The 232,451-nt window shown below is 48.2% G+C and overlaps 6 protein-coding genes across 14 annotated transcripts; 3 read left to right on the top strand and 3 right to left on the bottom strand.

Annotated features, from left to right (window-relative positions):
- Window positions 1–427: 427 nt before the first annotated feature.
- LOC119856565 (apoptosis-associated speck-like protein containing a CARD) lies at window positions 428–26,483 on the bottom strand. Its single transcript, XM_043516098.1, has 7 exons — window positions 26,332–26,483; window positions 22,724–23,112; window positions 21,417–21,476; window positions 20,882–20,941; window positions 2,999–3,058; window positions 2,187–2,320; window positions 428–647 (listed from the first exon to the last, which is right to left on the bottom strand). The coding sequence occupies exons 1-6, from the start codon at window positions 26,481–26,483 to the stop codon at window positions 2,226–2,228; spliced, it is 816 nt and encodes a 271-aa protein (XP_043372033.1). The 3' UTR covers window positions 428–647; window positions 2,187–2,225.
- Window positions 25,064–36,218, bottom strand: TRIM72 (tripartite motif containing 72). 2 transcript variants are annotated; one of them, XM_038404133.2, is made up of 7 exons: window positions 36,007–36,218; window positions 32,722–33,115; window positions 32,364–32,459; window positions 31,504–31,734; window positions 29,676–29,698; window positions 28,036–28,154; window positions 25,064–27,210 (listed from the first exon to the last, which is right to left on the bottom strand). In XM_038404133.2, exons 2-7 carry the CDS (start codon window positions 33,094–33,096, stop codon window positions 26,639–26,641), a joined length of 1,416 nt encoding a protein of 471 aa, XP_038260061.1. In that variant the 5' UTR covers window positions 33,097–33,115; window positions 36,007–36,218; the 3' UTR covers window positions 25,064–26,638. The 2 variants fall into 2 exon arrangements, with proteins under 2 accessions (XP_038260061.1, XP_038260060.1); XM_038404132.1 differs by lacking the exon at window positions 36,007–36,218 and adding an exon at window positions 34,917–35,039 and having other exon boundaries at window positions 25,756–27,210.
- Window positions 36,219–44,383: 8,165 nt separating this feature from the next.
- Window positions 44,384–101,317, top strand: LOC119856516. Its single transcript, XM_043517286.1, has 10 exons — window positions 44,384–44,715; window positions 68,894–69,135; window positions 74,191–74,430; window positions 82,627–82,890; window positions 90,744–90,983; window positions 91,404–91,460; window positions 93,495–93,734; window positions 95,617–95,856; window positions 97,084–97,311; window positions 100,940–101,317. The coding sequence occupies exons 2-8, from the start codon at window positions 68,937–68,939 to the stop codon at window positions 95,802–95,804; spliced, it is 1,428 nt and encodes a 475-aa protein (XP_043373221.1). The 5' UTR covers window positions 44,384–44,715; window positions 68,894–68,936; the 3' UTR covers window positions 95,805–95,856; window positions 97,084–97,311; window positions 100,940–101,317.
- LOC122460548 (NACHT, LRR and PYD domains-containing protein 1-like) lies at window positions 96,903–118,801 on the top strand. The gene is made up of 10 exons (XM_043516097.1): window positions 96,903–96,990; window positions 97,084–97,311; window positions 100,940–101,093; window positions 108,976–109,199; window positions 110,260–110,519; window positions 111,714–111,839; window positions 113,380–113,521; window positions 114,895–114,933; window positions 116,247–116,535; window positions 117,076–118,801. The coding sequence occupies exons 1-10, from the start codon at window positions 96,903–96,905 to the stop codon at window positions 117,143–117,145; spliced, it is 1,620 nt and encodes a 539-aa protein (XP_043372032.1). The 3' UTR covers window positions 117,146–118,801.
- Window positions 118,802–157,341: 38,540 nt separating this feature from the next.
- Window positions 157,342–208,137, bottom strand: LOC119856505 (NACHT, LRR and PYD domains-containing protein 1a-like). 8 transcript variants are annotated; one of them, XM_043517247.1, is made up of 14 exons: window positions 207,799–208,137; window positions 204,976–205,393; window positions 204,751–204,891; window positions 204,548–204,582; window positions 202,462–202,538; window positions 201,193–201,254; window positions 199,998–200,221; window positions 199,136–199,175; window positions 195,749–196,013; window positions 191,686–191,811; window positions 191,150–191,291; window positions 184,795–184,836; window positions 183,900–184,266; window positions 157,342–157,383 (listed from the first exon to the last, which is right to left on the bottom strand). In XM_043517247.1, the coding sequence occupies exons 1-13, from the start codon at window positions 208,034–208,036 to the stop codon at window positions 183,968–183,970; spliced, it is 2,109 nt and encodes a 702-aa protein (XP_043373182.1). In that variant the 5' UTR covers window positions 208,037–208,137; the 3' UTR covers window positions 157,342–157,383; window positions 183,900–183,967. The 8 variants fall into 8 exon arrangements, with proteins under 8 accessions (XP_043373182.1, XP_043373179.1, XP_043373183.1 ...); XM_043517244.1 differs by having other exon boundaries at window positions 204,751–205,393; XM_043517248.1 differs by lacking the exon at window positions 204,751–204,891 and having other exon boundaries at window positions 204,548–204,606; window positions 205,027–205,393.
- Window positions 208,138–211,672: 3,535 nt separating this feature from the next.
- On the top strand, window positions 211,673–220,650 carry LOC119856547 (caspase recruitment domain-containing protein 8-like). Its single transcript, XM_038404171.2, has 6 exons — window positions 211,673–211,856; window positions 214,614–214,870; window positions 215,242–215,367; window positions 216,525–216,672; window positions 219,162–219,203; window positions 219,576–220,650. The coding sequence occupies exons 1-6, from the start codon at window positions 211,790–211,792 to the stop codon at window positions 219,977–219,979; spliced, it is 1,044 nt and encodes a 347-aa protein (XP_038260099.1). The 5' UTR covers window positions 211,673–211,789; the 3' UTR covers window positions 219,980–220,650.
- The last annotated feature ends 11,801 nt before the right edge of the window (window positions 220,651–232,451 follow it).

Raw genomic sequence — 232,451 nt, 5'->3', positions numbered from 1 at the left:
CACCCTTATCTCAGGGCCTTGGCATGCCAGCAGTCAGCTGGGAGCTTGCACTCACTCCCCTCACCCTGCCCAGCACTGCCTTCTGATTGGCTGCCTGCCTCAGTGCCCCACCTCCTCCAGGTGGAGAGCAACCAATCAGAGCTCAATCTCCCTTCCCTCCGCTGGGTGGTCCCTGCAGTTGGGGGCGGGGGAAGAGCTCCAGGTGCGCCGTGGCCGAGGAAAGATTGGGACTCACAGCCTTAGGGCCACCCATCCAAGCCCTGAGGCTGCTTAGCTTGTGAGATACAGAGTTACCCTCCCAGATGGTAGAGCAGGAGAGCACCCCAGCCAGGACTGTCCCTGGAGCCCAAGCAAATCAGGTTCCAAATCTCCAATGCACTGGTGAAATTGACAGCCTAAAAGATCAAGGAAAATGCTGATGGCCGAGTTCTCGGTATTAAAACAATTGCCCCCTTTTATTGACTAAAAATATGGAATGCAATCTCACGGCCACTTGGTACGACTGAGAAGGCTCTGGGTTCCCTGGGCTGTCCGTAGCAGGTAGAGCAGCCGGGTAAGGTCTTCATGCCAGTGTTAGGCATCTTTTTTGCTGTGTGACAAAAAAGCCTTCAACTGGGAAGGGTTTAGTTCAGCATTTGGTGAGACTCCTGGGGACAGGAAAGCGAGAGTCAGCTGCATAAAGGAACGGGGCTCGGAGTTGCATTTTGCTACGTGCTGGGGCAGTTCTCTGGTGTCTTTCACTGCAAGGATCTCAAAGTGGCTCATTTTTTGATCTAAGGGTCCCCATCTAGCTCAGGGTCTCCATCCCTTGATCTAGCAAGAACACCTCGCTGTTCGATAGCGCTTGCCATCAGCAGACATCACAGATCTTTGATAGAGGTCTTTGTCTTTACCCATTTTAAAAGTGGGGTGATTGTGGCACAGTGGACCGACGTGATTTTCCCAAGGTGATCCTTCAGGCCAGTGGCAGAGCTGGGACTACAGTCCAGGTCTCCTGAGCCCTCATCCTCTCTGCTATCCACTGGGCAGCACTATCCTATTGTACTGCCAGTATGTAGAGACACAGGTGCTGGTCTATTTATCTCTGCTCTCTAGCCAAATCTTCCTAAAAAGTATGGGTTGTGACAAAGTGGGAATTTGGGGTAATTTCATAAACTTTTTATGAACCCTATGTGTGCCTCAGTTTCCCCTACATGCTGCATTGTTACCTAGTTGGGAGGGGAATGTCTTTTTGCTCTTGGGGCAGGCTAGGACACAGGTGTGAATGGTACCTCACTGTCTGGGACCTTAGGTCCTATATCAAGGGAGTTCTTGAGAAGACAATAGCAGATCCAATTGCCCAGACATGGACACCTAGCAATCAATGATCCAGAGAGATATGGACTTCCCTGCCTTAGAAGCAGGGAGAGCCTATTTTACCAGCTCGGGAACAGAGGACTGTGGAAGTAAAGTGTGGGCTGCGGGAAGCAGTCAGGGGCACCCCGGGAGTCTGACAAAGGAAATCAGAGTCAGGGACAGACAGAGCTTGAACAATGAGGGTCCAGTACAGCTTGGCTGGGTTCTGGCTACCTGGAATGGCCTATGCTTTGACCTTCATTTTGCGGTGCTAACCAAGGACTTCCTAGGCTGTGCTCCTGCTGACTAATAAACCCTGCTGTCTGCCAATGCTGGCTGAGTGTCCCTGCAGACAGGGCCATCCCTGGGGGGGTGTGGGACCCGGGACTACCCCAGGCCTCACCTCTTCCCACTTTCACCCCACTCTCATTCCGCCCCTTCCCCCCCAGCTCCCACCTCTTCCCACCCCCGTTCTGCCCTTCCCTCAAGCCCCCGCCCCCTCCTCTCCTGAGTGCTGCAGGAGCCGGACTGGTGGTGCTGCTGCCAGCCTCTGTGCCACCCAGGTCCTGTGTGCTCTGAAGCGGGGCAGAGAGGAGCAGGGCTGGTCATGATGCTGCTGCTGGCTGCCCCCTGCCCAGGCCCTGTGTCCCTCCTGAAGCGCAGCCCCCCTGATGCGCAGCCCCTCCTCCCCCAAGGATGGGGCCTGGGGTGTCTCTGCCTGCAGATGCTGGTGGAGGTGCCTTGCTCCCTAAAATTGTACACATCTCCCTCAGGGGTGGGACTCACAGCAGACAGGGGTGCTGAAGGCCCAGAAGACCAGCCTAAGGAGGAAGTGAAGCTGTGTGACTTACCCTGGAGGAAGAGGTAGAGATGCCCCAAGGGGGTCTGGCTCACTGAGGTGTTTCCAAAGCGGGGGCCATCACATCATTCTGTGGCTCCGTGACATTGGTGTTATTTTTTAAAGCTTGTAAGCGACGTAACAAATCTGTTGAAAGTCAATAGGATTCCTAAATCACTGATATTTTCAAAAAAGAGCCCATTCATCTATGCACCCATCCATCCCCATACATACACATCCCTCCCTCTACCCTCACACATGACTATCCATCCACCCGTCTAGTCCCATGCACACCTCTGTCTAGCTAGCTGTGTTGGAATGATACATGCTTTGGGTATTTAAATAAATTTGTATTTTCACAATACATGTTATATATACCACTAGTATGGATTTAATAAAATAAAAAGTTATTCCTATTATTACAAGACACTCCCAGAAAATAGATTCTGATCTCAGTGACCCCACTGAAGCCAATGGCGTCAAGGCCAGATTCTGATCACAGTTGTAAAGATAAACCCAATGCAACTGGAGCCAGCTCCAACCCAGTTCCAGTTGCCATGCGGACAGTAGTGTAACCATGCTGGGTAGCCCGGCAGCCCTGGAAGCTGGAGCACTAGCTAACGGGGTTAGCAGGAACCATTCGGCCGTCTACACTGCAAAGGCCAGAGTTAACCCAGCTGTGGCCTGACACGCTGAGTAAGCCCATGGATGTGTAAGCAGCTTCAAAAACAGCCGCCACCTGCCATCTGTGGAAGGCTGGGCTGGGTGGCTGCAGGGCCAGTGCGCTGACCATGGGAGGAGTGCATGTCTGGCCCAGGGACTGACCCGAGTCTTCATCACTGGACAAGCCTGGCTTGTGTTTCCCGGGCATGGGGTCAGCTACACCTGCTGGGAGAAAACGGAGTTCATTCAGAAACAGACAGGAGCAGCCTCCGGACCTCTCCCGCCCCTGCTGGGTTCCTGCCTGACACTCTCCCCCCATGCCACCGACTTCTCCCACAGCCAGGATCCCTCCTGTTAGGGGGCTTATTCTTTCACCCACTTACTTCCCTGGTCCTTCTTGCATGAACAGAGAGTAACAATACCCGAAGTCCAAAGGTGAAAACAATTCAATGTTTATTGGGGTGAACTTCCAGCAAGCATGATTCCGGTTTCCTTCCTTAGTGTCCCGCTTCCCAGCTCTGACACCACAGAGCCTTACACCTGTGTCCCTGTTCCCATTCCTGCCCTTAGCCAAACATGATTCCAATTTCCCCACCCCCATTCCCTGTTCCCATTTCCCCCCACCCACACACCCGCACTTCTTGAGTAACTGCAGACTATATAGTAAAACTTGAGTTCGGCTTAGCTATACCTTAACCAATCATTTTCCTGAAATTTAACTAAACCAATCCTAGCATATTGTAACATGATTATGTAACCAATTATATCCCACTTCGTTAATTAGTTTACGCCCAGCAAAATTATACATACAGCAGACGGGAACAATCACAGAACCAGACAGAGATTATACAGACAAACAATAGCAAAATGGGAACTGTAATGACAAAACACAGAAGCGGGTAAATGTTTTACTGCCTCTTTGAACAGTCTCAAGGTTCAGGCAGCACAGGTTAAGGCAGCTGTGTGGCAATAATTGTACTTGGGGGCTAAGTTGTTACAGACAAATTGCACTACTTTAAAGAACTGAATGTATGAGTAAATGATTTAAAAAGAAGTGAGTGAAAAGTTACAAATAGCTTTTGCAAAAAATGATACAGGGTTTGCAGGAAAGTAAACATTTGGAGTTGTGGAAATGGTAAAAGAGTAACAGTTGTGGTGTTACAAGAAGGAAGTTTTTGTTTAGTGATAAAACCCAGTTATATAAATGTAACTATGTGCAACTCTGTGCAGTCACATTGGATGGAAGCTTGGTAATTAAATTATCCAAGGGGGTCAGGTACAGTGGCTACCACCACCACTATGCTTCTGTCCCCAGAAGCCTTTACAGCTATTCTGAGGGAAAATGGGCTCTTTTCCCACAAAAATGGTCTATACGGGACTGCTACAGGCAGCAGACGGAGAGAGAATCTAATCAGAATTATTTGACTATTGGGTAATGTAATCAAAATCACTAAAGGTTGTAAGGGGTTTCAATTGGAACTTAACTTGGCTGCCCCTGGTTGTGTCTAGTTTTACAAGATGGAAGTAAACGGGGTACAGTTGTGTAAAAGAGTAATCACAGTGCAAGGGATGTTAGGCAAAAGAAAATTGTGTGCGTGCACAGGTAAAAGAAAAGGAAAAGGAGAGGAATGATGGGAACACTGAGCCTTGGGATGGCTCTGGGTGAGGGGGGGGGGAGATCAGATTGTTGCTTTGGTGGGTGTGCTTGAAAACTCTGTGGGCATGGAGGTAGTTACACCTTGTGTAAAATTAATATGGCTAATATAATGTTATGGAGGTTAAACTATGTGTACAGTGCTAAAATCTGAAGCTGTGTCTCAGCTATTGCCCGAGAATAAACTTAAGCTTGGTATAGCAGAGAAACTATTGCAAACATGGTCTGTTGAACAAGAGGGGAAACTGAGGTACACCACCTCATGAATTTCATAAATGACCAGTGAGTGAGGTAATTCACTAGCCTGACTATAGAACAAAATAAGGACAGCCTGGAGGTAATTCTTCTGTTTTTCCTGCAATTAGCAAGGAAATTTGTAAAATAAAGTGATATTATTAAGCAATAATCTGTCCCTCACCCGGGAGGTGGAAATTATTTCTTTTGTTTTTCCAGACTCTACAAGCTGGCGCCAGCAGGAAAAATAACCTACAATACCATGGATCTGTGTTTTATGTTTGTCTGTGGTGTTTGTCTTGTTGCTAGCGTTGTTGTGTTTTAATGAACAGAAAATCTTATGATGTGGGTGGGGGATGGCTTCAAGAGGCTGACCTGGCGGGGGAGATGTGTATGGGAATGCAAAATGCTCAATTAGGAGGCCAGCACCTGTGTAATAGCTTCCATGGTATCTGGAAAGGAAATGGTACTGGCAACTAAGGTGGTCCCCACAAGCCTTATGGAAATAATGAGAAGGGGAGGAGCTCACTGGGAATCAATGGAGGGGTGTGTAAAATAGTGTAAATCAACAGATGTTTGTATGTGCCCCTCTCCTATGACTATGGAGGAGCAGGATCAATGGCCTACGCAAGGGGTGGACAATTGGGTGTACTGTGTATAAGGTGTTTTGCTGGGAATGTACATATTACTGGGGGCACAATTACACCAGCCCATAACCAAACTACACACCTCTACATGCTGCTATCTGGACTTTGGTGCACAAATGGATCTGTGAATCTTATTGCTGTGAATAATCAAACCAGGGCATACGGCCCGATTCCATACCAAGCTGGTTTGGACAACATCCCATTTCTCTGTGAGCATTCAATGGACTTATGATATGGAAAAAAGCAAGCAAAACCTGTAGGGGCAGCTTGTTGCAACTGCCAGCAACTGGACACAAGATCATGACCCTCTCGAAGGAGGAGAGGCAGTGTTTTGGGGGTGTCTCGGATATTGGACCATACTGCAGTGGTCAGGACTCAGTGTTGCTGTGGATTTTGTATTGTTGTTATCTGTACTTGTGTTACATTGCATATGGAGATAACCTATAAGTAATGTAGTAAGCCCTCCAAACCCTGCAGCGTACTAGACAACCAACCGGACCCAACCTTCTTGGGCCCACTATAATGGGAAGTCTGGAACACTAATTGGAATAGGTGTGGTATGCCCATAAGAGAGAAGGTGCAGGGCACTATACTACACAAGGGGCAGTGGGACAAATGGATTATTGACACCCTCCACCTTGATGCCTGGCCCTATATCCTATGCTTTTCCAGGGATACCGGGGCAGGAGGATCCCAAAAGAAAAAGAAAAAAAGGGGTGGAGTGTTAGGCTATAGATATTCAGGCCTGTCTGTAAAGGCCTAGACTCTAAGAATTTAGGTGTTCTAGAGGTATAAAAGAAAGAATCAAAGTCACTGTCCGCCGGTGTCAGGTCCTTCTATTACTGTGACCGTCTGGGGCCCTGTTCTTAGGATAAGGCCTTTGGCTAAGCAACGGAGGCAGCCATAAGCTGGGAAGCGACCGGTCACCTCCTCACATTCCAAACTAGGCCCATTGAAATAAGGTGCTATTGGGCTGTTAGGATACAATCCTGTCCTGATAATGCCCATCGCCTCCAGAGAAAGGGAAGTGCCTAGAAGATGTAAAAGGAAACTTAGTTTGATAGCATCCTGTCTGGCAAGAACTCCTTTATCAATAGCTGGGATGCGAAATCCTCACTTCTGTATTGTCTTGTCATTATAGTTCCCACTTTGCTATTGTTTGTCTGTATAATCTCTGTCTGGTTCTGAGTTTGTTCCCATCTGCTGTATGTATAATTTTCCTGGGCATAAACTAATTAAGGAAGTGGGATATAATTGGTTACATAATCATGTTACAATATGCTAGGATTGGTTTAGTTAAATTTCAGGAAAATGATTGGTTAATGTATAGCTAAGCCGAACTCAAGTTTTACTATATAGTCTGCAAAAAGAAAAGGAGTACTTGTGGCACCTTAGAGACTAACAAATTTATTCATGAAAGCTTATGCTCTAATAAATTTGTTAGTCTCTAAGGTGCCACAAGTACTCCTTTTCTTTTTGCGAATACAGACTAACATGGCTGCTACTATGAAACCTGTCATTATATAGTCTGCAGTCACTCAGGAAGAGGGGGGGATGTGGGTGTGTGTGGGGAGAAATGGGAACAGGGAATGGGGGTGGGGAAATTGGAATCATGTTTAGCTAAGGGCAGGAATGGGAACAGGGACACAGGTGTAAGGCTCTGTGGTGTCAGAGCTGGGAAGGGGGACACTAAGAAAGGAAACTGGAATCATGTTTGCTGGAAGTTCACCCCAATAAACATTGAATTGTTTGCACCTTTGGACTTCGGGTATTGTTGCTCTCTGTTCATGCAAGAAGGACCAGGGAAGTAAGTGGGTGAAGGAATAAGCTCCCTAACACCTCCCCCCCATCCCTCTATCCCAGCCTGTGCTCCTTCCTCCTGCTGCTGGGATCCCTCCCCTCTCCAGGGGAAACCCCTAAGCCCCTTTTTCTACCTCTCTATATTAATAGATTTGTCCTTCTGGCTCATCCCCCCTGCCCCCAACAAATTTATGTTGCTCTCTGGTGCATGGTCTCTCTGATACAGAATTGCCCAGCGTGGCACATGTGGCAAATTTCTGTAATGTATTTAAGTGTGCCTCTGTTTCCCCACTCAGTGCCCTGATCCCCACTGGGTGTGAGAGGGGGGTCATTTCCCGTTTGGGAAAGGAGAAGGAAGAGATGGGGTTGGGCTGGTACAAGCGAACCATCCGAAGGGAATTGCCTCGGTGAGACAGTGGAAGACCCTAGCACCCTTTGTGGGCCTAGGACAGGAAGTTGGGTGTCTAAACCCCTTTGGATCTGTGATAGGCAAGGCTGCCACTGGGTGAGAAGGGACTGCACAATTCTGTCCTTCGGGGACTGTGCTAAGGAAGCCAGCAGCATTGCTGATTTCTCTGCCTGGCAGGCTGATAAGCAGGCAGTTCCTGTACATAGAGACCCATCAAGACAAGATCCCCCCCTTGAGAGCCCCTCACTCACCCTTCCCTGTGGCCTGGAACAGGTTGCGTGCCAGGTTCTTCTCGTCCATGCCCTCCAGCACCTTCCCGGCCACCTCCACCGCGTAATCCTCCTCGTAGTAGCTGACCAGCAGGCGAGTGATGTCTACAGCTTCTGCTTTTTCCAGCTGGCTCCACTTGATGCGGTTATAACCTTCCTTGGGCTGGAAATTGTTCAGCTTGTCTTTAAACGTCTTCAAGTCCGACTCGCCCAGCTCTCTAATGGTGTCGTACAGATGGTCCCTCGGCGTCTTTGCCACGATCCCTCTTTGCCCCGAGAGGGAGTGGGAAGGGGTCCCAGGAAGGAAAGTGAAACAAACTTTCACCACCTTCACCCAGCGGAGTCCCGCCCTCTTCCCTTCCCTGACGCTGGGCTCGGCTCAGTCCGAAGATTCACAGTTTTGCTCCTACTCTGGCTCCCGATTCTTGTGGCCCTTTTGTGGGGTGAGGGGTTTTGCTGCTTTGGGGGCAGCAGGCGGCTCAGATTCACTCCTGTTACCCTGTGTTATTCAAACACTCATGGGCATAGAGACTGGGAGGGCAAAAGACATCTATGCACTGGCAGTGAAAGTGAGAGGAGACGGGGGGGAAGTAGGCAGGAGGGAGGGCAAGAGCAATGCGCACACAGAGACATACATCACCACACAGAGTCATACAGAGACACAAGGACACACAGACAGACAGTTTTACACACACACTTACATTACAGACATACCACACAGACACACTGACCACCCCACACATTTACAGATCAGAGGAAAGTGGAATATCCCATTCCTCCAGCAACAGGAAATGGGGATGTGCCAATAAAAGCTTGAAGCTAGTCTTAGGCAACAGTCTCATTGTTTACCTAAGGAAGGAATCTCTCTGTTTAGCTAACAAGAACCCCCCCAAAACTGATATACAAAGGGTAACACACTGTTGGACTACACAGAGTGACTCATTGTGCCTCTTGCTGTGAGACCCACAAAACTGAATGTGCAGGAGGGCAAATGTTTTGTTCCCCCAAAATAAATCCAAACTAAGGAACTTTCACCCCAGATTAGAAACTGTACATTTCTCTGCTTGATGACACTGCCTTGCTCAGGCCTGGAAGGTGTGAAGCGAATGGTATTAAATATAACATATGGACTATGTCCGTTATATTTAGAGCTGTGGTTCTCAAACTTTTTGTACTGGCAAACCCTTTCACACAGCAAATCTCCGAGTGTGACCCCCCCCTTATAAATATAAAACATGTTTTTAAATTTAACACTGTTTAAAATGAATTGACCATCTCACCGCTTTTAAATAAGACGAACACACATTTTTATCAAATTTTTATAAGCCAAAAAGTTATTTTTTAAAATAAATCGTTTAATACTGGGGATGGGGGCCATGAAGAAACTTTGTCAATATCACTTTTCACAGCAGATTTGGTGCACCATTGCCACCCTTCCATCTGGGCTTTCAGACCTGGGGGGCTCTGAAAGCAGCACCTCCCTGAGCAGCAGCGCAGAAGAAGGGCAGCAATGGGGCACCAAGTCTGCTGTGAAATGTGACATTTGTTTGTCAATATCGCGTTTCATAGCAGACTTGCTAGCTAGCTGGGAGTCTGAAGTGATATTAACAAACATACAAATACCACTTTTCACAGCAGACTTACTAGCGTCCCATTGCCACCCTTACTTCTGCACTGCTGCCGGTGTCAAGTGCTGCCTTCAGAGCATTTAATGCAGCTCTTCAGCTGCTGAACAATCAAGTCCTCTAATGTTGTTTCAGTCCCACCTTTTTAGTATCAAGACAACAAACCTGCCTGCATGATACTACTACTATCCCCAGAGTCCAATTTCCTTAAAGTGGCGATAATACAAATATCTATTTTGTTTAGAAATAACCACCACATTACATGTTTAACAATGGCCCTTAAATAAGATGAAAATTTGATGGGGCATCTCCCTTTGTTTTCAAGAATTTGTAGGTCTTTTAAATAAAAATAGTTTGTGAGAACCAAGCTATCATGTCTTGAGAAAAGACACCTCTTTACAGCAAAAAAAGCCAAAGTGAATGTAGTAGAATCCTGGGAAAATAAAACAAACCTGTTTAAAATAAAGCAAGAGTTCCCATGGTCTGCATAAAAAAAATGGATGTTTGAGACATGTGTTGGCTCAACCCTGTTGAACCGATTTGGTTTAACCACCCCCTGCCGAAATGGCAGGGCTAACTCCATTGCCTTCAGTGACTCTGGAGGCCTAGGTCTAAATGTGATTATGCATACTTGTTTCAATCAGGGTTAAAGCTATTAGCGATCAGTAATTAGGTCTGATAGGCCTTCACCCACAGTAATGGGATGGTGAGCTCTGTTTACTATTAAATCAAATAGAGTCTCAGGAGTTCATAGTTTGGGTAGTTTAAATAAAACCCAAGGAGTTTGTAGAATGCTATGGGTCAGTCTTTCTAGCAGCTCAAAGTCATTAAAAGTTTAAAAACAAATGACTTTCAAAAGTAAATAAGGATCTAACCCAAAACTGAAATGTTGCAAGGATTCATAAATCTCCACAATAGAAGAATATCTGGGAGAACAACCAAACATTTAAACACTAGAGGGATTTGCAAGGTGTTTAGTATGGTTCTGCTATATCCATTTTTGTTCATAAATAAAACACAAGAGAAAGATGTTTAAAATGAAGAAAACACCTTAAGACATTCATTGACATCTGCCAGGTCCTGCTGACAGGGTGGTCCACTCACTGCTAGAATAGCATCTCCTCCTAGGTCATTGTGGGGAATAGCTCACTAGATCCACACCCATTCCTGCAGTTGCTTGGCATCTCTCCATCTTTCTCTCTGGATCTGAAGCCCTTCTGTTGCTCCACAAGCTGCTGCCTCTTTGTGACTCAGCCCTCCAGCCTGATCACTAGATGCATCTTCCAAAGACTCCTTCAGTGACCCCAAGCAATATTCCTGTTCACTGCTTCATCATACTAATCCTGCAGTGGCTGGCAGGGGAACCTCAGCCCACCCTGTACTCTAGGTTCTAGCTCACTCTAGCCAGTAGTCAAGGTTTATTCTTTTCTAGATCTTACTGCCTTTCCCTGAGCTCTGTCCTACCTTCCTGGCATCTCACCTCCCAGGCCAAATACACCTCCCTTCTCCTAAGATGGGACTGTAGACTTTCCCAGCAACACCCTTCTGCTCCCAAATTCCTGCCTTTATAGTCCCAGCCCAGCGCTTTCTCTTGAGCTGGGCTCCCTTAGCCCCCTGATTCCCCTCAGCAGTGGCTTGTTGGATTAATTAGCTCCTGTTTTACATATAAAGGGAAGGGTAAACACCTTTAAAATTTCTCCTGGCCAGAGGAAAAATCCTTTCACCTGTAAAGGGTTAAGAAGCTAGGATAACCTCGCTGGCACCTGACTACAATGACCAATAAGGAGACAAGATACTTTCAAAGCTGGAGGGAGGAAAAAAAACAAAGGGTCTGGGTCTATCTGTATGGGGACAGAACAGGAATGGAGTCTTAGAACTTAGTAAGTAATCTAGCTAGATACGTGTTAGATTATGATTTCTTTAAATGGCTGAGAAATTAGAAAAAAGAAAAGGAGTACTTGTGGCACCTTAGAGACTAACAAATTTATTTGAGCATAAGCTTTCGTGAGCTACAGCTCACTTCATTGGATGCATTTGGTGGAAAATACCAAATGCATTTGGTGGAAATACCAAAGCTCAGGAAAGCTTATGCTCAAATAAATTTGTTAGTCTCTAAGGTGCCACAAATACTCCTTTTCTTTTTGTGAATACAGACTAACACGGCTGCTACTCTGAAACCTGAGAAATTACTATGCTGAATAGAATGAATATTCTTGTCTTTGTGTCTTTCTTGGAACTTAAGGTTTTGCCTACAGGGATTCTCTGTCTTGAATCTAATTGCCCTGTAAAATAGTTACTATCCTGATTTTACAGAGGTGATTCTTTTTACCTTTTCTTATATTAATTCTTGTAAGAAATTGAATGCTTTTTTCATAGTTCTTAAGATCCAAGGGTTTTGGTCTATGGTCACCTATGTAAATTTGTGAGGATTTTTATCAAGCCTTCCCCAGGCAGGGGGGTGCAAGGTTTTGGTGAGGATTTTGGGGGGGAAAGACGTTTCCAAACAACGTTTTTCCAGTAAACCCGGACATTTGGTGGTGGCAGTGGAAGTCCAAGAGTAAAATAGTTTGTACCTTAGGGAAGTTTTAACCTAAGCTGGTAAAAGTAATCTTAGGAGGTTTTCATGCAGGTCCCCACATCTGTACCCTGGAATTCAGAGTGGGGAAGGAAACCTGACAGCTCCCTACTCACTCTACATTAACCCTGCCCCTCAAGACCCCAACCCTCAGGTAGGCAGGTGCCTTCTCCCCTGGAGTAGTCATGGCTAGGCCCACAGGTCAGCCCGTTCATTCTCCTGGTCTCCCACCATGAGGATCAACTTGCTGTTTTCCTCCCTGGCACCTCCTGAATTTCTCTTTCAGGAACTCTGCATCTTCTTATGATACTCGCAAGGCCAGATTGGCTTTCAGTTTCTTCTGTAGCCCTGGCCCTAGCTCTGTGGGCTCTCTCTGCACCCCTTCTCCCAGGTTCTGAGTTCCTGTCTTGCCCCAGTTAGTCTCTGTATTGGTCCCTATATCCTTCAGCTTGGCCTCTGAGGGACTCTTCTGAGTTTCTCTTCTCCTTTTCATCCCCTTCGGCCTTCACCACCACCACCTCGGTGCACCCTCTCTGGATATCTGGCACTTCCTTCTGGAAAGCTTACACCCAAATAAATTTGTTAGTCTTAAGGTGCCCCAGGGACTTCTTGTTTTTTAAAAAAATTACTGGGGTTTTTACTCTGCAATGTGTTTTTTAAAATGGTTTAAAAGGGTGGTTTTAATGTTTAAAATGTTGTTTGTGATTTAGGGGCATATGCAAAAGACAGACGTGGGTATAGTGAGAACTATTTGTTCTAATGACTTTGAGTTGCGAGAGACTGATCCATAGTGTTCTAAAAACTCTTGAGGTTTGATTTAATTTAATATTAACTATAGCTCATCATCCCCACTCACCCCTCTTACTGTGGGTGAATGTCCATCTTGAATGGCTCTTTTCCTAGAATAATAGAAGATTAGGGTTGGAAGGGACCTCAGGAGGTCACCTAGTCCAATCCCCTATTCATAACAGGACCAACACCAGCTAAATCATCCCAGCCAGGGCTTCATCAAGCCGGGCCTTACAAACCTCTAAGAATGGAGATTCCCCCACCTCCCTAGGGAACCCCCAGAACACACAGGTTCACAGACAGATTCTTGAGCTGGAGAAGCAGGTTGTTTGTTTTTCTTCTTCAGTGAATGATCAGTCCACCCAAACAGGGCACAGCATAGGGTTAAATGCAAGCAAGCCCCTGCATTCAGGTGCAGGCCTTAAATACCTTGTACAAACACTTTTCTGCAGAATACTAAGATTAGTTGGCTGACTTAGTAGTTTACCTGATTGTACTGCTGACCCAGGTGTTCACCTGACCAGGTTGCTGGCTGTTCTCCTGCCCTGCCAGACAAGCATGCATCTTTTCACATGTCCCATCATCTAACACATACATTCTACGTATCGCATATCCTACAGCCCATCACACCTATTTACTGATCATTTTTCTAACCCCAACTGGATCTAATATCTAGCCCTGATGGAACATTAAGAAAACATGGAGTTATGGTTTCATCTGAAGGTCACAGTTTCACAAGGCCCTAACTTTTTTAGTAGGTTATGGTTAAACTATGCAGTGCAACAGGGCAGAGTCCACTCTGTTGTATTCAAACATGTCTCAAACATCCATGTTTTATGCAGCCTATAGGAGCTTTGTTTATTTTAAACACAGTTTTGTTTTATTTCCCCTGGATTTTACTACACTCATTTCAGCTTTTTGCTGTAAATAGGTCTCTGTTCTCAAAGTCACAATAGCTGGGTTTTCACTAACTATTTTTATCTAAAAGACATATAAAGCCTTGAAAACAAACAGAGATGCCCTATGAAAGCTTTCATCTTATTTAAGGGCCATACAGACCTATAGTCACAAAGACCTTTTCAATAGATATCTTTATTTACAGACACCAAGTTTTATTATAGTTTATATCATGTGCTTGTCCCCTCACCATTCTCTAACTTCATACTTTTAGGTCTCTTACAAATAATCTTTTCCTAAGCAGGATTCTGCAGCTTTTTGTGTGGACCAGATGGTCTAAATATACTGCACTAAGTGGGTATCCTTCAGTTTGCCAATTTTCTTTAAAACACTGCTAGCTAAAACACTCAAGGGCTTTGCACAGCATTTACCAAGATCACCTTTTGTGCTAAAATTTTCTTGAGTTAGGGACCGACATTGCATTGCATAACCTACGGCAATAACAACATTTAACACAGGGCCTGGAGCTTGCAGTTTCATAGAATATAAGGGTTGGAAGAAACCTCAGGAGGTCATCTAGTCCAACCCCTGCTCAAAGCAGGGCCAATCCCCAATTTTTGCCCCCCATCCCTAAATGGCCCCCTCAAGGATTGAGCTCACAACCCTGGGTTTAGCAGGCCAATGCTCAAACCACTGAGCTATCCCTTCACCCCGATCCTCTGAAGTCCAGTTCACACAGTCATAATGGCACTGGCCTGGCATTTCTATAACACAACCCTCACAATCTTTGAAAAGCTTCTCCCTAAGATAGTGATTAAGGAAAGCCTAAACAGAAACATGTACAATAGATCACGTGACTCTTTTCTGCACAAGACATGGCACTGACTTACTTGGTTCTATGCCAAGGGTCTTCTTTAAATCCAAATCATCCTCTTCACACATGGTGTCCTCTTGAACACATTGTCTTGGTGGTGGGAAAAATCAAGTTGGGTCTGATTCACCTTTGCTCTCTGATGCAATACTGTCCAAGGCATTGTTGAGCTGTTGAGAGATTTTCAGAAAAGAAGCAGCTGTAGGCCTCCCTGTTTTTAGAGTTATGCAACCCTGGGTTGGTTCCTACCCCATTGCACCCTATCCTCCACCATCACTACTCATGGTTAATTTACCTTCACAACGTCTTCTTCGTTCACCTTGTCCGTCAGTGACTGCCCCAAGCCGTGGTCACCTTCCTCCATGGGGGTGGACGATGGGAGGCTGTCACGCTTGTCAGTCTGTCTCATGAGCACTTGGGTCTCGGGGTCCGTTTATGGTATATCCATCAACGGCTGGGCCAAAGGTCTCCCCTCGGCCGCTCCTGCATCAGAACTGTCACTAATATGGTGCTTTCACTGCAGGTGATCAAATGCCCTTGGAGCTAAAACAAATCCCAAAGTTCTCATGGGGGTGGTGAAGGAGTCCATGTTTCCCCTCATCGCGTCCACAATTTCTGAAAAACACATTCTCGAAACAAGACGGCCTCTTCCATACTATGTTGGGACTTCCAGGGTAGTGCTGCTGGCCAGCTGGCCAACCATTGAGCTCCAGAGATTGTGGGGTTCTGCCCTAGACCCTCATGATATACCTATTCTGATTGGTACAGGTTTCCCTTCTGAGATGGCCTAAGGGGGTGAAACCCTGCTGATTGGTAGAGGGTGGCAGGGGGAGTTGTTAGAGAAGTCACATGACCCTCTTCTGGCAGGTCACCCTGACCTGGAAATTACCTTGATTGGTCAAATCTGCTCTGGGGGTGGTCCTAACGGTCTGAAACTCACTCCGATTGCCACCCCCTGCTTCTAGTCATGCGTCGATGTTGCCCCCAGAAGTAATGCCCCAGGGTTGGGGTTTATGGGTCAAGGGGATAGGTCTATGTTTGATTCATGTTGTACCCCTTTTACTAGTGGTATAAGCACCTAACCTGCATGTAGCTTTTAAATATTAAAAGAAATTGCTTAAAGGGGGATTCCATTTCCTAGTCTGGGTTAGCACAGAAATACAAAAAGAAAAGGAGTACTTGTGGCACCTTAGAGACTAACAAATTTATTTGAGCATAAGCTTTCGTGAGCTACAGCTCACTTCATCGGATGAAAAATATAAAGCTTCTGCTAAGAAAAGGAGCAAAGGAATTTGTTATACTCTGGTGCCATGTACTGGATATCGAAGGAACTGAGCGATCCAAATGAGAGCCAACAGCCAAGCAGAAAAACCTCCACCAAACCCCAAAACAGGGTGTAAAAATGTCAGAGGTTGCTGACTCCAACAAAGAAGCTGCCACGATATGGACAGACTCCCCCGATCCCAGGGTGACCAGCAGTGAGAGGAAGCCGTGAGATTTCATTTCAGAGACTTTCTTTTTGTGGCTCAGGTCAAGTCTATATTAAAAAGTTAAGTCAACCCAGCTACATTGCTCAGGGGTATGAAAAATCCATATCTCTGAGCGATGTAGTTAAGTTGACTTAACCCCCAGTGTAGACAGCACTAGGTAGCTACTGCCTCTCCGGGGGGATTAACCCCTCGCGTCACTGTAGTGAGTGTCTATACTGAAGTGGTAACTGCTAGCTCCCTTGTTGTGGCTGCACTCTCTCTAGTGAGACCTCAAGGAACTATAGTTTGGCTTCTAAGTAATGTTATGTGGATGTTCCTCTTTCAAACACCCATGTTAATTGACCTAAGAGAACCTCACAGAAAATGTTTAAGCACCTGCGTTTGATGCTTGAAACACATCCCTTTCAAAGCCAACATGAGAAATAGCAGGAACCAGACTCCTCAGAGTGCTGTGAGATGTAACTTTACTCCTTGGAGAATTACCTGAAGTGCAGTAAGTGTGTTAGAAATACTGAAGAACTGATAACTGTTGATTACAGGTCTGGGTGGTTCATGGTGAATTAAGAAACTGGTTGGTTGGTTAAGAATAACCCATGTCCTCATTTGAGATATTCCAACCGAGGCTAAAGTAGATCTGAGATGGACCCAAATTTAAAACCAGAAAGCCAGCACTTCCGGGACTCAGTAAAAAGGGGTGATCCAAATTCCAAATTAAATTCCAGCCCAACACTGGCTATAATGTTTATCCAAGAGGAAAATCTAGTTGGTTAGCTTTTCAGAAGAAATGTAATGGGCATCTCTGTAAATGGAAAAATTGACCCCCATTCACACTTACACATCTCCCTGCTGCCCTGGATCAAATCCATGGGCCTATCTAGCCAGATGTCCTGCCCCTCCCTGCAATCCCTAATCAGACCAATGGACCCATCTAGGCCAGTGTCACACCCCTTCCCGCTCGGCTGAGCGTAATGATCAGTGATAATAATGCTGTTTCCCCTCCCACACTTTGTCTGCTCAGTCTATGAGCTCTTCAGTGTAGGGACTGACCCTCACTGTGGCTCTGTGCAGCGCCAGGAACAATTGGGGCCTGATCTTGGTTGGGGTATGTGCAGCGCCCGGCACAATGGAGCCCTGATCTTGGTCAGGGTCTGTGAGGCACATGGTACAACATGGACCTTGACATTGTTTGCAACCTCCAAATGCTAACACAATAAGCGATAATAACAAGACTGCTGTAATGCATTCACATGGGTGTGTGCCAGGAGGATAAATCCACTAATGCTGGTTCAGTACCCAGTTACTAGAGTGTCCAGGCCAATATAAATATATAGCCAATCCCATATAGATTGACTGGGGGCCGCACGGCAGATAGAAGCCCAGACACACACGTACACACAGGAGGCAGAGTGGACATGACCATGTTTTATTGGCAACCATATCTGGGTGGATGGAAATGTGCTCAGACCCTGGCCATGGCTGTACAGATCCAGGAGGCTTGGAACCACATCAGGTCACTGCCCATCCCAGGGAGCTTGGAGCTGGGCCACATGGGCTCCAAATGTGACCAATATGAACTTATACTGTATAAAACTTTGCATCTGATGAAGGGGGTTTTTTGCCCATGAAAGCTTACGCCCAAATAAATCTAAAAAGAAAAGGAGTACTTGTGGCACCTTAGAGACTAACAAATTTATTATAGCATAAGCTTTCGTGCTCACTTCATCGGATGCTACTCTGAAACCAAATAAATCTGTTAGTCTTTAAGGTGCCACCGGACTCCTCGTTGTTTTAGACAGAGCAAAGTAAGTCACAAAGGAAAATAAAACAAAACAAACTAGACTAAACTTAATACACTAAGAAATTGGTTACAAATGACAACTTCTCACCCTAGATGTTATTTCAGGTAAAATCCTTCTCAGGTCAGTTGCCTTTTCTGACCTGGGTCCAGCAGTTCTCTCCCACCCCTGTGGTTACAATCCTTTTGTTTCCAGGTGCTTTCAGGTATCTCTTTGGGGTGGGGAGGCAGTCTCCTAAGCCATCTGAAGACAATCCTTGTTTACTTCCCACACCTTATATAGAATTTCCCTAAGGTGGGAAACCTTTGTTTTGGAAAAAGAAAAGGAGTACTTGTGGCACCTTAGAGACTAACAAATTTATTAGAGCATAAGCTTTCATGAGCTACAGCTCACTTCATCAGATGCATCCGATGAAGTGAGCTGTAGCTCACGAAAGCTTATGCTCTAATAAATTTGTTAGTCTTTAAGGTGCCACAAGTACTCCTTTTCTTTTTATGTCTACATCAGTAATACAAGTTTATACCTTCTCCTCCTAACTCCAGACATAGAAATAATCTATGCAAACAAATAGGATGAACACATTTAGTAGATTATAACCTTTCTAATGATAGGTTACACAGGGCATTTAGCATAAAGCACACTCCAGTCATGTCATATTCATCTTCATAAGCATATGGAGTACAAAATCACAGGGTCGTTCAAGGGTTGTTCTGCCTTGTGCATGCCATTGCCAAGGTGAACAATATGTGTATCTTTTCTGTTTTAGTAGTGTTAAATTTAAGTCAAGTGGGTTAGTATACCATTAAAAACTGGTTTCAACTTCATCCTGGTATTGGAGCTCACTCTGGAGGATAGATTCTTTTTAAAAAACTGGGAGAGGCATTATTGCAGTGGGTTCCACAGTGCCACATACATGAAGAGTAAAACAAAAATTTGGAGTAGTGACACTGCAAATGAGGCCTCCAGATATACATTTTTTGTAATTAGTTACTAGTCAGTACTGGCCATCCATGTTATAAGTTACCCTTAAAGCTGATTGTCTTCATTTGGGAAGCTTTGCTGGGCAGGAGACAGGAGCGGGCAACTTCTCTGTTTCACTGCACTGAGCTGAGCCACTGTGACCACACATTGGAGTGGCTCAAAACCATCCCATCGGCACATGTATCAATATCCCTTAATGGAACAACAAGACATACGCGGTCCCTTCTGCGTTTGTGTTACTGTGTGGAACTCCAGTCGTTGCAATAGATCCAGATATCAAGCTGTATCTTTCGAATAACACGTGACTGGGTTAGGCTGCCGTGTCACTGATCCCAAATCATGAATTGTGCTAAAAGGAACTTGCCTACATAATTTAACACATTGTTGATCTACTGTAGTATTGCTGAGCACTGGGGACAGACAACACCATTCAATTAGCTGTTTATCTCTAATAAGGTCAGACAGTTTTCCTTTTTCAATATTTTCTCATGAACTGGTTCTGGTGGTTAGCACGTAACATCCATAAGCGACACAAGTAAGTTCTCTACCAGTACAATTTTCCCTTGCCTTTAGGATGTTTACAATAACTGATTTTTACTTGTGTTTGATTCAACAGTTTAGCGACATCATGCATACTTTTCAGAGTAGCGACCGTGTTAGGCTGTATCCGCAAAAAGAAAAGGAGGACTTGTGGCACCTTAGAGACGAACAAATTTATTTGAGCATAAGCTTTCGTGAGCTACAGCTCACTTCATCATGCATACTGTAAGTGGGGCATCGTTTTTCAGTAGCCAGGCCCTCAATGCCTCAGAGATGGTTTTCGCTGTCTGGTGGTCTAAATGGTTAATGTGCTTTTAATGTATGTATTTATCATGTAACAGGAACCAAGTTACTTATAACACAATCTATGCTTTTGTTCTCATTTTCCCCAATTCTTTAGCACAAGTAGACTTGCTTTTGCGAAGACATTTATTTTTACTTCCTTATTTTGTGCATTACTAGTTTTCCATAATAAAAATAATGCTTCACTTCTAAAACAGACGCTCACAAAATCTTCTGTGGTGTAATGCTCTCACCCACTGAGCACTCGGTGTTAGCCAAACAGTTAGTAACAGAATTTGTATCCCAGCTTTTCAGAGTTCATTTGATTGTGGTAGCAAATCAACTTTTGTTCAATATTTGAAAGCACTATACAACTATCCATCCATCTGTCTATCCCCATACACACCCCTCTCTCTAACTAGCTGTGTTGGGGTGACACGTTCGTTGGGTATTTATATAGACATACACAGGATATATTACATGCACAACTATTATTATTATTACTGTTATAAGATAAAATGTAAGTTATTTTTGTTGTTATTACGAGACACTCCCAGAAAATTGATTTTGATCTCTGTGACCCCAGTGTAAATCCGCAAGTGACCCCGCTGAGGCCAATGGTGTCAGGGCTGGATTCTGATCTCAGTTTTAAAGAGAAATGCAATGTAAGCTGGAAGCAGCTCCAACCCAGTTCCAGTCGCTATGTGGACAGTAGCATAACTATGCTGGGTAGCCCGGCAGCCCTGGGAACTGGAGCACTTGATAACGGCGTTTGTAGGAACCATTCGGCCGTCTACACAGCAGAGGCCAGAGTTAACCCAGCTGTGGCCTGACAACACGAGTGGGGGCGGGGTGCAGTGTCACTCCCTGTCATGGGGCAGGACGGCTGGCGCAAGTCTAGCATGCAGCGACAGCCATCAGTTAGCTCCTCCCGGCGGGACCTCGCTCCCCAGGGCTGGCCGCCAGGGCCTGGGTGGGCAGGATTGGTGCAACCACAGCTGCCCGATCAGCTGCAGATGCAGGGGTGGGACCAGTCAGGAAGTGGACCAACTGGGGCTCTTGCTGAGCTCCAGCGTCTGCTCTGCAAAACTCCTGGACATTTTCTGTTAGCTGAAAAATCTGCCCAGACGGAGGAAGGAGCCTCAAAGGCAATGTGCAGGAAAACCCGGACATGTGATCACCCTACCTGAGTCTCCAGCCCTGGCTGAGCCTGGCCTGTGTTCCCTGGACATGGGGGCAGCTACACCTGCTTGGAGACAACAGGGAGCTCACTCAGAAAGGAATCGGAGCAGCCTCTGCCCCTCCTTCGTCCCTGCTGGGATCCCGCCTGACACTCTCCACATCACTCAGCTATCTGTTGGATTCCCCCCAACACCCTCAGCCTGCACGCCCCATGCCACCCACCTCCCCCGCTGCCTGGATCCCTCCCCCATCCTCCCATCCCGGCCTACTCTCCCCACACCGCCTGCCTCCCTCACTGCCAGGATCCCTCCCTTCCACAGGAGAAACCCCTCAGTCTTTGGCCAGTTCCCCATAGCACAATCTCAGCTTTCTACGGCAGCAGGGAGCTTGTGGACAGCCAGCCTCTCGGTGCAGTGAACCCAGAGGAATTTTAGGGCGCTCCATAAATTACATAATGCACTGGGGTGGGGGTCTTGAACATGACCAAAAACCCGTGTTACTGTCCCATTCCCGACACAGCTGGACAAATGTCAACCCACCTGTGACTCTTGTCTGCGTGCTGCTGGTCGGAGCTGGGGTCTGCTGGGTGCCACCTGTAGCTGCAGCAGAGAAGGAGGAGAGAGGTTCGGCTCTCAGGGGCACACCCCGAGCGAGCCGCTCCCCCCACAGGGATGGGGATTTGGGAGCCGGTAGGAGAAGGTTTGGGGTGACCCATAGCTGAGTCGGGGAATGTTGCCATGAGGAATCAGTGGCGGGGAAGAGGAACAGAAAAAAACTCCCCCATAGAAAGGAGAATGTTTGGTTCCCTGTTGGACTGATGAAGCAAGAAAAATAACCATTTCTTGGGTCCAGGACTCCTCCCACCGGGTATGAGCAACTCCTCATCCATCTATTTATCCCCCATCCCTCCTTCTCTCCCTTTCCAACACCCCTATCTTTTCCTATCTCCATATGAATAGATCTTTCCCTCTGTGTCTCTCACCCCCCATACACAATTCCCCAGTATGGAGCCGTGATCCCCACTGGGTGTGGGGGGGTTCATTTCCCGTTTGGGAGAGGAGAGGGAAGAGATGGAGGCTGGGCTGGTACAAGCGAACCATCAATTACTGGCCTGGCCCTGTCTGGATCGAGTTGCCTCAGTGATACGGTGGAAAACCCTAACTCCCTTTGTGGACCTAGAACAGGAAGTTAGGTGTCTAAACCAGGGCTGCAAGTAACTGAAAGGTGTTTCTGGTACGAAGGCCTGGCTCCGGGCCCCTGGAAGGGCAGGGTCTCGGCCAGAAGGGGCGGGACTGTGGGTCAGCCTCCCCCAGCAGCTCTTCAGTGCTGCCTGGCCAGTGCTGCCCGGGGATTTAAAGGGCCCGGGGCCCTGGCCACTGCCATGGTAGCAGCGGTGGTGGCCGGGAGTCCTTTGGGCCCTATTAAATTGCCGGGCCCCAGGGAAGCTGCCCCGTTTGCCGCCCTGCCAGTGGGGTCCTTAGGGTGCTGCCGTGGCAGTGCTTTAACGTCGCTGCCCCTTTTGCCCTCTCCCTTGGCGGCCTTGGGCTTGAACATCCGCTGTGTACGGGCCCGTACTGGTGGCCATTTTTTACCGGTACACCATACCAGCCCACTTTCCCCTCTGGTCTCAAGCCCTTTGGATCTGTGATATCCAGTGGCAGCCTTGCCTGAGAAGGGGCGGCACAATTCTGCCCTTGGGGGGGCTGTGCCAAGGAAGCCAGCAGCATTGCTCATTTTTCTGCTTGGCAGGCCGATAAGCAGGCAGTTCCTGTATGTGAAGACCCATCAAGACAAGATCCCCCTTAGGGAGGGGGCGATCCCCCCCCCTTGAGAGCCCCTCACTCACCCTTCCCTGTGGCCTGGAACAGGTTGTGTGCCAAGCTCTTCTTGTCCATGTCCTCCAGCACCTTCCTGGCCACCTCCACCATGTAATCCACCTTGTAGTAGCTGATGAGCAGGTGAGTAATTTCTACGGCGCCTGCTTTTTCCAGCTCTCCCCATTTGATGGGGTTATAACCTTCCTTGGGCTGGAAATTGTTCAGCTTGTCTTTAAGTGTCTTCAAGTCCGACTCGCCCAGCTCTCTAACGGTGTCGAACAGGTGGGATCTCAGGGTCTTTTCTATGCTGGCTCTTTCCCCCAAGACAACGGGCACGAGGCAATGTCCCGAAAAGAAAGTGAAACAAATTTCACCACTTCTGGCCAAGTCCCACCCTCTTCTCTTCTGTGGCACTGGGCTGTGCTCAGTTGGAAGATTAACAGTTTTGATCTGGCTCCCAATTTTTGTGGCCCTTTTGTGGGGTCAGGGGTTTTGCTCCTGGGGGGGCACTAGGGGGCTCAGCCTCATATTCACTCCTGTTGTCTTGTGTTATTCAAACACTCCTAGGCATGGAGATTGGGAGGGCAAAGGGCATCTGTGCCCTGGTTGGGAAGGAAAGCAGAGTTGGGGTGAGGGGCAGAAATCGGCAGGAAGAGTGGCAAGAACAATGCACACACACAGAGACACCCAGACACCGACACAGTTACACCCCCCCACCCCCAAGAGACAGTTGCACACACAGAATAACACACAGACAACCCACCCCACACTCAGTTACACACAAACACTACACACAGGGACACGTACACAGTTACACCACAGACATACCGTACACAGAGACACACATGCATCCTGACACGCACACACACTGACAGTCACTGACAGATACACACACTGCACTCAGACACTTGCCACAGACACTGTCACACACACACACACACACATACAGACTTGCATGCACAATTATGCACAGACACACCAAAATACCGACATGAATACACACTGACTGATACACCCCCTCCCCCGAATCCCCATTTACAGATCAGAAGAAAGTGGAATATCCCATTCCTCCAGCAAAGGAAATGAGGTGTGCCAATAAAATCTTGAAGCTAGTCTTAGTAAGGGTAGATGTGGCCTATTCTCAACAGTTGACAAGAAGGGGTGAATACCAACAGAGGAAAAATTACTTTTTGGAGTGCTAACGAGACTAACAAATTTATCTGGGCATAATCACATCTTCTTGTCAACTCTTTGGAATAGGCCACATCTACCCGGATTGAATTGGCCTCATTAGCACTGACCCCCACCCCACACATACTTGGTAAGACAACTCCCATCTTTTCATGTGCTGTATATTTATACCTGCCTATTGTATTTTTCACTCCATGCATCTGATGAAGTGGGTTTTAGCCCATGAAAGCTTACACCCAAATAAATTCGTTAGTCTCTAAGGTGCCACAAGGACTCCTAATCCTTGATGAAACGTACAAAGCCTCAGCTAAGAAAGGAGCAAAGAAATTTGTTATACGCTGGTGCCATCTACTGAATATTGAAGGAACAGAGCTATCCAAAATCTGAGAGCCAACAGCCAAGCAGAAAATACCTCCATCGAACACCGAAACAGGGTCTAAAAAAATGTCAGAAGTTGCTGACTCCAACAAAGAAGCTGCCGTAACATGGACACACTCCTCCTATCCAGGGTGACCAGCAGTTTGGGGAAGCCGTGAGATTTCATTTCAGAGATTGTTCTTTCTTTTTATGACTCAGGCGAGGTCTACACTAAAAAGTTAGGTCGACCCTGCTACATCACTCAGGGGGTTGAAAAATCCATATCCCTGAGCGATGTAATTAAATTGACCTAACCGCCAGTGTAGAAAGCACTAGGTAGCTACTACCTCTCGGGAATGTGTGTGTGCGGATTAACCCCTCCCATCTGTGTAGCGAGTGTCTATCCTGATGTTGTAACTGCTAGTTCCCTTTTTGCGGCTATACTTTCTCTAGTGAGGCCTTGAGGAACTGTATTTTGGCTTCTCCTCCTTGGTACACCCAAGTCAATTGAACTAAGAGAATCTCACAGAAAATGTTTAAGCACCTGCTTTTGATGCTTTAAACAAGTCCCTTTCAAAGCCAACGTGAGAAACAGCAAATGCCAAACTCCTCAAGGTGCAGCCTGTGAGACATAACTTTACTCCTTGGAGAATTACTTTAGATGCAGTAAGTGTGTTAGAAATACTGGAGAACTGATAACTGTTGATTGTAGATCTGGGTCATTCATGGTGAATTAATAAACTGGTGGCTGGTTAAGAATAACCCAGTGTCCTCATTTGAGACATTCTGATCGAGGTCAAAGTAGATCTGAGAAGGACCCAACTTTAAAATCAGAAAGCCAGTACTCCCGGGATGCAGTAAAAATGGGTGAGCCAAACTAAATTCCAGCCCTAAACTGGCAATAAAGTTTATCCAATAGGAAAATCTAGTTTGTTAGATTTTCAGATGAAATCTAACTGGCACTTTGGCAAATTCAAAAAATTGACTCACATGCCCCATTCACACTTACATATCTCCCTGCTATTCTGGACCAGACCCATGGCCCATCTAGGCCAGTATCCCACCCCTCCCTGCTTGGCTGTGGGTGATGATCCCTAATAATAATTCTCTGTTTTCCCTCCCATCCTTTGACGGTCAGTCTATAAGCTCTTCAGGGCAGGGACCGACTCTCACTGTGGCTCTGTGCAACATCTGACCCACTGGGGGCCCTAATTTCGGTCGGGGTCTGTGCAGCGCCAGGAACAACGGGGCCCTGATCTTGGTCAGGGTCTGTACAGCACCAGGCACAACTGATCTTAGTTGCAACCTCCAACTGCTTCCATAACAACCAATAATAACAAGATTCCTGTAATGCACTCACATGGGTGTGTGCCAGAAGAATAAATCCACTAATGCTGGTACAGTGCCCAGTAAATAAGGTGTCCGGGCCTTATAAAGATGTAGCTGATCCCTCACAGATTGATTGGGGGCCATATGGCAGATAGAAGCCCAGACACACACGTGCACACAGAAGGCAGAGGGGACATGACCATGTTTTATTGGAGACCGTATCTGGGTGGATGCGAACATGCTCAGATCCCAGCAGTGCCTGTACAGATCCTGGAGGCTTGGAACCATGTCGGGTCACTGCCCGTCCCAGGGAGCTTGGAGCTGGGCCACATGGGCTCCAAATGTCTGGAGGAGCAGTGATGGCATGGGGTGTGACTGTGGCACTTCCAGCTATGTGGACATGGTCTGGGAGTCTCTGGTAATGGACACATGCTTGGGCATGATTGAGATGCTTTTGGTAATGGAGGCATGAACCTCTGGTGATGGGGGGCCATGATAATGGCACTTCTATTGATGGTAGCATGACAAGACATTGTTACGGAGCTTCTGGTGATGTAGCATGTGGTTAGCTGTGGTTACAGAGCGTCTGACAACATAGTTATAGAACTTCCAGTGACGTTGGCCATGGTTGAGGCACCTCCTCCTCTGGTGATGTCAGGCATAGAGAGGCATGGCAGGGCATGGCTTCTCTGGGGTGTGGCTGGGCGTGGTTTCAGCACTGCCAGACCAGGTGACATGATTGGGAGTGCCTGTGGCTCACTTGGCAACATGGGCATGGTTGGGTGTGGCCGCGATGATGTGGGGTGAGGTTATGGCACAGCTGGTGAAGTAGAGCCAGCTGGGCGTGGTCATGGCTCTTCTGGTGATGTGGGGTATGGTTGGGTGTGGTTGTGGCACCTCCAGCTCTGGCATCTTGGGTCAAGGTTGGGCATGGCTGTGGCACATCTGGCAGCATAGAGCATGGCTGGGCATGGCTACAGCGCCTTTGGGAACATGGTTATGGCACTCCCGGCTCCGTGGGGAGAGGCTGGGCGTGGCTACCGCACCTCTGGCTCTGCGGGGCGCCGTTAGGAGGCCTCCGGCTCCGGCGCGTAGATGACCAGCGGCTGGCTGTTCTTGCCCTTGTCGTGCCAGCAGACGTCAAAGAAGGGGTAGACAGTTGTGGTGAAGCGCGTGTGGAAGGCGAAGAGCTGCGCCAGGTTGTCCTCGTCGCTGGCGTCGTAGAACCCCAGCATCCCGTCCTCGAAGCTGAGATAGAGCCCAATCCGGCTGGGCTTGGTCTCCACCCGCAGCAGCCGCGGCTCCTTGTGCTCCACGTGGGCCTCGTAGTTCTTGCCTTCCTTGCAGCCCAACAGCCAGAAGCCGTTGGAGGGCAGGGCCTGGAGCCGACCCTTTCGCCCCGCGTCGGCCGAGATGAGGCCCAGCGCCCAGCGCGGCTTGTCGCCCACTGTCACCTCCCAGTAGTGCTCGCCACCGGAGAAGCTCTGGCGGCTCACCACGCAGTTGGACTTGTCGAAGCGGCCCGAGTCATCAGAGCTCACTGGCTGCTTGTGCTCCACGCACTCCACCTGCTTGCCGTCCTCTGACACCACCAGGTTGGGGTGGGCTGTGTCTGGGTCAAAGGTCAGGTTCTCCAGAGCTGGTGGGAGGGGAAGGGGAGAAAGGAATGGGGCACGTGTGGGATCCTGGAAAGTTGGCTCAAAATTCCACCCCTTGTCACCTCCCACCATCCCCATTTTTCCTAATTCTTCTTTCCCAAGCGTCCCCCTCAAGGGAGGCCAGAATCTCAGGTGGGGTCAGAGGGTGCTCGGCACACTGGAGCCTAGTGAATAGAGCACTGCACTGGGCCCTGGACTCCTGGGTTCTATTCCCGGCTCTGCCACGGGTCTGTTGAGCTGATCACTTCACTCAGGGTCTGTTTAGCACCCGGCAAAACTGGTGATTGCTGTGCAGGGTAAATGAGAATAAAATATGTCCTTGGATATATACAGGGATCCCTCACCCGATGCTGAGATGCAGCTACTTCTGGGGCGGGAGGGCTGTTTATACAGGGGTGCTGAGGTGCAGCTACCTCTGGGGTGGGGCGCAGGGGTTTGTTTAGCAGCCGTACTGCAATCCTGCACTGGAAGTAAAGGTAGAATTTAGAGAACAGAATGGAGTCACCACAGCTGGGATTTTGCCAGGACATTGTGGTTAACTCGCTGACTCTTGGAAAAATGCCAGGGACATTTAAAAACCAGGAATGGCCAGAGCGTTGGTATGAAGTCTCATTTGAAATGCAGCACAGCTCCCCCTGCACTGTGCTGGGGCCCTGGGGCCAGCCCTGACAGCCGAGGGGAGAGCGCCCCCTACTGAGCCACCAGCCTGCTCTCTGCCGCACAGCGCCCCCTAGCGCTGCACTAGGGCAGTGGGGCCAGCAATGACACAGCACCCCCTACTGATTCGTCTCCTGCAGATGCCCTACCTGGCATCAGTGAGCGGAACATCTTCCTCCACACCTGGAACTTGAAATCATCTGTGATGATCGGCAGCTGGATGTCCATCCGGGCAACCGGCGGGGACTCTCCCAGAATCTTCTGCAGCCTGCAGGGAAGGAAGAGCCAGTCAGAGGGCCATGTGCCCAGGGATGGGAACCAGGAGGAATGGGGGGGCAGGTGTATGGAGGTCAAAGTGGGAAGATAAGAAGCAATGGGGAGGTCAAGACTGTGTGACTCAGTTCTTGGATCCATTCATCTGGCAGGAAATGTTGTCTTCCCGAGACCTGGGTGTGTGAGGCTCGTGTGCAAGGGGAGGAGTGGGAGCAGACCTGGTTGGAGCACACAGTAAGAGAGGCACTCTGGATTTGTGCAATAGGAGAGGCAGGCTGGCCTCATGGTTAAGACACTGGCCTGGATCTCAGGACGCTTGGGTTCAATTCCTAGTGCTGCCACAGATCCACTCATGCAAGTCACTGAATTGCTCTGGGCCTCAGTTTTCCCATCTGTAAATGGGGCTAATAATCCCTTCTTTGCCTAGCATGTGAGCTCACTGAGTGTCTGAGCAGCACCTGCCATAAGCAGGGCCCTCGATTTTGGTTGGCGGGGGGAGGGGGAAGTCTGTGCAACACCTGACAAAGGGGGCCTTGATCTCGGTTGTGGGGTTTGTGCAACACCTGGCACAACGGGGCCCCTGATGTTGGTTGGGTGGTCATGCAGCGCCTGGCACAGTAAGGCCTCCATCTCAAGTGAGGTCTGCGCACTGCCCGACATAATGGGGCCCTGATGTTGGAACGTGGAGGTGTTACCCTAATGTGAGGCACTATAGGGAGGGGGAATGTGTGGCGGGAAGGAGTGTGCCAGAAATACTGACACTGCAGGGGGCAAGGGATGAGCTAGTGTGCAAAAGGAAGGCGGTGAAAAGGGTGAGTGTGCAAGAAGGCCTGAGTATGGCCAGCAGTGTGTGTGCAAGGGGAGAGGGGTGTGTGAGAAGAGTGAGCCAGAGGGCCCACGTGTGAGAGGAAGCCGGTGAGTGAGCAAGGCCTGGGGCAGAGGCTCCCAAGGAGACGGCTGCGGGCAAGCGTGTCTAGAATGTGGTTTCCAGTTCCAGGCATCCATGTTCAAGCAAGATGAAGCTAGAGTGGACCAGGTGCAGCGATGGGCAATGGGGGGCCTGCAGGGCCGATGGGAGGAGAGGAGACCGGATGCGCTTGGCTGGGTTAGCCTGGCGAAATGCTGGCTGAGGGGGTCTGATCGCTCCCTATTGACACGTCGGGGGAGGGAGCAGAGCTGTAAGCGATGCTGGCACCAGAGGTGGGGACACGCTGGGTGCGAAGCAAGGGAGGCTGGACAGGAGAAGAAGGTTTCTGGCCATAGGAGGAGGGAGGGTCTGGATCGGCCTCCCAGCAGCAGCAGTGCGGGCCAGGAACTGAGCTGGTGTGAGGATGGAGCTTGATCCATTTCGGGCTGAGCTGACAAGGGGCTTTCGGAGAGGCTGCAAGAGCAGCGACTGGACTTGGTGACCCAGTAGGGCCCTTCCGGTCCAATGTCTCCAGCCCTATGGGGCGGACTGGGGGCTGGGGTAGGGGGAGGAGCTGAAGGAGAGCAGCAGAGGAGTGGGAGCGCTCACCTGCTGGCCACCAGGCAGTATTTCTGTGGAGAAGAAGACGAGGGTGAAGATTAGCACCTGGCCCACAGCATCTCCCCGTTCCCAGCCCACCCACCCACCCACCCCACTTCTAACCCAGCCCCCGTGAACCACAGAGGCGACAGCATCACGTTAAAAAGACAGACAGAGTCGGGGGTGGGTCTGGGGAGGGGAACGGACACAGGGACCTGGTGCGTATGTAAGGGGGACAGAGACACAGGGATGTTTGGGGTCACAAAAGACAGACAGACACAGGGATGTTGGGGTTGGGGGGTGGCAGACAGACACAGAGACGTTGGGAGGGGTCACAGACAGACAGACAGACAAAGGGATGTTGCGGGGAGGGCAGGGTCACAGGCAGACACAAGGAATGTGGTGCAGAGCCCTGGACTCTAAGGGCTTGTCTACACTTAAAAGACTGCACCACTGGCGTGCTTAAGTGACGACACTATCTACACGGAGGGGAGGGCATTTTCCATCAGCGTTGGCAATCCACCTCCCCGAGAGATGTAGCTATCTCGGTGGGAGAAGCTCTCCCGTTAGCAGACTGCTGTCTACCCCAGGAGTTTGTGTGGTATAACCGTGTGGCTCAGGGTGTGGATTTTCCACACCGCTGAAGGACACAGTTACATCAGCATAAATTGCTAGTGTGGACCAAGCCTGAATTTTCCCAGCTAACAACAATCCAGCGCAAAGGGGGATAGAAAATAGTTTAGAAAACACAAAAGACAGATTGCATTCAAATCTGCTGACCATCCTCCCCGCCCCCAGCCTGCCAAGGGTGTGGTTCAGGTCACACCTGGTAAACAAGAGGAGAAAGGAACAGGAAATCAATGAACCAAAATTGGTGGCTTGGAAATTAGGCCTAACTGGAGGCCAGAATAATGAAGGGATGGCCTGTTCCACCCACCACTCCCATCTGGTGGAGGTGGTGGTGGTGTCAAAACAGGGGATGAGTGGCCTAGAAGGAAGGACCAAGTTTCCCCATCATGGTTGCCACCTACATCATCTGCTGCGACCCAGGGGTCCGCTGTATCACCATCCTGTCCTGATCCTGTGGGAGGTTCTGGCCAGACAGAGGGACCCAGATGACATTGTCATCTCTGCTGGCTAAATCCTGAACACCAGCTGGGATGTGAAACTAAGGTGCCAGCTGTCACCCACCTCCCTTGTGGGGCTTTTTCCTTCCTCCACCTTAGTCAGGTGGTCACAGACAGACACACAGAGGGAGGAGTCACAGACAGACAGACACAGGGAGCGGGGTCACAGACAAACAGAGGCAGGGGTGGGATCACAGAGACAGAGGAACAGGAGGTGGGGGGTCACAGACAGACACAGGAAGGCAGGGGTGGGGTGCCAGAGACAGGGGTCACAGACAGACACAGGGGGCAGGGTTACAAACACAGGGGGTGGGGTCCCAAACAGACAGACAGACAAGCCTGGGGTGGGGGTCACTAGGAGGGTGGTGAAGCACTGGAATGGGTTACCTAGGGAGGTGGTGGAATCTCCTTCCTTTGAAGTTTTTAAGTTTTTGACAAAGCCCTGGCTGGGATGATCGAGTTGGGGATTGGTCCTGCTTTGAGCAGGGGGTTGGACTAGATACCTCCTGAGGTCCCTTCCAACCCTAATCTTCTCTGATTCTATGAGTCACAGACAGGGGTGGAATCACAGAGACAGCCAGAGACAGGGATTAGGGGGTCACAGACTGATGGACACAGACAATGGCAGGGGGTGGGGTCCCAGACAGACAGACGAACGAAGGGGCAGAGTCCCAGACGGACAGAAGCAGGGGGCGGGTGTCTCTCCTCACCCTCAGGAACTCGGTCTGGCTCTCCTCCTGCACCTCGCCCAGCACGGCCTCCATCTGCTTGAGCTGGTCTAGGTAGTGGCCCATGGTCTTGTGCTCATCCTGCAGCACGGCCGTGGCCTGCTTCTGCACCCGCTCTGCCTCCCGGCCCAGCGAGGCCTCCAGCACCTCCAGGAAAGTGCGTATCACCCCCAGCTGCTCCGACACCTGCTGCTTGAACCGCACCACCGTGTCCTGCAGCCAGGGAGGGATGGATGGTCACTGCCTTGTCACTCCCCCACTATTGCCCCGATTCCTCCTGGGATCAGAGCCCCCCTGTAACTACCCCTAATAGCACCTCCCCTCCCGGATCTGCTCCCATCCCTGGGGTGGGAGCCCCACCAGCAACCTCCTCCCCACATTTGTCTTCATGAATATGGAGGATGCACAGATTGCTTTGTTACTGTAGGGTCTCCTGACATTGCTAGGGCTACACATGGCTTGTTATTGTAGGGTCTCTCATCAGTGCTGGGGTTGTGCACACACTACTTGTTATTGTAGGGTCTCCTGACATTGCTAGATACACACATGGTTTGTTGCTGTGAATTTCTCATGGACACTGGGGTTGCACACACTGCTTTGTTATTGTAGGGTCTCTAGTGAGGACTTAACTATTGGGAGTAGCTTGTCTGACATTCACTGAAAGGAGAAGAGTGTGTAACTTCTGGGTGCTGGCAGGTAGGCCAGTGGGATCCCTTTGAACTAACAGTGCATTCACCCACTGTTTCAAACACATCATAGATCCCCTTCCACAGCACACCTCCGAATCTCCTGAACGCGTGTGTACACACACACACCCACCCAGAGGGCCCCTGCTGTCTCACCTCCACCTCTGCTATCTGTCTGTTCAGCAGAGTGATCGTTTTCTCCTTACGCACTTGCGCCTCCTGCAGTTGAATTTGCTGCTGGGGAAGTTGTTTCTGAGAGAGCAAGAGAAAAAGATGAATCGAGTGGTCTGATCCAGGGTGGCAGGGCGGGGGCGGGATACTGGGCTGGATGGGCCCAGGAATCTGATCCATGGGAGGAACAATGGGGCAGGATACCAGGCAAGATGGGCCCATGGGTCTGATCCATGGGGGGAACAAGGGGGCAGGATACCGGGCTAGATGGACCCATGGGTCTGATCCATGGGGGGAACAAGGGGGCAGGATACCGGGTTAGATGGGCCCGTGGATCTGTTACCTTCATCCTCTGGTGGGCTTCGGCAGCCGTGATGATGTTGTGGCCCTTGTGCTTGCCCAGCGAGGCGCACACCCCGCAGATGACCTGCTGGTCCTGCTCGCAGTAGACGCTCAGGGGGTCCATGTGCTCCTCGCAGTGGTCGTGGGGCACCTGCCGAAAGCACTGCACCAGGTGCTCCATCTGCTGGTTGATGCGCAGCTGCTCCACCTTGGTGGGGGCCTGGCAGGTGGGGCAGGCCGCGGCCCGGGACAGGCACTCCAAACAGAAGGTGTGGCCGCACTCAGCCGTCACGGGGGCCTTGAACAGCTTCAGGCAGCTGGGGCAGCTCAGGTCCTGGTGCATGCCCTGCATCAGGAGCTGCTTGGAGTTCGACATGGCTGGGCGGTGGGGTGGGCTGGCAGAGAGGGGACAGAAGGTAACTCCATGTATCCCATTCCCACCCCCTGAGCCAGCCAGTCCTGGAGCCAAAGCCCCCTAGAGGCACCAAGTCCCATTTCCTGCGCTCCCCACCCCTGCTTGGGATAAAGTAGTCATTTCCCTTCCCTCTGGGCTGCCTTCTAATGTGTCTGGCCTATGCAGCCTGACCTACTGGAGGAATGTTAACCCTGCGTGGTATCTGCTGGGCCCATGGCTGCAAGGTGACCAAATACCTATAAATAGCTGGCTTGGAACGGATATCGCAATGGGAGCCGAGCTCTGGGGCTGGCAGATTCTCCATCCTTGGATCACTGCCTCGCCCTGGGAGTTGTGTGTGACTGTGTTGCACAGCCCTGATTTTTTGTCTTGACGCTATTTTGCTACAGCGTATTCCACGGCACCCAGGCATTGCAGTGAATTGCACGGGATTTATGGCTTTGCAGTTGTGTGCTGTATGGCCGCGAACGTGTATGGCATTCTGTTCCCTCTGCTGCAGTGTGCCGTGCGTGGCCGGGCATTGCGCTGTCGTCTCGTTAAGCACAAAGTATTTATCGCAGTGAATTCCGCATGCATCGATCGGCATTGCATTGCATGGTGTTTTGGTGCAGTGAGGTGCACTGTGTTGCAGTCATTGTACTGTTGTGATGGAGTGCCGGTCGGACAAGAAGCAGTTGGCTTAATCTGCAGCATGTGTGTATGTGGGGGCTACATATAGGCAGTTCTCTGGCCTGTGTTATCCAGGGGTACAGACTCGATGGTCCCGTCTGGAATCTATGAATCTCATGCTGGGCTGTTGCTATGATGGGGAGCAGTCTGCAGGGCTGAGCCCTCCCTAGACCATGCTGCGTGCCAATGTCAGGTCCACGGCTGAGGACCAATAAAGGCCATTTCCCAAGTGGGATGAGGGGGTTAGGCCAGCCTGGCTTTCCCCATATCCTGTCCCACAGTCCCACATTGCGGCTGGGAATAAGGGACTAGAGGGGCGCTGGGAGGGGGTGAAGCAGAAAGGAGGGAACAGACTGATCCCCAATGGGTAGAGATGGGTGAGACCCATTCCGGAGGGGCCTGACACACAGCAAAGGGGGCCTGGATGGCTTCTCCATACATCGGACACGGTGGGGGGAGGGAGTGAGACAGATGCACAGACAGAAGAGAAGAGATACGAACACAGAGAGAGAAAGAGAGAGAGAGAGAGAGAGAGAGATACTGAGGAACATTTTTAGCCTCTGCCCAGAGAGATTTGGGTTAAATAACCAGCCCCTTCCCCAGCCAGCTCCCTTCTCTGGCCTGCCCCCCTCTTTCCCTGCCACATGCTCTTCCCGCATACAAGCTGTCCCTCCGCTACCATCCGGGCTCAATGTCAGCACCATGGGGTTAAAACGACGCGCAGGAGAGAGGAGAAAAAAAGACATGAAACATGGAGACAGACTCAGGGCGGACAAACACGGACAGACGGATGCAGACAGAGGCCTCACTCTGAGTATTTCTGATCCCTGCCCGGAGCTAAGTAACTCCAGCTTGCGCCAGCTAACCCCTGGTGCTCTCCTAGAGGGCAGTGGCTGAGCCCACGTCCCTGTCAGATCCTCTGGCCTTGCCCACGCAGCCTGCCCCGTTCTACGCCGTTTAGAAAGACGATGCCTCCCTTCAAGTTTTCCCAACCACCCTCTAAGCCTGGACCCTGGCACCCCGGTCGCAATAGGCTGCATACAGCCCAAGGGGCACTGAAATATACCCACAGCCACCGCTCCGGGTGGGAGAGAAAGAAAGCAGCGTCTTACTGAGATCAGAGGAGGTGGATTGGGGAGCACGGTCCGGCTGGAGGGCGATGAGGTGCAGAGATCGGATGGGCACCGAGGAGCAGCTGACTGCAGGGATGGGCTCAGCCGCAGCGCGACTGCCCCACGGCCCCTCCCCACCTCTATATATAGATCAATAACCAGCTGCTGTTCTGGGAAGCACAGGACACTGGCCAGTTTTTGTCAGCAGAGCAGGAGGGGGAGGGAAGGGTGACAGGCAACTGGCTCAGGCAGCTGTTGGCATGGGAAGACATGGCTCTCATTCCCCACACAGTCTCTCTGCTAAGGGCGAGCGCCCTGCACTGCTCGTCTGGATGCCTGGGTCCCATTCTGCATCCCAGTCTTCCCCTGCACCCCAGAGCCTGGGTGTGCTAAACTGTCATCCAGGACGCCTGGGTCCCATTCTCCATTCCGTTCCCTTCCCCCTGGGAACCAGGGGCTATGGGGGAGCACCCTGCACTGCTGTTCCAGACACCTGGGGACCCTCATGCCTTCTGGCTCTGGGGCATGGATCAACTGTGATTTGGGGTGGGGCGAATCTAGCAGCCCAGCTTGGCCCAGCTAGCTGCCACGATCGGATTTCCCAGCCAAGATATTGCGGAGAGTCATGGCAGCTGCTGACCGTGCCTGGTGTGTGAGCTTCGGTGGACACCCTGAGGTCAGAGCAGGAGCGATGGGGGTGAATGGAGCTGTCTGTACTTGGGTGTAGGGTTGCCTGCTTTCTAATTTCTGAAAACCGGACACTACAGCAGGAATGCTGGAACATCCCCCTGCCCCACCTGTTCCCCTGAGGCTCCGCCCCGCCTCTCCCCCAGGCCCTGCCCCCTGCTCCACCTCTTCCCCCAAAGGACAGTGCAACTGAGGCCAAGGGAAAGCAGGAGCTCTGAATGGGTCTCCATGACTAAGTGAGGTCTTGGGGCGGGGCCTTGGTGAGGAATTGGTGGGGCTGTCTGAGCCCTAGTGCAGCCTGGCGAGGAGGGAAGGATCAGAACTGGAGTCCTGAGCTCCCTGTAATGAGCCTGGATGCAGCCCCTCTGACAGCCTGCATCTATCTCCCCTAAAACTCTTTCACCTGGTTTTTGTGGCTGTCCTCCAGCGCCTGGTAGAGCCATCCTGCAGTCCCTGTTCCAGCTCAGGACGAGTTCACACAGCTTCTGCATCTTCTCTGGATTTGTACTCCCAGATTTAATGTTTGAGTATTGCTAGTCATCTAGAGTGGCGCCGTATAATTTATTCAGAACGCTGCCCACTGCAGTGACCCGCTGGCTCAGCTGTTCTTAGTGCCTGTAAACAAAATGCATGTCTGAGGAAAAGAGAGAGCATGAACTGGGTTTTTTTAACATGTTTGCTAATATAAAATCTTCCCCAATGAGTTTCACCACAGCACCTTGCAGTCTGGATATTGAGAGATTGCTCATCCAGTGTCAATATGCAGCCACCTCTGGGGTGAGGTATGGCAGCAGTGCTGTACAACATGTGGACTAGAGAAGACATTAATAGGGATTTCGCCATCTGATTTCTTTGCTTCTGAGAGGAGAAACTGGCCTGTGTGACAGAAGAACTGGATTTAAAAACTGGCGTCTCAGACAGAGCCCCCAGTTTTAAGAGAAAAGGAAATGTCAAAGCTGCTGAACTGGGAGAATTCACTCCACACTGAGGTGTCCTAAAGATGTTAATGGTGCCTATTCCCACCCTGTGATCTGCTCCTGAGAAAATCCACGATCAAGAGAGAGCAAGGAAGATCTTATAATTAGGCTTGGAAGGATTCCATTTTCATTCAATAAAAGTGGATTTCATTGCACACACGCAAACCGACAAACACATGTCCAACCCTTCCCCCGTAATTTCATGCAACTGAAAATTTAAGCCCGTAGAAATCTAAAAAGGTTTAAAAGAAAACCAATATCTGTTGAAATGATAAAAGAAATAAAAATTGAATTCTGCCGAGCCTATTTACAACACACTGGGTAATGTGTGTCTGTGCTCTCCTGCCCTCTGCTGGTAGGAATCAACACATGTGTATCATAGGCCCTATGCACTTTACAGCTGGTGGGGCGGGGGGCTTTACTCCAGGGGTTCAGGGCCTGGGTTTTTGTAGCAGGAGGATGTGAGCTCTATCCCTGTGGGCACTGTGCAGTTCCAAGCAGAAGGTTAGCAGGGATGTTGTGGTTGGCCCCAGCTTTAGGGCAATAATCCTGAGGTCCATGCTTTTAGAGGATATTTCCAATCTTGCTCCTCTTCTCTCCCACCTAATTGCCAGACCCCTCACATGGTTCCTGCCTCATGACAGGTGCTGGCTCGGGGCTGCCTGCACAAACATCTCCCTTCGCCAGGCTGAGTCTGCTCTGACATCATCATCATCATCGTGACAAATCCCAAAGGGACGCAGCCTCCCCACGGATCGAGTGCCATCTGGATCAGCCATGCAGGATACCAGAACCACCCTTTTGCAAGGTTTCATTGGTCTTTTTCACCTCAGTGGCACAGAAACCCCTACCTGGTCTGATGACAACCTCCCAGATCATCTTCTTATCGTTTTTCTCCATCAGGCTGAGCTCCTGCTCCTTCTAGACGTCCTTGGTGTGGGTTTCTGTGACCAGGCAAGGAGCTTCTGCACGTGTATTCAGACATGGTAGTTCCCACAGGAAAAACAGAGGCCATATGAGGAATGACCCCTCCTGAGCAAGCAGGGCTGGGTAAGGGGGTAAGGCATGTTAGTCAGAGCTAATAGAGGATGTTTGGGTCCCCCAAAGATTCTCCAGCCAGCCCCCATCTATGTGAATATATTTAAATGTTCATCCTCCATCACTTCCTCCTCCTCCACTACTAGAAGTATTATTTATTGTTTGCATTACCAACCACCTCCTGGGAAGGTCTAGACAGGGGTCTCAAACACGTGACCCGCGGGGTTATTTCCTGCAGCCCGCCAAGCTCCCCTCCTCCCTGCTCCCCCTCCCCACAGCGTGCCACGTCCCTGCTCCTCTGCCTACCTCCAGGTGCTTAGTGCTTTCCAGGAGGGATGGGAGAGGAGAGGGGAGCCGCGTGCTCAGAGGAGGAGGCGGAGAAGAGGCGGGGCAGGTCCTGGGATATGGGGAAGGGGTTGGAATAGAGGCAGGAAGGGGGCAGAATTGGGGTGGGAACTTTGGGGAAGGGGTTGGAATGGGGGCAGGGCATCATGGAAAGGGGGGGAGTGGGGGCAGGGCGGGGGGCAGAGGGTGTCAGTGATGTGGCCCTTGGGCCAATGTACTAGCCCTCATGGGGCCCTCCTGGCGATTCGAGTTTGAGATCCCTGGTCTAGACAGAGAAAGACAGCATCAACCCATGGGCTCATCTAGCCCAGTATCCCACCCCATCCGTCTCCGCCAGATCAGACCCATGGACTCATCCAGCCCCCTCCTTTCTCCCCCAGATCAGCCCATTAGGCCCATCTGTGCTGGTATTAGCCTCCCACTTCCTGCTGCCCTAGATTGAAATGCAGCTAGCTCTGAGGTGGGGCAGCTGGTTAAGAGCCATACAGTAACACTGGACCAAAGAGGATCCTGAACCAACTGGATGCTGGGCAATACACAAGCCTTGGTTTCCTGTATAGCGTTGGCTAGCAAACGAGGTTTGTGCAAAGGTGTTCTCCAAGTGGAAGAGCCAGTCCATGACTTTAGGGGTGAGCTTGTTCTATGCTTGCTGCTTGACTGAAATTTATAGCAGAGGTGGCTAAACTGCCCGGCCCAAAGGCTTTGGACTAAAGCAGGGGTCTCAAACTCAAATGACCACGCGGGTCACATGAGGACTAGTACATTGGCCCAAGGGCCGCACCGCTGACCACCCCCCCACCCCGGCTGCCCTGGCCCCGCCCCCACTCTACCCCCTTCTTTGAGGCCCCGCCCCTGCCCCGCCTCTTCCCACCCCTTCCCTGCCCCCATTCCAACCCCTTCCCTGAAATCCCCACCCCAACTCTGCCCCCTCACTGTCCCCAGGGTGTGAAGGAGGGGTGCGGCAGGGGGCTCAGGGCAGGGGGTCGGGGTGCAGGAGGTGTGCGGGGTGTGGCAGGGGGCTCAGGGCAGGGGGGCGGGGTGCAAGGTGCAGCAGGGGGCTCCGGGCAGGGGGTTGAAATGCAGGAGGTATGCAGGGTGTGGCAGGGGACTCAGGGCAGGGGGTCGGGGTGCAGGGTGCAGCAGGGGGCTCAGGGCAGGGGGTTGGGGTGCAGAAGAGGTGTGGGGTGCAGCAGTGGGTTTGGCTGCAGGAAGGGTTTGGGGGGTGGGTCTGGCCCGGCATGCACCAAGCAGGCTCCCCACCTGCCTGCCCTGCCCCCGCACCGCTCCGGGAAGCGACCGGGTGGGGGGGGGGGCACAAGGATGAGAATGGGGAACCACGGCCAACGGGAGCTTTGGGGGAGGTGCCTGGAGGCACGGCCAGGGCAACACACAGACCCCTTTGCCCCCCCCCCCAGGTCCCGGCCACTTTCCGGAGCGGCACGGGGGCAGGGCAGGCAGGCTGGGAGCCTGCCCTGCCCCCGGTGCACGCCGGGCCGGAGCCGCTCTAGGTAAATGCTGTGGCGGGGGCCACGGGGAGCTGGCGGGCCACAGAAAATAACCCCGCAGGCCGCGTGTTTGAGACCGCTGGGCTAAAGTCTGCTTATTGCTTTGCCCCACCCAGAGGGTCAGAGTCCAGACTGTTGATTGCTGTTTGCCCAAGCCAGGCTGTCTGGACTAATGACTGCTTGCTGTTCTTTCCGATGATTGCTATCAGCTGTGAAGAGACAGCAAGGCCTCCCTACGACCATTACCTGGAGTACAGGACCATTACAAGCACCCATTAACCCTTAACCAGGGGGCCGGGCTACTCAGGGAGAACAGGGGTTTAAGAAACCAGCTCTTAAGCGACTAGAGGAGCTAGCAAATACAGAGCTTTGCAAGGGAGTTTAGAGAACCAAATGACAGGTTTCAGAGGAGCAGCCGTGTTAGTCTGTATTCGCAAAAAGAAAAGGAGTACTCAGATAAATATTTATGCTCAAATAAATTTGTTACCCCCGCTGCTGGTGATGGCTCATCTTAAGTGATCGCTCTCCTTACAGTGTGTATGATAAACCCATTGTTTCATGTTCTCTGTGTGTGTATATAAATCTCCCCACTGTATTTTCCACCAAATGCAGCCGATGAAGTGAGCTGTAGCTCACGAAAGCTTATGCTCTAATAAATTTGTTAGTCTCTAAGGTGCCACAAGTCCTCCTTTTCTTTTTTAGAGAACCAAATGCATCTGATTAACATTCTCTAAACTTAGGCCAATAAACTCTTCCACCCCCAAAAAACAAAAGCAAAAAAAGCTGCAGGAGTAAAAAGCATGCAGGCAGAAGTCTAGCAGCGGAGTGGGGGCTATCCAGTTTATTGCACTGAATGCAGCATATGCCTTGTGGGCAGGTGGCATATGTGTTAAGGGAGCTGATGGCCTTCAGTGATGGAGTACAGGCTCTTGAGACCAGAGTAGCTGAATTGGAGGAGCGAAGGACAACAGAGAGGTGCGTAGATGAGACTTTGTGGGACGCAAGAGAACGGTCCCAGCCTCAAGTCTGACAGCTTCTGTGCTGTTGAGGAGGATGAAAGTCTTGGGGAAAGAGAACCTCAAACTGTAGCGGAGGGAAATGATCCCATAGTTGGGACCCTCCTTCGCATGATGTCAGGGTATCCTCTTGCGCTAAGGATACCCCTCTGGGGGAGGGAATCCCAGTTATGAGGAAGAGACAGGTAATAGTAATTTGGGATTGGATCATTAGAAATATAGATTGCTGGAAGAAAAGGAGTACCGGTGGCACCTTAGAGACTAACAAATTTATTAGAGCATAAGCTTTCGTGAGCTACAGCTCACTTCATCGGATGCATTTGGTGGAAAAAACAGAGGAGAGATTTATATACACACACACAGAGAACATGAAACAATGGGTTTATCATACACACTGTAAGGAGAGTGATCACTTAAGATAAGCCATCACCAGCAGCAGGGGGAGGAAAGGAGGAAAACCTTTCATGGTGACAAGCAGGTAGGCTAATTCCAGCAGTTAACAAGAATATCAGAGGAACAGTGGGGGGTGGGGTGGGAGGGAGAAATACCATGGGGAAATAGTTTTACTTTGTGTAATGACTCATCCATTCCCAGTCTCTATTCAAGCCTAAATTAATTGTATCCAGTTTGCAAATTAATTCCAATTCAGCAGTCTCTCGTTGGAGTCTGTTTTTGAAGCTTTTTTGTTGAAGTATAGCCACTCTAAGATCTGTGATCGAGTGACCAGAGAGATTGGAGAACACTTCAATCTCTCTGGTCACTCGATCACAGATCTTAGAGTGGCTATACTTCAACAAAAAAGCTTCAGAAACAGACTCCAACGAGAGACTGCTGAATTGGAATTAATTTGCAAACTGGATACAATTAATTTAGGCTTGAATAGAGACTGTGAATGGATGAGTCATTACACAAAGTAAAACTATTTCCCCATGGTATTTCTCCCTCCCACCCCACCTCCCACTGTTCCTCTGATATTCTTGTTAACTGCTGGAATTAGCCTACCTTGCTTCAGAGTAGCAGCCGTGTTAGTCTGTATTCGCAAAAAGAAAAGGAGTACTTGTGGCACCTTAGAGACTAACAAATTTATTAGAGCATAAGCTTTCGTGAGCTACAGCTCACTACCATGAAAGGTTTTCCTCCTTCCCCCCCCCCCCCCCGCTGCTGGTGATGGCTTATCTTAAGTGATCACTCTCCTTACAGTGTGTATGATAAACCCATTGTTTCATGTTCTCTGTGTGTGTGTATATAAATCTCTCCTCTGTTTTTTCCACCAAATGCATCCGATGAAGTGAGCTGTAGCTCACGAAAGCTTATGCTCTAATAAATTTGTTAGTCTCTAAGGTGCCACCGGTACTCCTTTTCTTTTTGCGAACACAGACTAACACGGCTGCTACTCTGAAACCAGAGATTGCTGGGTTTGTGATGATTGGGACAACTGCATGGTGAATTACCTGTGGGTGTGAAGGTTACAGCTCTCTTAAAACATCTAGACAGTCTTTTGTGGAGTGCTGGGGAGGAGCCAGTGGTCATGGTACATGTAGGTTCCAGTGGCTTAGGGAAAGGTACGAGAGAAATTCTGGAGGCCAAATTTAGGCTGCTAGTGTTAGGGGCAAATTCCTAAAGCTATGTTTGTAAGGCTATTAGTATTATGATTTATTATGTTTGCATGGAACCCATTTTGTTATCTAAAATGGAGGACTTGGTCATGTGAACAGGAGGGCAGTTGGAGTGTTTTCCTGCCCTTTCCAATGGTCAGCAGCGGCCCAAGTAGTAAACAAGTTCCAGTTTTCCCTGGATTTTCCCAGGGATTCTATGGGGTTTCCCTACAGGGTTTCGCGCTACAAGGCCTATAGAAGAGCGGCAGTGACCTCAGTTCGGGGCTGCCTACTCGAGTGGCAGATGCGCACAGGTTTGCTTCCACAGGGGATTGACACTCCGGACAAGTGCCATCGCCAGCCGTTACTTACCATCTGCAACAGTTAACATCCATCGCTTTCACTTAATGATTATCTGTTCTGTTCATTCCTTCTGGGGTGCCTGGTATTGGCCACTGTCGGAAGATGGGATACTGGGCTAGATGGACATTTGGTGTGACCCAGTATGGCCATTCCCAGAGCTGGAATGACTGGGGATTAATAGGGTAACAGCTTTTCCAGTGCCCCCTTCCCCACAGCTGAGTGACGGAGGGATTCCAGCTCTGTGAAGAACAGATGGGCGGGGGTATTTGAAGTTGAAATCCCTATTGGGGCAGAGTTAAGGATGTAATGTGGTCTGTGCTGTATGGTGTCAGGGTGGGTGGTGAAGTGTGTCTCGTAGTACAGGAGGCTGTTAGATGCCATGACTTTTCATGTCCTTGATTTGGAGGTTTTGTGTTAGGCCTGGTACATTATCAGCTAGCTTAAGTGATATGCAACATAGTGCTTTTCTGTATGACTGTGTGTTGTGAATGTAGATGGGTACATAAAGAGCACCAATATGTAGTATAGTTCATAAATGTGCAGATTCAAGCAGGTGCACTGCAAAAAGATTCCTGTTTGCAGCTCAACATCCCCTAAAATATCTACCAAAACCTCCAGCTTCCTCCTGACAACTTTTGCAGTGCTGCTGTGTGTGTCAATACCAAACTGGAGGCAGTGGGAGCAGGGTATGATTGAATTAAATATTACAACGTGTAACCTGAGGGATGCTGTTCCGACTGGGTTAGTTGTTTTCCTAATTATTAACAGTAAAAACCTCTATTTTTGAAATTCCCCTGAGGCTGCTGCAGAATCCCCAGTCCCCTGTACCAGACAGCCTCAGAAACCATGGTGCCTTGCTAGAGAATTTAGGCTGAGCTTGCTGAGGAGAACACGTGGCCTTGATCAGAATCAACACATGGGGAAGAGAGTAGATTGACCAAAGAAGTAACTCTGCCACATTTGCTCCTGGAGAAAAAGGGCAGTTTTAGGGGATTTTTTAGTTCATTAAATACAAAAACAAAGAATCCAGTCAGTAAAGATTTTTCCACTGACCCCTGCCTTGTTTAACGTACTGGCTGCACAATGGGATGCTCTGACATAGATCCCAAGGGTCAGATTTTGCCCTTCCAAGGGGCACAGCCCAGAACTCACAGTCCTTGGGGTGATAGGGCAATGATGGCTTAAACAAATTTTGCACCCTCCCAATTCTGGGCTGCCCAGGGGCTGAAACAGTTTATGGCATAATTTAGGTCCATGGAGCTGCTCTAAGTTATGGCCTCCCCAGCCTTGATTCCAGCATGAGCCCTACTCAGCATTTATGAATTTACTATATTCTCCCCTGGCCAGCTAAGGGGTTTATGGTCCCCAGACACTCATAGGGTGACCAGATGTCCTGATATTAACAGGACCGCCCTGATATTAGGGGCTTTGTCTTATGTACACAACTATCCCCCCCCCCCCCTTGCCCCAAAAAACAGGTGTCTCAATTTTTGACACCTGCTATCTGGTCACCCTATACACTGGTGGCATCATATAGGGGCCTACAGAAACCTTCTCCAGCACTTAAGGCCTTCCTTAATATACAGTCTAGGGCCCAGACTCTCAAAGGTACTTAGGCACCTAACTCTCATTGAAATCAGTAGGAACTAGGCACTTAAATGCCTTTGTGAATCTTCTACCTTACCAAGTGCCATTCGAGAAGATGCCATGTTAAACAGGCCCATGGATTTTAATATTTGGGTATCTCAGATTAATGGGAATAACGACTCAGATCCCGACATTAAACACGCAGTTCACAGACATATTCTCAGGCCACATGGAGCAATAAGCAGGAAGTGCAGGGGGCAGGATAGGGCAGGGTGAAGTGAGTGTACTGTTACTGTGAACGGAAGCTAGGTTCTCAAGCCCTTCCTGCTTCTCTGCCGAGCAGTTGCTTCCTGCTCCGTGTTGCATGTGCAGCAGCAGTTTTCTGACTCTGTCTCTGCTGTTCTTAGCAGTTTGATGTGCCTTTGTCTGAGGTGGTAGCATGGCGAGGAAAGCCCTGGAAGAGCTGGGAAAGGGGGAGCTGCAGAGTGTCAAGGACAAAAGGAGTGAAATCCAGCTGCAGGGGGCATATTACAAACCAACGTACCAGAGCAGACGAGTGAAAGCAGATGCCAGCACCCCCACTGACCTGCAGATCAGCTCCTATGCGAAGGACTATGGAGCAGAGGTGCTGAGAACTGAGGATCAGGGACCCAAGTCAGAGATGCTCTTTCCCACACCAAAAGCTGGTAAGGAAGAAGCCAGAGAGAGAATAGCTCCCAGCAGGGTCAGAGGTACTGGAACAATTTGTATAGTGGAGGTACTGAGAGCCACTGTACCAAACTGTAAACCCTGGATACAATGGAAGCCACAAGCCATGGGGTGTAGCAGCACCTCCAGCACCCTTAGTTCCAGCACCTATGATCAGCTGAACCCTGAGCATGTGGGCAAGGTTCACCAGCCAGATACCCAGGAAAGAATTCTCTGTAGCAACTCAGATCCCACCCCATCTAACAGCCCATCACAGGCCATTGGGCCTATTTACCATGAATATTTAAAGATCAATTAATTGCCAAAATCATAATCATACCATCTCCTCCATAAACTTATCGAGTTTAATCTTAAAGCCAGATAGATTTTTTCCCCCCACTCCTTCCCTTGGAAGGCTATTCCAAAACTTTACTCCTCTGATGGTTAGAAATCTTCGTCTAATTTCAAGTCTAAACTTCCCGATGACCAGTTTATATCCATTTGTTCTTGTGTCCACATTGGTACTGAGCTTAAATAATTCCTCTCCCTCTCCGGTATTTATCCCTCTGATATATTTATAAAAAGCAATCATATCTCCCCTCAACCTTCTTTTGGTTAGGCTGAACAAGCCAAGCTCCTCGAGTCTCCTTTCATAAGACAGGTTTTCCATTCCTCGGATCATCCTAGTAGCCCTTCTCTGTACCTGTTCCAGTTTGAATTCATCCTTCTTAAACATGGGAGACCAGAACTGCACACAGTATTCCAGGTGAGATCTCACTAGTGCCTTATATAATGGTATTAAAACCTCCTTATCTTTACTGGAAATACCTCGCCTGATGCATCCCAAGACCGCATTAGCTTTTTTCACGGCCATATCATATTGGCGGCTCATAGTCATCCTGTAATTAACCAATAGTCCAAGGTCCTTCTCCTCTTCTGTTACTTCTAATTGATGCGTCTCCAGCTTATAACTAAAATTCTTGTTATTAATCCCTAAATGCATGACCTTACACTTCTCACTATTAAATTTCATCCTATTACTATTACTCCAGTTTACAAGGTCATCGACATCCTCCTGTATGATATCCCAGTCTCTCTCTAAATTGGCAATACCTCCCACCTTTGTATCATCCGCAAAGTTTATTAGCACACTCCCACTTTTTGTGCCGAGGTCAGTAATAAAAAGATTAAAAAAGATTGGTCCCAAAACCGATCCCTGAGGAACTCCACTGGTAACCTCCCTCCAGTCTGACAGTTCACCTTTCAGTATGACCCATTGTAGTCTCCCTCTTAACCAATTCCTTATCCACCTTTCAATTTTCATATTGATCACCATCTTTTCCAATTTAACTAATAACTCCCCATGTGGCACAGTATCAAACGCCTTACTGAAATCTAGGTAAATTAGATCCACTGCGTTTCCTTTGTCTAAAAAATTTGTTACTTTCTCAAAGAAGGAGATCAGGTTGGTTTGGCACAATCTACCTTTTGTAACAACATGTTGTATTTTGTCCCATTTACCATTGTCCTCAATGTCCTTAACTACTTTTTCCTTCAGATTTTTTACCAAGACCTTGCATACTAAAGATGTCAAACTAACAGGCCTGTAGTTAACCGTATCACTTTTTCCCTTGCTTAAAAATAGGAACTATGTTAACAATTTTCCAATCATACGGTATAACCCCTGAGTTTAGATTCATTAAAAATTCTTGTAATGGGCTTGCAATTTCATGTGCCAATTCCTTTAATATTCTTGGATGAAGATTATCTGGGACCCCCGATTTAGTCCCATTAAGCTGTTCGAGGTTTGCTTCTACCTCAGATATGGTAATATCTACCTCCATATCCTCATTCCCATTTGTCATGCTACCATTATCCCTAAGATCCTCATTAGCTTTATCAAAGACTGAGGTAAAGTATTTGTTTAAATATTGGGCCATGCCTAGATTATCGTTAACCTCCACTCCATCCTCAGTGTTTAGCGGTCCCACTTCTTCTTTGTTTGTTTTCTTATTTATATGGCTTTAGAACCTTTTATTATTGGTTTTAATTCCCTTTGCAAGGTCCAACTCTACTTGACTTTTAGCCTGTCTCACTTTATCCCTTCATGTTCTGACTTCAATAAGGTAGCTTTCCTTGCTGATCTCTCCCATCTTCCACTCTCTGTATGCTTTCTGCTTTTTCTTAATCACCTCTCTGAGATGCTTGCTCATCCAGCTTGGTCTACAACTGCTGCCTATGAATTTTTTCCCCTTTCTTGGGATGCAGGCTTCTGATAGCTTCTGCAGCTTTGATTTAAAGTAATCCCAAGCCGCCTCTGCCTTTAGATCCGTAAGTTCTTCAGTCCAATCCACTTCCCTAACTAATTTCCTTAATTTTTGAAAGTCAGCCCTTTTGAAATCAAAAACCCTAGTCAGATTTATTTTTGTTTATCCTTCCGTTCAGTTTAAACTGAATTAGCTCATGATCACTTGAACCAAGATTGTCCCCTACAACCATTTCTTCTGTAAGGTCCTCACTATTCACCAAAACCAAATCTAAAATGGCATCCCCTCTAGTCGGTTCAGCAACTACTTGATGAAGGAATCCATCAGCTATCGCATCTAGGAAAATCTGAGCCCTAATATTTGTACTAGCACTCATCCTCCAGTCTATATCTGGAAAGTTAAAGTCTCCCATGATCACGCAGTTTCCATTAGTATTTACTTCATTAAAAACATTAAAGACGACTCTATCCATATCCAAATTAGATCCCGGCAGTCTACAGCACACTCCAAGCACTATCATGGGGGAGGCTCTAGTAGTTTTCTTCCCCAGTGTGATTTTTGCCCAGACGGACTCTGTCTTATCCATTCCATCGCTTCTTATTTCTTTACATTCTACCTCATCATTGATATACAATGCTACTCCACTCCCTTTACCTTTATTTCTGTCTTTCCTAAACAGCACATACCCTTCAATACTTGTAGTCCAGTCATAACTACTATTCCACCATGTTTCTGTTATCCCTATAATATCTGGTTTCACTTCCTGCACCAGTAGCTCTAGTTCCTCCATTTTGTTACCTAGGCTCCTTGCATTGGTGTACAAACATCTTAATTTTTGCTGTTTGGCCTCGCTCACATTCTGTACCCGATTAGGCACGGTAACTCTACAGCCAGTATGACCTATTAGACTGGTATCCACACTGCCCTTCCTCCTTATGTCCATTCTCCTACCCATGGTTGTAACCTTTCTTTCTTTGTTTTCTTCCCTCTCAATGCTAAAATCCGGCATGATTACCTGGACATCTCCCAACCATCTCCCCCAAATTCCTAGTTTAAAATTCTTAATCAGTTGTGCCAGCCTCCATCCTAGAAGTCTATTTCCTTCCCTACTTAGATGAAGTCCTCCTGTCCAGAACTGTCCTCTGTCCATGAATGCCCCCCAGTGGCCATACATCCCAAAGCCCTCCTTATAGCACCACTGCCTGAGCCATCGGTTGATAGTCCTAATCTTGTCACACTTTTGTTGCCCTTCTCTAGGAACAGGCAGAATCCCACTAAAGATCACTTGAGCCTCGATTTCCTTAAGCGTCTTCCCCAGCCTAGCATAGTCTCCCTTGATACGTTCCAGCGAGAATCTAGCCATATCATTTGTTCCCTCATGAAAGATAATTAGATAAAGATAATTAGGGGATCCCTTTAGGATCCTTTTCAACCTCAGGTCTACATCCTGTATCTTAGCACCCGGAAGACAGCACACCCTTCTATTCTCTGGATCAGCTCTGGTTACAGGCCTGTCTATTCTTCTCAGTAAAAAGTCCCCGATCACGTAGACCTGCCTTTTCCTGGTGACTGTGCTATTCTCCAGTCTATCCCCTGTTCCCTCTGGCTGCAAGTTCTTTCTATTCCTATTCTCCCTTGTAATACTCTTCAACCCATCCTGTATCCTCCTGGGGCTCATATATAGTGTAGCTTCCATTGACTCTTTTCCTATAGGACTAGCTGCTCTTCTCTTCTTCCTTACCCTTCCACCTTCAACAAGTACCTGCTGAGCTCCTCCTTCATTTTCCAACTCTGCAAACCTGTTCCTAAGCTCTATTTCTCCTTTACTAGCCCGTCTTTTCCTCTGCCTGGTTCTTTTAGTCATATGCTTCCACTGACCACTTTCCTCACCCAGTCTCCCCTCAAAATTCCCCAGCCCTGCTTCCATCTGTGAGTCTGAGCTTTTCCCTTCAGATACCTCATATCTTTGCTCCATAATCCACTCGAACCCCCTTCTAAACTCAACCAGATTTTCCACCTGCATCTCCAATCCTCGGATCTTTTCCTCCATCAGCTCTATCAGACGGCATTTCATGCAGACAAAACTCTTACCAGGTAGCCCCTCCAGGATCATGTACATACCGCAGCTTCCACATCCAGTCATCCTCAATGTGTCTTCCAGGACATGGGTGACTCCCTCTGCTGCCTCTATATCTGTCTTAGCCTTCCCCCCTAAATCCTGTTAATCTGGGAAACACAAACCGCACCAAAACACCACCTCCCACACCAAAAACAAACCCCACACAAGTACCACAATACGAACTCCCCTTTCAAACTCCCACTGAAACTCCCCTGTTTACAGCTCTGTTTGCTGGCTCCTGTGCCACTGCAGCTGACTGAATGAAATGACTTTTCCCCTCGACTGGGAAGCATTAGAAGTGCTTGGAGTTGGCAGGAGGGAGCCAGGAGATTACATTTGGGGGAAGCCTGATTTCACACATTCTAGTAAATATCACAGAAGATGAGAGATTGGCCCAAATGAGATTCTGTGAGTGACTCTAAATCCTGACATCCCATCTCAGTTATCCCTCAGTCCTTACTTAGGCAAAGCTCACAGTGAGGTCACTAAGTAACAGCTGAATAAACCTCTCTGGCCTGGACCCCATGTGTTTAAAATACTTCCTCATTCACCCACCCCTGCTGAGGGGACAGCTTTCACATTCATTTTTTCTGCTTCCCTCAGATCCTCCCATGGAGCCCAGTTTACCTGCTGCTGATTTGCTGTTGTTTGAGAGCTTGTGACAGCTCCCCTCTGTAGAGCCAGGTTCCCTCTTCCTTCAATAGGGAACTACTCATTTATTTTAATAACATTTTGCAGAGCACAAACAGTGAAGCGACAATGCCAGAGCACAGTGCACTAGGGACTCCCTCCTTGCCACCAATCCACCCTCCCTCAGGTCTAGATTAATCACAATAAAAAGCAAAAGGAGGAAAGAGAATGGATTCTGGATCCCAGAGCGAGGGGGAGGTCCCCCTGGTCAGGTTACCTTGGAATTTTACATGCAAACTTGCACGACTTTAGTTAAACTGATTTATTTAAACCACTTGGCTGCCCCACTTCCCAGACAGCAGTTCTAAGGCTATGTCTACACAGCCCATGGCAGTCCTTTAATGTGGGCTGTGTAGTTGGGGTCTATCACCGGGAAAGAGCTCTCCCGGTGGTATTAAAAACCCACACCATCGTGAGGGGGATAGCTCTCCCAGCGATATAGCGCTGTCTATACTGCCACTTTGCAGCACTGAAACTTTTATCGCTCGGAGGGGTATTTTTTCACACCCCTGAGCGACAAACATTTCAGCACTGAAAGTGGCTGTGTAGACATACCCTAAGAAACCATAAACCGATGAGCCTGTGTTACGCTGGGTGTTTTGTGTTGATCGGTGCAGATGATGATTGAGGGGTGTGCGCTATGGTGAGGGAGGGGCTGTGTGTTTGGGGTTATTTTGCATGCTGGTTATGTTGCTGTGTGAGAGGTGGTGGTGTTTTGTGTCTGGGGTTTGTGCTGGGGATTCTGTGCTGGGATTGCTTTGTGGAGTTTATAAAAAGAAAAGGAGGACTTGTGGCACCTTAGAGACTAACAAATTTATTTGAGCATAAGCTTTCGTGAGCTACAGCTCACTTCATCGGCTGCATTTGGTGGAAAATACAGTGGGGAGATTTATATACACACACAGAGAACATGAAACAATGGGTTTTGTCACACACACTGTAAGGAGAATGATCACTTAAGATGAGCCATCACCAACAGCGGGGGGGAGGGGGAAAGGAGGAAAACCTTTCATGGTGACAAGCAAAGTAGGCCATTTCCAGCAGTTAACAAGAACATCTGAGGAACAGTGGGGGGTGGAGTGGAGGGAGAAATACCATGGGGAAATAGTTTTACTTTGTGTAATGACCCATCCACTCCCAGTCTCTATTCAAGCCTAAGTTAATTGAATCCAGTTTGCAAATTAATTTCAATTCAGCAGTCTCTCGTTGGAGTCTGTTTTTGAAGTTTTTTTGTTGAAGGATAGCCACCCTCAGCTCTGTAATCGAGTGACCAGAGAGATTGAAGTGTTCTCCGACTGTATTTTGAATGTTATAATTCTTGACGTCTGATTTGTGTCCATTTATTGTTTTACGTAGAGACTGTCCAGTTTGACCAATGTACATGGCAGAGGGGCATTGCTGGCACATGATGGCATAGATCACATTGGTAGATGCGCAGGTGAACGAGCCTCTGATAGTGTGGCTGATGTGATTAGGCCCTATGATGGTGTCCCCTGAATAGATATGTGGACAGAGTTGGCAATGGGCTTTGTTGCAAGGATAGGTTCCTGGGTTAGTGGTTCTGTTGTGTGCTGTGTGGTTGCTGGTGAGTATTTGCTTCAGGTTGGGGGGCTGTCTGTAAGCAAGGACTGGCCTGTCTCCCAAGATCTGTGAGAGTGATGGGTCGTCCTTCAGGATAGGTTGTAGATCCTTGATGATGCATTGGAGAGGTTTTAGTTGGGGGCTGAAGGTGATGGCTAGTGGCGTTCTGTTATTTTCTTTGTTGGGCCTGTCCTGTAGTAGGTGACTTCTGGGTACTCTTCTGGCTCTGTCAATCTGTTTCTTCACTTCAGCAGGTGGGTATTGTAGTTGTAGGAATGCATGATAGAGATCTTGTAGGTGTTTGTCTGTGTCTGAGGGGTTGGAGCAAATGCAGTTATATCATAGAGCTTGGCTGTAGACAATGGATCGTGTGGTATGATCTGGATGAAAGCTAGAGGCATGTAGGTAGGAATAGCGGTCAGTAGGTTTCTGATATAGGGTGGGATTTATGTGATCATCGCTTATTAGCACCGTAGTGTTCAGGAAGTGGATCTCTTATGTGGACTGGTCCAGGCTGAGGTTGATGGTGGGATGGAAATTGTTGAAATCATGGTGGAATTCCTCAAAGGCTTCTTTTCCATGGGTCCAGATGATGAAGATGTCATCAGACAGCTGCAGCGGCACAGGAGCTAGCAAACAGAGCTGTAAACAGGGGAGTTTGAGTGGGAGTTTGTATTGTGGTGCTTGTTTGGGGTTTGCTTTTGCTGGGGGGGTGGTCTTTTTGGTGTGGCTTGTTTCCCAGATTAACGGGATTTAGGTGGGAAGGCGATGACAGATACGGAGGCAGCTGTGGGAGTGACTCCTGTAGTGGAAGACACATTGAGGATGACTGGATGTGGAAGCGGTGGTATGTACATGATCCTGGAGGGGGGACCCGGTAAGAGTTTTTTCTGCATGAAATGCCGTCTGATAGAGCTGATGGAGGAAAAGATCCGAGGCTTGAAGATGCAGGTGGAAAGTCTGGTTGAGTTTAGAAGGGGGTTCGAGTGGATTATGGAGCAAAGATATGAGGTATCTGAAGGGAAAAGCTCAGACTCACAGATGGAAGCAGGGCTGGGGAATTTTGAGGGGAGACTGGGTGAGGAAAGTGGTCAGTGGAAGCATATGACTAAAAGAACCAGGCAGAGGAAAAGACGGGCTAGTGAAGGAGAAATAGAGCTTAGGAACAGGTTTGCAGAGTTGGAAAATGAAGGAGGAGCTCAGCAGGTACTTGTTGAAGGTGGAAGGGTAAGGAAGAAGAGAAGAGAGGCTAGTCCTATAGGAAAAGCGGAAGAGTCAAGGGAGACTACACCAAATATGAGCCCCAGGAGGATACAGGATGGGTTGAAGAGGATAATAAGGGAAAATAGGAATGGAAAGAACTTTCAGCCAGAGGGAACAGGGGAGAGACTGGAGAATAGCACTGTCACCAGGAAAAGGCAGGTCTATGTGATAGGGGACTCTTTATTGAGAAGAATAGATAGGCCTGCAACTAGAGCTGATCCAGAGAATAGAAGGGTGTGCTGTCTTCCGGGTGCTAAGATACAGGATGTAGACCTGAGGTTGAAAAGGATCCTAAAGGGAGCGGGAAAGAATCCCCTAATTATCCTTCATGTGGGAACAAATGATACAGCTAGATTCTCGCTGGAAAGTATTAAGGGAGACTATGCTAGGCTGGGGAAGACGCTTAAGGAAATTGAGGCTCAGGTGATCTTCAGTGGGATCCTGCCTGTTCCTAGAGAAGGGCAACAAAAGTGTGACAAGATTATGACTGTCAACAGATGGCTGAGGCAGTGGTGCTATAAGGAGGGCTTTGGGATGTATGGCCACTGGGAGGCATTCACAGACAGAGGACAGTTCTCTCGGGATGGACTTCATCTGAGTAGGGAAGGAAATAGACTTCTAGGATCGAGGCTGGCACAACTGATAAAGAGAGCTTTAAACTAGGAATTGGGGGGAGATGGATGGGAGATGTCCAGGTAATCTCCACACCAGATTTTAGCATTGAAAGGGAAGAAGACGAAGTAAGAAAGAATACAGCCGTGGGTAGGAGAATGTATATAAGGAGCGAGGGCGGTGTGGGTACTAGTCTAATAGGTTATACGGGCTGTAGAATGACTGTGCCTAATAGGGTACAAAATGTGAGCGAGGCCAAACAGCAAAAATTAAGATGTTTGTACTCCAATGCGAGGAGTCTAGGTAACAAAATGGAGGAACTAGAGCTACTGGTGCAGGAAGTGAAACCAGATATTATAGGGATAACAGAAACATGGTGGAATAGTAGTCATGACTGGACTACAGGTATTGAAGGGTATGTGCTGTTTAGGAAAGACAGAAATAAAGGTAAAGGTGGTGGAGTAGCATTGTATATCAACGATGAGTTAGAATGTAAAGAAATAAGAAGCGATGCAATGGATAAGACAGAGTCCGTCTGGGCAAAAATTACATTGGGGAAGATAACTAGTAAAGTCTCTCCTACGATAGTGCTTGGGGAGTGCTATAGACCTCTGGGATCTAATTTGGATATGGATAGAGTCGTCTTTAATGTTTTTAATAAAGTAAATACTAATGGAAATTGCATGATCATGGGAGACTTTAACTTCCCAGATATAGACTGGAGGACCAGTGCTAGTAATAATAATAGGGCTCAGATTTTCCTAGATGCGATAGCTGATGGATTCCTTCATCAAGTAGTTGCTGAACCGACTAGAGGGGATGCCATTTTAGATTTAATTTTGGTGAGTAGCGAGGACCTCAGAAGAAATGGTTGTAGGGGACAATCTTCGCTCAAGTGACCATGAGCTAATTCAGTTCAAACTAAATGGAAGGATTAACAAAAATAAATCTGCAACTAGAGTTTTTGATTTCAAAAGGGCTGACTTTCAAAAATTAAGGAAATTAGTTAGGGAAGTGGATTGGACTGATAAACTTATGGATCTAGAGGAGGCCTGGGATTACTTTAAATCAAAGCTGCAAAAGCTATCGGAAGCCTGTATCCCAAGAAAGGGGAAAAAATTCATAGGAAGGAGTTATAGACCAAGCTGGATGAGCAAGCATCTTAGAGAGGTGATTAAGAAGCAGCAGAAAGCATACAGGGAGTGGAAGATGGGAGGGATCAGGAAGGAAAGCTACCTAATTGAGGTCAGAACATGTAGGGATAAAGTGAGACAGGCTAAAAGTCGAGTAGAGTTGGACCTTGCAAAGGGAATTAAAACCAATAATAAAATGTTCTATAGCCATATAAATAAGAAGACTAAGAAAGAAGAAGTGGGGCCGCTAAACACTGAGGATGGAGCGGAGGTTAAAGATAATCTAGGCATGGCCCAATATCTAAACAAATATTTTGCCTCAGTCTTTAATAAGGCTAAAGAGGATCTTGGGGATAATGGTAGCATGACAAATGGGAATGAGGATATGGAGGTAAATATTACCATATCTGAGGTAGAAGCGAAACTCAAACAGCTTAATGGGACTAAATCGGGGGCCCCAGATAATCTTCATCCAAGAATATTAAAGGAATTGGCACCTGAAATGGCAAGCCCATTAGCAAGAATTTTTAGTGCATCTGTAAACTCAGGAGCAGTACCGAATGATTGGAGAATTGCTAATATAGTTCCTATTTTTAAGAAAGGAAAAAAAAGTGATCCGGGTAACTACAGGCCAGTTAGTTTGACATCTGTAGTATGCAAGATCCTGGAAAAAATGTTGAAGGAGAAATTAGTTAAGGACATTGAAGTCAATGGTAAATGGGACAAAATACAACATGGTTTTACAAAAGGTAGATCGTGCCAAACCAACCTAATCTCCTTTTTTGAAAAAGTAACAGATTTTTTAGATAAAGGAAATGCAGAGGATCTAATTTACCTAGATTTCAGTAAGGCATTTGATACCGTGTCACATGGGGAATTATTAATTAAATTGGAGAAGATGGGGATCAATATGAACATCAAAAGATGGATAAGGAATTGGTTAAAGGGGAGACTGCAACGGGTCCTACTGAAAGGCGAACTGTCAGGCTGGAGGGAGGTTACCAGTAGAGTTCCTCAGGGATCAGTTTTGGGACCAATCTTATTTAATCTTTTTATTACTGACCTTGGCACAAAAAGTGGGAGTGTGCTAATAAAGTTTGCAGATGATACAAAGCTGGGAGGTATTGCCAATTCGGAGAAGGATCAGGATATTATACAGGAGGATCTGGATGACCTTGTAAACTGGAGTAATAGTAATAGGATGACAGGTTTCAGAGTAGCAGCCGTGTTAGTCTGTATTCGCAAAAAGAAAAGGAGTACCCGTGGCACCTTAGAGACTAACAAATAGTGAGAAGTGTAAGGTTATGCATTTAGGGATTAATAACAAGAATTTTAGTTATAAGTTGGGGACGCATCAATTAGAAGTAACAGAAGAGGAGAAGGACCTTGGAGTATTGGTTGATCATAGGATGACTATGAGCTGCCAATGTGATATGGCTGTGAAAAAAGCTAATGCGGTTTTGGGATGCATCAGGAAAGGCATTTCCAGTAGGGATAAGGAGGTTTTAGTACCATTATACAAGGCACTGGTGAGACCTCACCTAGAATACTGTGTGCAGTTCTGGTCTCCCATGTTTAAGAAGGATGAATTCAAACTGGAGCAGGTACAGAGAAGGGCTACTAGGATGATCCAAGGAATGGAAAACTTGTCTTATGAAAGGAGACTTAAGGAGCTTGGCTTGTTTAGCCTAACTAAAAGAAGGTTGAGGGGAGATATGATTGCTCTCTATAAATATATCAGAGGGATAAATACAGGAGAGGGAGAGGAATTATTTAAGCTCTGCACCAATGTGGACACAAGAACAAATGGATATAAACTGGCCACCAGGAAGTTTAGACTTGAAATTAGACGAAGGTTTCTAACCATCAGAGGAGTGAAGTTTTGGAATAGCCTTCCAAGGGAAGCAGTGGGGGCAAAAGATCTATCTAGTTTTAAGATTCTACTCGATAAGTTTATGGAGGAGATGGTATGATGGGATAATGTGATTTTGGTAAGTAATTGATCTTTAAATATTCAGGGTAAATAGGACTAATCCCCTGAGATGGGATATTAGATGGATGGGATCTGAGTTACCCAGGAAAGAATTTTCTGTAGTATCTGGCTGGTGAATCTTGCCCATATGCTCAGGGTTTAGCCGATCGCCATATTTGGGGTCGGGAAGGAATTTTCCTCCAGGGCAGATTGGAAGAGGCCCTGGAGGTTTTTCGCCTTCCTCTGTTGCATGGGGCATGGGTGGCTTGAGGGAGGCTTCTCTGCTCCTTGAAATCTTTAAACCATGATTTGAGGACTTCAATAGCTCAGACATAGGTGAGGTTTTTCGTAGGAGTGGGTGGGTGAGATTCTGTGGCCTGCGCTGTGCAGGAGGTCGGACTAGATGATCAGAATGGTCCCTTCTGACCTTAGTATCTATGAATCAATGTAGCGCAAATAGAGTAGGGGCATTAAGGGACGAGAGCTGAGGAAGCGTTGTTCTAAGTCAGCCATAAAAATGTTGGCATACTGTGGGGCCATGCGGGTACCCATAGCAGTGCCACTGATTTGAAGGTATACATTGTCCCCAAATGCGAAATAGTTATGGGTGAGGACAAAGTCACAAAATTCAGCCACCAGGTTAGCCGTGACATTATTGGGGATACTGGAGTTTATGTTGATCTGAGCATGTGTTAAATGAGAAGGGGTGTGTGTATGGCACTGTGCTTTGGGTGGGCTACAGTTCACTTCATTGCCCTTCTCCAGTGCCTTAAAAAAATCCCAAATCCCATAGTAAAGCAGCTTGAGACCCAGAATTAAGTCTTTAAGGATTTTCAGCAAGGATTGCACTGGGTCAACTTCCCCACCTTGAAATCCCCAAATACCCCAAAAGGAATAAATTTAAGTACCAACTTTATAAAATCTTTATGATCAAGAAACATAAATAACAAATAATAACTTAGTTTTTATAACATAATGAGGCTATTTTATAATCCACATACATTATCTTCACAGTTATACATAAACATAAATCAAGAAAACAAATTAAATCTAAACAGGCCAGTGCCCACAGAAACACAGTGAGGAGAAATTCAGAGTTCCCAAAAGCTTAGGTTGAGTTCACCTTAGGCTAACAGGGAACAGATGGCCAGGATCCCCTGGGGGACTAACATGAAAGGGAAGGGAGTCCAGGAGAGCTGGCTGTATTTCAAGGAATCCCTGTTGAGGTTACAGGGACAAACCATCCCGATGAGTCGAAAGAATAGTAAATATGGCAGGCGACCAGCTTGGCTTAATGGTGAAATCCTAGCGGATCTTAAACATAAAAAAGAAGCTTACAAGAAGTGGAAGCTTGGACATATGACCAGGGAAGAGTATAAAAATATTGCTCGGGCATGTAGGAAAGATATCAGGAGGGCCAAATCGCACCTGGAGCTGCAGCTAGCAAGAGATGTCAAGAGTAACAAGAAGGCTTTCTTCAGGTATGTTGGCAACAAGAAGAAAGCCAAGGAAAGTGTGGGCCCCTTACTGAATGAGGGAGGCAAGCTAGTGACAGAGGATGTGGAAAAAGCTAATGTACTCAATGCTTTTTTTGCCTCTGTTTTCACTAACAAGGTCAGCTCCCAGACTGCTGTGCTGGGCAACACAAAACGGGGAAGAGATGGCCAGCCCTCTGTAGAGATAGAGGTGGTTAGGGACTATTTAGAAAAGCTGGACGTGCACAAGTCCATGGGGCCGGACGAATTGCATCCGAGAGTGCTGAAGGAATTGGCGGCTGTGATTGCAGAGCCCTTGGCCATTATCTTTGAAAACTCGTGGCGAACGGGGGAAGTCCCGGATGACTGGAAAAAGGCTAATGTAGTGCCCATCTTTAAAAAAGGGAAGAAGGAGGATCCTGGGAACTACAGGCCGGTCAGCCTCACCTCAGTCCCTGGAAAAATCATGGAGCAGGTCCTCAAAGAATCAATCCTGAAGCACTTAGAGGAGAGGAAAGTGATCAGGAACAGTCAGCATGGATTCACCAAGGGAAGGTCATGCCTGACTAATCTAATCGCCTTTTATGATGAGATTACTGGTTCTGTGGATGAAGGGAAAGCAGTGGATGTATTGTTTCTTGACTTTAGCAAAGCTTTTGACACGGTCTCCCACAGCATTCTTGTCAGCAAGTTAAGGAAGTATGGGCTGGATGAATGCACTATAAGGTGGGTAGAAAGCTGGCTAGATTGTCGGGCTCAACGGGTAGTGATCAATGGCTCCATGTCTAGTTGGCAGCCGGTGTCAAGTGGAGTGCCCCAGGGGTCGGTCCTGGGGCCCGTTTTGTTCAATATCTTCATAAATGATCTGGAGGATGGTGTGGAGTGCACTCTCAGCAAATTTGCGGATGATACTAAACTGGGAGGAGTGGTAGATACGCTGGAGGGGAGGGATAGGATACAGAAGGACCTAGACAAATTGGAGGATTGGGCCAAAAGAAATCTAATGAGGTTCAATAAGGATAAATGCAGGGTCCTGCACTTAGGATGGAAGAATCCAATGCACCGCTACAGACTAGGGACCGAATGGCTCGGCAGCAGTTCTGCGGAAAAGGACCTAGGGGTGACAGTGGACGAGAAGCTGGATATGAGTCAGCAGTGTGCCCTTGTTGCCAAGAAGGCCAATGGCATTTTGGGTTGTATAAGTAGGGGCATAGCGAGCAGATCGAGGGACGTGATCGTTCCCCTCTATTCGACACTGGTGAGGCCTCATCTGGAGTACTGTGTCCAGTTTTGGGCCCCACACTACAGGAAGGATGTGGATAAATTGGAAAGAGTACAACGAAGGGCAACGAAAATGATTAGGGGTCTAGAGCACATGACTTATGAGGAGAGGCTGAGGGAGCTGGGATTGTTTAGTCTGCAGAAGAGAAGAATGAGGGGGGATTTGATAGCTGCTTTCAACTACCTGAAAGGGGGTTTCAAAGAGGATGGCTCTAGACTGTTCTCAATGGTAGCAGATGACAGAACGAGGAGTAATGGTCTCAAGTTGCAATGGGGGAGGTTTAGATTGGATATTAGGAAAAACTTTTTCACTAAGAGGGTGGTGAAACACTGGAATGCGTTACCTAGGGAGGTGGTAGAATCTCCTTCCTTAGAGGTTTTTAAGGTCAGGCTTGACAAAGCCCTAGCTGGGATGATTTAACTGGGACTTGGTCCTGCTTTGAGCAGGGGGTTGGACTAGATGACCTTCTGGGGTCCCTTCCAACCCTGATATTCTATGATTCTATGATTCTATGATTCTAAGTCTACACTGCAGAGTTCAAGCGCTCCCCCCATAGCAGCGCTTTGATATGTGAGAGTGGTCCCACGCAAGCACTGGGAGAGAGCTCTCCCAGCGCTCCTGGTAATCCACCTCCACGAGGGGAATAGCTCAGACCACTGGGAGCGCGGCTTCCAGTACTCTGAGCCTGTCCACACTGGCGCTTTACAGTGCTCAAACTTGCTGCGCTTGGGGGGTGATTTTTCACACCTCTGAGCCAGCAAGTTAGAGCCCTATAAAATGTAAGTGTAGACAAGCCCTTAGATCACCAAATGTATACAATCTGCTGAGTCAAAAACATCTTGCCTCCATCTGCTTGTAGAAATCTTCAGCTGGAATCCATGCAGCCTCTTCCTCTTCTGAAATCACTGTTAGCCAATCAGCAAACTGCAACTTATGTGTGCAGACCAGGCCTAGATATTTACAAAGCACAAGCCACTTGTAAGGTGGTTGCAGTTCTCTCCCCATCCAGGGTGGGCTACAATCCCTCCGGGAGCGACTCAGTTCAGGGGGAAATTAGTAAGCAGTTAATGGCGCTGGTCTGTAGCCAAGCTGAGCAACACAGCAGTTCAGGGGAAATCAGCTCTCTGGTGGGAGCAACAGCCAAACCCGTCTGGAATCCTAGCTCAGGCGGGCACTAGACGAATGCAAGCCTCCTGGCCTAAAGATGCAGAGGCGGCCAACCCCAGGGGTGGGGTGACCGGGGTAGGGGGACGCATGCCCGCCCACTCCACTGTGTCCCAGCCCAGGGACCTAACAGTGGCTCCACCACTGGGTCAGTGGGGAATTCTGGCCACAACATGCTGGCCAGCCTGTAGACAGTAACAAAGCTGAACCCTATTCGGCTTCCCTGGGCTTCTTCCTACACTCCCAGTCAGAGGGTACCTGGGTTCCAGGGTCATCGTTCATCTCGCTGGGGTAGGTGGCAAGTGGCAGCTCCAACAGCTCCTCAGTGCCTGGCAGTTGCAACGGTTTCTCTAGGTCTCTGGCGCTGTGGCAGTCTCCGTCAGCTCCAAACTCCAGCAGTGGGGAAGAGATGTCCTGCTCTTCTGTTAGCTCTCCTCCAACTGAGCTAGAGGGCCTGTCTTTTATAGTTCCAGTTCCTGTCCCGCCCTGCTGGAAGCAGTGGGGTGGCCACAGGTGTCCCAACTCTACCCACCAGGGGGCGGTCACGGGTCTCTCCCCATCTGTCAGGGTGGGAGAACATGCCACCTTGCTACACCCCACCCTCAAGTCCAGCCCTTACTCTCTTGGGCTAGGATGGTCCCACTCCTGCAACCGGGAGAGACCTTCCATGTTTGCATTCTCCTTAACTGCACTATGTTACACGGTAAATGCAAACAGTTGAAGGACGAGGTACCACCTTATTAGCCTCGCATTAGTGTCTTTCATAGTCTTGAGGGGGCCATGATCCGTGACCACAACGAAGGATACCCCCAGGAGGTAATCCTGAAAGGCCTCCACAGCCCATTTAATTGCCAGGGCCTCCTTCTTGATGGTTGAATAGTTGCGTTCCTGGGGAAAGAGCTTCTGACTAATGTAAAAGGACGGGGTGTTCCCTTCAATCGCGGATCTGAGAGAGGACAGCCTCGTGCCCCACTGCCAAGTCATCGATCTGAACCACACACCTACGAGAGAAATCGGGGCTATAACTCACTGGTTCATGGCAGAGATGGTCCTTTAGCATCTGGAATGCTTTGGTACACTCGGGGAAGCAGCTGACCATTGTGCCTGGTTGTTAGGATTTCTGTTGTGGGGAGGGAGAGAACAATCGAGGTGAAGTTGGGGATGAAGTGGTGGTAACAGCCCACCAGCCCCCAAAATTGCCTCACTTGTTTCTTTTGTTGTTGGGGCGGGTTGTTCTTGAATGGCCTGGACCTTTCTAACTAGAGGACGAACCTTCCCCCGTCCCAGGACGTATCCCAAATAGATGGTCTCCTGGTAGGCAATTCGACATTTCTTGGGGTTAGCCATCTGTCTTGTGGATCAGAGGGTCTGTAGGGATGCTGGTTCGGGTGCTCTTCCCAGTAATGGTTATAGATCATTACATCATCTAGGTAGGCTGAGGCATATTCAAGGTGTGACTAGAATAGGTGATCCATCAACCGCTGGAAGGCTGCAGGGGCCCTATGGAGTACGAAAGGCATGCGGGTGAACTGGTAGAGCCTGGTGGGGGCAGCCAATAGAGTCTTTTTCTTCGAGATCAGGTCCAGTGGGATCTGTCAGTATCCCTTTGTCAGGTCCAGGGTGGTAATAGAGCGTGCTTCGCCCATAAGGTCAAGTTCGTCTATCTGGGGCATTGGGTAGGTTTCAAATTTAGAAATGGCATTAATTCTCCGGAAATCAATACAAAATTGGTAGGTCCCATCTGGTTTAGGGACCAGAGCAATGGGGCAGCGCCACTAGCTTTGTGACAGTTCTGTGATCCCTAGCTCCAGCATTGCCTGTACCTCTTGTTCCACCACATCCTGCTGGTGACATGGGAGGGTGGTTTCACAAACTACTTCCCAAGGTGTGCCTGTGTGTGTGTGCAGATAATGTGCTGGGCATGCAGGATCTGCCCTAGTGTTGCCATGAATGTTTGGGAGAAGGCCTCCAGTAGACATCCTGTTTGATTTTGCTGCTCAGGAGTGAGGGTTTCTCTGAGGAGGGGTTCCCCTTATTTCATTGGAGTGGGGCCCTGGGGCCCTAACTCTGGGTCAGGGGGATATGGGGTTATTAGCAGACACTCCGGCTCATGCCAGGCCCTCAAGAGGTTTACATGATAGACCTGGCATTTCTTCTGTTACTCCGGAGTTTGAGGAGTTCAAACTGTCAGCCTGGTGACAAGGCCATGACGAAGTCATCCGCCAAGTAGGACCCGTTAATTATGGCAACGGCCTTCACATTTATCTTTCTTAAAACATTCTCACTCTCATTCGCACAAACAAAGTATTACATAGTTGCAGCATGGCATAAAAATCACTTTTAGTACCAGCTACTTCTAACACTAAAACTTTTTATCTAGTACAAGGTCTTTCATAACATTCCATTCCTTTTAATTTACCTTTATCCTAACGTCAAACTACAGCTAATATTTGCGGCCTGTCTAAGGCCCACACATTAGCATTTTAATCAAAGGACTTACACTTAAACTAAATTTAATCTTAAAACTTCATTCTATTACAATATTCATCATTTCTTATACTAATTAGTATTATTCTTGAGTGGATCATATCTTACATAATTATTTTAAAGCAATATACTGATAGGCAATTTGAGCTTGTGGTTGTAGCTTAACAAACATTGTCTTTATCCAGGAACACATACAACACATTCCCACCAGCCAAATGCAACATAATATTAATACAATCAGCAATGTGTGAAACATAATAGACAAAATGCCCTTAGAAGTAGGGGACCAGCTGATAAAGATATCGTACCAGTGATGGGTTGTTGTTTTCTTTTTAGGTTTGGCAATTTTTAACATATCCCCATTTGCATATAATATTTGAATAACGCGTTTCCCTGTGTCTTTTTGTCTTTGCTGTAAAAACTGAGTCACTTCTGTTTCTGCAAATAAGTGGCATGATTTCACTGATCAATCTAGGCCAAGGGTAACAGAAAAATTAATCAAAGCAGCAGTTACTGTGCTTTGTGCCCTTTTTATCTTTGGTAAATAGTAAGTATGGTTGCTAGTATATAGTCCGCTGGCATTGCATCTACATTCATTCACTGGGGGTTGGCTAATGCTTCTTCCATCTTCCCAAAACACATTTTCCCAGAATGCAACCCATACACACTGTCCATTATATAACACACGCATTACATTTTCAATTCATCCCAAACACATGTTCCTAATGATGTATTTATGCTACATGGCTCTGTAGTGACAGGTAAGAAAAAGCATACCCATTTTTGAGGGCTCCATTCTATACACCCTCGAGTGTCTCATAATTTCTTCTTCTTCCCAACCTACTGACCTACAACCCGGGGTTACCAAAAAAATCCCATGGTTAATTTTGGAAGTGGGCTGGCTTTCCATATTTCTGCCTCTACAGACTGTTGGTGAGCAATTTTAATAATTTCACCCAAGAGCAGATTAGGTTTTACCATACTAGAAACGTATTGCATCCATTCATATCTAAAGATATTGAATGACGATCTTTTGCATTGTTTTAAAAGATGTGCTAGTACTCTAACATTTCCAGATACTACCCAAAACATTTCATGTTCAAGTGTTGCTAAGCTAAGAATTTGCATTTCGGTACACCCTATGGCCAAGGCAGTTTTATTTTCTAGTTCTACTTGATTTTTTATGCAACAGCCAGGCGGTGTTGTTTAACCACTGCCACATACTCCATGTTGCTTTCAGGTTTTCCTGATTCATTTGAACCAAATCAACCTTTGTCTGTGCTTGTTTGCGAATAAGACTGTCTTGTAATTGTGCTAGAGAACTTAGCTTATTTTTGATTATTTCCAAACCCACGGTATTCATAATTCCTATCCCAGAACCAATTCTTCCTAATATTGTGCCTATTATGTCTCGATTTGCTCGGCCACCTGAGGGCTGATGTGTTTTTATCCAAGCTTTCTAAATAGGAAGGGAGTAGGGTATTCCTTCAACTTCTATTTCTGACACGTTAAGCCGTGTCCAATCCATACCAATTTTTATTTCTACCAATAGGGGATTTAACAGGACCTCTACTGGATTAATTTGGGTGATAAACAGTTTAGGTTTCTTTATTTTAACTGGGGTGCCCTTCTTAAATGTGTAGTCCCTACTCCAGGTTTTAGTACATGTGTCCAGGAACCATAAATTTAACTTACCATTGGACAGTAGCCCGCAATTGCCGTTAACCTTGTTCCTGATTTAATGAGCCCGTCCCACTCGTATGTCAATAGTGGTGATCCACCTAGTATCCCCCCAAAAAACTTTTATCTCAGCCCCTGTTTTCCAGTGATTTTGTATTCCTGTAGTATTTAGAAGGTGGACTTTAAGTCCCACCTCACCTTTCCAGGTGTATACACTGGTACTTCCTAGTGGTTTTAGAATCTGACTGGTGTTTTTATTATACAATTTTATAAGTATTACTGGATCACTTGGGGACCCATGACTGGTTAATAGAGAGTGAATTATTCCTTACATATTGGTTCATGAGAAGGGCTGCATCTTCTCTCATGAACACGAGAGCTATCTTGGCACTGAAAATCTTCAAAAGCAGACAGAGCCAGATCTTACACTGCAATCTCATTTTCTGTGGAGTAAAATTGTGGTGGTTAAGCAGCGCCTTGTGTTTTAATTTCAGGGAGCTCTTTTCTGTAAAATGACAGGTTTCAGAGTAGCAGCCGTGTTAGTCTGTATTCGCAAAAAGAAAAGGAGTACTTGTGGCACCTTAGAGACTAACAAATTTATTTGAGCATAAGCTTTCGTGAGCTACAGCATAAAGCTTATGCTCAAATAAATTTGTTAGTTTCTAAGGTGCCACAAGTACTCCTTTTCTTTTCTGTAAAGAGAGTTCAAATATGATTTATTATTTATGCAAACAATTTAATTTGTGAGACATGTACCCATTTTGGTGTTCCATGCATCCGATGAAGTGAGCTGTAGCTCACGAAAGCTTATGCTCTAATAAATTTGTTAGTCTCTAAGGTGCCACAAGTACTCCTTTTCTTTTTGCGAATACAGACTAACACGGCTGCTACTCTGACACCTTCTTAATGTGGTCTATCAGTGGGCTGAGGTGATCCACTATGGTCCTGTCCATTTTGATTTTAATGAGTGGCCCCTTTTTTCCAACTTCAGGTTTATTACTTGATTTCCTGTCTCCCACAATGCTGATTCACCATGTTTCTGGTTTTGGATTTTATTATTCCTTTGTTTAATAGCCTGATTGACTCTGACTCTGTACTGTAATGTAGTTTTATTTTCCTGTAGCTTTTTAAGCCATTGGAAGTAGTCATGCTGAGTAGCATTAAGAGGCTCCCCTGGACCCTTGTCTAGGTGACTGGGGTCGATCATGAGGCGCATAGGTTGCCCAAACAGAATTTGGAATGGCTGTATTTTTGTTCGCAGTTTATTGCTACTGCGTATGGCCCCAAGAATTAGTGGCAATTTATCAGGCCAATCTTTACCTGTGTGGTTTACTACTTTGCACAGTGCCTCTTTTATAGTTTGGTTCATATGTCCCACCTGGCCTGACGACTGGGGTCGGTAACGGATGTGGAACTTTTGTTTAACTCTTAATACCTGTATCATGGTTATAAAAACCTCCCCTACAAAGGTTTCCCAATTGTCTGAGTCTATGACTTCCAGGGTTTCGTATCTGCAAACTACTTCATTTAAAAAAAACAAACAAACAACACTTTTTGGCTACCATATATGGGCAGATCTTTTCCTCCTCTCTCAGATAGGTAATTTGCATCAACACAGATGTTGCTTTTTGGATCCAAAGCAATCAATAGCTCAGGGACTGGATTCTGTTTTAAAAGGGTTAATTTCCACCAGCAAGTCAGAACCAGTTCTGATTATTTTCCACTTTCAACTTCTGCTTCAGGACACCCAGCAATCTGAAAAAGAAAACATAACCTATTGTAAAAAGAAAAGGAGTACTTATGGCACCATAGAGACTGCTCAAATAAATTTGTTAGCCTCTAAGGTGCCATATGTACTCCTTTTCTTTTTGCGGATACAGACTAAACGGCTGCTACTCTATAATCTATTGTGGCTCTTTTTGGAGCCCTAATAGGATTTTAATTAAGTAATATGTTTTATTTACATTTCTCTTACCCCTTTTACAATATACACTGTATATTTCAAGGGGGTGGGGGAATGCACATTTCTTCTATAGTTAACTTCTATAATATTATATTAGCTATATTAATTTTAAAGTGTAACTGTTTAAAATTTTTATGTATCCTTATTCAAGTGACAGCGTGACTACTTAGAGCCATGTTAAGGCTTAGTGTTTTTAACATTGCTTCCTTTGTACATTCCACCCATGCCCTTGCATCAGAGATGCACTGTCTTTTAACTTTTTATTCTTCTTTTGCAGTTCTTAGCTGCTATTTATTATTTAAAAAGGATCCAGAATATCTCCCCATTCTTCTGGTTCTGGCTGCTTTGGCCACATCTTCTGGTCCTTATTTAAAAAGACTAAACTTTATAACATGTACCCAAAGGATTAAGTGCAAAATACTAAAGTCAAACCACACTAGTTGCCTGTGTCCAGCAAAAGGGTCTGTCAGAGTAGCAACTTTGAATAAAATATTCAAATGGATTTTAATGGTATTATTAAATAAAAAAAAACGCAATTCATCTTAAACCTACAAAACAGACTTTTACAAACCAGGAATGTTGGTTTAGGTCCTTAAAACCGTACATAATTACATAATATATTTACTTTTACATGACTGGATTTTATTATTGAACCCAGAATTTTCTTCTTATAACACTACAACGGTTGTTCTTTAATATTTTTACAATTCCCACCTGTCTATTTTTTCCCTAACTTCATAGTATTAATTTCTGCAAAAGCTATTGTTATCGCTTTACTTTTTCTTTTAAATCATTTACTTCTGCATCTAGTTTATTATATCTTAGCTTAATTTATATTATTCTCTGCTGCCACAGCTTTTAAAGTTTTACTGGCAACATAGTTTTGTAATTTTATCTCAGGGGTCTGAAGTACCCCTTGTATCTGCACCACCTACTCCTGCTGCTACAATGCCCCCCTGGGCATCCAGTTTATATTTCAGCTTTTAATCTGTTGCCTGCAAGCAGAAGGTTCGCCACTTGCCTGGGCCTGATCCTGTTTTTCCTGCAGGATTGTTCTGACAACTGCCTGAGTGTTTTGCCTACTCCTCCTGCTTCTTGCTTCCTTTTTCTGAACCATTTTGCCAGTAATGCTTCAGAAACCAAGGCTTCTTTATGGTTCCTTTTTCCCTGCCTAGCAGGTGGGATAGAAAACGCTAAGCTTCTCTCCCCATCTCAGGAATCTACGGCCGAAGGTATCTACACCAATATAAATCACACCTGTGAATTACACATCCTAAATGGGTCAGGAGAGGGATCCTAAACCTTTCCTGTTAGCTAGAAGTTAATGGCTCTGACCTGTAGCCAGGCTGAACAGCAGTGAGTCTATCTGCCCAGGGCACTCAATCCGGGCAGGGTTCCTCTGGTAGCTTCCAACTGAGCTAGAGGGCCTGTCTTCCCGTTCCCGTTCTGCCCTTCTGCTTCCAGTGCAGCAGCTGTGCGTGTCCCAGTTCTGCCCACCAGGGGTCAGTCAGGGTCTCTCCCTGTTTGTCAGGGCGGGAGACCAGGCTCCCTTGCTACGCACCCTAGGATATCGGTGCTATTTCGGTTTCTCACCCCCACTTATCACTCCTTCATTCCCACTGCCCTTTATTCCCATGTGTCTCAATCCCCCCTCTCCTAACCCCCTCAGTCTTTCTCCTCCCCTTCCCCCCAACAGCCACTCCCTTGTAGCTCACCTCTCTGACCACCTACCAAATAGCTGTGCCCTGTTCACTTGGTTTCCCCACAAATTTTCTTCCCCTCTTCAATCAAACATCATGATACACAACCCTCAAAAGGGACAGTGCAGCCGGCATGTCCCCCCGGCACGATGGAGAGGGGAATGTGATTTCTGAGGCACAATCTGTCCCAGCCCCTAGTCAGGCCTCTGGCTAAACAGCGCCAGAGAACATAGGTGCAATCGCCAAAAAATGTTGGGGTGGGGAAAGGGGAGTCATTTTTGGATTGAAAGATTGGGGTGGAGGATGCAAAATGGAACTAATTCTACAGATGAACTCATTTCCCCTTCTTCTGAAAGCTTCCCCTTAAAAATATCTGTATGTCTGCAAGTCCATGCCTGTATTTGTGTGCAGAGCTTTGTTTTCCCAGTGTCCCCCATCTCTGTCTCTGTCCTATGTTCCTTGTCCCTCAGCTCTTTCTCTGCTGCCTCACCCCAGGAGAAGGCAGCATCTGGGCTTCCTCCTCTACCTGCATTAAAGCAAGGGTCAACACTAACGGGGTGTGTGGGGCCAGGGGTTCGTCTGGTTCAGGAGAGCATTAATTGACAATTAACAGCAGGAGGAGTAATATTTACTTTTTTGCCTCCAGCCACAGGGTCAGCAGAGTTGGGGGTGAGGCTGGGGAAATAAACTGGGGAGGATGTGACCATGCCAGTGGTTGCCCGTGTGGCACGAACATGATATATAATCATGACAATTATTAATTTGGTATTTTTTTAAATGACTTCTCAGGGAAACATTTTGCCAACCACCAGAAAGACTTTTTACCTATGCCATGAGTAGCGATGTCTTGCCTCAGCTGTCCATGCAGGCACCGGAGAACAAGCCACATCAAATGATCACAGTTGAGAGAACTGACCCAGAGAAGATGCGGAAGCTGTATGAGTTGATTCCAAACTGGGACTCACAGTTCAAGAACACGCTTTACTTGGCACTGAAAGTAACAAACAGAGCCCTCGTCGAAGAGCTGGAGGGTAAGTAAATGACATCTGGGAAATCAGCTCCCTGTGTGACCCAAGAGGATTCACCCCAACCCCATCCCAATGGAGACACTAGCTTGTCTCACTGGCTTTTATCCCTTGTCCATCACTGGTATCTGAGATGGACATGGATATTTAAGCAGCTCCCACAATACTGGTGTAGCCCCTCCCCAAGCTTCCTCCCTCCTGTTTGCTAATTGGAGTGGTTTCTCCTTCCACCTCGCATGGGTTGGGTCCTGGGTTCTTTACTTTAGCACCGCTGCCTCCACCCTAGGTGACTCCTCTCCATGCCTGAGACACAAAGGGTGTTATCCTTTGGGAAAATAACTAATACCTCTTCTCTATTCCCAAGGAATACAACCCAGTACATGAACAACACATTAATACAAACCCCAACAAATGCAATACCACACTCAAAAAAGAAAAATATAACACAGGGGAATGTATTGGGGAGAAGAAACAAAGGCATTAGGGGAGGAAGGATTAAAGTTAACTGAAATACTAAAAGAAAAGGAGTACTTGTGGCACCTTAGAGACTAACAAATTTATTTGAGCATAAGCTTTCGTGAGCTACAGCTCACTTTGCGAATACAGACTAACACGGCTGCTACTCTGAAACCTGAAATACTAAACATCAACAACATAACAAATTCCCCACCTCCCTGCCTTCCCATTGCACACAACCCTCAGCTCCCTCCCTAGCACCTTTCCAGGCAGACAGCATGTGCAAAATCAGTTCTGCGATGAGTGCTGTAAATGAGAGCTGGGATGAATAAAAGAAAATGCATCTGATGAAGTGAGCTGTATGCTTATGCTCAAATAAATTTGTTAGTCTCTAAGGTGCCACAAGTACTCCTTTTCTTTTTGTGAATACAGACTAACACAGCTGCTACTCTGAAACCTAAAGAAAATGGTATCCTTATAGTGTATTCCCCCCGAGCGGATCAGAGTCCTCTCCTGGCTCCCTGGGCTAGAGTCCTGGGGAGATTTCTGCTGGCTCTAGGTAGCCAATGCCAGGTTGGTTCTGTGCTAGTCTCTGCAGGGCTGGCATGCCCAATCACATATTAAATCCCCAAATAATTCAAAGTCCCCTTTGTGTGTGGGAAGTGGGGAGTTGAGTAGAGACTCCAGATGCAGGCTGTGCTGCTCCTCCTCTCCCACCTCCAAACTCAAACAACCCAAACTTGAATCAAAAACAACTCCCTTTGTCTCTGAGTCAGGCTGTCCCCTCCCATTGAGGGATTGAACAGTCCTGGCTTCTCATTGGCCCGGCAGACTGTTTACATGAATCACTTGATCTCATGGTCCCCACTGGCTTTTGAAGGAGTTTCGTCTATTCTGTCCCTGTCCTGGACCCTAAGCAGGGTGAGAAATGGTGCCCAGAGGCTCTGGAGCCATTGTTGCTGTAGTCCAGAGGGCAGGACCCCATAGAAGCTCAGTTTGGTGTTCCAGGAGCTTACAAACCCCAAAGCGGGTTACTCTGGATGGCGTACAGTGTAGGAGTGTTTGCTCCATGCGGGAGATTCTTTCGATATGTGGTGCTGTCAGGTCCATTCCAGACAGAGCCTTCTCCGGCTGTGCAATCCAGGGCTTGACTTCACACAAAGGGCCAGGGCTCAGTTCTGCAGGCAGCTCCTCATTCACATCCCTTGGAATTATGCATAGGGTGATTAGGCCCCTGGGGGTTGCTTTGGCCTGTTATTCAGGTTAGGGATATTTGTAACATTCGCTTAGATGTCAAACCTCTTCCTGGTACCTGCTATCCATCTCCTCATGTTGGCTGGATCCGGGATTATTTTTCTTGGCTCTTAGATGCCTCCACTCAGGGTGACTCCTTGCTGTGCCATATACACAGGGGTGCTGTCCATTAAGAAATCAGTGACCATGCTACTAGCAGCAAGGAGCATAAAGCTCAGAACACAGGGGACAACAAGGTAATTGAAACAAACCCAGCAAAGGAATGGCACAGCAACAATACCAGTGGCACAGAGTGGGGACTTTACTGGAGACATGAAAATAGGATCTGGGCAAGGAAGGGGCTAAGGGTAGGTAATAATTAATAAATAAGCCATTTCTTCACCTCCTAACCACAAGCTCCTCTAACCTAGCTCCCTCTCTGTACTATCCTGAGGCCGGGGGAGATACCTTGGGTTGCCAACTTTCTAATTGCACAAAACTAAACACCCTTGCCCTGCCCCTGCCGCTTCCCTAAGATCCTGCCCCTTGCACACTACATTCCACCTCCCTTGGTGGCTCACTCTCCCCCACCCTCACTCACTTTCACTCGGCTGGGACAGGGGTTTGAGGTGCAGGAGGGGACTCCAGGCTGGGGCCGAGGGATTTGGAATGTGGGAGGGGGTTGCGGGTTGAAGCAGGGAGTTGGGATGTGGGAGGGGGTGATGGCTCTGAGGTGGGGCTGGGGATGAGGGATTTGGAGTGCAGGAGGGGGCTGAAGGCTGGGGGGATGGGGCCGAGGGATTTGGAGTGTGGGAGGGGGCTGTGAGTTGAGGCAGGAAGTTGGGGTGTGGGAAAGGGTGAGGGCTCTGGGGTGGGGCCAGGGATGAGGGCTTTGGAGTGAAGGAGGGGGTTTTGGGTTGGGGGCAGAGGGTTGGGGCACAGGCTTGCCTCTGGTGGGTCCCAGTCAGCAGTGCAGCGGGGCTAAGGCAGGATAGTCCCTGCCTCTCCTGAAACCGTGTTGCGCAGGTGCACCCCAGAAGCAGCCAGCATGTCTGGCGCTAGTAGGCGGGGTGCGAGGTATGAGGCTCCACTTGCTGCTCTTGCCTGCAGGCCCTGCCCTCCAGCTCCTATTGGCCAGTTCCCAGCCAATAGGAGTGTGGAGCCACTGCTTGGGGCGGGGGCAATGTGCAAAGCCTCTTGCCCCCCGCACTAGCGCCAGACCTGCAGGTCGTTTATGGGGCGCAGTGCCAGGACAGATAGGGACTTGCCTGCCTTAGTGTCGCAGCACTGCCGACGGGACTTTTAACATTCCGGTCAGTGATGCTGACCAGAGCAGCCAGGATCCCTTTTTGACCAGGTTTTCCAGTCCAAAACTGGACACCTGGTCTCCCTAAGGATGCCATGTGTCCTGTTATGCAGTGTCGCAGTGCTATGGCACTGGCCAACTTAAACAAATGGTCCCCTTACTTTTTCTTCACCGTGGCTTGAGGCAGGGTCCTCTCCTGACTCCAACCGGGCTTGCTGCTTCCCTGGGCTGAAATCCTCCTGGAGTCTGGATTGGCTGTTGGTAGCTGGTGCTGGGTGGGACGTCCCTCTGGATACTGGTCACTGCAGATTTGGAGCCGCCTGATCTCTGCAGCCCCGGTCTCAAGCAACCCAAGAACGTCCTTAAGGGGAAGGGGAAATTCAGCAGGGACTCCCTGAGCCACACCGTCTCTCTCGCAAGGTGCAGACTCAAACTGACTTTTCTCTCCTTTGTGTAAAGTCAGGCTGCCCCTCCCTGGCTAGCTTGCTGGGGGCTGTGCTTTGTCATTGCTCCAGGGGTTGCTCCTGAAGACACCTCCCTAACTTGCCCCAGCAGGGATTTCTAGTTTCTTCTGCCCCCACCCCTGACTCCAAGCATGCTGGGAATGGGCTCAGAGGCCTCTGGTAGTCATTGTAGTCCTTTGGGTAGTGGTCCCTCCACGTGTAGGCTGGAGCTCCAGGAGCTGGGAAACTCATGGGAGGCTCCATACCAAAGGGACAGTCCCCATCCCAAAGAGCTCACAGACTCAATACAGAGCACAGCCAGGGCTGTGGGAAGGACCAGAACACCCAGGCCGAGTGGTGGGTGACACGCACATGCTAGTGCCACAGGCTTTCCTTTTGGGTTAGTTTTTGGGTAGGGGAGGCAAAGGGAGCTGGGGGGGGGAACAGAGTGAGGGGAGAAAGAGTAAGACTGAAGGGAAATGACTGGGAAGGAGGGGGTAGGAGCAAATGGCCAATCAGCAAGGGGAAGAGCATGTCCACAGTAAAAACTGGAGGAGGGGGAGTCTGATGACATCACCACTGTATGAAGTTCTGTGTTGTTGAAACTGACGCTGTAGTTTCTCCTGCCATCTTGAGTCCCTGCCCCCAGGTTCTGCCCTGGAGTTTCTACTGTCCTTGGAAAGGGGTGGAGGTGGAGGGCTGCCTGGTGACCCATTTGCTATCTGGGAAGGGGTAGCCCTGACTGAATCAATTTTCCCCTCTCTTACCCAAAGGTGCTGCTGACAATAGTCCTCCTCAAAGAACTCTCTCATGACACAGGTACTGGGAGCTGTCAGATCAAGGGCAAGAGTTAGTGCAGGCCCTGGAAGAGCAGTTACCACTAACAGCCTTAACTCTGCCCCTTCCCTCCCACTTCCATCCCCATTCACTTAAGGCAAGGGCATGTCTATAGGAGAATCACAGTCAGGCGATTGCCTAATTGCTGTTCTCTGCTGATTCCGTCTGGAATTCCATGAGTTGTCTGCCACACTCCCCCTCCCAGCAGCCAGCATCTGCCCCCTGCACTTCCTGTCCTGAACTCTAGCTTAACACTGTTGTGCAACTGTTAAATGGCTGTTAAACCCCACCCCAGAGATGGCTGCATTTCGGTGCTGCGTGAGGGTAGCAGATGTCTGGATTCAATGGAGAGCCGGGGGTCCTATCCAATGCAGCTGGTATGTCCCCCTGCATGATGGGAAGCTGAGGGACGGATTGCAATTCTGAGACATGATCCGTCCTGGGTCAGAGCAGTTTTGTCCCAACCCCTTCTCAGAGCTGTGGCTAAGGGTATGTCTACACAGGGATAAAAATTCCATGGCTGACTTGGCTTTGTGGGGCTCTGGCTTCAGGGCTGAGCAATAGCTGTGTAGACATTTGGACCAGGATGGAGTGTCCCAGAGCTTTGGCTGGAGCCCAAATATCTACATAGCAATTTTTAGCCTCACAGCCTGAGCCCCATAAGTGTGAGTCAGGTGACATAGGGCAACCATGTCTGATATCCTGGGTAGACCCCTGGACCAGCCCTGAATAGTCTGGCCAGTAAACCCATTGATTCAGTATGGTTTTTCATGTCTTTTTACTCAGGGGGACATTTTGTTGAGTGGTACCAAGAGCAGCTGATCAAACGAGCCTCCTTGGTGGATGAAGTTCTGGCTCTGCTGTATGGAGATGTACTGGACAATGAGCAATACGTGGAAATCTGTACTGAGCCGGGGAAGATGCGGAAGCTGTACGAGCTGGTGCCAAATTGGGACACAGAGCGCAAGGACCGGCTCTATCAAGCACTGAAGGAAACAAACCAAGCCCTCATCAAAGAGCTAGAGGGTAAATAAATGGAATCAAGAAAATAATCGTCCCTGGCACCTCCAGGGCACGACACCCCAAACCCATCCCAGAGGGGACACCAGCTTGTCTCTCTGGGTTTTTATCCCTTGCCCATCACTGTGCTATTGGGACTTGTCCAAGTACCTTGCTTGGGCATGAGTATCCGATAGTCACGATAGTGTCAGCCCTTAGTTGAGTGCCTTTGTGACAATCAGCCCAGATCCTCAAAGACATTTGGGCTCCTAACTCCCATTGAAATCAGCAGATTTTAGAAGACTAAATACCTTTGTGGATCTGGTCCACGAGTCTGTTTATAGAGAGGAGCATTTCTAAAAACTCACAGCTGTTCCCTGACCCAGCCTCCTCCCAACTGTTTCACTTGCCTCTACATCCCTTTCCTGAAATCACCCCAACCTGACCAACCCCTTCCACTGGCTCATCTCATTACAGAGGTGCTGACAGTGACTGTTGCATTAATGAAATGGGATAGAGGAGAAAATAATGTTAAAACAATTATTTTATAGAATAATTGTGATGTTTTGGGATTCACCATATGCCTTGTAACCTGGGTGTCTTGTAGCTGTGTAGAGCTCTGATGCCAATAACCGGCCAGCAGCCCACAAGCCTCACCCTGGCTTTGCCCAAGATGGTTACTCCTTGCAGGCTGATTTTAGTATCCTTTCATTCCCAAATTTTCTCCCAAATTATCCTACTGCAGGGTCACTGCCTCCACAGAGAAAGTAGAACACTCCCAGTTGCACACACTGTATTGGACTTACCCAACACTGATGATTTATAACAAAAGCAAACCAAGTTTATTAACAAAAGATCATGGATTAAGTGATACCAAGTAAAAGGGATAAGGTAATCTTGAGGGAATTCTGTGCTGAAAAATTAAAAATTCTGCTCACATTTTGAAATTCTGCATATTTTATTAGTCAAAATAACACAACATAATTACACCATGTTCAATTATTTGCTGACAAGTATTTTGAAATAAATTACCACAATAATTGAAAATGATGTGATTATATTGTTATTGTGTTACTGTGTTCTTTTGACAAATATTCAGAAGTGTGCAGAATTTTAAATTTTTTAATTTTTTGGTGCAGAATTTTCTCAAGAGTAGCAGAGTTCCGTGTGGCACAATCTGGATGTGGGCAGCTCGGAGGGGGTCCAGGTGGGATCTGGATGTACAGGGGCTTGTTGGGGTGTTATGGGTGCAGAGGGAGTGGTACTTGGCAGGGGGTCCAGATGAAGGTGGTTAAGGCTCAAGGGGGGGCGTCTAGGTGCCGGGGGAATGGGGCTTGGTGTGGGGGGGTCTCAGGGTGCAGCTGGTGGGAGTCTGGGTGCGGTGAGCTCCTGATGCAGGGGGTGAGGCTTGGAGGAGTGGGGGTTTGGGGAGCTCGCTGGGGGGGGGCATTTCAGCATGCTCCTGATGCAGAGGGGCTTGGTGGGGGGGTTCCGGGTGCAGGGCTGGGAAGAAGGGTCACTGTATGGAGAGCTGCTCCCCCTGTCCATCCAGCTCCCCCCGCACCTAAAACCTGCTGCTGAGCCTCACCCCCACACCAGGAACCCCAAACCCACCGAGCCTCACCTCACCTCCTGCACCCAAGCCCCCCGTCCTCCCTTCCCAGTACTCTGGAACCTCACACATGCTCTGTGACTTCTCAGAGATAATGGTTCATAAGCTGCTTCAAGTAATTCCTTAAGTACCCTAGGGTCAATTTCATCAGGCCCTGCCAACTTGACTTTATCTAAATTATCTAAATATTCTTTGTTCTCTTCTCTCCCTATTTTGGCTTGTGCTCCTTCCCCCTTGCTGTTAATATTAATTGTGTTGAGTAACTAGTCACCATTAATCTCTTAGTGAAGACTAAAGCAAAAGAGACATTAACACCTCACCCTTTTTGATGTCATCCATTATTAGCTCTCCTTCTCTGCTAAGTAGAGGAGTTATACTTTCCTTTGTCTTTCTTTTTCTCCTAATATATTTAAAGAACCTATTCTTATTGCCTTTTATATCCCTTGCCAGGTGTAACTCATTTTGTGCCTTAGTCTTTCTGATTTTGTCCCTACACATTTGTGCTATTCTTTTGTACTCCTCCTTAGCAATTTGTCCATGTTTCCTTTTTTTTGTAAAATTTCCTTTTGATTTTCAGGCCATTAAAGAGCTTCTGATGGAGGCATATTGGCCTCCTATTATTCTCTTTATCTTTCCTTTATCTTGGGATAGTTTGCAGTTGTGCCTTTAATATTGTCTGCTGCTACATAGAGACTGCCAGCTCTCCTATACTCCTTTGTCCTCCTTTATATTCATTATTGTCTGGGGAACACATTGGGGAAAAGAGAAATTGAAAAGCCTTGTATTGTTTCCCATATAGAGGACACAAATAAGAGGGGTGTCATAGGGAGGCACTACGTGGAACATCCTCTTGCTACAGGCCACAGCACAAATGTATCTTCCTCAGTTTCCCTTTTGCAGAGTCCCCAGTAATTCCACACCAGGTTCTCTTGCCTCATTAATACCCCTTCTTTGGGCTAGTTTATTCCAAACACATTGTGCAAATAATCTGAAATATAAGTGCCAAAATATAGTCAATTTATCATCCCAGTGCAAATAGTCCTTAAAATCCCAAGACATCACTTCCACTGACATGACACATACCATATTCTAGCATCTTTCCCCACACCCAGGCTCTGTCAGTCCTCTTCTGTCCCTCTTCTGGGACACTCACATGGCCCTTCCAGTTGAAGTGCAACACCATTTCCCCCAGTGGAAACCTCCATAGCCTGTCTGCTGGGAGATCATCCTCACCAGGGAAGCATCCGTTAATGCCCTGGCCCTCTCACACTTCCCCTGGGTCCAGATCAGAGATGTCAGTGGATAAGCCCCTCTGCCTCTCCCCTGCCCTCAGCCCCCTCTGACCTTGGCTCTGGCTCTTCAATTTAGATCCAGCAGGCAACCCCCTCTCCTGCCTTCGGCCCTCCATCTCTGGCTCTCTGTCTTGGGAAAGTCACCCAGCAAACCCTCTTGCAGCTCTTGTGATAGATTTCTGTTACCAATCTGCCTGAGGTGTCAGGTGATCAAGATGAGGCCGCAGGATTGTGGGGAAGGGGATGAAGGAACACACCAAGTGTCTAAGTTTTAAAGCTTTATTAATAAAAATAATAAAATAACAGCAGAGAGTGCAGGGTGTTCCCCACGTCACTCAAAGAAAGGAAGAAGCGTTAGTGCCCCAAGCCCTAGCCCACTTTCATACTCACACATGCACTACCCGAGGCTGGCCAAGCCTGGATGTAACATAAGAAGAAGAGGGGGCGAAGGGTGGACAACTTGTGTTGGCTCTCAGGAGGGTTTTTAAGTCCTGGGTTCTTTTGGGGGTGGCTTGTTCAGGGACCTCTGTTCCACCTCTGTTCCTGGTGCTCTTTATACCAGTCCAAACAGGCTTTCTGTGGTCTCCTCAGTTTCCCCAAAACACACCGGCCCCAGGGACAAGAAAACGGTTGTTTTCCTCCTGCTGGCCTTCACTGTCTCACTCGGTTTGGCTGCCTCTGCAGTCCTGTTCAGCTGAATCCTCCTTTCTCACGGCTGGTTGGGGTGGACTAGGCACCCGTCTTTCTTGGCAGGCAGCCGAGAGTCAGATGTGTGCTGCGGCCTTGAGTTGGAGTCAGCGTGTTATCTTTGAGCCCAGCAGAAGCGTGGAGTTAACCCGTTCTCTTCTCTCTTCCTTCTTTCCCCCCCCCCAGCCTCTCAAAACCTGCAAAGGAATCTTCCACTCCACACTCACACCTTTAACCCTTCCCAACATGCCTTGCGATGCTTGCAACAGCGTTTGCAACATACAATGCTGATCTGCCTCCCCAGGGGACTCCCTGAGGGAGGGGGCCATTGGGTTGTGATACTCTCCTGCCTTCAACCTTCTCCAGGAACCATGAATAATCTCCTGGTTCTGGCACTTTTCCTTTTCCTCACTGACTCACCCGAGATCTCCAGCTTATACAGACTACCCCTCTCTGATTCTCCCTGATCCTTTATAGCTTCAGGTGCTGCTCTGCCCTCTTAATTGACCCTACTGGGAGCACTTGATCTGGCATAAGGTAGATGGACCTTCTTTATTTACATGGGCCAGCCACTCTATGACAGAGGACTTAATAAAGTCTGTAAAATAACTCCTGAGATGGAGGCGGGCCATCAGGAGCTTCTGATATTCCTGGCCCTAACAACAGAACAAGGGTTGTTGTATCCATGTCGGTCCCAGGTTGGTCCAATAAAAGATATTACCTCACCCACCTTGTCTCTCTAAAAGAACAAGGGGACAGTCAACAAATAAAGGATGGCAAATTGATAACAAATAGAAGGAAATCATTTTTCACACCAGGTATAATTATACTCTGGAACTCCTTGCCACAAGGAGCCATTGAGGCCAAGAACTTAGCAAGATTGCCAAAGGGCTGGACATTTCTATTGATAACAAGAACATTCAGACATATTAATGCTAACATATTTTGTGAGGGATGTCAAACCTCATGCTTAGGACCTAAGATAATCTCTGGCTATAAGTGTATGTCTACACAGAAAGCAGAAACCCATGGCAGCGAGACTACAGGCTCATGCTCATGGTACAGCTCTATAAATAACTGTGTAGATGTTTGGGCTCTAAGCCAACTGCCTATGCTTCACACTCCAAGTCAGAACATCTGCAAGCTATGCAAGCCCCAGGTGCCCAAATCTGTAGACCCAGGATCCGAGACTCACTGCTGTGGGTTTCTGCTTGCTGCATAGACATAACCTTAGATATCAGGATGAGACTTGGTATACCGGGCTAATTACCCCAAATCTGATACTGGTTCTGGCCACTGTTAGGGACAGGACACTGGGCTAGATGGACTAGATCCAACCTGGTGGTTCCTACATTCCTCCTGGCCTGTCCCATTACACAGGCTGTGGCAGTTGCTGTTGTGTTACCTGAAGAAAGGCATGGCCCAGGAGGTTAAATGAATGACACTGTCAGAACATTCAACAGCCAGTTGTGGCCTGGGGGGGTCTGTCAGCACAGAGAGTTTAGTTTTTTATGGTGACTTACCTGGAGCAATTGATTTGAGTTTCTAGGAGGGCTCCTCGGAGAGGAGAGGTTAACACAAGAGCCTGGCTTCATGAAACAGCTTCCTTTGCAGGGAGAGAATGGTCATTTTGCTGATGGCTTTTATGTTAGAGAAGAAAGAGCAGGACAGATCGAACAGGGGAAGTGCATGTCAGGAGCTGTGGGAGGAAGTTGTGCTGTTGGAGAGACTGAGTAGTACACACCATATCAGGCACAAGGAAGGAGGCCCTGAGGTAAGGGTGAAGTTGAGCTTAAGGAAGTGAGGGCTGCTGTGGGGGAAGTAGCCCAGGGAATTGTATATGTCATGTATCTAAAAGGTCAGCTACCATAGCTGATACTATTAGGGTCCCTGGGATGGAGACAGGAGTAGAGGGTGGGCCCGGGCTCTCCCCCCCCACCTTTGCCCCTTGATTAATCACTGAGGCTGGGAGACAACAGAGACTGTGCAAGGAAGGATAACTTCTCATCTCCCTTGCTGGCTTATGATGAAAATGGCTCAGTAGACTGTGACTCTTGTCTCTAGAGAAAAAAGGGTTACGTGGAGGGTCACAGTGAGCCTCTGAGGCTAGCGAAATCTGCCAGGAAACATGGGACCCACGAAGGCAAGGACAGAGCTTTGTCACAACAGATAGAGGGGAAGAGACAGTCCCTCCTCTGAAGAGATTGCATCAGCGCAGACAGGAGGTGGAAGAAGGGAAGGATTATTCTCTCCATTGAGCAGAAGGAGAACGGATGCCCTGAAGGGTGGAAAGACTTACTTGAGGTCACATAAGAAGCTTGTATTAGAACCAGGAACTGACCCCAGGTATCATGTGTCCCAGGGGAGTGCCTTAATCACAAGGCCATCCTTCCAGAGCTGGGTAGATGCTCTCCTCTTGCTGTACTGGTGCTGGTTGGGACAGTTAACGTTAGTCACCTGACATAGCACTGGAGAGGGCTGAGATAGAGGGAGGTTGGAGTGGGATGAAAAGGGGAATGTTAGGTGAGGGGAAAAGAGCAGGAACCTATCACTGCACATCTCGGAGGCTGGCAGATCTGGCCAGTCTGACACCAATGGTCCAATGTCCTCACTGCTTGTGTTGAGGCCTGGATGTCTTTGAGTCCACAAAGCAAAGATCAGTCGTCAGTGTGGTTTGGGGGAGAGAAATGAGAGAGAATTGTTCTTAATGGATGATAGCGTTCTTTGGGGGCGGGGAACACAACCTCAAGCATGGTCCCCTGCACGCTGCGGAGTTGGGGGAGGGACAGTGACACCTGAGGCATGATCCGTCCTCGAGCTCCCGCTGGGGGCAGGGCAGGTTTGCCTCAATCCCTGCTCTGGGCTCTGGCTAAACCACCTCAGAGAACTGCCTGAAATAGTCTGAAGAGCTGGAAATAGCACTCACAGATTTATTGTTTTTAGTGCCTCACTCACCAAGGGAACATTTTGTGGAGCGGCACCAAGAGCAGCTGATTCAGCGAGTCTCCCCAGTGGACACAGTCCTGCGTCTGCTACATGAGGACATGCTGAATGATGATCAATACTGGACCATCTCGGCTGAGAGCTCCGACCGAGAGAGAATGCAGAAGCTGTATGAGCTGTTGCCGAGCTGGGATGCAAGGGACAAGGACCAGCTGTACTGGGTGCTGACAATAACAAACCCAGCCCTTGTTAAAGAGCTAGAGGGTAAATAAATGGAGTAAGAAAATAACCATTCCCTTTGTCCCCAGCGGAGCTGCCCCCACAAGCCCAACCCAGAAGGGCACTAGCTCATCTCTCTGGGTTTCAATACCTCAGGCATCACTGTGGTGTCAGGGCTGAAGAAGCAGAGATGCTGGCTTCCTCATTTCCCCAGGAGTGCTCGACCCCCACTCTGCCCCAGGCCCCTTGCCCCCACTCCACCCCTTTGCCCAAAGCCCCACCACTGCCCTTTGTCTCCCTGTCCCCACTCTGTCCTATCTCTTTCCGCCGCCTCTCCCCCAGCACCTGCTGCACGCCGCTGAACAGCTGATCACCAGCGGGCAGGAGATGCTGGGCAAGAGAGGGAGGAGTTGATCCTGGGGATGCCAGTAGGTTCTGGGCACCCACTTTTTTTTTCTGTGGGTGCTCTAGCTCCGGAGCACCCACGGAGTCGGCACCTATGTGAATAAGGATTTTAAATTAGCCCCCAGGGCCAGGGCAGGAGCTGCAGCTAAATTATAAATCACCCAATCCCTAGTTAACTGCACTTGTGACCACAAATGTATTTACAGAATGGCACCACTTCTGTAAACTCCAGCTGTCCCCTGAGCTGGTCCCCTCACCTCTCTCTACGGTGAAATTACTAGAAATTACCCCAGCCTGCCCCCCTTCCAGTATTCCCCCTGGATCATCCCATTACACATGTGCTGGGAGCTGCTGGAGCACAGGCAGAACTTAGCGTTGAACCTAGAAACGTGGTTACCCCAAACAGCCTTAGCTCTGCCCCATCTCCCCCCACTCTTCACTGAAGCAAGGACATTTAATAACGAACTTCATGGTCTCCAGGAAGAGAGAGATTAAGGAGCCATCTGCTCATCCACTCAGGTTTCCATGAAAGGTCTTTCCCCTCCTCCCCCTTTCTCAACAGCTAGAACCCTTCATTGCCTGTCTTAAATTGTGCTGTGTTGTTGTGTGGTTGTTAAAGAGTTGCCAGGTCCTGTTCCAGAAGCAGCTGCATGTCAGTGCAGGGAAGTGATCCCATCTCTACAGCCTGTAAAGCACTTTGAGATTCCCCTGGATAAGAACTCTGGAGAAATAATGGAGCTTTGTTATCAAGGACAGGATTGTGCCCCATCCATGCAGCATGGAGGGTGGGGTACAAAGGAGCTTTCATTCCCCTTCCTAATATGTGCCCTGCACTGGGGATAGTAAGAGTCCCTGCACTGAGCAGAGCAGAGAACTTGTTCTCTCCATGTGCCCCTAAAGATGTTTGGTAACTCCTGAGGCACCATTTGTCCTGGAGCTCCCCTTGGGAGGAAGGAAGCTTTGCCCCAACCCTTGTTCAGGGCTGTGGCTAACCGGCTCCAGGGAACAGCTTGAATTGGCCTAAACAGCTTGAAATAGCACTCAGGGATTTATTGTTGTTTTTAGTGCCTCTCTGTCCAGAGGAACATTTTGTGATTCGGCACCAAGAACAACTGATTCAACGAATCTCCTCAGTGGACAAAGTCCTGGGCCTGCTACAGGGGGATGTGTTGAACTATAAGCAGTACCAGAGCATCTCATCTGAGAGATCTGACCTGGAGAGAATGCGGAAGCTGTTCAAGCTGGTGCCGAGGTGGGACACGCTACACAAAGATTGGCTTTACCAGGCACTGACAATAACAAATCGAGCCCTCATTAAAGAGCTAGAAGGTAAATAAATGGAGTAAGAAAATAACCTCCCTTTCCATCCCCATGGGAACTGTCCCCTGAGCCCAGCCCAGAGAGGCACTAGCTCATCTTTCTGGATTTTTCTTTGAGTAGATGTAGCCAGGTATCCCACTTAAGTGTGTGCACACCAAGCATGCCGGAGCAGGAGAGTTTTGTCTAGCAGTACTTATAGAGGGGTGGCACTCACACCTCATGGCCATAGTCCCTCCCCAGTTATATGAGGTGGCACTGCCCTGACCTACCTCAGTTCCTTCTTACCACCCATAGCTGGAGTCGGAATTTTGTGTGGTTTCAAGCCTCACAATCCTCTATTCAGTGACTTTTCTCTAGTTGACTATAGTTCATTAGTATCCTAGAGTAGGGCTATTTGGACTTAGTGTTAGTTTGTACTTTAAGTGTTCCCTGCTGATGCTTTCACCAGGGTTTAAACATTGTCCGTCGTGTGTGGGGGTGATCCCCAATAACGATCCCCACACGTAGTGTTTGTTGTGTCTATGTGAAGCCCAAGTCAAGGAGCAGCTTTCAATCTGCAGATCGTTCATGAAACAGACTCATGAGATACCACTTTTCAAGCATTTTCACTTTCTGCTTGTGTTGGGAGCTGTGGAGAAGGTTCCACTGGGTCACTGAGTTCTGAGTTTCTATTCTCTGTATTTTCTGGTGCCCAAACCCAAGGGAGGGGTAAGACCTGTTCTCAACCTTTGTGGCCTCAACAAATAGATAGAAAATAGGACAGAAAATATCAACTTGCCTCTATATAAATCCATGGTACACCCACTTCTTGAATACCGTGTGCTGATGTGGTTGCCCCATCTCAAAAAAGATACATTGTAATTGGAAAAGGTTCAGAAAAGGGCAACAAAAATTATTAGGGGTCTGGAACAGCTTCCGTGTGAGGAGAGATTAATAAGACTGGGACTTTTCAGCATGGAAAAGAGACGGCTAAGAGGAGATATGATTGAAGTCTATAAAATCATGACGGATGTGGAGAAAGAAGATAAGGTAGTGTTGTTTACTACTTCTCATAACTAGAGATCACCAAATGAAATTAATGGGCAGCAGGTTTAAAACAAATGGATGTATTTCTTTACACAACGCATAGTCAACCCCTGGAACTCCTTGCCAGAGGATGCTGTGAAGGCCAAGACCATAACAGGGTTCAAAAAAGAACTAGATAAATTCATTAAGGATAGGTCCATCAATGGCTATTAGCAGGATGGGCAAGGATGGAGTCCCTAGCCTCTGTTTGCCAGAAGCTGGGAATGAGTGAGAGGGGATGGATCACTTGATTACCTGTTCTGTTCATTCCCTTTGGGGCATTTGTCACTGGCCATTGTTGGAAGACAGGATATTGGGCCAGATGGACCTTTGGTCTGACCCAGTATGGCCGTTCTTATGTTCTTAGGTAAATATATCAGGTACATGAGGTTCCTAATGGTCACTCTATCAACTGTCCTCCCAACATTGTCTGGGAATGGCTGGTTTGCTGTATTGGACCTTCAGGACACCTACTTTCATATGGCAATTTTGCCAATCCACAGAAAATTCTTTGAGTCATCTTAGCGGAGCACCATTTCCAGTACACGATGCTTCCCTTTGGCCTCGCTTGTGCTCCTTGGGTTTTTACCAAGTGGATGGCCATTGTTATGGCATGTCTTAGAAAGAAAGGGATCCACATCTTCCTGTATTTGGATGACTGGTTACAGAGGGGCAGATCCAGTGAGGAAGTCTTTTCTCATGTCAATACCACACTGCACCTATTTGACCATCTGGGTCTCATCCTAAACACCAAGAAGCCAGCTTCAGTTCTCACTCAGAAAATAGAGTTCATTGGAGCTCTATTAGACTCTATATGAGTTTGAGAGCATTTCTGCCAAGCAACCATTTTCAGGAGTTTTGCCACCTCTGTTTCAATCTGCAATCTCAGCTTTCCATGACAGTTCAGATGTGTCTGAGGCTCTTGGGCTATATGTCTGCTTGCACGAAGGTGGTCCAGTTCGCAAGGCTGCATCTTCACCCAGTGGTGAGCTGGAGCTGGTTCGCACCGGTTCACGTGAACCAGTTGTTACATTTTGAAGCTGTTTTAGAGCTGGTTGTTAAAAATTGTTACGGCTCCCTGAGCTCCCGGCCGGGGAGGCTCCCCCGGCCCTTCCCCCACCTTCCCCCCTCTCGCAGAGCCTCAGCGTGCCGCGCCACCGGCGCCCACACTCTGGACTGCTCCTGGGCAGCTCTGCAGCTCCTGCTGCTTTGAGTGGCATGGTAAGGGGGTGGGGCTGCGAGCTCCAGCGGGCCACGCGGCATTCGTACATGCTGCCCTGAGCAGCATGGTAAGGGGGCTGGGAGGAGAGGTTGGATAAGTGGCAGGGAATGGTTGGAGGGGGCAGAGGTTCTGGGGGGTAGTCAGGGGACAGGGAACTGGAGGGGTTGGGTAGGTGTGGGAGTTCTGTGGGTCTGTTGGGGGGGTGGTGGATGGGGTTGGGGCAGTCAGGGGAGAGGGAGCAGGGCAAGTTGGGTAGGGGGTGGTCAGGGGACAAGAAGCGGGAGGGGATTGATGGGTTGCGGGTTCTGAGGGGGGCAGTCGGGGGCAGGAAGTGGGAAGGGGTTGGATAGGGGGCGGGGACAGGCTGTTTTGGGGGGCACAGCCTTCCTTACCTGGCCCCCGATACAATTTTGCAACCGGATGTGGCCCTCGGGCCAAAACGTTTGCCCACCCCTGGTCTAGTCTATTATTTTATTAACAGGGGTCGCATTTGCCTTGTTCGTTATGTTGATATGTGTTTAATAAAGCTGTCAAAAAATAAAGGGAAGGGTAAACACCTTTAAAATCCCTCCTGGCCAGAGGAAAAACCCTTTCACCTGTAAAGGGTTAAGAAGCTAGGATAACCTCGCTGGCACCTGACCACAATGACCAATGAGGAGACAAGAGGGAGCTTATCAAAGCTGAAGGGAGGGAGAAACAAAGGGTCTGTCTGTGTGATGCTTTTGCCGGGGACAGAACAGGAATGGAGTCTTGGAATTTAGAAAGTAATCTAGCTAGATATGTGTTAGATTATGATTTCTTTAATTGGCTGAGAAAATAGGCTGTGCTGAATGGAATGGATATTCTTGTCTTTGTGTCTTTTTGTAACTTAAGGTTTTGCCTAGAGGGATTCTCTATGTTTTGAATCTAATTACCCTGTAAGGTATTTACCATCCTGATTTTCCAGAGGTGATTCTTTTTACCTTTTCTTATATTAAAATTCTTCTTGTAAGAAATTGAATGCTTTTTTCATTGTTCTTAAGATCCAAGGGTTTGGGTGTGTGGTCACCTATGCAAATTGATGAGGATTTTTATCAAGCCTTCCCCAGGCAGGGGGTGCAAGGTTTTGGTGAGGATTTTGCGGGGAAAGACGTTTCCAAACAACTCTTTCTCAAAAATAAACCCAGACATTTGGTGGTGGCAGTGGAAGTCCAAGGGCAAAGGGTAAAATAGTTTGTACCTTGGGGAAGTTTTAACCTAAGCTAGTAAAAATAAGCTTAGGAGGTTTTCATGCAGGTCCCCACATCTGTACCCTAGAGTTCATGTCAGGGTTCCTTCCCCACTCTGAAATCTAGGGTACAGATGTGGGGACCTGCATGAAAACCTTCTAAGCTTACTCTTACTAGCTTAGGTTAAAACTTCCCCAAGGTACAAACTGTTTTACCCTTTGCCCTTGGACTTCCACTGCCACCACCAAACATTTGACTGGGTTTACTGGGAAAACGTTGTTTGGGAATGTCTTTCCCCCCCAAATCCTCACCAAACCTTGCACCCCCCTGCCTGGGGAAGGCTTGATAAAAATCCTCATCAATTTGCATAGGTGACCACACACCCAAACCCTTGGATCTTAAGAACAATGAAAAAAAGCATTCAATTTCTTACAAGAAGAATTTTAATATAAGAAAAGGTAAAAAGAATCACCTCTGGAAAATCAGGATGGTAAATACCTTACAGGGTAATTAGATTCAAAACATAGAGAATCCCTCTAGGCAAAACCTTAAGTTACAAAAAGACACAAAGACAGGAATATCCATTCCATTCAGCACAGCCTATTTTCTCAGCCATTTAAAGAAATCAAAATCTAACGCATATCTAGCTAGATTACTTTCTAAATTCCAAGACTCCATTCCTGTTCTGTCCCCGGCAAAAGCATCACACAGACAGACCCTTTGTTTCTCCCTCCCTCCAGCTTTGACAAGCTCCCTCTTGTCTCCTCATTGGTCATTGTGGTCAGGTGCCAGCGAGGTTATCCTAGCTTCTTAACCCTCTAAAGGTGAAAGGGTTTTTCCTCTGGCCAGGAGGGATTTTAAAGGTGTTTACCCTTCTCTTTATTTTTATGACAAAAGCAATACTTTGTTTCTGTTGTAATAAACATGTACAAATGTTTTTTTTATTGTTAAGTATGACTCTCAATGACTCAATGCATTGCCACTTCTTATGGAGAAAGGCACAAAAAAACATACTGTGGCACGTCCCTTAAATCAGAATTTTTTATAGGGAACTGGTTGTTAAGATTTTGGCAGCTCATCACTGTCTTCACCCCCTTTAAATGTGGCTCAGGACAGTTTACCATCTGACTCTTCACTTCTTGGACAGATTGGTCCATCTTCCTTCACTGGCCCTGGATTCCTTACACTGGAGCTGGTACTTATAGAGAATGTTTGTTTGTCAGGGCATTCCTTTCATCTGGCCCTTACCAATCAGGACTGTTGTCACTGATGCCTCCCTGAGAGGGAGCACATCTAGGGTTGCTGAAAGTCCAAGGTCTGTGGTCAGAGCTGAAGTCCTCTCTGCATATCAACATGCTGGAGCTTCGGACAATTTACAATGCATATCATATTTTTGGGTCCCTGTCAGGGGCTCAGTGTTTCACGTATTTACCAGAAATATCACTGTGGTAATGTATTAAGTGAACAAACAAGGAGGAACACACTCCAGGGTGCTCTGCCAAGAGGCAATCCGATTGTGGCAGTTTTTCATCAAGGAGCGTGTCACTCCAATAGCTGACAACTTGCCTGGGGTTCAGAATCACCTTATGGACCATCTCAGCAGCAATTTTTTGCTGAGTCACAAGTGGCCTCTGGACTATCTTTGTAACCTGGGACATTCCAGTGATCAACCTGTTTGCTGTAACAAGAAATGTCACTTGTTCTGCTCTCAAGTTAACCTCAGTCTGGGATCCCTGTCCTGTGCCTTCCCTCTCAGTGGTTGAGTGATGCTCTTCTACATCTTTCCCTCAATTCTGATCATCCCACAGGTCATCCTCAAGTTGATGGTGGACCAGGCTAAATCCATCCTTGTTGCGCCCAGCATATCTGAGGCAGTGCTGGTTCTCTGACCTTCTTGTGCTGTCAGTTCAGCCTCCCATACTGCTTCCTGTCAATCCTGACCTACTCACTCAGAATCATGGTAGCATCTTGTACCTTGCATCTCATGGCATGGCTGCTGCATGGTTGAAAGAGGAAGAAGAGCGATGTTTGGCAGCTGTTCAGCAGATTCTAGTCAACAGTAGAAAGCCCCCTATCAGGATGGCCTATTCAGCAAAATGAAAACAGATTTTTCTATGTGGTCATTGACCTGCAGAATTCAACTGATGCTGGCTTCCATCCAGGACATCATTGAGTACATGCTGTTCCTTCAGTCATCGGGACTTGTGCTGAATTTGTTGAAAATGCGGTGATATTGGCATTTCATCCCCCCCATTCAGGGAAGATCAGTCTTCTCCAATCCCATGGTAGCAAGGTTCTTAAAAGGGCTTCTTTGTCTACATCCTCCAGTCTGAAAGCCGGTTCCTCTGTGGGACCTTAACATGGGCTTTACAGTGCTGATGGGACCTCCATTTGCACCCCTAGCAACTTGTCCCTTTCTTCTCTTGTGTCAGAAAACTGCGTTCTTGATAGTGGTAACACCCGCAAGGAGAGTGTGTGAGTTGCAGGCTCTGATGGCAGGGCCTTCTTATATACAGTTCTCCAAAGTCAAGAGGACTTTTTGACCACATCCCATTTTTTTGTCTAAAGTGGTTTCTAAGTTTCATTTGAACCAGGCTGTGTACTTACCTGTGTTCTTTCCTAAGCCATATTCATCTCCAGAGGAGCAGCATCTCCATACATTAGACACCAGGTATGTCTTTGTGTTTTGCCTTGCCTGTTTATGTCGTATGCAGATTGTAAGAAGGATCAAGCAGTACATTCACAGACGATTTCTAGATGGATAACATCCTGCATCAAGACTGTATATGAAATAGTTTGGTTATTCCCCCTCAGTGGGTGCAAGCTCATTCAACAAGAGCACGTCAAAAGCTTTCCTCTGTGATGTTTTCATATCGGACATTTGCAGAGTTGCTACATGGTCGTCCATACATATATTTACCAACACTTATGCCATTACCACATCTTCCAGGATGGATGCAAGCTTCAGAAAGGGGGTTTCTGGTAGACTCCAAGCCCCACCTCCTGGGGAGGGTATTGCTTGTGAGTCACCTAAGCAAAATACAGAGCTGCATCTACTCAAAGAAGAAGAAATGGTTACTTACTGTAACTGCTCTTCAAAACATGATGCATACATGTATTTCACAATCCACCATCCATCCCCTCTGCATCAGAGTCTCATCTCTGAGTGTTCGGTGCGTAGGAGCTGATGGGGGTTGGGGCTGCACAGCCTCATATAGGCAGAGGAGGGGCTATAGGCATGATGCGCAAGCACCACCCCTCTACTTACAGTGCTAGGCAAAATTCACCAGATCTGACATGCTAGGTGTGCTCACACTTAAGTACAATACACATCTGCATCACATCTCAAAGAACTATGGTTACAGTAAGTAACTGTTCCTTTGTACATCTCGGCCCTCACTGGTTTCAGGACTGAGCAAGGATTTTAAAGCAACCCTGTAGGGCCAGGGCAGGAGCTGAGGCTAAGTTATAAATCACCCAATGCCTAGTTAACTGCATTAGTAACCACAAATGTATTTACAGAATGGCACCACTTCTGCAACTTCCAGCTGGCCCCCAAGCTGGCCTCCTCACCTCTCTCTATAGCCCTTCCCAGAAATCATCCTAGCCTGCCCTGCCTCCAGTATACCCCCTGGATCATCCCTTTACACTGTGCTGGGAGCTGCTGGAACAATTAGTGCTGAACCTAGCAATGTGGTTAGCCCAAACAGCCTTAGCTCTGCCCCATCTCCCCCCACTCTTCACTAAAGCCAGTGACATTTAAGAATGAACTTCACAGTCTTGTCCTTAGGGGAGAGAGAGATTAAAAAGTCATCTGCTGATTCACTTGGGATTCTGTGAAAGGTCCTGCCCATAACCTTCGTCCCCAATAGCTAGAACTGTTCACTGCTATTTTAAATTGTGCTGCATTGTGCGGTTGTTAGAGTTGCCAGGTCCTGCCCCAGAAGTGGCTGCATGTCAGTGCAGGGAAGTGATCCCCATCTGTACTGCCTGTGAAGCACTTTTGAGATTCCCCTTGGTAAGAGGAACTGGAGAAATAAAGAAACTTTTTGTTTCCAAGGACCAGACTGTGTCCTGTCCTTGCAGTGTGTGTGTGTTTGGGGGGGGGGAAAGAGAAACTTTCAGTCATGTGCCCTGCACTGGGAACAGTAAGCCCCTGCACTTAGTGGAGCAGAGAAACTATTCACTCCATGTGCTCCAATGGAGGGACCATGAACCCTGAGCCACCATCTGTCCTGGAGCTCCCCCTGGGGGCAGGGAATCTTTGCCTCAACCCCTGCTCAGGGCTCTGGTAACTGTCTGAAATAACATGGTGATTCAATTCAGCAATTCCAGGCTGTGTAATTTTGAAATGTCTTTCTCTTCAGGGGAACATTTTGTCAAGCAGCACCGAAAGCAGCTGATACAGCAAGTCTCTCGGGTGGACGAAGTCCTGGCTCTGCTCTACGGGGACGTACTGGATGATGAGCAGTACCAGAGCATCAGAACTGACCCAGTGAGGATGCGGAAGCTGTACAAGCTGGTGCCCAGCTGGGACTCATGGCGCAAGGACCAGCTCTACCAGGCACTGAAAACAACAGACGGAGTCCTCATCGAGGAGCTGGAAGGTAAGGAGCTGTAATGAAGATAACAACCTCCCCCAGCTCTCCCAGAGGGGTGGCACTGGCGCATGGCTCTGCGTGTTTATCCCTTGCCCATTATTATGGTATCAGAGATGGACAAGGATTCTAAAGTAGTTCCTTAGTGCCAGGGCAGGAGCTTTGAGTGAATTGTTAATGACCCAATATGATTAACTCTTCATTAACTGTTCTGGGGTCCCAGAGAGAGGAGGAGAGTTCCCCCACGGGTGGGTGACTGTGGGAGCTGGATCGGGGCTTTCATGGGCTGGGGAAGGAGGCCACCAGGATGGGGGGTGGTTCCTATGGCTGGGGGAGAATCATGCCCAGTTTGGACACTCTGGCTCTGAGATGTCTGTTCCCCTAAGTCAATCCTCATTGTCTGTATCCCACTTGCTCTCTTTCCTGCAGGTGCTGATGGCTGGGACCAGGAGTTATCTGCACTAAAAACCAGTGCAGGAGCTACAGGTGAGTCAAATCAGCCAGCAGGATTAACCCTTGGTTAACTACATGGAGGGGCTGAGCATATTCACCCACAGAGCAACACAGCTTCTATAACCTACCAACAAGAGACCAGGCCTCCTCCCTGCTGCCCTGTCACCCTAAATCCTCCCCACTACACCCACCCCATCCTGGTGGGGCCCCAGTGTGCTGAACGCTGGACAGCTTCAGAATAAGAGAAAGAGCTCACAGTCTAACCAGACAGGGTGGAGGGTGGGAGGTGGAAGGGGGATATAACACCCAGGCCATGGTGGTTGTTGGCAAGTGGCACATGAGTGTTCCAAGTCTGTTTCTGTTTAATTTTAGCACAGGGTTTTGTTAGGAGGGGACCAGATAAATGGAAGGACAATGGGAGGGGAGGGGAAGGGAGAGAGGGCAGGGGGGAGCAAGGCTGCAGGGAAGTTGTGGTGTGTGTGTGGGGGGAGGAACAAACAGCCAGTCAGTAGCTGCCCTCTCTCCAATCCTCACTGCCATCCAGGTAACGCAGTCAAAGTCTGCCTAGTCAATGGCAAAAACTGACATCAGGGCAGAGCTAAGGTTGCTTGGTGGCATGTTGTCCCCATGTAGAACACTGAGCTGAGCAAAACTCAAACTTCTGAAAACCAGGATGAAGGTACATGCCCTTGCAACCTTAACTCTGCCCCCTTTCAGAAATGCCCCAATATGCCCTATTAACATGCATACCTTTAGTCTGTCAGCCCCACAGTTGCTGAAATGTACAAGCTCTTCTCCTTTTCCAGCCCATTCACTCTTACCCAGAGGATTCTATCGAACACTATTAAAAGACAAAAGGGAAAATAAAAAGGTTGCCCATGCCATGTTCTCTCGGCCCTCTTCGAGCAATGTGCCTCATAGCACATCTCACGCTGCCCCTTGGCACGATAAGATTCAGGTGGCTCCAGATCCAGGCATACATACACACCCTAGTCAGCTCCCCAGAAAGAAAACCCCACAGTGGCAATTTAAGAACCAGCTTTTAACTCCCTTAACCTGAGGGTACGTCTACATTTGAACTGTGAAGTGTGATTCCCAGCTCATGTAAACCGACCTGCCCTGGCTCTGCTGGAACTAGCGCACTAAAAATAGCAGCATAGCTGGGGTGGCACAGGCAGTAGCTTGGCCTTGAGCTGCCACCTAGGCTACCCTTGCTACATTGCTATTTTTAACTAGCTAGTGTGGGTACATCTAGAGAAGCTGGGAGTCACACCGCCCAGTTCCATTGCAGACGTACCAGTACTCATGGGATGCCATCTCACCCTATTCTTTCACTAGAGCATCATTAAAGCATCAAACTTCTTATACTCCATCACACTTCGTACAATACCCTTTGTAATAGCCCCCCCCAACCCCGTGTCCTGCTAATGATACAACACACACAATTGTGCATTGACGTGATGCATGCTGGATCCTGAAGGGAACATGCAGCTCTTTGCTCACACACAGCAAAGGGTGCAAAACACAGATCTCCTCACATCGTAATCACAGCTCTGTCACACACACCTCAGTGGAATCCACCCATGTCCTCGTATCACAAACACACCTTTACCAAGCAGGCCCAGCTACTGCCTCCACCAGCTAGCATAGGCACACCCAACACGCTGATTGCGTCTTGAGTGTGTGCAGATAACTCCCATTGGTGACAGCCAGGGAAACACAAGGAAGGCAGCATGGGCAATTTCAGGGACAATTTCAGGGGCACAGAGGGGCTGTTTCCTCCATGCAACCCTGAGGCACTAGAAACACCAATGTGGTCAGGGAAGAGGTGGGGCTCTGGCCTTGTCCCCACTGTCCCATGGAGTTGGCTGGGTTCAACAGAGAATCGGATAGCCCCATCCAAAGGATCATGCAGCTGGCATGTCCCCCTGTGTGCCAGGAAGCTGGGGGAGGGGCTGTGACTTCTGAGGCATGATCTATCCTGGAGCTCCCCCTGGGGCAGGCACAGACCCCAATAGCTTTACCATTAAATGGAGTTATTCATAGGTTTTTGTGCCCTTTTCCCAGGGGAACATTTTGTTGAACGGCACCAAAAGCAACTGATCAAACGAGTCTCCTCGGTGGACAAAATCCTGGATCTGCTCTGCAGGGATGTACTGGAGCCTGAGATGTACCGGAGCATCAGAACCAACCCGGAGACCATGCGGAGGCTGTATGAACTGGTGCAGACCGGGGACAGAAAGTTCAAGGACAGGCTGTACCAGACACTGAAGGAAAGAAACAGAGCCCTGGTTGAAGAGCTAGAGGGTAAATATATTGAGTAAATAAAATAATCTGTCCCTGTGCTCCTGGAGACAAAAAAACAAAACACCATAAGCAGCATACCATACTGGAATAAATAGGATGCACAGACTATATCTGGTTACAATAAACTACTTAAGATACACACAGAGACTTCTCATACGCATGTATAGAGCTTTCAGTATGCGGTTACAGTAGAACATTGAATCAGCAATGATAAAATACACAGATCTCTATACATATGTATAAGAAAACATTACAATATTACATATAAAGAAAAACATCTACTTCTTAATATTAACACTCTGTGAATGTTGGCCAGACAATTACAGAATGGGTGGGATGGATCGCACTCAATTGCAGACATCCAGCTTTATTAGCAGACACACCCAAGCAGTTTTATAAAATAGAAAGGAAATTAGACTTGCACTCCTTCACCAATCCCTCTGCCTCACCTCAGTTCCTTCTGCACTGTCTGCCTTTGCTACGATCTTACCCTCTGTCACTGCTGCTTCTGCCCAGTTGCCTTCTCCACTGCTGTTGAGCTTCTCCTGTTGCTTCTTTCCTGGTCTCTTCCACTCTCACGCACCCACAGATACCAGTCTGTCAAAGCCTCATTATATTCAGTTTCTGGCCTCCTCTGATTGGTTAACATTTCAGGCTTGGATTAGCATAGCCTCCTCTGCTCGTTCCTACGTGGGTGGCAACTGTCCAGCCATCACTTCAGCCGGGCAGGTGGTCGAGCTTCATATGCTGGTTCTGAACTCACTTATACAGTTTTTTGTTAAGGACAAAGTATATCTACACCTCATCCAAGGTTTCCCTCTAAAGTGGTATCTGATTTCCACATTTACTTACCTATGTTTTACCAGTCTCAAATAGGTAAGAGGAGAGATATGAGAAGGGCCTTGGCATTTTACATTGACAGGTCTAAATAGTTCCATTTGTCAATCCAGCTATTTGTTGCAGTCACAAAGAGAATGAAAGGTCTCCCAGTCTTGTCTCAGAGAACTTTGTCATGAATAGCCTACTGTATTTGCTTATTCTACCCCCTGGCTGAGGTAACCCCGCCAAGCAAAGTAAACATACATTCAGCAAGATTGCTTATGCATGTTTCTATCCAGGATATTTGTAGATCAACAACTTGGTCTTCATTCCACATGTTTGCATCCCATTATACCATCACTGAACTGTCTAGGGAAGATGCTAAATTTGGGCGAATTATCCTCCAGTCTTAGTCAGCCTGCCATCCCTCTCCCTGCTTTTATGGCTTGTAAGTCACCAACATCAAAATGCATATGTGCCATCACTTGAAGAAGAAAAAAATGGTTACAAACTTGTTCCATAATTATTCTTTGAGATCTGTTGTACATGTCCATTCCACAACCTGCCCTTCTACCCCTCAGCATTGGAGTTTTGTAGCAAGAAGAAATGATGAGGGCAGGTATGGCTCAGCCTTTTATACTGGCATGCAGTGGGTGAGTGATGACAGAGGATGATTAAGTTGCCCTAACGGATACCACTGAGGGAAAAATTTCTGATGACTCTGGATGGCGGAGGCACCCACCAAGAGTGTAATGGAGATGTGCAACACCTCTCAAAGATCAACAGTTATAGAACAGGTTAGTAAACATTTTTTCCTTTAACAAGGTATCACCATGCATAAAAACAAAACACAGACAAATTCCAAAGAATGCAGCACAATCCATGGTGTGGAAGTATGGGTGAGCATGCTTATAATTCATGTAAAGGAAGCTGACCTGAGCTGGGTTTTCCTATGCTCTGCTGTAGGGGGAGCAGAGTGTCTCACTTTTCTAGGCCTTCTAGCTCTGAGGCTCATAGAGAACTGTTAACTCAGTGACTTCATGTTTTTAACTCTTTCTCTCAGGGGAACATTTTGTTGACCGGCACCGAGAGCAGCTGATCCAGCGAGTCTCCAATATGGATAAAGTCTTGTTGCAGGTCACAACAAAGCCTGGGCAATGTGGGAGCATCAGAACTGAGGACACTGACTCAGAGAAGATGCGAAAGCTGTATGAGCTGGTGCCGAGCTGGAACAGAGAACGCAAGGACTGACTCCACAAGTTGCTGAAGGAAACGAACCAAGCCCTCATCAATGAACTGGAGGGTAAATGAATGGAATCAAGAAAATTCCCTCCCACTGCACTCCTAGGGACCTGCACCCTGAGTGCATCCCAGTGGGGTTATTAGCTCATCTCTCTAGGTTTTTACACCTCAAGCATCATGGTGGTAATGGGGCGGGCCAAGGATTTTAAAACAGCCCTAGTAGGACAGGAGCTGTAACTGATGTATAATTGCTATGGGGTGTTAACCCTCACAGAATAGTGCTGCTTTTGCAAATCCTAGCTGTTCCTGGAGCCAGCCTCCTCCCAGATACCTATCCTCCTTCTGTGCCCCTAACTCAAATCACCCCAACCTGCCTTCCCCTTCCAATATTCCTCCTGGTCATCCCAATATGCAAGTGCTGGGAGCTGCTAGAGCAAAGGCAGAAGTTAGTGCTGCACCTCGATACGCAGTTACCCCAATCAGCCTTAACTCTGACCATCTCCTCAACTCATCATCGGCCCCAGAGACATATCTGTGACCAATATCACTGTGGGGGACTTGCCAATTTCTCTCTACCCTGCTGATGCAGCCAGGAGTCCAGCAAAGGTCCCATCCCCACTTCCCAACAGCCAAAACCTGCTCTCTGTAATTCCCGTCTTTAAGTTCTTCTGCTGTGTTGTTGGGTGGTTGTTAAAGAGTTTCTGTGCCCTACCTTAGAGGTAGCTGCATTTCTATAGTGTAGGAGTGGTCCCCATCTTTACCACCTTTTTAGCTCTTGGGAGTCACCTGGATAAGAAGGACTAGAGAAATAAAGAAGCTTTGTTACCTGGGCCTGCATACTGCCCTGTCCATGTAGCGCGCATGGGGAGCCCGAAGGGACCTTCTCTCCTTGTGCAGGTGCCAAGCACAGCACTGAGAAGAGCAAAGGGGGCTACTCCCTCCATGTGACTCTGGGGAACAATCCACCCCATAGCACTGGCAAAGAACAGGGAGGAGGTGAGGCTCTGGCTCTGCCCCCCGGCCCATGGAACTGGGTAGGTGTAGTGGGGAAGCAGATGGGGACCAAAGGGATTACTCAGCTGGGCATGTCCCCCTGTGTGCTGGGGAATGGCGGGAGGGGCTGTGACCCTGGAGGACTCAATCCATCCTCCTGGGGGCAGTGCAGCTTTGCTCCAGACCCTGCTCAAGGCTCTGAGTAAACAACCCCAGGGAACAACCTACAATGGGATCAGTAATTCACAGAACTGTTTTATGTTTTGTTTTTGTTTTTATGTGTTCCTTTATTCAGAGGGGCACTTTGTCGACTGGCACCGAGAGCAGCTGATCCAGCGAGTCTCCAATGTGGAAGCTGTGTGCAGGAAAATGCTGAGCACTGAGCAATGCCGGAGCATTGTAACTGACCCACTGAAGATGTGGAAGCTGTACAAGATAGTGCCGAGCTGGAACACATGGCAAAAGAACCGGCTCTACCAGGCACTGAAGAAGACAAACCGAGCTCTTGTTGAGGAATTGGAAGGTAAGTAACTGCTGCAAACTAAATTGAAGTTTCCCAAGCCCATCCCATTGGGAGTGCTACCTCATAGAATCGGAGAAGATTAGGGTTGGAAGAGACCTGAGGAGGTCATCTAGTCCAACCCCCTGCTCAAAGCAGGACCAACACCAACTAAATCATCCCAGCCAGGACTTTTGTCAAGCCTGACCTTAAAAACCTCTAAGGATGGAGAGTCCAACAACTCCCTAGGGAACCCATTCCAGTGCTTCACCACCCTCCTAGTGAAATAATGTTTCCTAATATCTAACCTAGACCTCCCGCACTGCAACTTGAGACCATTGTTCTTTGTTCTGTCATCTGCTATCACTGAGAACAGTCTAGCTCCATCCTCTTCGGAGCCCCCCTTCAGGTAGTTGAAGGCTGCTATCAAATCCCCCCTCACTCTTCTCTTCTGCAGACTAAATAAGTCCTGTTTCCTCAGCCTCTCCTCATAAGTCATTTGCCCCAGCCCCCTAATCATTTTTGTTGCCATCCACTGGACTCTCTCCAATTTGTCCACATCCTTTCTGTAGTGGGGGGGGGACCAAAATTGGACACCATACTCCTGTTGTGGCCTCACTAGAGCCAAATAGAGGGGAATAATCACTTCCCTTGATCTGCTGGCAATGCTCCTACTAATACAGTCCAATATGCCATTGGCCTTCTTGGCAACAAGGGCAGACTGTTAACTCATATCCAGCTTCTTGTCCACTGTAATCCCCAGGTCCTCTTCTTCAGAACTGCTGCTTAGCCACTCGGTCCCCAGCCTGTAGCGGTGCATGGGATTCTTCTGTCCTAAGTGCAGGACTCTGCATTTATCCTTGTTGAATCTCATCAGATTTCTTTTGGTCCAATCCTCCAATTTGTCTAGGTCACTCTGGACCCTATCCCTATCCTCCAGCGTATCTACCTCTCCCCCTAGCTTAGTGTCATCTGCGAACTTGCTGAGGGTGCAATCCATCCCATCATCCAGATCATTAATAAAGACGTTGAACAAAACTGGCCCCAGGACCAATACCTGGAGCACTCGTCTTGATACCAGCCGCCAACTAGACATCGAGCCGTTTATCATTACCCGTTGAGCCCGACAATCCAGCAGCTTTCTATCCACCTTATAGTTCATTCATCCAATCCATACATCTTTAATTTGCTGGCAAGAAGACTGTGTATCAAAAGCTTTGCTAAAGTCAAGACATATCATGTCCACCACTTTCCCCATATCCACAGAGCCAGTTATCTCATCATAGAAGGCAATCAGGTTGTTCAGGCAGGATTTGTCCTTGGTAAACCCATGTTGACTGTTCCCGATCACCTTCCTCTCCTCCAAGTGCTTCAAAACGGATTCCTTAAGGACCTGCTCCATGATTTTGTTCGCATCTCTCTGGGAGTTTATCCCTTGCCCATCACTGTGGTATCTGGACTGAACAAGGTTTACAGATTCCCCCTTTGGTACCAGGGAAGGAGCTGTGAATGAGTTATTAATGGCCCAGTAGAATTAACCCTTGGTTAACGGCACTAGTGACCATGGATTTGCAGAATGACACAGCTTCTAAAACCTCCAGCCATTGCTGGACCCACCCTCATCCTAGCAGCCTCTCTCTCTCTAAACCTTCTTTCCTAAAACTACCCCACCTTGCCCTACCCCTTCCAATATTCCTCCTGGATCATCCCATTAGACAGGTGCTGGGATCTGCTGTTGTGTTAGCTGGACAGGGGCTGTGGGCCCAGGAAATGAAATGAATGGCTCTGTTCACCAGGAAACAGTCATAGCCTGGGGTCTATGAGCTGAGAGCTTAATTGCCATGGTGAATGCATTGTCAGAGTCACAGGAGGGAAAAGAGCTGGACAGCAAAAGTGGGGAAGGGCTTAGCTGTGTGTTTCTGGAGTTCACAGGAATGAAGGTGGGCAGATCAGCCACAGACAAGTGCTGCTCTGGGCCCTAGGTTGCTATCTGCCCGTCATGGCATCTGACTGGTCTCTGGTCAACCAGTTGTTGCTGTGTAACTGTTCTTCAGCTGCTGCACCTCACCCCACAGGTAGCCGTATTTCAGTACAGGATGAGCAATCTCCATCTCTACAGTCTATAAAGCATTTTGAGATTCCTCTTTATAAAAGGGATGAAAGAAATTAAGGTTCTTCTCTGAGGGGCTCTGTGTTCTCACTTGTGGGGTTTGGCTCCTCAGCACCCATGTGGTGTGGTGTGGTGTGGCGTGGCTCCCTTGCATCCCCTCCAAACCCTGCTTCCAGTCATTTACAATGTCCTTCCCCCTAGTTCCTAGCACATGAGGGGTTCTCCGAGTAGAACAAACAGACAAATGAAAGGTCCTCCCTTATGAGAGAGGGGAATCCGAGTGAAGACAAAGAAAGGCAAAGATAGACTGCCTGAGGGACAGGCTTTCTGGATTCAGCCTTTTGGACGTGGTCTAGCCGCAGGTCTACTGTCTTTAGTGGGGTCCATCTCCAGCCCCTCCTCTTGGGCTATCATGCTTCACAATCAGTCTGTGCAGCTTCGAGAGCGGTGAGGTCTCCCTCTCGGCTGACCTGTCTCTGTTAGCAGTCTCTGTGGGGGAGCAGCTCTCCTCCTGTTCATCACCTCTTCCTGTGGCAGGTTTTCCCTTTTTAAGCTCCCCCAGTCAGGCAGAACAAGCCTTACAGTGCACCTTATTAGTGTCCAACAGGCCCAGATGGCTCTTTTGTCTCTTCTCCACTGGAGCGAGGGCACATCACTTCACAGTTGTGCAGTAGAACTGCCTTCAAAAACCCTGTCCATTGCGGGTGGGGGGACGGGAGGGCTCCTTTGTGGTGATTATGTCGTGTCCTGCTTATAGTGCAGAGAGCCAGTTGGGTGAGACTCAAACCAACTGAGACTGAGGTGATGTGGTCTGATTGGGAGAAGCAACAGGAAGAGATGGTGGGGGTGATTCCTGCCCCTTTGACTGAAGGTGTGCACCCACCTTTCGTTGGTTGGGTTCACCATCTCGGGGTCTAGTTTGAATCCCGGCTGTTACTAGGAGGCCAGGGAGCAGCAGCAGCCAGGTTGGCTTTTTCCATCTAGACGGCCGGGAGGCTTCAGCTCCTCCTTCTGGACACAGAACTTGCCACTGTCATCCCTGCCTCTGTCCCCTCTGCATTAGAGCTATTCAGGGCCTGCATCTGGTGCAGAATCTGACAGCCCGCTTGCTAAGTAGGGGCCATTTTGTGAGCAAACCTACACCCTACAACCTGCACTGGCTGCCTGTGGGTCTCTACATTGAACTTGGTTTTGACCTATAAAGCCCTAAATGCCTTTGGACTACCCTCTGTGCACCTCTCTCCTTGTGGCACACTGCTGCTATTATGGTCAGCAGAACTGCCAGTGCTGGAGAGAGGGTGGCTTTGCTACAAGAGAGAGGGTGGCTGGCAGGGCATTCCCTCTCAAGGCCCCATCCCTTTGGGACTCATTGCAGAGGTCTGGAGTAGCCCAAGTGTAATGGCATGGAGGTCAGGTGTGGATGTACAGGCTCCTGCAGGATGGGCTAGGGAGTTTTTATTGTAGTGTGTATAAATCAAACTAAATAAATGATAAAATCAGTAACTGACTCTTTTTTTTTTTTGGTGCTGTCCTTCTACCCAGGGAAATGTTTTGTTGACCGGCACCGAGAACAGCTGATCCAGCGTGTCTCCCAAGTCAACAAAGTCCTGAATTTTCTCCATGGGAAGGTGCTGAACAGGAAGCAATACCAGAACATCAGAACTAAAACAATGAACCCAGAGATAATGTGGAGGCTGTATGATAATGTGGAGTCCCTGGGCTCCTTCTGCCCGACATGGACAGCAGCTAACAGAGCTGCTTTCATTGGAAAGTCACAGAGTAAATACATGACACCAAGAAAACATGCTCCCTCTGTGCTTTGAAGGGGCGGTACCCAGTGCTCATCCCAAAGAGGCCACTAGCTCATCCCTCACCCATCACTGTGGTATTGGGGCTGGGACATGTGTGTTCAAGCAGCCCCCTCAATACTGTACAATGTGCAGGTGTGTGGAGCGTGGGGAGATTATTTCAATATTTGGTGCTGTTGGGTCCATTCCAGGCAAAACTAGCTGCAGCTGCACAATCCAGAGCTGGGCATCCCTCACCCCGACAGGCCGGGGTTTTGTTATCCCATCAGCTGCAAGCCCCTCCCTGTCATCGCTGGGGGAGTGATGCAGACACAAGTGATGGGGCCCTGGGGCTCTGATTTGCTTTATCTCACAGAGGAGCTGTTTGTACCAGTCACATCAGCTCTCAAAACTCTCTCAGCTCTGGGGTGAAGGGCTCTTACATGTGGGTTTTTCTCTGGGCCCAGATCTAACTCCAAAGGGGTGTGGGGTGGGGCGGTGTGGAGAAACTACACTAGAGAGCAGCAGTGATTGGTGAGCACAGTAAGTGATGGGGCTGCAGGTACTTCCTGCTCCTCCCACCCCGACCTCCTGCCCTCATTGCTGGGTGATCACAGTTTGATAGTGAAAAACTGGGACAGGGGTTGGGGATGGGGAGGAAATGGGGAGAGGGCTTCCCTCTGCCACCCTGGGACCCTCTACAGCAGAGTGTGCAGTGGGAGTGTCGATAGTTGTCCCTCTCTGCCCCCTCTCCCTGACTCTCACAGCTCTCCTTTTATAAAGTCTGGCAGGTGAGGGGAGAGAAAGGACTTGGGGTCCCATGAGGGAGGGATCTCCCGCACAGGGTGGTGGGAGGGGCAGCTCTTGGGGATGAGTGAAGCTGGCAGGGTCCATGGCCATTGGGGTTGTCATGTCCCCTTTTATTACCCGTGCTCCAAGAGCTCTTCAGCTCCATGAGACTGATGCTGTCTGTCACTCTTTCTCTGCCTCTAGCGCTCCATCCCTTCCTCCCTGCTAATCAGGGCTACTGGAAGCCAGAGCAAGGTCCATCTGCTAACACTTGGGTCAGAGTTGTGGTTAAGTTGTTGCATGGCTCCATTAACCCTTTGTTAACCACACACAGACAAAGCAGGTTTGTCTGCAAAATAACTGTGTTCCTAAAACCTCCCATTGTCCTATAGTGGGTGGCCTGGTCCCCTCGCTGCTGCCTGATCATCCCTGAAAGCTTCCCATTGTGACCAACCCTACTAGAACCCTTGCTGACTCATTCCAGTACGTTGGTGATAGCATCTGTGTGATCAGAAACTAATGTTGTCTCCGGAAATGCCATTACCCCAGACACCCTTAACTCTGCCCTCTCACCATGTCCCTGAATCTCTCCCATGCTCCTTGCAAGGCAAGAATGTGTCAATGTAAAGTGTCAGTATCCCATTAGATAACTTCTCAGTCTCTCTATCCCAGTGGTGTCAAATACCCAGCCTGCTTTGTATATTTGAAACCCCTGATGATTACCATGAATGCCATTCCATGGCCATTGATGATTCCCGTTCTGTTCATTCCCTGTGGGGCCCCTGGCATTGGCCACTGTCGGAAGACAGAATACTGGGCTAGATGGACCTTTGGTCTGACCCAGTATGGCCGTCCTTATGTTCTTAAGTTCACAGAAGATAGGTCCATCAATTGCTATTAGTCAAAATGGTCAGGGACAGAACCCTATGCTTGGAGTGACCCTAAACCTCTGACTACCAGAGGCCAATAGTGGAAGATGGGTAATAAGTCCATAATTGCCCTGTTCTGTACACTCCCACTGAAGGTCTGGCACAGGTCACTGTGAGAGACAGGACACTGGGCAGGATGGACCATGGTCTGACCCAGTCTGGCAGCTCTTATGTCCTTTATGTTCAGTGGCTGGCCCAGTGGGGCCCCCACTCCTGATTCCCTAGGGTTCACCTGGACCAGCTGACACACATTCTTCTGCAAGTGGCCTCTGCACATTCCCACTCACAGGTTGTGCTGATGCGGCAGCTCTCACAGTGGAACCAACTCCTAGCTAGCAGTGGCCACTGGGGTGCTTTCGCACCCCGTTCCATCTCCCCTCACTGTTCCTGCATCTTCTCACGATAAGACTATAACAGAGGTGTGTGGTGCCCCAGCTGCCTCTGTTTCTTCCTACTGGTACCAGACAGGCCAAGAACATCACTGGGTCAATCCAACCCACCTTGGTCAGAATGGTCTGTTCCCATCACCTTCCGGCTAGCTAGTTATCTACTCGGTTTAGGTAGATTTAAGCCCTCCAGTTCTGAGCACAAAGGATCCGTGAGTACGGAGAGGCCGGCTTCAGCCCTGACCCCCTTGAGAGCTAAATTACCTAGTAAAGTCCTGACTAAAATACTGGTCTCCTCTACTGGAGCCCAACTTCAAATCCTGGTGTTAGGCGTGTTAGTGCCAATGTAGGATTCAGGCCTGTATTTTTGCCTGAGATAGAATTTTGGGGCTTGCTTGCCTGTTTGATTTTTTACATTCTTACTAATATGTGTGAACAAAGGGATCCTTGCTAATATGTGACAGGTTTCAGAGTGGTAGCCATGTTAGTCTGTATCGGCAAAAAGAACGAGGAATACTAGTGGCACCTTAGAGACTAACAAATTTATTTCAGCATAAGCTTTCTTGGACTACAGCCCACTTCATCAGATGCATGCAGTAGAAAAAACAGTAGGAAGATATGTATGTGTATCTATACACACACACACACACACACACACACACACACAGAACATGAAAAAATGGGGGGTGCCGTATCAACTCTTCAACAAGACCAATCAATTTAAGGTGGGCTATTATCAGCAGAAGCAAAAAACCTTTTGTAGTGATAATCAGGATGGCCCATTTCAAACAGTTGTCAGCAGTTTGAACAGTTGTCAAACAGTTGTCAACTGTTTGAAATGGGCCATTCTGAATACAACTACAAAAGGTTTTTTTTTCTCCTGCTGATAATAGCCCACCTTAATCGATTGGTCTCGTTGAAGAGTTGGTATGGGAACCCCCATTTTTTCATGTTCTCTCTGTGTGTGTGTGTGTGTGTGTGTGTGTGTAGATAGATAGGGGAGAGGGTGAAGGGAAAGCCCTCTAACACCTGGTTCTAAAGGATCTGTGACCATCAGATGCAACCGACCAGCAGAGCAGGACTTTGCAGGTGTTGTCCTCTTCTAATAGAGCCAGGCCCCAGGAATGTACCTCTTTGGTTCCAGCACCACTGGCTCTGGACACAGGAATATCAGCAGGCATGTGGCCCTATCAGCTGCGAGATGGCACTTCATAGATTCAACTGGATCAGTTCTGAGACCTCAGTCTCAGTCTTCAGAACCCAGAGCAAAGTCAAGGGGCCATATTGAGGACAAAACGCATAATAAGGACCTTAATCCTAAAGAAATGAGCCTTCTGGTTCCCTTGGCAATACCAGATAAGACACCTGAGGCTGCCTTGGATTCATTGGTTCCTACCAGATCCACGATTACTATAGTGGTTCAGGCTGACCACTCAGATCCCCAATGAGATCAGAAAGCCCTTCAGGCAGCAAAGGACACAATGCCCTTATGGCAGAAAGGCAAAGGAAAGAAACAAAAGGCAGCTGGGCCAATTTCTTCTTTTCCTTTCCCTCTGCTCCCATCCTCCAGAAAAGAAGAGGCTGCAAACTGTCACTAAGTCAAAAAGAAAAGGAGTACTGTGGCACCTTAGAGACTAATAAATTTATTTGAGCATAAGCTTTTGTGAGCTACAGCTCACGAAAGCTTATGCTCAAATAAATTTGTTAGTCTCTAAGGTGCCACAAGTACTCCTTTTCTTTTTGCGAATACAGACTAACACGGCTGCTACTCTGAAACCTGTCAATAAGTCCACTCCCTTACAGGTGAAGGCTTCCCGAGAAACACAGGAAGCTTCCCAGAGGACCCTTACTGGCTGCCCCAAGAGATATGCCTTGCCATTCTCAGCCCTTAAGGTACCAAAGCCAGTAGTGTCTTCCATACAGAGCACTTCAGATCTGTACTCTGATCCACAATCTAGATCAGGCCAGGATCAGGCCAGGATCCATCTGACACTCTGCCTTCTCCTTCCTCTCCTGAGGAATAGATCTCTAGAGAGCACTATAGAGACTCTTGGTTCCAAATGTATAGACCGAGGGAATTACTCTTCCTCAGTGGGGCATTTGAGAGAGGCTACTGGAGGTAATTCCATGGGCCAGATGGCCATATTGGCCTTCACCTAGATATCATCATAACTACAGAAAGACTGGAGTTGGACAGCCACATAGAGGACCTTCTCTCCAAAGGGGTCAAGGGAAGTCTCAAGCACTGGATCTGCCTTGATGTCTCCATTCCTTCTTCCAGGACAGGCTCTCTTGCTGGTCCCAGATTTCCTGTCTGAGGAAGAACCTGAGGGGCTATAGAGCTCTAAGAGCCAGATATGGAGCCAGATGTTCAAATTCACTGTGCAATAATGTGTGTATGTTTTTTTTGGCTTCTTCTCCTTCAGAAGATGCACTGCAATTCTATGAATTGGTAGGAAGGAGCGGGTAATGGAATGGCTTCAGCCCTAGCGTTCCAACACATCTAGCATTTGATACTTTGGAATCACCCTCAGAAAGGATTATTCTAGTCCTACAGGGTTTGCAACCAGAAAACAAGAACAACAATATCAGGTTGAATCCCCCCTGGGCAAGCAATTCTAAGAAAGCTAACAAACTATCAACTTCCCCTTGAGGGATTTTCATACTTACCCTGCTCCAAACTCATTGGTAGTGGCTGCTGCTGTTGAGAGAACAAACAGAGGTAAATTCCATTCTACCCCTTCTGATAGAAAGGGCAAAAAATTAGATACCCTGAGCAGGAAAGTTTTCTCCTCTGCTACATTGAGCATTAGAGTGTACAACTACCAGGCAGTAATGTCTAGATATCAATGCCACCTATGGGAGATGATTAGTCTATTTGCAAAGTCTCTGCCAGAAAAGCAGACGAAACTGGCCAGAACATCCATTTTGGAAGGTCAGCCAGTGGCAAAACATGACTTAAAGGCTTGTTTGACTTCTGAGATACAGCTTCCAGTGTGGCAGTTTCAGCAATTACACTAAGATATAAATCTTTACTTCACTCTTCTGGTCTTCCTCCCGAAAACAGAACCAGGGTGTAAGACCTTCAATTTGAGAGGCATGGATTATTCAGTGCTGGAACTGATGAACTTCTAGAAAAGATAAAGTACACTGTGTCTACAGCTAAATTGCCTGAGATCTCTAAGTCATTGAGGAGGAGGTTTGATGTGCCAATGTTCAGGTATCACAGGCAGCAATAACAGTTGTCTTTGTCTTATTTAGTGAAAAAGAAACAATATCAGCAGAAACCCCTTGCTCATCTTCAGCAGAGAAGGGAGGACTTATAAGCCCCATCCTGAAGGGAAATTAGTTTCATCATCTACTTATGCACTAAGTCTTTGGCCTCAGATTTGACGAGATCCTTGAAAACCTCTGAGCAATTTCTATCCAATCACTCACTTGCCTGCCTCCTCCAACCCCAAACACACACCTTCAGAAACCATCTTTCTCACTTCTTCAACACCTGGAGTGCCATCACTATGGACAGATGGATTCTGGAGATTGTCCAAAGGCCGCTCCATTCAGTTCAGTACCCCTCCCGCCGCCAACCCTCCCCTTACAGTATGGGTGAGACAATAATGATTTTCAGACCTCCTAAAGATATCACAAGGGCTTAGTGTGTCTGTCCTAGCAACCACATATTTATTGACCCATAAGAATGATTGGATTTGACACCCAGACCCACCATATCTTCTCTTGGCAGCATGGACCATAGGAGTCTGATCTGTTCAAAAAAAGTTCAAGACACTTTCTTAAACTCCAAGAAACAGCCAACCTGCAGGTGTTATGACCTTAAGTGGAAAAGGTTCTCTGAGCTCCTAATAATATCATAAACCCAATTTCAGCTCCTGTTCAACCTGCATTGGAGTACCCACTTCATTTGAGATGGTTAAGGCTTTTCTTATCCACGAGAGTGCATCTTGCAGCTTTTCTTATCCATGTGAAAGTGTATCATGTGTTAATTGACAATGAGATTGTATTTAGTCGTGACTCTGTAAATAGATTCCTGAAAAGACTAATGAATGTCTACCCTTCAGTCAAAGAATCTGTACCAACATGGGACCTCCTTCTCGTACTTAGCTCATGAAACTGCCCTTTGAGACTTTGGGAGGTGAGTTAAGACAGTCTTCATTGTGGCCATTCTATCTACTGGAAGGGGAGAGTTACAAGCTCTTATGGATGACCCACCATTTATAGTCTTCCACAAGATAAAGGGGCTCTTCCTCCTCACCCTAAACTCCTCCTCACAGTGGTAACAGAATTCTATCTCAAATATTGCATTCACTTGCCAGTACATTTTCCTAGCCTTCACCCTCAGTCAGGGGAGGTGAAGTTACACGCATTACACGCTCCTACATGGCTCTGTCCCTCTTCCAAGAGACCACCAGAGCAAAGGCGGCTTCCATGGCCTACCTTAGACATGTCTCAACTTTAGAGATCTGTAGAACAGCCACCTGGAGCTCTGTTCACACCTTCATGGAGCACCACTGCCCTGATCTGGTATCCAGATTGGAGTCAAATTGGTAAGGCCATATTACTATCACTGTTTAACTAGGACTCCGCATCCCACCATCCAGAGACAGGAGTGCTGCTTATCAAACTGTCCCATGAGAGGGAACGTGCTGAGGCCACTCAAAGAAGAAATTAAAGTTATTCACCTGGAGCTGGAGTTCTCAGAGATGGACTCTGCACATTCCTACTCCCTGTCCACCTTCCCCACTTCCTTAGGGTCCTAGTTACAACTTTGGACTTGAGGAGGTGGTGGAAGAAACCAAGGTGACTGGAGCGTCAGGCCCCCTTTCCTAGCCAAACCCTCAGCACGTACAGGCAGGGCAAGAATAGGGCAGGAGGGCGCTCGAAAGGGCACTGCTGTCCACCCTCAGAGCTGTACCGTTGGCATATTCCATGAGTGGGAATGTGCAGAATCAACTTCAAAGAACTCCAGTTCATGCACGTGCATGGAAATCTTTCTATCGTCTTTTAGGATTACAGGATGAGAGCTCTTCCTGGGCAGGGCACTCTGCCTTGCCATAGGCCAGTACAGGATGCTGCAGTGATGGAAAAATAATAGTACAATGAAATTTTCATCTACTGCCGTCCAGTTTCAAACCCCTGTTTTCAAGGAAAGATCTGAGCAAAGTGGGAGGTAATGTTGCCTAGTGGGTAGCACACTGGACTGGAACTCTTGGTTAATCTGTTTGGAGTCACTTCAAGTTTAGATCTGTGTAACTGATCTGTGTTACCAATATTATACATTGGTCTGACCCAATATGGCCATTCTTATGTTCTTAGCTTATCAGCTTCCAGTCTGAGTAGGTAATGAAGTACTCCACTCCTCCATCAGGTCTTTCCTGGGGGAACTGATTAATGCTTAAGTGATTAATGGAGTGCTGGACCAGCGACTAGCTTTCAGTCTTCCAGTTAGCCTGACTCTCCTTAACTTCTAACAGGGATGGAGTCTGAGAAGGTCCAAGTGTTCTCATTATCACCCAGCTTTTGTTGTTGTATATAGAGTAATCCTGATATCGAAGCACAGGGCTGAGCTGGAGCCAGAGTTAAGGAGATAAATGTGAGGGCACCTGGGGTCAGTTGGAAAAGAGATGGTTCCAGCCAGTGCTGTTTAACCGTTTTCTCCCCATGCTATGCAGAGTTCACCTCCCAAGGGCAGGCTCGTTCCGTTGCTCTGAAACTGAACTGGGGTTTGAGGTGATAGCAGCCGTGACCATCCAATATGGATACGACTCCTGGGATCGGCGTCTGAGCACATCTGAGAAGCAGCAATGGATGGTGTCCAGCCCTTTGTTCAACATCAGGGTAGAACCAGCTAGGGCCATGGCAGCCGTTCACCTCCCACACTTCCTGTGCCTCGCAGGTACGGTAGTAAAATACTGCTACAAATGGCATTCTATAGCTCCTTTCAGCCACACAGGAGATTTCCATGAGCCAGGTTTTTAAAGGAATTTAGATTAATAGATTCCAAGGCCAGAAGGGACCATTGTGATAATCTAGTCTGACTTCCTCCATAGCACAGGCCAGAAAAGTTCCCCAAACGTACTGCCTATCTTTTAGAAAAACATCCAATCTTGATTTAAAAATTGCCAGTAATGGATAATCCACCACAAAGCTTGGTAAGTTGTTCCAATGGTTAATTACTGTCACTGTTAGACTTTCTCTGCTAGACTGAAGAGCCCATTACTACATATTTGTTCCTTATGGAGGTTCTTATAAACTATGATCAAGTCAGTTCTTTGTTAAGCAAAATAGATTGAGCACCTTGAGTCTCACTATAAGGCATGTTTTCTAATTGTTCAGTCATACTCGTGGCCCTTCTCTGAACTCTGTCCAACTTATCAACACCCTTCTAAACGTAAGGTTCTACACTTAGGGAAGAAAAACTAAATGCACAAATACAAAATGGGGATAACTGTCTTGGCAGCAGCACTGCTGAGAAGGATCTGGGAGTTGTGGTGGGTCACAATCTCAACATAAGTCAGCAATGCGATGCTCTTGCAAAAAAAGCAAATGCAATTTTAGGTTCCATTAACAGAAGTATAGTATGCAAGTCACAGGAGGTGATAATACCGCTCTACTCGGCACAGGTTAGGCCTCAGCTGGAGTACTGTGTCCAATTTTGGTCACCAGTGTATAGAAAGAATGTAGGAGCAGAGCCATGACAAAGATTATTCCAGAGCCATGGGTTCAGTAGGAAATTGGGCAAAGGTCATTTGATCTTTTGGGACAGGAAGCCAGAAACATTGGTTTCAAAATGCTGATCTCACATTGGGGAGAGCAAATGAGCAGTGAGCTGTCTACAATGGACATTTCCTCCAGAGCAGGGAACAGAGTCCTGACTCTCAAGCCCTGATCCAGCCATTAGACAGCTAGGGGAACAAGACAGGTAAAAACTCATGTTCTTTGTTGTCCTTCGACAGCAGCAGAGGTTGACATTTCTCAGCTTCAAGTGGCCCATTTTGCTGATTGGGGGATGACCCTGGAAAGTCCAACATGGGTGAGGCCGTTCCACGCCGTGCTGGAGAACCCCAGCTTCTCTCCAATTGGACTGCTTTGGAAACAGATCTATTCTAAGCTATTTCCTCCAATACATACCCTGGTGCTGCTTTATCGGTCCAGCAGGGCTGCAGACATAACCCTCCACCTCTACTTGATACCCAGTGATCTCTCACTAGCACAGGTAAAGGAGAATCCAATAATAATATACTGTAGATAAACACTGTACAGATCCACAAGCTACACTTGTGCTGGGAAGAAGGAGTGAGTTGCAACATCCTCTAGCCTGCACTATAGTGAAATAACTGCACAAACCAGTGCAGTGATGTGTGCTTCTGAGGGCCGAGTGACTCCAAATGCACTCCCCAGAGTGTGATTCTACCTCGGAAATGTTAGAAAGGATTTCTGTTGAATCTGAGTGAGTTGTGCCCAATCCCGTCTGACTGGGATGGGGCATGCTGCCTACCTGGGCCACACAGATAAGGAAGACAGCTTAGACAGAGAGCTCTGGAGTTCTGGGCTGGGTTTATATATGGGAAGGAAGGCAGCTGGGTATGGCTAAACAGCCAGGTGGCTAGACAGTTAAGCAGCTACACAGAGGAGCGAGTGCATCCCATGCAGCCCTCCCCTCCCCCAGGGTTGGCTCCTGTGCATTGCTCTATGTGTACATAAAGGCCTTTCTCACACGCCTCTTTGAAGCCCCGTGTGAGGACCGACAAGACTGTCTGTCCCAGGCCTTTGGAATGGTTCAGGACTGTCTGGGCCTCTTTTTGCTTCTTGGAGAAAGAAGGCCTGAGATGCTCATTATGTGAAATAAGTCCTGCTGCTGTCCCCACTCCACATCCCTGCTGTTTATGGCACAGCCATCGGGGATATCCTCCATCCTTAGAGGTTTTTAAGGCCCGTCTTGACAAAGCCCTGGCTAGAATGATTTAGTCGGGGTTGGTCCTGCTTTGGGCAGGGGATTGGACTAGATGACCTCCTGAGGTCTCTTCCAACCCTAATCTATGATTCTATATACAGTCTGGTCTCACCTGGCTTTGTTGGAGGTCCTCTGGAAGTTACAAAGCTGGTTACTGTCAGTTCTTAGTCCCTTAATTTAATATAGATCCAGCCATGAAATGAAGATGGGCTAATTGAACAGATGGGAGCAGATTTGACTTTCCTTATTGGGAGCAAAATCACACTAAAGATGCAGGTTCCTCAAGGTTACTCGTTGCTTGCAGCTCTTGTAATACCACTGCCCGTGGGATCACAAAGACTGTTCTCCCCGATGGCTGCAATGTAGCAATTTAAAAAGGAATCTGGACCCTTTCTCCTCTGGGCCCATCCATCTCTCTTTGGATTTCCAAGAAATAACGGTGCTTGTACTTCACAGGCAATTGAGGACAATGAAATGAAGTACCAGTCAATAAGGGTGCGCAAGCCTTCTAAAAGCAAGCCCCTATACTTCGGCTCTTGTTCTTTTGTATCCAGTCCCTCAAAAATAGAAGTGACACCTAAGGTATGTAAAATTTAAACTCTCTGCTTCCATGGAGGATTAACAACATTAAGGTCTGTTGTGATAACTGGGTCTGCAAATTTACCATTATTGCAAGTTCAACTGTAAAAAGTGAGTGTAAGTTCATGAAGCATCAAAATAACCCATAACAATCAGTACTGATGGGAAAAGGTACAGAAGGGAGACAGACTGAATTAGTCCAAACAAAAAGGCCCTCTGTATCTAATGCAAGGACTGTGTTAAGATCATGCCTGGTAAACAAGAAAATGTGGGACTAGAAATCAATGAACCAAACTTGGTGTATCAGATAGGCCTAATTGGAGGACAAAATTATGAGAGGATGGGCTGTTCCCCTCACTCCTTTTTGAGGTCCTTAAAGAAAGAGATTTGGGGAGAGAAATTTGGCTACAGGAGTGAGCTCCACCTTTTGGCTGCCACTCGTCCCGCCTCCTGGGACCCAGACCTTCTGCATCTCCATCCTGAAAGATGTCCAGACCAGACCAGACCAGGAAGAGGAAGCCAGATGACATCGCCACCTCCACCAGCTTCAGCTGAATCTCGAGTACTACCTGGGATGTGAGACTTTGTCTCTCTTCTCCCCTCCCCCATGTTTTCTTTCCCTTCCCTACTTTATTTCTTTTCTGTCCCTAGCTCTCTCCTTTTTCCATCTGTCTAATGAAAGTCTGGCTCAGCCAGTCAAGTCTGGAGATTTTGAAACATTGCTGTAAGCCTGTGACCAGAATGATGCAGTTTATAGCTTATGCCCTAGACAGCCGGACTCTTGTATGAGTTTGCCAGGTCTTGGACAGGCTGATCAGACAATTTGCTGGGCCTGTCTTTCTCCAGCAGTGAAGTAGCCAGTGAGAGTCAGCATCAGAGACACAAACATTTTCTTTCTTTGCTGTTCTTTTCTCTCCCCTTTTCTGTGTGCTTGTCTTGTTATGTCTTACAGGAAACAGGATCAGACTTTAACAACAACAGTAACTATGACAATTCCAGCCCCTCTCAGCTAACTTCACTTTTCCCCAAAGAGCACAGTTATTACTGTCTTTGATACCATCTGAGACATCAAGGTGGTTTTTCCTTCTAAAAACTCTCTGTAGCGAACAGGAAAGGGAACAAGGGATGTTGCGACAATCAAATCCTTATTTACTACTTTACATTTCAGAGACTTCAACTATTTTTCCTTCTATTCTGTATCTTTAATCAGAGGTTATGGCACAGGATGTAGAGGGTGGCTCAGTAGGGGGTGCTCTCTCCTCACAGTCAGTGTTGACCCTACTGCCCTGATACAGTGCAAGGGGGCTCGGTGCTCAGGGAGCCCTGGATGACAAAAGGGATGAAAGTTATATTGACGGCTACTGTGATCCTGGTACTGGGAGGCCAAATGCAGGAGGCTTCTACTGCTCTGAGAACTGAGGGAGGATTATTAAGGATTCATCTGGATTTGGGGAGGATTATTGAGGATCCACATGCATCGCCCACTCCTGTTCTGCCAGCTCAGGTGGGCTCACCCCAAGGGGACGACTTCTCTTTGCTGCAGGAGTTGGAGTTCTCCAATATGGCAGTTCATCCCCTGGATCCAGACATGGAAATCTACACCAAAGACTTGGGGGGCAAATTGGAGCTCAGCCTGGTGGAGAAGAAAACGCAGCAACAGATCTGGGAGACAACTGTGAGAGCAGGTAGGTTCATCCAGAGATCCTGGTAGAGGGGAGAGGATTGTGCAGGAAGCCCTCTCCCAGCGTCTGCTTGTAGTTGCTAGGGCCAGCCGTGTGCACACAATAAGGCAGGACACATGTGCACAGCCACCTCCTACAGCCCATGGGAATGTGAACTGGGGCTAGGCTGGGTGAGGGAGAGCAGAGAAGCAGGTCTGGAAATGCCCATTGAGATCACATCACTCTAGTCCCCAAACAGAGGCACCCAACACTGTGCTGCAGTCATTCTGCCTACCATGGCCATGGTGAATCTCACAACAACCGAGGGGGAGAGAATGCTCCAATTCTTGCTCCCAAACTCAGCCCTTGCCGCTCCAGCTAGAGCAGCTCCATCAGGGATCGTGTCTGTGACACGTGGCTGGGAAGTTGTGATTCCACCCAGAAGAGGGCAGGGAGCACAGACACACCAGCCAACTCATTGCTCCCTGGCTGGTCTCGGACCCGGGGTAATGTCCATCCATCCAGCCTCACTCCCAACCCAACATCAGACCCAGAATGAATCCAGCCTATAGGTGGAGCCTACACCCAACTAGGACAGTGCATTGGTTGTTGTGCCCTCATCTTTCATTGCTCAGGATGGTATTAACTGCATTAGCTGCTGACCTTGCATTCACCAGCATGAAACCCATATCTCTTTGCACAGGAACCCTGCGCTCCTGAGAATTATCACTGAGCAGAACTGAATCTCTCAGCATTGTTTTGTGCCTATTGCATCCATAAGTGCATCATCTTTTCCTCTTGACTCATCTCTCCCTGCTCAGTCCATAGGAATCAAGGGGCTCAAGTTCTCTCAGCCACTATGGCCACCCCAGGTCCTCCATAGTCCTAGCACATGCAAACATTGTTCAACCCTCTCTGCTATATTAAGGTACTCATCAGAAGGACATGACTGCTGTCTAAATCTGTCAATCCCCTGCTCTAACTACCAGCCCACACTCCTTCACATGGCTAGAAGAAGAACCCAGGAGTCTGGTGCTTTCATTCCAAGACCATCTTTCCCTCCCTATTCACAAACTCAGCATGGTGTGTGCTGTAAAATGGCCTGATGCTGGTCGGTGCTGAGCTTCTGAACTCCCATTCGGAGTGGTGAGTGCTTAGCCCTCCTCAGGATCAGGCCATAAGAGTGAATTAATAAGCCCCCCTCTTAGCCTCACGGTGAAGAGATCCATGGAAATTACTGCTCAGGGCAGTAGCTACAGAGATACAGAGTTAGTACATGGTAATTAGCTGCACTGCCATGTGAGTGGCTTAGCCAGTCAGATACCAGATATCGAGTGGGATCTCTCATGAGCAGCATGAACCCAGTATCCGATTCCCTCTTTCCTTCTCTCTTCCAGGGGATGTGAAGCTTCCTGGCTCCACCCCAACACGAGCAGGTCAGTAGGAATTCATGGATCTTGTGATCCTGGTGTCTAATCCCAGTTGTTCTCTCAGAGGCCCAGGTCCTCCTGCCTGCAGCACAGGGGTTCGGCAGGAGAAGCCCCACTAGGTCCCATCAATTCCCTGTCCACTTAGGGGCCCAGGTAAGGATTGCCCCTGTGGTCTGTCCCCCAGGGCCCTGCCCAGTGGTGAAGAACCATCAGGTCTCCTCCAGATCATCTTTAAATCCCAGAGAATAAACTGTGGGGGGATCATCCTGCCGTGGACCAGTGTGAGGATAGGCTAGATGGGACCTGAGCAACCTTCTTCACCTTTGGTGCCAAGCTAGGATTGTAGGATTCTCCTCTACTGTGTATTTCTCTAGGGTTTGATCAGTTTAAATGGCAATAGAGCTTCCCTCGGGGACACCATTCCCCTATCCCCTAGATCTCTCTGTTAGGACATGACTCTGGATACTAAAGAACTAGCTGGTCTAACACCACAAGAAAGTGAAAATATTCACGAAATAGTGGTGAGTTTAATGCCCATTCTCTCTGTAGGATCCGTAAAATATCTGTTTTTCAGATGAACACTGAGGGGTTTTTACTGATTGTTTGTTATCCCAAAAGGTTCTTTGAACTTTAGCATCAGTGACGATTCATTTACAAAAGTCATGCCGGGAAATGTATCACTTCTCCTATTTGAGATGTCAGTTAACCAGTCAGTCAGGTGCTCCTTGAAAGAATAATTTAACTGGCTGCAGCTACTAAAATGTCAAGTAGTTAACATTGTTGACATTTATCCCTTTATGGTTCCAGTATTAATACACTATTGAGTTGAACTGGGGCATTTCACATCTCTCTGACCTATTTTTTAAGTTTCTCTGTAAACTTAGACAGATTCCACTGCATCTGTGTATGTGAGGGTTGCATTAAAAGATGTTATTTACAACTATAAGGGCTAGCTGGGGAGTTGTTTTTTAGTTAAAATAATAATTGATGGGGCCACATAATACATTGTACATGGGGCCTTAGGAAGAGCTTGTCAACCACTGTTGTAGAGGATTGATTACAGGGCAAGAGGAAGGTGGGAGCTGGTATGTCCCTGTCCATCCATCAGTGGCCAGCCTCCAGGAAATCAGTTGACTTCATGTCACCAGTTCTCACTGTCCCACTTAGCTCTCTGTCCTCTGAGCCTCTGATCCTAGGGAGAGGGGGTGAGGAAGAGGAGCTGGGAGAAGGTGGAGACACAGAGGCTGAGAGAGGAGGGAAGGCAGGCACTGGAAAGCATAAAAGTAGAGACATAGTAACAGACACGACTCCATTTTCAGGAAACATCCAAGACAAGATGGCTAAGACCTTGAGAGATGCCCTGCAGGAGACTTTGGATGAGCTGGACAGCAAAAATGTCAAACGATTCAAGTCCAGATTGAACAATATGGAGCTAGCAGAGGGGTACAAGAGAATCCCCAATGGGATGCTGGAGGAGACTGACACTCTGGCTGTGTGTGACCTGCTGGTGCAGTACTACAAGATGGAAGGGGCTGTTGAGGTGGCTATTCAAGCCCTAAAGGGAATCAACCAGAATGAGCTGGCAGGAAAGCTTGAGACGGACACCAGGTGAGTGAAGGTTGGGTGGAGCTTCCATTTACTCCCTCTTGACATCAATTTCCATCTCTTCGATCTGACTATTTCAGCACATCAGGCTGTGGCCTTTTCTTGGAAGGGTTTTTATCCTCTCCCACGCTCACCTCTCCAGGGTCTGAGGCCTTTGCAAGAACTAACAGACATTATAGTAAAATGATCAGTCTCTCTCCTCAATAGTTGGCATTTTCAGTAGAGCGTTCTCTTTCCAAAAGCCCCCCTGTCTTAGACAGATCTGGAGTCCTCTTCCATTGTTACAAATAATTCACACACAAAGCCAAAAGCTTTACAATGTGTGTGCACTGAGCGGTTCCTTCCCCTCCCCATCATCTGATAAGACAGGAGTCACATGGGCCCACATCTCAAAGGTATTGGATGTCAAATTCCTGTTGAAATCAATGGGAATTAGGAGCCTAAATACTTTTGTGGATCTGGGCCATAGTGAGCAGCAAGATGTGCTGAGTGCACAGAACAGCTCCATCCAGTGGAGTCCTAAATCTCTGTTACGTTCTGCAGGAGAATTCCAGCTGGCACTGATTCCATATGCAGCCGTTTTTCTGCAGTGGAGTTGGGATCGCCCATCTGAAGACGAGCGCACGCCCGACAGAACTGAACTGATCACAGCTGGTGCAGCGAGGTCTCTCTGTTTATCTGAAGAAACGTTAGCGAGATTCAGTATGAGCCTTTCCGTGCACCAAATGGCCAATTACAACAGCATGCCCCTGCGGAAGCAGAAGTCGCATATCACCACAGCACAGCTCCTTGGGCTGACCCCGGAGCAGGAATCTATTTCCCAGGCAGGAATTCCTTTGCTGATCACGGTATTAACCATTATAAACTGAAAGAACTAATTGATCCAGGGGAAGAGGGCTGGAAGGCTTGGACTTTTACTTTCTGGTAATGAAGAACATTAGGGGAGCAGCATTGTGAAAACAGCGGCGATGGTGGCTTATTTTAGGAGAGATTAGAAAGTAAACTGAGGCAGCGGCAGGCCTGAAGCCAGACAGAGTAAGTCCCTGTCTGGAGTGGCTCATGACCGTGAACCAGATGCTTTAAACTGGTGTTCTAGAATTAGATTTTACCAAGCCAGTAACAAATGTGAACTCCTGGATCACCATAAGAGTCTTACCATGGAGTCCCAGACAGTCCCCTTAGTCTCTCCAGTCTGTCTTGCCACCCAGGCAAACGTGACTTAGTGATAAATGATCATTTACACCAAAGATCAGACAATATTCTGGTTGCTTTCAGTCCCAACAGACTAGGCCTTTACTCCAGCTCAATTGGTACCCTAGATCTTACACCAAAAACAACGCCTGTAACCAGTCCTGTAATAAGCTATCTACAGTTTTATTAACTAGGAAAGAGAAGTAAGAGCTAATTACAGGTTAAAGAAAGCAAACATATACACACCAATGAGTTACCATCTAAATCCTAAGAGTGACAGAGTTGTAGTGAGTGACTATTCCAAGTGTCTTTCAGGGCAGACCCATGAGGTAGCCACTGGGGATCTCTGGCTTCAGTTTGGTTTCTCTGGCCCTTTGAGAATTCAGACATCAAAGAGATGAAAAAATCTTCATGCCACCTGTTTTTATTTCTGTTTTACAGCAGATGGGAGGGGGCCTTCTGCACATACTTCTCCATGAGTGGATGGAGCAATTAACAAAGCTTTTGTCTTGTAGGGGCCCACCTAAATTCTGATAGCCCTCCTGGATGGGCGTGGTGGGTACGGGGGTTCAGGGGGACACTTCCTGTGCCTGATTTCACAAGTTCAGAGAAAACATTTTCAAAGTTATAAAGCAAAACTTGCATAGTGTCTTGTAGCCTGGAATACAGACTTTACAAGTGAGATTAATGCGTGCAGCCTCCTCTATGCAAATAAGCCCCGGCCCCATCCCCTGGGGCTAACGAGGACCCAGGTGGCCCCGGGGTGGGAGGGGCACTGGAAATGTCCCTGGGGTGACCTGACACATGGGATCCGGGGGTTGTGTGTCTCAGATTGAATGCCCCTTCCTGGCCACCCACTAGGGCAGCTGTGAGGGGGATCCAAGCCTCTGTACTCTCGATCCCCTGGGGTGCATTAAACTTTTGGGACCTGAATGGAGTTCTGCCACTGCCCCAATCTCGGGCCCCCTAGGCCAGTGGCTCTCAACCTTTCCAGACTACTGTACCCCTTTCAAAAGTCTGATTCGTCTTGTGTACCCCCAAGTTATACCTCACTTAAAAACTTACAAAATGAGACATAAACATACGAAAGTGTCACAGCACACCATTACTGAAAAATTGCTTTTACTTTTTCATTTTTAAAATAAATTGATTGGAACATAAATATTGTACTTACATTTCAGTGTATAGTCTATAGAGCAGTGTAAACAAGACATTGTCCGTATGAAATTTTAGTTTGTACTGACTGCGCTAGTGCTTTTTATGTAGCCTGTTGTAAAACTAAGCAAATATCTGGATGAGTTGATGTACCCCTTGGAAGACCTCTGCATACCCTTTGTACGTGGTACGTGTACCCCTGGTTGAGAACCATTGCCCTACGCCCTGCCCTCAGGACACAGACGTGCTACCTGTCACCCCCCTTCTGAACATCAGAGCCGCTCTGCAGCTGCCCAGCCCTGCTTCACGCAGCGCTGATCCTTCAGCCTGCCCCCTACTCAAACACCCCCTGTCCCGGAACAGCACCCAGAGATGTGAAGCTTCTGGTCTGCCCTTCACTCCCTCGGGCACACAGCCATTGTGAATCAGTCAGTGCGCATATGTGCATAGACACGCACGTGCATTTGTGCACACTCACATATACACTCTGTATTCATTCTATTTAATCCTGCAAGGCACAAGAGAGCACAGACCACACAGAACAGTCAGCCATCCCAAGACACAATGTCTGGCGCTAGTTCACCCTTCGCTTGGGAGCCCTTGGGGAGCATCTATATTCCCTCAGAAAGGCAGGGTCTTTTACCCCACTGCCTACCGCCCTGCAGCAGCCTGCTTCATCTGACTCTGGTACAAGATGGCTCTCATCCCCTGTGCCTCCCTTTATACATTCTTGCTGGGTCACCTACCCATTTGCTGCTTTTGGTCTCTTGGTAACTATTTAAGGTTGCCAGCTTTGTAAATGCTGGAAACTGGACCCCCTGAGGCCTTGCCCCACGTTTCCCCCCAATTCCCTGCCCCTGCTCTGCCTCTTTCCCCAAGGCCCCGCCCTTGTCTGCCTTTTCCCCCCAAGGGCCACCCCCATCGCTGGCTCCTCTCCCTCCTGTCGCTCACTGTATCGGCTCAAGCCTGCCTGCAGGTAGGAGGCAACCCCAGCTGAGCAGGGGCTGGTGTGAGTTAATGGCCCGACACTTGGCCCCACTCCGGACTTTTGGTTCAGGTGCCATTTACAGTTGCCAGGTCCTGAAATCCGGACACCTGTCAACCTTAAATGGCATCCGACATAGAAGCCAAAAATCAGACTGTCCTGGTAAAACCCAGACAGGTGGCAACCCTACCCTATCCCCTTCTCTTCTCCCGCCCTACCCCCATCTCCTTCTTCTCTCTGCCCCATCCCCTTTCCTCTCCCCATTGTCCCCACCCCATCCCACTCTCCATCCCCTCTCCCTTTCTCTTCCCCTGTCCCATCCCCTCCTCCTTCATTCCACACCCCATCCCCTTTCCTCTCCACACTGTCCAGTGCCCCATCCCACTCCCATCTCCCTCTTCCCCCTGCCCTATCCCATCCCCCTTCCTATCCCACTGCCTCTTCCCCCAACCCCATCCCACCCCCTTGCCCTTCTCCCCCCATGAGCACTCACCATTGTATGGAAACAGGACCCAGCACACACAAAAGAGGATGATGATGAGCCCTAGGACCCAGGAGGCAGCATTCTGGAGCTGCCACCCTCAGCTGGTGGGGAAGGAGTCGAGGGAGCCAGCACAGCATGGGAAGGACAGAGGTCCCTTCTCCCCCAACAGGCTGAGCAGAGTAAGCCCTGCTTGGCACTTGCAGAAATACACGGTGTCGGGGGGCAATGCTTCCCCGCAAATTACACCCATGGCTGGCGTGGGTAGATAAACTTGCACCTCCCCCACACCCATGGACTGGTCACTGGACTTTTGGTGTCCGGCCAACAGTGCTGACCGGACACTGCTGGGTTCCCTTTTTGACCGGACTTTCCAGTCAAAAACCAGACATCTGGCAACTCTAACTAACTTTCCAGTACTTCCAACCCTCCTCCCTTCAGTCACAGATGTTTGACTTTGCAAAGACCATCACTGGGTGCTCATCACTCACCATTGTCTCGGGCCTGGCAGAGATGTGACACAGCCCTGCTAACTCACCGGGGATCCCCAGGCACGTAGGCTTTCCATGACGCAACAATGTCACAATACAATTTCATCAAATCAGCCACTATTCAGAAGTGTTACAGGCAGAGCCCCCAGTTCCTCACAGAGGGGAGGGGAGCTCAGCATGCCCTTGGGTTGCCAGTTAAAACAACACAGTGAAATTACCCCAGGGAGCCTGAGGAAGGGAGGGGAATCAAAGAAGGGTGTAGGGGCAGGGAAATTTAGGGATGGGGCAGTTTGGGGGGTGGGGGGTTATGGACAGCAGGGGTAGTTCAGTCCATGGGGCACAAACAGGCTTCATTAACCAGCAAGAACTCGCCCATCTCCCCAGTGACTTCCCAACCCCAGACCCCTGAGGGTGATGGACATTTTCCCTTCTCTCCTGAGATGGGCCTGAGCCCTTTCCCTGCCTCAACTGGGCTCCTTGGGGCTCCAGCAGGGCCCAGCTCTAGGCCACAGCTCAGGCTTTTCCAGGCCCTCGGCCCTGGCAGCAGCTTCTCTCCCTGCACCCCATCCCATCAGCCCAGCTGGGCCCTTCTCCCTGGGTAGGAGTTTGTCATAAATATAGAGAGACGGGTAGCATAAAATCCCTCCTTGGCAGCTGTATTGAATTGCCTTACCTGCAAGGGTTTAAGTAATTCAAATAACGTAGTTGGCACCTGATCAGAAGGACCAATGAGGAAAGAAGATATTTTCAAATCTGGGGGGAGAAGGTTTTGTTTGTGCTCACTCTTTGTTGTACCCTCTCCAAACAGAGAGAGAAGCCAAGCAGGTACATCTCCTGAAAATATACCTGGAATATTCCATCTAAAATTATAGAAATTGTAAATAGGGTAAGGAAATGCATTAGGTTATCTTTTGTTTTAGCTTGTGAATTTTCCTAAGCTACAGAGGTGGTTTTATTCCTGTTTTTGTAACTGTGAAGCTGAGCCATAGGGGAATCCTCTGTGTTTAAATATTTTTATTTATACTGTAAAGTTGCCTTCCATCCTGATTTTGCAGGTATGATTCTTTTATTTTTTTCCTTATAAATAAAGTTTTTCTTTTAAGAACCTGATTGGTTTCAGTGTCCTGAAGACAAAGGATCTGGTCTGTGCTTCATTGCTAAGGCAATTGGTTGGTATATTATTCTCAAGCTGTCCCAGGAAAGGGGGTGAAGGGGCTTCGAGGAATATTTTGGAGGGATAGGGATTCCAAGTGACCCTTCCCTGAATTGCTGTGTAAATCACTTGGTGGTGGTAACATTACCATCCAAGGACAAGGAAAGGAATTTGTGCCTTGGGGAAGTTTCAACCTAAGCTGGTAGAATATAAGCTTAGGGGTCTTTCAAGCAGGTCTCCACCTCTGTACCCCAGAGTTCAGAGTGTGTGTGTGGGAGACCCAGACATGGTAGCACAGTGGTGGGATCATTTTGAACCAGAAGCACAAACCTCAGGATTTTAAAAGAACACATTTTTCCTTTTGGCTGCTTGAAAACCAGGGAGGTTTTCTTTTTTTTTTTCTTTTAAACTGAGAGCATGTCAAGGTTACTTCCCCACTCTGAACTCTAGGGAACAGATGTGGGGACCTGCATGAAAACCTCCTAAGCTTACTTTTACCAGCTTAGGTTAAAACTTCCCCAAGGTACAAACTATTTTACCCCTTGCCCTTGGATTTCCACTGCCACCACCAAATGTCGGGGTTTACTGGGAAAACGTTGTTTGGAAACGTCTTTCCCCCCAAAAATCCTCACCAAAACCTTGCACCCCCTGCCTGGGGAAGGCTTGATAAAAATCCTCACCAATTTGCATAGATGACCACAGACCCAAACTGTTGGATCTTAAGAACAATGAAAAAAGCATTCAATTTCTTACAAGAAGAATTTTAATATAAGAAAAGGTAAAAAGAATCACCTCTGTAAAATCAGGATGGTAAATATCTTACAGGGTAATTAGATTCAAAACATAGAGAATCCCTGTAGGCAAAACCTTAAGTTACAAGAAAGACACAAAGACAAGAATATTCATTCTATTCAGCACAGTCTCATTTCTCAGCCATTTAAAGAAATCAGAATCTAACGCATCTCTAGCTAGATACTTACTAAGTTCTAAGACTCCATTCCTGTTCTGTCTCTGGCAAAAGCATCACACAGACAGACCCTTTGTTTCTCCCTCCCTCCAGCTTTGAAAGTATCTCGTCTCCTCATTGGTCATTGTGGTCAGGTGCCAGCGAGGTTATCCTAGCTTCTTAACCCTTTACAGGTGAAAGGATTTTTCCTCTGGCCAGGAGAGATTTTAAAGGTGTTTACCCTTCCCTTTATATTTATGACATGCCCCCCAAATCACAGCTAGCTGAAACACTGGCTGGGATTTCTTCCTGGAGCTCTAGGAAAAAACAGATTTAATAAAACATATGTACCTCTAAATATACTACCAAGTATATAAAGACTAACAATATTTTCCACATCTCAAGGACGATTTTAACCAGTTGATTCTGGGAAACTTTCACAGGAGAGTGCATCAGCCACTTTGTTAGAAGCTCCTGAGATGTGTTGGATGTCGAAATCAAAATCTTGGAGAGCTAAACTCCACCGAATAAGTTTTTTGTTATTTCCTGTGGCGGTATGAAGCCACCGTAGCACAGCATGGTTGGTTTGCAGGTGGAAACGCCATCCCCAAACATATGGGCATAGCTTTTCCAGAGCATAGACAATGGCATAACATTCGTTTTCACTGACTGACCAGTTGCTTTCCCTCTCAGACAGTTTTTTGCTGATAAACGCTACAAGGTGGAATTCTTGATCCGGTCCTTCCTGCATTAAAACTGCTCCCACGCCATGCTCAGACGCATCTGTGGTTACTAGGAATGGTTTGTCATAGTCTGGGGCCCTTAGTACAGGGTCAGACATGAGTGTCACTTTAAGTTGGTTAAAGGCCTTCTGACATTCTTTGGTCCACTGAACGGCATTTGGCTGTTTCTTTTTGGTTAGGTCTGTCAGTGGGGCGGCGATTTGACTGTATTGCGGTACAAATCATCTGTAATAACCGGCCAAGCATAAGAAGGATTGAACCTGTTTCTTTGACTTTGGGACAGGCCACTTTTGGATAGCATCCACTTTGGCCTGTAGGGGGTTGATAATTCCTTGACCCACCTGGTGTCCAAGGTAAGTCACTCTGTTTAGGCCTATTTGACACTTCTTAGCCTTAACAGTTAGTCCTGCCTCCCTTATGAGCTCAAAGACTTTTTGTAGATGTCCCAGGTGTTCTGCCCAGGAATCTGAAAATATGGCCACATCGTCAAGGTAGGCAACTGCATATTCTCCCAATCCCTCTAGGAGACCATCTACAAGTCTTTGGAAGGTGGCGGGTGCATTCCGTAGCCCAAAAGGGAGTACATTAAATTCATACAGCCTGAGATGTGTGGTGAAGGCTGACCTTTCCTTGGCAAATTCATCTAGCGATACCTGCCAGTACCCCTTGGTCATCCCCAAGGTAGTAATGAATTGGGCCCATCCCAGTTTCTCTAATAGTTCATCTGTGCGTGGCATTGGATAGTTGTCTGGGCAAGTTACAGCATTTAGCTTATGGTAGTCCACGCAAAAACATATCTCCCCATCTGGTTTGGGAACTAGAACCACTGGAGATGCCCATGCACTACCAGAGGGGCTGATTACACCCATCTGTAACATATTCTGGATCTCCCGTTCTATAGCAGTTTTAGCTTGAGGAGACACCCGATAAGGTTGGACTTTAATTGAGTGAGTGTCAATGGAGTGGTATGCCCATTCAATCAGCCCTCGGGTGGCTGAGAACATCGGCGAATAGCTAGTGCACAGTTCCTGGATCTGCTGTCGCTGCATACGCCCGAGGGTCATGGAGAGGTTCACCTCTTCCACGCCACCAGCACTTTTCCCTTCATAGTAGACACCTTCAGACCACTCACCGTCATCTCCTCCCTGGGCTGTAAACTGACAAACTTTTAATTCTCTTGAATAAAAGGGCTTTAGAGAATTAATATGGTATACCTTAGGCTTTCGGTTGGAGGTGGGGAATGCTATGAGGTAATTAACAGCTCCCAGGCGCTCCTGGACCATGAATGGCCCTTCCCACGATGCTTCCATTTTATGGGTCTGGAGCACCTTTAAGACCATAATCAGGTCTCCTACTTTGAAGGAACGCTCTCTGGCATGTTTTTCATACCAGGCTTTTTGCTCTTTTTGAGCATCCTGTAGGTTTTCTTTAGCAAGGGCTAGAGAAGTTCAGAGTATGTTTTGTAGGTTGGTTACAAAGTCCAGAATGTTAGTTCCTGGAGAAGGTGTAAATCCCTCCCATTGCTGCTTCACCAACTGTAATGGCCCCTTAACTTCACAGCCATATACAAGTTCAAATGATGAAAACCCTAAACTGGGATGTGGTACAGCTCTGTAGGCAAAGAGCAACTGCTGCAACACTAGATCCCAATCATTCGAGTGCTCATTGACGAATTTACGTATCATGGCCCCCAAAGTTCCATTAAACTTCTCCACCATGCCATTTGTTTGATGGTGGTAAGGAATTTGTTAGTCTCTAAGGTGCCACAAGTACTCCTTTTCTTTTTGCGAATACAGACTAACACGGCTGCTACTCTGCAACCAAGTGATTTACCCCATGAGCTTCCCAAAGGCTTTCCATAGTTTCTGCCAGGAAATTAGTTCCTGCATCTGTGAGGATGTCAGAGGACCAACCTACCCTGGCAAAAATGTCTGCTAGTGCCTGGCATACACTTTTATCCCTGGTGTTGCTTAGAGCTACTGCTTCTGGCCATCGGGTGGCAAAATCCATGAAAGTCAGTATGTACTGCTTTCCTCTGGGTGTCTTTTTCGGAAAAGAACCCAGAATATCCACAGCTACTCACTGAAATGGAACTTCAATGATGGGGCCTGGCTGGAGAGACGCTTTGACCTGGTCTTGGGGTTTTCCCCACTTTTTGGCATACCTCACAAGACTGGACATAGGTAGTAACATCCTTGCCCATTCCCTCCCAGTGGAATGACCTCCTCAACCGGTCTTTGGTCCTGTTCACCCCAGCATGGCCACTAGGATGATCGTGGGCTAAGCTCAAGAGCTTGACCTGGTACTTAGCTGGAACTACCAACTATCTCTGAGGATGCCAGTCTTCCTGGTGTCCACCAGAAAGAGTTTCCTTGTATAAGAGTCCTCTTTCTACAACAAACCTGGATTGATTAGAAGAGCTGAGAGGCGGTGGGTTGCTCCGTGCTGCCGTCCAAGCTCTCTGGAGGCTTTCATCTACTTCCTGTTCAGCCTGGAACTGTTCTCTTGATGCTGGAGACATCAGTTCCTCATTGGATTGTGGACCTATGCTTGGTCCCTCTGGAAGCGATGTAGGGGATGGGGCTGTTCCCGTTGACTGTGAACTGCTCTCCGCTGGTGCACTACGTTGGAGTTCAGGCTCTGACTGAGCCTCTTATGTAGGGTTATCGGCTGCTGCCGGTTCAGGTTCGGTGGGGCCCTCTGGGGTTGGGGTTGCAAGTACTGGATTCAGTGCTGGCAATGGGTATGGTGCTGGTTGTTCTGCCAGTTCCAGTTCTGGGACTGGCTGTCTGGGTCTCTGGGACTGGATCCACTACTGCTGTTGCAGACATTAGCCTGGGGCCGGGTATAAGTTTCCAGAACAGAGGTAGGCCTGACGGCTGGTTTAGTCTGGCTGCGGATGACCATTCCCACCCTCTTGGCTGACTTCACATGATTGGCCAAGTCTTCCCCCAACAGCATGGGGATGGGATAATCATCATAAACTGCAAAAGTCCACGTTCCTGACCAGCCCTTGTACTGGACAGGCAACTTGGCTGTAGGCAAATTGAAAGAGTTGGACTTGAAGGGTTGAATCATCACTTGAATCTCTGGGTTGATTAAACTGAGGTCCACTAAGGAAGCATGGATAGCCGACACTTGTGCTCCAGTGCCCCTCCACGCGGTGACCTTCCTGCCCACACTCACAGTTTCCCTCCGCTCCAAGGGTATCTGGGAGGTATCTGGGCCTGAGGACCTGTGGGGTGATTCAGGTGCAATGAACTGTAATCTGTTGGGGTTCTTGGGGCAGTTGGCCTTTACATGCCCTGACTCATTACATTTAAAACATCATCCAGCTGACAGGTCACTGGGGCGAGGTGGGTTGCTGGAGAATGGTGTGGCGGGACGATAAGGTGGCTGGAGGGTTCCTTGTGCGGTAGGTGAGGTCTTGGGCGGCCCCCGGTAGTAGGGTGTCCCTTCTCGTATCCGATCCAACTGCGACCAGTTTTTTTCCTCTCTGCCACCTCCACCCATTTGGCTCCAATGTCCCCTGCCTCGATTACAGTTTTGGGCTTCCCATTTAGGATGTATCTTTCTATTTCCTCAGGAACACCCTCTAAGAATTGCTCCATTTGCATTAGGAAGTGCAAATCTGGAGATTTAACACTTGCTCCTGATATCCAGGCATCCCAATGTTTCACAATGTGGTAGGCATGTCGGGTAAATGACACGTCTGGTTTCCACCTTAGGGCTCTGAACCGCTGACGGGAATGCTTGGAGGTTAGCCCCATTCTGAGTCTCGCCTGGGTTTTAAATAGTTCATACTGGTTCATGTTTTCCTTAGGCATTTCAGCCGCCACCTCAGCCAAGGGTCCACTGAGCTGTGGCCTCAGGTCTACCATGTATTGGTCTGTAGAGATGCTGTACCCAAGGCAGGCCCTTTCGAAGTTTTCTAAGAAGACCTCAGTATCATCACCTGCCTTGTAGGTGGGGAACTTTCTGGGATGGGAAGTGGTACCTGGAGAAGGATTGCTAGGATTTGTTGGTATATTCTGCCGAGCCTTTGCCTTCTCCATTTCCAGTGCATGCTTCCTCTCTTTTTCCTTCTCCTCCTCCACATGCTTCCTCTCTTTTTCCTTCTCCTCCATTTCTTTGTCCTTGGCCTCCATTGCTCTCCTGTGGTGAGCCGCTTGGTGTTGTTCTGCCTCTTTCACTGCCTCCCTTTCTCTCCGCAGGAGTTCTATCTGTCTTTCATGTTTCTTTTGTTTTCCCTCAGCCTCAAATCTGGCTAATTCCAGCTTTTGTTGAACCGTGGAGTCTGTCATCCTAATCTCGCTGTTTTTAACTAACTTTACACCCAAGAGTTAGTCAGAAAACCAAAACAAACAGAAAAACTTGGCTTGTAAAATTTTGCTGTGCTGAATATGATACCTATATTCTCTGATAGTGATTGTCAACCTACAGAGAAATCCTAAAAAAAAACCCCTAACACCTTTGGCTCCAGGCAAATAGGCAGAAAACCCCTCTATTTGCTCTTAGGGGAAAACAAACAAACAAACTTCAGGTCTGTGAAGACTGGTGAATTTCCCTGTAGGAGGTTAACTATCTGCCTTTAGGTAGAGAAAACTCCAGCTCACAAAAGACAATTCCCTTTTGTCTCTGCTCTGGCCCCAAAGCAGAGAGACGGACTCCAACTACTTCCAGTTTGGAAACCTGCTTTCCAGCAGCCCAAAGGGGGAAAAAAATATTTCCTTTTCAAATTTGTGCTTCTGGTTCAAAAACATCTCAAAATGATTTCAAGTTGCTCCCACTGCTCTGCCACCATGTCAATGTTCCTTCCCCACTCTGAACTCAGAGTACAGATGTGGGGACCTGCATGAAAACCTCCTAAGCTTACTTTTACCAGCTTAGGTTAAAACTTCCCCAAGGTACAAACTATTTTACCCTTTGCCCTTGGACTTTCACTGCCACCAACAAACGTTCGACTGGGTTTACTGGGAAAACATTGGTTGGGAACATCTTTCCCCCCCCAAAATCCTCACCAAAACCTTGCACCCCCTGCCTGGGGAAGGCTTGATAAAAATCCTCACCAATTTGCATAGATGACCACAGACCCAAACTGTTGGATCTTAAGAATAATGAAAAAAGCATTCAATTTCTTACAAGAAGAATTTTAATATAAGAAAAGGTAAAAAGAATCACCTCTGTAAAATCAGGATGGTAAATACCTTACAGGGTAATTAGATTCAAAACATAGAGAATCCCTGTAGGCAAAACCTTAAGTTACAAGAAAGACACAAAGACAAGAATATTCATTCTATTCAGCACAGTCTCATTTCTCAGCCATTTAAAGAAATCAGAATCTAACGCATCTCTAGCTAGATACTTACTAAGTTCTAAGACTCCATTCCTGTTCTGTCCCTAGCAAAAGCATCACACAGACAGACCCTTTGTTTCTCCCTCCCTCCAGCTTTGAAAGTATCTTGTCTCCTCATTGGTCATTGTGGTCAGGTGCCAGCAAGGTTATCCTAGCTTCTTAACCCTTTACAGGTGAAAGGATTTTTCCTCTGGCCAGGAGAGATTTTAAAGGTGTTTCCCCTTCCCTTTATATTTATGACAGAGCAGCTGGAGTTTATTTTCTTTGCCTGAGGGCAGAGTAGTTAAGCTACAGCAAGGGAATTCACAAGCTGTTTTCCCCCCTAGCTCTTGGGATAGGCTACAGTAAGGGCAGGAAGGTTAGCAAAAATGACTGAAAGTGAAGTCCAGAAAAAACTGGAATTGGCCAGATTGGAGGCTGAAGAAAAACAGAAGAAACATGAAAGACAAATGGAATTAAAGCACTTGGAGTTGGAAGTGAGGGAGAATAAAGAGGTGAAGTGCTTGGAGACGAAAATAGAGCTGGAAAGGGCTAAGCTCGGTGCAGCAGGTAACCCTAACCCGTCCTTCACCAGGTACTGCTCCCCATTCCAGGAAATTCCCCACATACAAGGTAGGTGATAATACAGAGGCCTTCTTAGAAAATTTTGAAAGAGCCTCCCTTGAGTATAACATCCCTACAGACCAGTATATGGTGGAGCTGAGGCCGCAGATCAGTGGACCCTTAGCAGAGGTGGCAGCTGAAATGCCTAAAGAACACTTGAATGAGTACAACCTTTTAAAGAAAAAGGCCAGAATTAGAATGGGGCTAACACCCGAGCATGCCCGTCGGCAGTTCAGAGCCCTAAGGTGGAAACCAGAAGTAACATTTTCCTGACACGCCTACCACATTGTCAAAAATTGGGATGCCTGGAAATCAGAAGCAAGTGTTAAATCTCTGGAAGATCTGTCTCTTCTAGTGTAAATGGAGCAGTTCTTAGAGGGTGTTCTTGAGGAAATAGAAAGGTACCTCCTAGATGGGAAGCCCAAAACTGTAATCGAGGCGGGGGAAATCGGAACCAAATGGGTGGAGGTGGCAGAAAAAAAGAAAGGTAGTAGCTGTTGGAGCAGATATCAGAAGGGACACCCCGAGACCACACCCTAACACTGGGGGCAGCCCAAGGCCCCACCTACTCCCCAAGGAAAACCCCAGACACCTTATCATCCCACCACACCATTCTCCAGCAACCCACCTCACCCCAGTGACCAGTCAGCTGGGTGATGTTTTAAATGTAATGAGCTGGGGCATGTAAAGGCCAACTGCCCGAAGAACCCCAACAGATTACAGTTCATGGCACTGGGGTCACACCAAAGGTCCTCAGGCCCAGATGCCTCCCAGATACCCTCAGAGGGAAGAGAAACTGTGAGAGTGTGTGGGAAGGTTAATGCATGGAGGGACACTGGAGCACAGGTGTCAGCTATCCACCAATCCTTAGTGGACCCCAAATTCATCAACCCAGAGGCCCAAGTGACAATTCAACCCTTCAAGTCAAACTCTACATCACTTCCAGAGGGATCAAGCCCAAGTCCACAATCCAGTGAGGAACTGATGTGTCCAGCTTCGAGGGAACAGTTCCAGACCAAGAAGGAAGCAGGTGAAAGCCTCCAGAGAGATTGGATGGTGGCACAGAGTAACCCACCGTCTCTCAGCTCTTCTAATCAATCTCGGTTTGCTGTAGAAAGAGGACTTTTATACAAGGAAATTCTTTCTGGTGGCATCCAGACTGGCATCCTCAGAGACAGTTGGTAGTTCCAACTAAGTACCAGGTAAAGCTCTTGAGCTTATCCCACAATCATCTTAGTGGCCATGATGGGGTGAACGGGACCAAAGACCGTTTGGGGAATCCCCACTGGGAAGGAATGGGCAAGGACATTTCTACTTATGTCCAGTCTTGTGAGGTATGCCAAAGAGTGAGAAAACCCCAAGACCAGGTCAAAGCCCCTCTCCAGCCACTCCCCATAATTGAATTTCCATTTCAACGAGTAGCTGTGGATATTCTGGGTCCTTTTCCGAAAAAGACAACCAGAGGAAAGCAGTACATACTGGCTTTCATGGATTTTGCCACCCGATGGCTGGAAGCAGTAGCTCTAAGCAACACCAGGGATAAAAGTGTGTGTCAGGCATTAATAGACATTTAATAGCCCTTGTAGGTTGGCCCTCTGACATCCTTATGGATTCGGGAACTAATTTCCTGGCAGAAACCATGAAAAGCCTTTAAGAAGCTCATGGGATGAACCACTTGGTTGCCACCCCTTACCATCATCAAGCAAAGGGCCTGGTGGACAAATTTAATGGGACTTTGGGGGCCATGGTACGTAAATTCATAAATGAGCACTCCAGTGATTGGGACCTAGTGTTGAAGCAGTTGCTCTTTGCCTACAGGGCTGTACCACATCCCAGTTTAGGGTTTTCACCATTTGAACTTATGTGTGGCCGTGAGGTTAAGGGGCCATTACAGTTGGTGAAGCAGCAATGGGAGGGGTTTATGCCTTCTCCAGGAACTAACATTCTGGACTTTGTAAACAACCTACAAAACACCCTCCGAACCTCTTTAGCCCTTGCTAGAGAAAACTTAAAGGTGCTCAGGAAGAGCAAAAGGTCTGGTATGATAACTATGCAGAGAATGTTCCTTCAAAGTAGGGGACCAGTTCATGGTCTTGAAGGCGCTCCAGGCCCATAAGATGGAATCATCATGGGAAGGGCCAGTTATGGTCTAAGAGCGCCTGGGAGCTGTTAACTATCTCATAGCATCCCCCACCTCAAACCTAAAGCCTAAAGTGTACCATGTTAATTCTCTAAAGCCCTGTTATTCCACAAAATTAAAGGTTTGTCAGTTTACAGCCCAGGGAGGAGATGATGCTGAGTGGCCTGAAGGTGTCTACTACGAAGGAAAAAGTGATGGTGGCATGGAAGAGATCAACCTCTCAATGACCCTCGGATGTATGCAGTGACAGCAGATCAAGGATCTGTGCACTAGCTTCGCACCGATGTTCTCAGCCACCTCAGGATGGACCGAATGGGCACACCACTATATTGATACAGGTAATGCTCTCCTAATTAGAGCCCAACCTTACCGGGTGGCTCCTCAGGCCAAAACTGCTATAGAACGGGAGATCCAGGACATGCTACAGATGGGTGTAATCTGCCCCTCTCACAGTGCATGGGCATCTCCAGTGGTTCTAGTTCCCAAACCAGATGAGGAACTATGCTTTTGAGTGGACTACCGTAAGCTAAATGCTGTGACTAAATGCCAGAGAACTATCCAATGCCACACACAGATGAGCTATGGGAGAAACTGGAACATGCCCAGTTCATCTCTACCTTAGACTTAACCAAGGGGTACTGGCAAGTACCGCTGGATGAATCCGCAGTATAAATTTAATGTGCTCCCTTTCGGGCTGCGAAATGCACCTGCCACCTTCCAGAAACTTGTAGATAGTCTCCTAGCAGGATTGGGAGAATCTGCATTTGCCTAACTTGATGATGTGGCCATCTTTTCTGATTCATGGGCAGAACACCTGGAGCATCTCCAGAAAGTCTACAGGTGCATAAGGGAGGCAGGACTAACTGTTAAGGGTAAAAAGTGTCAAATAGGCCTGAACAGAGTGACTTACCATGGACACCATGTTGGTCACAGAACTATCAACCCCCTACAGGCCAAAGTGGATGCTATCCAAAAGTGGCCTGTCCCGAAGTCAAAGAAACAGGTTCAATCCTTCTTAGGCTTGGCCGGATATTACAGGCCATTTGTACTACATTACAGCCAAATCGCCATCCCACTGACAGACCTGACCAAAAAGAAACAGCCAAATGTTGTTCAGTGGACTGAAGAGTGTCAGAAGGCCTTTAACCAGTTTAAAGTGACACTCATGTCTGGCCCTGTGCTAAGGGCCCCAGACTTTGACAAACCTTTCCTAATAATCACAGATGCGTCAGAGCGTGGTGTGAGAGCAGTTTTAATGCAGGAAGGGCTGGATCAAGAATTCCATCCTGTCGTGTTTCTCAGCAAAAAACTGTCTGAGAGGGAAAGCCACTGGGTCAATCACCAAAAAGGAATGTTACGCCATTGTGTATGCTCTGGAAAAGCTATGCCCATACATTTGCGGACGGCGTTTCCACCTGCAAACCGACCATGCTGCGTTGAAGTGGCTTCGTACCATCAAGGAAAATAACAAAAAACTTCTTCAGTGGAGTTTATCTCTCCAAGATTTTGATTTTGAAATGCAACACATTTCAGGAGCTTCTAACAAAGTGGCTGATGCACTCTCCCGTGAAAGTTTCCCAGAATCAATTGGTTAAAATCATCCTTGAAATGTGGAAATATTGTTAATTTTTATATAATCAGTAGTATATCTAAAGGTGCATGTGTCTTATTAACTCTGTTTTCTGCCAGAGCTCCAGGAAGAAATCACAGTCAGTGGAACAGGCTGTCCAGCACCGTCTGTGATTTGGGGGGCATGTCATAAATATAAAGGGAAGGTAACAACCTTTATGTATGCAATAACATAACGTCCCTCCTGGCCAGAGGTACAGAATCCCCTTACCTGTGAGGGGTTAATCAGTTCAATTAACCTAGTTGGCACCTGACCAGAGGGACCAATGGGAAAAGAAGATACTTTCAAATCGGGGGGTTGGGGGGAGTTTTGTTTGTGCTCTCTTTGTTGTTCCCTATGTTCTCTGTCCCCTCCTGGGCAATCCCTTTGAACCGCTAGTGACCTGCTAGTTCCTACACTTATCCATGAAGGTTGCCTTTTTAGTAGCTATCACATCAGCATGAAGGGTGGGAGAGTTGGGTGCCCTGATGGCACACCCACCTTATACCACATTCCTTAAGGACAAAGCCCACACCCTAAATTCATACCCAAGATCGCCTCCCTCTTCCATCTCAACCAGGCTATTTACGTACCTGTATTCTTTCCCAAGCTGCATGCTGATAACAGGAAGGCATCCCTTCACACATTAGATGTTCACAGAGCGCTGGCGTCCTATGGAGAGAGGACAAAAACATTCTGAAAATCACACAGGCTATTTGTATCCACCACAGAACTATCAAGAGGCCGAACCATTTGCAAACAGAGACTTTCTAAATGGATCTCTAATTGTATCAACCTATGTTACCAAAATTACAATCTGCAAGCTCCTTCCAGACTTCGCACACACACCACTAGAGCTATGTCCACATTGATAGCCTTTCTCAAACATGTACCCATCATGGATATTTGTATAGCAGCTACCTGGGCACCTCCCTGTACTTTCACCAAACATTATGCCCTGGAACAGCAGTCAGCTGCAGCCGCTCACTTTGGTCTATCAGGGCTCTCCACCATATATACATCAACTCCAAAGCCCTCCTCTCCACTGAGAGGCATTGTTCTTCAGTCACCTAAAGTGGAACACCCACAGGGACGCTCCTCGAAGAAGAAGAGAAGGTTTCTCACTTTGTGCAGTAACTGAGGTTCTTCGAGGTGGTTGTCCCGGTGGGTGCTTCACTACTCATCGTCCTCCCCTCTGCTTCCGAGTTTTGGCTCGATCCTCTGGGGTAGAGAAGAAACTGGCTGGCGGTTGGCTGAGCTCATGGGGTAGCCGCTCGGAGCGGCATGAGACAGCTGCCACACGTGCATGGCCAACCGGGGCATTGCTACCACACGTCTCCAACTAGAAGCACAGGACACCAAGATACCTAACGTGGAGCACCCACAGGGACAACCATCTTGAAGAACTTCAGTTACTGCACAAGGTGAAAAGAAAAGCAGCTTATGCTCAAATAAATTTGTTAGTCTCTAAGGTGCCACAAGTACTCCTTTTCTTTTTGCGAATACAGACTAAAACGGCTGCTACTCTGAAACCTGCACAAGGTAAGTAACCTTCTCTTAAAGCCTTTGAAGTGGAAACTATAAAATAAGGCTTTCCTTGTAACACCATCCCTTGTTCCCTTTCCTTTGCTCTGGAGAGAGTTTTTAAAGGGAATTCCTCCCCCCATCTGACTGTTTTTTTAGATTTGTTTGCAGTGCTGTCGTAGCCATGTTGGTCCCAGGATATTAGAGAGACAAGGTGGGTGAGGTAATATCTTTTATTGGACCAACTTCTGTTGGTGAGAGAGATGCTTTCAAGCTCCACAGAGCTCTTCTTCAGGTCTAGGCCAGTTGTTTCTTTTCTTCCATCGCCATGGCATCTGTGAGCCAAAGCTGTTCTTGAAGTTGGCACAATCTATATTTCTAGAGATCCTTCCTGGTTTCTTTGACATTTCCATTGGTGATTGCACTCATCTCTAGAGGATGCCCTTGGGAATCATGCCGTTGGGTGTGGATCAGGAGTACATCTTGACTGACAGTCTTGGATTTGTTATGCTGCATGAGGACCCAGGCACTGTACAGTTGCAAGCCCAGAGGGTCTGGTTTCTGCACATTTCTGAGCAGTTCCAGAAATGGTGAAACTCAAGCAAGTGTCATAAAATGTCTCTGTCACCTCTAGGTCTCCTTTGGGTGTGACCTCAGTTGGTTCAGGATTGCATTTACATACTAGGACACTGATGACTGTATGGCTCCAATCAGTGCAAGAGTTTCCTTGCACTTAGTTGTCCATGTTGGGTAAGGTGTGAAGAAGGTAACACCAGACCATTCCTTCCTTTTGGATGTGCACCATCATTGGGAAGGTGCTGCCCTCTGCAGAACCTTTCTTGCCCAGAGGATGCTATTCAACTATCTCAGTGTTGGCTTCCTACCTGCTCTTATATCCAGGGTCACCTTCAGTTCAGACACAATGTAAACTCAGTGTGTTTATACCTCTCAAGGGCCCCCTTGGGGAGAGGGTGGTGTCCCGCTCCTGTTTCAGAGGCCCCTTTCTGGACCACAGAACTGCTGTGGGGTTGCCTTGGAGACAGGAGCACAGACCTCTAGCTGTACTACTCCAGACATCTTCCCCCTTACCAGAGCACGGGGTGATGGGGAGGGAGACATTTAAAATAGTCAAAAAAAACCCCAAAACCTACCTCAGGATGCTTCTGCAACCCATTAAAAGCTGAGTCCAAGGCTGAGACCCTCCCATTTAAGGAGCCGCCCCCTCACCAAGCCTGACAAGCCTCACAGGTATGCTGGGTTGGGGCTGATTGTGTCCAGAGAAGCTCTTTAACCCCTTCCTCACCAGGATGGGAATCTGCCCCACCACGGTCCCCAGTTTGAAATGCCTACAAAACCGCTGGCAGTGATGGGCACTGCCGGAGGTTTCTGTTTGGAATAACACTGGGGCTTTCTTCTTGAAAGTTCTGAAGAAGATTCCATTCATGAGAATGTCCCAGAGGTGAGAACTTATCAGAACCAGCAGTTCCTGCCATTACTTGCCCTGGGCTCCCTGCCCAGGGAACCTCATCTGTTTGAACCATCTGTGGCCATGTCTTGTCTAGCTGCTGGGCTGATACCGGCACCAGCTTTCCATGCAATGTGGCCCCCCCCGTGAGATAATGTCAGCTTTCACCCTGCGCATCAAGGAGGTGGTGACAAGACCGTGTAATGAGGTGGAGTGGCCTCATTTCAGCCCAGAGGGGGCTAACTCATCCTATTGGGCTCGGTGAACCCCGCCCCATCCCCTATACCGGAAGTACAGGAGGTATAAAAGCTGGGCCCTACTGCTCAGTTGATGTCAGACCGTGGAAGGAGCCAGACGTTCTCCCCAGGGAGCCGAGCTGCCTGCACGACCGGCTGTGGCATGCGCCTGCCCTCGGGAGCTGGCTTGGTGGGAAGGCAAACCGCTGCCCGCGGAGACTGAAAGACCCAGTGAGGGAGGGGAGAGCAGGACACCGGGCAAGGAGACAGGGAATCAGGCCCCCACAGCGCAGCGCAGACCCTGGCAGGAAGTAGCCCAGGGAAAAGAAACATTGAGTCTGTTGTGTTGCTGGGAGGCGAGGCGGCAACCTCCACGTTTCCCCGCCAGCTCAGCAATGGGATCCCCCGTCACTACTAAGGCCTGGGCTGGGACCCGGTGGAATAAGGTGGACCCCGGTCCCCCAACACCTGCCTCCACACAGTTAGCCCTGTCGGAGCTCCTTGCATGCTGTTGTGGCCAAGGCTGGACGAACCAGCCATGGACACTGCACAGCCAGCTCACAGCAAAGGGTTGGGTCCCTCTAGGGCAGACTGGTTTGGGGCAGCGTGTGGGGACATAGTGCCCTGCCCAAGGTCGAGAGCAATGTGGGGTGGAGGCTGCCAGTCTGACCCCCAGCAGAGCTACACTACACTGTCAGGCACACAGAACACCATGGGGCTGAAATGCTCAGTTTTTTCTTTACGGACACATAGCAGAGTGGGCTTGACAGAGCTGGGCCGGGACAGGGGAAGGCTGAATGATAGGTGACAGGAGTCGCAGCGAAGCAGGCTCTGGAGAGACAGCAGGGTCGGGTGTCTCGTGCACATCAGGATGCCTTTGGAGAGCCTCTCTCCTCGGCACAGGCTGTGGGCTGGACACGGAGGGCAGTGAGAGGTGGTTTGGGGAGTTCTTGCATCTTCCAGAAGCACATTTGCATCCCCAATTTATAGTAAATCTGTGACAAACTTACAATTGGGGAGATAGCTGCCTTCCTCTGCAGGGAGCCTTGTCTGTGCAATAGATGCATGTGAATAACTATTTCACATGTTTCTAAGCCATACATCCAATATTGTTCCTGTCTTCCAGGATGACCTGTGTTGTGTGGTTTTACACACACACACACACACGTAAACTTTGTGTATCTATGTTATTTAAATAACAAAATCCTGCATAAATAGAATGATCTCCTAAAATTATAATCGTGGCCAATGATCAGCTTATGTGTAACATCTGTTTATCCCACTGTTATCAGTTTCAGAGTAGCAGCCGTGTTAGTCTGTATTCGCAAAAAGAAAAGGAGGACTTGTGGCACCTTAGAGACTAACAAATTTATTTGAGCATAAGCTTTCGTGAGCTACAGCTCTGATGAAGTGAGCTGTAGCTCACGAAAGCTTATGCTCAAATAAATTAGTTAGTTTCTAAGGTGCCACAAGTCCTCTTTTTCTTTTTACTGTATCAGTGTAGATCAGGGTTCTCAAATTGTGGGTCGGGACCCCAAAGTGAGTCACTACCCCATTTTAATGGGGTCATCATGGCTGGTGTTAGACTTGCTGGGGCACAGGGCCGAAGCCGAAGCCTGAGCCTAACCACCTGGGGCCAAAGCCGAAGCCCAATGGCTTCAGACCTGAGCAGGGAGGTTAAAGTTACATGCCCCCAACCCAGGGCAGAAGCCCTTGGGCAGCTTTGGCTCCCCCACCCAGGGCAGTGGGGCTTGGGCTTCGGTCCCCCATCCTGGGATCATGTAGAATCATAGAAGATTAGGGTTGGAAGAGACCTCAGGAGGTCATCTAATCTAACCTCCTGCTCAAATCAGGACCAACACCAACTAGTAATTTTTGTTATCAGAAGGGGGTCACAGTACAATGAAATTTGAGAACCGCTGGTGTAGATTGTGAACACCGTGGGGCAGGGACTGTCTTTCACTATGGGTATGTCTACACCTCATGGTAAACCCAGGTCTCTGGGACCCAGGCTTTCAGACTCAGGGTGTCCAAACCTGCACTTGAGCATCCACACTGCACTGAAAACCTGGGTTTATATAGGTTTATAATTGCTGACTGCACAGATGTGCTATTGTGTCCATACTGTGCTACACGGATCCTCTGACTCACATCTACAGCTTGACCTGTGTCTACACTGATGCATGACAGGGCTTGGACTCAAGTCACAGCAGGACTCGGGCTATGACCCACCCATCTAGCAGGATCCTGAGACCCAGCCCGGACTGCTTGCTGACCTGAGTCAGACTGATGTGTGTGTGGATGGAAGGAGGCTTAGGCTCAAACCTGAGTCAGACCCAGGGCTTAGCATGCAGTGCAGACGTACCCCGTGTGTCTGTGCAGTGCCTGGCACAACAGGATCCCTATTTTCAGTTGCAGCCCCTATGTGCTAATGTAATTAAATAACAATGTTAGGGCCAGGGCCAGGGCCTGTTCTGAACACACTGATCACTTTCTGCTTTCACAGGAAGCCCTCCCACCCTGAGCCTGGCCTCAGAAATGCCAGGAGACTTGATAAATTTCTCCTGCAAACCTGTCAAAAGGGCAAACCATCATCAGCTAACAGGACAGGCCATGACATTTGGTGGCTTGATTTCAGACAACAACATGTCTTACACAGCTGAAGACCAAGGGTAGGTACAAAAGTCCCAAACCAAATAGCCAGTGAATGTTCTCAGGTAGCTGGTGTCTGTGCATTTCACACACCCAGGCAAACTTACCCCAGGAGAACTTTGGGTAAGTCAGGAATGAGATACAGGCCCTTCATCTTTAGGATACTGGATCCAACCCAGCCCCAGGGCAGGGAACTGGTCGGCTCAGGATGGTGGGAAATGGAATACAGGACCTTTCCTAGCTAGGGGGTGCCGGCTCCATCCAGCTTTCCATCTAAGCAAGTTATTCCATAATCATCTCACGGGGGGCTCTTGGAAGCAGCTGGTGCTGGCCCCGTCGCTGGTTTATGGATCACAGGTGTGGTCTAGTCTGGCAATTTCTATGTTCCTACATTATCTCTGGTCAGATATGTGTCTGGGAAACCATTTAATTCTAACCTGGGGTCCATGCAGTCACACAAGGGATGGACTTGGCTCCTGGTCTCCCACCTGCCCCATGGACCTGCTGTATATTGTAGCCCCCTAGCGCCTGCAGGTGCCTCTGGGCTCTCTCTAACCTGGAGAATCTCTGAGCAGAGATCCCAGCAAATTGGGCTCTGCTGCAGCTACCACCTCTCTCCAGAGAGAGAATGGCAGGGCCCTGCCCGGGAACAATTAACTAGCCAAAGAGCAGGTAAAGACGCTGAGCCCCCAGAGCAAGAGGGAATCTAATCACCAGCTCCGCTTATACACGAGTGTCTCAAGCTTTGCAACCAGCTCATTGTGGTTGATTCCTCTAAGGACATTCGTGGCCACCTGAAGAGCTGCCCCTGTGGTGTAGTAATTCACGATCAGGTCACACACCGTGAGGCAGTTTGCCTCCTCCAGCTTCCCCTTGGGGATTCTGCTACAGCCCTGGGGCACCTCCAGAAGGTTGTTTAGTTTGGACTTGAATCGCTCAAACTCCTCTTTCCCCAGGTCATCCAGAGCCTCCTGCAGGGCATCTTTCAAGGTCTTAGGCATCGTGTCTTGGCTGTTTGCTGAAAGCGGAACTGAGCTCTTCCCTGGGTCTCTCTTTTTATCTCATTCTCTTGCCCCTTCCCCTTTGTCCTGTTTCCTGTATTTTTCCACTTCACTTGTCTGTGTCCTTGCCCTCCCCACTCTGCACTTTTCCCCTCTGGTTCTCCCTCCTACCCCTGCCCCACATCCTCCTTGCCTCTCCCTATGGTCTCAGACTCCTGGGACACAGAGTTGAGTAGGGCAATGAGAGCTGGTGGCTACAGAAGTCAACCCATTTCCCAGAATCATGGAACTGATTGGGTCAGAGCAGGCCACTGACAGTCTGTGGATGCATCAACACACTTTAATCACAGAGGGGGAGAAGAGAGATACTTTTAGCAAACTTTCAAATTATTGTAGGAAATCCTCCCTTCTCCTTTCATTTCTTCTCTCTTCCTCTTCTCCCCCACAAACCCCTGCCACATACATGCACACGTTTCCCTCTCCCTCCCCTCCAGAAATCCCCAGCATATACACACACATGCATGCTCACACACTTCTCCATCCAACTTCCTAACTATTTCGCTGATTTATTTAGATCTAGATGAGCACAAATAAAAGAAAGGCTCATCCGGCATCCCTGGTACTTCTGCCAATTTTTTTTAAAGATTCACTAAAATACCCAGTTCCCTAACACCAACTCTAATACTGAGTGATAATATAAATGTCTGAAATTAATCAACCACACATACACAATCCCCAAAATTCCACACCCAGTCTGGCCCTGTGTCATCTCACAAACTAGGGAGAAAAAATACTTCTTGAAGCATGCCCCAGGTTATGTGCATGGCGCGCACACAAGTTACATAAAAATATGCAATACTCTTGATGGAAGGCTGCAATGTAGCATGACTTTATTTCTTAAAATTCAGAACAACACACAGAACCAAAACCAGAGAGACACAAAGCAGGCTGCTCCCTAAGGCAGAGGAATACAACACATTGCATCTTGATCTAGGCTGGCTTTGTGCAGACTGACTCAGATGGCATGGTACCCTCCAGAGCCCCTGCCTGCAAGCAGGACCAGAAAAAACCCTTGAAACTTAGCGCACAACTTCACTACTGCGGTAAATTGGCACCACTGCCATCAATGTAGTGGCATCGATTTAGTGGGTCTGGTGAAGACGTGCTAAAACAATGGGAGAGCGTCTCCTGTTAATGTCTGTAATCAACCTTTACAAGAGGCAGAAGCTGTGAAACCGAGACAGTGTCTCCCACTGTCATAGCATAGCGTGGATTCTGCTGCTGGTCAATCTAAGGTACGTCAACTTACATTACATTATTTACATAACTGAAGTAACATACCTTAGATTGGCCTACAGTGGTAGCATAGACCAGGCCTCGGTGTGAAAGCTTATAATTTTAATATGGTTTTCAATACACCACATCCTGCAGTCTAACAAACTTGAGCTGTTAACAGACCTTGCTTCCTCCTAAGTCTTTAATATGAAAGGTGCCTCCGCTGATAGTAATAGCAATTACTCTTTCTGAAGCAATCCCGTGAACACTGAGCACTTTCAGAGCATGGTAGCAGGGTCCATGTGGCCAGTTAGTTTGTGGCAGGCTACTGCATAATAGATCTACACCTCAGCTTGCCACACACTAATTGTGTGTCTAGGCAAGCCCTGGGAGTATGTAACAGTAACTTAAGGGTAAAAAGGAAATCCCAGGAATCATGATGTGCCAGGGTGCTGCTGGAGAAGCCCTAAATCCGTTCCTGGCACTCCAGCCCCAATCAGAGAGAATGGATTGGGGCTCAGTGAACTGCCCTGTGTGTGCCTGGTAACTGACCACACCTGCCAGCCTCATTAGCAGGAGCTATAAGACTGGAGTAAGGAAGTGAGAGAAAGGGGGGTGGAGATTAAGAGCGGGAGGTCAGGCTCAGAGGGAGTAGGGGACCTCTAGTCTGTTGCTGGTGAGGCCTTTGGTAGGCCAAGCAGTTGTAAAGCCTCTATATAGTTGGAAACCAGTGATGGGAAACTGATCATGAATAAAGAACATGGGTGTTGCACCAGACTGAAGTGTCCCTGATTCAAGGAGGAGAGGGGCCCAGGGGCCGAATCTGGAGGGGTGCAGTGTGCCCCTATTACAAATGGAAAGATCTGTTGAAGCAGTGATCAGAGAAATAGAAGAGGACAGTGTCAGAAAGCCCTGTGAGGGTAAGATATCAAGAAGAGGATGCCAGTTTTTAAAGCCGCAGAGACTGAGGTGGGATGAGACGGACATAAAGGTCTTAAGATTTGGCTAAGAAGACCTCATTAGAGACCCCAGTGAGCGGTTTCAACAGGGAGGAGACATCAGAAGCCAGATTGGAAGAGATTCAAGGTTGGACCCATCTCTCCATCTTTCTAACACTGAAAAGAAGCCACTGAGACATCCTTAGTAAAATGCCAGCATTGCACCAAAATAACCCGTCTCTTTTACCCTCCACGCCAATAGCAGCATCTCCCAACTAGCCTCAGCCTGGCTGATGCCAGCTCTTGGATGAAAGGCAGATGAACTGTAGAAAAGATGAAGTGATAATGGCAGGAAGAGGCAAATATGTTGAATACCTAGTTACCCTATTGTGATGGAATACACCCTGTATTCATACCCTTCACGTTATTGTAATAAGCTTTATGCAAGGTATGCCTTGTAAGGTGTCAGTTGGAAATTCATAATTTGCTGATCAGTATTGTCCTGAAAAAATACGGATGGCAACATTGTATTTGAGATTATAATATCCCCCTGTATGTTGTTAAAAATAGGTGTTCGGACTCATGTAGCACCAAACTGGTTGAACAGACCAGGATATGTGCTTGCCTTAATTTGCATTTAAGCAGTAAACAGAGTCATCAAGCAGCAAGGGAAAACAAGGCAGTTCAAACAGGTGGAAAAAAAACCCACCAGGGAACATGCTTCCACATAGACTCTGTCTCCTCATTCTCAGCTGGAAATGTTTTTCCAGATGTGGTCCGGAACTATAAAAAGGAAGGACAAAACACCCAAAGAGACCCTTCTTTCTCTTTCCATGCCCACTGTATTCTCTGCACCTGAAAAGACAAAAGGAAATAGCCCTTAGATTTTGGGGGAGGGGGTTCCTGCCCTGAAGAGTTTGTTCAGTAACCTTGCTGGAAGAATGTGGTGAGAAATTTTGCTTGAATCTAACATAGTTTGTTGTTAATCACTAGTAAGCATTGTGAGTTCAATCCTTTAAGGGGCCATTTAGGGATCTGGGGCAGATGTTGGGGATTGGTCCTGCTTTGAGCAGGGGGTTGGACTAGATGATCTCCCGAGGTCCCTTCCACCCCTGATATTCTATGATCTTTATTTTTCTTGTAACCATTGCTGCCTTCTATGCCTCATTACTTGTACTCACTTAAAATCTCTCTCTTTGTAGTTTAATAAACTTGTTTTATTGTTTTATCTAATCCATGTGTTTAAGTTAAGTGTCTGGCAAACTCTCTATTTAAAATAAGAAGCTGGTATGTTATTCCCTTAAAGGAATAATGGACTTAAAATATTTGTACTGTCCAGGAGAGGGCTGGGCAGAACAAGGATGTACATTTCTGGAGGGAAATCTGGGACTGGCGGTGTTTTGGGGTCACCCTGCAGGATAACTCAGGCTGGTGAGAGTCAGAATGTAGCTGGCAGGCTGCAGTTACACACAGACACTCAGTGTGTGGCTTGCATGCTGGAAGACTGAGCAGCCCAGGTGGGAGCCACTTCAATGAGGCATTGTAAGGACCCAAGGTTGCTGGGCAGGATGACACAGCCCCCTACCCCCACTAGTCTGGATTGTACCTCACTATCTCAAACCCATCAGTTCACTATTCACTGAAATCACTCAACAGCCTGGCTAGGCTCTTGCACATTCAGAGAGCAACAGCCACAGACATTTCTCTCTGGCCTCTGGGACTTACCAAAAGTCTGTGCACCCATCTGACCAGGCAGAGACCTGGTCACAATGTTTGGATAGCTGAGCCTTACAGTATTAATAGAGACTCAATCTTTTCCATGCAGCCAGGCATAGAAGGAGCAAGCACTTAGACAGAGGTTCCTTGGAGTTGGGTGCAGAAGGGTCAGATTCATATCAAGCTTGCCAAGGGGCACTGAACATGAAAGAGAAAGCAGAGAATTACCAGCACAAAGAACATGAGTGAAATACAGTTTAGAGAGAGAGAGAGATTTAGACAATGATATCAGGCTGGAGTCCCATGAACTCCAGATCACCACTTGTGACACCATGTACTAATCTCTAGATACCTCTAAAAACAAAGAGAAAGAATGGCCACACTGGTTATTGCTTTCATTTTCTGCTAGTTTATTGCAGTGTTATTGCTTTGTCTGTTGTGTGCTAGTTCAGCAATAACATTTCCCCTATGAGACCCGTTTAGCTTTTATCCTGATCTGATAATCAGTTTCCTTCAACCCACCAATTTAGTTATTTTAGTGAAACTATCTGTGGTTAGGTCAATGGGGTCAGGCATAAAGGCCTCCCTTGGCACTAAGAATCTGCCATGGAGAACTCATCTAATCAAAGGCTAGGTACAGATCCATCCTGTGGGCCCCCTACAGCCTGTAAGATCCAGACTACCCTGGAGATGTGGGAGAAGTTGCCCATCACAGCTGTCTCTCTCTCCTCATCTGAGCTAGAGAAATCTGTCAGGCTAAACTGCTATGTGGGGTCCCTTCAGCATGTATAACATGCTGTGTGTCCATGTACAAAAGTGGCCCTAATGGTTCACAGGCATTAAATCCACTCCTTGGATTAAACTTGTTTTGACAAGCCAGTCACTGTGCAGTCCTGCAACATGGTGCAGTGCCAGGGCAGAGGGAGATTCTAGTGTAATAACCCTAACATTGCAAACAGCCCTGCCACGACCATCGCAGCTTGCACTGAGCATTGCTTAGGTGACCTCTCTGGCTTACTCTCTGCACTCCACTGCATAGGGACATGATGGCCACAAGCCATTTAAATGTGCAAACAGAGCTGCACATGCCACTGAGCTCATCTGTGTGCAATTTTTTACAGTCAATTTCCTCTTCTTCTAGCATTGGGGTGACGGTCTTATTGTATTGGGGGCATGTCTGAGAGGAAGTGTCTGAATCAGCCAGTTTGGCAATTTTAGAGCTGTGTCTACATCAGATTAATTCTGATCAACATTAGGAAGTTGTATCTTGAAATTGCTGTACCACAGAAAGCCTCTGTATGTGCATCCACCATGAGCTAGGAAGGTTGTGTCATGTCTTCCCCAGACCAGGGACAATGTGGAATTCTTAACAGTAGCAATGGTGATTTGAATGGACCACAGGTAAGAATATAAGAGCTTCCATCCTGGGTCAGACCATGACCCATCTTGCCCTATGTCTGTCTCCAACAGTGGAGCTTCAGGGGAGTGTACAGAACAGGGCAATTATAGAGTGAGCCACCCCATCTTCCACTTCTGGCTTCTGGTAGTCAAAGGTGTAGGGTCACCCTAAGCATGTTGTTGCCTCCCCAAACATCTTGGCTAATAGCCATTGATGGGCCTATCTGATGGGATATCCTCCCTACATTTGCCCAGAAGGGGTTAAGGCAGGCCAGAGGAGCTAATTAACCTGTTAGGTAGCAAACTGGGAGAAATTAAGGCTGAGAGAAAAGCTCTAATTAGAAGGTCACCTGGGTAGGAACAGGCAAGACTCCCATAATGTCAGGGAGAAGACAGCAGAAGGGAGCTATGGGGAAAGGCTGCAGTCACTCTCTGGGAGGATGCAGGAGTGTTTTGAGGTTGCAGAGACATGTAGCCTATGGTTGCTTTCTGGAAGGAGGGAGTGGTGAGGCTGGCAGGCCCAGTGAAGAAAGGAGAGACAGAAAATTACGAAATAGCTCAAGGAAATGCAGCAAGGTACAGGGTGGAACAGAGGTTGACTGCTGAGGGTCCCTGAGCTGGAACCTGGAGTAGAGGGCAGCCTGGGTTCCCCAACCGGCCACTGAGGAAGTGGTACCAGAGGAAAAGTGAATAGGAACACTGCCTGAGCCTGTCTGTGACAAGAGACTTTCAAACCCTGGAAGGGGAACCTACTTAGTGACCTGGCCAGAGCATTAAGTCACAAAGAGGCTGCAGTAGCACCTGGAGCGAAAGAGGGGCTGCAAAGAGACAGAGGCAGAGGGATGGCGTGCAACTGCAGGAAGGGGTATCGACCTGGTGAGCTATTTCCCAGAACAGCCAGGAGGAGGTGGTGCCATACCTGTGGAGAGTAGAAGATGCTGTCACAATGTGGTGGAGAATGTGGGCAATAAGTCACCCCTGATACAACAGTCAGAGATAGACTATGAAAGGGGGTCAGAGAGAAACCATACGGTGATCAGGCCTTGGCAAAGGGGCTGTAGCAAGAAAAGGACCCCTGCGGGAAAACTAAAATGGAGATGCCTACAGTGCAAACATTTTATATGGAGGGAAGTTGTCCCCTACCAGGGCAGATACCGGACTTGCCACTCCCACAGAGGGAAGCTGAGAAGCCACAGGGGTGGGTCCCTGCCATGGGGGCACAGATATTGGATAACCAGCAGAGACTGGGAAGCCCAATTGTACCTACAAGACTATTTGGCGAGGGTAGCTGGTCAACAGCAGCATTTATACAAAATCCTCCAAGAAAGAAGTAGGAGAAGGCAGAAGGGCCAGGAATGGACAAGGTATTCTGGGACTAGGAGGCCAGAGGTCCAACCCCAAAGCTGTTATGGTGGTGGGAGCAAGGGGAACCTAAGGAGGAGTGTCCCTATGTAGGTGGAAGTGTACTCCAGAATTTAATTAAGCTAATTTCAACCATATTATGTGCATTTAGCCACCATACATTAATAAAATAAAACACCATATAATTAAGGGTTACTTTAAACAAGCAGGGTTTCTGGAGGCAATGTCAAATGTTAGCTGTACACTGGCATTTTCTGCTAATTAAAATAAAAAAACTCACAAATAAGAACCCTCAATTTAAGTGCCTTTAATATAAAAGCTTATTATAACTAAAATTGTTTAAATATTTTGTTAATAAGAAACTTAATATTTTTAAAAGTAATGACCCAAAAGGGGTTACTATAATCCGTGTTTTATAGCTGTTAGTTATAAAAAAATCTTTATAATTAAGTGTATTTTGGAGCAGTTCTATAAAACTATCCCAAAATTTTTTCCTGACACCTTACTCTCCGGTGGGCAAGCAACGGACAATCGCGGACCTGCTGTAAATTACTCCTCATCTCAGATTCTAGGTAATTATTTAAAAATGTTCTAAACCTATTGCTTATGTCCATGTGTGCTTAAATCTAATAAATTGTAGTTTTAGATAAGAGCACGCTTATCTAATCTTTCATTAGACAGAATTGCTGCATTCCCATTGATTTATTCCTGACATTGTCTGGGGTGAAACAGTTAAGTTACCACTGCTTTGGGTTCTGAAAACCCAGGGTAATAAATGCTCCATGAACAGTAACAACACTGCAGCAGCAACAACTCTCCACAGCATTTAACAACAAAGGTTACTTACTGTAACCAGGTGGCTCTGCACAGTCCCACTTATAGTACTGCACTCAATGATTCCCCAGCTGTGCCCTGGGTTTTTCAGCTTGGCTTCCACAGCTCTTCGTCGTGTTGTTTTCAGGCAGGCTCATTTTCACTTCCCTTCAGGTGTCCATCTTATGACTGCTCTGATGATGGAGTCAATTTCCCTCCGAAGCACATGGCCAATCCATCTACAATGCCCCGTTATGGCATACCAATGTTCAAGATCATCTAATTATGCACTGTGACAAAGTTCCTGCTCTATCTTGGTGGGTCTTGCACTTATTGGCAGATTTGCTCGCCTTGGAGCTTCACGGCAGCCCTCAGCTTGGCCATTTTTCTGAACCCACGGTCTAGGTTGACTCCTCCTGTGTCTGACCAGGAGTTGGGAGGATTTGGGGGGAACCTGGGCCCACCCTCTACTCTGGGTTCCAGCCCAGGGCCCTGTGGACTGCAGGTGTCTAGAGAGCCTCCTGGAACAGCTGTGCGACAGCTACAACTCCCTGGGCTACTTCCTCATGGCCTCCTCCCAACACCTTCTTTAGCTTTCCCACAGGACCTTCCTCCTGGTGTCTGATAATGCTTGTACACCTCAGTCCTCCAACAATCCACATTCTCACTCTCAGCTCCTAGTGCCTCTTGCTCCCAGCTCCACACACACACCACAAACTGAAGTGAGCTCCTTTTAAAACCCCAGCCTTAATTGATTCTAGCAGCTTCTTGATTGGCTGCAGATGTTCTAATCAGCCTGTCAGTCTTAATTGTCTCCAGAAGGTTCCTGATTGTTCTGGAACCTTCTCTGTTCCCTTACCCGGGGAAAAGGGACCTGCTTAACTTGGGACCAACATTTCTCCCTTCTATTGCTCTCCTGCATCCCTCTGGCCTGGAGGAAGAAGGAGGGAGAGGGCTGCTGCTGCTGCTAGGCCCTGGGCTGTCCCTGTGGCAACTGCTGCTCCAGCTGCTCCTCTGGCTGGGCCAGACACCACCCCTACCCCCTGCTCTCTGCTCTCTGCTACTTGGTTGCTGGCCAGCTGCTGGACCCCCCCACCCTTGGGTGCTGCTACTTCTCCAACTGCAGCCCCTTGGGGGGGGGGCCAGCTGGCCCACTCCCCAGAAGGGGGGAGTGAGGGACCCTAGCCTTTCCTGCTGTGAAGACCACCACCACCTGAGAGGGGTCTTTTCTGCCTGCCTGGACCACCACCTGGAGTTCCTGGAGCTGCTGCTGCAGAGTCTGCTGCCTGGAGCTGCTGAAGCCCCGAGGAGGAGAAGGAGAGGGGGACCATCTGCCAGTGGGGGAGCACCTAGAGACTTTGCAGACCACCGTGGAGGGGGCCTTAAGACTGAGTAACTTTCAAACTGTGCTCTTGTGGTGGGGGTCTTGAGTGTGTTTCTAGGGACACAGGGGGTGTGGCGTGGAGCTGCCCCCCTGATCCATCTGTATGTCCCTCCAACCCCCACCAGTATCACCACCGCTGCCCCCTCCACCACCCCCACTGGCTGCGTACCATCTGCCTCAGCTCCTGCCTCTGGGACTCCGCTGCATGCTTGGCTGGCCGCGCCCTTTCACCACCTTTTGGGCCTGAAGCAGCAGCCGGCCCAAACTGACTCTCTGCAAGCGCACGTGGGCGCACGTGCCCCCCCCCATCCCCCTGGACTGGACCCCCTTAGTGAGCCCCGGCTTTGTCCCCCGTTACCTGCCCCATTTTGCCCCTTGCAGCCTTTTTGTCCTCCCCTTTACCCCAGCACCTTGCTGGCTTCAGTTTTGTTTTGCCTGCCCCGCCCTTCTCCCTCTGCAGCTTTTGTTTGTTTGCCCTGCCCCGGACTCTGGAGCTAGCTCCTTGGTTCCCTGTTCTGCCTCTGGCCTGGTTCTCCCCCCTCCCCACGTGGTACCCCTGCCCTGATTGGCCCCTTACCCAGTGCGCCCATGCCCCTGCCCATGCGCGTGTGCTCTTCCTCTGTTTGAGTTTGCCCCTATTCACTGCACCCCCCCTAATGTTCTTGTGACCTCCCTGTCCTAGTACAGCTAGAAGAGCCGAATTTCTACCCTGAGTCGGTGACTATCCCTTACGAGCCCTTGATACTCCCCCATCCCTCGGCCCCCAGGGCGTACGCCCAGGTGGCAGCAGCCCCCCCGCTTGCCACTACATCAACTTTCCCACCCACCACCTCCGCTACTATCTATAGCGGCCGGGGCCCCTTCCCCACCGTGACTAGAAAGCACGGCGTCCGTTGCCTCCTGGTGCCCACCTCGCCCCACATGGAGACCTACGTGCGGGCGTTGGCGAGGGTGGTGGGGCCCACGGCCATTGTGGCAGCCTCCAAAATGTATGGCAAGGTCGTCTTCTTCTTAGCATTGGAGGCCGCCGCCCAGGAGGTGGTGGAGAAGGGCCTGGCAGTGGGGGGCATGTTCATCCCCCTCGAGCCGCTAGAGGACCTAGGTGTCCACCTGGTCCTGACCTCCGTCCCTCCCTTTCTTCCCAATGCCGCCCTGTTACCCACCCTCTCTACCTTGGGGAAGCCCATCTCTGTCATCAGCCCTCTCCCGTTGGGCTGCAAAGACCCCGCCCTCAGTCACGTCCTCTCGTTCCGCCGGCAAGTGCAGCTTCAACTGCCACCGGCGGCGCGTGACGGAGAGGCGCTTAAGGGGTCCTTTTTGGTCCCCTACCAGGGGCCCATTACCGGGTGCATTATTCCACGGGGGAGGCCCAATGCTACCTCTGCCGGGCCATGGGGCACGTCCGGAGAGACTGCCCCTTGGCCCGGCAAGGAGGGGCATTCGGGACCCCCGAGCCCCAGCGGGGCACCGGCCCCATCATCGCCAGCGCCCCTGGTTGCCCGGCACCCGGAGCCGCCCCTCCTCCTTCCCAGTCCACCATTGCTCCCGCTCGGGCTCAAGGGGCACCTCCCCCACTATGCCCAGATGAGCGGGAGAGCCCCCCCCCGCTGTTTGCAATCTGGCGGGGCCTGTTGAGGAGGCAGAGACACCACCGGGCATGGGAGAGGGCCCGCCCCAAGGGGAATCTTCCCTCCCTTGTGCTGCCCCACCACTATCCCCTCGAGTCCCTGAGCCATCGCCTCTGCCCCCTGACACAACCCCTGCTAGCCAGCCCCCAGATGATGCCATGGAGGGCTGGGCCCTAGTCCAGGGGAAGCGGAGCAAGTGGAAGACTCGAGCTCCGCTCCTCCCATCTGACGCGGAGGCCCCCCAGAAGACCAGGAAGGGGGGCACCGATGCCGAGCCTTCCGCTCTACCCACGGGTGTGCTCCATCCACCAGAGCCGGCTGGGGAAGACGTGGCAGCACTGGAAGGCGGTATCTCCCCTCCACGGGAGTCCCTCCCCTCCAAGGCCCCTGAGGTGCCATCTGAAACCCCAGTGTGCCCCGAAGCAACCATCGCGTCAGGTGCCGGCGGGGAGAATCCCGGGGTGGCAGAAAATGATTTCCCGTCCATATATGAGGAGATCGAGGCCCTGGGTCTGACCCCAGTCACCCAGGGGGAGGACGACCCTATGCCAGTGGGCCTTGATCTGGGCAACTTCACTCCAGCCCCCCTTTCCCCATGCTCCCTCCCCCTAACCGTTGCTTCCGCTCCCATCTCCGAGGAGCCCCTGGACTCCTCCATCAACACGGCCACAGATGGCGCCCCGCTGATGGCCACCAAGCCTGTTGAGGAGATGGCCAGTGCCACGCGGCCGGGACCCGAGCCACCAGGGGCACCCCCTAGTTGGTGAGGAGCAATCGACTCCTTCCCGGGAGGGGGCCCTACAGAAGAGAGTCCACCTCCTGATGCCATGGCTGCCAAATCCACCATAGAGGCTGTGCCCGGCATCACTGAGAGCCCTCTCCCCGCCCAGAATCTCACCTCTAACCCTGCCCCGTCCCTATCCCATCCACCTCCCGAGATGTTATTGCTGCCCCTGGGGCTGTCTCCTTCCCTTTTCCGATAGATGACCCCCAGGGAGCGGCCTTCGTGTTTACCTGTCCCGACCCACCAGGGGCTGCTATCCTCCCTCCGCCGCCCCCTATCGCCCCAGGGTTCGAGGTGGGCCTAGTGGCACCAACCCATCAGGAGCCCCGTCGGGGGTCCGCACCCTGTCTGCCCGTCTCAGTGGACCACGGGGCTGTACCAAGTGCCCCGTCAGGGAGTAACCAGGAGACTGTAACCCCACCCCCCCATGCGCTGTGAGAGGAGTTGCGGGAGTTTTTAGAAGACGTCCGTGGCTCCCGCAACAAAGTACAGCTTGCTCTCCAGCAATGGGGGGACTTTCATTAAATCCTCCGGGCCTCAAGGGCCCTCACGAGGGAGGGTAAAAGGACTGGGAAGCAGGCCGCCGCGGCCTACCAGTGGGTCGGCCTCTTCCGTGACTCCTTACTCATCTATGGGGTAGGTCATGGACTGCTGCGTGGCCCGTCAGAAGCCGCGAGCGTCCCTGCCGGCGAGGATCCCCCCAGCCCTCCTCATGGCACCTCTTACCATCGCAACATTGAACACCCGTGGCTGTAGGATGGGTCTCTGCAGGTCCCAGGTGCTCTCCTTCCTTCGGGACGGGGAGTACTCTGTGGTTTTCCTGCAGGAGACCCATACGGATCCGACCGCCAAAGACAGCTGGCGGCTGGATTGGGGGGACAGGGTCTACTTTAGCCATCTCACAGTTCGTATGGCTGGAGTGGTGACCCTGTTCTCCACCGACCTACGGCCCGAGGTGCTGGGGGTCGCCGAGGCTGTGCGGGCCGCCTGCTGCACCTCCGGGTCTGTATGGAGGGGCTCGTAGTCAACCTTGTTAACATCTATGCCCCGGCAGCGAGCCCGGAGTGGCTGCAATTCTATCAGCAGGCGTCCGCCTTCCTTGGCACCTTGGATCCTCATGAGTGCCTGGTCCTGGGAGGGGACTTTAACATCACCCTCGAGAAGCAGGACCGCTCAGGGACCGAGCAGAGCCCGGCTGCTGCCACCGTCCTCCAGGAGATAGTCGAACACCACTCCCTGCTGGACGTCTGGCACGACCACCACCCAGATGACACTTCCACGTTCACCTTTGTCCGATGGAGGCCCATTGGTTGAGCCACTCCCGGTTGGACTGCATTTATTTATCATGCTTCCACCTTTCACGAGCCCGCTCCTCCAGCATCTGGCTGGCCCCATTTTCTGACCATCATTTAGCCACCATGATGGCCTTCCTCTGCGCGGAGAGGCCGGGGCCAGCCTATTGGCATTTTAACAACAGCTTGCTGGAGGATGCGGGCTTCGTGGCTTCCTTCCGGGAGTTCTGGCTGGCCTGGTGAGGACAGCAGCGTGCCTTTCCCTCAGCGCGGCAGTGTTGGGACCTAGGGAAGGTGCGCGCCCAGCTCTTCTGCCGTGACTACACCCGGGGCACCAGCCGACGGAGGGATGCGGCGATAGAGCAGTTGGAACGGGAGGTCTTAGAGCTGGAGAGGCATCTGGCTGCCAGCCCCGAGGATCCGCCCCTCTGTGGAGCGTGCCAGGAGAAGTGGGAGGAGCTCTGGGCCCTCGAGGACCATCGGACCCGGGTGCCTTTGTTCGATCCCACATCCATCTCCTTCCAGAATGGATCATGGCTCCTGCTTCTTCTACACCCTGGAGAAAAAGAGGGGGGCCAAGAAACATGTCACCTGCCTTCTGGCAGAAGACGGCACCCCCTCACGGATCCAGTGGAGATGTGCGGGAGGATGAGCCTTCTACACAAGACTTTTCTCCCCGGATTCAACCGATCCTAACGCTTGCAGAGTGCTCTGGAAGGAGCTCCCTACGGTCAGCGCGGGCGACCGAGACTGGCTAGAGCTGCCTCTCACTCTGGCAGAGTTCTCGGAAGCCCTCCGTCGCATGCCCACCAATAAATCTCCAGGCATGGACGGGCTGACCGTGGAGTTCTACCGCGTGTTCTGGGATGTCCTCGACCCAGACCTAGTCACCGTCTAGGCCGAGTCTTTGCAGAGCGGGGTCCTCCCTCTTTTGTGCAGGCGAGCCGTCCTCGCCTTATTGCCGAAGAAGGGGGACCTCCGCGATTTACGAAACTGGAGTCCTATCTTGCTCCTCAGCACGGACTACAAAATCGTGGCAAAAGAAATCTCGCTGCGGCTAGGGTCCGTGCTGGCGGACGTGGACCACCCAGACCAGACTTACACTGTCCCGGGCCGCAGCATCTTCGACAACCTATATCTGGTCTGGGACCTTTTGGAACTTGGGTGTAGGGATGGTCTGTCGTTCGCCCTCCTGTCCTTAGATCAGGAGAAGGCGATCAACAGGGTGGATCACGGGTATCTCCTGAGCACTCTGCAAGCGTTTGGCTTCAGACCCCATTTTGTGGGTTTTCTCCGGGTGCTGTACGCCTCTGCAGAGTGTCTGACCAAACAGGTCAGCTTCGGGCAAGGAGTACGGCAGGGGTGCCCCCTCTCGGGCCAGCTGTATGCTCTGGTGATCGAGCCGTTCCTCTGTCTCCTCCGAAGGAGGTTGACAGGGTTGGTGCTGCGGGAGCCGGAGCTGCGGCTGGTCCTGTCTGCGTACGCTGATGACGTGCACCTTGTGGTACAGGACCTGGGCGACTTGGCGCGGGTGGAAGCTTGCCAGGCCATCTATTCGGCAGCCTCCTCCGCACGGGTCAATTGGGTCAAGAGTTCTGGCTTGGTGGTAGGGGACTGGCGGCAGGCGAGCTCCCTCCCACCCATGCTTCAGGCCATCTGATGGAGCGCGGGTCCACTGCTCTATCTCGGCATTTACCTTTCTGCCACGCATCCCTCTCCGCCAGAGAACTGGCACGGTTTAGAGGGTAGGGTGGTAGAGCGGCTCCGGAAATGGACAGGACTACTCCGGTGCCTCTTCCTTCGAGGGAGAGCAATAGTGCTTAATCAACTAGTCCTGTCCATGCTCTGGTACTGGCTCAACACCTTGGTCTCAGCCCCGGGTTTCCTGGCCAACCTCCAGACATCGATTCTGGAGTTCTTTTGGTCAGGACTGAACTGGGTTCCTATAGGGGTTCTCCATCTACCCCTGGAGGAGGGAGGGCAGGGCCTGAAATGTCCGTTTACTCAGGTCCATGTCTTCCGCCTCCAGGCCCTGCAGAGGCTCCTTTATGGTGCAGGTCGTCCAGCGTGGAGCATATTGGCGCATGCCTTCCTGCGCCGCTTCCGAGGGCTCTGATACGACCAGCAGCTCCTTTATCTTCATACGAGAGGTCTTCCGCGAGACCTCTCCGGGCTGCCAGTCTTCTACCAGGACCTCCTCTGGACCTAGAAACTGTTTTCAATGACCAGGTCCGTGGCGGTCACCGAGGGGGCAGATCTCCTCACAGAGCCCCTGCTACACAACCCCCAGCTCCGTGTGCAGGTGGCGGAGTCCCACTCGGTGCGCCAGAGGTTGGTCCTGGTAGAAGTCACAAGAGTCAGAGACTTCCTGGACTATGACCAAGGAGACTGGCTGGATCCCCTGACACGCGCTCAGTGCATGGGGCTCTCCAGACCTTGTACTCCCCGGGGCATACTTCAAGAGGTGAAGGCCACTTTGACGTCCGCTGCTCACGTTTTATCTCGACTGGGTCCTGCAGGAGGGCACGCCCCACCTACCCTCTACCCCAGGCCTGCCGGACCTTTTAATTGGACCCCTGCCCCGTGGACCCAACCGACCCCCACCCCTTCACTGTAAGCCAGCTGCATGAGATGCAGCCGATCTGCTTTCAAACCGCGCCAAGAAAACATCTATATATACTCGTGCTCCACACCCTTCATGCCCTCACCCTCGTGTCCCGCCCCGATAGAAAATGGCGGGACCTCCTGCCACCTTTGGAGGGTGAGGAGCCCCGGTGGGCCAGCCTATATTCCACCTTAGTCCCGAGGCTCGCCAGGGATGTCAGTTGGCGGCTCCTTCATGAAGCCATGAGCACAGGCGTGTTCTTGGCACGGTTCACCTCAATCCCAGACACCTGCCCCTTTTGCGGCGTGAGGGAAACCCTGGCGCACACATACCTGGAGTGTACCAGGTTGCAGCCCCTATTCTGGCTCCTCAACAATATTTTATTACGTTTTTGGTTGCACTTTTCCCCTCACCTTATTTATGCACTCCCTATCCGTGGCCCCACAAAGTCACGGGATCTCCTGGTCAGCCTCCTCCTGGCCCTAGCTAAAATGGCCATCTATAAAACCAGAGTGAGGAGGTTGGCTGATGGAGTTTCCTGTGACTGTGGGGCCTATTTCCGATCCTCTGTCCGTTCACGTATCCAGGCAGAGTTCTGTCCTCTGACTCCCTTGATGTCTTTGAGGAGCAGTGGGCGCTGTCCGGGGTTCTCTGCTCAGTGTCCCCATCCAGTTTTCTTCATTTGACCCTTTGACCACACTCCTGTCCCTGTTATTTCATTAGTTGCCTCCCAGAATTATTTGGTATCTGGGTCCTGTGGATCCCCCTTTTTAGGCTGGGGGGATCCTTTAGCAGTGGACGGGCTTCACCCTCCCACTTCCCAGATCCCAATAGGATCACTCTCCTGTAGCCATCTGGCCCAACCTGTCAGAGCACATAGATTTTACGGGACTTTGAAAATTATGATCAGCTCAGTGGCAACTGAGTGGGAGAGTCTGGAAGTTTGGAAGCCCTTAAGCAAACGCCTCCAAATTTGCTCCACAACTTCTATCTTAGCTCCCATTTCAGAATACCAATTTTCAAGACAATCTCCCCATGCATGTGGATTTTAGAGCATCATCTGGGAGAGCTGCATATGAGGTAACCATTGAGCTGATGAGCCCACCACCTACTCCACTAGTGTCAAGGTTCCTTCCCCACTCTGAGCTCTTAGAGTACAGATGTGGGGGCCTGCATGAAAAAAAAACCCCAAGCTTATTTTTACCAGCTTAGGTTAAAGCTTCCCCAAGGTACAAATTATTTTACCTTTTGCCCTTGGACTTTATTGCTGCCACCACCAAGCGTCTAACAAATGTATAACAGGGAAAGAGTTGGCTTCCCCCCCGCAAAAAAAATCCTCCTAAACCCTACACCCCCTTTCCTGGGGAAGGCTTGATAAAAATCCTCACCAATTTACATAGGTGAACACAGATCCAAACCCTTGGATCTTAAGAACAATGAAAAAAGCAATCAGGTTCTTAAAAGAAGAATTTTAATTGAAGAAAAAGTAAAAGAATCACCTCTGTAAAATCAGGATGGTAAATACCTTACAGGGTAATTGGATTCAAAACATAGAGAATCCCTCTAGGCAAAACTTTAAGTTACAAAAAGACACAAAAACAGGAATATCCATTCCATTCAGCACAGCTTATTTTCGCAGCCATTTAAAGAAATCATAATCTAACGCATGTCTAACTAGATTACTTACTAAGTTCTAAGACTCCATTCCTGTTCTGTTCCCGGCAAAAGCATCACACAGACAGAGAGAACCTTTGTTTCCCCCCGCCCCCCTCCAGCTTTGAAAGTATCTTGTCTCCTCATTGGTCATTTTGGTCAGGTGCCAGCGAGGTTATCCTAGCTTCTTAACCCTTTACGGGTGAAAAGGTTTTTCCTCTGGCCAGGAGGGATTTTAAAGGTGTTTACCTTTCCCTTTATATTTATGACAACTAGCCTGAGAAGTCATATCAGTTTTCAAGACAGTCTGAGTATGTGTGCTTAGAGTGCTTTGAAATATCAGCTCTTAAACACCAAAGAGCTCTGCTCTCAGGAAAACCTTCCCCAAGGAGCCGTGTTTTAGTCAAATGTTGCTGGGCCTCACCTTGTCTCACCTTTCCCCTTCTCCCTTTTGTTTCCTTCCTTTTCCCACAGGCTTTTTGAGATTTTGTTTGTACAGCAGTTCATTTTCTGAATATAGCAGGTCATTTCCTCACATTTGCACACTCTATATAGCTCCCCATAAAAGCTTATCTATGCCAATAAGAGATGAACAAATACCTTCTATCTGGGTCACTCCTGGTCCCAAGTGCCTCTGCTGAGCTTTCACTCTCATTTCATATGTTTTTTGGCGGAAGAACTGCCAGCTTATGATGAATGCTCCATTGTAATGCTCATGCAGTGGATACTGAGCAACCTCTCAATGCTTCTCTTCCTCTTTCCTCTTCCATCCCCCCAGGAGCATCTCTCAGTAAGTAGCTCCCAACATTGGAATGCTCAAGTCTTTTTGCAGATTAAGAGGTTTTCAAGAGTTCTGGTCATACAAATATTAGTTGATCAATACTTTACAGAGGGCTAACAAATAATCAGCAGAGGTTTTAGCTAACCAATTGTTATAGATTATTAAAGAGTCCAACAGGTAGCGTATAACCATCTACAATACTGACAGGTTTCAGAGTATCAGCCGTGGTAGTCTGTATTTGCAAAAAGAACAGTACTTGTGGCACCTTAGAGTCTAACAAATTTATTTGAGCATAAGCTTTTGTGAGCTACAGCTCACTTCATCGGATGCATGTAGTGGAAAATACAGTGGGGAGATTTATATACATAGAGAACATGAAACAACGGGTGTTGCCATACACACTGTAACCAGAGTGATTACTTAAGGTGAGCTATTACCAGCAGGAGAGCAAGGGGGGGGGGGGAAACTTTTGTAGTGATAATCAAGGTGGGCCATTTCCAGCAGTTGACAAGAATGTCTGAGGAACAGTGGGGGAATAAACATGGGGAAATAGTTTTACTTTGTGTAATGACACATCCACTCCCAGTCTCTATTCAAGCCTAAGTTAATTGTATCCAGTTTGCAAATTAATTCCAATTCAGCAGTCTCTCATTGGAGACTGTTTTTGAAGTTTTTTTGTTGAAGTATTGCCATTTTTAGGTCTGTAATCGAGTGACCAGAGAGAGTGAAGTGTTCTCCAACCGGTTTTTGAATGCTGTAATTCTTGACGTCTGATTTGTGTCCATTTATTTTACGTAGAGACTGTCCAGTTTGACCAATGTACATGGCAGAGGGGCATTGCTGGCACATGATGGCATATATCACATTGGTAGATGTGCAGGTGAATGAGCCTCTGATAGTGTGGCTGATGTGATTAGGCCTATGACTGGTTTCCCTTGAATAGATATGGGACCAGTTGGCAACTTGGCTTTGTTGCAAGGATAAGTTTCCGGGGTTGAGTGTTCTGGTGGTGGTGTTGCTGGTGGCGTATGTGTTTCAGGTTGGTGGGCTGTCTGTAAGCAAGGACGGGACTGTCCTCCAGATCTGCGAGAGTGATGGGCCCGGCCCCCGTACAGGCCGTAACCCCTGATGATGTGCGGGAGAGGCTCCAGTTGGGGCCGAAGGGTGACGGCCAGTGTGCGCTCCGCCATTTTCCTCCGTTGGGCCATGTCCTGTAGTAGTTGACTTCTTGGTAACTCTTTTGGCTCTGTCAATTCTGTTTCTTCACTTCAGCAGATGGGTATTGTAGTTGTAAGAATGCTTGATAGAGATCTTATAGGTGTTTGTCTCTGTCTGAGGGGTTGGAGCAAATGCAGTTGTATCGTAGAGCTTGGCTGTAGACAATGGATCGTGTGGTGTGGTCTGGATGAAAGCTGGAGGCATGTAGGTAGGAATAGCGGTCAGTAGGTTTCCGGTATAGGGTGGGGTTTATGTGACCATCGCTTATTAGCACCGTAGTATCCAGGAAGTGGATCTCTTGCGTGGACTGGTCCAGGCTGAGGTTGATGGTGGGATGGAAATCGTGGAAATCATGGTGGTATTCCTCAAGGGCTTCTTTTCCATGGTTCCAGATGATGAAGATGTCATCAGTGTAGTGCAAGTAGAGTAGGGTCATTAGGGGACGAGAGTTGAGGAAGCGTTGTTCTAAGTCAGCCATAAAAATGTTGGCATACTGTGGGGCCATGCGAGTACCCATAGCAGTACAGCTGATATGAAGGTATACATTGTCTCCAAATGTGAAATAGTTATGGGTGAGGACAAAGTCAAAGTTCAGCCACCAGGTTTGCCGTGACATTATCGGGGATACTGTTTCTGACGGCTTGTAGTCCATCTTTGTGTGGAGTGTTGGTGTAGAGGGCTTCTACATCCATAGTGGCCAGGATGGTGTTTTTAGGAAGATCACTGATGGATTTTAGTTTCCTCAGGAAGTCAGTGATGTCTCTAAGATAGCTGGGAGTGCTGGTAACATAGGCCTGAGGAGAGAGTCTACATAGCCAGACAATCCTGCTGTCAGGGTGCCAATGCCTGAGATGATGGGGTGCCAGGATTTCCAGGTTTATGGATCTTGAGTAGCAGATAGAATACCCCAGGTCAGGTTCCAGGGGTGTGTCTGTGCGGATTTGTTCTTGTGCTTTTTCAGGGAGTTTCATGAGCAAATGCTGTAGCTTCTTTTGGTAACCCTCAGTGGGATCAGAGGGTAATGACTTGTAGAAAGTGGTGTTGGAGAGCTGCCTAGCAGCCTCTTGTTCATATTCCGATCTATTCATGATGACGACAGCACCTCCATCCTTTCTGTAGTGAGGGTCCCAAAACTAGACACAACACTTGAGATGTTGCCTCACCAGTGCCGAATAGAGGGAAATAATCACTTCCCTCGATCTGCTGGCAATGCTCCTACTAATACAGCCCAATATTCTGTTGGCCTTCTTGGCAACAAGGGCACACTGCTGACTCGTATCCAGCTTCTCATCCACTGTAATCCCCAGGTCCTTTTCTGCAGAACTGCTGCTTAGCCAGTCTGTCCCCAGCCTGTACCAGTGCATTGGATATCAGCTGCCAATTAGACATCAAGCCATTGATCACTACCCATTGAGCCCAACGATCTAGCCAGCTCTCTATCCACCTTATAGTCCATCATCCAATCCATACTTCTTTAACTTGCTGGCAAGAATACTGTGAGAGACCGTATCAAAAGCTTTGCTAAAGTCAAGATATATCATGCCCACCACTTTCCTAATATCCACAGAGCCAGTTATCTCGTCATAGAAGGCAACTAGATTAGTCAGGCATGACTTGCCCTTGGTGAATCCATGTTGAATGTACCTGATCACCTTCCTCTCCTCCAAGTGTTTCAAAATGGATTCCTTGAGGACCTGCCCCATGATTTTTCCAGGGACTGAGGTGAGGCTGACCAGTCTGAAGTTCTCTGGATTCCCCTTCTTCCCTTTTTTAAAGATGGGCACTATATTAGTCTTTTTCTAGTCATCTGGGACCTCCCCCAATTGCCTTGAGTTTTCAGAGATAATGGCCAATGGCTCTGCAATCACATCAACCAACTCTCTCAGCAACCTCGGATGCATTAGATCTGGCCCCATGGACTTGTGCATGTCCAGCTTTTCTAAATAGTCCTTAACCTGTTCTTTCACCACTGAGAGCTGCTCACATCCTCCCCATACTGTGCTGCTCAGTGCAGCAGTCTGGGAGCTGACCTTGTTTGTGAAGACCGAGGGGAAAAAAAAAGCATTAAGTACTTCAGCTTTTTCCACATCATCTGTCACTAGGTTGCCTTCCCCATTCAGTAACAGTCCCACACTTTTCCTGACCTCCTTCTTGTTGCTAATATACCTGTAGAAACCTTTCTTGTTACCCTTCACATCCCTTGCTAGCTGCAACTCCAGTTGTGCTTTAGCCTTTCTGATTACACCCCTGCATGCTCAAGCAGTATCTTTATACTCCTCTCTAGTCATGTATCCAAGTTTCCACTTCTTGTAAGCTTCCTTTTTGAGTTTAAGCTCACCAAAGATTTCTCTGTTAAGTCAAGCTCATCGCCTGCCATATTCTTTCTTCACTTCAGGATAGTTTGTTCCTGCGCCCTTAATAAGGCTTCTTGAAAATGCAGTCAGCTCTCCTGGACTCCCTTCCCCCACATATTAGCCTCCCAAGGGATCCTGCTCTTCAGTTCCCTGAGGGAGTCAAAGTCTGCTTTTCTGAAGTCCAGGGTCTGTATTCTGTTTCTCTCCTTTCTTCCTTTTGTCAGGATCCTGAACTTGACCATCTCGTAGTCACTGCAGCCTAGGTTGCCACCCACTTCTACTTCCCCTACAAATTCTTCCCTGTTTCTGCGCAGCAGGTCAAGAGGAGAATGGCCCCTGGTTGGTTCCTCCAGCACTTGCACCAGGAAGTTGTTCCCAACACTCTCCAAAAACTTCCTGGATTGTCTGTACATTGCTGTATTGCTCTCCCAACAGATGTCAGGGTGATTGAAGTCCCCCATGAGAACCAGGACCTGTGATCTGGAAACTTCTATTAGTTGTCCAAAGAGAGCCTCGTCTACCTCATCCTCCTGGTCTGGTGGTCTATAGCGGAAGCTCACCACGACATCATCCTTGTTGCTCTTGCCTCTAATCTTAACCCAAAGACTCTCAGCAGGCTTTTCTCCAGTTTCATACTGGAGCTCTGAGCAATCATACTGCTCTCTTGCATATAGTGCAAGTCCCCCACCTTTTCTCCCCCGCCTGTCCTTCCTGAACAGTTGATACCCATCCATGACAGTGCTCCAGTCATGTGAGTTACCCCACCAAGTCTCTGTTATTCCAATCACATCATAGTTCTTTGACTGTGCCAGGACTTCCAATTCTTCCTGCTTGTTGCCCAGGCATTTTGTGTTCTTGTACAGGCACCTAAGATAACTAGCCGATTGCCCTACTTTCTCAGTACGAATCAGGAGGCCTCTCCGTTGCGCCCTCCTCCTTATGTTTCCTCCCAGTATCTCACTTCACCACTTACCTCAGGGCTTAGGTCACCATCCCCTGGTGAACCTAGTTTAAAGCCCTCCTCACTAGGTTAGCTAGCCTGCCTGCAAAGATGCTCTTTCCTCTCTTCGTTAAGTGATCCCATCTCTTCCTAGCAATCCTTCTTCCTGGAAAAACATCCCATGGTCGAAGAATCCAAAGCCCTCTCTCCGACACCACCTGCGCAACCACACATTTACCTCTACAATTCGATAGTCCTTTTCCTTCAACAGGGAGGATGGATAAGAACACGACTTATCCATTACATCACTTCTAATTTCTTTAGTCTAGCTCATCATTAATATACAATGCTATTCCACCACCTTTACCTTTTTTCTGTCTTTCCTAAATAGCCCATACTCTTCAATCCCTGTACTCCAGTCATGACTACTATTCCACCATGTTTCTGTTATGCCTATAATATCTGGTTTCGCTTCCTGCACCAGTAGTTCAAGTTCCTTCATTTTGTTTCCCAGGCTCCTTGCATTGGTGTACAGCCATCTTAGTAGTTTCTACTTGGTTTCGCCCATATTACTCACCCAATTAGGTACAGTCATTCTACTACCAGTATTATCAATTGGCTGTTAGTCTCTTTGGTATCAGTACTATCTTTCCTCTTAATGACCATTCTCTTACTCACTGCTTTTCCTTTCTCCATTGCTATTTCCTTTCTTATTTGATTTTTCTCCCACTCAATGTTAGATTAGCAACAAAATGGTAGATTGTAATAGCATGGCCCCCACCTCTCATGAGCACCAGTTCTGGTTGGGTGTGTCTGTGGTCTTTAAACCAGTCCCAGCCCTGGGATTGGACCATACCCCCGGGGCTTCCTCCCTGGAGGCAACGGTTTCACTATCTCAGTGCCTTCTGGCCTCTTGACAGCTTAAATCCCCTTCTGGGGAGGTTATCACTGTCTGATTTTTAGGCCACATCCCAAGCGGGGGGACCCAGGCCTGCTCACTACTCTGGATCCCAGCCCTGGGATTCTAAGAATAGCAGCCATGCACTTCTGTGTCCCTTTAATGAACTGCCTTCAATTCCCTGATCACTTCCCTGCAGCCCCAGTCTTCACCAAAACATCACCCTTACCTCAGATTCATCTGAATTCAGGCCCAGCAGCCAGCCAGGAGCTCTTCTTTGCTCTCCTGGTCCCTGCTAGCACTGATCTGTCTGTTGTGCTGCAGTTCTCTTTTGCCAGCCAGGAGCACCAGATGCACTCCTCTGGCTCCAGCAATAAACTGAGTGTCTCTGGCTCTGCAGCTCGTTTTTATATGGCCCATCTAGGCCTTGATTTGCTACTTCCCGCAGCCTCTCTAATTGAGTGCATCCCCTGCAGCCACTCCAGGCTGCTTGGAGGACTCCTATATTGTGACAGATGTGGCCTCTGGGCCTATTCTACCCAGTGACACAGATGAAATTCAATGTTGATAAGTACAAAGTAATGCACAATGGAAAAAATAATTCCAACTACACATATATAAGGATGGGTTCTAAATTAGCTGTTACTATCCAAGAGAGAGATGTTGGGGTCACTGTGGATAGTTCTCTGAAAACTTCTGCTCAATATGCAGCAGTGGTCAAAAAGGCTAACAGTATGTTAAGAATTATTAGGAAAGGCATAGAAATTAAGACTAAATATATCACAATGCCACTATATAAATTCATGGATATGCCCACACCATGAATAATGTGTAAAGTTCTAGTTGCCCTATCTCAAAAAGGATATAATGGAACTGGAAAAGGTTCAGAGAAGGGCAACAAGGATGATCAAAGGTATGGAAAAGCTTCCAGATGAGGAGTGACTGAAAAGATTAGGGTTGTTCATCTTAGAAAAGAGACAACTAAGGGGGGAGATGATAGAGGTTGATAAAATCTTGAATGGGGTGGAAAAAAGTGAACAGATAAGTGCTATTTACCCTTTCACCCAATACAAAAAACAGGGATCACCCAGTGAAATTAATATGCAGCAGGTTTAATAGAAACAAGAGGACATAACGCACAACTAACCTGTGGAATTTATTTCCATTGGATATTGTGACGGCCAAAAGTGGTTCACAAAAGAACAGGATAAGTTCATGGAGGATAGGTCCATCCACTTGCCATCTAATATGTTAATTGCCCCTTCTGGCCTGCCTTAACCCATTCTGGGCAAATGTGGGAAGGACATCCCATCATATAGGTCCATCAATGCCTATTAGCCAAGATGGTCAGGGATGCAACCCTGACTTCCAGAATCCAGAAGTGCAAGACAGGAGTGGCTCACTCTATAATTGTCCTATTCTGTAACACTCCCCTGAAGCTGTGGTATGGGCCACTGTTGGAAGACAGGATACTGGGCAAGATGAACATGGTCTGGCCCAGGATGGCCACTCTCATGTTTTTAGCTATGGTTCATACAAATCACCATTGCTACTGTTAAGTATTGCCCATTGTGTCTGGTCTGGGGAAGACATGACACAACCTTCCTAGCTCATGGTGGATGTACATACAGAGGCTTTCCATGGTAGAGCAGTTTCAACGTCCTAATGTAAATCAGAATTAATCCAATGTAGGCACAGTCCTAAAGTTGCCACGCTGGCTGATTCAGACACTTCCTCTCAGACATGCCCCCAATATAATAAGACCGTCACCCCAATGCTAGAAGAAGAGGAAATTGGCTGTAAAAAATTGCACACAGATGAGCTCAGTGGCATGTGCAGCTCTGTTTGCACATTTAAATGGTTTGTGGCCATCGTATCCCTATGCAGTGGAGTGCAGAGAGTAAACCAGAGAGGCCACCTATCATAGAATATCAGGGTTGGAAGAGACCTCAGGAGGTCATCTAATCCAAACCCCTGCTCAAAGCAGGACCAATCCCCAACTAAATCATCCCAGCCAGGGCTTTGTCAAGCCTGACTTAAAAAACTTCAAAGGAAGGCGATTCCACCACCTCCCTAGGTAACCCATTCCAGTGCTTCACCACTCTCCTGGTGAAAAAGTTTTTCCTAATATCCACCCTAAACCTCCCCCACTGCAACTTGAGACTGCTCCTCGTTCTGTCATCTGCTACCACTGAGAACAGTCTAGATCCATCCTCTTTGGAACCCCCTTTCAGGTAGTTGAAAGCAGCTATCAAATCCCCCCTCATTCCACAGACTAAACAAGCCCAGTTCCCTCAGCCTCACCTCATAAATCATGTATTCCAGTCCCCTAATCATTTTTGTTGCCCTCTGCTGGACGCTTTCCAATTTTTTCACATCCTTGTAGTGTGAGGTCCAAAACTGGACATAGTACTCCAGATGAGGCTTCACCAATGCCGAATAGAGGGGAATAATCCCGTCCCTCGATCTGCTGGCAATGCCCCTACTTATACGTCCCAAAATGCCATTGGCCTTCTTGGCAACAATGGCACACTGTTGACTCCTATCCAGCTTCTCATTCACTGTAACCCCTAGGTCCTTTTCTGAAGAAATGCTGCCTAGCCATTCGGTCCCTAGTCTGTAGTGGTGCATGGGATTCTTCCGTCCTAAGTGCAAGACTCTGCACCTGTCCTTGTTGAACCTCATCAGATTCCCTTTTGTCTCAATCCTCTAATTTGTCTAGAGCCCTCTGTATCGTATCCCTACCCTCCAGTGTATCTACCTCTCCTCCCAGTTTAGTGTCATCTGCAAACTTGCTGAGGGTGCAATCCACACCATCCTCCAGATCATTAATGAAGATATTGAACAAAACTGGCCCCAGGACCGACACTTGGGGCACTCCGCTTGGTACCGGATACCAACTAGATATGGAGCCATTGATCACTACCCGTTGAGCCTGATGATCTAGCCAGCTTTCTATCCACCTTTTATAGTCCATTCATCCAGCCCATTCTTCTTTAACTTGCTGGAAAGAATACTGTGGGAGACCGTGTCAAAAGCTTTGCTAAAGTCAAGGAATTACACATCCACTGCTTTCCCCTCCTCCACAGAGCCAGTTATCTCGTCATAGGAGGCAACTAGATTAGTCAGGCATGACTTCCCCATGGTGAATCCATGCTGACTGTTCCTGCTCACTTTCCTCTAAGTGCTTCAAAATTGATTCCTTGAGGATCTGCTCCATGATTTTTTCAGGGACTAAGGTGAGGCTGAGTGGCCTGTAGTTCCCTGGATTCCCTTTCCTCCCTTTTTTAAAGATGGGCACTATATTAATCTTTTTCCAGTCATCCGGGACTTCCCCCGATTGCCATGAGTTTTCAAAGATAATGGCCAATGGCTCTGCAATCACGTCCGCCAAATCCTTTAGCACTGTCGGATGCAGCGCATCCGGCCCCATGGACTTGTGCTTGTCCAGCTTTTCTAAATAGTCCTGAACCACTTATTTCTCCACAGAGGGGGCTGGTCACCTCCTCCCCATGCTGTGCTGCCCAGTGCAGGAGTCTGGAAGCTGACCTTGTTCATGAAGACAGAGGCAAAAAAAGCACTGAGTACATTAGCTTTTTTGACATCCTCTGTCACTAGGTTGCCTCCCTCATTCAGTAAGGGGCCCACACGTTCCTTGACTTTCTTCTTGTTGCTAACATCCTGAAGAAATCCTTCTTGTTACTCTTAACATCTCTTGCTAGCTGCAACTCCAGGTGTGATTTGGCCTTCCTGATTTCACTCCTGCATGCCTGAGCAATATATTTATACTCTTCCCTGGTCATTTGTCCAGTCTTCCACTTCTTCTCAGCTTCTTTTTTGTGTTTAAGATCAGCAAGGATTTCACTGTTAAGCCAAGCTGGTCGCCTGCCATATTTACTATTCTTTCTACACATTGGGATGGTTTGGCCCTGTAACCTCAATAAGGATTCTTTAAAATACAGGTTTCAGAGTAGCAGCAGTGTTAGTCTGTTTTCGCAAAAAGAAAAGGAGTACTTGTGGCACCTTAGAGACTAACATTTATTTGAGCATAAGCTTTCGTGAGCGACAGCTCACTTCATTGGATGCATTCAGTGCCACAATGACTCCTTTTCTTTTTAAAATACAGCCAGCTCTCCTGGACTCCTTTTCCCCTCATGTTGTTCTCCCAGGGGATCCTGCCCATCAGTACCAGAGGGAGTCAAAGTCTGTTTTTCTGAAGTCCAGGGTCCGTATTCTGCTGGTCTCCTTGTGCATGCTGCGATGGTCGTAGGAGGGTTGTTTGCAAAGTTAGGGTTATTATGCTAGAACTTCTCTCTGCACTGGCACTGCACCACGTTGCAGGACTGCACAGTGACTGGCTTGTCAAAACAAGTCTAACCCAAGGAGTGGATTTAATGCCTGTGAACCATTGAAGCCCTTTTGTACATGGACAGACAGCATGTTACACGTGCTGTGGGGGGCCACATAGTGTGTTAGCCTGGCAGATTTCTCTAGCTCAGATGGGGGGGGACAAGGGGGGAGGGAGAGAGAGACAGAGAGAGAGCGCGTGCTGTGATGGGCAACTTCTCCCACATCTCCAGAGTGGTGCTGAGTCCTACAGGGCTTTAAGGGGCCCAGAGGATGGGTCTGTACCTAGCCTTTGATTAGATGAGCTCTCCATGGCAGATTCTCAGGGCCAAGGAAGGCCTTTGGCCTTCCCCATTGAGCTAATCACTGAAATAACTAAATTGATGGGCTCCGGGAACCTGGTTATCAGATCAGGATAAAAGCTAAACGGGTCTCACACGGGAAATGTTATTGCTGAACTAGCACACAACAGACAAAGCAATAACACTGCAATAAACTAGCAGAAAATTAAAGCAATAACCAGTGTGACCACTTTTTTTTCTTTTTAGAGGTATCTAGAGATTAGTACATCGTGTCATAAGTGGTGATCTCAAGTCCATGGGATATGTCAGTTCACTCTCCAACCTGATATGGTTATCTAAATCTCTCTGTTTCTCTAATCTGTATTTCACTAACATTCTTTGTGCTGGTAATTTTCTGCTTTCTCTTTCAAGTTTAGTGGGGCAAGTTTGATATGAAGCTGCCCCTTCTGCACACACCTCCAAGGAACCTCTGTATAAGGGCCTGCTCCTTTCATGCCTGGCTGTGTGGGCAAGATTGAGTCTCAATTAATGCTGTCCAACTCAGCTGTCCAGCCTGGAGGCTACAAAGGACTGAATCATTGTTGCCAGTTCTGCGTTGGATCAGACAGGAGCACAGATTTTTGATAACTCCCAGAGAGAAATATATGTGGCTGTTGTTCACTGAATGTGCAAGCGCCTGGCCAGGTTGTTGAGTGATTTCAGTGGACAGTGAGGGGATGGGTGGGACATAGTGAGGTATAATCCAGACGAGTGGTGGCAGGAGGGGGTTGGCTATGTCATCCTGCCCAGCAACCCTGGGTGCCTTACAATTCCTGGCTGAAGTAGCTCCCACCTGGGCCAATCACAAACAGCCTTGCAAAAAGTAATTGCAAAAAAAAAAAAAATTTGAGTACATCAGAAGCAGGAAGTCTGCTAAACAACCAGTGAGGCCTCTGGACGATCGAGATGCTAAAGGAGCACTCAAGGATGATAAGACCATTGCAGAGAAACTAAATGAATTCTTTCCATTGGTCTTCACGGCTGAGGATTTGAAGGAGGTTTCCAAACCTGAGCCATTCTTTTTAGTGACAGATCTAAGGAACTGTCCCAGATTGAGGTATCATTAGAGGAGGTTTTGGAACAAACTGATAAACTAAACAGTAATAAATCACCAGGATCAAATGGTATTCACCCAAGAGTTCTGAAGAAACTGAAATTTGAAATTGCAGCACTACTAACTGTAGTCTGTAACCTATCATTGAAATCAGCTTCTGTACCAAATGACTAGAGGATAGCTAATGTGATGTCAATTTTTAAAAAGGGCTCCAGAGGTGATCCCAGCAATTACAGGCTGGTAAGCCTGACTTCAGTACCAGAAAAACTGGTTGAAACTATAGTAAAGAACAAAATTGTCAGACACATAGATGAACATAATTTGTTGGGGAAGAGTCAACATGTTTTTTGTAAAGGGAAATCATGCCTCACCAATCTACTAGAATTCTTTGAGGGGTCAACAGGCATGTGGACAAGGGGGATCCAGTGGATATAGTGTACTTAGATTTTCAGAAAGCCTTTGATGAAGTCCCTCACCAAAAGCTCTTAAGCAAAGTAAGCTGTCATGGGATAACAGGGAAGGTTCTCTCATGGATTGGGAACTGTTTAAAAGATAGGAAACAAAGGGTAGGATTAAATGGTCAGTTTTCAGAATGGAGAGAGTTAAATAGTGGTGTCCCCAAGGGGGTCTCACTGGGACCAGTCCTATTCAACATATTCATAAATGATCTGGAAAAAGGGGTAAACAGTGAGGTGGCAAAAGAACAGGGTTCAAAAAAGAACTAGATAAATTCATGGAGGATAGGTCCATCAATGGCTATTAGCCAGGATGGGCAGGGATGGTGTCCCTAGTCTCTGTTTGCCAGAAGCTGGGAATGAAAGACAGGGAATGGATCACTTGATTACCTGTTCTGTTCATTCCTTCTGAGGCACCGGGCATTGACCACTGTCAGAAGACAGGGTACTGGGCTAGATGGACTTTTGGTTTGACCCAATATGGCCGTTCTTATGTTCTTAACCCACATTCTGAGTTCCTGTGTGTAACTGCAGCTTGCCAGCTACATTCTGACTCTCACCAGCCTGGGTTATATTGAAGGGTGACCCCAACATATACCCAGTCTTGGATTCCTGCCCCAGAAATGTATGTCTTCTACTGCCCAGCTCTTTCCTGGACACTACAAATATTTTAAGTCCCTTATTTCTTTAAGGGAATGACATACCAGCTTCTTATCTTAAATTGAGAGTTAGCTGGACACTTAACTTAAACACATTGGATTAGATAAAATAATAAAACAAGTTTATTAACTACAAAAAGATGGATTTTAAGTGAGTGCAAGTAATGAGGCATAGAATTCAGAAATGGTTGCAAGAAAAATAAAGATAAAATGCTTACTAGTGACTAACAACAAACTATATTAGATTCAAGCAAAATTTCTCACCACAAGCTTCCAGCAATGTTATTGAACAAATTCTTCAGGGTAGGACCCCTCCCCCTAAGTTCAACAGCTGTTTCCTTTTATCCTCTCAGATGCAGAGAATGGAATGGGTGTGTGGGGGGGGGTGTCTTGGAGTTCTGGTCTGTCTTTTGAAAAATATTTCCAGCTGAGAACCAAGAGACGAATTTATTTGGAAGGATGTTCCCTGCTGTTTTTTTTTTAACCTATATAAATTGCCTTTGTTTTCCCTTTCTGCTTGATGACTCTGTTTACTGATTAAATGCAAATGAAGGCAAGCACGTATTCCTTTGTTGGGTGTGGGACTCTGGGGATTGTGTGTGTGGTTGATTAGTTTTGCTGTTTTTATTGTCACTCTGTATTAGAGTTGGCATCAGGGATCTGGGTATATTAGTGTATCTTTAAAAAAAACTGGCAGAGGTGCCAAAGATGTTGCATGGGCCTCTCTTTTATTAGTGCTCATCTAAATTGAAATAAATCAATGAAACAGTGAGGAAGTCAGATGGGTTGGTGTGTGTGCACATGTGTACATGCTGGGTATTTTTTGGGGGAAAGAGGGGGACATGTACAGGCATGTGTCAGAGGATTTTAGGGGACAGGAGAGAGAGAGAGAAGGAATGAAAGGAGAAGAGAGGGTTTCCTACAATAATTTGAAAGTTTGCTGAAGTTGAATCTGTCCTCCATCTCTGTGCTTAAAGTACATTGATGCACCCACAGACCTGACCTGTCCCAATCAGTTGCCTGATTTTAGGAAACTGCTTGACTTTTGTGGCCACCAGCTCTCATTGCACTACTCAACTCTGTGTCCCAGGAGTCTGAGATCATAGGCAGAGACAGGGAGGATGTGGGGCAGGGGGAGGAGGGAGAACCAGAGGGTAAACTCCAGAGTTGGGAAGGCAAGGACACAGATGAGTGAAGAGGAAAGATACAGGAAAGAGAACAAGGGGGGAGGGGCAAGAGAACGAGATAAAAAGAGAGACTCAGTGAAGAGCACAGTTCCACTTTCAGCAAACAGCCAAGACAAGATGCCTAAGACTTTGAAAGATGCCCTGCAGGAGGTTCTGGATGAGCTGGGGAAAGATGATTTCGAGCGATTCAAGGCTAAACTAAACAGCCTTCCAGAGGTGCCCCAGGGCTGTAGCAGAATCCCCAAGGGGAAGTTGGAGGAGGCAAACCGCCTCACTGTGTGTGACCTGATCATAAATTACTACACCACTGGATGGGCTCTTCAGGTGGCCATGGGCGTCCTCAGAGGAATCAACCAGAACGAGCTGGCCACAAAGCTTCAGACACTTGTGTATAACTAGAGCTGGTGAGTAGATTCCCTCTTGCTTTGGGGGCTCAGCATCTTTACCTGTCCTTTGGCTAGTTAATTGTTCCCTGGCAGGGCCCTGCCATTCTCTCTCTGGAGAGAGGTGGCTGCTGCAGCAGAGCCTGACCTGCAGGGATGCCTGCTCAGAGATTCTCCGGGTTAGAGAGAGCCCAGAGGTACCTGCAGATGCTAGGGGGCTGCAATATACAGCAGGTCCATGGAGAAGGTGGGAGACCAGCAGCCAAGTCCATCCCTTGTGTGGCTCCATGGGCCCCAGGTTAGAATTAAGTGGTTTCCCAGCCACATTTCTGGAAAATGGTTTCTGTGGGGCTCTGGGGATGCCTTGGCCACCCAGGGACATTAGTCCCGGCTGGGCAGGGAAAAGGAGGATGGAATTCCCCCTCCCCTTCACTGCACAGAGCAGCTGGGGCTGGGTCACATCAACTCCCCCAAAACTTCCCTTGGCTGCAGAAGGCTCTGCACCGCAGGGAGGGGGAAGTTAGCAGGAGGGTCTGGGTGCACAAGGTAAGGCTTGGTAGGGTGGGGGTGAGGCTCAGTGGGGGTTTTGGTTGTGGGGGGGATCTGGATGCATGGGGGTTGGGTGGACAGGGGGAGTAGCTCCCTATACAGAGACTCCTCCCCCCACACCCAGAACCACCCCACCAAGCCCCCCAAACTCCCACTCTTCCGAGCCTCACCCTCTATATCGGGAGCCCCCCACCCCGGACCCCCACGCCCCTGAATCTCAGGCAGCTGCACCCTGTCCACCCCTCCCCACCAAGCCCCACTCCCCCTGCACCCAGAACTCCCAATGAGCCCCTGTGCATGCAGATTCCCCCCAAACACACTCAGACTCCCTCACCAAGCTGCCCGCACCCAGATTGCACCACACAGAACCCTGCAACTCTTGAGGGAATTCTGCGCCGAAAAATTAAAAATTTAAAAATTCCTGGAAAGTTCTGCATATTTTATTTGTCAAAATAACAGCGTGACAGAATAACAATATAATCACCATTTTCAATTAATTTGGTAATTTTTGTTTCAAAATACTGGTCAGGAAATAATTGAAAATGGTGTGATTATATTATTATTCTGACAAACAAAATTTGCAGAATTTTTTAAAATGTTGTGTGCAGAATTTTTAATTTTTTGGCACAGAATTCCCTCAGGAATATGCTCATGGAATAACCTGCTCATATGGCAAGCTGGATGGGAGCCGACACCCCTTAGAGGGGATAGGCTCTGTATCCCATTCCCATCCCTTTAAGCCAGCCAGTCCCCTGCCCTGGAGCCGGACTGAAGCCAGCTTCCCCAAGAGGGGAAAGGTCCTGTATCCCATTCTCCATCCCCTTGAACTAGCCCTGGGGCTATGTTGGATCCAATAGCCTAGAGGGGAAAAACCTGTATCTCATTTCTGAATCACCCAATGTTCTCCTGAGGTAAGTTTGCCTTGACATGTGAAATACACCGACACCAGCTACCTGAGAGCATTCAGGTTTGGGACTTTTTTTACCTACCCTTGGTCTTCAGCTGGGTAAGACGTGGTGTTGTCTGAAATCAAGCCACCAGATTTCATGTGCTCTCCCGTTAGATGATGATGGTTTGCCCTTTTGACGGATCTGCAGGAGAAGTTTATCAAATATCCTGGTATTTCTGAGGTCAGGCTCAGGGTGGGAGGGTTTCCTGTGAAAGCAGAAAGTGATCAATGCATTCAGAACTGGCCCTGACCCTAACATTGTTATTTAATTACATTAGCCGGTAGCTGCAACCGCAATCAGGCCCCTGTTGTGCCAGACACTGCACAGACAAACAGGGTACGACTGCACTGCCTGGGCTCTGACTCAGGTTTGAGCCCAAGACCCCCTTCTCTCCACACACACATCAGCCTCCCTCAGGTCTCCGAGCACTCAGGACCAGGTTCCAGGACCCAGTGGGTGGGCCACTGTGACTCGGGCCCAAGTCCTGTCATTCTGCGGCGTGGATGCAGGTGAAGCTGCAGACGCAAATCAGAAAATCTATGTAGAACAATTAGGATACATCAGCCCGGCTGGGAGGCCCGGCTCCAGCCACTGTAAACCCATGTATACCCAGATTTACAATACTTTGTGGATGCTCAAGTGGAGGATTGGAAATGCCTAGTCCGCATACCACTTGGGCCCCAGAGACCTGGGTTTACAGTGCTGTGTAGACATAGTGAGAGCCAGTCCCTGACCCCTGGTGCTCACAATCTACACAGACAACACAGAGGGTGGGATAAAAGGACGTTACACAAGCTGATAATTGGCAATGATTATATTTGGGGGTTACTCTCTTTATGCAGGATTTTGTTATTTAAAGTGTGTGTGTGTGTGTGTGTGTGTGTGTGTGTACAATTGGTCACCCTGGAGGTCAGGAACAATACTGGATGTATGGCATAGAAATGTGTAAGATAGTCATTCACATGCACTCGTCACACAGACAAGGCTCCTTGCAGAGGCGGGCAGCTACTTCCCCAGCAAATGTGCTTCCAATATGTGAGAATTTATGGAAATATGCTAATATATGCAAAATTTCACCCTAGATGGGCATCATGCGGCATTGATGACAGAGTGTAAGGACACATGCAGCTTCTCTCCTCATCGAACTTCCTGTCCCAACATGAGACGTGATCCGAGCTCAGCAGAAGAGGCAGAACTTCCCAAACCACCTCTCACCGCCCTGTATCCAGCCCACAGCCTGTGCCGAGGAGAGAGGCTCTCCAAGGGCATCCTGATGTGCATGAAACACCCGACACTGCTGTCTCTCCAGAGCATGCTTCGCTGCAATGCCTGTCACCTATCGTGCAGCCTTCCCCTCTCACAGCCCAGCTCTGTCCCCACTTGCTCTGCTACAGGTCTGTCAATAAAAAGCTTTGAGCATTTCAGCCCCATGGTGTTGTGTGCGCCTGATTTGTATAGCTCTGCTGGGGGTCAGACTGCCAACTTCCACCCCACATTGCTATCAACCTGGGGCAGGGCACTGTGTCCCCACACCAGTCTGCCCTAGAGGGACTCAACCCTCTGCTGTGAACTGGCTGTGCACTATAGATGGCTTCGTTGGCCAGCCTCTGCCACAGCAGTGTGCAAGGGGCTCAGATGGGGCCAGTTGCGAGGACAGACTCATCTCCATTGTGGGGTGTAGAACGGCCAAGGGACAGTAATTGCAGCAGGGAATTGGTATCTTGGTTCACAGCCGAGCCACTTGGCATGTCATAGCTGCAGGCTGGACCAGTAAGAAGTCTGTGGCCCGGAGCTCCTGCATGAGGGTCTACCGAAATGCAGCCAAGGGCTCAGGGCCTCTGGACATGAGCTCAGCAAACAGTCAATACCTCAGGGCCCTTGGCCTAGGGGTTAGTGCTTGTCCAGCCCCAAGTGCAGGGCTTGGGGGGTTGAGGGACCCAGGCCCACCCTGCTCCACTGGGCCCTGGCAGCGACAGGGGATCCCGTCGCTGGGCTGGCGGGGAAACGGGCGGGTTGCTGCCTCGCCTCCCCACAACAGGCCCAATGTCTCCTTTCCCTGGGCTGCTGCAGGGGACCTGGTTTCCCATCTTCTCGTCGAGTGGCTCCCTCTCTGTGTTTCTCCAGCTCCTGGGGCCATGGCCGGCCTTTTCTCCAGGCCAGCTTAGGAGCGTTGTCACTCCCCCCCCCCACACACCCCAACAGGGGCTCTGCGGGCAACCCAGGTCTCTGGGGAGGACATCTGGCTCCTTCCCTGGTCTGGCGGCCACTGAGCTGCAGGGTCTGCCCCTTATATTTCCTGGCCTGCCCCCGCACTTCCTGCGAGGGCAAGGGGGATGGGACAGGGCAGGGGTAACTGTGTCCAACAGGGTGAATTAACCCTCCCTGGGCCAGAAGGAGGCCACTCCACCTCATGATGCTTCCCAAGGGGACAGGCCCATGTCCCATTCCCCACCACCCTGAGCCAGCCAGACCCCAACCCTGGGACTGTATTTGAACTGGGGCCCTAGGTGCAACCACAAATTAAAGAAAGGGAACAGCCACGTGGCTGCCAGTTGTCCCGATCCAGTTTAAAATTCTCCCTACCGACCAACCGAACGGTTCTGCGTTAATGAACCCACCAAAGACTGCCCTGAAGCAGCCGAGGTCACTGTGCAGATCACAGGCCTGACACAAACCCACAGAAGCAGGGAAACAAAGAGTTAAGCCATTTACCAGGACAGACCCTCTTCCCTCCCTCTCCCAGCTCCCCCCACATCTACCATACACCACAGATCATGCCTCACAGCCTCAACTCTGACCCCCAGGGACCCCGCCTTACAGTCCCCCTTTACCAAACTATCCACACCAGCCCGCTCCTTCCCCTGCCCTCCTGCACACCCTCTCCCAGCACCTCTAGGGGCGGGGGTGAGCTCGGTTTGGAGGTACCTGTAGGGTCTGGGACATGGGGAAAAGAACTCACCTGTTTTATGATTTGAGCTTTACAGGGAAACCATCCACTCCTAGTTGGGTTGTGACTATTTCAGGATTAAATTCACCCACAGCAATGGGAGACTCCATGCTGGCTGCTTAGGGGGGAAGTCCACTTCCGCTGGAGAGGGGCCATGTCTTTCTGCCTCTGTCACCAGTCTGCCTCCCTCCTGCCTCTTTTCTTGTCTGCAAGATCTGAGATGGGTCACAGGGAGCAGAGGGCCAGAGCTCAGGCAGCTGCAGTTTCCCTGATACAGGGAGAAGAAGCCAGGGTATTTCCCACATCAACTTGGGGCCAGTGGCTCCTGAGATCACATCTCTGCTATTTGCCTTCAGCCGGCCGGGCACTTTCCCAGAGATCTCATTCTCCATGAAAGCAGCCATGGCTTTGAAGATCTTCCTCTCCACAAATGCTGTGGCATGGGAGGGAAAACCTTTCCCCTGCAATGAGACTGGTCCCAACTTTTGTACAGAGGGAGTGTTGTGCCACTTTGCTAAAGTAGTCTCAAAGTCTTCCCACTGCCGCCTTGGGGAATGGCAATAGGTGATGGAAACCCATGTTATCCCTCTGCCACACATTGTGCAATAGTTCAGGTCCCACCACCCCACTTAGTAGCCCCTCCCTCACATCCCTAGCCTCTGTGGCCCCTTAGGCGAGCAGCAGCAGATTGTGGGGCATTGCTTATCAATTGCTCAGTGAAAGAGAAATTGATGCTACATAGGGAATTTCTAGTATATTTTCTTTATTTAGTGTATACTCAAGTTTCCTTGAATAGAAGTGGACAAAACACCATGAGGTTCTAATGGTTAAAAATGTACACATTTATTTCCAGTCTGAATTTGTTTAACTTCAACTTTCAGTCATTGGATCATGTTATATGATCTCTCTGCTAGATTGAAGGGCCCATTATTAAATATTTGCTCCTCATGTAGATACTTATAAACTGTAATCAAGTCATTCCTTAAACTTCTCTTTGTTAAGCTAAATAGCTTGAACACTAACAAGCATGTTTTCTAACCCTTTAATCATTCTCGTGGCTCTTGTCTGAACCCTCTTCAATTTATCAGAATCATAGAATAACAGGGTTGGAAGGTACCTCAGGAGGTCATCTAGTCCAACCCCCTGCTCAAAGCAGGACCAACTCCAACCAAATCATCCTAGCCAAATTGGCAAGATGGGCCTTAAAAAATCCTTCTTGAATTATGGACACCAGAACTGGACACAGGATTTCAGCAGAGTTTGCACCCGTGCCAAAGACAGAGGTAAAATAACCTCTCTGCTCCTGCTCAAGATTCTCATGGATATGCTTCAGAGTACCATATTAGCCCTCTTGGGCTCAGAGTCTCACTGGAATCTCATGTTCAGCTGATTATCCCTCACAACCCACAGATCTTTCTCAGACATTGCTTCCCAGTATAGAGTTCCTACTCCTGTAAGTATTGCCTACGTGCTTTGATCCAAGATGTATACATTTACATTTAGTCCTATTAAAATGCATAGTTTGCTTAAGCCAATTTACCAACTAATCCAGCTCACTCTGTATCAGTGACCTGTCCTCTTCACTCCTCCAATTTTTGTGTCATCTGCACATTTTATCAGAGATGATTTTATATTGTCTTCCAAGCCATTGATAAAAACGTTAAATCATTCATTCATTGGCGACCCCTCGATTCGAGGATGATCTCTACCACGGATTTACCTATGGGTCCTGAGATGACTCAGGAATCCAATCCTGGAATCGCAAATCCACCCGCAGTAGGAACAGACATTTTGTAGCAGACCAACTGCCTGCTGGGAGACAGTTCTTTCTTTTTCCTTCCTTGTCTCTCTCTGTTAAACAGCGTAAGGTCAAGAACTGATCCCTGCAGGATCCCACTAAAAACATACCCACTTGCAGGGAGGAAAGTAAATGGGAGGACTTACCGGTGCACCTGGTGTCGGCGTCCTTGGGGGTGGGGCAGCTCTGGGTCTCTAGAAGGAGTGGGGCCTCAGGCAGAAGGGGTGGGGCTGGGGATAGACTCCCCCAGCCAGCCCTTCATGGCTGCCGCTCCTGCGGTGGCCAAAAGCCCCAGGGCTGCAGTGGCTGAAGCTGGCAGCCCCAGGGCTCTGGTGGTGATTTGAAGGGCTTGGGGCTCCTGGCTGCTGCCTTTTAAATCACTGGGCCCCGGGGCAGCTTCCCCTTTTGCTCCCTCCCTGTCAGTGGCCCTGCTGGTAGCATCTGGCCACGCTTTAACGTCGCTGCCCCGTTTGCCCCTACTGGCAGGGCCGCTAACGGGGTGGAGCAAAAGGGGCAGCGCTTTAACAGCAGCCGTGCGCAGGCTGGTACCAGCGTCCGGTTCTTACCGGTATGCTATACAGGCCCACACTGGCCCACTTTCACCTCTGCCCGCTTGATAATGATTCCCCATTAACAATTACATGTTGAGACCTGCATAGATTCATAGATTCACAGATATCAAGGTCAGAAGGGACCATTATGATCATCTAGTCTGATCTCCTGCACAATGCCGGCCATCGAATCTTACCCACCCACTCCTGCAATAAACCTCTCACCTATGTCTGAGCTATTGAAGTCCTCAAATCATGGTTTAAAGACTTCAAGGTGCAGAGAATCCTCCAGCAAGTGACCCATGCCCCATCCCCCTTGGGGATTACAGAGCATGGCCCCTTTAAATCCTTATCCTAAGGCATAGGAAGTGCTGGTTATTCCAGGGGCAAGGAGAGAGGGAGGGCAACAGGAGTTGTGTGTCTGGAGCTCCAGACAAGCGGCCCCCACAGCTGAGAACCTGCCTGAAACTTGGAAGGGACAGAGCAGCTGACTGGGGATGCCCCAGGACAGGAGCCAGGAGGAGCACTGTGCCAGGGAAGAATCACCTGAGGATGGACCAGAGCTGGACCCAGTATCACTGCTGCCCAGAGCTGTGTGGGGCTGTGAGTACTGGGGCTTGCGGCCTTGCATTGGGAATAAGGAGGGAGGCTGCAGCTAGCTAAGTGGGAGGTGGTCACTCTGTGTAGGTTTGCAGAGAGTGGCAGAGGAGGGCACCGGAGGGATTTGCTGGGGAAAGGTTATTCGCACCAAAGGTGACCAGGAGCATCCAGGACTCACCACTTGGCTGGAACTCTGCCCAGAACTCCTGAGCTCTGAGTGCAGACGTATTGCTCAGTGTCTGTCCATTCAGACTGTGGTACTGCGGGGCCTGTGGGGCCTCGTGTTCGATGTAACCCTGTTTTATTGCTTCCCCATCTTTTCACAGATTCATAGATACTAAGGTCAGAAGGGACCATTCTGATCATCTAGTCCGACCTCCTGCACAGCGCAGGCCACAGAATCTCACCCACCCACTCCTATGGAAAACCTCACCCATGGCTGAGCTATTGAAGTCCTCAAATCATGGTTTAAAGACTTCAAAGAGCAGAGAAGCCCCTGTTGTTTTTCTCCTTTCGTCCCTCTGTACATAGTTCCCTGTCCTGTATTCATTGTACTACTCTGGGTTGTGTGTGTGAGTGTGACCACTCGAGGCGGGGTTGGGGGGTTGGAACAGGTGCCCCTGGGGGAGAGGGAGTTTCCTTGCTGCATTCCTGTGCATGCCTTTTCTCAGCCAGAGTGTAGTGAGGCAGCTGCCCCACTATGGCACGGAAGGGGTTAAAACAGGACAAAGGGGGTTGTGTAGAGCCCCAGCCAACTAGGAAAGGGCTTACTGAGAGTCAATCAAGCTGAGGCTTCAAAGCAGCCAATCAGGGCCAGGCTGGGCCTTATAAGAAGGCTGCAGGGTGGCAAGGAACTCATTCTCTCCCTGGAGGGCAAAGGGAGAAGAATTGGCTCTTAGGGAAGAGGGCAGGGCTCGGCTCGGCTCGGCTCGGCTCTAGGCCGATGACTGCCAGACTGGGGCCCTGATACAAAAAGCAGAGAAGGTGCTGGGGCTGTGGGGAAGTGGCTCAGGGAAGCAGGCCATAGAAGGGAGTTGAAGGAAGGCAGTAAGTGGCTGCTACTAGAGGGTCCCTGGATTGGGGCCCAGAGCAGCGGGCAGGCCTGGGCCCCCTTTTTGCCCCCACATGCTAGTGATGAGAGTGGCTAAGACAGACTGCAATTTGCCCTTGGAGGAAGGGGCTAGATTGAGGACTGCAGTGAGCCACTGAGGCAAGTGATAGAACCAGAAGCTGCCAGTCCCCTAGAAAGGGACTAGGGGAGAGTCAGTGGAGCGGGCACAGCTGGAGGGCAGTGCCCAGAAGTGGACACCATGGGCTGGGAATGATGTGGGTCCAACTGCGAGGATGGTGGAAACTGAGTAATGGTGAGCGAGACACCACTTGCAAAAGCAGAGTGCTGAAGGAGCAAATTCCCAAAACAACCAGCAGGAGGCGCTGCAGCGGTGAGTTTGACCCCGGTACACAGAGCCACCTGCAGAGCAGACTCCATCTTCTCCACCAGGGCACTATAGTTACATTAATATTATATCATTATGTATATTTTTAATCAAAATTTTGTGCGGTATCATGTCAAATGCCTGCCAGAATTCTATCGCATCAACACTATTACCTTTATCACTCAAACCTGTAATCTCATCAAAACAAAGCTATTAAGTTTATATCACAGTTTTTGTTTTCCATAAACCTATGATGATTTGCATTAATCACTTTATCCTCCTTTTAATTCTTTATAAATCGAGTCCTGTATCATTAGCGTGCTTGAGATCGATGTCAGACAGGCCTATAGTTACCTGGGTCATTCTGTTTGTCCTTTTAAAATAATGGCACAAGATTTTCTTTCTGCCAGTCTTCTTGGAGCACTGGGAAGTTCTAGACTTATTTAACACCACCTCTGCGCCTTCCCCCCTCCCCGCCCCCACATCCCACTGTGCATGAACAAGTTTACATGAGGGCAGACCCCCTGAATATTTTACATTGAGTGTGCTGCCCCACACTTCTCCCAGTTCATGCCATGCTGCCGTCTAATCTTCTGGGGATATAGGGAGCAGAAACAATGGAGTTTTCCAGGGGATGGAAAGGCTGTTGTGTCTGGAGTCTTTGGGCATTTAGCTCCATAATCGTCTGGACCATTTGCATCCATCATCAATGTTGGCAACAGGGGTGGTTGGGTGAAGGGAACTCCTGCACATACATTGCGAGGATCTGCCCACCAGTTGAGAGAGGTTTTGATTGTTAAGGGCACTGATGTCTTTTCAGGATGTATACTATTCTGAGCCATCCTCAAAGACAATGCATGTGGAGTCTTACATGCTTTATAGCAAAGGTGTCTGCCACCGTATGCCCCAGTAGTTGGAGACAGGTTTGGGCCTTCATGTCCTGATGCACTTCCCACTGCACCTCTTGGTCCCTTTGCCTCTCCTCCCACATCCAACCTCTCCATCTTTGTCTGTCACTCTGCTCTTGATCATTTAACCCCCTCCAATCCCTGTGTTCGCAGTCACAAGCTGCTGTGGACTGGAGAATCTTGGAACATCTCCCTGGACTGCTTCTTTCTTCACGTGAGCTGGGTCAGGTATTGATCGGGCGTGGAGAGGGCACCTCTCAAGGGCACCACAGCAGAAGCTGCTGATAAAAACAGACTGAATCGTTGTTAGATTTACAGTCAGAGCAGAAAGGGGAAGATAAACCTCATAACTCCCCTTATGTTATTCCCACAAAAATCTTTATTTAATCATGCGAGCTGTCACTTTAGCTTTCAGACAGCCCATTGCTGTGGCTCTGCAGCTCAAGCCAGAGTGAGTACAGAGGAGTATGGGAAGATGGGAACCTATTACACTCGAGGTTTTCATGCCAGGAGCCCCTGGGTATAAGTAAAGGGAAAATGCAGTGAATTGAATATTGTCACTATTTTTACAGGCAGGGGTGATTTTGACTGATATCTCATTCCTGAGGTTGACCAAAGCTAGAGAATGCACCTGCTGGTAGCGTCCCTAAGCTGCCCAAGCCTAAATGCTGCTAGCCCGCTTAATGCAATTTGCCAGTGGATCTCCATGCAGAGTGGCACGGGAATGTCTCCTATCGTGGAGGAAGAAACAAAACTACCATCCCTTACAATGACTGGGGGGAGGATTGCACAGTATTTCCATGATTGTTTCATTGAGATCACTTGAAGGTACAAGGGTCGTCCCTGTATGGATGAACATAGCACTCTGCATGAGGAGAATTGTCGTCCTCCATACCTAACAAAAACAGGAAAGGGGAACACCGCCTCCACCTCTTCTTTCTACCTCAATTTGAGCACAGGCTAGGGATCTCTTGTGGATTGTGTAATTAGGACTGCTACAATTATCTTTTTTGAATTAATTTCCGGCATATAGCAGTTGATTGAAGTGGCAATGATAATGTATTCCAGAATATTAATTTTAATTGTATTCCCAGCACTCTTCTGAATATGCGGAGTACTGTACCAATACATGTACCTAAGCTCCCTTCACCTTCATCCCGGGCTCATCTGTGCTCGCGTGGTGGGACTGGCTCAATTCTGGGAGAGTTTCAAGCAGCTCCTAGCAGTTTTTTGGATTCCCCTCAGCTTTTCCCCCGTCGTCCTCCTCCTCCTCGTTGTGCATTGGCCAGCTCTTGCAAAGTGTCCTAGTCAGATTTGGGGTTCTGGAGGGGTGTGCAGTTCATTGTAGAAGTGTCAGGTCTGCAGGGGAGCCCCAGATGTGGTGGTGGTCTTCCTGGCCTGTTGCATGCTTGCCAAGGTGGACAATCCCAAAACACAATGAAGTTTTTCAAGGGGACAGAAGGGGGCTTCCAGTGTCTGTGACCCCTGGGCAATGGATTTCACAGTGGTGACCAGAATGGTCACTGTCATGGGGGCAACCAGGGCATTGTGGGACAGCTGCTGGAGAACTGTTAGGATCAACACAGGTAATGCAGTGTCTATACTAGAAATAGGTCAGCTCTGACTCTGTCATCTGGAGAGGTGATCTTATGTTAGCAGGAGACTAATGCAGGTGTGGACACATGTAAAACTAAGTCAAAACAAGCTGACTTAGGTCAACGTAGCTTTGTAGTGTAGACCAGGTCTATGTATCTTACATTGACACTATTACCTTTATCAGCCAAACTTGTAATCTCACAAAAAAAGGTATCAAGTTGGTTTGACAGGATCTATATTCCACAAATCCATTGTGCTTAGCATTAATTTTATTACCTTAATTACATTTTTTTATTAGAGTGCAATATCAGCTGTGCCATTATCTTGCCCAGGATTGATGTCAGGCTGACCAACCTATAATTACCTGGGTCATCCCATTTACCCTTCTAAAATACTGGCACAACATTCACTTTCTTCCAGTCTTCTTGAACTTCCCAAGAGTTATTGAAAATCAACATTAACACTCCTCCGCCAGCTCTTTTAAAACTCTTGGATGCAAATTACCTGGACATGGTGATTTTAAAATGTCTAACTTTAATAGCTGCTATTTAACAGCCTGCAGAGTTACTAGTGGAATGATAAATAGAGAACAAATGTATTCAAGTGGGTAGGGGGATAATACAATCAAAACTGCAGGTTGCAGATAGGAGTAGGGGGTTGAAAAGAGTTTGGGGGAAGGGAGAACAGAAAGACAATTAAAGTGAAACCTGATCCTAAAGGGTCAGAAAAACGTGAACTCGGAAAGGAACTGGCTTTGTATTCAGTTCCCAAGGGCTCTGACTTACGAAGAGAGAGGAGTTTATTCTGTCTGGGATTGTGCTTAGAATTCAGAGAGCGGGAGGATGCAGAGATGAAGATGCAGTGGGATCCCTTGCAGAGAGGAGGCTGATCTCCCCACACTGGCTCATTCCTGACCAGCCATTGTTGCCCTGCGAAGTCTCTCTGCCAGGTCTCTCTGGTTGATAGCTTCCAGCACCATCGTCGTCACCTCCACTGCACAGTGCTCTCTGTAGTGACTGATCAGCAGCTCAGTGATCTCCACAGGCTCTGCATTCTCCAGGTCACATCGAGGTATGTGGTTGTGGTATTTCTTTTCTAGCTTGATGTCAGTCAGTTTGCTCTTGAACTCCTTCAGCTCTGCCTCTCGGAGGTTTTTCAGGGTGTCCAGGAGGTGATCTCTCATTGTCTTCCCCGTGCCACCTCCTAGAACATGGGCCAGCAAAGTCCAGTCCAGCCACTCCCCACCCAGGTACCATTCCCTGCTCTCCTTCACTCCCAGGCTCTGCCCCTTCATGTTACACCTCTCTCCTCTACAGCAAATGCTTGGTACCTCTTCGCAATCCCTGTGCTCTGTACTCAGACTCACTGCCTCTGTTCCAGTCTGTGGGGTTTCCCCTTTGCTCACCCCCTCCATGCTTCTGCTGTCCCCTCCCACAGAGACCTCCCTAACTCAGTTACCTTGACCATCTTCCCCTCCTCGCAGGAGTTACCTTCCAATACCCAAACCTCTCTTCTTTCCTGTCAGAATCCCCCGCTCCCCCCAACTTGATGTCCACCCACTCCCTGCACCTGCTCTGAATTAGAATCCTGGATTGGGGCAGGACAACTGCCTAGTGGTTACAGTATGGGGGGGCAGGTAGGAGTCCTGGTTCTACCGCTGACTTGCTATTTCTTCTGTAATTTCTGTCCTCCTAAAATAAGGCCTCTTTATATCAGGGGAGATGAACTGACCTGTGTGGCATTCTGTTGATGGTGAACTGTGTTCAATGTCACCTGGAAGGGAGGAAGGAAGAAGACTGAAAAACTTGTCCTAATTTTCTGTTTGTTCTGCTCGCCTCACACCACACAGGCCACTTGCAGATCTGATTGGCTAAGCCAGTCACATAGCAGTGTGATTATCTTTAGAGTTGAGAGAATGATACACCAGCTAATGAGTTATTTAGATTCCCCTGAAGGATCTGTTACTGGCCACTGTCAGAGACCGTACCCAAATATCAGACTCAACGAGTGTGGCAATGCCTCTGTTCTTAGACCGCTGCTGTGTGGTCCCCGTCGCCCCACCCAGAACATCAAATAGAAGAAATGTATACACTTAACACACACTCGCTCTCACACACCCTGATCTGGCATCTGGTGAGTGCAAGTTGCCGTGTACACCCAGTGACATGTCTCTGAACAACAGCACTTATGTCACTGCTGACAGTGCCCAAGGTGCCCGCTAGGCTCATGTTTTTAAAATCTTTTTCCTTATTACTTTTTCAAGAAATCTACAAACAAACCCACTGTAATAACAAATGTATTTTAATTAAAACACCAATAATTGATCTCAAGATGACAAGCACACACAGCTGTTGCTTCAGGCTTTTAGCTTCTGACGGGGTGAAAGTAAGTTAGAGGATTTACCGGTAAGCCGGAGTCCTGAGCAGGGGGCGGGTCCTCAACCAGAAGAGGCGTGGCCTGAAATCCCCCAGAGCTCCAGCTGCAGTAGTGGTGGCTGGGAGCCGGGGCCCTTTAAATCACCCCAGAGCGACCAGCTGCAGAGACGGCTGGGAGCCCTGGGGCTTGGGGGCAATTTAAAGGGCCCAGGGCTCCAGCTGCCGCTACTGCAGCGGAGCCCCGGGCCCTTTAAATCACTGAGGAGCCCTGGGGGCTCCCAGCTGCCACTGCTACCCCGGGGCTCTGGCCTGTGGCAGAGCTTTAAAGGGCCTGGGGTTCCACTATGGTAGCGGCTGCTGGAGCCCCGAGTCCTTTAAATCCCCGCCTGAGCCCTGTTGCCCGAGCCCTGGGGCCGCAGTGGCCGGGCTCCATCGGGGATTTAAAGAGCCCCAGAGCTCCAGCCGCTACCGCCCCGGTGCAATGACGCAAAAATCTTCCTCTCCCAATTCCTGAGGAAGCAAATCATGAGTTTTTTCGACCAAAACCCCATCGCTCCTGATTTGCAACCCTGGCCAGGCAGTAGCAAGTCCTGAGAAGTAGCCAAGATGGTCACTTTGCGTGGCAGAAACTGCACCTAGTTGCAAAAGGGGAGTTGAGATTTGTGTCGTCACACCGGAGCCCCACCGCCACTACCCCAGGGCTTCGGCAGCAGGGCTCCGGCGGGGATTTAAAGGGCTGGGGCAGTAGCGGTGGCTGGAACTCCAGAGCTCTTTAAATCCTCACAAGAGCCCCCCCCCACCCCTACCCCAGGGCTCGGGCAGCAGGGCTCAGGTGGGAATTTAAAAGCCCCCGGGGCAATAGTGGTGGCTGGAGCTCCAGGGCCCTTTAAATCCTGGCCTGAGACCTGCTGCCCGAGCCCTGGGGTAGCAGTGGCGGGGCTCTGGCCTCCGCTACCCCCCCCCCCCCCGGACTCTTTAAATCCCTGCCGCAGCCCCACCGGCGCTATCCCAGGGCTTTAAATTGCCCTCTCGGAAAGCCAGTCCTGGTACGGCGCACCGGCTCTTACCGGTATGCCGTACTGGGGCATACTGGCTTACTTTCACCTCTGGCTTCTGGTTATTATTACTGATATGTCAAACGCCCAGTACAGGATGATAAGCTCAGCGCATTGTAAATGTCTGTAATACTGTTGCTCCTTTGGCTGAGCAGAAAGCTGTAATTTTGGGCCTTGCAGGGTAGTTTCAGTTTGGTTGAGTGATCAGTGATAGAAGTCCGGTTTATTTTTGGTGTCATCTGTTTATTCCCAGAAACAGACACTGCGTCCTGCTTCCCTGACCAGCAGGAGGAATGTACAATTCATGGGCTTTAGCAAACATCCCCAACCAGACACTCAGCCTGGTGCCCAATAAGCAGCTGGCTCATCTGCCTTTGCTTCCTTACAGGGTCACCGAGCAACTGCTTCTCTAATGGCTAACTCACTGCGACCCCTGAACATCCAGCACCTGGTCGGCTTCCAGCTCAGATTGTCAGTGCTCTGGGACAGGGACAACACCTAGCACAGTGCAGTCCTGGTCCCTGAATAGGGCTTCTCGGCACTACCTTAATACACCCATAAATTAATGTACTGCACCTAGCACAGTTGGGTTCTGGGCCATGACTGTAGGTCTCAGGCAACACAACGAATAATAATGGGCTTGCCCTGCAGGCTCCTGTCTGCGCTACAAAACATTCTCAATTGCTTCTGCTGTTAGGTAAGAAGGCAAATGTATAGCTGCCCCCCTGGATCTGTGATGGTCCTGCACCCCTGATGGCAGCCATTAGCACTACTCAGCACCACAGTAAGTTTCAGTAATGATGTGTGAAACCCCTTGTACCGCAAACAAAGTAATGCCTTGTGGGGACACCCAATTTCAGTGTATTTCCCCCATTTTAGTATTTGTATGGTGTTAGCCCGTAGGCGTCAGATGGATGAATATCTTCAATACCAGGCAAACTGGTTGAAACTACAGTAAAGAACAGAGTTATCAGACACACAGATGAACACGATTTGTTGAACAGTCAACATGGTTTTTGTAACGAGAAATCATGCCTCACCACTCTACTAGAATTCTTTGAGGGGCTCAACAAGCATGTGGAGAAGGGTGATCCAGTGGATATAGTGTACTTAGATTTTTCAGAGAGCCTTTGACAAGTTCCCTCACCAAAGGCTCTTAAGAAGAGCAAGCTGTCATGGGATAACAGGGAAGGTAGTCTCATGGATAAGTAACTGGTTAAAAGATAGGAAACAAAGGGTAGGAATAAATAGTCAGTTCTCAGAATGGAGAGAGGTAAATTGTGGGATCTGTACTAGAACCAGTCCTATTCAACATTCATAAATGATCTGGACAAAAGGGGGTAAACAGTGAGGTGGCAAAGTTTGCAAATGATACAAAATTACTCAGGGAGTCCAAAGCTCGCTGCAAAGAATTACAAAGACATCTCACAAAACTCTGTGAAAGGCAGATGAAAACAACAAAATGGCAGATGAAATTCAATGTTGATAAAAGCAAAGCAAAGGAATGCACGTTGGAAAACAAAGCATAATCCCAACTATACAAACAAAGTAGTGGGTTCTCAATTACTTGTTAACACCCAAGAAAGAGATCAGGGATTCATTGTGGATAGTTCTCTGAAAACCTCTGCTCAATGTGCAGAGGCAGTCAAAAAAGCAAACAGAATGCTAGGAATCATTTGAAGAGAGAGAGAAAAGAAGACAGAAAATATCATAATGCCACTTATAAATCCACGTTATGCCAACACCTGGAACACTGCATGAAGTTCTGGTCATCTCAAGAAAGATACATTAGAACTGGAAAAGGTACAGAGAAGTGCAACAAAAATTATTAGGGGTATGGAACAGCTTAATTAAGAGATTAAAAAGACTGCCATTATTCATCTTAGAAAAGAGACGACTAAGGGGGGATATAGCAGAGGTCTATAAAATTATAAATATTGTGGAGAAAGTGAATAAGGAAGTTTTTTTTACCCCTTCACATAACACAAGAACCAGGAGTCACCCAATGAAATTAATAGCAGGTTTAAAACAAACAAAAGGATGTACTTCTTCATGCAACGCATAGTCAACCTGTGGAACTCGTTGCCCAGGGATGTTGTGAAGGCCAAAACTATAACTGGGTTCAAAAAAGAATTTGATAAGTTCGTGGAGGATAGGTCTATCAATGGTTATTAGCCAAGATGGTCAGGGATGTAACTGGGTGTCCCTAAGCCTCTGACTGCCAGATGCTGTGACTGGACAACAGAGGATGGATCACCTGATAATTGCTGTTCTGTTTATTCCCTCTGAAACATCTGGCACTAGCATCTGGCACCAGAAGACAGAATATTGGGCTAGATGGACCATTCTTAAGTTCTTACAAATTGAATTTGAGTCAACAATGTGGTGCAGTTGCAAAAAAGCATGCAGGGGCATATTAACCGGAATTCCACCTGTAAGGTACAGGAGATAATTGTCCCACTCTACTTGGCCTTGTGAGGCCCCTGCTGGAGCCCTGTGTCCAAATCTGGATGCTGCACTTTAGGAAACGTGAACAAATTGAAAAGAGTCCAGAGGAGAGCAACAAAAATGAGAAAAGGTTTAGAAAACCTGAGCTGTTAGGAAAGGTTAAAAAAGAACTGGGCACGTCTAGTCTTGCAAAAAGGGGGTGGGGGTGGGGGCGCTGATAACAGTCTTGAAATGTTAGAGGCTGTTACAAAGCGGACAGGGATCAATTGTTCTCTATGTCCCTGAAGGTAGGACAAGAAGTAATGGGCTTAATCAGCAGTAAGGCAGATTTAGGTTAGATATGAGGAAACATATTCTAACTCTAAGGGTAGTTAAGCTCTAGGACAGGCTTCCAAGGGAGGTTGTGGAATCACTGTCATTGGAGGTTTTTATGAACCGGTTGGGTGAACCTGTCAGGGATGGTTTAGGATTCCTGGGCCCTATTTCAGTGCAGGGGGGGCTGGATGTTATAACTTCTCAAGGTTCCTTCCAGCCCTGCATTTCTTTGATCATCCCCAGAAGCGGCGGTTGTCTTGTCAGTAGCAACAACTGGGTGATTTTAAAGCTTTTCCAGAGCTTTTCAACAGGATGCCTGAGCTGCTCAAGATTTCTCTGGAAATGGTCCAGGACAAAACTTATACACTTTGATATTGTGCAACTGGCTGCTCAAAACAGAGCACCTCTTCCACCTAAACGCTAGCTCCTGTTCCTTTAGGTTTCTAGAAGTCACAGTTTCAGGGCTAGCTGCACCTCTGTCCCCTTTCTGGCTGCTCAGTGCATCTTTCTTAGGGCTCGTGCCTTCACCTTTTTTGGGATGGAATCATGTGATCCTTCCACGCGTAGGCCAGGCCCTGGGCTACAGTACCCTATGTCTCCACCATTATTGCCCTGCTGGGCTTCCCTTCAGGAGCCTATGACTAGTGGTTTATAGCGACCCCAGAGAGTTTTCTTAAAACAAGTATCAGAGGGATAGCTGTATTCGTCTGTATCCACAAAAACAACGAGGAGTCCGGTGGCACCTTAAAGACTAACAGATTTATTTGGGCATAAGCTTTCGGGAGTAAAAAAAGTGTTTTTTTTTTTACCCACGAAAGCTTATGCCCAAATAAATCTGTTAGTCTTTAAGGTGCCACTGGACTCCTCGTAGTTTTCTTAAAACAAAAGTACTGTTTGTTTATTTAGTAGGAACGAAAGCTTCACTGAAAAGGATTTTAAAACTACATGTAGCCTACAGGCATGTCTATTTTACCTCAAAAGCATGTCTCTTTCAATAGACAAGTTGGTCCAATAGTAGATATTACCTCACCCACATCGTCTCTGTCTTTTACCTAGAGTCCTACTAACCCATAATGGCTACCTAGGCAAGCCTAACTTCTCCAGACAACCCCAGCAGACCCTGGGGTCTCTGTTTACCTCTCACTCTCCTCCTGAGAGGTTTCAGAGTAGCAGCCGTGTTAGTCTGTATTCGCAAAAAGAAAAGGAGTACTTGTGGCACCTCAGAGACTAACAAATTTATTAGAGGATAAGCTTTTGTGAGCTACAGCTTTGAATCTTCCAGGATCTGTGTTCTCCTCTGTTTGCAGGGCAAAGGCTATTCTGTGTAATCTGGTCTGATAGGCTCAGCTCTTGACATAGCCAGTATTATCGAAGCTAACAGTGGTGCTTTAAAGTCGTTAAGTGTTTGCTGAGAAGTAGTTATCAGGAGCCATCCTCCTCTACCTGAGTGCCTTTCCTGGATAAACTAAGTCAATATATAAAAACAACGAGGAGGAGTCCGGTGGCACCTTAAAGGCTATCAGATTTATTTGTGCATAAGCTTTCGTGGGTAAAAACTCCACTTCTTCAGAAGCATGTGGGTTTTTAAAATAAATCTGTTAGTCTTTAAGGTGCCACCGGACTCCTTGTTGTTTTTGTGGATACAGACTAACACGGCTACCCCTCTGATATTTTAAGTCAATATATGGTTTCAGCAAACACCACAATAATCAAGCCACCATACTGTTTCAATACAATATTATAAGGCAGCTCCAAGTCCATCACAATAGGACACGACTGGGATGCACCCCCGCTGCCTTTGTCTGCACCCGAGTTTTGTACTGACCAACATCAGCAAGTGCCGAGAGGGGTTGTCTTGCACAAACCTCTCACCTTCTGCTGAGCTGAACCTACCTGGTCTCACAAAGGCATTCCAGATCAGTTGCCTATCACTTTGCTTCACCAAGCTGAGGTCCAGTCTGTCCACAAAGCTCTGGGTGTAAATCTCCATGTATGGATGTTCATCCTGGGGATCTATATAACAGAACTCCAGTTCCTGCAGTGAAGACAAGGTGCTCCATGAGGGGTGACCTTGCCAGAGCCAGCAGAGCTGGGAATCAACAGTGCAAAGGATATCCCAGTTACCAGTAGAACCCAGCTCCAAGCTTCAGTCATCTCTTGCCTTGATTATTGAAACTTCCTCACCTCTCTCCTCCAGTGCATCCAAAGGTTGCTGCAAAATTCCTTGAGCACCATATCCTGCAGCACTATACATGGGCACTGAGGCCAGCATGGACTGTGAGGGGAGAGCACCCCCTACTATTCCTCCCACCCTGCTCCCTGCAGCGCAGCACCCCCTAGTGTCATGACGAAGTTGCAATGATGACTTCAGGAGAGAGCCCTGATATTTTTAGGCCTTCATTGAAGCACAGAAGATAATTTCCACTCACCTCAGGTGTTATCTCTACACTTGATGTGCTGGATACAGTATAATGGGAGCCGTAGGTCAATGGCTTGGTTTTAGGAGGTTTGCGCACACGTATTGATTTGTACTTCCTTTCATTATCATCAATTACCTGTAAAGAACAAGCGCGGTCATTTCTGAGATACAGGCAGACAGGGCCACAGAAGACACATTGTGTAGGGACTACCACAGGGGCAGGAGAGTGCAGGGTCCTGATTCCCATTTTCCTCTACACAGCAGTCCTTGGAAAGAGGAGCCTATTGTTATGACGACAAGGGAAAACAGTGCCATGGGAATGGCAATTGAGGAGCAATCTTGGTACAATGTTAATTGTTTATAATTAAGGCTAGAATTTTGGAACAGGTATTTTTATTAAAAGTCTCAGTCAGGATGTGGGCAATAAACAATAAATCAAGGAAATGGAGCTGACACCCAATACCAAGGCCCAGCCCTGCTGTCTGGGGTTGAACCAAAGCAGACATCTCTTAAAATCATGGTCTCTGTGACCAATTCATACCTTTATTTCTAATTAGGCTTGGCAAAATTCATTTTTTAATTTTGACATTATATCAATATTTATTTTTAAGCATTTTTTTTATTTTTCTCTACTTAAAGTTTCACGGTTGCGGGACGTTATGGGGACATCAGACAATGATGGGGCTGGCCAGACAATAATTATTTAATGACAATAGAGGCTGATTTTCAAAAATGTAAAGCTTTGTAAGTGGTAAAACACAGTGTTCACCTCACATGTCCAAATATACAAAGCCAATAGCCTCTAATCAAACTCTGAAAAATTCAGAATCAGCATTTCTCTTAATTTGCCTATCTATAATTTTTGATTATCATCAGTGGAAGCATTTTTGTCAGTTTGTGTTTATATGGTGAAATCAACGTTTACTGATATATATACTGATAAAAATCGAATCCTCCCAAGCCTAGTTATGTTTGCTCTCCCTGATATGAAGAGATGGATCTGTTCCCACCTGCCCAACTGCTTCTTTGTTCAGTTAATGTCTGCATCCATAGAAAATTTAAATGAGGGCAAACTTTTGACAAGCACCTAGGTGACCGAGGAGCCTAAGTAACTTTTTCAAGAGTGAGTTGGGCAGTTAGGGCCAAATTTACACAGGTGTTTAGGTGCCCAGACAAAAGTGCCAGGTGGGACTTTCAAAAGAGTCAAAGCAGGTTAGGCTCTTTACTGCTATGGAGTTAATCTTCAGTCTAGCAGACAAAGATATGATCCACTGGCTGGAAGTTGAAACTAGACAAATTCAGACTGGAAATAAAGTGTACATTTTTACCAGTGAGGGATATTTAACCACTGGAACAATTTAGCAAGGGTTGTGATGGATTCTCCATCACTGGGCATTTTTAGTTCAAGATTGGGTGTTTGTTTTTTTAAAGATGTGCTCCGGTTCAACCAGGAATTATTCTGGGGAAGTTCTCCGGCCTGTGTTGTACAGGTGGTCAGACTAGATTATCACAATGGTACCTTCTGGCCTTGGAATTTATGAAAGTCAATGGGAGTTAGGCACTTTGATAAATCCGACAAGGCACCTAAGTGAGTTAGGCACCTATCTGCATCTTTAGGTGACCTTTTTAAATCTGGCCCTAAGCCTGGTCTTTTTGCAAGTGGGACGTAGGTTCCTGTCACAGGGGGACAAAGCTCCATTAAGGAGAGTCTCAGTTCTCCCAGGACTGAACAGGAACGCCCTGGCTAGGCCTGATTAGCGGTTGGTGAGCACCGGGGGTCAGGTGATAGAGAGGGAGGCTTGGGAGCCAGGAAGGAGGGAGGCCGACCGGAAGTAGTGAGTTCTGAGTGGTGTAGACTCAAGCCAGAGGAAGGCCTAGGGGAGTCCCCGCTTTTGCCACCGTTCTGCATAAGGAGAAGTGACCTGGGAGAGAACCCAGGAGGAATGGTTTAAGAGTAGCAGTCGTGTTAGTCTGTATTCGCAAAAAAGAAAAGGAGTACTTGTGGCACCTTAGAGACTAACAAATTTATTTGAGCATAAGCTTTCATGAGCTACAGGTCACTAATGCATCCGATGAAGTGAGCTGTAGCTCACGAAAGCTTATGCTCAAATAAATTTGTTAGTCTCTAAGGTGCCACGAGGACTCCTTTTCAGGAGGAATGGGTACTTTCTAAAGGCCCAGGGTGGGTGGACATTGTTTGTGTTAGCCCTTTGTTTGGGCCCTTCGGACTCTAGCATGGAACTCCTGGGGTACAAGTGAGAGCCCTTCAGTCTGAAGGAAGGTGTAGATTCATAAAGAGCCTGGAGTCATAGAAGGTGATAGAGCTGGAACCAATGGCACTGAACTTTATTTTGTGATTTGAGGCATCTATATTAATAAGTTGCCCCGTGCTGTGGGTGTTACTAGCCTCAGAGAATGCTGGAGAAGTATTCTGAGAAGGGGAAAGTGAGGTGGGGTGCCTGCAGGACCAACCTATGCTATGAGGGGGTGCTCTGAGATGGGGACCCTACGACAATTCCTAAGCCTCTTGGGTGCTTCTGACAACTTTACCCCCAGTCCTTACTCCTTTGGGGTTTACATAATCTTAATTTTTTCCCCTTTCCAGCTAAAATTCTGGTTAGAGAATGAATCCGCAAATCTCCAACAGATATGATGTCATCTGATTTTTCCCTAATTATTTTACAGCTGGATGTTACATTAAAGGTGTAAGACAGGTCTCAAATTCCAGGAAAAGAGTTGTCTCAGTCTGTTCTTCAGTTATGAACAGCACAATACCAGCTGTAGGCTCCTGTCTTTCAATTTGTTATCCTCAACTTTCATTCCTCTGATTATGCTGTCTGGTCTTAATCTGAGGTGCCCTTAATATGCCCTCCTGAAGTAAGAAGACAGAAAAATTCTAAAGTATATGTGAATGTGTCAGATTGAAACATTACAGCTCTAAACGAGTAAAAAAAACTTATTTCAAAATGGGATTCATGTTTAAGAATCAATATGTACAAAACAAGCCATTTTTGAAGGTGTAACTTTAAACATTTTAGTGTTATTGGAATACAAGGTTTGCAGGCATAATTCATTCATTCCATTTTTTTTATTCAAGGTGACCTGCAAATGGAGGGGAAAAAATAGGATTATTGCCTTTCCCCCCCTCCTTTATGATTGCTAACAAAGGCCTGAAATGGTTTATTTAAAATTTTATTTGTTTGGGTTTTTTATTCTATGCTGACTGGACAGCAAGTGTAGGTGATGACATCAGAGTGAAAGTTGAGCTGTTGACAAAAAATTTACCCAGATTCATTTAAAAATAAATAAATAAATAAATAAATAAAATAAAAAGGTTTACTTTGAATGACTAATTTTTTGAGTAACCCTGTGTTAAAGGTTTCAGAGTAGCAGCCATGTTAGTCTGTATCCGCAAAAAGAAAAGGAGGATTTGTGGCACCTTAGAGACTAACAAATGTATTTCAGCATAAGCTTTCGTGAGCTACAGCTCACTTCATCGGATGCATCCACTGAACGCATCCGATGAAGTGAGCTATAGCTCATGAAAGCTTATGCTGAAATAAAATTTGTTAGTCTCTAAGGTGCCACAAGTCCTCCTTTTTTTCCTGTGTTAAAGATTCAACACACTCCTCTTTTCACTTAAGATAGTAGCAGCTAACAACAAGCACAGCTTAAACCTCCCAGTGATCCTCCAGCAAAACCAGTGAAGGCCAGACTTGACATTTCTGAAATTTGTAAGTTATAAAACAAACAGGAAAAAACTGATAGTAAATAGTCTTATAAGAATTCTTTATATGTCATTAAACACCTCCCCCTGCCCCCCTAAATTTAAAAAAAAATCCCTCACAGGTCACCTTTAACAGTCCACACATATCACTTCCTAGGTAGAATATCATATTTCAGAAAGTAAAAAGCATATAGAATCACATGGAATTTAGAAACAACCTTGGTTACACTTCTCTTTGTGCAGCTATCTCACAACCGTGCATGTTACAGGACGTTCTGAGTTATTCCAGGTTATGTGCTGTATGGTAAATGGTGAATCTGGCTCACTCTTGTTGAGTCTCAGTTACCTTTTTCAATGCAAGGATGTCAGGTATCAAGTAGAGATGGAGAGTTATATTTTCAGCCCTGAGTGCCCGGTAGAGCAGTGTGACACTGTGGATTGGACTAGATAGCATAGATATTCCTTTTTTCAAAATAGCTCCCAACAAGGAGAAGCTGGGGTTCTCCAGCACGGCATGGAAAGGCATCACTCGCGTTGGCTCCTCCAGTATCATCCTCCCATCAACGAAATGGGCAATTTGCATCTGGGAGACGTCAGCCTCTCCCCCTGCGAATGGATGTCAAATTGAATGAGGTTCTGATTTACCTGTTACATGACAGCAATGCCCAAGGTTTAGAGCAAGGGAGGCTCTCTTCTCAGTTATGTGGGGGAAGGGAGCCAGAGACTAGGAGTCGGGACTCTTGTCTGTTGTATAACTACTCATTGGTGCATAGTTACTACAATCAAACATATTGTAAAGGGCCTCCACTGCCTTTCCAGGAGGGGACTGAGCTGCTGATGGCCGGGTCAGCTGGCTTACAGGAGAAGTGATCTGCATCGAGTATAGTACTTCCCACCTTCTGCCCACCATGGAGAAAGGGGGAAGGAGAGGGACTGAACAGTGATTGAGTCCCAGTCTGGTTCCTGTTCTTGCCTTGGGGCAGCACAACGACACGCTGCCCCTTTATTCGGGGCCGGTAACTCCATGATTTGGCCCTCGATAAGTCCATGACCCTGCATTTTTTTTTAAACAGGTGTAGTGAATAGGAATTGGGTAGCATCTCTTTAAACTAGGCAAACTACAGCCCACGGGCCAGACCATCCTGCCCGGCCCTTGAGCTCCTGGCAGGGGAGGATAGCCCCCAGCCCCTCCCCTGCTGTTCCCCCTCCCCCGCAGCCATGCTGCCACATTGGCAGCAAGGCTGCGAGCTCCTGCTGCTCTGAGCGGCATGATAAGGGGGCAACGGCGCACGCGGCGGTGCAGGGGTTGGGTAGGGGGTCCCTGGGGGGCAGTCAGGGGACAGGGAGCAGTTGGATAGAGTGGAGGTTCTGGACCGGGGCGATCAGGGGTTGGGGAACAGGGGCAGTTGCATAGGGCATGGGAGTCCTGGGGGGTCTGTTGGGGGTGGGGGGGTGGATAGGGGCAGGGGGGCAGTCAGGGGACAGGGAGAAGAGGGGACTGGATAGGGGATGGGGTCCCATGGGGCAGTTAGAGGTGGGGGTCCCGGGAGGGGGTAGTCAGGGGACAAGGAGCAGGGGAGCAGGGTTGGATGGGTCAGGGGTTCTGAGGAGGGCAGTCAGTGGGCGGGAAGTGGGAGGGGGCAGATGGGGGGGCCAGGCTGTTTGGGGGGCACAGCCTTCTCTACCCAGCCCTCCATACAGTTTCGCAACCCCGATGTGGCCCTCGGGCCAAAAAGTTTGCCCCACCCCTGCTTTAAACCATCCGCGAGCCACACAGTTCGCCTCCTCTCTTCTGTTGCAGAAGCAACCAGAACCTGACACAGTAATAGTGCGTGGAGTGCGCACACATAGCTGGGCTTTGTATAGTGTTTTATAAATATTTATATAAAACATACAGAGCCTAGCTTCATACGCTCACTGGACACTCTGTTGCTGTGTTAGGTTCTGGTGACTTCTGCCGTAGAAGAGTGGAGGCCAGGTGGATGGCTCTCCAACTATTTAAAGGGATAAAACCCAGTTATATCCAAGCTGTATCCAAACAAACCCAGCTGTGCCCGTGTGGTTTCCTTATATTCTTAATGTTGTGTAAAGAGCAAAGACACAAATAGGAAATAAATGTCTTTAGGGGTTTCTGACTCCCACTTTTAAGAGAGAGATCAATGACTTTCTTTTGAGAGAAGCAGAGCAGAAGATACAGCCTTTGGAACCCGCGTGTTCACCTCCCTTAATTAACTATCCCCCTCCATCCCCAGCAGTCTAGCCCTCCGCACATCAGTTACTCGGTTGCCCCCCCTTAAATTTAAGTATTTCCATTGTGCTCTCTAGTTCTCAAGTTCTTAAAAGCAGAGGAGAGAGAGACAACGGCTCCCACCAGCCACCCAGCTGGCTACAGTTCTCCAAAGGGTAATACAGTGAGGCTCCACCTCTGCAAATGTAGCCCCAGGCTTTTACACTGCAGATTGGGAGTATGGTTGGGTGAAGGCCACAAACATGGGGAGCAGGAAGTGCATCTCTGCACATGTGCAGGCAGCAGGGCACAGGATGCAGTTCAGTGTCTAGAAACAGCCAGAAGAGGGGTGTGGTGGTTACCGAGCAGCCTCAGTACCTCTTCTTGGGGGTGGTACAGAAAGCCACCATTTATGGGGAGGCAGTTATGCATGTCTCACACACCCTCTCTCTGAGAGCTGAGCCCATCAGAGTGATGGGGAACATCATCACCTCAGCTCCCAGTGGCTGCGGTTCACTAATCCCGGCCAATGGGAGCTGCGGGAAGCAGTTCCTGTAGGTGAAGGGACCGCAGGGACCTTCTGGCCGCTGCTTCCCACAGCTCCCATTGGCCGGGATTGGTGAACCGCAGCCACTTGGAGCTGCGGGGCATGGGGCCGTGCCTGTGGATGGTCAACGTCAGCAAAAGAGGCCTAATGGCTGATGAAGCCGAGCTGGGGAGGAGCTGGGATAGGCCTATGAAGACAGGATGTTGGTCAGAGGAAGGCTGCAGGGAGGAGCTCTGCAGTCAGTCTGTAGACAGGAGGGGAGCTGGCCAGTTCTTGGGGGAGAGTAGACCTGGACTACTGACTCTGGCAATAAGCTGAGAGGGGAGACATGGGGAGCAGAGGAAGTCCAGGGGAACACAGAGAAGGGCCAGCACAGAGAGAAGAAAGGTAGGAAACAGCCTAGGGAAACAGCAACAGAGTCAGAGCTTGGGTGGACCATGCCTGCTGAGCAATGGGGCAGATGTTGTGAGTTCAAGTCTTCTCAAGCCATGGTTTCTAGCAGCACTTAGTGCAGAGAAGGTCTGGGGCAATCTGAAAACTCCCTGCTAGTTGGCATTATCCAGATTTTTCTTCTTTTTAGTAGTGCTTTCTCACATCCAAGCAGCCACTTACTTATGCAGTATGGTCCATGTGATGTGAGTGGGAATTGCCTTCAATATTTTTATGAATTACATAGTGTGATAAACTATTTGGCTTGGCATTGCTACCCAGTGGGTGCAGAGTGTTAAAACATTCCTCCTGGGGCAGAGCAGGAGACATGAGGTGTTTGTGTCATGTAGTTGTCTGGGCTAGTATGAATGAGCCATCAGGACTGGCTAGAACAGTCACATATCAGGCAAGGATTTGGGAAGCCAAGGGGAACCCCAGTGACTGAACGATTAACACTTAGGCTCAAGCAGGTGGAAAATGTGAACTTGGGGTTTTGTTGCAGCTGAGGACAGAGGCGTCACGTCCCTGTGCTAGGAACAGGGCTCAGGGACCCAGCAGCACTCACCTGGGCTGAGACGAAGGAACAGAGATGGGGAAAGGAAGTGAAGATGGTTCCTGCAGCCCCACAGCTCAAAGGGCAGCCCTGGATTTGGCCAGTCTGGACTATGTCTTCCCTTTTGTGACTCTGTACTAACCCAAGGGACTTCCTCATGCGTTCCACTGGACTATTCCAACCTACTCGGTTGTGAACAGGCTGCCTACTGTCACTGCAGATACTTGCTGACATGCACTGGTCCCTGAAGAGGGTAAAGGTCCCTGAACAGGTGTCTCCCTCAGTGGGACTCGCCAGGCAGAGCTCACAGTGAGGAACAGGAGGGCTGGAGCCCAGAAGCCCAGTTTTGGAGGCACTGGGGCCCCATGGCCTACCCTTTTGGAAAAGTATGAGCCCTGGAGGTCTGGCACACTGACGGGGTTCCTCTAAGGGACAGTTTACAGGCCAGGGCATAGCACAGACCATATTGGTGACAGTCCATATACACTAACTCCTGGTAAATGGGAGCACAGTACAGTCCATATCAACAGAGCTAAATCAAACCACCTCATCCAATTCTTTGTAAAGTGTCAGACACGGCTTTAGTGCATGTGATCATGACTCCATGATCATGTTGGACCCAGCAACTGTAGTAGCTTGTTACCAAGAACCAAAGGACTCAGTCCTTCAGCTTTTTGACTTTTGCCCTAGGTTCTTTTTCCTTCAGGTGCTGAAAGTCTTGGATACAGTCTCTGCTGATACTTATGGTGTTTGTGGGCGTTTGCAGCCATGGTTTGTTACAAGATCACTGAGATCTATGGGTTTATAGAGCTTTTATAGTCATCATTTGTCTGCCATACCTGCGAGGCACATGAAGTGTGGGAGGTGCACAGCTGCCACAGCCCCAGCCGGTTCCGCCCAGATGTTGAACAAAGGGCCGGCGATCATCCACTGCTGCATTTCCAGTTCTGTCTGATGACAACGCCAGGATTCATATTTGTATTGGACAATCACTGCTGCCCTCACCTCGAACCCCAGTTCAGTTTCAGAGCATCTGAAGGAGCCTGCCTGGTGGAAGTGAACCCTGCACATCAAAGGGAGAGGGATGAAGAGGGTTAAACAACACTAAATGAAAAGTGCCCATCAGTTTTATCATTCCCGTGATGGGCTGGGAAACAGGCACAGAGACTACAGGCCCCGCAGAGTGAGTGGTTGTGCGGGGACAGGATAAAAGGGGTTATTTGCCCTATTTTTTTTTAAAGAAATATTTATTTTGCTATCCAATGAGGTGCCCCCAGTATGGGTACAGGGCTCATGCTCTGTAATGCTCCACACACACTGAATTTTTATTTGAGAGAAAGGTGACTTACCAAAAAATCACATTGCTGGGTATAGAATGCAGGCGTCCCAACTCCCAGCCCCCCGCTATAACCATTAGACCCTAAACCCCAGAGCCAGGGACAGAGCGTAGGACTCCCCCTCCAATCCTACTCACTAGACCCTCCTACACTGATTGTCTAAAAGTTAACTTAGAAAAGACACTGATTTTAGCTTCTAACAAGGCAGAATCAGATCTAGACAATGTCCAGCTAAACATAGTAATGCTTCCATGCCCATTTTGACAGTCTTTAGTGTGTTAGGAGTTTGAAATATCTCCTAAAGTTTTTATAAATCTAAACAGACCCTCCCCCCATAGAGCATGTGATTTTCATAGGCTTGTAACTTGGGCTAAATTTAGGTGGATTTTCAAAGGAACAGCAAAAACCCCTTACCAAATTTGAAGTCCTTGCTCTAAACCATGGAGGTGCTAGAGCTTCTCAAGGAAACAGTTGTAAGAATTTTTCAGCATGGGCTAACATTTCCCCCTACTTTTATTTTCAGAAACAACTGAACCATTTAGCTGAAATTCCCCCCCCCCCCAAATGTATCCTTCAGTTTAAACTTTGGCAAAAATCTAAACAACTGAAAACAGTGTCTCATAATTGAGAGTGTCAGGCAACCTTAATTCTAGGTGTTACTATCAGCTCCACTTAAATAATGCCCCCAAGCTCTGACCTGTACGTTTTCTGGTTCTCCTCTGGGCCTGGCAAAATCTCTGGTTGTACTTCTGCAAAACCCTAAAACAAAGACATTTGTATTAACTTGACTCCAATAAGGTTTTTCAGCTGGATAGTTCTTGTGACAGGAAGAACTTATTAGCTAGACATGGAGTCCTGTACAAAACCTTCAGCATGCGACCTGCCCCTGCTACCAAAACTCTCTTCTAAGCTTGGATCATCTTGATTGCTGTAAGCTCATTCCCTCCAGTCCATTCAAAGTGCTGCTACCAAGTGCTGCACCTTCCTGTCTATCAGGGCCAGCATTTGCTATGGGGCACTGGGGGAGTTGGCCCCCTGACTTTTCATAGAACTATAGGCTTCATTCTGGTTTCCTCCCCTCCTCCCCCTGTTCTCAATGAGAGGCTATGGATTGTCCTTGAGCAAAGACACCCTCTTTTAAAATAGCCACCACCTTACATTGTTCCCAGGGGGAATGAAGACAAGCTGTCCTTATAGAAGATGGTGGCAGTGATATGCAGTAAGAAGATGTGTCTTTAAAATCAATTAGATTTAATCTAGAAATATAAACTCTGTTTAACTAATCACAATTGTATTGGTATTGTGTGGCATCACTCCAGGGCACAGTTAAAATTATTTGGGTGCCTTAACTGCATTTCCAAATCTTAATATATTTGGCTTTCTTGTAGCTATAACCTTAACTCTGAATGCCCTGGGTTTGCAGTGCTTGGCTTTGGAATAGTTATATGTCTGTTTGGGTTTTTTTTTTTAACCCTTAAATTACTGACACATACTTAACACTAATTCCATCTTAATGCAACTTTTGTCTGGGGAATTTTCTGTGGGGTTTCACTAATTGGCGATTTAATAACAATTTCATGTCAGTCTGTTGAGGATAGACTCCTTCTTGCTCTCTTTTCACTGTATTGACTTTACGGGTTAACAGGAGTAAAAACTCATTGTTACAGCAGTCAGCAGTTCTGACTTTAAGACACATGAGGACCTGCCCTGACAAGGAAGAAAGGGGCATTTTTACATAGTCTTGAGGAGAAGCGCAGCTAAATCATTTGTAACCTCTCAGATTATTCTTCTATTTCCTCATCCCTTGTCCCCAGCATATAAACAGAGGCAATGTATTTTCCTCTGAGTTAAACAGTGTCCCATCTGGGAGCATCCACATAGCACAGACGCACTGACAGTGTGAGATAGTGCCCAGACACCACAATGATGGGGACAGAACACACAGAGAACAAACACAATCCCCTACCTTCTCTCTGTGACAGAAGTCACATTTGTCCTTTCCCCAGGAGTCTGAAGTGGCAACTTCATTCCTGCGTCTCACTACTGCAGAAGGGAACGTATTAGGTCAGGGCAATACATCCTGAAGGCAAGACTGTCCCCAGCTCTGGAGAGATGTGTGGGGGCAGGCCAGGCACAACAGAATCCTTATACTCTTAGATGCCTAAAAAGTGAGGTTAGCACCACAACAATGTTACCCATCACTCCATAGTTACCCCTCCTCTGGTCCTTTCCTTTCCACAACTGATCCCTCGCCCTTCTACTTCCCCCTGTCTCCAATGCCAGTTTCTGCTCAGCAAGCTTGTCTCATACTGTCTGATGCTGGGGAACATACACAGAGCATGGAGGATGCGCTGACACCACCACCACCAACCATAATAATGGTCCTGGGTCACTGGAATTGACTTCTGCAATTCAGTTCCCAATCTCCATGCCTGAAAGTCCTATGAGGCCATAAAAAGTATTTAAGAGGTGAGTTAAAGCCCATTTCACCAGCCCAGTCTGTGTAGTAGCACATTACACACACACACACATAGACAGACGGATGGGCAAGGGTGACTAGTGTTAAAATAATGGCCAAATCTGTGATGGCATGAGACACTTGAGACCTTTTTTTTTTCAGCTCAGATGGAAGCTAATCCCATATTTATCACAAATATTATATTACTCATGGAGGAATTCTGTGCCACTAAGCATGCACGGTATTCATGACTGCTGCAGAATTTTTATCCACAGAAAATACATTCTGCTCAAGAATTTCTGCCTTTCGCCTACCTGAGGTCGCTGTGGTGCCAGAACAGCTGGCTGACCAGACCTAACAGGTAGCAGCTGGCTGCATTCCTTAGAGCAGCCTGTAGGTGCAGCCAGGTTGGGAAGCAGAGTGTGTGTGGGGAGTGTCACATACTGGGGTTCAGAAGGGTTAGTGGGGGGAACAGACTGGGGCATGGACTCAGGAGCTAGTGGGTGACAACACCGAGTCAGGGGCTGAATGGCAGGGGGTCTCCAGGCCACATGGGAACAGGAGGTAGAGAACTCCAGGGCCCCCAGGGGATGGGGGGGGGGTGCAGGGATACAAAGGGACAATGGCAGATGTGCCTGACTGAATGGGAGAGGCTCGGGGTCAGCCAGGGTCTGCATGAGGGAGGCTCCCCAACTCCTTAACAATCCCTTCCACCCCAAAAGAAACTGTTCCATACTTTTCCCATCCACACCTAACAACCCTCCAGATTCACTCTCAGGCTCCTTCCCTCTCCCTCAGCTCTTCCTTTACCCCAACTCTCCCAAGCCTTTGCACTGCTTCTGAGGGGTATGGGAAATATGTTTCTGTATCGTAGTTTAAATGAATTACTCAAAGTTTTGTATTAATATGCCTAGTAAGGAATCTATTTGTCAAAAAAAATTCTGAAAATTTTGATTCAGAACAGGTGAAATGTTTTATTTTGGAATTTTCAACTGAAACTAAACATTTGAACGTTCTCGAATCAAAATGTTTGATATTGTTTTGTTGAATTGACCCAAAACACTTTGTTTGGAGTCAATTCAATGTTAAACTGCATTTCCCTGGGGTGGTACACTGCTTCATTAAAGCCAGTTATCTAATGTCCTCATTTTCCCCTTTGGGCTAGGATCCTTAAGCAGGCTACATCAGGAATGATGCAGCAGCCATGTGACTCCCATAATGCAGCAAGCTGCAGGATAAGCAGGAAGATGGTATGGCATCATGGTAGATGTAGTCTGGCCAGGGAGCCCAAACCATAGTATGAATGGGGGCCCGAGCTACCACTAAGGTAATGGGCTACAACCAGGAAATGCAGCTTCATGTTGAACTGACTCAAAACATTTTGGGTCAGTTCTACAAACCAAAATATATTAATTCAGGTCAAGCCAAACCAAAATATTTTGTTTTGATTTTCCCAATGGAAAAATCAAAACGTATCAGCAAATTCAAAATGTTTCCCATGGAAACTTTTCAACAGAAAATGAAGTTTCTGCAAAATCATAAATAATTCTGATGGAAAATTTCCAATCGGGTCCCATATATAAAGGTTTCTTACGCTTGTAGATTCTCTCATGTTTGGCAAGATTGAAGCTGTCACTGAAGCTCTTCCCACATTTGGGGAAATTATAGGGTTTCTCTCCTGTGTGGATTCTTTGATGGCGGATGAGATTTGATTTCACAGTGAACCTCTTCCCACACTCAGGACAGTTGTAAGGCTTCAGTCCCAGGTGGAATCTCTCATGTCGAGCGAGGTTGGAACTGTCATTGAAGCTCTTCCCACATTTGGAGCATATATAGGGCTTTTCTCCTGTGTGGATTCTCTGATGGCGGACAAGGTTGGATCTGTCACTGAAGCTCTTCTCACATTCACCACATTTGTAGGGTTTCTCTCTAGTGTGGCTTCTCTGATGGCGAGTGAGGTTGGAGCTGTCATTGAAGCTTTTCCCGCATTTGGGGCAATTATAGGGCTTCTCTCCCGTGTGGATTCTCTGATGGCGAGCAAGGTTGGAGCTGTCGTTGAAACTTTTCCCACATTTGGGGCAATTATAGGGCTTCTCTCCTGTGTGGATTCTTTGATGGCGGATGAGGTTTGATTTCACACTGAAGCTCTTACCACACTCAGGACAGTTGTAAGGCTTCAGTCCCAGGTGGAGTCCCTCATGTTGAGCGAGCTTGGAGCTGTCATTGAAGCTCTTCCCACATTCACCACATTTGTAGGGTTTCTCTCCTGTGTGGATTCTCTGATGCCGAATAAGGTTTAATTTCCGATTGAATCCTTTCCCACAAATGGGGCATTTGTAAGGTCTCTCCTTGTCGGTAGAATTTTCCACTTTCCATTCTCTGGAATGTCTTTTGTAGGGAGTGACTTCCCCATGTCTCTCACTCACTGTGTGGGCACCTGCTGGAATGAGAAGACAACAATCAGCAACTCATGCATTTCATTCTCTCAACTCCCACCATAAAACACACTCTTTCAGTAAAGCTTATGAACTCTAGTCAGCATCTGCCCATTGCCTGTTTAGATGTAAAGTCTTTGGAGCTGGGGGCTTGTGTTTAAAACTTCACACACACACGTATGGCAGAATCTAAATAATAATAGGCCTGATTCTCCACTGCCCTGCACTTTGTATTGTTGTTTACATCTATGCAATATGGCAGTAATGTACTGCCAAGCCAGAATTCCCCACTCATGGCTATGTTCTATGTGCAAATGATATCAAAAGCACCCCAAGCCCCGTCTTACAGGAAAGGTGTTTTTCTTTTCTTTTTTGGGGTTTGGGGGGGGAGTGTTGCTTGGGGAAACATTGTATTTCCAGGGTCAGGATTAACTTCTGCTTTTGATCAGGTGATATGCAGCAGCTGGGAAGTGGAGCTCTTTGGTTTTTGGATCAAGAGGGTAGAGACAGGCAGTTTACAGCAGCTGGGAGGCAGGGTGATCAGAAAGACAACTGCAAGCAGCAGTGGATCACATTGGGATGATTGCAGGAAATGGGTGTAGAGAGATAATGAGGCAAAGGTGATGAATCAAATTACTTGTAGAAGTACACCAGGAAGTGTTAGATGCTGAGTCCTCTGCAAGCAGGTATGCTTAGGTTTATTTGTACAGTTGACTATGAGTTAATATCCGTGGGTGATTTATAACTCACAGCAGCTCTTCCCTTAGCAAATGCCTCTAGCTCTTGTTCCCAGCTACTGCCCTCTGAGGCAGAGCCCAAGGAGACAGTACATGTGTGAGAGAGAAACGGGGAGCTAGAGGCCAGGGCAGAGCTCATGTCAGGGGTGTTGAAGCGGGTCAGGACTCTGCCTCCTGCATGGAACTCTCTCTGTGTGTTTCTACAGGTCGACGTCACCCTCAGACCCCTGAGGTCCCCACGTTATCTCTCTCTCTGGGTCCTGAGTCTCTTCTTCCCCTCTTCTGCTCAGGGCCAGCCCTAGGGGTGGTTGACTGACTGCCCAAGGGTGCGGCACCATAGTCAGGGGGCCACCGTGCAGCAGCACAGAGTTGCACGCTGCTGGTGTAATGTCAGAAACTGCTCCCAGCTTGGGGGGACACCCAGATTTCTCCCTGCTTTTTCCCGGTGGAGGAACATGGGGGGAGTGAGTGGTGACACAGATACTGCTCGATTTCCCCCCCCACACACACACACACATGCCTCTGCGCCCCCCTAGAGCGCTGTGAGGGGGGGAGCAAGGGGTGATGTCAGGGCTCCCTGCATCCAGGTCACTTTCCCCACCTGGGCTGTGCTCTCCTGCCCTCCCCTTACGCAGCACAGATGGGAAAAGTGACCTGGATGCAGGGAGCCCTGATGTCGCTCTTTGCTCCCCCAACCCCTAGGAGAGCAGGATCAGCGTTGGGGGGGCAGGGGAGTGAACAGCAATTCCAGCTGCTCCCTGCATCTAGGTCACTTTCCCCACATAGGTGCAGGAGAGGGCAGGGAGGCAGGAGGAGGTGCAGGGGTTAGGGGTGCAACAGGGGGCAGGGGCAAAGGGGACAGAGTCCAGGGGTTAGGAGTGAAGGGGAGTGGGGAGTCTGGGATGCCCACAAGGGCCAGGGACAATGGGGTCATGCCGTGCCCATGGGGGCCAGGGCGCCATTTCCCCTAAGGCTGGCCCTGCTTCTGCTTTGCCACTGGGCTGAATCCAGACTCTGGATAGCTGAGCTGAGCAGAGAGAGGTGGAAAGAAGGGGGGTGGTTCCCTGACTGGGGTTAGGGAGTCGGTCAGTGCTGGGATTCTTGTCCCGCTGCGCTGTGCCCCGGGCTGGTCTCTGCTGGTGTAGGGGACGTGGCACCAAAAACATCAAACAGTCAGTCCGAGCAAACCAGCGCTGCAGATCGCCGAGGCGCGGGGTGTGGGTAACAAAGGAAACCGGCTATGGGCCCGCTGGGAGATGGGACAGAAACGAAAGTGAAAGCTGGACCCTGCGCAATGGCGGGGAAATGTGGTTTAAAACCTCTGGGCCTGATCCTGGAGGAATTTCCCAGCTGTTCCCCACTGACCTCCATGGGAGTTTTGCCTGAGCAAGGACCGAGGAAGAACAGCGGGGGGGGGGGGGGGGTCAGGATTTAGCCCAATGAGAACAGAAAGCTCCCAGCTTGTGGCATTTGTTATCGCCATGAGTTGCTTCCCTCCCACCCCCTTTTGTAGCCTGGTTCCATCCTGCAAACTCCCAGCACGTCCCATTAGAGGAGACAGGTTCTTACTCTGGCTGGGATCAGACACCAGCACTGACTGGGGAGGGGTGTGCAGGGCAGGGCACCAAATCAGGCCCCCTTGGGGTCTGATCCCTCCCTGGCTTGTTCCTTACCTGGGCTTGGTCCCCTGATGTCTCTCAGAAGCCTCTCAGTCAACTTCTTCCCATAGGGCTTCCCATAGCATCTGACCACCAGGTCACTGAGATCAATGGAGTCCGCAGGTTTTAGCCAGCCCCACGGGATGGGTTCATAGCCTTCCTTCAGAGGAGTTTTTTCCAGTAAATTTTTGAATATTGTCAACTCCCACTCCTCCAGGCTGTCCATCAGCCAAACTTGTCCTCCGCACACCATGCTGCCTCCTCTGACAGCGGCTGGCCAAGACAAACTGGACTGGAGCAACAGTGGAAGCAGCAGGAAACAATTTCACCTAGAGAGCCAGAGGGGAGAACATTTATCATATCCTGTCCCAGTACGTTCCCATTACGGCTGTGAGTGATCAGGCAGGATGTTTGTTTAAGCTTCACCTATTTGCATGAACTGGCCCCTTAAGGGTGCAATGACTGTAAGCAGGATTTCTCAACCTTTTTCTCAGAGCTTTCACCCTCCAACATGCTATAAAAACTCCCCAGCCACAACAACTATTTTTCCACATATTTAAATCAGGGCTGGCATTAGAGGGCAGCAAGCAGGGTGATTGCCTGGGGCCCCACACCACAGGGGCCCCATGAAACTAAATTGCTCAGGCTTCAGTTTCAGCCCTGGATGATAGGGCTTCAGCTCCCTGCCCTAGGCCCCAGTGAGTTTAATGATAGGTTTCAGAGTAGCCGCCGTGTTAGTCTGTATTCGCAAAAAGAAAAGGAGTACTTGTGGCACCTTAGAGACTAACAAATTTATTTGAGCATAAGCTTTCGTGCATAATAATGCATCCGATGAAGTGAGCTGTAGCTCATGAAAGTTTATGCTCAAATAAATTTGTTAGTCTCTAAGGTGCCACAAGTACTCCTTTTCTTTTGGTGAGTTTAATGCCAGCCCTGTTTGGCGGACCCCCTGAAACCTGCTTGCAACTCCCCAGGGGGGCTCAGATCCCTGGCTGAGAACTGATGCACTAAGGCAGGGGTTCCCAAACTGTGCACCGCAGACCAAAGATGGGCCACGACACCGGCCAGTGTGGTCTGCCAGTGCAACTACATTCTCCAGTCAAGCTCCTAGTAAAGCTTTAACTCCACGTGACTTGTGTAATCTATGTAAAAGTTATGTAAATGTGAGGTTTTGAGCTATATATGTTGGACAGAGTATTGAAAAAATGTTTATTTTTATTTATGTATTTATTTATATAAACCAAGCTGCAATGTCATGTTTAATTCTCACGAGTACAGTGGTGCATTTTACTGCAACATACACATGGAGTCCACCATTTATAACTGTAGAAAACAGCAAGCTGTATTTCAATCTGACAATGCTTCCTCAGCTCTCATCCCTTAATGCCCCTACTCTACTTGCGCTACATTGATGACATCTTCATCATCTGAACCCATGGAAAAGAAGCCCTTGAGGAATTCCACCTGATTTCAACAATTTCCATCCCACCATCAACCTCACCCTGGACCAGTCCACACAAGAGATCCACTTCCTGGACACTACGGTGCTAATAAGCAATGGTCACATAAACACCACCCTATACCGGAAACCTACTGACCGCTATTCCTACCTACATGCCTCCAGCTTTCATCCAGAGCATACCACACGATCCATTGTCTATAGCCAGGCTCTACGATACAACCGCATTTGCTCCAACCCCTCAGACAGAGACAAACACCTACAAGATCTCTATCCAGCAGGTGGGTATTGTAGTTGTAAGAACGCTTAAGTGAAGAAACGGTTTGACAGAGCCAGAAGAGTACCCAGAAGTCACCTACTACAGGACAGGCCCAACAAAGAAAATAACAGAACGCCACTAGCCATCACCTTCAGCCCCCAACTAAAACCTCTCCAACGCATCATCAAGGATCTACAACCTATCCTGAAGGACGATCCATCACTCTCACAGATCTCACAGATCTCAACAAAGCCCGTTGTGAACTGTGTCCACATATCTATTCAGGGGACACCATCATAGGGCCTAATCACATCAGCTACACTATCAGAGGCTCGTTCACCTGCACATCTACCAATGTGATATATGCCATCATGTGCCAGCAATGCCCCTCTGCCATGTACATTGGTCAAACTGGACAGTCTCTACGTAAAAGAATAAATGGACACAAATCAGACGTCAAGAATTATAACATTCAAAAACCAGTCGGAGAATACTTCAGTCTTTCTGGTCACTCGATTACAGACCTAAATGTGTTTCAGAGTAGCAGCCGTGTTAGTCTGTATTCGCAAAAAGAAAAGGAGTACCGGTGGCACCTTAGAGACTTACAAATTTATTAGAGCATAAGCTTTCGTGAGCTACAGCTCACTTCATCGGATGCATTTGGTGGAAAAAACAGAGGAGAGATTTGCATCCGATGAAGTGAGCTGTAGCTCACGAAAGCTTATGCTCTAATAAATTTGTTAGTCTCTAAGGTGCCACAAGTACTCCTTTTCTTTTTACCTGATCACACTGTAACCAGAGTGATGGTAACACCCATTGTTTCATGTTCTCTGTGTATATAAATCTCCCCACTGTATTTTCCACTGCATGCATCCGATGAAGTGAGCTGTAGCTCACAAAAGCTTATGCTCAAATAAATTTGTTAGTCTCTAAGGTGCCACAAGTCCTCCATATAAGCTTGTATTACTGATGTAAACATACTAAGTGGAAACCATTAAGAGTGTTTTAGAATCAATGAATTGTGAATGGGTTTATTTACCTGCAAGCCTTCCTGTGTACATGTGGGCCAGCCTGTGGGTAAATCTGCAACTTTGTTTTGTGTCCAACACAATTCTATACTCTCTCACACACCAGATGAACTGCTATAAAAATGTATAAGAATTGGAGGAAATGGCATGCCTTGGATCATGGCGGCCTGCCCAGGACTCTCTTTGGAACAGAGGATGGACTTCTCAGGACACCAGAGACCAAAGACTAATGACATCACAAAGTGGAGTTTCACATATTTGCAATTTGGAATCTTTCAATAATCCTGAGCCCTGTTTGGCTATGGTGTGGTATTCATGGACTCCCCCCACTTTGTGACTGGACTGAACCCCGACTGACCATCTGGACTTCTGACAGAAGTGGACTCTGGTATAGTATGTTTGGGGTATGAATGTGAAGTGAATGAGGTTCATTTTGTAAGCAATAAAGAGTATTCGGAGTATTATATACCAACACCGTGTCCGGTATCTGCCTGCTCCCCCATCCTGTAGGGAGGCCCCTGCTGCGGGCCTAACAACAAATATCTGTGTATGGGGTGTCTGTATGTAGTGTGTTTGTCAGTGTGTGTGCATGGATCTGGATGTGTGTGTGTGTAACTGTGTGTGTGTGTGTGTGTGTGTGTGTGTGGTATGTCTGCGGTGTAACTGAATGTGTGTGTGTCTCTGTGTTATTCTGTGTGTGCAACTGTCTCTGTGGGTGTAGGTCTGTGTGTCTCTGGTTCCATGTGCGTGGTGTGTCCTTGTGTAACTGTCTCTGTATTATGTGCATAACTGTGTGTGTGCATCACTCTTGCCACCCCTCCTGGCAGCTTCCTCTCCCTCTGCTGCCCCATCTGCTCTCACCTTCCCAGCCAGGGCACAGATGCTCTTTGCCCTCCCAATCTCCATGTCCTTGAGTGTTTGGATAACACAGGGCAACAGGAGTGAATCTGATCCCCGTGCTGCCCCCTATAGCGGCAAAACCCCTGACCCCACAAAAGGATCGCAAAAATCAGGAGCCAGAGCTGGAGCAAAACTGTTTATCTTCTAACTGAGCCCAGCCCAGTGTCGCAGAAAGGAAGAGGGTGGGACTCAGCTATATAAGAGGCGGTGCTGGCAAGAGGTTGTTTTTTTTTCCCTCTTTGACATGCTTTTCCTTCCTCCTCCATTGTCTCAGAGCAAAGAGGCAGCGAACAAAGACACAGAGAAGTCACTCCATGGCTGATTGAGTACTACACGGAGAAAGAGGTGGTGCGAGTGGCCATGAAGATCCTGAGGGCCAGGGACAAGAAGGACCTGGCAGACAAACTACTCCAGGCGGCAAGGACAGGTAAGTGGGGAGCTCTCAAGAGGCGATTGTATGCTCCCTAAGGCAGATCTTGTCTATGGGTCTCCTTGTACAGGAACTGCCTGATTATCAGCCTGCCGAGCAGAGAAATCACAGTGTGAAGGGCAGAATTATGCAGTTCCTTCCCAAGCAAGACTGTCTCTGGGTGTCATGTAGCCACAAGGGTTTAGACACCTAGCTCCCCAGCTGAGCTCCTCAAAGGGAGTTAGTCTCTTCCATTGTACCACCAAGGACCAGTACCTGACAGTTTGCTTCTCCCAGCCCAACCCCCATCTCTTTCTCCTCCTTTCCCAAATGGGAAATTAAACCCTTCACACCCAGTGGGGAATCACAGCATCCTGAGTGGAGAAACAGAGACACACTTTTTTTTTTTAATATTACAGCAATTTCCCACATGTGCTACACAGGGAAATTCTGTATCAGAGAGAGGCATGCACCGGAGAGAGACCTAACATTTGGGGGGACGGGGCGGAGGAGAGCGACACAGGACAGATCTATTCATACTGAGAAAGAGGGAAAGAGAGAAGGGGTGTTGGAAAGGGAGGATGAGGGAGAGAAGAAAGCCTGTGTATGGGGCGAGATAGATGTGGGGCTACTCACACTCTGAGGGAGGAGTCCGACATCCAAGGAACGTTATTTCTTGCTCCACCAATCCAACAAGGAAGCAAACATTCTCCTTCTTATGGAAGAGGGTTTGTTTCTGTCTCCCCCCCACCCACCAATTCCTCGTTGCAACATCCACTGCCTCAGCTATGGCTCACCCCAAACCTTCTCCTGATACCTCCCAAAGCCTGTCCATGTGGGGGATCCTGTCGATGGGGGAGGGTGGCGGCATGGGGAGCGCAGGCTGCTGGAGTGGGGGGATTTCAGGAGGTGTCATAAACATACAGCTAAGGGTAGCATAAAATCCCTCCTTTACCTGTAAAGGGTTACAGAGTAGCAGCCGTGTTAGTCTGTATTCGCAAAAAGAAAAGGAGTACTTGTGGCACCTTAGAGACTAACAAATTTATTAGAGCATAAGCTTATCCGATGAAGTGAGCTGTAGCTCACGAAAGCTTATGCTCTAATAAATTTGTTAGTCTCTAAGGTGCCACAAGTACTCCTTTTCTTTTTTTGTAAAGGGTTAAGAAGCCCAAATAACCTGGTTGGCACCTGACCGAAAGGGCCAGTAAGGGAAGAAGATCCTTTCAAATCTGTGGGGGAAGGTTTCTGGTTTGTGTTTTCTTTGTTGTTCTCTCTGAGACGAGGAGAGAGACCAAGCAAATAATCCAGCTCCTACTGAAATGATACATATAAAATTACAGAAATAGTAAGTAATAGCAAGGAAATGTGTTAGAGTATCTTTTGTTTTAGCTTGTGAATTTTCCCTATGCTAAGAGGGAGGTTTATTCCTGTTTTGTTTTGTTTTTTTGTAACTTTAAAGTTTTGCCTAAAGGGGAATCCTCTGTGTTTTTAAATCTTATTACCCTGTAAAATTACCTTCCATCCTGATTTTACAGAGGTGCTTCTTTTACTTTTTTCTTTATAATAAAGTTCTGTTTTTAAAAATCTAATTGGGTTTTTAGTGTCCCAAAACTGGTTGGTATTATTCTCAAGCCTCCCCAGGAAAGGGGGTGAATGGGCTTGGGGGGATATTTTGGGGAAACAGGAACTCCAAGTGGTACTTTTCCTGAATCTTTGTCTAACTGACTTGGTGGTGGCAGTGACACTATCCAAGGACAAGGAAGAATTTGTGCCTTGGGGAAGTTTTTAACCTAAGCTGGTGGAATATAAGCTTAGGGGGTCTTTCATGCGGGTCCCCACACCTGTACCCCGGAGTTCAGAGTGGGGAGGGAACCCTGACAGGAGGGATCCCAGCAGGGGTAGAGGCTGCTCCGGTCCCTTTCTGAGTGAGCTCCCTGTTGTCTCCCAGCAGGTGCAGCCGCCCCCATGCCCAGGGAACACAGGGCAGGCTCAGCCAGGGATGAAGGCTCAAGTCAGTCCTGGGACCAGACACTAGGGTTGCCAACTTTCTAATTGCACAAAACCAAACATCCGTGCCCCTTCCCTGAGGCCCACCCCCACTCCCTCCATCCCCCCTCCCTCCGTCACTCACTCTCCCCCACCCTCACTTTCACCGTGGACCCACCGCTGGACTCATGGTCTGTGGTGGCCCTGCCTCTTTCCCTACCTGCTCTGCCCCTTCCCCGAGGCCCCCACCATTGCCACATGTACTTTACCAGGACAATACTGACCAGCAAATTATAAGTTTGCATAAGGCATACTTTGTACCAAGATTATTATAGTAGTGTGTAGGGTGTGGATACAGGGCTGTATTCTGTCACATACATCTTGAACATTTCCTTTATAACCATAACAGCTAGAGACTAGCTTTGAAAAAATGGAAGCTGTGACTCTGAAAAACAATTTGGAGGTCAGTCTGCACCTTCACCTCCATTGTACTAGTTCTTTATCCTGCCATCCTCAGCAGGACACGCCCCACCCTCCGGGAAACACTGGATTAATATCACTATGGGAGCAGAGTTAAGGATGAGTGTGGGCTGGTCACCGAGCATGTTTCTGTCCTGTGCTCTTAGCCAGTGCAAGGGATATTCAGGTTGGTTTCAGATTCTTCAATCACCTTAGCTTGTGGCTTCCATCATTTTCAGTGTTTGTTACCGTTGTGTTCAATGGTAGCACCCTCCTTTGAAATGCTCTTGGCAACCTCAACTGTAACATAACGTTTTTGTCCATTTTCAGAGGAAAAGGCTGGTGCCTCCCAGATGCAAACTGTCCACATTGTTGATGAGGGCATGACCCCGGAGAAGCCAATGCGGGTGCGACCATTCCAAGCTGTGCTGGAGAACCCCAGCTTCTCCTCCATTGGACTTATTTTGATCTCTTCTACATTTACAATTATTCCAATCTACTCACTGGTGCAGCTGTATTGGGCATTCAGGGCCACAGACAGAACCCTCCACCTCTACCGGATCCCCAAGAACCGTTCAGTAGAAAAGGTAAATAAGAGTCAATAGCAATGTGCAATATAGAGAGTCAGAGTCAGCAGCCCCAGCAGGGCAAGGCATAAGGGCAATCTCCGTGCCGGGCAGGCAGCTGGTGTGTGATAACTGAGCCTCTTTGTGTAACAAAAAAATTTACGTGAATTCACGAAACATTTCAGTGTTGCTGCATCTGCATTTTTCACCAAAAAATGGTTCAGTCGAAATTCACCCCGTTCTAACTGGAATTTGCAGCATTCCCTAAACCTGCTGAATAGAAGCAAGGAGGAAAGAAATAACATGTATGTTTGTGGGTACGTGTGTTTGTTTGTGTGTGTGTGTGTTTTTCACTGGATCTCCCATAAGTGACTGTGCTAAACCTTTCACAGACAGTTGAAGAACACGAGAAGTGCCAGTCAATTTCTTTGGACAAGCCTCCTCAGACCCATAGATCCCTGCACTTTGGAACTTGTCCTGGTGTGCCCAGTGTATCGGATGCCGTGATAAATCCAGCCGTAAGTGAGATTATTTACAGACCATGGATGTAGTGTGGTCCTTGAGAGAAGCCCCATTAAGTTTAAGTCTATGGGCTGCTTGCACTAGCTGCCAGTTGCAAATGGCCTTCAAGGGTAGCCACAAGTTGAGCACCTGGCAGGAGGCCAGTCTGGGGGTGATTCAGGGGTGAGATCCTGAATGTTAGAGGGAAAGTTGCCAAAAACAAATAAAAAATGCTGCTAGAGCATTGCTGTGAATCTGTTAGGCAGCTGCTGTACGCCGACCCAGAGGTGGCTGCATTTCTGTGGTGGGTGAAGTGATCCCTGCCTTTAACTGGCATTATGCAATAGTTGCAGCTGTGTCAGTCCCAGGATAGTAGAGAGACAAGATGGGTCAGGTAATAGCCACCTCCCCCGAGTGTCTGTTTAATTTGCAAAGCAGTTTTGACTCCTCCTAGGGTGAGAAGCACCATAGGCAGTACATGTAAGCCTAGTATAATTAATTCATTACAGCTTGATCAATAAAGCTGCTGCTCTGCTGATGAGTTTGAGCCCCCATCCTAGCATCTCTGTTTCTCCCTCCATCCTGCCCGTCACTCCTTCTACCAGCCCTTCTGCCTGTTCTCCCCATTCCCCCACCTATCACATCCCACTTCTGTCTGCACTTTTGTCTTCTTCTCCTTGAACCTCGTGACAGCTTCCCCAGCGCTCGCTCTTCACTTCATCCCCTTGCCCCCACCCACCTGTCCCTCATGATCCAGATGCTCCAGCCTGGTCTCTGTACCTACCCTTCCTCCGTGTCTTTCCCTTTCCCCTGCTCTCTCTGGAATATCTGCTCCTTCTCTAAAAATATCACCCCCATCCACAGCCTCTTCATTGCCCACTCCCTTCTCCCAGCACCCCCAGAAACCTGGATCCTGCTGACTCACACCAGCTGTGTGGCTGGGCTCTCTTTCTCACACACTACACCCTGGAGCACCCCGGATCACCCCCAAAGGTCCATGGCAGGAGTGTTGGACTCCTCCCGTCCCCCATCATTCCGGCCCACAAGTTGCGGTTATTTTCGATTCCTCCCTCTCCCTCGCCTCACACACTTGGGCTATTTATGAATCTCGCCGCTTCTTCCTCCTCAGTCTTCAGCGATTTACCTCTAACACATCATCTCGCCTTTGTATTAGGATCTGAAATTTACCTACATAGGGCCTGAGAACTGGCAGCCCTACACCAGGGACATGGAAGAGGGAATGCAGATCAGATTAACAAAGCAAAAATACTTCACAAGCGAAAGAGAAAGCAAACCTCTCTGGACTGCCTTTCTGAGAGCAGGTAGGCTCAATGGGATGCTGCTTTGTTCCATGGTTCAAGCATTCTGACTCCTCAGTGCTCCTGGTTAATAGCCATGTGGTGTGATGTGTGCACTCAACCAGCAGTAACAGGTTTGCTGTGGACAATAATGTAACGCAGTTGAGCATATCCCTTGTGTGTGGGAGGCTTTCTATACATGTATTTCCTGGTTTTCAGAGGTTAAAGTTTAGCCGGTTTCTGGATGGGCAGCAGACAGCACTGGACAACCCTAATCCTGCCTTAACATTTGCACTAATCTGGACCGAGTGTAAAAAAAAAAAAAAAAAAAAAAAGTACAAATTTCAGTGTCTTGATATTCTAGAGGGGGGGCAGTTTAGCCTCCTCTCTGTTCTCAAGAGCATATAAGGCATTTCTTGCTTGGCCACTCAGAGTTTGGCTATGAACAATTGGACCAGCCCCAGTAGCGACAGACACGTGGTCTGGGACTGGGAGACTGATGCTTTTCCTTCAATCCATATTAATAACCGTAAAAGATGTCCTGCTTGAGCCAGGCTTTGCTTAAGCATAACGTCCAGGGAGCGAGAATCAGTGGATGGATGTTTTGGTCTTATTAGAGCAAAGAGAATAATGGGGAAAATAATCCACATGTCCGTTTGTATTTGAAATGTGTTATCGATCCAACCATGTTTGTGGCCCTGTCCTGTTAGCTTTCCATCAACTACTGAGCATAGAGCTTTACTAACAGGAATATTCATGACAAATGAATGTTTAGATGATTCTGAATTGTAGGTTTGATTGCAATGTTTGAAAGTCTTGCTAGTTCCATAAGCCATCCAACCAGAGAACAGAAACAAGGCCGTGTGATTTCGGTAACTCTCCATGCTGGCATTCATTTCAGAGTCCAATATGGAATGCTCAGAAGGAACTCTTTGTGAGCTGCTGAGAGAGAGAGAGAACTTCACAAATAATTTTAATCAATAAATAAACTCAGGAACGATACAGTAGGCTCCAGTCCATCGTTGCCCATAACTTTTCACGCCCCTCTTTCCTCACTTTTATACTTCGTTGGTCACTCCTCCCACTCCACAATCTGCTCCATCTTTGACTCCCATGCCCCACTTTCCCCATAGTAAATTCCAGCCCACCAGCTCACAGCCCTGGTCTCAAGTGGGTGGATACCTCAAGAGAGTGCCATGAGCACACCAACTTCCCCCACTACAGGGTTGCTTTCTCCTCCATTAGATCTGCCATCTCCTTGTTCAAAGAATGACACCTTCCTTCCTCATCCCCTACCAACAATCTCCGTCATTTATTTGCAACATTTAACTCCCTCATTAAACTCACCCAGTGACCTCTCTTCCCTCTCTGCACAGGATCTTACCAGCTTCTCCGCAGAGAAACAAACTTGGCCAAAATATACCTCTTCTTCTTCCCTCTCCCTGCCCAACCACCACCTCCTTCCCCTATCATTGACCTTGAAGTCTCCCACCTTCTCTCCATGACTAACTCTCCATCACCTGCTCCAATGACCCTGTCCCTTCCCACCTTCTTACCTCAACTGTCCCTATACTAAACTCCCTCCATTGCCCCTTTTCTCAACCTCTCACTGGCCTCTGGCTCCTTCCCTTCACAATACAAGCTTGTCATGGTCTCTCCTATCATCAAACACCAGCCCTCGACCCTGCCTGCCTCTCCAACTACTGCCCTATCTCTCTCCTCTCCTCCATCTCTAAACTCACCAAATGGACTGTCAACAACTAATGGATCGAATTCCTCTTTTCAAGCTCCATCTTGGACTGTTATTCTCTGGCTCCTGATGTTTCCACTCCACTGAAACAGCTCTCATTAGGATCTTTCATAGCCCCTTTCTCCTCAGATCTTGGGGTCTCTCTGCTCCAGCCTCATCCTTCAACCTCCCTGCTATTCCTGAAATTGTCAATTCTCCTTTCCTCCTTGACAGCTTATCCTCACTGGGCTTTTGAGACAGAGTCCTCTACTAGGGCAGGGGGGATTCAGGGAGTTGGGGTAGCACTAGGCAGTGGTGATATCGGTGAGAGAGGAGTGGTCAAAGAGATGGGGAAACAGGAGAAACCACAAAGAGGAGGGGCAGCTGCAGAGCTGCTCCCCTGCTGTCCTCTGCAAAGAGCTGAAGCATTTTATTAGCAATCTCAGCCCTTTGTCCACCCAGCAAAGAGACACTGATTGTGGGGCTGGGCTGTCCCTCAACATGTGTAGCTACTTGGATTAGCTGCTTTCCCCAGGAGGTGGGGAATTGGGGAAGAGTAGCCAATCACGGGTATTTTTGAGATTTTTTCCATAAATGGGTGAGGAAAACCTCTAGTCTCTGGGAAACCCATAGAGATGCATCTCTGGAGATGATTAATTAGAAAGTTATGTGTCTGGTTCAGATCTGATTGGCAATGAGTGCCTGCGGTGGTGTGAGAGGAGCAGCATAAGCAGATAATTATTCAGCTAGAGGTTTGATTTACTTATTCTTTTTCCTCTTCCAGGGGATGTGGAACATCCTGCGTCAGTGTCTGATCCTCCCACCGGTTAGTCCATCCTTCAGAGTGTGGGGAGTTGTCCTGTTTGCAGCACAGAAAGTAGAAGGAAAAGACGCATTACTGAGACAGTGGCCGAGGTAGAAAGGGAACCTAAGAGTCTGTGTCCTCCCTGGGACTAATCCCTAGAACTAACTCCTTTCCCCACTCAGCCCTCACCTGCTCAGACGTTGAAACAAAATCCCAAACTCCCCAGCCCAGGACAGCAGAACCTCCCCTACCATGGGTGGATTCTAATCCAAAACAGACATGAGGGGAGCGCAGAGGCACTGAAGTTTGATCTACAGAAGGGGGGGGGAGGGAGGGTACCCAGGCTTGGGTGGGGGCATGGCTGGACTGTATGGTTTGTTTCTCTTGTTATAGGCAGAAGTACAGGGAAAACAACAAGAGATCTCCTGGTAAACACCTTGGATGACTTGGGAGAGAGTGAGTTGAAGAACTTCAAGAGCAAACTGACCGACATTGATCTGAAGGAGGGATACGACCACATACCTAAAGGGAAACTGGAGAATGCAAAGTCTATAGAGGTCACTGACCTCTTGATCGGACACTACACAATGGATTATGTGATGGAGGTGACCACAATAGTGCTGGAAGCCATCAATCGGAAAGACCTGGCAAGGAGATTAAGAAGTATAACAAGGACTGGTGAGGAATCAGCCTGGGCCTGGCCGTGCCTCCCTGTACCTCAAAATGTTACCCAAAAATACCCATATTCACCACTGTTATATAATTATGATAAGTTTTGTACAATGCATACCTTGTGAGATATTTTAAGTCTTGATTTCGTGAACATTAATATCCTGTTGGATTGTATATGTTCTCGTGGTATGTGAAGTTAGTGAAGTTTTGCCATGTGTCTGTCACTGAAAATATTGTGAGGTTGGGAACACCCCAACCAGCCTTTCAGGTACAACAATGGAGAAGCCAAACAGTGGATAACGATTCATCAACACCCATCAAGGAAAGAATCCACTATCCCAGAAACTGTAAACAATGGAGACTTCTCAAAGGGATCATGCATAGAATGGAGACTGCTTGATGAATGAGGGCTGTCTGTTCCCAATGTCATAGCAAAAGTTCTTTCCAGCAAGCTGGAAGAAACGATAAAAGATGGGAAGTGACATGATCACTTGGCCTTTCCCCCTTTCCTCCCAACTCAACACCTGGAGGAACGTCTGGAGGACAAAGATGTTGAACTGGGGAAGGGCGGTCTCAGGCCGGAAAAGAGTCCCAGCCTGTGTATTGGGGATCTGTGACCTGTTTGTACCATCCGTCAGGGTGAGACACTGCTTGATTCAAATCCTATTTAGTGTGTAGAACTCAGAGTGCGAATTTATTTTTATTTCTTAAGTAACCAACTTTGATCTCTACACTTGCTACTGATAATCATTTAAAATCTACCCTTTTGTAGTCAATAAACCTGTTTTATATTTTACCTAAAGCAGTGTGTTTTGGTTGAAGTGCTTGGGAAATCTCATCTCAGTTTACAAAGGCTAGTATGTGTCCTCTCCACATTGAGGGACAGGCAGAGTAAGTAATGAACTTGCACCGAGCAGGCTTCTGACCAGTGCAAGACAGTACAGTTCTGGGGTGCATGACTAGGGAGCTGGGGGGAATTGGTTGGAGCCTCCCTATTGATGGTTCATGAGAGGCTAGGAGATAATTCATGTAACTCAGCTGGGTGTGTCCCTGCCTGTGGATGTCTATCATAATGACAGGTTTCAGAGCAGCAGCCGTGTTAGTCTGTATTCGCAAAAAGAAAAGGAGTACTTGTGGCACCTTAGAGACTAACAAATTTATTAGAGCATAAGCTTTCGTGAGCTACAGCTCACTTCATCGGATGCATTTCACGAAAGCTTATGCTCTAATAAATTTGTTAGTCTCTAAGGTGCCACAAGTACTCCTTTTCTTTTTGTGGATGTCTATGTAAGTGCAGTGCCTGTTAGAGGTTTGTGGTTTGACATAGCATCACAGCTTGAGAGGGACGCTCCAGAGTGGTGGGACAGAGGGCTCAGTTGTCCCACAGTCCAAGTTGCACACTAGGGACCCATCACAGAAGAGCTCAGCCTTGTTTCTATACAGGGAGCCCACTGCATTGTCTTCTTAGCAGAGCAGACCCAGAGGCCCATGGAGCTCAGTATCCTGTCTCTGACAGGGGCCAGCACCAGTGCTCATTATCCACATAAATGTCTAATCCTTCTTGACTTCTGCTAGGTTCTGGGCCTCATGTGTACCTTGTGGCAGGGAGTCGTCAGGATTTAAAATTAGTATTATTATTTTACACAAAGCCCAATTAGCTTTGATTCATTTTTAAATTTGCTGCCTTTCAGTTCAAGTGTCCCGCTGTTCTTGTAGTGAAAAAGTTTTTCCTAATATCCAACCTAGACTTCCCCCACTGCAACTTGAGACCATTATTCCTTGTTCTGTCATCTGGTACCACTGACAACAGTCTAGATCCATCCTCTCTGGAACCCCCTTTCAGGTTGTTGAAAGCAGCGATCAAATCCCCCCTCATTCTTCTCTTCCGCAGACTAAACAATCCCAGTTCCCTCAGCCTCTCCTCATAAGTCATGTGTTCCAGTCCCCTAATCATTTTTGTTGCCCTCTGCTGGACTCATTCCAATTTTTCCACATCCTTTTTGTAGTGTGGGGCCCAAAACTGGACACAGTACTCCAGATGAGGTCTCACCAATGTCGAATAGAGGGGAATAATCACGTCCCTCGATCTGCTGGCAATGCCCCTACTTATACAGCCCAAAATGCCGTTGGCCTTCTTGGCAACAAGGGCTCACAGTTGACTCCTATCCAGCTTCTCGTCCACTGTAACCCCTAGGTCCTTTTCTGCAGAACTGCTGCCTAGCCATTCGGTCACTAGTCTGTAGCGGTGCATGGGATTCTTCCGTCCTAAGTGCAGGACTCTGCACTTGTCCTTGTTGAACCTCATCAGATTTCCTTTGGCCCAATCCTCTAATTTGTCTAGGTTCCTCTGTATCCTATCCCTACCCTCCAGCATATCTACCTCTCCTCCCAGTTTAGTGTCATCTGCAAACTTACTGAGGGTGCAATCCACGCCATCCTCCAGATCATTAATGAAGATACTGAACAAAACTGGCCCCAGGATCAAGCCTTGAGGCACTCCACTTGATACCGGCTGCCAACTAGACATGGAGCTATTGGTCACTCCTCATTGAACCCAATGATCTAGGCAGCTTTCTATCCACCTTATATCCCATTCATCCAGCCCATCCTTCTTGAACTTGCTGGCAAGAATACTGTCAGAGACCATATCAAAAGCTTTGCTAAAGTCAAGGAATAACACGTCCACTGCTTTTCCCTCATCCACAGAACCAGTTATCTCTCAGGAAGGCAATTAGGTTAGTCAGGCATGACTTGCCCTTGGTGAATCCATGCTGACTGTTCCTGATCACTTTCCTCTCCTCCAAGTGTTTCAAAATTGATTTCTTGAGGATCTGCTCCATGATTTTTCCAGGGACTGAGGTGAGGCTGACTGGCCTAAAGTTCCCTGGATCCTCCTTCTTCCCTTTTTTAAAGATGGGCACTACACTAACCTTTTTCCAGTCATCCAGGACCTCCCCCGATAGCCATGAGTTTTCAAAGATAATAGCCAATGGCTCTGCAATCACATCCACCAACTCCTTTAGCACTCGCAGATGCAGCACATCCGGCCCCATGTACTTGTGCTCGTTCAGCTTTTCTAAATAGTCCCGAACCACTTCTTTCTCCACGGGGGCTGGTCACCTCCTCCCCATGCTGTGCTGCCCAGTGCAGGAGTCTGACCTTGTTCTTGAAGACAGAGGCGAAAAAAGCATTGAGTATATTAGCTTTTTCCACATCCTCTGTCACTAGGTTGCCTCCCCCATTCAGTAAGGGGCCCACACTTTCCTTGACCACCTTCTTGTTGCTAACATACCTGTTGAAATCCTTCTTGTTACTCTTAACATCTCTTGCTAGCTGCAACTCCAAGTGTGATTTGGCCTTCCTGATTTCATTCCTGCATTCCTGAGCAATATTTTTATACTCTTCCCTGGTCATTTGTCCAATCTTCCACTTCTTGTAAGCTGCTTTTTTGTGTTTAAAACCAGCAAGGATTTCACTGTTAAGCCAAGCTGGTCCCCTGCCATATTTGCTATTCTTTCGACACATTGGGATGTTTTTTTTCCTGCAACCTCAGTAAGAATTCTTTAAAATACAGCCTGGTCTCTGGACTCTTTTCCCTCTCTGATTTCTGATCCACCCCTCAACGCTAAACCACTGATCCCACCCTCCTGCCAGCGATTGTCCATCTGTCCATACCACTGACCCAACTTTGGCTGCCTCTTGGCCTGTTGCAGTGCAGGCAAGAGCTGGAGGGATAGCTCAGTGGTTTGAGCATTGGCCTGCTAAACCCAGGGTTGAGAGTTCAATCCTTGAGGGGGCCATTTAGGGATCTGGGGCAAAAATTGGGGATTGGTCCTGCTTTGAGCAGGGGGTTGGACTAGATAACTCCTGAGGTCCCTTCCAACCCTGATATTCTAGGATTCTATGATGCAAAGAGGCAACCAGCTGTCTGTGTTAAGCTGGCAATGTCCCGGGAGGGTCAGTGTTACAGCTAGCTGTCCTGGGCCCTGCAGCGTTAGCCCTCGCACTGCTGGTCAGCACAGCTTCTCTTTCGTAGCCTCAGACACGCAGACAGCCTGGCCATAGACTGTAGTGGAGAACATGGTGTCACAGTTTTGGGGTAACTGTACGTTTGACTCATCCCTTCATGGTCTGGTCCAGAAGAGCCCTCTCAGGTTTCTAGACATCACCTCTCTTTGGGCAAAGTCCAACCTGCATGTGTTGCTTGTTTCCCCAAGGACACCGTTTTGCCAATGACCAACCGGCTCGCTCAAAGCACCGGACATTTATTTAAAGACACGAAGAAAACATATAAAACGACACCAAAAGCTAAACACATAATAAAAGTACCAGACATCGCCCATAAGCCCTGAGGACCGTGGCAGGCCTCAGTCCTGCCATCCTTTCCACAGGCCTGGGTCCCCCTTGGATAAAAGATCATGTACCTTTGGTGAATCAAAAAGAAGGCCCCTCTGTCAGGGCTTGTCTACACTTGAAACGGTACAGCTGCGTGGCTGCAACATGGCTGTACCCCCTTGGTGTAGACGCTGCCTACACTGATGGGAGAATCCCTCCCGTCAACATAGGTAGCCCACCTCGCTGAGAGGCGGGAGCTTGGTCAACAGAAGAATTCTTCCAACTACCTCACACTGTCTAGGGGCATGTCTACATGTATAGCATGCCAGCAGCACAGCTGTACCGATGCAGCTGTGTCACTGCAGCACGTCTGGGGAAGACACTCTGTGCTGAAGGCAGAGAGCTCTCCCACCGGCATAATAACACTACCTGTGCGAGCGGCATAAGCTATGTCAGTGGGAGAAGCTCTCCCGCCAACATAACACTATGCACTCGAGCACTTATGCCAGCATAACTTATATTGCTCAGGGGGGTGGTTTATTCACACCCCTGAATGACGTAAGTTTTGCCGACATAAGATGTAGTGTAGACATGACCTACATCAGGGTTTAGGTCGGCTTAACAACATCACTCGGTGGGGGGGGTGGATTTTTCACATCCCTGAGTGAGATTGTTAAACTGACCTATTTTCTCATGTAGACCAGGGTTCAATTCAAGCTGGACTTTTTACACCAAAAGCCCTTCCTTTGTCTCTTTGGTCTCTGGTACCTGTTTAAACAAGTCTAAGCAACCCAACTTGGAGGTGGTACTTCTGTGGGCTGTTTACAATCCCAGGGATTGCAGAGACCACTCCTCACCCCCATCAGTCGTTCCTGATGGAGTTGCAGTAACCCTCTCCAGGGAGCAAACACAAGCCCTAGCCCAAGATGGTAGTTAGAACATTCATTCATTTAATATAAGATGGTCCCCAAAGATACAGCAGGAGGTTGCAATTAGATTCATAGATACTAAGGTCAGAAAGGACCATTCTGATCATCTAGTCCGACCTCCTGCACAGCGCAGGCCACAGAATCTCACCCACCCACTCCTAAGAAAAACCTCACCTATGTCTGAGCTATTGAAGTCCTCAAATCGTGATTTAAAGACTTCAAGGAGCAGAGAATCCTCCATCAAGTGACCCGTGCCCCATGGTACAGAGGAAGACGAAAAACCTCCAGGGCCTCTCCAATCTGCCCTGGAGGAAAATTCCTTCCCCACCCCCAAATCTCATGGGAGATAACAACCGCTGAGCTTCCTGAGGAGGTGACTCTGGCTCCTACTCAGCTGAATCTCTAAACAACTGTGCGGCTCCCTAATCTGGATTGTTTACTTCTTCTCTTTGACTACAGAGGTCCTGGCTGCATTGCCACAGCCCAATCAGCACATCATTGGGGTCAGATGGGGAACTGGGCCAGCAGGGACTGAGGGTGGCTCCTGTCCCAGTGAGGGACCAGCTCTGCCCCTGGGCTGGTTCTGGTCTGTAGCCCATAGGGCTAGCTTGCCTTTATTATATTAATCAGTAATGCAAAGAGCCTACAGACCTGTATCCTGTGAGACATTAGCTTCAGCAATTTAGCATAATGCTTGAGGCCTATGAACTTTGAACAGCTAAACTTTGAACAGATAAACAGCCCAACGGAAACCCCAAGTATTGGGGAACTGAAAATATAATGCTTAAGGGGAATTTCTGACCACAGGGCATGAGTCTAACCACAAAAGTGTTATTGCAATGAATTGACATACATAACAATTATATGGGGTGCAGCTGCAGATACCTAACCACAAAAAGGCCATGGAAAAGAACTGACGTATATGATGATAAGTTGAGATTGTTAATATACTAACCTATAGGAGAAGAAAATTCCAACATTAGTAAGGTGAGGAAATAAAAATAAGAAAAGGGGAAAACCCCCTACTGACTATGCATCAAACAATAATATGATACTCTGATGCCACTATGTTCGATGCATTTTCAGTAGGGGTGCAGTTCATCTACCTCTCTGTTCTCAAGAGCGTATAAGGCATTTCTTGCTTGGTCACTCAGATTTTTCTATGAATAATTGGACCAGCCCTAGTAGAGACAGACACGCGTGGTCTGGGAATGGGAGACTGATGCTTTTCCTTCAATCCATATTAATAACCATAAGAGATGTCCCGCTTGAGCCAGACTTTGCTTAAGCATAACGTCCAGGGAGCGAGAATCAGTGGATGGATGTTTTGGTCTTATTAGAGCAAAGAGAACAATGGGGAAAATAATCCACACGTCCGTTTGTATTTGAAATGTGTTATCGATCCAACCATGTTTGTGGCCCTGTCCTGTTAGCTTTCCATCAACTACTGAGCAGAGCTTTACTAACAGGAATATTCATGACAAGTGAATGTTTAAATGACTCTGAATTGTAGCTTCGATTGCAATGTTTGAAAGTCATGCTATATGTTGGCTAGTTTCATAAGCCATCCAATCAGAGAACAGAAACAAGGCCGTGTGATTTCGGTAACTCTCCATGCTGGCATTCATTTCAGAGTCCAATATGGAATGCTCAGAAGGAACTCTTTGTGAGCTGCTGAGAGAGAGAGAGAACTTCACAAATAATTTTAATTAACAAATAAAATCGGGAATGATACAGTGGGATTCAGTCCACCACAGGCCATAACTTCTGCTGCCATCAGCCCCTCATTCCTCACTCTTATACTTTGTTGGTCATGCCTCCCACTCCACAATCTGCTCCATCTTTGACTCCCACGCCCCACTTTCCCTATCATAAAGTCCATCCCACCTGCCCACAGCCCTGGCTTGCTCCCAGCTCCTGTTCTCAGGCGGGTGGACACATCAATAGAGTCCCATCAGTATGCCAACTTCCTCCACTACAAGCTTGTTCTCTCCTCCTTTAGATCTGCTATCTGCTTGTTCTCCTTCCTTATTGACTTCCCTACCAACAGTCTCCATCATTTATTGCAACATTTAACTCCTTCTTTAAACCCTCCCAGTGACCTCTCTTCCCTCTCTGCACAGGATCTTACCAGCTTCTCCGCAGAGAAACAAAATCTGCCAGAATATACCTCCTCTTCTTCCCTCTCCCTTCCCAACCATAGAATCATAGAATCATAGAATATCAGGGTTGGAAGGGACCCCAGAAGGTCATCTAGTCCAACCCCCTGCTCAAAGCAGGACCAAGTCCCAGTTAAATCATCCCAGCCAGGGCTTTGTCAAGCCTGACCTTAAAAACCTCTAAGGAAGGAGATTCTACCACCTCCCTAGGTAACGCATTCCAGTGTTTCACCACCCTCTTAGTGAAAAAGTTTTTCCTAATATCCAATCTAAACCTCCCCCATTGCAACTTGAGACCATTACTCCTCGTTCTGTCATCTGCTACCATTGAGAACAGTCTAGAGCCATCCTCTTTGAAACCCCCTTTCAGGTAGTTGAAAGCAGCTATCAAATCCCCCCTCATTCTTCTCTTCTGCAGACTAAACAATCCCAGCTCCCTCAGCCTCTCCTCATAAGTCATGTGCTCTAGACCCCTAATCATTTTCGTTGCCCTTCGTTGTACTCTTTCCAATTTATCCACATCCTTCCTGTAGTGTGGGGCCCAAAACTGGACACAGTACTCCAGATGAGGCCTCACCAGTGTCGAATAGAGGGGAACGATCACGTCCCTCGATCTGCTCGCTATGCCCCTACTTATACATCCCAAAATGCCATTGGCCTTCTTGGCAACAAGGGCACACTGCTGACTCATATCCAGCTTCTCGTCCACTGTCACCCCTAGGTCCTTTTCCGCAGAACTGCTGCCGAGCCATTCGGTCCCTAGTCTGTAGCGGTGCATTGGATTCTTCCATCCTAAGTGCAGGACCCTGCACTTATCCTTATTGAACCTCATTAGATTTCTTTTGGCCCAATCCTCCAATTTGTCTAGGTCCTTCTGTATCCTATCCCTCCCCTCCAGCGTATCTACCACTCCTCCCAGTTTAGTATCATCCGCAAATTTGCTGAGAGTGCAATCCACACCATCCTCCAGATCATTTATGAAGATATTGAACAAAACGGGCCCCAGGACCGACCCCTGGGGCACTCCACTTGACACCGGCTGCCAACTAGACATGGAGCCATTGATCACTACCCGTTGAGCCCGACAATCTAGCCAGCTTTCTACCCACCTTATAGTGCATTCATCCAGCCCATACTTCCTTAACTTGCTGACAAGAATGCAGTGGGAGACCGTGTCAAAAGCTTTGCTAAAGTCAAGAAACAATACATCCACTGCTTTCCCTTCATCCACAGAACCAGTAATCTCATCATAAAAGGCGATTAGATTAGTCAGGCATGACCTTCCCTTGGTGAATCCATGCTGACTGTTCCTGATCACTTTCCTCTCCTCTAAGTGCTTCAGGATTGATTCTTTGAGGACCTGCTCCATGATTTTTCCAGGGACTGAGGTGAGGCTGACCGGCCTGTAGTTCCCAGGATCCTCCTTCTTCCCTTTTTTAAAGATGGGCACTACATTAGCCTTTTTCCAGTCATCCGGGACTTCCCCCGTTCGCCACGAGTTTTCAAAGATAATGGCCAAGGGCTCTGCAATCACAGCCGCCAATTCCTTCAGCACTCTCGGATGCAATTCGTCCGGCCCCATGGACTTGTGCACGTCCAGCTTTTCTAAATAGTCCCTAACCACCTCTATCTCTACAGAGGGCTGGCCATCTCTTCCCCATTTTGTGTTGCCCAGCACAGCAGTCTGGGAGCTGACCTTGTTAGTGAAAACAGAGGCAAAAAAAGCATTGAGTACATTAGCTTTTTCCACATCCTCTGTCACTAGCTTGCCTCCCTCATTCAGTAAGGGGCCCACACTTTCCTTGGCTTTCTTCTTGTTGCCAACATACCTGAAGAAACCCTTCTTGTTACTCTTGACATCTCTTGCTAGCTGCAGCTCCAGGTGCGATTTGGCCCTCCTGATATCTTTCCTACATGCCCGAGCAATATTTTTATACTCTTCCCTGGTCATATGTCCAACCTTCCACTTCTTGTAAGCTTCTTTTTTATGTTTAAGATCCGCTAGGATTTCACCATTAAGCCAAGCTGGTCGCCTGCCATATTTACTATTCTTTCGACTCATCGGGATGGTTTGTCCCTGTAACCTCAACAGGGATTCCTTGAAATACAGCCAGCTCTCCTGGACTCCCTTCCCTTTCATGTTAGTCCCCCAGGGGATCCTGGCCATCTGTTCCCTGAGGGAGTCAAAGTCTGCTTTCCTGAAGTCCAGGGTCCGTATCCTGCTGCTTACCTTTCTTCCCTGCGTCAGGATCCTGAACTCAACCAACTCATGGTCACTGCCTCCCAGATTCCCATCCACTTTTGCTTCCCCCACTAATTCTACCCGGTTTGTGAGCAGCAGGTCAAGAAAAGCGCTCCCCCTAGTTGGCTCCCCTAGCACTTGCACCAGGAAATTGTCCCCTACGCTTTCCAAAAACTTCCTGGATTGTCTATGCACCGCTGTATTGCTCTCCCAGCAGATATCAGGAAAATTAAAGTCACCCATGAGAATCAGGGCATGCGATCTAGTAGCTTCCGTGAGTTGCCGGAAGAAAGCCTCATCCACCTCATCCCCCTGGTCCGGTGGTCTATAGCAGACTCCCACCATGACATCACTCTTGTTGCACACACTTCTAAACTTAATCCAGAGACACTCAGGTTTTTCCGCAGTTTCATACCGGAGCTCTGAGCAGTCATACTGCTCCCTTACATACAGTGCTACTCCCCCACCTTTTCTGCCCTGCCTGTCCTTCCTGAACAGTTTATAACCATCCATGACTGTACTCCAGTCATGTGAGTTATCCCACCAAGTCTCTGTTATTCCAATCACGTCATAATTCCTTGACATCACCAGGACCTCCAGTTCTCCCTGCTTGTTTCCAAGGCTTTGTGCATTTGTATATAAGCACTTGAGATAACCTGTTGATCGCCCCTCATTCCCAGTATGAGGCAGGAGCCCTCCCCTCTCAGACATTCCTGCCTGTGCTTCCTCCCGGTATCCCGCTTTCCCACTTACCTCAGGGCTTTGGTCTCCTTCCCCCGGTGAACCTAGTTTAAAGCCCTCCTCACTAGGTTAGCCAGCCTGCTGGCAAAGATGTTCTTCCCTCTCTTCGTAAGATGGAGCCCGTCTCTGCCCAGCACTCCTCCTTCATGGAACACCATCCCATGGTCAAAGAATCCAAAGCCTTCTCTCCGACACCACCTGCGTAGCCATTCGTTGACCTCCACGATTCGACGGTCCCTACCCAGGCCTTTTCCTTCCACGGGGAGGATGGACGAGAACACCACTTGCGCCTCCAACTCCTTTATCCTTCTTCCCAGAGCCACGTAGTCCGCAGTGATCCGCTCAAGGTCATTCTTGGCAGTATCATTGGTGCCCACGTGGAGAAGCAGGAAGGGGTAGCGATCCGAGGGCTTGATGAGTCTCGGCAGTCTCTCTGTCACATCACGAATCTTAGCCCCTGGCAAGCAGCAGACTTCTCGGTTTTCCCGGTCAGGGTGGCAGATAGATGACTCAGTCCCCCGGAGGAGAGAGTCCCCGACCACCACCACCCGCCTTCTCCTCTTGGGAGTGGTGGTCGTGGAACCCCCAACCTCAGGACATCGCATCTCATGCCTCCCAACCAGCGGAGTCTCCTTCTGCTTTCTCCCCCCAGACCTATCATCTGGTCCACTCTCCGCAATGGTACCTGTGGAGAGAACATGAAAGCGGTTAGTTACCTGTGTCTGTGTTACTGGAACCCGGACATTCCGCTTACCTCTTCTGGAGGTCACATGTTGCCAAGCTTCTTCACTGGCCTCTTGGCTCCTCTGTGCAACCTGCTCTATATCTTTAGAGCTTTGTGCCCCTAGAAGGCTATCCTGAGTTTGGTCCAGAAAATCCTCAGTCTCTCGTATACAACGCAGGGTCGTTACCTGTTGCTCCAGACCTTCAATCTTCTCTTCCAATATGGAGACCAGCTTGCACTTTGTACAGACAAAGTCGCTTCTGTCCTGTGGAAGAAAGACAAACATGGCACATCCAGTGCAGGTCACAATAGCTGAACCCCCCCCTTCCATATCACCTACCTACTATGAGCTTCCTCAGAGACGTTGGCAAGATGTAAGCCTCACTGGGCTCACTCCAGGCGAACTCCCAGGCAAACTCCTGCTGTGAGCTGCTCTGCTGTCCCCGCTGCTCCGCTGCCGCTCAGCTGGTTCGCGAGGCTCTGGCTATTTTTAAACAGCCAGGCTTCCCTGACGCAAACACACAGACACCCTAATGCCCGCCCCCTGCAGGCTAGCAGCCAATCAGACACTCACTCAGGCTCTCTCCCTGCCCTCCCAGCAAACACACGCTCGGATACTTCCTCAGCAAGCAAACACACACACTCGGATACTTACCAGTCCCAGGCAAACTCCTGCTGTGGCTCCTTCCTCTCACAATACAAGCTTGTCACAGTCTCTCCTATTATCAAACACCAGCTCTCAATCCTGCCTGCCTCTCCATCTACTGTCCCATCTCTCTCCTCTCTTCCATCTCTAAACTCGACAAATGGACTGTCTACCACTAATATATTGAATTCCTTTTTTCCAGCTCCATCTTGGACCATTGCATTCTGGCTCCCACTGTTTCCACTCCACTGAAACAGCTCTCATTAGGGACTTCCACAACTATTTCTCCTCAGATCTTGGGGTTTGTCTGCTCCAGCCCCATCCTTCAATCTCTCTTCATAGTTAAACCATCTCTGTGAAGAGCAGAGTCTATGTTGGTGGGAGAAGCTCTCCCGCCGAGATAGCACTGTGCACACGAGCATTTATGCCAGCGTAATTTATGTCACTCGTGGGGGGGGTATTCACACCCCTGGGTGACATAAGTTTTGACAACATAAGCTGTAGTACAGACATAGCCTATATCAGGGTTCAGGTCAGCTTAACGACATCGCTCAGAGGTGTATGGATTTTTCACATCCCTGAGTGAGGTATTTAAACAGACCTAATTTTCTCATGTAGATCAGAGTTCAATTCAAGCTGGCCTTTTCACACCAAAAGCCTTTTCTTTGTCTCTTTGATCGCTAGTACCTGTTTGAACAAGTTTGAGCAAACCATCCCGGGGCTGGTACTTCTGTGGAGCCGTTTACAATCCCAGGGATTGCAGGAATCACCTCTCAACTAAATTCCCTCTAAGCTGCATGGCTGGGGCGGGGAGGGGAACC

The sequence above is a fragment of the Dermochelys coriacea genome, chromosome 6 (genome assembly GCF_009764565.3).
Source record: "Dermochelys coriacea isolate rDerCor1 chromosome 6, rDerCor1.pri.v4, whole genome shotgun sequence".
In the NCBI taxonomy this organism is placed as follows: Eukaryota; Metazoa; Chordata; order Testudines; family Dermochelyidae; genus Dermochelys; species Dermochelys coriacea.
This window is presented reverse-complemented; position numbering and strand designations above follow the sequence as displayed.

Bases quoted from the DNA above. Each gene is read 5' to 3' on its own strand.
- LOC119856565 (XM_043516098.1), bottom strand. From the start codon at position 26,483: ATGCCAGAGCTGGAGGTGCCACAACCACACCCAACCATACCCCACATC. The intron at 20,942-21,416 runs GTGGGTTGACAT...GTCTCCAAGCAG, and splicing joins CACGCAGACAAGAGTCACAG to GTGTAGCTGCCCCCATGTCC. The intron at 3,059-20,881 runs GTAGGGTGATCA...TTCTCCCAGCAG, and splicing joins AGCCAGGGCTGGAGACTCAG to GTGTAGCTGACCCCATGCCC.
- TRIM72 (XM_038404133.2), bottom strand. From the start codon at position 33,096: ATGTCGAACTCCAAGCAGCTCCTGATGCAGGGCATGCACCAGGACCTG. The intron at 29,699-31,503 runs GTGAGGAGAGAC...TCTTCTCCACAG, and splicing joins GCCAGACCGAGTTCCTGAGG to AAATACTGCCTGGTGGCCAG. The intron at 28,155-29,675 runs GTGAGCGCTCCC...CCTTCCCTGCAG, and splicing joins TACTGCCTGGTGGCCAGCAG to GCTGCAGAAGATTCTGGGAG.
- LOC119856516 (XM_043517286.1), top strand. From the start codon at position 68,937: ATGAGTAGCGATGTCTTGCCTCAGCTGTCCATGCAGGCACCGGAGAAC. The intron at 91,461-93,494 runs GTGAGTCAAATC...CCCTTTTCCCAG, and splicing joins AACCAGTGCAGGAGCTACAG to GGGAACATTTTGTTGAACGG. The intron at 93,735-95,616 runs GTAAATATATTG...TCTTTCTCTCAG, and splicing joins CCTGGTTGAAGAGCTAGAGG to GGGAACATTTTGTTGACCGG.
- LOC122460548 (XM_043516097.1), top strand. From the start codon at position 96,903: ATGGCGGGAGGGGCTGTGACCCTGGAGGACTCAATCCATCCTCCTGGG. The intron at 97,312-100,939 runs GTAAGTAACTGC...CCTTCTACCCAG, and splicing joins TCTTGTTGAGGAATTGGAAG to GGAAATGTTTTGTTGACCGG. The intron at 113,522-114,894 runs GTAGGTTCATCC...TCTCTCTTCCAG, and splicing joins GGAGACAACTGTGAGAGCAG to GGGATGTGAAGCTTCCTGGC.
- LOC119856505 (XM_043517244.1), bottom strand. From the start codon at position 208,036: ATGGTGTGCGGAGGACAAGTTTGGCTGATGGACAGCCTGGAGGAGTGG. The intron at 199,176-199,997 runs GTATGGCAGACA...CCTTCGTCTCAG, and splicing joins ACACTTCATGTGCCTCGCAG to CCCAGGTGAGTGCTGCTGGG. The intron at 191,812-195,748 runs GTAACTGAGACT...TGTTCTTTACAG, and splicing joins ACATCCTTGCATTGAAAAAG to GTAATTGATGATAATGAAAG.
- LOC119856547 (XM_038404171.2), top strand. From the start codon at position 211,790: ATGAAGATCCTGAGGGCCAGGGACAAGAAGGACCTGGCAGACAAACTA. The intron at 211,857-214,613 runs GTAAGTGGGGAG...GTCCATTTTCAG, and splicing joins ACTCCAGGCGGCAAGGACAG to AGGAAAAGGCTGGTGCCTCC. The intron at 219,204-219,575 runs GTTAGTCCATCC...CTCTTGTTATAG, and splicing joins AGTGTCTGATCCTCCCACCG to GCAGAAGTACAGGGAAAACA.